The sequence below is a fragment of the Pristis pectinata genome, chromosome 27 (assembly GCF_009764475.1).
Source record: "Pristis pectinata isolate sPriPec2 chromosome 27, sPriPec2.1.pri, whole genome shotgun sequence".
In the NCBI taxonomy this organism is placed as follows: Eukaryota; Metazoa; Chordata; class Chondrichthyes; order Rhinopristiformes; family Pristidae; genus Pristis; species Pristis pectinata.
Window position 1 is genome coordinate 6,628,738 of NC_067431.1, and position 262,020 is coordinate 6,890,757.

At 42.3% G+C, this 262,020-nt stretch overlaps 4 protein-coding genes across 6 annotated transcripts; 3 read left to right on the forward strand and 1 right to left on the reverse strand.

Moving 5' to 3' along the window:
- The first annotated feature begins 3,329 nt into the window (after window positions 1-3,329).
- Window positions 3,330-83,974, forward strand: LOC127583788 (arginyl-tRNA--protein transferase 1-like). Of its 3 annotated transcripts, XM_052040139.1 has the most exons (12): window positions 3,330-3,671; window positions 41,877-41,940; window positions 47,370-47,432; window positions 48,856-48,959; window positions 52,622-52,801; window positions 54,339-54,664; window positions 57,734-57,862; window positions 61,317-61,349; window positions 69,987-70,168; window positions 73,274-73,373; window positions 75,779-75,899; window positions 80,513-83,974. In XM_052040139.1, exons 1-12 carry the CDS (start codon window positions 3,557-3,559, stop codon window positions 80,749-80,751), a joined length of 1,656 nt encoding a protein of 551 aa, XP_051896099.1. In that variant the 5' UTR covers window positions 3,330-3,556; the 3' UTR covers window positions 80,752-83,974. The 3 variants fall into 3 exon arrangements, with proteins under 3 accessions (XP_051896099.1, XP_051896100.1, XP_051896101.1); XM_052040140.1 differs by lacking the exons at window positions 3,330-3,671; window positions 41,877-41,940 and adding an exon at window positions 43,842-43,936 and having other exon boundaries at window positions 80,513-82,495; XM_052040141.1 differs by lacking the exons at window positions 3,330-3,671; window positions 41,877-41,940 and adding an exon at window positions 47,017-47,126 and having other exon boundaries at window positions 80,513-82,495.
- Window positions 83,975-85,159: 1,185 nt separating this feature from the next.
- On the reverse strand, window positions 85,160-141,651 carry LOC127583749 (hepatocyte cell adhesion molecule-like). The gene is made up of 7 exons (XM_052040053.1): window positions 141,494-141,651; window positions 105,341-105,682; window positions 103,793-104,074; window positions 102,336-102,429; window positions 98,024-98,097; window positions 92,787-92,860; window positions 85,160-89,974 (listed from the first exon to the last, which is right to left on the reverse strand). Exons 1-7 carry the CDS (start codon window positions 141,576-141,578, stop codon window positions 89,684-89,686), a joined length of 1,242 nt encoding a protein of 413 aa, XP_051896013.1. The 5' UTR covers window positions 141,579-141,651; the 3' UTR covers window positions 85,160-89,683.
- Window positions 141,652-152,948: 11,297 nt separating this feature from the next.
- On the forward strand, window positions 152,949-187,545 carry ccdc15 (coiled-coil domain containing 15). The gene is made up of 10 exons (XM_052040054.1): window positions 152,949-153,346; window positions 158,158-158,307; window positions 160,795-160,999; window positions 164,789-164,905; window positions 170,249-170,401; window positions 178,884-179,003; window positions 181,491-181,594; window positions 183,059-183,229; window positions 184,776-184,924; window positions 186,618-187,545. Exons 4-10 carry the CDS (start codon window positions 164,849-164,851, stop codon window positions 186,734-186,736), a joined length of 873 nt encoding a protein of 290 aa, XP_051896014.1. The 5' UTR covers window positions 152,949-153,346; window positions 158,158-158,307; window positions 160,795-160,999; window positions 164,789-164,848; the 3' UTR covers window positions 186,737-187,545.
- A 3,261-nt stretch (window positions 187,546-190,806) lies between these two features.
- slc37a2 (solute carrier family 37 member 2) lies at window positions 190,807-241,890 on the forward strand. Its single transcript, XM_052039860.1, has 19 exons — window positions 190,807-190,913; window positions 191,035-191,291; window positions 210,120-210,201; window positions 214,436-214,526; window positions 219,001-219,079; window positions 220,338-220,473; window positions 222,705-222,781; window positions 225,197-225,363; window positions 226,079-226,116; window positions 227,906-228,052; window positions 229,225-229,315; window positions 230,819-230,881; window positions 234,510-234,595; window positions 235,953-236,001; window positions 237,288-237,361; window positions 237,569-237,647; window positions 238,225-238,316; window positions 238,827-238,891; window positions 241,501-241,890. Exons 2-19 carry the CDS (start codon window positions 191,233-191,235, stop codon window positions 241,514-241,516), a joined length of 1,491 nt encoding a protein of 496 aa, XP_051895820.1. The 5' UTR covers window positions 190,807-190,913; window positions 191,035-191,232; the 3' UTR covers window positions 241,517-241,890.
- The last annotated feature ends 20,130 nt before the right edge of the window (window positions 241,891-262,020 follow it).

Sequence of the window (262,020 nt, forward strand, 5' to 3'; positions counted from 1 at the left end):
GAATTTGTTTGGTGCATCCAGGAGAGTTTCTTAAATCAGTATGTAGATAGTCCAACGAGAGGAGGGGCCGTACTGGACCTGGTATTGGGAAATGAGCCTGGCCAGGTAACTAACCTTTCAGTGGGAGAACATTTAGGAAATAGTGATCACAACTCCTTAAGTCTTAGGATAGCTATGAATAAGGATAAGTCGGGACCTTGTGGGAGAATATTAAATTGGGGCAGGGCAAATTACAAGAGCATTAGGCAGGAACAAGGGAGAGTTAATTGGGAACAGCTGTTTTTGAGCAAATCCACATCTGATATGTGGAGGGGGTTTAAAGACCAGCTGCACAGAGGACAGGACAGGGATGTTCCAGTAAGAAGGAAGGACAAGGATGGCAGGGTATCGGAACCTTGGATGAGAGGGGTGGTGAATTTAGTCAAGAAGGAAAAGGAAGCTAAAATCAAACAGGACCCTTAAGGATTATAAAGAAGCTAGAAAAGAACTCAAGAAGGGAATTAGGAGAGCCAGGACAGGCCATGAAAAGTCCTTGGCAAGTAGGATTAAAGAGAATTCCAAGGCATTTTACACATACATCAAGAGTAAGAGCACTAGGAAGCAGGTAGGACCAAACAAGGATAAAGAAGGGAACATGTGCTTGGAGGATGTGAGCGAGGTCATAAATGAGTACATTGCATCGGTATTTACCAAGGAGAAGGGCATGGATTTTCGTGAGATCAGTGTGAAGCATGCTGGGTCTCTTGAAGAACGTTAAGGTGGCTAAGTCCCCAGGGCCTGATGGGATATACCCCAGGTTATTGAGAGAGGCAAGAGATAAGATTGCTGGAGCCTTGACCAATATCTTCGTGTCCTTACTAGCCACGGGCGAGGTCCCAAAGGAACGGTGGGTAGCTAATGTTGTTCTGTTGATCAAGAAGGGAAATAGGAATAATCCTGGAAACTATTGACTGCTGAGTCTCAGGTCAGTGGTAGGGAAGCTATTGGAGAGGATTCTTAGGGTTAGGATTTATGAGCATTTGGAAAAGCATGGCCTAATTAGGGACAGTCAGCATGGCTTTGTGTGGGGCAGGTCGTGTCTTACTAACTTGATTGAGCTTTTCAAGGAGGAGATGAAGGTGATCGATGAAGGTAGAGCTGTGGATGTTGTCTACATGGATTTCACTAAAGTATTTGACAAGGTCCCTCATGGCAGGCTTATCCAGAAGATTAAGGTGCTTGGGATCCACAGTGAACTGACCGTTTGGATTCAGAATTGGCTTGCCCGTAGAGGACAGAGGGTAGTGGTCGATGTGACTTATTCTGGCTGGAGGTCTGTGACTAGTGGTGTTCTGCAGGGATCTGTACTGGGACCTCTGTTGTTTGTCATATATATAAATGACTTGGATGAAAATGTGGATGGGTGGGCTAGTAAGTTTGCAGATAACACAAAGATTGGTGGTGTTCTGGATAGTGTAGGAGATTGCCAAAGGATACAGCGGGATATAGATCAGTTGAAGATATGGGCGGAGAAATGGCAGATGGAGTTTAATCTGGCCAAGCGTGAGATCAAATGTAAAGGGACAGCACACAGTTAATGGCAAGACCCTTAACAGTGTTGATGTACAGAGGGATCTTGGGATCCAAGTCCATAGCTCCCTGAAAGTGGCTGCACAGGTTGATAGGGTGGTAAAGAAAGCATGCGGCATATTTGCTTTTATTAATTGAGGCACTGAGTTCACGAGTCAGAAAGTTATGTTGCAGCTGTATAAAACTCTGGTTAGGCCACATGGAGTATTGCATTCGATTCTGGTCGCCCCATTATAGGAAGGATGTGGAGCCTTTGGAGAGGGTGCAGAAGAGGCTTACCAGGATTAGAGGGCATGTGTATAAGGAGAGGTTGGACAAACTTGGATTGTTTTCCCTGGAGTGGCAGAGGCTGAGGGGAGACCTTTTAGAAGTTTATAAGATTATGAGAGGCATAGGCATAGGCATAGAGGTATCTTTTTTCCCAGGGTCGAGGTGTCTAATACCAGAGGGCATGCATTTAAAATGAGAGCGGGTAAGTTCAAAGGAGATGTGTGGGGCCAGGTGGGTGCCTGGAATGCACTGTCAGCAGTGGTAGTGAAGGCAAGTACTATAGAGGCGTTTAAGACGCTCTTAGATAGGCACATGAATGTGTAGAGAATGGGGGGATATGGACTTTGTGTAGGCAGAAGGCGTTAGTTTAACTAGGCGTTTAATTACTAGTTTAATTAGATCGGCACAACATGGTGGGCCGAAGGGCCTGTACCTGTGCTGTACTGTACATCAAGAAACCCTGCAAATCCTTGAAGGGCGCGGGGCACACAGATAAATGGTTGAGCAAGTGCTGGGACACTTGCTTTAAAGCACCAGTCAGGGTTGTTCGACTACAAGATACACTCCCACTCACCAAGCGACAAGATGTGACATATAGCAAGGGCTCAGGAGGAGATTCAGGAGGATGTGACGGCGTTAGAGAAATGTAGTCATGATGGAAGTAACTATTCCGGGTCTGTTTTCCTTAGATCAAAGGAGCGAGGGGAGACTTAATTTCTGGTGAACAAAATGATCAGGCGTCTTGCCAAGAGGGAACAGAAAGGACCTACTGCCCTTGTACAGGAGACATCGGGTTTAGTTCATTGGAGCGGGGTTAAGGAAGGTTCGGTGGGGGGTGTATGATCCAGGGAACTGGCACCTACCGGCTGAAAGGGTAGTGGTGCAGAAACCCTCGTCACATTTCAGAGGTACCTGGAGCTGTCGAGCCGGGTGACAATCCAGGCTGCTCCCACCTGTAAGACCAGTGTAACTCCTGTGTAAAACACTGCTGATTTAATGCTGCCTCTGCTCGCCTGCTGTTCAATCCAGACTGGACATTATGTTCCTGGCCGGCCTTCCTCATCCCACTCCCTTTCTGTCCTTCCCGCAGTGGCATCCAGCCCCATTCACCCGCCCCCCCCCCTAACTTGGCACCTCACTGCATGAGTTTCAAAATCTACCCCCTCTCCCTCCCCACCCACACCCCCTTCATTCCCAGTCCTCCATATCTTCCCCGCCTCAACTCCCAATCCCGTGCATCTGCAGCTTCGATCACTTCGCAGACTGAGAGTCTTGTTTCGGGCTCTTTGCTTCTGTCTCTTCCGCTCCATAAAACCCACATCTTTGACCAAGGGTGTTGTTTCCTGTATGATGTTTCCTTGTGTGGCTTGGTGCCAAATTTTGTAACATTACACCCGCCCCCCCCCCCTTAAAATAAAACAATTACTGCTGTGTGGACGTTTTTGCAACGAGGTGATGCCCCTTTAAGTGGTTGAGGAGGTGGGGAGAGCCCGGGGCACCCGTGCAGAGAGCCGGCTGGGTGTGATGAGAGGGGTGCCTCGGCCTGGGCTGCTTACTCTGGAGCGTCAGCCGGGCGGATGAGGAAGTAGGCGAGAGGCAGGGCTGGCTCCTGCCGCGTCTCTGTGTATCTCCGTGTGTATCCGGCTTCGGGTCTCGGCCGGGGAAGTAAGCGGATGGGGTGACTCCCATTGCCTCACCCCCAACTTCCTAACTCCGGATGGGGACCAGCAGCACCGGGCAGAACCCCGCAGCGGGGCTGGCGGCGGATCTCAGCCCGCCCCTGGAAGCGTGGACCTGTGGCTACTGCGGGAAGGATTCATTCTGTGCCCAGGGTGAGCAGCTGCGGGGAGGCGAGGGGGTAATCCCAGAGAGAATCACCTCCACGGGAGATTAATGTAACAATGTTTCTCACCGGGGTGTAATGGCGAAGATTAAATGATACAGTCATTGTATCTGTTACTTAACAATCCAAAGCAGTAACTGAAAGTGAAAGATGTTTTATGTTACTAGTGTGGATCTGAAACTTTTGTTTTGGTCAACATTACTTTAGTTGCTCATCTTATCTGTTGCCAGCGCTTGAGACTTGTTGATTGATCTCAGCCGGTGGTTGTGTTACGTGTTTACCTGTCGGCGAGTGTTTTGTTGTCGGCTGCTCTGTGCCTAGTTTCAGATCTTTATTCGGTTTCGAGTTGTAAACTTGAGTCGAAGGAATGGCTGGAGTTTTCTGTAAAATGCCTGGAATATTTGCGTGGTTATTTTTTTTGCGTCCAGGTTTCAATGCCAACAGCTGTTTACTGATCGATGCTTCACACCTAATGTGTTGCTGGAATAGATTGGTAGATTATGGTGTCACTTAGTGAAATGGCATATTCTGTGTTTGTATTGAGCTGTATTTGCATTGTTCCAGAGCTCATCCTCCTTATCAAAGGTGCCAGCGTTGGTGGGTTGTAAAACTTCACTGTGGGGGGGCGGGCCACAGGAGAGGGAATCTTTGCTGAAACCTGGAGAGTAGCCGTCAGTCTCCTTTCTGTTCTGTTCCCGAGCTTTCCCTGGTGCTGTCATCCTTGCCTTTCATTCTTAGAGTTCATGGAGTCCATTCAGTACAAAAACAAGAACCAAATTCGTGCTGACCACTGAGTCTGGCTTTCATCGGTCAGGGCATTGAATACAGGAATTGGGATGTCATGTTGCAACTGTACAAGTCGGTGGTGAGGCCACACTTCTGGTCACCCAGCTGTAGGGCGGATGTGATTAAGCTGGAAAGGGGGCAGAAAAAATTCACAAGGATGCCAACCAGGACTGAAAAATTTGAGTTATGAGGGGATGCTGGATAGGCTGGGACTTCTTACTCTGGAGGCTGAGGGATGGCCTTACAGAGGTTTATAAAATCATGAGGGAGTTTGGATAAGGTGGAAGGTCACTGTGTTTATTTCCAGGGTAGGAAGGTCTAAAACTAGAGGGCGCAGGTTTAAGTTGAGAGGGGAAAGATTTAAAGGCCCGAGAGGCAACTTTTTCACACAGAGGGTGGTGGGTATGTGGAATGAGCTGCCGGAGGAAGTGGTAGAGGCGGGTACAATTATGTTTGAAAGCTATTTAGATAGGTTCATGGATGGAAAAGGTTTAGAGGGATATGGGTCAAAAGCAGGTGAATGGGACTAACTCGGATAGATATCTTGGTCAGCATGGACGAGTTGGGCCAAAGGGCCTGTTTCCATTGCTGTATAACGCCAAATACCCATTTACAATAATCTCATATCTTTCCCACATTTCCCTCTCCTCCTTTCTTCCCCAATTCTACCCCATGGGCAATTCAGAGGCCAGTTGAGCTACTGTGTCTTTGGGCAGTGGGAGGAAACTGTAGCACCTGGAGGAAACCCACACGGTCTCGGGGAGAACGTGCATACTCCACAGAGACGGCACTTGAGATCAGGATCGAATTCAGCTTGCTGGAGCTATAAGATGGCAGTACAGTTCCCAAAATCCGCACAATTTTGTCATTCTTGGGATGTAGACATCATTGGAAAAACTGTTTGTGTTGTCTTGAGAGATTGGGTGAGCCTTCTGTTGTGTAGTGGTTTGATACAAAATGCACCTCAGTCCCTCACCCAGGCTACTCCAACAGCACCTCCCAAACCCATGACCTCCACCACTGAGAAAGATAAGGCAATAGGTGCATGGGCACACCACCACCTGCAAGTTCCCTCCAAGATACCAAATCAGCCACCTGGTTTGGAAATGTATCTCTGTTCTTTCATCATTGCTGGGTCTAAATCCTGGAACTCCCTACCCAACAGCACGGTGGAAGTACCTTGACCAGAAAGACTACTGTGGCTCAAGAACAGGACTCAACACCCCCTCCTCAAGAGCAGTCAGGGATGGGCAATAAATGCTGTCTTCATCCACCAATGCTCAGGTCCTGTGAAAAGAATAAATAAAAGAACCAGAGAACCACATTAGGGACTGGGGAGGTGCGAGGGAAGATGGACTGTTAAGATTCAACCACAGTCATGTAGGACTGGATCCATCTGTAGCCTGAACTGGGAAATCAGGATTTATTCTATCATGAATTGCAGTGATTGGATGGGGGTCATTGGTGACAATCTGATAGCTCATCCACAGTTTTACGGCAACCAGCTTTTTAGACCAGATTTTTTTTTCTAACTGAATTCAAATGGGATTACAGGTTGAGGGTTCTTATTACAAGCCACATAACCATTGCAATGCAGTACTGCACCATGTGTAAGTGAACATAGATAGTTCAAACATTGCCCACTGTGCAGCCAAGCACAACTTCTTTCCTCTCTCAGCATTCAGAAGCATGTACTTTCAGCAGAGATAACTGGATAGTAATGAGAAATCTTGCATGTTTTATTCTCCCTCCCTAACCCAGGTGTCCCTAGGCCAATTACTACTCAAAAAGCTACTCAGGTGTTGCTTTACTGCTGTGTGTGGCTCAGTTGCTCACTTGGCATTTTGTAATGTTTTGGTTTGTGTGTTGGTTTCAGTGCTACATGGATGTGCCAAAGCACGTCAGGGCAAGTGACCACGGTTTGACATCAGACCATATTAAATGAAATGCGTTCTGCACCAATCAGATTTTGTGTGTTTTGGTTTTAAATTATAGCTTAGGTTAAAATCCAAAATCAAAGTGATGATGTTTGAAATCATGATCTAGGGTGTATATAAGAAAGTAAGTCCCGAATGGTTTTCTTCAGAATATGGAGTTGTGGATTTTTTTTTAAGAAAAGTTTTAATCCTTAATTTGATATTTGTGAACAGATGGTGGGGAGGGCTGGTGAAAGAGTCCTCTGAGCTGGGTCCTTGGTGCTGAGTTCCCTTTAGATTGCTTTTACGGTTCTTTTTCATGTTTCTCTGTGGCTAGGTTATGTGAATGAGTTTCCACCAAGCCTGTAGTTTATTTTTAAATCCACAAACGTTGCTGCTGACTTCAAAGGGTCCGTTGAAACTGCTGATTAACTGTCTCCTACTGGCTATTTCTACTTTGCTCCACTGCAGTTCAAAGTGAACCTTTGGTGAAATTTAGGACCCATCTATAAAACTACACGTGAAATACTTGCTCTTCCAGTTCCATTACAATGTGCAATACTCTTTGTGACAGCTTCATCTTTAAGGTATTACTGAAAAAAATGGTGTAGTATTACAGGAGTCTAACACTCCCAGCTTGGGTAATAATTGAGCCTGGCAGTATGGGACTGACAGCTAAGATTTCTACCATTTTCTATTTATATTTCAGCTCACAATTTCTCAGTCTCAGCAAAAAAAATAAAGGACTGATTTCTTTTTTTTCTCTTTCCAGGCCTATGAGTTGCTTGAGGCCATTGTTTAGGTCATGGCCGCTTGCTGCTGGTTGGGGCCAGCTCCATTCCTTGCACTGACCTTCTGTTGGGACTTAAGGAGCAAACAACAGTATCCACAGTTTGTGAAGTGAAGAATGGACTGCCTGTGTTTCCTGTGATCTTTGGGGTCCTCTTAAGGCACTTGTGGACCCCTCAGTCTGCAGAGTGCCCAAGTAGTAAAACTACCTCAGCTTTTTTGATATCTAATGGATGCTACTGGCAGATGAATGGGTTTGGAGACTTGATATAAGATTTCTTTATTCCCCTTTTTCCCCACCAAGCCCAGAAAATGTGTTCAGATAAAGATTAGATGGGAGTTTGTGTGTATGTATCTGTGTGCATCCTGGTCTAATCTACACTCTGTAGATCTCCTGTCTGTTCTGCCTGGTTTAGGAACTTCACACTGGTGGAAATGTGGGTTTGTTCAAATACAAATTAAATAAGTCCATTCAGAAAACAAAATATTGCCATTCAGTGCATGACAATTTGGGACACCGTAGTAGGTGTATGATTGGTTGCAACTCAAAACTCTCTGGCAGTAGGGGCTTTGTCACCACCTATCTGGATCTGTTGGATAGTAATTGATTGGGATTTGATTGTACGTTTACTCAGTAATCTATTATCACTGATAAAAGGTGAAGTGTCTGAACTTTGGGGTTTTTAAAGTTTATCAATCCCTACATTTCTTCTGTAAACTCTTGGGCAGTGCTCAGGGCCTCCATCTCCATTGTCTCTGTTGTCCTGGTAACAGAGCAGGTGCAACAAGGAGGAATGTTGACCCCATTACACATGTGCACTCCATGGAGCAGGTTGCTGTCAGCTTCTGCCAGCAGGAAAAGCCCTGGGCAAATTTAAGGTTGTGGGAAATTCACACCCATGGTGAACTGAGCTCGGCACAGTGATGCAGGGTGCAGGTAGGGTTGTTGCCTCGTAGCTCCGTCAGTCAAGGTTCAGAGCTGATGTCTGGTGCTGTCTGTGCAGAGTTTGCATGTTCTTCCTGCAATCACCTCTGGTGGTTTCCTCCCAGTGCTCTGGGTTCCTCCCACATCTCAAAGATGTGCAGGTTGGTAGGACTGGCCACTGTAATTTGCCCCCAGTGTATAGGTGGGTGGTAGAATTTGGGGGAAATTGATGAAGATGTGAGAATAGGTCATAGAATTACTGGGGAATGGAATTGCTCTGAGACAATTATAGATTCAGTGTGCTGAAATGGTCTCAGGACTTAATATTGAATTCAAGTTTCAAGTAACCATTTTGTGTTGCTGGATGTTTTGGTTTCAGTCGTCCCTCTTCTGTCTTTAACTGCCCATATTTAAAATAGTGGTTACCTTGATAATTTTGGCCTGAATGCTCTCACTGATGGTCCCTCTGTCTCCAGACTTCCCTCTTTCTACAACTTTAATGCGCATGTTTTCTCACTTTTACAGTCACTGAACAGAAACGTTGACTCTGTTTAAGTATCCAGGATGGTGCCTGACTTCCTGAGTGCTTCAGGCATGTTTTTGTTTTGGATTTCCAGCATCTGCAGTTTTTTTTTCTCCAATTGCCCACCCCTGTTGGGTTTCCTGCATTATGACTAATAATTGTTTTTCAGTGTCCTCCATACCTTTTTGCACTGATTATACCAGTTAATATTTAAGTAATTAAAATCTCTCACTTTGTTTGCCTGTATTTTTTTCACAAGTCAGAGATTTACCTGCAACACACACAAACTGCTGGAGGAGCTCAGCAGGTCAGGCAGTATCTATGGAGGGAAATAAATAGTTGCCGTTTCGGGTCGAGACCCATCATCGGAACTCTGATGGAATTACTCTGAGACAATGTAGACTCAGTTGGCTGAAATGGTCACCTGATATGTTGAAAGGAAATAAGAAATATGAAAATGTGTTGGAGGTGCAGTTTATTTTATTTCTCAGGCTGTCAGTTGCATTTTTTTTTACAACTTTTGTTACAAGTTACAACTTCTACCGATGCACCATAGAAAGCATCCTATCTGGATGTATCACCGCTTGGTACAGCAACTGCTCTGCCCAAGACCGCAAGAAGCTGCAGAGAGTTGTAGACACAGCCCAGCGCATCAGGGACGCCAGCCTTCCCTCCCTGGACTCTGTCTTTACCTCTCGTTGTCTTGGTGTAGCAGCCAGCATAATCAAATACACCACCCACCTGGGACATTCTCTCTTCTCTCCTCTTCCATCAGGTAGAAGATACAGGATCCTGAGGGGACGTACCACCAGACTTAAGGACAGCTTCTACCCCACTGATAAGACTATTGAACGGTTCCCTTATACAATGAGATGGACTATGACCTCACGATCTACCTTGTTGTGACCTTGCACCTTATTGCACTGCACTTTCTCTGTAGCTGTGACATCTTACTCTGTACTGTTATTGTTTTTACCTGTACTACCTCAATGCACTCTGTACTAACTCAATGTAACTGCACTGTGTAATGAATTGACCTGTACGATCGGTTTGTAAGACAAGCTTTTCACTGTACCTCGGTACAAGTGACAATAATAAACCAATACCAATTTCTCCAAAATATCATTTGACAGGGAGTAGCTAGGATGAGAATATATAAATTGTAATACACAGTGAGGCTATTCAACCTATTGGATCTGTGCCAGTCAAATCAGAGCCACCTAGGCTAAAACCCAACTTCCAGTTACCTTGACATTATAGTCCTGATGAAGGGTCTCAACCCAAAACGTTGACTGTTTATTTCCCTCTATAGATGCTGCCTGACCTGCTGAGTTCCTCCAGCATTTTGTGTGTGTGTTGCTTCAGATTCCAGCATCTGCAGAATCTCTTGTCTCAGAAATTTACCTGCAGCTTTGCTCTTTTTCCCCTCAGATTGTTTCGAGGTGTGTAGCTCGCCCCTACAATGTGATTGGTTTGTTTTTACACTTTAGTTCAACTTCATATTTGATGATCCTTCTAACATATCACCCCTTCTGTCAGTAGTGATTATTATAAAATTCTGTTCTTGCCTAGAGTCCACCCTTTCCACACTCCTGTTGAATCCCCCTTTCCACCCTGCCTGAAATCCTTGCAACCAGAAGGATTAAACTGAGAAGTGGACAGGAATCCAGTGCCAGGATGTCTGCCAACTGTCCCTGGCAAGCTTAGTGCTGAGAGAGGAGATGCAATGATCTACTGGGGGAGGGAGGGAAGGAAGGAGAGAGAGAGTAGCCAAAGATTCCTCCTGCTTCTGATCTACAGGGAATATCAGGAGAATTAAATAGCAATGCATACATTGTCGACTTCAGGACACTTGGCTGCCTCCCTACCAGCTTTGGGTTTCGCAATGTGCAAGCCTCCCCGACCTTTGGCAAATATCACATTGCAGTGTCAACATCATTGGATATCAGCACATGAAGAAGACCCCTGTATGCTAGATGTGGGCCCTGCTGTGTCAGAAATATCCCTGTGTACATGTATGGTTTAAATGCCAAGCTTTGGTGATATTTGGCTGCCATGACTAGAGAACGTACAACTGCAGAATTTGGCAACGTATGGCCATCAGGATGTTTTAAAATCCTCCAGGAATTCCACACTTTATTATCTTCCTCTAGCTGCTCAGGATCATTATATTGTGTTCAATAACTAAATCAGTTGTCCAGTGAGCCACAAGCATAAACCTCAGTACAAACATCGTGCAGCACAACATACAGGTACAGAAGGCATTGCTGCATGAGGATTGTCTCTGGACGACAGGTTCTTGATCCCTGGCAGAATGTCAATGTCATTTTGGCAAGCAGCCAGTTATGTGAAGGCTGGATGGGAAACAAGAGAGCCATTATTCCTCTGGCTAACTGTCTATCTTTGTTGCGTTTTTGCCCAATTATCCCCAAATATCCAATCCACATCGTTCAAAGTTGACGTGAACTGGTGACAGCAATTGCACTTTTATTCAAGTCGGGCAAAGCACATCATTGGGTCTTGGGCAGTAGTAATAGGGACCACACAAGATACTTCATGGGGTGCTCAGGATAGAGCTGCAATCCCCGTGAGTAACCTTCCAATTTCTGTCCATATTGCTGGCACTTACTCAAACTGGTGCCTGTACCCCTGACACTTACTCAGTCCACTTTGTCTATCCTGCTGGCACTCATGCAGACTAACTGGTGACTGTACCCCGGCACTTACTGAGACTTGAGCATATCTGTCCCTTGTCCACTGGGCTGCAGCTGGTGTGAACTCCAGCTCCCGAGGTCAGTGTGTCTCTACTCTTGTGTTATTCAGTTTCTGGCTGAATACCTCTAAACTCTTTCTTTCCTGGTGATCCTGTCTTCATATTTCCCTTGTGTTGTACAGTGTATGTGCAGCATTTAGTCTAAGCAAAGGCTTATTCAGTTTATTTGAATGTTATGGTCTTAGAACAGGTAAGGCCAGGTGATAGTCACTACTTCAACTTGGAGGCTATAAGACTTGTGGGTCATTGGATACTCATAGTCATAGAGTTGCATGGCATTGAAACTGGCCCTTCAGCACACTATGACCATAAAACACCCAGACACTAATCTTTTTTTATATATATTCCCCTCTCTTTCCCATCCATTCACCTTCACACTTGGGGTAATCTGCAGTGGCCGATTAACCTACCAACCTGTATGTATTTAGGATGTAGGAGGAAACTGGAGCACCCAGTTCACAGAGAGAATGTGCAAACTCCATGGAGGCAGCACCCGAGATCAAGATTGAGCTTGGGTTGCTGGAGCTGTGAGGCAGCAGGTATAATATTCACCACTGTGCTGCCCAGTTGATCCAATAGCCATTTGACACCCATGGGAAGAGTGAGTGCCTTCATCCTACAGAACACATCCTATTGAACCTCTCACTGCCTTGGTGAAGCAGCCGGCATAATCAAAGACCCCATGCACCCAGGCCATTCTCTCTTCTCCCCCCCCTCCCATCAGGCAGGAGATACGGGAGCCTGAGGGTACATACCCCCAGGCTCAAGGACAGCTTCTAACCTGCTATGATGAGACTATTGAACTGTTCCCTTGTACAATGAGATGGACTCTTGACCTTACAATCTACCTTGTTTGACCTTGCACCTTTATTGTCTACCTGCAATGCACTTCCCTGTAGCTGTGACACTTTACTCTGTATTCTGTTGTTGTTTTTACCCTCTACTACCTCAATGCACTGTGTAATGAATTGATCTGTATGAACAGTATGCAAGACAAGTTTTTCACTGTACCTCGGTACAAGTGACAGTAACATACCAATACCACTGCTATTGATAGGTTGGAGCATACTCGATATGACCCACTGCTCATGCTTGTCCTACATTTTGGTAGTCGCCCTCCACCTCATTAGGAGTGTGGCCACAGTGGGCTTGTGTAGCTGTGCAATTGCTAGATACCTTGAGGCTTCTGTTGTGCGACTACCCTACTATTGAAGTGGGTCCCTGTTGACAACCAGGACTCCATGTAACACATTCTGAGGTCCCACAGCTCCTTCTGACAAAGGCTTTGTTCACCATCTTATACACTTCTCTTCATTAGGGACATTCGGCGTGGCTTTGTGTGGGAGAGGCCATGTCTTACAAACTTGTTGAGTTTTGAGGTGGTAATGAAGATGATTGAGGGTAGGGCAGTGGATATTGTCTATAAAGACTTTGGTAAAGCATTTGACAAGGGTAGGTTGATCCAGAAGATTAAGGCACATGGGATCCAAGGAGACTTGGTAGATTGGATTCGAAGTTGACTTGGCCCTAGAAGATAAAAGGGTATTATTCTGACTAGAGGTCTCAGACCAGTGACGTATCGCAAGGATCGGTGCTGGGGCCTCTGTTTGCGATATGTATAAGTGATCTGATTAGTTAGTTTGCAGACAACATAAAAATTGGTGGAGTTGCAGGAAGGATGTGAAGGCTTTGGAGAGGGTGCAGAAGAGGTTCATGAGGATGTTCTGATACAGGGGTTCAATCCAAAATGCCGACAATCCACTCCACCCCCCCCCCCCCCCCCCCCAATGCTGCTCAACCTGCTGAGTTCCTCCAAGTTGTTTGTTGTCTCACCAGAGAGATGTTTCACCAGAGAGCTATAAGGAGACATTGGACAAACTTGGGTTTTTTTCTCTCCCTGGTCTAAAGCTGAGGGATGACCTGATAGAAGTTTATAAAATTATGAGAGGTATAGATAAGATAGTCGGGGTCTTTTTCTCCAGAGTGGAAATGTCAAATACTAGAAGACAAATCCTTAAGGTGAGAGGGGGGAAAGTTTAAAGAAGAATTGAGGCAAGTTTTTTTTCCTCCACACAGAGGGTGGTAGGTTCCTGGAACGTGCTGCCAGGAAAGGTGGAGGAAATAGATAAAAGTCATTTTAAAAGTCATTTATTCAGGCACCTGACCAGGCAGGGAATGGAGATATATAAACCATGTTCGGGCAGATGGGATTAGTTTAAATTGGCATCATGGTCAGCACAGACACCGTGGGCTGAAGGGCCTGTTCCTGTGTTGTACTGCTCTATGTTCTGATAATCACAGTCATTTAAAGATAGTTTAACTTTGTTTAAATAATTACAAATATAGAAAAGGATTTATTTTAAAATACATTAAATTGCTTTTATTAGTTTAAAGATAAATATATAGATTAAAAAGAAACATAACATTTAGCTAAACCTTTCAAGGTTGAATTAGGCCATGCTGAATGGGTGGTACAAAGCTGAGGGCCCAGATACAAAATGTATCCTTGGTCAGTAAGTTGGGGAGTAGCCCTGAGCTCGATGGTGAATCCAGGGGCAGAAGGAGAGGTCACGTGCACCTGATAGAAAAGTACTGGAAAACCTCAGCAGGCCAGACAGCATCAGTGGAGAGAGGTACAGTTGACGCTTCAGGTCTCGAACCCCTCATCAGAACTGGGAAAGAAACAAGTTAATTTGGGTAGCAGAGAAGGTGGGGGAATGGTACTTTAATTCACCATCCCACCCACTCTGACCTTAGTGTGTGGCCTCCTGCACCGTTAGAATGAGGCCCAATGCAAGCTTGAGGAACATCACGTCCTCTCCGAAACAGGACATATTGTAGCCTGTTTCCTTTTCCACAGATGCTGCCTGATTTACTTAGTTTTTCCAGCATTTTCTGATATTATTTCAGATTTCCAGTTTCTGCATTTTTGTTTGCATCAGATGCACTTTATCTGCTCTCAGTGCATTCTGCAGTGTGGAGTCCAGTGCATGCTGCAGCCAACTAGCTATCCTTTGTGCTATACAACAGCTGACTAGGAACTGTTAGTTAGTAGTGTGGTTTGGCCTATTATCACATGAAAGTAAGTTGGTGGGGCTGGTACATGTAGTACTGGTTTATGACATCCCAGCAGGTTAGTTTGATCAACAAGAGGTCTTGATGTTAGCACATTCAAGAAGAGAATGTGGCAAACTCAGACAGGATGGTGATGTGGCCCTGCTTGGTGGAAATCCTTTAAATAACCTGGCTTCAAGGTTTCAGCTGGCAACCAGACAGCAGTGCTTCTCTTGGTGAAACTAGACTCTGTATTAAATGTCTTATCTCACCAAGTATCTCCCCAAGGCACATCGCTGATGTTACAAAAGACACATTAGCGACAGAAGATAACAACCTCAAGTTACAGGAAGAATACTACTTCGACGATTTCAGTGCTGACAAAGTTTGAAAGGTTGGTCTGCAAGATGTAATTTGGGGAATAAGTGCACGATCAGATTCGTACAGTGTGTCTAAGCTCTCGTCTCAAAGTTTGAGAAACACAACTGGAGAAAGTGATGCTCACCTTAACCAGAGAGCTATCAGTGCCTTTCAATCTGCTAATTTGCTTTACAAGCACCAAGTAGATCCTGATCTCAGGTGATGCTTTCCTACAGGGGGAAAAAAAAAGTCTTGTACAAGTGGTAGCAACTCACTTCTCTTTTCGACTTTATTTCTGCCACACTAAGGCTCCACAAATCTTGGTGACCTCTGCCATCTCCCCTTGTGTTTGAGTGCCCCTTCCCCGCAACCCCCCCCCCCCCTCGACCCCATTACTCAGTTTCTTTCCCCTCCTCCACACACTCCATCTGTTCACCACCCACACCCTCCTCCTACTGGATCCCCTCCCCCCAACTGTTCCCATCTGCCCTCCCCACCGCCCTTGTTCCATGTTCCTCCACCTCCTGTCAGATTCCATCATCTGCAGCCCCTTGTTGCCTCTGTGACTATTTCTACCCCTCCCTCCTCCATCTGCCAGTCACCCCTTCTCACCTGGATCCACTTATCACTTGCCAGCACGTGTTCCACCCCTCACCCTCACCTCTTTATACTGGCCATCTCCCCTCTACTCTTTCAGTCCGGATAACAGTCTCGACCCAAAACATTAACTCTCCATTTCCCACCACAGATGCTGCCTGACCCATTGAGTTCCTCCAGCATTTCGGTTTTTTGCTCCAGATTCCAGTTTGAACAAAAAGAAATTGACCTGTTTTGAGCCTCAGTCATAATTCATCCAATAAAAGATTTCAAGCAAAGGGGAGCAAAGCCATTGTAGTTGGAGGAGATCTGGACACTTCTGATGAAGAGGATCAGGACAATGTAAGCTCTTGCACCTCTTCCAACACTGCAAGGGATGGTGAGGCAGGTGATACAGCTCATTCTGGATTGGAGGAACTAATGATGAATGTGGCAGGAAGGAGAGAATTTCGTTGAGTGGTTCCTCTGACAGCTAATGAGCAGCATGCAATCAAAATATCCTCTGCTTGTCTTTATTTCCTTTGGAAAGTCTCAAACACGTTCTCAACAACATTTTTTGTTTAATTGAGTCCTTCCTTTGTTTAAAAAGGGCAGCAGATACAAGCCAGGAAATTATAGGCCATGGAACCTTGCATCAATACAGGGAGACCACTGGAGAAGATTCTGAGGAACAGGATTTATTTGCTATTGGGAAAGCATGGACACATTAGGGAAAGTCAGCATGGCTTTGTGCAGGGGAGGTCCTATCTCAAATTTGATTGAGTTTTTTGAGGAAGATGATTGATTGCGGCCAGGGCAGTGGATGTTGCCTACGTGGACCTTAGTAAAGGTTTTACCAAGGTCTCTCATGGTAAGCTGGTAAGTCGCATGGGATCCATGGTGAGTTTGTAAGTTGGATACAAAATTGGCTTGGCCACAGAAGACAGTAGTGGTGGAGGAGGGGTGTTTTTCTGCCTGAAGATCTGTGATCAGTGATGTTCCACAAGGATCAGTGCTGGGACCTCTGTTGTTTGATGTTTTTAAATGATCTGGATGACAATGTAGGTGACTAGTACCCCTCCTCTCCTCCTCCTCCTCCTCCTCCTCCTCCTCTCCCCCCCCTTCTCTTCCCTCATTCCTGTGGCCCCCTCACCCTTTCTTTCCCCTTCCCCCACCCTCATGACCTTTCTATCTATTCCCCACTTCCTTCCCTTTATTCCATGATCCACGGCCCTTCTTCAGCCCTTTGCCTCTTCTACCTATCACCTCTCAGCTTCTTGCATCTTCCCCTTCTCACCTGGACTCGCCTATCATCTGCCAGTCTATCATGTGCTCCTACCCCTCCCTGACCCTCTTATTCTGGCTTCTGCCCTCTTTCTTTCCCGTCCTGATGAAGAGTCTTGACCAGAAACATCAACTGTTTGTTTCCCTCCATAGATGCTGCTGTCTGACCTGCTGAGTTTCTCCAGCACTTTGTGTGTGTGTGTGTGTGTGTGTGTGTTGCGTGATTAGTAAGTTTTCAGACGACACAAAAATTGGTGGATTCGTGGATAGTGAGAAAGGTTGTCAAATGGTACATCAGGGTATGGATCAGTTGGAAATTTGGACAGAGAAATGTCAGATGGAGTTTAATCTGGATAAGTGAGAGGTGTTGCAGTTTGGAAGGTCAAATGCATAATAACTGGCAGGACCCTTAGCATTGATCTACAGAAGCATGTTAAGGTGCAAGTCCATAGCTCCCTGAAGGCGGCAACACAAGTGGATATGGTGGTGAAGGCGTACAGTATGCTTGCCTTCATTGGTCGAGGATTTGAGTATAAGATTTGGGAAGTCACGTTGCAGCTGTATAAAACTTTAGTTAGGCCATATTTGGAGTATTGTGTGCAGTTCTGGTCACTACATTACAGGAAGGATGTGAAGGCATTGAAGAGGGCGCAGAAGAATTCACTGGGATGTTGTCTGGGTTGAAGAGTGTTTGCTACAAGGAGGGGTTAGACAAACTAGGGTTGCTTTCACTGGAGTGTCAGGCTGAGGGCAGACCTGATAGAAACAAATAGTTATGAGAGTAAATCACATCTTTTTCCCTGAGTGGAAATGTCAAATACTAGAGGACATTGTCTTAAGGTGACAGGGGAAAGTTTAAAGGAGAAGTGTTGGGGAAGACTTTTACACAGTAGTCAGTGCCTGGAACACGCTGCCGGGGGAGGTGGCAGAAGCAGTTATGATAGCAACGTTTAAGAGGTTTAGAAAGACATATGAACAGGCAGTGAATGGAAGGATATAGACTATATGCAGGCAGATGAGTTTAGTTAGTTTGGCTTCATGGTTGGCACAGACATTGTGGACCAAAGGGCTTGTTCCTGTGTTGTACTGTTCTATGCCCCAAATCACTCAGGAGTCTATCATCAAAACTTGATACCAGTCCTATAAAGGAGTTATTAGGACAGATAAAATGTACTGTTTTGGCCAAGTATTTGGTTAAGGAGAATATAGAAGGAAGAAAGGGAGGTTAAGGAGTGGAGGGAATTGCAGAGTGTGGGGCATTGTTTGTTATGGCACAGGCACCAATAGTTATGGAATTATAAGAGCACAAATATCTTGGCCTGTTTTAGGGTTGGAGGAGAATGCAGAAATGGGAGAGGGTGCATTTCATGAGGCCAGGGAGGGATTTGAAAACGACAATATTTTAAAAGGAAGGCAATGTTTAACCTGATGTTAATGCAAGTCAGCAAGCAAGTGGGCTATGGGTGAACAGGACATGGACAAAGTTGGGATAAGGGCAGCATTCATATGGGAGGTAGAATGAAGTTATGTGGTGAGAGTGCTTTGGAATAGAGTCTAAAGATGTGGGTGAGGGTTTCAGCTGCAAGTGAGCTGAGGCAGAGCAGTGTATGGTGAGGTTATGGAGGTGAAGATATTCAATAGTGAAGTTACTACTGTCTGTGACCTGAAGCTCATTTTGGGGTCAAACATGACAACAGGATCGGGATTGGACTGGGTCAGCTTCAAATAATTGCCAGGAATATGAATCGAGTCAGTACTTAAGGAATAGAATTTGTGGCAAGGAGCAAAGTCAGTGGCTTTTAGTCTTTCCAATATTTAGAGAAATTTCTGGTAGGGTAAGGAATCTGATAGAGACAATGGAGGGTCAAGAAAGGTGATGGGGAGATAGATCACATGTTCATGAAAGCGATGTGCTTTAAACTGATGTTGTCAAGGGAAAACATGGATGACAGAGGAATGGGCCAAGGATGGATCCTTGGGTGGTGCTGGAGTTCATCTTGATGGAAGAGAAGCCTTGCATATGCTGTGGCTAATCTGTGAGTTGGCATCGGGGAAGTTATCTGTGAAACGTGTAAGATTGTTCTAAAACCAATTAGTTCAGTGACTTCTTTTATGCTGGGTACCCTGCATCCCCTACCACACCTAGATGGTATGGCTCCTGCCCAAAGGTACGGGCAGCGAGAGGACACAAAGTCCTGGTGGCCCAGGTGTGTGTGGGTGCTGTGTGGGCATTAAAGATTTATTGAATTTTATAAATCCCTTTTTCTATATTTGTTCCAAGTGTGCTCCCATGCCAGCTATCTTTTGTTGTTATGCAACTGTCAATGAAACCAAAGAACAAGAATGCAGATTGGAATATGGGACTTTGCAGAATAAAAGTGTTAATTAGTTTGAAAGTGCAGTGATTTATTGAAGTATTAAGTTTTGTATTGTCACCACGTATTCCTGGATCCCAAGATCTCATATAGAATGACATGGGGGGGGGGGGGGAAGGCAAAATGTAAGCTGCTTTGCTGCTTTTGCTCATTGTTCAATACCCTGCTACTTGAAGCCAATTGTCACAGAAATGGAGAGACCAGAGACTGCAGATGCTGAAACCTGAAGCAACAAACAAACTGCTGGAGGAACTCGGGTCAAGCAGCATCTGTGGAGGGAAGTGGACAGTTGATATTTTGGGTCAAGACCCTTTGTCTTGTATGACTCCAGATGAAGGCTCCCAATCTGAAATGTTTACAGTCCATTTCCCTCCAGAGATGCTGCCGGACCTGCTGAGTTCCTCTGGCAGTTTGCCTTTTGCCACAGAAATGGAGCATGCTTGGAGAAGGCTGTCCCATCAATGGTATTCTGAAGTTGGGACAAACAGTTGATATCCTCCAGTCAATACCATTGTTATGTGGTATATCTGAGATCTGGGAAAGAATGTTATGACACAGACTGGTTCTACTGTACAAGGATAAAATCCCTAAAGAGCGCTGGGAGTTCTAGGTATAGTTGGAGCATCTGTGACTAAGCAACTGCACTCTGAAGCCACAATGAAGCTAGTTATCTGCTCAAGTTCTAATGGTTTTGGGGGAGTTGTCCTCAGCATATAATCCAGCATAGAGGGAGAGGATATATATAGAGGGAGAGGAAAGTATCTAGAGTTCATCTCTGTGAATCTGTTGCACCTACCAAACCTTGGTGACCAAACACAAGGAACAAATCAGCAGGTCTTGACAGTCTCTGCAATGCCACATTTTAATATTTGTAATAGTGACATCCTGCTGACCCACTAAAGCATATTTACTGTACTGATGACCCTGTTGAACTCTTGCTCAAAATGAAAACACAAACACCGGCAATTTGAAAAGCTCTTGAATGCTATAGTAAACCATAAATCCTCAGAATGCTCATCTGTGCTTCATTTCAACAACAGATCCATGGGCCAGAACACAGTCACAGGGGCTTCAGAAATTGGATCAAGGTGGTTCTCAGAGTCAATTATCTGACTAAAACTGTGGCCAAGGTAGAGACCAGGATTGATTTAATCCCCAAATTAACTGTGGACCTTAGCCCTTGTTATTGTAATTAACTATTAGGCATTGTATGGCAGGTAGTGTTACAGACCCCAGTGAATTAATTTAACACAGCAGTGCTGGAAACCTCACTGATAATCTGGCTCCCAGTGCACATGCATATCTTGCACACCTCAGACAAGTCACCTTCCAGAAGAGAAACAGCAATAATCAGAGAATACAAGCAGGACCTCCACAAAATCTTGAGCAGCCTACTTGCAAATCTCCTGAGATGTCACCTTAAATCCAGAAACCCTGGGTCATTGAGGTAGAGTTGGCAAAAAAAACCAATGGGGATGAGGGTCAGGACCTGATTATGGACTTTGAGAATCGGTCACTCAAGCTGCATATCAGCATTTTATGTTGCTTCCCAAGCTGTCAGTCACAGAGCAATACAGCACGGATACAGGCCCTTCAGCCCAACCAGTCCATGCTGACCATGGTGCCCACCCAGCTGGTCCCAATATCCTGCGTTTGGCCTCGTACCCCTCAAGTCCTCCCCCCTGCATGTACTTCTGCAAGAGCTTCTTAAGTGATACTATTGTACCAAGTACTTAAATGACACTATTGTACCTGCTACCTGTACTTGTTGTATAAATAACAAGGATGCTGGTGTGTTGTAGCTGATGTGCTCTATTTTAAGTATTTAATAAGTGAAGCAAAATTACAGCTACCTCTCAACAATGTCATGAAAGGTTTATCAACCATCTTGTCCACTGCCCTGTAATGGAGGTTCTTAGCACAACAAACCAATTCAGGTGTACTGTTTTTCACAGGGCAATCCAAAACTAATTCCACTGTCCTGTGCCCTTCCTATGGCTGATTATTTCCCTGTGTTTCAAATGATTTTAACTTCTTTTGTCACACAATTCCAGGAAGTTACTATACTCAGTCTATCATGTTCATGCCAGCTTAAAAAATAATTACTCAGATTAATCTCAGTTTCTAACTCTGCCTGTAGCATTGTAGGCCCAAAGAGTTAATTGAATTACCTTTAAAATATGATTTGTTTCTTCCTCTGCTGGCCTTTCAGGCAGTGTTTCAAACCCCGAACTTTAAACAAAGAAAGCTTCCCTTACATCCCTTTTAATAACTGGTACAAACTTTAAAGGATGTTCTATAGTCATTGACCTGTCTCCTGAAGACTGCTGTAGGGAAGGACACGGAAATCACTCCCAGCAGTGATCACTCAATCAACATCACTGGCAGGTTATCTGTCATCATCACATTGCTGCTTGGGCAAGCATATAGTTCCAGTTTAATGCTGCATTTCTTACCTAAGAAAATATTAGCGTTGAAGGCAGCCCAAAGGAGATTCAGCAGGGATGAGAGGGTCTCCCTGTGAAGAGAGGCTGAATAGTTTTGGGGTTAGAATGCGGGGTGGCCTGAGACACATACAGGATCCTGAGGGGGGATGACATGGTGGATGTCGATGTTTCCACTAGTGGAAGTATCTTGAATGAGGAGACTTAGTTACAAGATGAGGGCTGACCTAAGGAGGCAAGGGGCGGGGAGGGTTGCTGGTGGTGGAGGTGCGGGAACACAACCTTGTCTGTTGTAGCAATGGTTGGCAGCTTCGAGTTCCTAGGCATCCATATCACCAGCAACCTCTCCTGGGTCCTTCACACTTGTGTGTTGATCAAGAAAGTGCATCAGCATACTTAGGTGTCTGGGAAGATCGGCTTGTCTACAAAGATTCTCTCAAACTTCTACAGGTGTGCTATAGGAAGTATCCTGACGGATTGCATCTCAGCCTGGTATGGCAACTACTCTGCTCTGGACCATCAGAACTTGCAGAGAGCGGTAAACACTGCCCAGTCCGTCACATGCTTGTCACTTCCTTCCTTCCAGCCCATCTTCACGGTGCATTGCTTCAGGAAGGTGAACAGTATCATCAAGGATGTCTGCCACTCTGACCATTCCATTTTCTCTCTTGTACCTTCTTGGAGAAGATACAGGAGCTTCAAAACCCCAATGACCAGACTTGAGAATAGCTTCTTCCCGACTGCTGTCAGACTTCTGAACCAATCAGCTCTTTCATACTCCCTGCTCGGTGGTGCTGCCGCATTCTCAGACTCTTAATTCTTCCTCGCTCAGTTATTCCATTATTGTCACTTCACCATTTCTTTTGCACTACTTCAGATTGCACTACAATCTTTGCACTGTTCTGTTTTGTGCTCGGTGTTGTATTTCTTGTTAATATTTATTATTACCGTGTATACTATGTGAGCTTCACGCGAACAAGGAATGTTGTGTATACGACAATAGTCATATCATGTCCACGCCAGCTAAAAAATAATTACTCCGATTAATCTCCATTTCTAATTCTGCCTGTAGCATTGTAGGCCCAAAGAGTTAATTCAGTTACTTTCTAAATATTATTTTTCTTCCTCCACTGGCCTTTCAGGTAGTGAGTTCCAAACCCCAAACTTTAAACAAAGAAAGCTTTCCTCACCTCCCTTTAGTGCTTCTATGAATTATTAAATAATGTCCTATAGTCATTGACCTGTCTACTGTCGACTGCTTTGGGGAAGGACATGGAAGTCACTCCCAGCAGTGATCACTCTTCTTTAAAATTCTGATGAAGGGCCTTGGCCCTAAAACGGTAAGCTTTCTCCACAGATGCTGCCTGACCTGCTGAGCGTTCCTGGCATTTTCTGTTTTTTTTATTGCAGATTTCTGGCATCTGCACTTTTTTTCTTGATTTTCACCATCTTATTGAATGTCAGTGCTTGCTCAAGGGGCAACCCCTCACAGTCCTGCACCTAGGCCTTCTGTTCTCATTAGAAGACGTTTTTCTTGCACACCCTATAAACCCCTCAATTGTATTCATTTTCCCTTCTTTTAGCTTCCGTTTTTAACCTGATCTGAAATCAACCCATTCTTTAGTCTGACACCTCACTCGATGAGGAAATTTCTCTTGACTTATCTTCATTTCATTGAGACCACTTTTTAATTGGAAGACAAAGAAATTGTAAAACGAAAATAAAATACTGAGGGTATTTGGAATCCGAAATAAAAACATTTAATGCAGGAATTGCAAGCAGCATCAATGGAGCCAGCATCTCTGCAGATAGTGATGTTCAATCTACTTTGGTCTCCCATTGGTTGGTTGTCTACCAGTCATCATGACAGATATGGCAGGTCCACATGGCTTTGATCTGCCCTGTTGTTTGTATCTGATCTGTTTATAGCATGCTGTTTGTAATGTATAGCAGACATCTAGTCCAATGGCTAAACACTTACTTTTAGGCTCCCCTGGTGTTGTTCCTGATCTACACTCCTGATTCAGTCAGGGTTGGTCTCTTTGCTTGACAGTGAAGAATGGACAATGGACCCTGAGATTACAGATTGTGATTGCGGCACGGTAGCGTAGTGGTTAGCGCGATGCTATTACAGCGCCGGCGATCGGGGTTCGATTCCCGTCACTGTCTGTAAGGAGTTTGTACGTTCTCCCGTGTCTGCATGGGTTTCCTGTGGGAGCTCCGGTTTCCTCCCACATTCCAAAGACGTACAGGTAGGTTAATTTGGGTTTAAAAAATGGGTGGTGCGGACTCGTTGGGCCGGAAGGGCCTGTTACCACGCTGTAAATAAAATTTAAAAAATTTAAAGAAATACTTCTCTGCTGAAGACTCTCATTGCTTTATGGGCACCCAGTGTTGAGCTGCTGGATATTTTCTGAATCTATGCCATTCAGCACAGAGGTAGTGCCAAACAATATGATAGAAGATGTCCTCAGTGTTAAGTCTCCACAATGGTGGTGGTTACTCCTACCAACCTATCATAGGTGCACATAGCAATGGTGGGTTGGAGAGGACAACCCTGTGGTTGTTCTCTATTCACCTGTCTCAGGGTCAGCCTGGCTCCTGTGTGCTTGTCAAGATTCACCCACTGTGGTCAGTGGTGATGTTACTGAGGCACCTATTAGTGATGAACACAAAGTTTTCCACCCAGAGTCGCTATTGTACCTTTGCCACTGTCAGTGCTTCTCTGAGGAGATGACCATGATGGAGGTGTACTGATTTATCCATTGAGACTGGCCAGGAGGTGGGCCAGCCCAGGCTTAACTAGATGCAATGACACTTCATGCAATCCAATGTCAGTGGTGAGGATCTCCAGTGGTATTCCTTCCTAATGATGTATCACAGTGCTGCTACCTCTTGTGGGTCTGTCCTGCCAGTCAGACAGGCATACCTTAGGATCATGATGGGACAATAGGCGAAGGCTGTGTGCTAGCAATATGAGTGTGTCATGGTGATCCTTGATCACCATATGGGTAGCACAATGGCACAGCTGATAGAGCCACTGTCTCACCCTCTGGTGACCCAAGTTCAATCCTGACCTTGGGTGCTGTCTGTGTGGAGTTTTCATGTTCTGCTTGTGCCTGTGGTGGTTTCGTCTGGGTGCTCCAGTTTCCTCCCACATCTTAAAGGTGTGTGGGTTGATAGGTAAGTTGGCCTTTATAAATTGCTCCTAATGTGGTGAGTGGTAGAATCTGGGGAGAATTAACAAGAATGTGGGGAGAATAAAAAGATGGGATTAATATAGGATCATTGTAAAAGTGTGATTGATGGTTGGTGATTTCAGTGGGCAAAAAGTCCTGTTTCCATGTTGTATCTCTCTTTGATTGTATGACACTCTCTAAGGTGGTTCTAATAACCTTAGCACAAATTCACAAAAATTTGTAAGGAGAACTTTGGGTGTGTCTTTGTATCCAAATCTGGTGTCTAAGTCAATGCCAGGTGGACTGGCAGGAAAAGCATGTTGAACAGGCCATGTACAGGAAGCTAGTGCATGCTTTGTGTGTGAACCTGCCAAAGGCATTGTGAGCAATGGAATATGTCTTCCAACTCTAATGCACATAGAGGCCTTTCTACTGCTCAATGTGCCTCTGTGGACCAGGTCATGGTCAAGCTGAGGGTGATGGTGGAGGAAGACCTGAGGAAGATTGTAGCCTGGACAAGTCCTTAACCCAGAGGGCACCTTATCGCACCTGGTTCCAAGCATCAAATTCCATGTGGGGTGGTCTTCTCAGAAGGTCTCCATTAAAGATCACTAAGAAATACCTTGCTTTGATTCTGAAGGCCCACTTCTGGAGGAATGGCCCTCAGCATCTGGAGTCTTGGCATTCTGATAGGATTTCCTGCAAGTAGTGTCGAAATGTACTTCGCAAGGCATTGGGTGCCACTGCCCATGTCTGTGCAGCTTCACGCATTGGAGCGTCAGGCATGCTGAGGGGGGTGGCAGCCATTTCGCAAACCTTGTGATTTGTTGTGATGTCCCTGATTTGCTCTAAGCTACTTATTTTCAAAATTGACAGAATTCCATCCTAGGGTATGTAAGTGTTACCATCCCAGTCCCACCACCCCCCGCCGCCACCAATTCCAGTCGATTTTCACTCCAGCTCCTGGGCATTGTGTTATGTTTTAGTGATTTGAAAAACTGCATGGGTCATGAGACTATTTTAAAGAGTGGTCCATAGAATGTCTGTTGGGGTAGAGTCACATATTGCCCAGACTGGACTGAATCTGAAAGAGCATTAGGGAATTTAATCATTTTTATGATAATTAGGTTATTTCCTTATTGCTGCTACTGATTAGTTTTTTTTTGACAACTGATTACTTAATGAACTGAATTTAAACTCTTCCACTAACACAATCAGATTTGATTCCGTGTCTCCAGTTTATTGGTTCAGTAATAAAAACACCATTTTTCTATGAAATTATCTTTTGATGCTTTTAACACAGTACAAAAAGCAACCTGCACAACAGGATATATAAAACCTTTCAGAACAGGTCCATGTGAGCTACAGTACCTCCAGGGTGGTGCAGTCTGAATGCAGGGTCTTGACCTGAAATGTTGACCATCCCTTTCGCTCCACAGATGCTGCCTGACCTGCTGAGTAGTTCCAGCAGTTTGTTCTGTTGCTTGGGGAAAGTGTAGCAGCCAAGCTGCCTGGGACAAGGTCCCACAACGTGATAATGACCAGATCACCTGCTCTGTTGATGGTACTCAGGCTATTGGTTGCCTAGGATACTGCGAGAACTCTCCACAAATGACACGTCCCATGTGATAGAAAGGCTTGTGTTCAATGCCTGGAGTGGGACTTGAACTGACACGTAACTGTGAGTGAGCTTCGTGTTTGTGAATCAAAGGAGCAGAGCCAGTGGCAATATAATGTGCAAATGAGCTTGAACCTAAATGGGAAAAGTAACATCAGTTGAAAAGTCAGAACAGTATCATATTTCATCAGTATTCAGTTTGTCACTAGTGCTTAGCTGTGGAGTTTCTCCTTTACCATTGAGTAGATCTGAAAGCACCACAGGCTTGCGAGGAGAAATGGTTCTCTGTACAGAAATAAGAGAGGAAAGGCATAGTGCATGGGAGGTTGTCCCCATTATGGCAAAAATAAAAAAATGAAAATGCTGGAAACACTCAGCAGGTCAGGCAGTATCTGAAAAAGAAAGTTAATGTTTTGCATCAAAATGAAGGGTTCCAGACCTGAAACCATAACTGTTTCTGTCTCCACAGATGCTGCCTGACTTGTCGTTTCCAGCATTTCCTGCTTTTATTTCAGTTTTCCTGTGTCTGCAGGTTTTGATTTTCACTGTGGCAAAAGTCTGACTTGATCAAAAATCGAATAGTGAGTTGATTTTCTTTCTGGTGGGGCCCCTATGGTGGTTGGAAGCCACGTTCCTTGACTTGCATAGATGGGCTGAATATTCAACCTATTCACAAAAGACCGACCACTGGTGAGGATGTGAGTCAAAGGCATTTGTGTGTCTCTGTCTACTTCTGATGAAGTGAGGTACCAGGAGGAAGGAAGAAAGAGTTGGCATTCAGCTTGCATTGTAATGCACTCTTAAAATACCCTGTGCTGATTTGTATCCAGTCAATACAGCCATTGCCTTGTGGGGAAAAATGGCAACTAATTTGCTCACATCAAGATAAGAGAGATGGGGAACAACATGAAAGATTAGGTGTTTTCTTGGCTGAACATAGAACATTGATCAAAATAAGAATGAAAGATCCTGTGTTTTGTGACCTCAGGATGATTAAAATCACATCATAGCCAATGGATTTTGTCTGAAGCATTATCAATTGTTGAATAGGCAGATGGAACAGTTTACGTATTGACTTACTGAGCCAACTCATTATCTGTACTGAAATATTAACCTCGACTATGACCTCCAGGCCTGGAATTAAACTTGAACTCAAAAGGGGAGAACTTTCAACTTCAGTGGTGGTATAGATCAGTGGAAGCTGATACACCCTATCTGTACACCATGTTGTACACCCTATCTGAATCTCTGGTGACTTTCACCCTTGACCTGACTTGGATAAACTGTTGCAAAACAGTGTTGCCCAGCACATTAAACATCTGCCTTAGCTAGCTTAGTGGGAATCCAGATATAGCTGATTGCATTTAGTCAATGAGCAATTGATCCTATTGTTGGGCACTGTGTAATGAATTGATCCGTATGAACGGTATGTAAGACAAGTTCTTCACTGTACCTCTGTACAAGTGATGATAATATTCCAATTCCATTTGATCATAATGCTTGTATTCTGGTGTATCCATGTTCACTTCTCATACATTTGCTGGTGAAAAAGTATGATGAAAGAGTGAGAAAGTGACTTTTGACTGTTGTGCATACTTTCCTTTTTTTTCATTACTGCTTGTCGCCTTTTTGTTTAAAATGGTGAGTAATATGAAAAACGCTGGACTTTCATACAAATGAATCACCAACAAATTTGCAGAGAGAATTGCTCAGGTGATTCAGAATACTCTCTCATCTACCACTGGTGACCAAACCCTGATTTTCTTCCCACCATCCTTTGCCTGGAAAAGAGTGCAAGCAACAGTGCGTAACTCCATCAGCACACAGTATGGCACGAGAGGCAACCTTCAAACGGCTTCACAGTGGAGAAGGAAGGTGGATCTGGGTGGGGATGAAGTGGATAGAATGAAGGAGAGCTGGATTGGAGAGTCAGGGGAGGAACTGGATATGGGAATGGGTTGGAGACGAGGTGTGGGTTGGGGTAGAGTGGTGCCAGGTCTGACCTGTTTTGTATAAATCCACATTGTCAGGAAATCTGACACCAATTGCAGGACACCATTATTTGCACATTGACTTCCATCTTATACTTTTAAAATGCATCAGCTTCATTGCTGATGTGAGTGCAGACAGTGACCAATTCTCTCTTTTTTTTTGTCCAGCTGGTCAAATGGAAATTTTTCTCCAATTACCTCTTGGTTGTGAAGTTTCTAATGCAGAGCAGGATTTATTTTGAGGAAAATGAGAACAAAGGAAATCAGAACAAGTACATAGGCCTTTTGGGCCCTCGAGCCTTGTCTGCCATCCAATAAGATATGGCTGATTTGTTCTCGGTGTCAGCAACTACCTAAGCCTTGATTCTTTTTCAGTCCAATGCTGGCCTTGCAGTGATCAGCAGTCATTGTACGGAGGGATGAAGTCACAGTTTCAGCTGTGGAGACACAGTATTTCCATTGGTCCAGTTGTATTGGATCTTGCTTGTGTCACTCACAATTGGTGCACAGATTTGGCCAGGGTTCCATGTTGCAGGAAGCTGTGAATGTTGTACGGTCACAGAGTCATAGAACAGTACTGAAACAGGCCTTTGGCCCACTGGGTCTGAACTGTCCATCAACTCCCCAGTCACACTGATCCTATGTTAATCGCAGTTTTTATCCCCCATCAACTCCCCACAGGTTCTACCACTGCTTGGACACTAAAGGCAATTTACAGCAGCCAATTAACCTACCATCCTGCACGTCTTTGGGATGTGGGAGGAAACCCATGCAGTCACAAGGAGAAAATGCAAACTCCACACAGACAGGACCTGAGGTCAGGATTGAACCCAGGTCTCTGGCACTGTGAGGCAGTGGCTGTACGAGCTGTGCCACTGTGCCAACCACAGATGGAACCTGTTGCCCAAAGGGTCTAAGTGTAGGCTAAATGTAGATGATCTCAGGCATGCACACCCAAAGCAAGCTTTGGACATCTTCTGCATAACTCTGACCTAGAAGTCACCTCCATGAGACATCACCAAAAGCTCTGGTTTGTTATTCTATTAAAGTTAAAGCTGTTAGTAGCAGTAGCAATGCATATAGAAACACGAGCATGCGACTTGCTGTTTAATCCAGCCAGGTCCCTATCTCCTGGTTACAAGGGCCCTCCACAGAAAGAGTCTGTCACAAACTCACTATGATTCCTACTTCTATGGGAACACAGAACAAACCAAGCTCTTTGGCTATTGTTTTTACCCAAAGTTTGAAACTCACTGATAAACTTTCAATTATATCAAGAAGATAATCAGTCAAAGTAAATGTTAGTGATTCTATTGTTGGTTTAATGGAAGGAAACCATACAAAGAATGCAACTGTATAATGGTTTATTCAACCTTTATTTTGTAAGTCTATGGTGGCCAATGCAGCAGGAAATAGAACTGTAACCATAACATCACAATTACTCTGCTGACACAGTTGGATAAAATGTAGTTCATATCTTACATGCTTCAGCCTGTGGGTATACATGGGTGTGGGGTATACTAAACTATTTATATTCATAAACAGTGTTTAAGATGCTTTAGATGCCATGAGGTAGGTCACCAATGCAGATGGAAAACTCACAATGATTGCTTCTTGAAACATTAAGAAAAGGACAAAGATTTGCATTTATATTTGTTCTTCCATGACCTTCAAAGTGTGATTACAGACCATGACGTACTTCAGTCATTCTTGTAATGCAAGAAATGCAGCAACCAATTTGCACACAGTAAGCCCCAGAAATAGCAATGTGATAATCAGATGAGTTACTTTTTGGTGATGTGGCCTGTGGTTAGGAGACTGTGCCTTGACCCCATCACAGGGCCTCCAGTTTAATTTTTCACTGAAGTTCAGCACTTCTGACAATAATGCAGCACTCCCTCAGTACTGTAGTCGAGTAAAAGTTGAGATTTTTAAGTCAGACTATCTGTGCCCAGAAATTTGGACAATTTATATCTGGTTTTTCTTTTTGCACCTTAATCAGACATAAAGAAAACATTTTGTGCATGGTGTGAAGTATTTGCTCATTTCCTGTTGAAGGCCCACCTATTGGGAAATTGAACTGGACACTTCCTGTCATGATTCGCCCTAATTGTGATGTCATTTCCCCATCATACTTGGTGCACGTGATGACTTCATTAACATGCACAGTGGCCCGAATTACTTCCTGATAGAAATTGGATCAAGAAGTTGTGATTTTTTGGTAATTAATGCACAATTCATCAATTGAAACCTGCATGATTTAAAGTATCCCCTGAACCTGTTTTTTTTATTTGTATATAATATGACTCGTACAGCATGAAAGTGGGCCCTTTGATCCAACTGGTCCATGCTGACCAAGATTCCCATCTAAGTGTTCTCTCCCACACCCATTACAACTTATTAAAGATCTAACTGGAAGCAGCACGGATTGATGCAGCAATGTACCTTCAGGTCACCAGAGGCCTTGACCTGTGGCCCCAACACTGCTGCGTCCCATGGGAGCTTGAGAAATGTGCAGTGTGGAGTCGGGTCAGAGTTTCCTGTGTGGGGACCTGTGCACCTTTACAACCCTTCCCCCTCTTATCCCTCATCTGCAGGCAGGTAGCACTCTGGCCCCTAATGATCCCTGTGGAGCAGTCATAGGCTTGCTCCCACCCCTATTTCTCCCCCCCCCCCCTGTCAATTTCCTGCCCTCCACCACCATTTCCATGGCAAATTGTGCCTCAACCAGCCAATGAAATGGCAGCTGTGAGCTTGGGTATTTTTGCATTAAGCCTCTCGAATTTCTGAAGCCATCTGACTGGGACATCCTTGCCTTGTTTTTGGTGACCACTGATCCTGCATTAGGGCAAAACATTGCACCAGAATTGGGTGAAATCTACTTTCTAGGCTGTGATCTTAGTCACTTTGGTGAGGGTTTTATTTTATTGTCTCAATAAAATTTTGTCTCCGTTTTATTGAGATAATAAAATTGTCTCCTTCAGTTCCCTGTGGGCACCACTGGTGCTTAACACCCAGTCATGCTTTGCAAAATCCTCCTGGTGAAGTACAGGCAGTTTCAGTTATATCAATTTCACTTCCAAGTTTTAGTTTTAAATTACTAAGCAGCTTTTTTTTTTGAAATTCGCTCTAAAGAGCACAGATGAAAGTCTGTTCAATGTTAACTTCAGTTCCTTTTGCTCTGCTGAATTTTACGGCTCTTGTTGCGAACCCGTTGTTGACCTCAGCTGAGAACAATGCATGGTAGCCTTGATTCTGGGTTTGCAGTTGGGAAGGTGGCACAAATTTTGTTCTTTGTGCAGGCACGGTAGTGTAGCAGTTAGCGTAATGCTATTACAACGCCAGTGACCGGAGTTCAATTCCAGCCACTGTCTGTAAGGAGTTTGTACGTTCCTTGGGTGCTCCGGTTTCCTCCCACATTCCAAAGACGTACGGGTTAGGAAGTTGTGGGCATGCTATGTTGGCGCCGGAAGTGTGGTGACACTTGCGGGCTGCCTCAGCACACTCTATGCAAAAGATGCATTTCACTGTGTGTTTTGATGTACATGTGACTAATAAAGATATCGTATCTTAACTAAAACCACTGCCCATTGTAAGGTCACATGTGCTCCTACAATCTTTCTGTTAATGTTGGGAAGAATGTACAGTGTTTAGAATCTGTGCTGTAGGCTCTGTGCAGATGAGGACATTGTAAATTATAACAGTCTACACCTTTTTTATTATCAACATTACAGATGTGACTAATGCATTAAAGTTGACTACTGCATGCTGCTGTGTTTCACTAAAGCCCTATTTTCCTCATGCTGGAAAAGAATCAAGTACAGGGGCTCCCTAGTTTACGAATGACTTGACTTTTTAAAAAAAAACTGACTTTACGCAAATTTTCCCAGACATTTTTAAAGCATTTTTCAAGCTAGTAATAATAATAAAATGTTTCATGGTGGAGAACAGGAGACTGCTGATGCTGGAATTTAGAGCAACAAGTAATCTGCTGAAAGTACTCAGTGGGCTGAGCAGCATCCATGGGTGGAAGGGAATTGTCGATGTGTTGGCTCAAAACTGTTTCATGGTATTCATTAATGACTGGATACAGTATATATTTCCATTAGTTTAGTTATGGCTTTCATTAGGGTGATTATTCAGTGAAATAAAGGAATTATAGCAAGTGTATGTAGAGTTACAGGATGTGGGTAGCTGTAGAAAATGTACCTTTTTGACTAACAGAGAAAGTGGCTTACGGACAGTTCTCAGGAACAGAACCCTTGTGTAACGGGCAGCACGGTGGCGTAGCGGTTAGTGCAACACTATTACAGTGCCAGTGATTGGGGTTCAATTCCTGCCGCTGTCTGTAAGGAGCTTGGCGTTCTCCCTGTGACTATGCGGGTTTCCTCCAGGTGCTTCGGTTTCCTCCCACGTTCCAAAGACATACAGGTTAGTAGGTTAAAGTGGGTGTAATTAAGCTCGTTGGGCCAGAAGGGCCTATTACTGTGCTGTATAAATTTCTTAAAAAAAAGTTTTAACCCAAGGACTACCTGTAGTACTTGGAGTCAGTGCAGCACAACAGCTAGTAGGCTGCCTCCCAGTGCTAGTGAGCCACGTTCAACACTGATGTACAATGATGTCTCTGTGGTATTTACACATTCTCCCTGTGAATGTGAATTTCCCCTGGGGACTCTGGTTTCCTCCCACTTCCCAAAGATGAGTGGGTTGGTAGGTTAATTGGCCATCATAAAATTCCCTAGAGAGTAGATGAGTGGTAGAATCCGTGGCAGTTGAAAGGAATGTGAAGAGAATAGATTCCAGGGAAAATTAATGGAGAATGTAATTTACTCTGTGAGCCAGTATAGAGTTAATGGGGGTGAAATAGGCCTCCCTTGTCATAAACTATTTGATCCATTATGCCGCTACTAGACCTTTTGAGAGCTACCAATTCATCTCATTCCTTGTTCTTGACCATTGCATTAATTGCATTTTTTTTTACTTTCAAGCTTGTATCAGATTCTCTTCTGACATTTAATACTGAACCTACTTAAACCACCATTTCAGTCAGTGCTATCAGTTTCAGATGGCAACATTTTACTGTGTAAAACAAAAAAAGTCTTCTCATTCCTTGTCTGATTTCTCCAATGAAGAGGGAGTGAATGTTTATGGTGATGGGGAGATGCCTGTCAAATGGGGAACTTTTTGTCATCGATTGTGTGGAACTCTTCCAGTGTTTTTGATGCATCCTATCACACTCGTGACAGCCGGTGCTCCCGGTGTGGCCTCCTGTACATTGGTGACACCCGATGCAAATTGGGTGACCGCTTCGTCGAGCACTTTTGCTCCGTCCACCACAACAGCCAGGACTTCCCGGTGGCCACCGACTTCAATTCCACATCCCACTCCCATACTGACATGTCTATCCATGGCCTCCTTGACTGCCACGTTGAGGCCAGGCACAGGTTGGAGGAACAAACCTCGTATTCTGCCTTGGGAGTCTTCAACCTGATGCCTCAACATCAATTTCTCTAACTTCCAGTAACCCCACCCCTTTTTCTTCCCCACCCCCCACTCTGTCTTCCCTTATTCCTATGGCTCCCTTTCCCTGCCTTAATGACCTGCCCACTCCTCTCCTCTCCCCTCCCTCATCCTTTATTCCATGGTCCACTGCCCTCTCCTACCGGATTCTTCCTCCTTCAACCCTTGGCCTCTTCTAGCTATCACCTCTCAGCTCTTTACATCTTCTCCCCCTCCCCCACCCACTACCACTTTCTAACTGCCCCCACCTGGACTCGCCCATCACCTGATCTCACCTATCCCCTGCCTGCATATACTCTCCCCCTTCCCCCCCCCCCCACACCCCCCACCTTCTTATTCTGGCTTCTGCCCTCTTCCTTTCCAGTCCTGATGAAGGATCTCTGCCCGAAACGTCAACTGTTTATTTCCCTCCATGGATGCTGCCTGACCTGCTGCGTCCTCCCGCACTTTCTGTGTGTTACACTTGTGACCTGTGCCTTGCAGGCAATGGGAAGGCTTTGGGGAAATGGGAGGTGATTCACTCTTTGCAGGAAGCACAGCCTCTGATCTGCTCTTGTAGCCTCAGTACTGTGAGGTTGGTTTCTGTCAGTGATAATGCCCACAAAATCGGTTATGGTGGATCAACGTTTCCTCAATCACGATGACACTGGACAGATGGTTAGACTTCCTCTTGTTGGAAAGAGTTGGTACTTGTTAGGCACTTACTCACCCAAGCCTGAAGTTTATCCAGGCCTTGTTGCTTGTCTGCACAGACCACTTGATTGTCTGAGGAGCCGGAAAAGGAACTGAACACTCTGTAATCATCGATTGGAAACTCAATGATGAATCAGCTAAGCTACTACCCTGAGATACTACTGCAGCAACTGTGGAAAGAGAAACAGTCAAACAGTTAACATTTCAGGTTGAAGACCCTTTGTCAGACTGAGAGAGAGAAAATAAGTTACTAAAAAGGGCTGTTTTACAGCCCTGTTATAGAACCATAGAACAGTACAGCACAATACAGGCCCTTTGGCCCACCATGTTGTGCTGACCTCCAAACCACTCCTAAGACTATCTAACCCCTTCTTTCCACATATCCCTCTATTTTAAATTCCTCCATATGCTTATCTAACAATCTCTTGAACTTGACCAACATATCAGCTTCCACCACCACCACCCCAGGCAGCACATTCCATGCACCAACCACTCTCTGGATGAAAAACCTCCCTCTGCCATCTCCCTTGAACTTCCCACCCATTACCTTTAAAGCCATGCCCTCTTGTATTGAGCATTGGTGCCCTGGGAAAGAGGCGCTGGCTGTCCACTCTATCTATTCCTCTTAATATTTTGTATACCTCTATCATGTATCCCCTCATCCTCCCCCTCTAGTATAGCCCTAGCTCCTTTAGTCTCTCCTCGTAATCCACACTCTCTAATCCAGGCAGCATCCTGGTAAATCTCCTCTACGCCCTCTCCAATGCCTCCACATCCTTCCAAGAATGAGGCGACCAGAACTGGACACAGTACTCTAAGTGTGGTCCAACCAGGGTTTTGTAAAGCTGCATCATTACTTCGTGGCTCTTAAACTCAATCCCATGATTTATGAAAGCTAACATCCCATGAGCTTTCTTAACTACTCTATCCACCTGTAAGGCAACTTTCAGTGATCTGTGGATACGAACCCCCAGATCCCTCTGCTCCTCCACACTGCCCAGAATCCTGCCATTAACCTTGTACTCTGCCTTGGAGTTTGTCCTTCCAAAGTATACTACCTCACACTTCTCCGGATTGAACTCCATCTGCCACTTGTCAGTCCAGCTCTGCATCCTATCAATATCCCTCTAAGCTTCGACAGCCCTCCACACTATCCACAACACCATCGATCTTTGTGTCATCTGCAAACTTGCTAACCCACCCTTCCACCCCCTCATCCAAGTCATTAATAAATATCACAAAAAGTAGAGGTCCCAGAACTGGTGTCCCTATGGGACACCACTAGTCACAGCCCTCCAATACAAATACACTCCATCCACCACAACCCTCTGCTTTCTACAGGCAAGCCAATTCTGAATCCACATGGCCAAGCCTCCCTGGATCCCTTGGCCTCTGACCTGAAGAAGCCTACCATGTGGAACCTTGTCAAAGGCCTTACTGAAATCCATGTAGACCACATCTACTACACTACCCTTATCAATCTTCCTGGTCACCTCAAAGAACCCTATCAGGCTTATGAGGCAAGATCTTCCCTTCATGAAGCCATGCTGGCTGTCCCTAATCAGTCCATGATTCTCTAAATGCTCGTAGATCCTATCTCTTAGAATCCTTTCTAACAGCTTACCCACCACAGACGTAAGGCTCACTGGTCTGTAATTCCCTGGACTATCCCTACTACCTTTTTTGAATAAGGGGACAACATTTGCCACCCTCCAATCCTCTGGTACCATTCCTGTGGCCAACGAGGACTCAAAGATCCTAGCCAATGGTTAATTAATCTCCTCCTGAAGCAGCCTGGAGAATATTCCGTCAGTTATCAACCAGTTTCATTTCTTTTTTTGTGGTGATTGGGAGTGGACTGCTGAATTGGATTGGACAGATCCAGGCAATTGCAGATGGACCATACCCAGGTGATTTTTGTTTTTTCCCCTTGTTGTGTAGGTGCCAATCCTATAGCTGTAGCCTGGATGTTTGTCTAGTTCTGGAGCATATCTTTAGGATTACTGTGGACATATTGTCAGGAGCCATAGATTCTGCTGTATCTAATGTGCTTTGTCATTTCTAAGTGCCACATAGAATGAACTGAATTGGCTGAATTCCGCTGTCATAGATGCCAGGAGGGACTGGATAACTCACCCACAGTGCTTCTGGTCAAAGAACATAGAAAACCTCAGTCTTTTGCACTTCACTGGCAGGATTCTGAAAACTTGAAGCTGTTTGTGGAGCCTTTCCCTCCTCCCATTGATTGCATGTGGAAGGACTTTGATCTACTTCATTAGTTGTTGGACCACTTGGCACTGTCTACAGTTCACTGAGCATATTCTGCAGGAAAAACAAGCTGCCTGAGGAACTCAGTGGGTCAGGCAGCATCTGTGGAGGGAAATGGACAGTCAATGTTTCAGGTCAAGACCTTCCATCTGGACTGTAAGAGTAGAGGGGAGATGGCCAGTGTAAAGGGGGGAGGGCTGGGGCAAGAGCTGGCAAGCAATAGGTGGACCCAGGTAAGGAGAGGTTGATCGGCAGATGGAGTCAGGTGGGGAGGGAGGGTGGAGATGGTGACAGAGGCTGGGAGGTGACAGATGGAGGCAATGAAGGGCTGCAGATTATGAACTCTGAGCAAGGAAGGTGAAGAGCGCAACCAAATAAAGGAAGGAAGGTGGGCAGGTAGGGACAGTGGGAGGAGGAGACAGGGGACCCAGTGGGAGGAGTGTGTGGGTAATGGGCAGTTGGAGTAGATGGGAGAGGGGAAAGAAACTGGGTGATGGGGGCTGGAGGGTGGGTGGGGTTAGGAAAGAAGAGCATTTTCTGCTGCTGTGTATGTACACATTTAATAGCTTCAGTTGGCTAGTGTTTCCCAGAATTGGACAAGATATACCAGCTGATCTGTAAAGGTCTAGTATAACTTTGTGACTTCATAGTCGTAGGGTGATGCAGCATGAAATCAAGACCCACTGACATCAAGCACCCACTTTTACACTGAGCCTACCTTAATGCATTTTATTCTCCCCACACTCCCATTAACTGTCATCCAAACTCTACCACCCACCTACGCTCTGGGGTGATTTACAGAGACCAATTAACCAACCAACCTGCACATTTTGGGATGTGGGAGGAAACCAGAGCACCCAGAGAAAACCCACATGGTCACGTGAGGCCTACATGTATTACCCATTCCTAATTCTCCTTGAGACCGTGTTGGTGAACCACCATCTTGGTCAGACAGCACCCAAGCTGTGAGGTATCAGCCAGTAGAGTTACACCACTGTGTTGTCCTCAAAGGAAGCATTAATTACTCTCAATGATCTTTGTCAGTCGGCATTGTTTATGGGATTCTAGAAGACAATAATATCCTCCTATGATTATTGGTGACATCAGCAGCCCTACCTGGTTCACTTTGGGAGGGGAATCTGCTGAACTTGCTCAGCCTCAGTCTGGACTCTCCAGAGCCAGGGCAAAGTGACTGGTTCTTTACTCTTGGACTCTTGTCTTTACCTCTCGTTGTCTTGGTGAAGCAGCCAGCATAATCAAAGACCCCACCCACCCGGGACATTCTCTCTTCTCTCCTTTTCCATCAGGTAGAAGATACAGGAGCCTGAGGGCACGTACCACCAGACTTAAGGACAGCTTCTACCCCACTGTGATAGGACAATTGAACGGTTCCCTTATACGATGAGATGGACTATGACCTCACGATCTACCTTGTTGTGACCTTGCACCTTATTGCACTGCACTTTCTCTGTAGCTGTGACACTTTACTGTTATTGTTTTTACCTGTACTACATCAATGCACTCTGTACTAACCTAATGTAACTGCTTGTGTAATGAATTGATCTGTACGATCGGTATGCAAGACAAGTTTTTCGCTCTACCTCAGTAGAAGTAACGACAATAAACCAATACCAATACACTTGGAAGGTACTCAGTTGCATCAAAATCACCACAGGGCCTGCATTTATTGTCCATCCAAGAGGATGTTCCAGCAACACCTTCTCGAGGAGAATTAGGGATGAGTCGTAAATGTGGGCCTCACCACTGGTGTTCACAGCTCATCAATGAGTTTTAAGAAAAGCAACTTTAGTATTCAGACCCTCATGGTTAGGTTTGATCTAGGAATAAATTAGAGTGCTTGTGGGACCAGTTGATGGACACCTCTGAAACCAGAGTTGTGGCTATTCTCATAGAGCCATATGGTGAAGAAAGAGGCCCTCCAGCCCATCGAGTCCACAGCACCAAGCACCAATCCCATTTTCCCCCTCTCAGTTTCATCAGATCCCCTCTGCACCCCCCCGATTCTACTGCCAGTTATCTACACGCTAGGACCAATGTAGAGTGGCCAACTTGCACAACTTTGAGATTTGTGGGAGGAAATTAGAGCACCTGGAGAAAATCCATGTGGTAACAAGAAGAACATGCAAGCTCCACACAGACAACACTGGAGATCAGGATTGAACCCTGGCTCTGTATCTATGAGGCAGTTGTGCTAACTGCTGCTCCTGGAAATAAAGTCCTTGCTTTCTCCCTATTGTTCTGAGGCCTGCATTCTTATTTTTCCCGACCCGAGGGTTAAAAGTCTGTAATCTGACAGATTTAGATTTATTAATTAGTTAGCTATTAACTACATTTTAATGTTACTTAAGAACAGCTTCTTCCCCACTGCTATCTGACTCCTGAACCGATCACCTCTCACATTCCCTTCCTAGTGGCGCTGCCACATTCTCAGACTTTTAGCTCTACCTTCCTCAGTTGTTCACATTTAGTTATTTTTTGCACTACTTCAGATTGCAGTACAGTCTTTGAAACATTCTGTTCTTCTGTGTTCATCGTATTTATTACCACGTATACTGTTTACTCGGTGAGCTTCATGCAAACAAGGAATTTCATTGCACCCTGGTGTATTTGACAATAAACTAATCTGAGTCTGTACTAAATTGGATTTGCTTTTCAAAGTGCAAGTTCTACCACTACTCAAAGCATAAGGGCATTTTCTGTCAGTTCAGTGAAGAAGTATTTCTGTTTGGCCTCAGGACATTATCTCAGAACAATTGTTGTGAAACACTCAGCAGGTCAGGCAGCAACTGTGGATTGAGAAAGAGGGTTAATGTTTCAGGTTGAAGAGCTATCATCAGAACTGTTAACTGATGAAGAGTCTTTGATTTGAAAAGTTAACTGATGAAGGGTCCTTGACCTGAAGTATTAACTCTTGTTTCTCTTTCCACAGAAATTGCCTGACCTGCTGAGTATTTCCAGCATTTTCTGTTTTTATTTCACATTTCTACCAGCTGCAGTTTTTTATTTCCTTCTTTTGTCATTAAAACTCACCACAGCTTCTGGAAAGCAAGGAAGAAGTATTTGCATTTATGTAACACCTTACACATCCTCAGGAATGTCCCAAAGTTATTTTTATCTTCTAAATCCGTTAGAAGTGCAATGACGGTTATAAAGTGGAAAACACCATCCTTTTTGGTCACAGTAAGTTCTTAGAAAGAAATTTTCAGATGAGCATGTGATCTGTTTGGATTTCAGATGAATGTGGTTACCATTAACTAGAAACTGAACTGGAGTAGTCATATACACAGTGTGGCAAAAAGAGCAGGTCAGAGGCCAGGGATCCTGCAGTAAGTAACTCACGTCCTAACTCCCCAAAACCTCTCCACCATCAACATGGATCAAGTTGGGAGTGTGATGGAATACGCTCCACTTGTCTGGATGAGTGCAGCTTCAATAACACTCAAGAAGTTCAACACCATACAATCAGTAAATAGGTAAATTGCTTTACTATTGTCACATGTACAGCGAAAAACTTGTCTTGCATACCGCCCATACAGATCAATTCATTACACAGAGCATTGGGGTAGAACAAGGGAAAGCCATAACAGAATGCAGAATAAAGTGTTACAATTACAGAGTAGTGCAGTGCAGGGAGACAATAAGGTGACAGGTCACAAGGAGGTAGATTGAGGTCAAGAGTCCATCTCATCATACTAGGGAACCCTTCAATAGTCTTATAACAGTGGGATAGAAGCTGTCCTTGAGCCTGACGGTATGTGCTTTAAGGCTTTTGTATCTGCTGCCCAATGGGAGGGGGGAGAAGAGAAAATGTCCAGGGTGGGTGGGGTCTTTGATTATGTTGGCTGCTTTACCAAGGCAGTGAGAAGTGTAGACAGAGCCCATGGAGGGGAGGCTGGTTTCTGTGATGTGCTGAGCTGTGTCCACAACCCTCTGCAGTTTCTTTGTGGTCCTGGGCAGAGCAGATGCCGTACCAAGCCGTGATGCATCCGAATAGGATGCTTTCTATCGTGCATCAATAAAAATTGGTGAGGGTCAAAGGGGACATGGGATATAGCAGCCCATTTGATAGGTATGCCCACCTCCCCACCACCCCCCCCCACCCCCCCATCCAATCCACAACCATTCACCAATGCACAGTAGCAGCAGTTTGTACATCTACAAAGATGCACTGCAGCAACTCACCAAGACTCCTTAGACAGAACCTTCCAAACCCACCACCTCTACTGGTTAGAAAGACAATGGTAGCAAAAACATGGAAACACCACTACCTGGAAGTTGTCCTCCTAAGCCAAACACCATCCTGACTTGGGAATATATCACCGTTCCTTCACCATCGCTGGGTCAAGATTCTGGAACTCCCTCCCTAACAGCACTGTGGTACACCCACACTTCAAGGACTGCAGCAGTCAAGAAGGCAGCTCGCTACCACCTTCTCAAGGGCAATTAAGGATGGGCAATGGGCTCAGGCGAGAAAGCCCCTTAAATATTGTAAATATGGGACTGGGTAGCCCCCAGGGAGCCACACGTGTGGCATCAGTGCTGTTTTTTATATAAAAAGGTAACACTAATGGGGAATGATCTGTAAAAGAATGTAAAGGCTTACACTGTTTTATAATTGTATATAGTTTGTCTTTTATTATGAATAAAGTTTATTTTGGAAAAATAAAAAATTAAATGCTGGCTCAGCCTGCACAGCACACATCCCTTGAATGAATATAATATAATGCAAAATAATTGTCCAGAACCCCAGGAGAGAATCCTTCTGTTTTCAAAAGGCTATTTGAACATCCCCTGTGAAGCTAGGTAGGGCCTCAGTATGAAGTCACAAACAAACATTCGCACTAAGAATATAACACTTCCTTATAGAACTGCACTGGAGATGCAGCTTGTCTCTGGTGGGATTTGAACCCATAATCTTCAGCATAGCAAAGAGTGTCCCACCCATTGAGCTACAGTGGTCTTTGTTGAGTGATTATGTGGTGAAGCCTGAAGATGATGTGAGTGTAGCTCGGTTCACTGTGCTGTCCAGTGAACGCAACCCAGGCTGGTCTGCAGCGGAAGTGGTGCCTTTTACTTAGTCTCCATTCTTTGTTCTGCAGGTCTTATGGCTCACAAGCTGTCGGTCCACGATTACCAGCTGCTGCTGAATAAAGGCTGGGTCAGGTGAGTGTGCTGGTAACGTTGAATAGAAACCCTGAGTGTTTTCTAGTAAAAGATTTGTAGAGAACCTGAGGGAGAGTAAATAACCGTTTGTGAATTCAGCCACTGCTTAGTTAAACATACAGAAGTCCCGAGTTTAATTCCTGCTCTGTGCTGAGTTAGCTGACCGTGGTTGGGAGCTACAGTTAGTGGAAAGAGTGTAAGATGGGTAGCGTTGCCATTCATTTCCTTTCCTCCCAGAGGAATAGCTGGCCAATGCACACAGGGATTTTATCTTCCTTGATTGTGAATGAATGGAGAAAAATAGCCCAAATCCAGCTTATCATAAGAATAGTGACTAACAGAGGGGCATTGACATGTGTGGAACTATACCCTGATGCTAGCCCAGTAGCTGTACTACTAGACAAGGAGCCAAGTTTGTGTATTTGGATTCTAACACAGTAAGTGCTGTAAAAAAAAATCTTTATGACATTCAGATTTTTATACAAACTCAACTAGATCACTAATGTCAGTCTAGGAAGGGAAATTCTTAGAGTGACATGTGACACAGTTCCACATCACGTGACAGGCAAGAACATATATTTGAGTCAGTGTTACCTACATTCCAAGATCACAGAGAAAGTGATCACACAGCTATTTGGTGCTGTGATGAATCACTTTCTCACCTCGTGTTGTTTTGTAAAGTGTTCAAAAGTGGAGTTGCCTTCAATGTTCCTCTGCCTTCACACACCAAACTTTTGATTAACAAAGGTGAGGCAGCTAATGGAAAGTGACTTACCTCCACATAGGGTAGGAATGTAGGAAGGCAAGAAACCCTTAAACAAATTAAATTATGAGGATAGTTTGCACAGACTAGTTGTATAATCCCTTGAGTATAGAAGACCAAAGGACGATCTAGTTAAATCATTTAAGATGATTAAAGGATTTGTAACTCTATTGGGCTTTATCTATCCTTTCAACTGTTTGTAATTAAACTGTATATTTCCTTAATGCCCCTTTTTCCCCTTTTGGCTATTTTGTTGCTCAGTCTGCATAATTTTCTGTTTCTTTTTTTCTGTCTTTCTCTCACTTTTTGCATGTATTTTTCTTGTATATAGATAAGGAAAGTGAAGCAAAGTGATTAATGGGCAGCCGTTCCAAACCCGATTTGGGTTGAAAATTCAGGACTCTTATCTTCCCCTCTCATTAGTTATCTCCCTATTTCTCTCTGATTCTGTCTCATTGTTTTCAGATCTTGTATTCTTTCTTTGCTCTCTCACTTGTGTGATGTCAGGGCTCTCTCTATATTCAATGGGATTTTGCAGGAAAGTGCAGGCAGATCTGCACTAGTAATTGTGCAGGTCCCAAGCCTGCTGCTGTCTGCTTGCCAGCATTCCTCTGAATGGCCTTGGGCGCTGGTTCCTCATGGTGTTCCATCATTTCTGGGATCCAACTAGTATAGCCTCAGCAAGATTAGTTCTTCAGCAGTAATTCTCCACATTTAAATCCAGTGGAGGAGTCCAGCAACAAGGGATTCAGGTGTTAGTACTTCCTGATTTTTATTTTAATTGTTTGAATTTACTTGATTTTAATTTTTCTTATCTTTTTACATTTTTAAAACTTTATCTTGTTTAATAGCTTGACTTCTTTTGTTCTCCCAACTCTTCCCCTTCTTAGAAAACATGTTTGATTTGTAATTTTGGATAGTTTAGATGAAATGTTAACTCTTCTTTTACTTCCACAGATGGTGCCTGACTTGCTGAAGAATCCTGGTGTTTTCCATTTTTATTTCAGATTTTTCAGCATCTGCAATTTTATTTTGGTTTTTGACTATTTATGGATTTGAAATTGTGTTTAATGCTACTGAACGTGGGGAATGCTCAGATGCATTCAGTATTTTAACATCTCACCATGGCCAGGGCTTGTTCTCATTAACCCCACCAAGGGAAGCACTTGCACTGATATAAGTCCCCCACATCACAGGGTTTGCAAGCAAGTTCCCTCTGTAGGATGTGAATAAGTAAGTTTATGTTTTGTTCGAAGATCCATGGTGGAGGCAAGTGGATTGCTTCTAACTGCAAAATCCAGACCTGTTCCCTCTTTACCTTTCATCTGAGAGTCTTCCTCAGAAGTGGGACTAAATGTGGACCCACTATTGCACATCCATTGCAAGCAGCTAAGGCTGGGCCTTCTACTCTTGTCATTGACACTTACTACTGTTTAACCCAACCTCTCTTCACCTCTGCCTTTGACACCAATGACTGTAGTGTAATTGTGAGTTCTTCTGAACTTGCCTCAGGAGCCAAATGTCATGTAGATGTGTAGCTTGCAGTAAACACTGTCTTTATTTGTGGAAGTTGGTCTCTACTTAACAGCAAGCACAGTACAATAAATGTAATAGGACATAGCAGCATGACACAGTCTGTTGACAGCAAACCTCCAACCTTAACGTTACACTTCCCTCAGCGGCTCCACACACATCACACCACTTCCTATTTAATCATAAAGCGGTGAACAATGCTGTACAAATGGATCAATATATTTACGCCGGAGGCTCATGGGCATTAATGAATTGGCTCAGATTAATTGCTGTTACATTCAAAATATTAGCTTGTGAACTTTGGTTACATTTCCAAGAATCTATATGTACGATAAAATTTTAGACATTGTGAACAGGTAGCACACTTACATTCCCCTATTTACTGAGCACGAGACAACATGTTGCCAACGGTACTTGTAACAAATTCTAATGTACTTGTGTACATGGCATTCAAAACACAGCTCCTCCCCAGTTTATGAACACCTGACGATTTGCCGGCTGCGGTGGGGCTGGAACACCAGCTGGAATTTTGTCATATCGAACCCAAGCAGGAAATACTTTGATGTCCATTTTGTGAATCCTATTTAGAGACCAGCAGCAATGTCCTTTCCAAAACCATCAATAGCATTTAAAACCCTGTCTGTAGTAAAATCTTTGAAAAGGATATCATTATTATCCCAAGATAGGCTCAGGGTATAGGCTATAACATTAAGAATGGCAGAATCAGATTTATTATCACTGACATATGTTGTGAAATTTGTTGTTTTGCGGCAACAGTACAAGATTTGAAATATTTCTATCCTTATGGGACAACCCATCTCTGCAGGCATCATCCACTGTGTGGGAACTCAGTTCCTGACTGCATTTCCAACTTGCAAAGTGTTTGGATTATGAACATTTCTTGGGAACAGAACCCTGCCGTAAGCTGGGGAGGATCTGTATTTTCAAAAGTGTTAACATTCAATTATAAACATAGCAGATTAAATATAATCCAATTGGCGCAAACTTATGGGCCAACATGAACATTTAGATCACTTCATGAAAAACCATTTCCTTGGTCTGTGAGATCTTCTTTTACAGATCAATCTTTGGTCTTTGCTCTGTTGTTCCAGACTTTCTGCATCTGCCTCTGTTCTGCCTTCTGCTCAGACTTGACACTCACCAGATGCTGCGTTTCCTTTTGGAGTGGTGCTGTGATATGGCCTTCACCTGTCAATGTCGAGGCAAGGGTGATCTGCTTTTCTTTGCAGAGTGAATAAGTGAAAAAAATACTCTCTAAGTCCAATCCAGTCCTCACACCATCAGCCTCAGTTCCAATTATTGATAGCGCTGTTACTTTGGCTGTAGCACACATCTTTAAGTGTTTGGAACACTTCTCCAAGCGAGTGTGTAACAGGACCGTATCTTTATTTGTAAGATTTATCTGAAATAATACTTGTGTGTACCTCATCCTATCACGAAGCCACCTGCTGCAGTATCCATACCTATTACAATGTCCTGGCTAGTTATTTCAATGGCAGCTATAAACTTCCTGCAGTCTTTTGTCAGAAAGCTATCTATGAGGCGGATACATTCTGCAAACTCTCCTCAATATCATCACTAGCTAATGTGTTGTGAAGAGCATTGCTCTGGTGTTGTCTGTGGGAGTCGTTTCCTTGTCTCTGTACAAACCGTGGACTGCAGTTCTCTGTACCAGCCGTTTGCTTTCTCTGATGTTGAGACAGGACGTCCCACCTTTTGCAGTCCACATTTTTCCACTATTCAGGTTCCCATGGTTAGCTGGTTCCTACAAAACCACCCACATGTCCTGATCTTGGCAAAGACATGGTTGTCATCATCGTTACTGCCCCTGTAATAAATCCACACCAGCACCTGGCATTCTGAAATTCCTTCACATTTCTGAGCATTTCGATTAAACTGCAGTTCTCACTGTCTTCTCAAAAGTGAGGTCATGTATTGAAGCACTTGGCCTGTATTCTCTCATCATTTAACCCATACTAATCTGCTCCTCAAGGCTCTCTCCAAGAACACGTCAGGATGATACTGTCTTGCTAGAACCCTCAGACTGACAATGTAATCCCCAATGGCCTTTCTAGCATCAGCTGACAAGTTTGAGAATGAATTCAGATAAAATGAAATCTATTTAAGTTGGAAGAAGTTTGACAGTGAAGTTGGCTTGATGGAAAACTTCATTTGCTAGTTTTAGTTGGTCTAAGCTATAGGTACCTCCTTGTGTGGTTGATTCTCCACTGCCCCAGTAAAATGCTCAGTTATATTAAACCCAGACCAGCCCCTGAACACTGACCCTTCAAACCCCAGGGGTCTCCAGCTGAATGCCGTGCACGTGTGGTTTCTTAACAGCCACATTGAACTTATTGACCTCCTTATGAATAACAAATTGGGAATAGATTGGAGCTGATTTGAGCTTCTCTAATCAGTTCTATTGATTATCTGGCTTCCACGTATTAGATCCTCTGAGACATCTATCATCCTCAACACAACCTATACAAACACAAAGATTCTGTTAATCAGTGACTTGAAGAAGCCCTGAAGACGTGGTAAGAATCCTACAACTCCATATAGAAAGCAGGCCAAGGGATTCATGCCCAAATTTAAGGTGAGGTGCAATGGAGCAACTTTACTGCCAAGAGTAAACACATGGTCAGTCACCATGCTGAGGAGATATTGTCTTTGGAAAGATCATTGCAGACTACTGAGCCGCATTGGGACATCATGTGCCAGACACTGTCAAACCTTCTTCAAATGGAAGATGAGCCAAACACCCGTGTCGTCCGGCACTAGGAATGGAACAATCACTTCGGGGTGTTCACTTGGTTCTCTCACCATTGCTTTGGCCCCTGCCGATGAGATGATGGCTGTCCAACCTGGAGTAAGGAAAATGTTTGTAAAAGTTCCTGGGTCATACGAAAGAAGGACAAAAACTCACCACCTTCTGGAGATAATTGTAGTCTTGCTAATGGTGCTATGTATCTAGAATGATCTTTTAAAAAGCTTTCAATGCAGTCATCTAATCTAGGTTAAGAAATTTATATGTAATATGACTAAGAATAGTTAGCTAGTTTTCTATGATCGGTTATTTCATGTTAAATCTAATTCTTTGTGTTTGGTCTAGGAGTGGGAAGTATCTGTACAAAGCCGCTATGCCCATCACGTGTTGCCCCACCTACCCAATGAGGTAAGTACGCACTTCATGTCTGGTGTAAGATCGTGCTCTTCACTGTTTGGTACTTTTCTCCAGTGTGTATATTTCCCAGCTCATCAAATAGGAAGTAATTCAGCATTGAAGAAAAATCATTTTGCATGAGTTTCATTTAGCGACTTATACAGAAGTTCCATGCAGCTCAGGGATAATGTTGACCCCCATTAAACACAGGTACAGGATGGGTTAACAGAAGAGTTCAGCTCTCTACACACTGCCTTCAAGCACTTCCAGAGTAAAGAAAGTATGGTTAGGGTGGAAGGTGAACTCCCCTCCACGTTTGGTATGTCAGTTTTTATTAGAAAGGGATTCAAATACAAAAATAAACACATCTTAATGCTTTAGTGAGATCACACCAGGAGTATTGTGTACAGTTTGGTTTCCTTGGTTATGCAAGGATTGCCATAAAGTGTGAGGAAGGTTCACTAGATTGATCTCTTAGATTAAGAGACTGACTTTTGAGCAGAGATTGAATAGCCTCAGCATATTTTTTTTAAGAATCACAGAATTATGGAAAATTTGAGGCCATTTAGCCCACTGTGTCCATGACAGCAGAAAACAGCTACCCAGTCTAATCCTCAGCACTAGGTCCGTAGTCCTGGATGTCATGGCTCTTCAAGTACATGGGAAGCAAAGGTTGTTGATTAGTGGGTGTTTTTGTGATAGGAAGGCTGATACTGGTGGGGTTTCACAGGGCTCAGTACTTTTTTTGTGGTATATGTTAATGAGTTAGATGTTAAAGATATTTGCTGATGATACAAAAATTGGTTGTGTGGTTAACAGTGAGGAAATTTTCAGGCTGTCAGTAGACATTGATGGTCCAGTCAGATGTGCAAGAGATTTAAGTATTTCACACAACTCTGACCTTGCTGCAATTAGCTTGATATTGGGCAGATAAAGAAAGCAAGTGCTTGAAACTAGGTTTATCAGACTGGATTTGAGAAAAACAACCAGGGAAAAGCCAACCAACACAATCACAACTATGAGGAAAAGTGAAACATGTCTAGGGGCATTTTCCTGTTAGAATTTAAAGTTATGATGGAATTTGAGAAAAAGGAGGCAATCCCATTAGCGCATGGAGTCCAAAACTAGGATCCCTAACAGAGCTACTGATCCAGGAGAAACCTCCTTATCCGAGAGTGGTGAGAAGTTGGAAATTGTTGCCACAAGGAGTGCAGCAAATAGTATAGATATAATTATGATGCTGGATAAATGAGGGAGGAAGAACTAGAAGGATATGTTATGGGGTGAGTTGAACAAGCCTGGGAGAGGTAAATGTGGAGCAAATGGCCACTTTCTGTGCTATAAATCACATGTCACTCTATCTTCTGGATGCCTAGATCAAGTCTCGATATGTTTTCCATCACTGAAAGGCCTTTTCCCTTTACTGTTATCTCAGGTGCCATGTCTTGGACTTCCGGATATCCAGGTCACAGCGGAGAGTTCTGAAGAAGATGCGGAAGCATTTAACACGAGCTGATGCTTTTGTGAAGGAAACTGCTGGTTAGTATAACTGCAATGACTGTAGCTTCGTGTTAGCTGAAAATCAATGGACAAAATATCAGGAAGGATTGCTAACATGAAGAAAGTGTCAAAGAGTGTCACCCAAATTAACTATCCTTGTTAATTCCACACAACAGAGCTGGAGGAACTCAGCGGGTCAGGCAACATCTGGGAAGGGAAATGGGCAGTCGATGTTTCGGGTCGAGACTTTTCATCAGGACTTCCTGAAATTTCAACTGTCCATTTCCCTCCATAGATGCTGCCTGACCTTTTGAGTTCTTCCAGCTCCTTTGTGCGTTGTTCCAGATTTCCAGCATCTGCAGCCTCTTGTGTCTCCTTGTTAATTCCACAACTGAAACAAATTATTTTATCTCTTTGCGAAATGGCATCCAGGAAGTTTTTTTTGACATATTGCTATGAGCTTGCAGGAAATCCTACTGTCAGCTTTGTCTCACTGGGGACACTCCCACTTCTGAGTCAGGACATACCGTCTAGCAAATATCAGGGTAGAACTGAGAGTTATGTTGTCAGATGTACCGACTTCAGGGAGAGAGGGGAAACATCTGCCTGTTCAAGTGATGGAAGCTCCTCCCTTGGCACCAAACAAAAAAGAACAGCGAGCTCTCGTGGTGCCCAGGTCAACACTTTGGCTAACAATGCTAATCGATAGGGGAATGTGTCCTTTGTCATTTACTGTCAGTTGGAATCCATGGTGTGTAAAAACTGGCCTTGTTTTTAATTGGCAGTTTGTTTGTTTTTTGATGCTTAGCGTGTTTAGAGAAAAAATGCATTCAACTTGCATGATTTATGATCCCAAAGCATTGCACAGCAAACAAAATACTTTTGAAATAGATAATAATGAGGGAATGCAGCAGTTAATTTGCACATAATAAGGTCGCACTGATCATGACAGATCAGTAGTTTGTGATTTTGGTTGAGTGATAAGTATTGGCAGGAAGTGGCTAAAGACTCGCACTCTGGTATTGGTTTATTATTGTCATTTGTACCGAGGTACAGTGAAAAGCTTGTCTTGCTTACCGATCGTACGGATCAGTTAATTACATGGTGCAGGTACATTGAGTTAGTACCAAGTGCATTGAGGTAGTACAGATAAACACTAACAGTACAAAGTAAAGTGTCACAGCTACAGAGAAAGTGCAGGTAGGTGCAAGGTCACAACAAGATAGATTGTGAGGTCATAGTCCATCTCATCGTATAAGGGAACCGTTCGATAATCTTATCACTGTGGGATAGAAGCTGTCCTTAAGCCTGGTGGTACTTGTCCTCAGGCTCCTGTATCTTCTGCCTGATGGGAGAGGAGAGAATGACTCTCCTAATAATAGTAATGTGGGATCCTTTACATTGCTGTGAGATAGCAGGTGGGCCAGATTGGTCTTATCCACTCTTTCACTGCTGCATTGCGGGTAAAAGCTTAAAGTTTCTCAGAGGTTTAATGAGCTGTGAGCACATGACTGAGACCGAAATCAAGGAATACCTGGAGCTTCACAGGTCATCATTTTGTCCAATAACATTGAACAGAACCGCCTCCCTCCTTCCCACATACTGCACCTTCTTTGCAGTAACATGAAATGGATGATAGTGAATAAGTAGCCCATTTTTACATCCTTGATTTTATTTTTTTTAAAAGAAGCTGATGTGCTTTCACTCACTTGCCATTGGTTCAGAAGCTTGTATCTGTAGTCTCCAGGAGAACTGGATCACATCTCTGAAGTGAGGAGAATAAGAGATTTGTTGCTAAAGTTCTATGGTGGGAATGGTTTAGATTTTGTTTCACTTCATACGGCTGCTCCGTGAATCACAGAGGTGTACTTAGCTAAACTGTGGTTCTGGAAAGGACAAGAGTAAATTTTAAAATCAAACAGTGGCAAGATATTTGCTTGAAGTACCTCATTTTCTTCTCCTCTGCTGAAGGAGTTGACCCAGTCTAAGGCAAAACTCAACAGATGCTCATGTGCTCCCATACCTCAACCGGGTACCTCACCAATCCTTCATGTACAAAAGAGTAAGGTGGTTATGTTCCCCTTCACTGTGTAGTAATTTACCCAGACATCTGCTCTTATGGACTTGCCCAAGTTTCACCCCTTTGAACACCCAGAGTGTTCAGAGCCCATTCAACCGCATAGATAGGTACTGTAAACCTTCACACATTCCATTAACAGTTAGTATGTGGCAATTGGACAGGTGCCCAAGTTAACATCTCCTCCCTAGCCCAAGGGTGAGTGGAGGATGTTCACCACACCTGGTAGCCAGCACTGTATAATCCAGTGTTCCAGCATGTGCCCTTCACCCTCGATGTAGCTCTGTATTGCCTCCCCTCAGTGGCAAGGCCACTCATCCATCAAGGCAGCCAGAATCAATCAACAGCATCTTGGAACGGTTATTGTTTCTATTTTACCGCCAACATTTGTTTTAATCGCAGAGTTTAATGAGCTGGTTCAAAATCATTGGACAAACATTGATGATATTCCTTCATTATTTAAAAAGGATTAAGTTTGTTTAAATGGGGATAAAAGGAAACAGCATCAATGTCTTTATCAAAAGAAGTGAAAATGATGAGGGATTTAAATTGGCTGCTATCACCCAAAATGCCAAAATCCATCTCTGAGAGTCTTCACTGCAAATATCACTGATAAGAAAGTTCATCTCTGACCCTGATGGAATAGTGCTGCACTGGCTGATGAGTGGGGTGGTGGTCTGGATCTTCCAGTCACCCTTAGGCTTGGGTAGGGGTGAAATTTTGATAAAGCCAGGACCTCCCGGTGGCCAGCCACTTCAGTTCCACATCCCACTCCCATACTGACACGTCTATCCACGGCCTCCTCTACTGCCACGTTGAGGCCAGGCGCATGTTGGAGGAACAACACCTCATACTTCACCTTGGGAGTCTCCAACCTGATGGCCTCAACATCGATTTCTCTAACATCTGGGAACCCCTCCCCTTTTTCTTTCCCTCCCTCCACTCCTTTGTCTTTCCTTATTCCTGTGGCCGCCTTCCCCCGCCTTGATGACCTGCCCATCTACTCTCATCCCCTCCCTCATCCTTTATTCCATGGTCCACTGCCCTCTCCTACTGGATTCCTCCTCCTTCAGCCCTTTGCCTCTTCTACCTATCACGTCTCAGTTTATTACATCTTCCCCTCCCCCACCCACCTACCTTCCCCCTCTCACCTGAACTCACCTGTCCCCTGCCTGCGTGTGCTCCTCCCCCTCCCCCCACCACCTTATTCTGGCTTCTGCCCAATTCCTTTCCGGTCCTCATGAAGCGTCTCGGCCCGAAATGTTGACTGTTTATCCTCCTCCGTGGATGCTGCCTGACCTGCTGAGTTCCTTCAGCACTTTGTGTATTGCTAGGGATGAAATTAGACTGGGCAAGTGTTTGGCTGTCCCATATTAACCACTGATAGTAAGTGTGAAGCATTGACCTCAATTATGATGCTTCCAATTGTCAAATAATCTCCAGACATTGTGTTTTTGTTTCAGAAACTTGGACAAAGTAGAAATTAGATGACAACAAAATAACAATCATTGATAACAGCAGAGGTCCAGTGGCAGAAACTTTAAACGGGGTTTTTATATTTGCCGTGAATGTGATTTTGCAACTATTGATTTTTATAATCAGTGTGGTTTGTTTCATTCTGAAGCACTTAGCCCAGAAGAGGACCCCACGTGCCATAAAGAGGAACAAGCTCCTGGAGCTGGGCAGGGAAAGCTGACTACTGGGCAGACCCCCTGGACATTCCCTGAGAGGTCTGACGAAGACTGGTCAGAGGTAAACCATGTATCAGACCAGCGGAGTATGAACAACAGCCAGACGTGGGCTGGTGAGTTCCTTCAATCATCTGCACACTGAAGCGCAGAAAGAGTTGACCTGCATGATACTGGCGTGGTTAATGGGAGCAGAAGGTTGCAGAGTGTCACTCATCAATTGAATGGGCAAAACCATGCCAGATGGGCTTCACTGTGGACTTAGCCAAGAAAGATAAGAACATTTACTAAATGGGTAATAGTTGGAAACTGCGGACCAGCGGGGGTTCGGGTTTAAGTACAGGAGTCAATGTAAGCTAGTGAACTGGTACAAAAATAGTTCAAAGGGTAATGTAAAGTTAGGCAACTAGAGTTTGACTCCCACTCTGTACTAATTTGGCTAATCTCAGTTGAGACAGCAAATGGCCTCTGTGCCTTTAATTGTTGAAGAGAACGTCAGTCAGGATGTATCCTAATCACTCCTTCAGTAGAACATAGAACACTACAGCACAGTACAGGCCCTTGGGCCCATAATGTTGTGCCGACATTTTATCCTGCTCTAAGATCTATTTAACCCTTCCCTCCCACATAGCCCCCTATTTTTCTATCATTCATGTGTTTATCTAAGAGTCTCTTAAATGTCCCTAATGTATCTGCCTCCACAACCTCTGCTGGCAGAGCATTCCATGCACCCACCACTCTGTGTTTAAAAAAAAACTTACCCCTGACATCCCCCCTATATCTTCCTCCAATCACCTTAAAATTATGTCCCCTCGTGTTAGCCATTGTCGCCCTGGGAAAAAGTCTCTGACTGTCCACTCGATCTATGCCTCATCATCTTTACACCTCTATGAAGTCACCTCTCATCCTCCTCTCCAAAGAGAAAAGCCCAAGCTCGTTCAACCTATCCTCATAAGACATGTTCTTCAATCCAGGCAACATCCTGGTACATCTCCTCTGCACCCTCTCTAAAGCTTCCACATCCTTTCTGTAATGAGGTGACCAGAACTGAATACAATACTCAAAGTATAGCAACACTATGACCAATTTGCACTACAATGGACTTCTTTTTTGTTATAATTTTGTTCTTTCTTGTATAATTTATGTTTGTTTTTCCTGTGAATGTTGTGTCTCTAATGCTATGTGCCTGTGATGCTGCTGCAAGTAGGTTTTTTGTTGCACCTGTGTGTACATGTACTTGTGCAGATCACATCACATTAAACTCGACTTTGACTTTGACTATTGCTCACTACCTAGTGACCTGCCCTGGGGAGTATTGATTTGTTGCAGATCCTACTGGATTTTGCTATGATGTTTCAGAGTTTAATAAGTTTGACCTCAATGTAAAGGACAAACTCTTAGTGAGTGTTGCTGCTGTCTGAAGAATTGTTCTTCAGCTAGGAGCCACTGTAAGGGTTGAGAAAATATTTGAAATCTACAAAAAAGACAGAAGTGTCTGGCGTCTATGCTGGTCTCAGATGGCTGTAACCTGGGGTTGTATGAATGCCTCTTGGGGCAATGTGAAAGCATCCTCGAGCTGTGTGATCGTGACTTGGAAGTGTGCCGTGATGCGTTTTCTGAAGTCAATTGACCAAGGCCGTTTCTCTCCCCTAGTTGAAGATACAACTTCACACATCCGCACCTGCCGCAAAACCAAGGAGAGCCGGAGGGAGCTGCTGAAGACCCCCGAGAGGGGCCAGCAAGCAGAGCTGGAACCTGCAGAGTCTGAACTGGTGGGATTGACGGAGCACAAAGCACCAGGTCAGGAACCAGCTCCTTTACAAGATCCTCAGCCATCCTTGTCACAAACCTCCATGAGTGCTGTGCATCCATCTCCCATCCCACCTCCACTCCATTCCACGTCTGAGCCTAGCCACACTAGATCATTAGAGGAGCTCATAGAGGAGAGCACACCAGCCGCAGCGTTGCATCAGCTGGAGGTAAGAATCTGCGCGTCAGATCGCATTCATCAAGGAACAACCTGTTTATTCATTGTTTATAAAGAGCATCCCAGGGAGTTCAGGTTATTGGAGATCAGTTTAAGGAAGTGGCTCAGTGTGAAGGGAGGCAAATCCACCTTGTGTTTGTGCAGCAGTTCTACAGTGACCAAATTAAAGGAGACAAGTAAAGGGAGGGCAATGAGTAGTTAGTACAAGTGGGAGCAAACAGAGACATAGTCCCCTAATTATCATCTGAAACGGAATGTGATTACAGACGGTCATGCACACACATTAAACCCGGAACTTCAAGGGCTCACATCCCTGCCCTTCTGAACTAACGGCCTGGGCAGGGTTAAGGTGCTTCTGTATCTTAAATCCTTGGGGGAGAAAAGTAATCTATGCTTAGTACGCAGTTCCTGCGTCTTTACCCAGTGGCTTTTAGAGCACAGTGTTCCCCATGTTTTGAGCATTGCCTGGCGAGGTCCTGGTCAGGTGGAGGATGTGCAGCATGGACTGGAGAAAGGGAATCAAAACAGAAAAGGAAAAACCTCCCGGAGGTGTTGCTTAGGTTAACAAAAATCCTCATTGATGTGCCTGGCATTCTGTGTCTCTCCTGAGTGAAGCTGTTGCTATCTGAAAGTGTTTAAAACAACTAAATCCAAATAAAGTGAAGATACAATCTAAATCTGGCGGGAAATTCTAGAGCAGGGGACTGTCATTTGGGTACGAGATCAGTAGGAAACTATTTAGTCCTTTGACCTAATTGTGGCTGATCTGTGACCTAACCACAAGCTCACCTCTTCCCTTAAATCCTTTATTATCTTTGTTTAACAAAAATCTATCAACTACAGATCTGACATTAACATTTGATCTGGCATCAATTGCCATTTCTCATATTATCTTTACTTACAACAAAGACTGAGCCCATTTAGCCTGTCAAATCTATCCAGCTCTCCGGAGCATTCCTATCGTCCCGTTTCCCTCACTTATTTCCCTGTAATCTATTCTTTGTCCCAGTCCCATTAATGCCCCCTGATCCTCCGATGTACCACCTACACTCGGCGTAATTTATAATAACCAATTAACCTAACAACCATCTTTGGAATGAGGGAAGTAACCAGAGCACGAGGGGAATCCCACACAGTCACAAGTAGAATGTGCAAACTGCACACAGGACTGAGGTCAGGATCGAAATTTGTTTTTTGGAGCTGTGTGAGACCGCAGCTGTACTGGTTGCGTCACTGTCTGCTGTCCACTTGTAACAATTTCCACATCATTACCACTTCCTGCAAGTACAACTGTTTTCTATGTAGTTCGGAAGACTCTGGCTCTAATTTTTAGACCCAGTCCCTCAGTCCAAGACTCCCCAATTAGTAGATATATCCGTCCTATTCATTTCCCTTAATATCTCAAAAACTGTAATCAAATCACCCTGTAACCTTCCAGATTCCAGGGAATGTGACCCCAGTTGGTGTAATAATTTAATTCTTGAAGCTGAGTTAGCGAATGGTTGGGGAAATCCAGGGTGTAGGTTAGTAGCAAAAAGAATCAAAGGGGAGTTATCCCTACCTCCATTTTGATATTGAGATTGATTTTTTAGGGGGTTTAGAGTACAAGGGATATCTTGCACTGAAAATGACACAGAAGGAGGCCATTTGGCCCCCTGAATCCATGCTGGATCCCATGCGAGCAATCCCATTAGTTCCATTCACTCTCCACATTTCCCTGTACCCCTGCAACTTATTTTGTCTCACACATGCCCGTCAACTCCCCTTTGATTCTCTTTGCTACTACCCTACACTAGGGTTAACTTACAATTAACTTAACAGCACATCTTTGGGGCGTGGGAGGAAGCTCACCCACAGGGAGAACGTGGAAGCTTTGCATTGGCAGCACCCGTGGTCAGGATCGAACCCTGGTCGCTGTCAGATGGATCAGAGGTGGGTAAAGGGAACTGAATTACAGATCAATCTTGATCTAATGACATGACAGAGCGGGACTGAGGGGCCATGTGATCTCAATCTGATCCTACGTTCATAAATACATTGTGAAGACAGCGATCTAAATCTCAAAAGGGGAACATTAGGTTTATTTTTAAAAGTGAAACACTGCAAATGCTGGTACCTGAAACAAAAGCAGAAGATGCTGGTGATGCTCAGCAGGTCGGGCAGCATCTGTGGAGAGAGAAACAGAGCTAAATGTTTCGGGTTGATGACCTTTGATCAGAACAGGACAAGTGTGTTTTAAAATGCAAATTGGTGCAGGAGTTGGGAGAACAAAGTGAATCTCTGTGACAGGATAGAGACTGGTGATAGAACAATTGCTTTGTGCTATCTGAGGGAAGGCAATACATTTTTTTTAATCACTTCTGATGTGGTCTGAATGTGTGTTCAGTCCGTAAGGGTGATGCAGAGCTTTCAGTTGCCTGTCACTTTAATTCTGCGTCTCACTCCCACTCTGACCTCTGTCTTTGGCCACGTACAACAAAGCCCAACGTAAGCTCAAGGAACAGCCCCTCACCTTGCGTCTAGGTGCATTGCATCCTTTGGAACACAATGCTTAATTTAACAAATTTCAGATAACCAGCTTGTTACTGTTTGCATCAGCACTGGCTAGTTCTGACATAAGCCACTCACCTGTAACGTTAACCCAGGTCTCCCTCTCCACAGATGCTGCTGGACCTGCTGGGTATTTCCAGCATTCCCTTTTATTTCAGGGTTCCAGTAACTGTTGTGTCTGTCTCGATCAGTCCAGTCCAGTGTTTCTTTCTCTCTCTGATCCCCTCATTCATCTCCCTCTTTATACGTTCCTCAGATGGCTTAGCTATGATTCATCAGCCCCTCTCAGATGGCACCAAAAGCAACTGACTCACCAGGACAACCTTGGTCTCCACCATATCACAGACAGTCCCTTTGCTCTTCCTACTCCTGCCCCTCTCCAACACCTAAAACATCCTCCACAGATGCTGCCTGACCTGTTGAGTATCCAAAGCGCTTTGGTTTTTTTTAAATAACAGGTTTATTTGCTTACTGCCCCTTAATATTTGTTTTTCCTTCCCCCTCTGCTCAGGTGAAGTTGCTGAGACTTTCTCCACCCAGCCCTGAACTACAAGCCACCTTTGGGGAATCATACAAGGTCTACAAACGCTATCAGATGCATGTGCACAAAGACACAGAGCTGATGGCCTCAGAGGCTGAGGTACCAACTGTACTGACACACTTACACTGTATACAGCCATCTGATGGTTAGAATTATACATTGGGTGTGGTAGTGGAGGTGAATGTGATTATAGGGGACCCACCCCTTATCATGGGTCACTCTGTTGACTGGTGAGGTTCCTTGCCATCAGTACGTACATGGAAAGTGACTTCCACCCGCTCATTGTAAATGCAATCTGTTGTCAATAATTTCCTGAAAGTTATCCCTTGCATAAACTATATGGTGTTTGTATGCAAGTAGATGGGGACATGGAGATTTTTAAGTGTAAAAGTACTGACTTGAGAAGAAGATAAATGGTTATCTCACACACTCCATCAGTGGTATTAAGATCACCAAGAATAAAGTCGAGAGGGATCGGAATAGATTGCTGGTCAGCATACCTCAGTACTGCAGAGTAACAAAACCAATAGTGTGCCAAAGTTGAGGAAGCCAGGCCCATATCCTCCAGCCCCATCATAGAACATGGAACAATACATCACAGGAGCAGGCCCTTTGGCCCACAATGTCTATGCCCACCATGAGGCCAATTTAAACTGCACACCTGCCTGCTTGTGGTCCTTCCCTTGTGGCTTGAGGACCTCGCTCAGTTCCACGCAGCATGGCTCAAGGGGACCATTCTGATAGTCAGATGAAGGCAGGAGTTTGATCCCTGATGCTGGGGGGCCTGAGGGCAGACAAGGATTTGGCCTTCCTTGAGAAGCAATCATGAAAGATTGTACAAGATAGCAAAAGGCCAAGTTTGGATGAATAAAACAAGAGTCATTTAAAGGATAGGGAAAATCCAGACTGGGTTGATGATGACAAAGTTCATGAGAGCAATACTTGGGACATTGGTTCAGACTATCAAGGTGCAAATATTAGGACCAATATCAGTAAGTTCTTCAGAGAAAGAGTGATCAATAAACATTTGAGTAACTAACGCCTGGAATTGTTAAGCAATTGAATGCTACAACTGGGTTTTTGTTTTCCAAAACCCAGCCTGCTGGTGTGATAACAAAAGTACATCAAAATCATCCGAAAAATCTGTAAAAGGTGACTATTGGTCGATATTATCAACATGGATGTAAAAAACTAAGAATGGCTGAAACTTGGATCTGACCATTTGAATTTCATTCAGATCATTTAATAATCGCTGGATAATACTTTTCAAATTCTTCTAAACTCAGCAAAATAATCAGCTCAGAACTTCATTTGTGATTTGCACATTGCCAGATCAAACACTATTGGGAAATGGACTCTGAGAGATGAGTTTATAAAGATAAAAGTAAAACAACTTGCACTTGTATAGCGCCTTTTGTGCGCCGGGATGCCCCAAAACACTTTATAAAATGTAGTATAAAGCAGTCATTTTACACAGTAAGATCCCAGAAACAGCAGTGTGTTAAGGACCATATAATGTTTTGGTGCTGTTGATTGAGCAGTATATACTATCCAGGTGAGTTCCATATATATTTTAAAAATAATGCCAAGACATCTTTTACATCCATTTTGTTTAATATCTTGCCTGGAAAATGGCACTTCTGAAGAGACAAGCCTCTCAGTACAGCACTAGGATCTCAAAGGACGCAGCAGGATATAGATCAGTTACAGATGTGGGCAGAGAAATGGCAGATGGCGTTTAACCTGAGCCAGTGTGAGGTGCTGCACTTTGGGAGATCTAGTGTAAGGGGAAAGTATACAGTTAATGGCAGGACCCTTAACAGCATCGATGTACAGAGGTACCTAGGGGTTGAAGTCCATACCACACTGAAAGTGGCCACGCAAGTAGATAGGATGGTGAAGAAGGCCTATGGCATGCATGCCTTCGTTGGTATAAGAGTCAGGAAGCTATGTAAAACTTTAGTTCAGCCGCACTAAGAGTATTGTGTGCAGTTCTGGTTGCCCCATTACAGGAAGGATGTGGAGGCTTTGGAAAGGGCGCAGAAGACGTTTACCAGCATGCTGCCTGGATTAGAGGACACGAGCTATCGGGAGAGGTTGGACAAATTTGGGTTGTTTTCTCTGGAGTGTTGGAGGCTGAGGGAAGACCTGATAGAAGTTTATAAAATTATGAGAGGCATAGACAAGGTACACAATCAGAATCTTTTTCCCAGGGTAGAAATGTCAAGTATTAGAGGACATGCATTTAAAGTGGGAGGGGGAAAGTTTAAGGGAGATGTGTGAGGCAAGTTTTATGTATGTCTTTATTTTTATTCCACCCAAATTGGTGGAAGCAGACACAATAGTGGCATTTAAGAAGCTGTTAGACACATGAATGTGTGGGGATTGGAGGGATATGGATCATGTGCAGGGAGAAGAGATTTAGTTTAATTTGGTATCACGTCCGGCTCAGACATTGTGGGCTGAAGGGCCTGTTCCTGTGCTGTACTGTTCCACTACTATGTACTACCAGAGTAGAATTTTGTACTACTTTATCTGGAGTTAGTCTTGAACCCGCAGATCTGACTCAGGGAAGAATATTATCACCTGAAACACCGTCGATAATGGTTAATGATTAGCTCGTATACAGTGAAGAGTTTAAATTTTGTTTAAATAAAAATGATGCCTGGAAGAGATGGTCTTATATTATGTTAATATCACCCCAGATTAGATAAATTTGTCAACAGCAGACACACAGATGATTCAAACATTTTGTAGATTATTTTACATTGTCCACTGCTAGTGGAGAAGGTTGCTGCTGAGAGCACCCATCAGGCGACATGTTAATTTTAAGCGGTCAATAAGTCCAATGCAACGTACATCTGAATATCTCATGCGTAGTCAGGCAAAGTGTTGGAAGGTAAAAAAGTTGTTATTTTTGAATAAAGCTAGAGAAATTCCTAGGGCAGTGTTTGAGTTTCTGCTTGTACACAGGAATCTTCCTGCCATTGGAATTCAAATCCAGATTGAATATGTTAATAGCCACAGTGATCAACAGCTGCAAATCCATCAATATGTCCATTTACCACTGAGGAGCAGTAAAGTCATTAACTGGTCCATAAAATTCAATGACATGGCGGTTGGCATCATTTCTTTCTCAACAATGAGGCTGGGCTAATAACCTCTGCCACCCGGACCCAATTAATATTGACACTGGGTGCCCAGAATAGAAACAATTCCATTGACCAGCTCTGACATTCCTCATTTAATGAACAAAGAGTTCACAAACAAAAAGCTATTGCATGCAGTGATATGAAGGCAACTTGTGCAAGGAATGGATGCCAAGGAGATCCTAAAGTTGGTGGTGATGTGGGTTGCAGAATTGAGCACAGAGGTCAGCGTCCAGTAATTTAATGCACTGATCTCCAAGCCTAATTCACTGATGGAGTGGCCTGTTCTGCTGAAAGGTTATTTATCCACTGGGTGTAGCCAAAAGGATAAAGGGAATGCAGGCTGATACTGTAAATTCCTCTGTGCTAATCTGCCTAACTGACTGTTGTATTGTTTCTTGCAGTACAAAAGATTTTTCTGCAGTACTCCGCTCCTGGTAAGTAGCACCTGTTGGTTATGCTACTATTTCCTGTAATAGATAGCTACCGTGGGATCCTTGGTTTGCTGATGGATAATTATCTCATGAGAAACAAAGGACTGCAGATGCTGGAATCTAGATGAAAATCACAATGATGCTGGAGGAACTCAGCAGGCCAGGCAGCATCCGTGGAGAAAAGCAGGTGGTCAATGTTTTGGGTCAGGACCCTTCTTCAGGACTGAAGATAGGAAAAGGGGAAGCCCAATATATAGGAGGGAAAAGCAGAGCAGTGATGGGTGGGCACAAGGTGGTGATAGGTAGATGCAGGTAAGAGATAGGCAGGTGTGGGGGAGGAAGGGAGGGGAGAGGAGATGCACTGGGGGATGGGTCAAAGGTAAGGAGGAAAAAAAGGTGGGGGTAGAAAAAAGAGAAAAAGGCTAGGAAAGGGAAGAAAAGACATGGTTGGAAGTGAGTGTGGGGGGTGGGGAGGGTGTAGGGATTACTTAAAGTGGGAGAATTCAATGTTCATGCCGTTAGGCTGCAAGGTTCCAAGATGGAAAATGAGGTGCTGTTCCTCCAGTTTGTGCTTGGACTTCTGGCAGTGGAGGAGGCTGAGGACTGACATATCCGTGATGGTGTGGGAGGGGGAGTTGAAGCGACTGGCTACAGGGAGATGCAGATCGCGGTTACAGACAGAGCGCAGGTGTGCTGCGAAATGGTCACCTAGTCTGTGTTTGGGCTCACCAATGTAGAGGAGACCACACTTGGAGCACTGAACGCAGTAGATGATATTAATGGAGGTGCAGGTGAATCTCTGTCTCACCTGAAAGGACTGTTTGGGTCTCTGGATAGAGGTAGTGTAGGGGCAGGTGTTGCACCTACGGCGGGGGCAGTGGGAAGTTCCCGGGGTGGGAGCGGGATGGATGGGGTGGGGGGGAGGAGTGAACTTGGGAGTCGCGGAGAGAGTGGTCCCTGCAAAAGGTAGAAAGGGTTGGGGCGGGGAAGATGTGCTTGGTGGTGGGGTCCCATTGGAGATGGCTGAAGTGGCGGAGAATGATGTGTTGGATATGTAGGCTGGTGGGATGAAATGTGATAAGGGGGACCCTATCCCTGTTGGGTCTGGGAGGGGTGGGGGTGAGGGCAGAGGTGCGGGAAATGGCAGAGATGCAGATGCGAGCTCTCTCGACCACAGTAGGGGGAAACCACGAAGTTGGCTTCGTGGAAAGAAGTTGGACATCTCAGATGCCCTGGAGTGGAAAGCCTCATCATGGGAGCAGATGCTGCGGAGGCAGAGAAATTGAGAAAAATGGATAGTGTCCTTGTTAGAGACAGGGTGGGAGGAGATGTAATCGAAGTAGCTGTGGGCGTCAGTGGGTTTGTAGAAGATGTTGGTGGGTAAGGAATCTCCTGAGATGGAGATGGAAAGATCGAGGAAGGAGAGAGAGGTGTCAGAGATAGTCCAAGTGAATTGGAGAGCAGGGTGAACATTTGTGGGGAAATGTATGAAACTGTCAAGTTCTGCACGGCTGCAAGAGGTGGTACCAAGATGATTGTCTCATATTGGCTTTATGTACAAGAACAGATCAATCATAAGTTGTGGATATAAGGGAAGGATCCCAATCCTTCAGAATTACCTCACAGACAAATAAAACAAAAAAAAGAAAGAGATGCTTTTAAATCACACTTTTTGCAACCTCCAAACTTTAGAAATAAGTCAGTGGAGCCATTGATATAACATAAAGAATGATGATAAGCATTTTGTGCACAATAGGGATCCACAAACAGCAATGAAGTAATGACCAAATCACTTTTTTTTAAATTATAAGATTTGGTCAGGCAGTAGGGAGGAGGTCTTTTCCAGCTAGTGAGTGGGGACATTTACATCCACAGCGAGTAGGCTAAACCTCACTCCATGTCTGCCCTGAACCTCTTGACAGTCTGACACTCTTAGTACTGCACTGCAGTACCAACTTGGATTAGTCACCTGACAGTGCAGAACTCCCTCAGCACTGCATTGAAGCATTGTCTTGTACGGCTCAGTAGATCTTGTAACCATGACCCTTTGACATGGAGATGCTAATGTAACCACTGAGCTGCAGGTGACTAATGAGAGGGTTGGTTGGACATAGCACTTATGCAAAAAACAAACTGCTGGAGGAACTCAGCAGGTCGAGCAGCATCTATGGAAGGAAATGGACAGTCGATATCTTGGGTTGAGACCCTTCAACTGGACTTCACCAGTCTCTTGTGTCTCCATAGACTTTATACACTTACCAGGGTACTGTGGAAAATGTATGCCTTATCGCCACAAAAATGCACTAAAAGTGCATGATGCCTCATAACAGCAAATCTTCACACAGCATATTTTGTTTTATTCATATCCCAGGTTACAGAAAAGGCCAGCATTTGTTGCCTGTCCCTAATCGCCCAAGAAAAGATAGGGGTGAGCACCTTGTTGAACTGCTGAGTCCTCCTGGTGAAAGTACTACTGGGGAGAGAAGTCCAAAATTTAGACCCAGCAAAGAATGGTGATATATTTCCAAGTCAGTGTGATGTGTGACTTGGAGAGGATCCTCCAGGCAGGGATGTTTCTATGTGCCTGCTGCCTTTGTCCTTTCTGGTGGTAGTGGTCACAGATTTGAGACCAAATAACAGCAATGCATCTTGTACAACATGCACACTGAATCCATTATGCACTTGTGTTGGGTGGGTTATCATTGAAGTGGGCTGCTTAGCCCTGGATGGTGTCAAGCTGCTCGAGTTTGAAGCTGTACTCATTCAGTGAAGTAGAGAAAACAAAATGCTGGAGGAATTAAGTGGGTCAGGCAGCACATGTGGAGGAAAAGGACTGTCAACATTTTGGGTTGAGGCCCTGCATCAGGAATGAGAGTGTAAAGAGGGGATAGCCCGTATGAAGAGATGAGGGGGAGGGATGAGGCAGGAGCTGGCAAGCAACAGGTGGATCCAAGTGAGGAGGGGTTGATGGACAGATGGAACCGGGTGGCGATAGTGACAGGGGCTCGGAGGTGGAGACAGCAAAAGGGCTGCGGATTGTAGGAGTCTAGTGCTTTTGTAGATGATGGAAAGGGCTTCAGGGTGTCAGGAGCTGAAGCTATACCCAGCCTCTGACCTGGTAGTCATGTTTTTCACATGGCTGGTCCAATTGAGTTTCTAGTCAATTATGACCATTGGCATGCTGATGGCTTGGGGGCTAAAAAAAATGTCTGGTATCTTTGGAGGCAGTCCAAAGGAGATTGAGCAGGCTAATTCTTGGGAGGAGATGGTTGTCCCATCAAGAGAGGCTGGACCGTTTGGGTCTGTATTCCTTGGAAGTTAAAATGAGGGGTGACTTTTTTCAAACATAATGTCGTAAGGGGGCTTGACAGGGCAGACGTTGAGATGCTTTCAAAAGTGGAGAGTCACGAACAAGGGGACAAAATTACAAGTTAAGGAGCCGGACATTTAAAACGGAGGACCGTACAAATTTCCTCTCTTGGACAGCAGTGAATATCTGGAATTCTCTGCCCCAGAGGGTGGCGGAGGACAGATCATGAGATATATTTGAGGAGATGGGTACATACGTGAAAGATTGAGGAATGGAGGGTTATGGGAAACTGCCACAGAAGAAGAGTTGAGGCCAGCATATATCAGTCCTGATCATGTTGAATGGTGGGGCAGGTTTGACGGGATCTGGTGGCCTACTCCTGCTCCTATTTCCTTGTAATCTTGTGATGGTAATGTCATGGAGTGTCAAGGGTGGGTGGTTAGAATCTCTCTCTCATCGGAAGTGGTCTTTCCCTGGTATTTCTGAGACGTGGATGCTCCTTGCCACTTGTCAACCAAGTCGCTGATGGATTTAAATATTATACAATCATTAGCAAACTTCTGACGTACTGGAAGGAAGGTGATGAAACAGCAGAAGCTGTTTGGGCCCAGCACACTACCCTGAGGAAGTACAGCAGCAAAGTCTGGGCTGATTGATTCCCAACACCACACCCGTCTGTTGTTGGTGCCTGGTATGACTTCATCCTATGGAAAGGTTTCCCTTTGTAGGAAATAGAATTTGGAACAAGTATATTGATAAAACGTGCGAACATGTTAAAACCCTGCTAAGAGTTCACGTTTTGTGAGGATTCCCTTTTAAATATTTGCAACACATTGGTTGCAACCAAATCAGTGGTGACCGCATAACCTTTGAAGCGCAAATTTATTATAGAAGTTATTGGTGGAACAAGCACAAACAGCAAAAACAAGCCCTTGGTGTAGAACAATAGAGCTGATAAAGAGCAACAGACGATCTGCTGGAGGAACTCAGCGGGTCGAGCAGCATCTGTGGGAGGAAAGGAATTGTAGGCGTTTCGGGTTGAAACCCTGCATCAGGACCCGAAATGTCGACGATTCCCTTCTTCCCACGGATGCTGCTCGACTCGCTGAGTTCCTCCAGCAGATTGTTGTTCCAGGTTCCAGCATCTGCAGTCTCTGGTGTCTCCATAGAACTGATAAAGAGTTGGGGCTGGTGTCATTCAGATCCTTTTGTTGAATTAACTGACCTAATATTAGTCAGATAAGTAGTTAGGAAGGTATTCTCTATCTTGGAGACAAGACTGCAGATGCTGGAATCTGGAACAACAAACAATTTGCTGGAGGAACTCAGTGGGGAAAGGAAGAAAGCATTTGGGGAAAGGAATTGTCGACATTTCAGGTCGTAACGCTGCATCAGTCCATAGATTGTCACACCGTGTTGGCCTTGATTGCAAGAGGATTTCACTACAAGTATTACTGTAATTATGTAAAGCCCTGGTAGGACAGCGTCTGGAATATTGTGTGCGGGTCTGGTTGCCCTACCATTTGAGGTATTGGTTCCTGGGCTGGGGTTGGCATAGGGTGGGGTAGGGAGGTGCAGTGGTGCTGGAAGAATTGTCCCATGAGGAGACAGTAAGTAGACAGGGCCTATATGTAGAAGAATGAGGGGTGATCTCATTGAAAAATACACAATTCATAAGGAGCTTGATTTAGTAGATGCAGGAATGATGTTTTCTGTAGCTGTGACATCTAGAACTAAGTAGTGGCACAATCGCAGAGTTAAGGGGTCAGCCTCGGACTGAGATGAGAAGAAATCTCTTCACCCATGTGGAAGTGAATCTTTTGAATTCTCTACTCCGGAGGGCTGTGGAAGCTCAGTCACTGAGTGTTTTGAAGACTAAGGTTCAAGGGATTTGGGTTTAACACAGGAAAGTGGTGCTGAGGTAGAAGATCAGCAATGATGTTATTGAATGGTGGAGCAGGCACAGAGGGTCGAATAACCTACTCCTGCATCTACTTACGATGTAAAGGTTGAAAGCTTGGTCTCTACGGTGAGAAGTCCGGCTGGCTACCTGTCTTACAATTGGATATTTTAATTGAGGAGTGTCTCTAAATCTGGGATCAATTTAAGGGGTGTCTTTGCCCCTTGACCCTCACCAATTTTTATCGATGCACCATAGAAAGCATCCTATCCGGATGCATCACCACTTGGTATGGCAACTGCTCTGCCTGAGACCACAAGAAACTGCAGAGTTGTAGACACAGCTCAGCACATCGCGGAGACCTTTGAAGTGCAAATTTATTACAGAAGTTATTGGTGGAACAAAGACAGCAAAAAATAAGCCCTTGGTGTAGAACAATAGAGCTGATAAAGAGTTGGGGCTGGAGCCACTCAGATCCTTCAGCCTTCAGTTAATTCGATTCACTACACATGATATCAAAAAATGGCTGAGAACATTGGAAACAGGATGGGCTGTGGACCAAGCAGCATCCGGGCCGTTGCACTGAAGACTCTCACTCTGAACCAATTGTGCCTCTACCCAAGCTGTTCCTGTATTGTCACAGCGCTTGCATTGTAGAAAGTTGCTTTGGTATGTCCTATCTTCAAACAGCTGGATAAATCCAGTCTGGTTAACTACTGCACTATCCAGCTACCATCAATCATCACCAAAGCAATGGAAGGAATCGTCAGCAGTACTCTCCAATAATTTGCTCACCAAGGCCCAGTTTGGGTTTCACCAGACCTCATCTTAGCCTTGGTGCAGAAATGGAGCAAGGGGTTGACTTCCAGGGGTGAGGTGAGAGTGACTGCCCTTGATGTCAAGCCTGCATTTGACAGAGAGGCATCTAGGAGCACTGGTAGTCGATGAGCGTCAATGGTGTGAGAAATAGTTTTCTAGCAAATAACAGTGAATAGTATTTTTTGATAAAACTTGCAATGTCATTACAGATACATTAATAGTTCATGATATTTCAAGAGGCCAGTTTTGTTTTGCATACTTCCACACACACTAGGTTACAAAAAAATGAAAACCAATGAACTACAGATGCTGGAAATCTGAAATAAAAAGAAAATGCTGAAAACACTCAGCAGGTCAGGCAGCATCAGTAGAAAGAGAAACAGTCTTTCAGATAGAAGAATCTTTGTCAGAACTGGGGAAGAGAGAAAAATATTAAATTGCGTAGAGGATGGGAGAGTGATGGATGTGACAAAAGGGATATCTCTGTTCAGGTGAGGCCATGGTTACCATCAGAATACTGGATTACAGCCCATTTCTGATCAGCTGTTTCTGGACCGTAAAAAAAAAGAATTTATGACCCAAATTCTTTGCAGATATGATCAGTGGAATACTGACATGGAAACAGGCCTTGGTATGCAGCACAACTGCCAAAGGACTGGGGTTGATGCTGTTCAGACTCTCTAACTAATTGCCCTTCAGAAATTAGTCAGATCCCAAAGCCAGAAGATAAGAGTGCCGGGGGGGTGGGGTGGGGGGGGGGGGGTGCAGGCGGAGGGTTCTCCAGGTAAGAGGTCCACTTTGCTGTCTTCTTTCAATTGGGTGGGTGAGTTGAAGACCCACCAAGATAATTCTCTCTCTCCTCCTTTCTCCTTCATCTGCCTCCTGAACTTGTGGTTGATTTTAATTGGTAATTGGTACATTATTGTCACATGTACAAAGCTACAGTGAAAAAATTTGTTTTGCGTACTATCCATACAGATCATTTCATCACATCAGTACATTGAGGTAATACAAGGGAAAAGCAATAAAATGCAGAATAAAGTGTTACAGTTACAGAGAAAGTACAGTGCAGGTGGACAATAAGGTGCAAGAGCTTAATGAGGTAGATTGTGAGATCAAAAGTCCATCTCATTGTACTAGGGGACCATTCAATAGTCTTGTAACAGCCGGATAGAAGTTGTCCTCGAGCCTGGTGGTACGTGCTTTCAGGCTTTTGTATCTTCTGCCCGATGGGAGGGGGGAGAAGAATGTCTGGGGTGGGTGGGGTCTCTGATTATGTTGGCTACTTTACTGAGGCAGCAAGAAGTGTCGACAGAGTCCATGGAGGGAGGGCTGGTTTCTGTGATGTGCTGAGCTGTGTCCACAACTCTCTGCTGTTTCTTGCCATCTTGGGCAGAGCAGTTGCCATACCAAGCCGTGATGTATCCAGATAAGATGCTCTCTATGGTGCATCTATAAAAATTGGTGAGTGTCCAGGGGGACATGCCAAATTTCTTTAGCCTCCTGAGGAAGTAGAGGTGCTGGTGAGCTTTCTTAGCCATGGTCTCTACGTGGCTGGACCAGGACAGGCTATTGGTGATGTTCACTCCGAGGAACTTGAAGCCCTCCACTATTTTGACCTCAGCACCGTTGATGTAAACAGGAGCATGTGCACCGCTCCCCTTTCTGAATTCAATGACCAACTCTTCTGTTTTGCCGACATTGAGGGAAAGGTTGTTGTCATGACACCTGCCAGTCTCCTCCTTCATATTCCTTGGGTATGTAGTACACCTCCTTGGCGATGACACAATGGAATACAAGCAGGAGAGTGGGGCCCCAAGAGTCCTCAACCTTGACTCAAGACATGGCATCTGGTCAAACAGGGGCAAGGAAACCTCCTGATTACCAACCTCTCTGCTGATGACTCAGTCCTCCGTATTGAACTGTACCTGGAAGAAGCACTAAACAAGGGCAAATAATGTTTGGAAAATTAACCGGTAAATCTAATCCATCTGGTGACTAATGGGAGTGTGTTTAATGGAAATACTTTAGAGGGATTTTCACACTTCATTCACTCTGTGACAATAGGAAAAAAACAATGCAACAAATTTTCACTCCTACAACTGATATCAATTTGAAGAGTGAAAAAAAATCTGTATTTAGAGAGAATACAGCTGGCAGGTATTGTGGTTTAATGGACAAATATTCTCATGACATTAATACCCCTTTTTTTGAAAACAATATAATTATCGCTGGTGAAAGTTTAAAGATTTTGTATGTGTAGACACAGATAAACACAGACTTGCACAAGATTTTGTGCCACAGAAATAGCTGGTTGGTCCCAGCAGACCAAAGCAGGTGATTATGATTCACAAAAGCTTCCCATCAACAACAACACATTGCAAGTAAAAGCTCCCTACTTTACCAGTTGTTTTAATTGTGAACAGCAGGCTTATTTTAAAACATCATTTCCCAGTTTCCAAGAACTGAATGTGTATAACCTGTTCTCAGAGCCTGTCTTGAACCAGTAAGGAATTAGTGTTTGTGATGGAGTAGACAGAGGTTCAGAGAAAGTGTGTCATGACCCATTGCTGGAACTACCCTTGCCTTGTTTCTGTTGTCTCACTCACAGGGGGAGGACCCTGCAGACGGTCCAGACACTGGCTACGGCTCCTTCATTGAACAGTTCCTGCTGGACGGGAAGATTATAGCTCTTGGACTGTTGGACATACTACCTGAAGGAATTAACTCGCAGTACTTGTGCTATGATCCAGATTACTCCTCCCTCTCATTGGGAGTCTACTCTGCTCTCAGGTACTACTCAGAGAACAGAAAATGAGACTAATGGAATTGCACAAAAGCAAATGTTACATGTTTGGCATTCCCAGTACAGGGCTCTTTGCCAATAGAAAATTTGAACTGTAATCCACCAGTTATACATCTTACTGACTGGAAATTCTCTGAGAATTGCAACCAAACCTGATGGGCTCCATGTCAAGATTCCCTACCTGCATCCGGTTGCAGCAAATCCTTTAACAGATGAGATTTGTTACAATGGAAAACCAGCATGTTTATAGTTGCCAGTTGTGATTCAATGTTCTGCTCCCTGTAGCAATTTAAGGGTTCAAGACTGACTGATTGTTAAAGTCAAAGTTGAGTTTATTGTCACCTGCACAAGTCCATGTGTGCACAGGTGCAATGAAAAACTTACTTGCTGCAGCATCAGAGGCAAATGGCATCAGATAAGCAGCATTCACAAGAGAAACATAAATTATACCCAATTTTTTTTTACAAGTAAGAACACAATTAGAACAAAAAAAAACACCAAGTCCATCTTAGTGCAAAGTGGTCCCAGTGTTGCTATACTGAGGTTGTGATTAGGGTTGTGCCGGTTGGTTCTAGAACCAAATAGTTGAAGGGAAGCAGCTGTTCTTGAACTTGGTGGTGTGGGACTTGTACCTCCTGCCTGATGGTAGCTGCAAGAAGATGGCATGACTCGGATGGTGGGGATCTTAGATGATGGATGCTGCCTTCTTGAGGCAGCACCTCCTGTAGATACTACCGATGGTGAAGAGGGACGTGCCCATAGATGTATTGGGCTGAGTCCACTACTCTGAGAGAGAGTTCTGGAATGGGTCCCAATGATGGAGTGATTAATGATCCAAGGTGTACGAGAGGGTCAGAACTGGAGGAAGCGCACAACCTGGATGGTTGTAGATTGCAGGAGATTGCAGGGTTGATGGAGGTTGGGGGAGAGGGTAGAGATGGTGAGGGTGGTTGGTCAAACCACATTTGGAGTATTGTGAGCAGTTTTTGGCCCCACATCTGAGGAAGGATGTGCTGGCGTTGGAGACGGTCCAGAGGATGTTTACAAGAATGATCCTGGGGATGAAAGGGTTAACATGTGAGGCGCATTTGATGGCTCTGAGCCTGTATTCACTGGAGTTTAGGAAGATGAGGGGGGGATCTCAGTGAAACCTGCTGAATATTGAAAGGCCTGGATAGAGTGGACATGGAGAGGATGTTTCCATTAGTAGGAGAGTCTAGAATCCGAGGGCATGGACTCAGAATAAAGGGACGTCCCTTTAAAACTGAGATGAGGAAGAATTTCCTTAACTATAGGGTGGTGAATTTGTGGAATTCATTGCCACAGACGGCTGTGGAGGCTGTCATTGGGTGTATTTAAAGCGGAGCTTGATAGGTTCTTGATTGGTAAGGGCATCAAAGGTTATGGGGAGAAGGCAGGAGAATGGGGTTGAGAGGGAAAAATAAATCAGCCATGATCGAATGGTGGAGCAGACTCAATGGGCCAAATGGCCTAATTCTGCTCGTGTCTCATGGTTTAAAAACTTGACCTCTTTATTCCAGTCTCCTCCATCTGCTACCTTCAGCCTTTAAGTTCAGCCTGCAAGTCTAAGGGGTTTCTGGGACTGCATTTAGATCACGCGAATCAGTATTGCCCTTTTGAGCAGGTGATCTACAATTCTACAAATCTTGACATCAACCTCCTTCGCCCTTCCTCTCTCACACTCCCCAACACCATAATTAGCCAAAACTACAATGCTCAACCTCCGGGACATGCCAATATGCCCCTACTGTCCAAGCAGAAGAGGCTTCAGCCATCAGAAGTTCCATGGGAGTACCAGGACCGAGTAGAATTCCTTTCAGTTCAGCACTAGGCAGGGTCACCCAAGCAAACCAGAAGGAAATGAAGAATTCATTGTGACCCAATAGGAACAAAAGTTAATGGATTAGAATATTCCCTACACCAGGTAAAGATGGTGGAAACATAGGTTCAGGGTAGTAAACAAAGAAACTTGTTTGCACTCACACTAACATATATAGGTATTAGGTTTACTTAATGTACCTATATATTGAGTCTTGGTGCAGGGTTTCGATCCGAAACGCCGACAGTTCCTTTTTTCCCCACAGATGCTGCTCGACCCGCTGAGTTCCTCCAGCGGTTTGTTTATTGCTCCAGAGATTGACACGTGAATGATAGAAAAATAGGGGGCTATGTGGGAGGGAAGGGTTAGATAGTTCTTAGAGTAGGATAAAATGTGGGCACAACATTGTGGGCCAAAGGGCCTGTGCTATGCTGTAGTGTTTTATGTTCTATATAGCATTTGCATTCTCTTGTCTCTCCAACCTATATTTTTGCTACTTTAAACAGCGAGACTAATGTGTACCCAACAAAGGCAAGATTCCCTTCTTGTATTTGTAATTAAATATTAAACATTGTTTATAATTTTCTGCAGAGGAAATGTCCACCATTAGTGGGAGGTGTAAACAGAGCTCTGGACTGCGCCTCCCCTGCGTGTGTGCCCGAGCATGAAACAGGAACAAGAGTGGTCCATTCAGTGAGATGGGCGGCACAGTGATGCAGTTAGTAGAGCGGCTGCCTCACAGCGCCGGAGACCTGGGTTCAATCCTGACCTCCAGTGCTGCCTGTGTGGAGTTTGCATGTTCTCTCCATGACTGCATGGGTTTGCCCCTGGGTACTCTGATTTCTTCCCACATCCCAAAGATGTACATTAGGTTAATTGGACACTGTAAACTGCTCCTAGTGTGTAGATGAGTAGACTCTGTGGGGGGGGGGGGGGTGAGGGAGTTAAATGTAAGTGGGTGCTTGATGGTTGGCATAGACTCAATGCTGTATCTCTCTATGACCCTACAACTCTAAAATCATAGCAGATCTGATGTTGGCCTCATCTCCTGCCTCCTGTACCCCCGTATTTCTCTTCCATCCAAAAATCCATCTCAGCCTTCAAAATACTTGTACTGCCTCAGCATCCATAGCTCTCAGTAGTAAAGGGCGGAGGAAGGGATTGTTCCAAATTGAACTGATGCTTTATCTTAGGGAGGGCGTCTTGAGTTATACAGGCTGCTAAGTGTGATACTACTTCTCCTGTCTTCCAGGGAAATAGCACTAACCCAAAGACTGAATGAGAAGGTTCCGAGAATGAAGTATTATTACTTGGGCCCTTATGTGCACTCATGCGTTAAAGTAAAATATAAGGTAAGCATGATTGTCTTCAGGAAACCTTGGGCAAATTTTATTCTGTCAATGCATGGTACAGGTGAGAAATCAGTTGCAAATTAAGAATGAGTGTTGTGTCTGTACGAGTCTGGTACAGTGCTGCACCTAGTGGAACCGCCATCTCACAGCTCCTGTGACCTGCGTTGACCTCTAGTGCTGTTTGTGTGGAGTTTGCACGTTCTCCCTGTGACGCGTGGGTTTCCTCTGGGTGCTCCAGTTTCCTCCCACATCCCAAAGATGAGTGGGTTAGTAGGTTATTTGGCCAATTGTAGGTGAGTGGTTGAATCTAGGGGGAGTCGATGGGAATGTGGGGGAGAAGAAAATGGGATTAATGTAGGATTAGTGTAAATAGGTGGTTAATGGATGGTGTGGATTCAAATGGCTGAAGGGCCTGTTTCCATGCTGTATGTCTCTATGTCAGGTGGGAAACGACTCTTATCTCAGGTAATTGTTCCTGGCAACTGTGATAACTTGTCCGCTGGATTCATGGCACTCCCATCTCCATCTGGATCATGTTTAGTGAACTGAAAAAGGTAAAATCCAAGCTGACTTAGGCTGTAGGAAGTTCCTCTCTCATATTCTAAGCCTTACATTGCATTAAATTGATTCAGATGTTCATTCACACAATCTACTTCATCTTTTTGTACGTCTTGACACTGTTGACTTTATTTGATGGAATTGAGACATAAACCTTTCTTCTAATTGCAGAACTATGGGTTGCTAATGTTGTGGGGACCATGGAGTGAGAGGTCCATGACTGAGTCTCAGCAAGTGAGCAGCACTGAGTGATTGGCTTACTCTGCTGAGTCACGAAAGTCTTTAGACTAAGACAGGATGACCATGTCTGAAAGGCAGCAATACACACATACAAACATTGGATGTACATGCGTACATTGTATGTACGTACAAACATATGAATTGGAAGAACTAGGCCGCTCGACTCCCCAAGCCGCCTCCCCACCCCCCAGCCTGCTCTGCCATTTAATGACATCATGGCAATCTGATTGTAATCTCAATACCACGTTCCTGTTTATTCATGGTAGTCTTTCATCCCCTTGTTTATCAAGAATCTATCTATCTATTTCTGCCTTAAAATTTTCTAAAGAGGGATGATTGACCATCCCTTTGCCTCTACAACTGCTGCTTGACCTGCTGAATTCCTCCAGTAGTTTGTTACTTTGCTCCAGATTGCAACATCTGCAGTCTCTTGCATCTCCACGCAATAGTGGGCTCTGTTATTTCTTTTACGCCTTTTGCATTTTGATTCTCCTTTATTCTTGGAAGCCTACTTGACAACACAAGTGTCACGGGTGTGATCACCATGTCACAGCTCATATCTTTGTACCACAAGAGGTGACATCATTGTTAAAGCCAACATTGCCATGTTAAGGTATCGTCATTTGTGCCACAGGTGATGACATCAGGTGCCAGGTTACTGCATCACTTCACAGGTGACACTACCCCTAACTTAAATGGATGACTCCTTATTTTTTGAACAGTGATTCCTAGATCTGGATTCTTCCACAACAGGAAATATCCTCTCCGCATTCAACCTTAGCTCTGTTAAGGTGGAGAGTCTACCATTCACTTTTACAGAGCTAAAGATGCACGTCAAAGGGGCTGACTTATAACTGCCCTCTTGGATTGGTTCAAAAACTGCATGAAATGTGTCTCAGACTTCTTCACAAAAGTCTTCATTGAATGATTTTGAAAGATGTGCTTTAAAATTCCTCAGCAGTGGATCTCTGTTATTTCTTCTATGCCTTTAGGGTTTTAATTCTCCTTTTTTTTTCTTGGAAGCCTACTTGACGACACGAGTGTCACAAGTGAGACCATTGTACCACAAGGGATGACATCATGTTGAGCTGACATGTGATGATGTCATCCCTTGATTCAGGTGACGATGGCATCAGGTTACAGGTGGCACCATCATGTCACAGGTGCTGGTGTCACATGGGAGTGGGCACATCCAATCACAAGTCTCAGGTGCCTTATCACAGGTAACACTGGTGTATCACAGGTAACACTGGTATATCACAGCAACTTTGCCACTTCACCATAGGGGTATAGTTTTAACATTGTTGCATCTTGGAGCAGGTTCCGTGTCACGGGTGACATCATTAGGTCACCAGTGGTGGCATCACACCCCAGGCATCTCTGCATTCACTCATTACTGAACCAAGTAACATTGCCTTTTTAGTACTGTATTGTTATTCTACGTTTAATCACTTATTTCAAATGCGTGTGAACTGATTAGAATGAGCAGAAAGTTAAACAGGTTCAACAAAACCTTTTGCATCGTTCATATTCCACTCAGTTTCTAGAAGGCTTTGTTCTGGTCCATTGAACTGAGCCTGGGTTAATCTCTATATTTTCCTTTGTAGCTCCTGTACCAGCCGACAGAGTTGCTGTGCCCCGTGACTGGGCGCTGGGTGTCTGTGGAACAATGCCTACCCAAGCTGGAGTTAAACAAATTTGCCAAGCTTTATGATGGGGAAGAGCCAGGTTGGTTCAAATAAATCTATTGTCTACAATTCTTGGAGCAAAAAAGTACAGAGACTGGAAATCCTAGAGTATTGGAATCATAGGATGGGTACAGCACAGGAGGCTGTTCAGCCCATCGTGTCCATGCCAGGTCTCTACCAGAGCAACTCACTTGTTCCACCCACTGGTGCTTTCTGTGTAACCTTGCAAATTTTTCTCCACCATATATTTATCCATTTTTTTCTTGAAGGCCACAGTGGAACCTATCCACCAACATCTGCAGGCACTGTGTTCCAGATTCCTAAAATATCTTGTGGGGGGGGGGGGGGGGGGGAATAAAAAAACTCCTCAATGGCTCCACCTACAGATCCCTCATCATTTTATGCTTCATTTAATCCTGCCCTCCCCCAGTCCTTGTCTTCCTCAAAGAAAAGAGTCCCATCTTCTCCAATCTACCTTTGTAACTGTGATCCCTCATCCCATGAACTATTCTCATAAACCTCCTCTGGGCTCTCGCCAACGCCTTAACAGCCTTCCTGTAATGGGGTGACCAGAAATGAACTCAAACATCCAGTTGAGACCAGGCCAGTGTGTAGCATGACTTCCCCGCTTTTATGCTCTATGCCTGTTAATATTTATGCTTCATTAACTGCTTCTCAACCTGCCCTGCTATTTTCACCAGGTCCTCTGCTCCTACACCTCTGTTGAATGGCACCTTATCAAAAGCTGTCCACATATACCACATCGACTGCAGTACTCTCCTCAACTATCTGTTAGCTCATCAAATTGGTGAAACACTATCAAATTCTATGTAATTGGTGAAACACAAATTGCCCTTAACATGCTGGTCTACCTTAAATAATCCATTTTCCTCCAAATGATGATCATCATGTCCCAGATCAATGTTTCTAAAAGCTTCCCCACCTCCGACATTACACTGACTGGCCCGTGGTCGCTAGGCTAGTCTTTACTCCGGTTTTGAACGAGGGAGTAACATTTGCTAATCCCCAGTGCTCTGGCACCACTCCCATTGGAAGATGATGATCAGTGTCCCTGTGATTTCTTCCCATACTTTCCTCAGTGTTCTGGGATACAGCCCAGCCAGTCCTGGTGAGTTGCCTACTGTTGGTTCGGCCAGCTTTCCTAATACCCATATGCTATTAACTTTTATTGTATCCAGTGTCTCCTCCTTCACTGTTACTTTGGAAGCACCCTCACACCAGATGTATTGTACTCATTTAGTACCTTAATAATGTTCTCAGTCTCCACGTTCATTTTTGCCCTTAATAGGTCATACCTCTCCATGCACTACCTTCTATGATTTACATCCCTATACAACATATTTGGATTCCCATTTATGTTGGCAGTTGACCCTTTTCTCATAATCTCTCTATTTTAGTTTTTACTTTCTCTCTGATTCCTTTTGTAATCAGTCTAGTTCTCACTGGCATTTATAACCCGAGCACTTCCATGACTTCCTCTGGATCTCTCATCATCAAGGGAGCTCTGGATTTGTTTGTTCTTTCATTTCTTCTCATGGGAATGAGCTTCGAGTGAACCTGAATGATCTCTTCCTTAAAGGTGATTTACACTGCTACTGTTTTGCCTGTCAAGTTTTGGTTCCAGCTCACCTGGGACAGATCCAATCTCATCCCACTGAAAATGGCCTTCCTCCAAATAATTAACTTTAGGTTGCTCCCTACGCTTTTCTGTTTCTAACCTGAATCTTATGATGTTATGATCACTATCTCCTAAAAATTCTCCTGCTGAATCATGACCCACTTCACTGCCAAGAACCAGATCCAACAATGCCGCCGCCTTCATTGGACCAGATACTTGCTTTAGAAAATTATCCTGGACAGATTTGAGACACCATTCACTCTCCCTTCCCTTAACACTCTTCCTATCCCAGTTTATATTGGGATAATTAAAGTTTCCCATTATAACGACCCTCTTATTGCACTTCTCTGTGATCTCCCTGCATACTTGTTCCTCTATATCTCCCCTACTCGTCGGTGACCTACCGAATACACCGCGCAGTGTAACTTCTGTTTCTTAGCTCTAACTAAACAGATTCTGCCTTTGACCTTGCCTCACCATCCTCTCTCTTCAACATTGTGCTATTTCCTTTAATTGATACTGTTGACCCTCCTCCTTTCTTCCCCCTCCTCCCTTTTCATCCAGAAATATTTAGTGCCCAGCCCTGCCCTTCTTTAAGCCAAGTTTCTGTTACCACTTCCTCTGTGGCTACCAGTGTCTGTAGTTCACCAACCTTATTCCCACACACCACAATTTCACATACATCCATAGTAACCCAAATTGAGGTATTACTTCATTTCCTTTCTCACTGACCCCAGTAAAATGCTAACAGTTGCCTAATCTAGTGTGAACTACCTTCCCCATTTCTTTTTGCTTTCTTGCTTTTAAATTTTATCTTATTTTTTCCTTACTCTGACTTTATTTTTTGGTGTATTCTTATGTTTGTTGGCTGTCCCTTCCCAGTAGACTCTGGTTATCATTACCCTTGGAAGTACTCAGCAGAACAGGCATCAATGTTTTCATTATTTTAAAATCCAGTGTGAGGGCTATATTTATTGAGCTTAGGCTTTATTTCCCATTGCCCCATGTTTATGCACATCATCCTCTTCTCTCAGAATGCATTAATGTTTATAGTCCTACCAGTGTTTCTCATTCAATTATTCCATGTCAACTGTCACAATGTGGTTCCAACTTCAGGACACTATAGAGCACTAAACGGAAAAGCCCTGAAGTCTCTGAGAACTTTTCTAGTAATTGTTTGATTCAGATTCATTCAGCCTTGAACACGTTCCTGAAGTCGGTGATAGAACAGCACTCAAGAATCTTCTCAGGTCCTCCCCAGGTCCATTCCTGAGAGTTCATCGTAGCCCGAACAGTTTGCAAGTCAGAAATGTGGCCACCCAGCAGTATATTTAAATAAAAACGTAGGCCAACCAAGGGCGACATGCAGTGAAACCAGGGCATTTAACACAACCATTCAGATTTCTCTGCAAGATGCAATGATATTGCCACAAACCAAGTTCCCACCCGGCAGAAGATGCCTCCAGCACCGCAGCAGTTGGCAAATCCATCCCGCCGGTCTCCCAAACGCTTGTCTGTATGTACGGGCTGTACATAAGTTGGGTGTTCATAATCGGGGGAGGACAGTCAGGGCTGTGGTGAAATGGTCTCTGCTTTCAACACACGGCCTGCTTGAACACCAGCTCATCCACCATCTTACTCATCCACCGGGGTTGCAGTGTGCATGAACATCTCAGTGCCCTGTAGCAGCTTGCCAGCACTTCTCAAACTCACGACCTCCATCATCCAGAAGACAAACTCAGCAAATACATTGGAGCAGCACCAAAGTCACATCAAAGTCGCACACCATCCTGATTTGGATGTATATCCACATTCTGGCAGCAGCGATGGGTTCAACGTGAAGACTCACCAGCATGAGAGGTGGTGCAGCCAGTAGAGCTGCTCCCTCAGAGCTGCAGTGACCTGAGTTCGATCCTGACCTCAGGCGCTGTCTGTCTGGAGTTTGTATATTTGCCCTGGGTTTCTCCCACATCCCAAAGATGTGGAGGTTGGTAGGTTAATTGCCCACCAAAAATTGCCCTTAATATGTAGGTGAGAGGTAGAATCTGGATGGATGTGTGAAGAATGAAGTGGGATTGGTGAAGGATTAGTGTAAAAATTGGGTGTTTGGTGAGCCGAAGGGCCTGTTTGTGTGCTGTGTCGCTCTGTGACCCTGACAAAGAAACCAGAGACTGAGAATGCTTGCAAACAATACCCCATCCCAACAATTAACTAAATGACTAAAATATTGCTTTTCTTAATACCAAACAAGATCCATCCAGTTGGTTTAGATCTTGGAAATGCCCAATGACATGGGCTCTGGTCAAACCAGGGGCAACGGGATTCAAGATTCCTTTCTCTTTTGGCTCTAAAAGTCTGGCATGAACTCAGGGAACTCTACCTGGTTGCTAGTGGACAAATGATGCTGGTTGAATTTATGAGTGATTTATAGCCTGTGCAAGAATGCATGTTAGTGATAAAGATGTGGTGAGTCTTTCTGGCCAGGAGCTCTTTGTGGAGCCAGTGACAGCAGGTCTCTTCTTCATGTGGGATTGAACGCACACCCAGCCAATTGAGCCAAATTTCCTTTGGGATTCTTCTAATCTCCCACCTCAACTAGAGAAAGAGCATTAACAGTCAGGGTTTCCAAGGCCCGTTTATTCAGGGATTACACTACAATGGGCAGCAGTTTATCAGAGGTAGCCTGTTGGAGATATTGGGAAACACTTCTTCACACAAAGGTGAATGAAATCTGGAAAGCACCCACTCCAAAGCTGTGTGAAATGTGGGCCAATTGGAAAATTGAAAACTAGTAGATTTTTGATAAGGAGGGTTATTAAGGATGAATAGAGATTGGACAAGAATTATTGTTGATTGTACTGGGAGCTTCAAAGGGGAGGATGGCTTGCTTCTAGCCCTATGTTCTGAGATTACGGTGAGAGATCAGGAAATTTTACTACAAAGTATCTGCCACAAAATGGCAAAAATCTATTATCACCAATCAAAATAATACCTTATTTTCTTTCTTATTACAGCTGCCGATTCCAGCCTGTCCAGCGAAGGCCTTTGGTTTCTCCGGAATTTCCGGGAGGCTCTGAGCCCCTCTTCCTCTGCCTCGGTTCAGACAGAGGAAGCCATGCTTGTGGTATCACAGGAGGACCTAGTCTCGATGCACTCGTCCTCCCACTCTGCCTGGTGGAAGCACTTGCCCTGCCTCGCGCGCTTGTTGAGCTGCTGCTGTGGCAGTTGGTGCAGGAAGGAGGCGGAGAGCTGACCGCTTCAACTGAACCGTCAGGGAACTGGTGCCTACGTTGGAAAGCAGGTCCTGAAGGTGGAGCAGGAGAGGGAGACTGACAAGGCTACAAAGCTGGTCCATTAATGAGAGGGAAGGGAAAGAAAAAGCAAAGGAGACCTTAATCAGGCACAGAAACTTTCCATGAAACCACAATGAACACAAAAACATCGTCAAAGCACATCATGGGCCAAGTCGTAGTTTACTTGGTTCTTGACAGTCCATTTACTTTTGTTCCGTCATCCCAAGGCTGTGCAGCCTCTCAGATGCACACAGAATCTTCCAATCAACAGTTGCAATTCTACCAGAGTTTACAGGTGACAGGCAGTAAGGTGACAGGAGGTGCTGTTGATGCCTCCTATCAGGATAGTGGTACATTTTTGTAAATATCAGAATATCTCTGCCACAAATATTGTGGCTAAGATATATTTATTTGACAAGCTTAGCTGAAAACAATCATTTGATAATGAGTTGCAGAAGGAACTTGGTCTGGTGAAACCTTTGTCTCGGACTAAGCAGCATCTGAAAGATAACTTGTGCAAAGCACAATATTCTGATTACATTTGGATGGTGATTTTTCTAATTAGGAATTGTAATTAATAGAGGTGGAGGGGGAGTGATTTGATGTTCACGATTCTTTACAGATGGAGCGAACATCAGAAGTTTACTGCTCTGGTTTTTGTACAGTAACTGAATTGATTGGCCATGGACCATTGGGATTAAGTGTTCAGATTCTGGTCGAAGTCTGGATAGCATCCCAGTAGCATTATTGAAAAGATCTTTTTTTGTATATAAATCCCTGGATAAAGCACCACGTGTATTCTAAGAGCTGCATTACTAATGAAGCACAGCAGTCAGCGATATGATAGATGCAGCTCACTATGCCTTTGTTATAATTGTCACTATAGTTAATCTAATTCAATACTCAGGTGTTCACCAGCACAATTGTAAACCCAAAGTGCCTGACGGGGAATGTATTTACAAGCAGTACTGCACCAAGGCCACTGGATGGCAGCAGTGGACATTTGCAGTTCCATCCTGCAGCCAAAAATCAATGTTAAGACCCAAAATGTTTAAAATATTTTTGCTCAGAAGTTCCTGAGAGAACCCACGCTTACCTGGCTCCCATTTCACCTTTTTCCTTCTCTGCAGCATCTCCTTAGCCTGTATATAATCCATTTGGTTCTATTAAATGTTGATATTGATATGGTTCCAACATAGCCCTGGGGTCTCCAGGAGTTAACAGCATTCCTTGGACACTACCAAGAGCAACTCAGGAAAATAAACAACAGCATTGAAATTGTTTTGTTTAAATCCTCTTCCTACACATTATTTAAAAATGTTGCACATGGGTCAGCAAAAGGCAGTTGACTGATGGTCAAAACTTACCCAATCAGGTTAAGAAAAAGTCTGTTCACCTTCTGATTGGTGTAGAAAGGCAGTGCATCATAAGAATGGGTGTGTCTGGCAACCAACAGTATGGGGGCAATAGGCAGCCCTGTGGTGATTGGTCAGGAATATGTCCAGAATTTGTAATTGTTGTGCCTTGTAGGGTTGCTATGAGTTACTTCTATTTTGGATACTTTACATATTTAAGTTAGTGTGTAAATCTGACACAGATGCTTTGGTTGAAAAATCCTAAGCAAAAGCAGAAAGATGTTGTCCAGTGGTGACTCAGGCATCAAGTGCGGGCTTCAAAGGCAGAACAAGTGTAGAGAAAGGAATAATTGAGGTAGAGGAGGGAGAGGGGGCAGGCTTGGGGGGTGGGGAAATATTTGAAGAGGGGACAATGAAGACAGAGTTGGAATATTGGAAGAGCTGGAATCCAACAGATGATGTTGTGGAGAGGAGGTGTGTCACATTTATACTTAATTTAGCAAATATAGCATTCCGAGTGGCCCAGTCAAGTGATCAGAGAGTGCTTTCAGTGGAATGTTTTGCAGTTGATGGAAAGGAAGGTACTGGGAGATGGGATGAGGCCGGACTGCTCTGTTTTGACCATTATGGACACAATGGGCCGAATAGCTGTCTTCTCTGCTGTACATCTTCTCTGATTCTGAGAGATACAACTCCAAGGGAAAGGAAATATTGATGTACACATAATTGGAGAAACCTATGAGAAAAATGCTGCTGAGTTTATGAGCTATTTTCTAGTAATGTTTCTGATCAGCTCCTATGTTCCAGTTAAGATCTAAGGCTGATGGCAGGCAAGTACTATCTTATTGACTATGTGGTTTCTGACATAGGGCTACAACAAAAAAGGAAAATTACAACATTTGGTATTTCATTATTCATAATGTAATAAGATAAATATTCTCACTTAATTCCAGATGGGTGGGTGAGGCTATAGCCCCCTTCCCCCCCCCCCCCATCTTTAAGAAGTGCCAAATTCCCCCTTCAGAATTTTAATAGAATTGCTTTATATAAGGTGTGTTGCCATGGTTACTGGAACAAAGTGTCTGTAAGCCTTAAAATTCCTTTAGTCTTGTGGGCGGAACTGGTCAGGGCGGAGTGTAGCATTTCTCCATGGAACTATTTCAGTTTGCTGCATTGCCTTTTTAACTCTTGCATACACTGGCATTGCAGCTGTTGGCTTTATAGTCCTGGTGTAGGGTTGTCAGCTAATTCAAATGGTGTGCTCCACCCAATCATGAGCTTGGAATCAGGAAAGAAAAATCACATCAAGTTCCAGCTCCTGATTGCAGTTGCTTGTGAATAACTCAGTTTATATCTCAGCTATGCAATTCACATTCCACAATCCAGGGGACTGAATATCTTTTCTGGCCTTTTGTCTGATTTTGACCACAATACCCGCTACTTAAAGGCACTTCCTCCTTCTGAGAAAAAAAAAGATGTAAATTAATAACCATTAAGTGCTGCAAACGATCCAATTTTGCATCCTGAGGATGTTGTTCAACACTCGTGAATGGGATAAGTCATTTAATAAAGGATAAACTTGATAGGAATTACCCCTTAAAGGGGCAAGCACAAATTGCATGCACTCGCTCATTCCAAATGGAGCTCGGAGATCCACGTAGCCTGCACACAGGTGGCTTTGGGATGCTCCCTCCAATGTTTTATTGACCAATGAGTCAGACTTTAGCAATACAATCTTTTTTAAATGGTAGTATTTTAACCTTATGTAAGATAAATGAATAAAATTGAAAGTGGTTATATTTTATGGCTGTTGTGAATGGTTCTTTTGTTTATTGATCTCAATGTTGAAGTAAAGCTTCAGAGAGCTGGAGAATTCAATTGCTGCCTACTGGTATCATCCACCAGCCTCGCTACAGCCCCTGATGTTTGCCTGGCGTCATCAACCTGCCACATTGTCAGTGAGTCCTTCCGATCCACTTGCAGACGGAGCAAGGTCTTGTGGAATCGCCCAGCATTGTTGGTGTCTTTGGGACGACCTGCCTTGCTACACATTGTGTATGGATACCTAGTGAATGACAGACCCCGTGAGATACACCACATCACCATGAAGACCTAGAAATTAACTGGCATGAAGCAAAGACAAAGTTTTGAATTGCTGAATTGCTGAAATACTTCTCATTGATATATATATATAAAAAAACTGCAAATGCTGGAAATATAAGTAAAAACAGAAAATGTGGGCAACATCAGGTCAGGCAGCATCTGTGGAGAGAGAAACACAGTTAATATTTCAGGTGGAAGACCCTTGTCCGAAGTGTGCATCGCAAGTGCCCACAGTCAGCGATGTGGTGATGATGATGATATTTCTGAATGAGCTGACAGCCAGACCCACCACTCCACTTCCTCCACCGCTTCTCCCACCCACCCCCCCCCCAAAACAGCAGTCCAGCCACGCAGGATGGGCTCAGAACAGGGAAGGCCTCGGGTGTCACATTGTGAGGGCCTACCCCTGGACGGCCACAACATATAAAAATTTCCTAATATTTTAATTTTTCTTTAATGTTTTGGTAGAGTCATATTTATATCTATTAACAGATTGCAAAACAAAAATTAAAAGCTAAATTTAGTTAAAATATTTGAAAATTAAAAGCAATGACTGCCTTCATTTTGTATCTCTCTCAATTTTAATGTTTAATGAAGTTAATGATTAAGATAAATATTGGAATGGATGTAATATTGACTCTCAACAGGTCAAAATTTATTCCCTTGCATTCAACAAAATTCCTGGAGATTTTGCCTAACTGTCTCAATAGATTCCTACTTTCATTTGTAGTGATGTGATTGATTGATACAGAACAAAATCAATCCAAATGGATCACATTTGTAATATCCACATATCTGTGGGTTTGGGAACTATGCCATTAGATATATTGGTGCCAAGAAACAAGGCTTGAATGTAACATTTTTAATGCCTTCTGAAAAAGATTTTAAAGAAATATTTGAGACTGAGGTATGGGAATTTGCAATAAACCTTTATTGATATTTGTCACAGCTTCTTGTCAATTCTCCCAAAATTAGGAGAATTAAGTCTAAATTTACTGACGCCTGCATGCCTCAAAATGGTGTCTAAACCATTGAAATAACATGTTCTATCCAGGTACCAAATCAAGAACAGGTTCTGTTCGATTAGTGGTCAGTCCAAACTACTGGTATCCAAGCAATATAAGGGCTTCTCATTTTCTAAAGCAAGCATTAAACTTGGATTATATCAGATCCACTCACACAGTTCCATTGACTGACAATGGGAATTAGGTATGAATGAGTTGGGAGGAGCAAGGGCAAGACTGACATTCATATCAATACATGCAAATTTCTGACAGATCTCATCTCTATGACACGGTCAGCATGTAAATAAATTTCAGCTAAATGACACTAACCCACTTACTGAAACAGCATGAGCTAGATCATCACTGGCTGGGACAGAGCATGAGAATATAGGAACAGGTGTAATTCATTCAGCATCTCAAGCCTGTTTTGCCATTTATTTACATTATGTGTAATCTGATTCTGAACTCCATTTACCCACCTTGGCTTAGTATTCTTAACAAAATCTATTTATTTCCATCTTGACATTTTTTCCTGATCTAACTGCAAAACTGAGTTCTACTTCTATTTAAAAATTGAAGCCTTTGGAATGGTCAGGTGAAAATAGAATCTCACCTGGTCCATACATTCATGATCTCCTGTCCAAGAGTAATATTTAATCTGGAGATATTGGTTATTTAGGGCTAACAGCACCAGGTAAGGCACACTGGAGGTGCCAATCAAAATTTTAAAAAATGGAAATCTGAAATAAATAGACAACATGCTGGTCAGACAACATCTGAGGAGAGAGAAACAGTTAGCGTTTCAGATCCAAGACCCTTCACCAGAACTTGGAACAATGTATTCTAAGTAGCAAAGAATGTGGCGGCAGGGAGAAATGGATGGAACAAACTTCCCCGATGGGGAGAGATTGGATGACTTAATCTGCCCCTTAACTGTCACATAGGTCATCCAGTCTCTCCCTATCAGTGAAACTCCTTTCGTTCCACTCATCTCCAACACCCACCTTCTCAACCACCTGAACCAACTTGTTTCTCTCTTTCCCAATTCTAATGAAGGGTCTTGGACCTGAGACGTTAACTGTTCCCCTAACCACAGAGGCAGCCTGTCCTGCTGAGTGTTTCCAGCAGTTTGTTTTTATTGCTGGAGACACCAATATTTGGCTACAGTGCTCAGATACATCGCTCACCTTCCACCCACGCTGTAAAGTAAAATTACTGAATGATATCCGCCCACTTTTCATTGAAGGGGTAGGTGGGAATTTCAAATGGAGAGTGTCATAGTCATACAGCATGGAACAGGCCCTTCGGCCCAACTTGTCCATGCCAACCAAGACACCCATCTAAGCTAGTCCCACTTGCCCACATTTGACACATATCACTCTAAACATTTCCTATCCATGTACCTGTCCAAATGTATTTTAAATGTTGTTATAGTACCTGCCTCAACCACTTCCTCTGGCATACATGTACCACCCTCTGTGTGAAAAATCTGTCCCTCAGGTTCCTATTAAATCTTTCCCCTCTCACCTTAAACCTATGTCCTCCAGTTCTTGAATCCCCAACCCTGGGAAAAAAGACTGTGTGCATTCACCCTATCTATGCCCCTCATGATTTTACACATCTCTATAAGATCACCACTCAGTTTCCTGTTCTCCAAGGAATAAAGTCTTTGTCTTTGTCTTTATTCCTATTGGAATAAAGTCCAATGTTTTGTACAACTGCGACATAACATTCCAATTTCTATACTCAATGCCCTGACTGATGAAGGCCAGTGTGCCAAAAAACCTTCTTCACCACCCTGCGTACTGGTGATGCCACTTTCAGGGAACCATGCACGTGTACTCCAAGGTCCCTCTGTTCTACAACACTCCCCAGTGCCCTACCATTCACTGTGAAAGATTTTTGGCTACAATGCTCAGTGTGACTGGGCTGTTAAAGGATTGGAATGCAGTAATGTGGCAACTGTGGATAGTCACATGGCACAGGGAACTCTAAGATGGACATGGCAGGAATAAAAGATGGAACTGTACCAAAAAAAAAGGCAATGATTGTGGCATGTAGGTCACCTACTAAACATTCTGGAGATTTGGGGAGACATATTTGGACACTGTTCCAAAGAATCAAACATATTAAATTCCACATTTACGCTATAGTGTCAAGATAACATCAAACAAGCATATACAGTGCATTTGTGTACTGATTAAAATATACATGTTAAAATTAAAATTGTAAATGAAGGACTGAATACTGATTAGACAAAGTATTTGTGATGTTGGCTTCTAGTTTATGCATAAGCACCGGGGTTGCTTACCAATAGATGCAAACAAAATCATGCACTCTTTCAATGTGAAGTAACCTTGATGGGAGCTGCAACTTCTTTCTATTTCGAAGAAATGTAAACATCCCAAAAATTATTATGGTTTCAAGACCCATCAGACTGAATATTACAAGGAAATGACAGGGGAGGCTTGAGGAAAGGATCGAGTCCTGAGTTCCCCTATGTTCTTATGGCTGACTCAAGGATTCTGGATCCCCAGATCAGGGGATGACCGAGGATAGCTGGCAATGGCAGAGAATTGGGAGAGGTTGGAATCTACATCAGGTTGGCATTCATAGATGACATAAGTTGCCTGGACATCATCACAGTGATGTTTTCTTTCTCTTCTATGTAAACACAGTGAGATCATGAGAACAGGAAGGAAAAAGCATGACGGTTTCAGTCCCCGTTATCAAGTTAAATTTACAAGCTGATTTTGGAGAGTTCATCATTGAAAACTGGCAACAGGAAAAGCATCTTCCTGTCCCCCATGACTGCTGGTCAATAAAGAAGAATGAGAGGAAGACAGCCACCAATATTTTGTTTGACAACAGCAGAGAATATGCCTGGGGAGGTGTTGTGGGTCTGCTCTACAGTGTTCCACCTCACTCACCATCAGCCATATTGTTATCTGCAGAATCTGTGTTTTTGGACAAAGAAATTAATACATCACATTAATAATTTAAGGCACCAGCCATTATTGAGACCAAAAACGATTTGGGTAAGTTGTATCCAATGTTGTCCGTTTCCTGATTGTCTCTTCCCCTCTCCCTGAGGTGCTGGGATACAGATCATGTACTAGCAGCACTCCAGCACCTCACCAAAACGGACATTGTCTGTACAGGAGCCTAGACTATGGTAGAAGACTATTGTGACTGCAGGAAGCCTCTTAGCCAAGCTGAATTCCCATGCTTACTTGATGTGAAGATGCATGCACTTTATTTGATCAGGAAGTTAGTGGATGATTATCAGGTATTACCAACAACAGTCACCAGAAATCATCTTTAATGATTATTTCTGGTTTTCATATAGTATAGAATAATCAATGGGGTATGCCACCAAAGCCTGAAGTGTAAAAGTGATCAATTTGGTGCCCTGTTTTTGATTGAGCCTAACTCTAGAGGAACCAAACACAACCATTACTTCATTGCCTGAGCCATCATTTGCTTTCTTACCTTCATTTCCTGGCTGTTTCTGTACCTGATTATGTAGTGATATTCTTTTTGTTTTAGATTAACCTTTCTCTTTGAAACCTCTCTAACCAACCTGGCTTAAAGGACTATTCCTGGACAGGTTGTCTGACCTCAAAGAGGTCACCTCAGATATAGGATCCATTGGAATGAACAATATTAGCTTCTGGAAGACAAAAGATGTACAATTGCCACTGATGACTGCAGTGTTGGTTCAGGCCCTTGAAAGTGTGTGAGTATCCAAGAAAAGCAGTCTATCAATTGTTTTCTCTACATGAAAATGGATCAACGTTTGCAGATTGGCCAACCTTTATCATGCATATATGTGCTGAAGCATCAAAACAGGCCTATTTATGTCTATTCATGTCCATACTCATGCATCATTTAGCAGGATAATGAAACCTGCCCATTCCCACATCCAACCCAAGGACAAGGAAGCCAATTATTGAGTCCTCAGCTAAGATCTGCCAGGTCAGTACAGAAGGTCAATACTGGGATCTTCTTCATCCACCTGACTCAGGGCCAGGTCTGGTGGAATATTTACCTACCAGGAGAGCTGAGACCACTTTAAGAGTGGCGATTCTGAAAGCTGTCTGCCAAAACCCTAAACCAACAATCATTTTATGCCTGTGTCCCTTTAGTTCCTTCATCCTTATTACCCAGAGGGTGATCAGGGAGTTCTCTAAGGAAATAATTCCACTTACATTTTAAAAATGGAACATTATATAATTACACCAAGGGCTTCCATACTGAACACTAGTTACAAGAGATAGGGTTACTAGCATTACATGTACACTCAGAAAAAGCAGTTACTGGGGGTGAGAGGGGAAGGACCTTGGATGTGTTCCAGGCTTTGATATTGACATTTCTGAACCTACTATATATTTAGTGTCTGTGAAGGAAGATACAAAATCTTCTAGGCATTAATTTTCCTCCATATTAGCCTCATCTTGCTCCACAATCATATGGACTCCTGTTGGCTGAATAATGCGGTTGGCACCCCTCTGGTGTGCTGGTGAGCTGGGAGATCTGCTTGGTGACTTCTGCAGTCTGCTAGAGGCAGGAGATCGAACAGGAGACCTGCTGTATCGCCTGGGTGATTGGCCACTTGGTCTTGGGGATCGAGCCGGAGATATGGAGGGAACTATGAATACAGCCTGATCTGTTCCATTCTTGGAATCAATGTGGGAGTCTTCCTCGGCATCTGGAGATTCCTGGAAAAGACAATGGGCTGAATTAGGACATTTTATCTTGAGAAGTCTCGTTGCTTCAGAATGAAGTCCAATGTGCTGGGCACCATTACAGGTTGAATGGATAAGATTAAAAACCAGCCCAGATATTGTGTTTTAAGGGAGTTTTAGAACCGTGGGTGGCTGGAAAGACAAAACAAAGTGGTAAGTTTGAAGGTCTTGCAGTCATGAGAGGGACCAAGTTAAATAACAATAACTTGCATTTATATAGTACTTTTAATGCCAAAATGTCCCAAGGCACTTTATACAGGGGTGTTATTTAATAAAATTTTATATCTAGCATATTAGGGACCTTAGGAAAAATACATACAATATGGTAAAGAATTGGATCTTAAAGAACATCTTAAAGGAGGATAGGGAAGTAGAGATGCAGACAGACTTATGGAAGATTTCCAAAGGTTACAGCCTTGGAGGCCAAGGCTATGGTTGCCAATAAAAATTGGGGATACACAATAGGAGGAAGCACGTTTTTTTTTTCTATTCCAAGCGCTTTCACCTTTGAATTAGTAGATCATGAACTTAACTGTTACTCCAGAGCTCCAGCTAATTAGCTAAGCTGACCCTTTGAAGGTATCCTGCCTCAAAGGCTATAGGTGTGTGGGGTAGATTTTGGTATTATTGCTATTAAGTACTAGCTTGGCCTCCGTCGGTGTGCTGTGTACAATTCCGGTCACCTCACTTTAAAAAGGATATCAAGGCCTTGCAGAAATGCAGAGGAATTTTGCAAAGATGATATCTGGGATGATGGACTTTGTTGTACTGAGAGACTGCAAAAGCTGAGACTGTTCTCCTTGGAGAGGATTAAGCGGAGAAATAATGGGAGGTGTTTGATAGAACAAAGGTGCAGGAAATGGAAAGTAGGTTAATAACTATAAGTCATACATGTAAAAGAACTTGATGAGAACTGAGGAGAAAGTTTTTCACCACACATTGAGTTTTTCTTGGAAGTTAGCAAGTTAAAAAGTGACCGAGATGATGATACTTTGAGCTGGAGAATTATACCCACAGGCAAGTGCTGAATAACCAGAGATCAAATTTAAAACCATTAGCAAAATATCTAAAGAGGAAATTAGTTTTTACTCCAAGGGATGTCGGGATCAGGATCACTACTTTATGATGTACATTCATGATTTAATATTAAATGTAGGGGGCACGATAAAGAAGTTTGCAGCAGAAAGTGAGAAGGAAAGCTTTAGACTTCATGAAGATATAAATGGTCTGGTCAGAGAAGTGGCAAATGGAATTTAACCCAAAAAAGTGTGAAGAAATGCAGTTGGAGAAGTCCAAAAGGGCAAGGAAATACATGTAATAATTGACAGGATACTAAGAGTTTAAATGAACAAAGGGATCTTGGAGTCCTTAGAGGCTTAAAGGCAACAAATCAGGACAATAAGATGATTAAAAAGTCTTATGGGATGCATTTATTAGCCAAGGCTTAGAATATATGAGGAGGCAGATTATGCTAAAATTGTACACAATATTAGTTAGATCAAAGCACACCAGCGTCTCTACTTCCTCAGAAGGTGAAGTCGTGTCCCCAATGACCCTCACCAATTTTTACAGATGCATCATAGAAAGCATCCTATCCAGATGCATCACAGCTTGGTATGGCATCTGCTCTGCCCAAGACTGCAAGAAATTGCAGAGAGTTGTGAACGTAGCCCAGAAGTAGAATTGTGAACGTTTCACAGAAACCAGCCTCCCATCCGTTGACTCTGTCAACACTTCCCACTGTTTTGGGAAAGCAGCCAAGATAGTCAAGGACCCCTCCCACCCTGGTCATTCTGTCTTCTACCCATTCCCATCAGAACAGTATACAAAAGCTTGAGAACACGTACACCAGGCTTAAGGACAGCTTCTACCCCATTGTTATAAGACTCTTGAACAGATCTCTTATACAATAAAAATGAACTCTTGATCTCTCAGTCTACATCGTCATGGCCCATGCACTTAATTTGTCTACCTACACTGCACTTTCTCTTTAACTATAACATTATATTCTGCATTCTGCTTTTTTTTTTCCTTTTGTATTACCTCGATGTGCTTATGCATGGAAATGATCTGCCTGGATGGTACGCAAACATAAGTCTTTCACTGTATCTCAGTACATGTGACAATAATAAACCAATAAATAATAAGTAATTAATAACAACAATATTGAATTCTGGTCACCACATTGCAGGAAAGATGTGATTGCACTGGAGAGGATGCAAAGGACTTTTATGAACTTGTTGCCAAGAAAAATAAATTTAGTTATGGAGAAAGACTGGTTATGCCGGATTAGTTTTTTGGCATAGAAGATTTTGAGGGGAATTAATTAAGGTGGATAAGATTGTGAAGGGCTGAGACAGAGAAAACAGGAAGGATCTATGGGCTGAAACCCAGAAGTCACAGATTAAAAAGATTAGAGGGGAGATGAGGAAATTAAAAAGGGTGACAAGGCAGAAACCCTTTTTCGTATTTAAGTGAGCATCTGGATATGTATTTTATGAGCTGCGACCTGCAGGGCCATGGACCTGGTGCTGAAAGATGGAATTAAGCTGGGTACCTCTTTGTTTGACTGCCACAGACATAGTGGCCTGAATGGCCTGTGCACAAGTTTTCTTGAATTCAGTGAAACTATCAATGATACTTCCAGCATATCTTTTCCAAACCTACATGTTATGTGTATGTGTTTTTAGAAACACAGATTTTATTACTGTTTTGTAGTGCCAGACCTGTCATTGAGCAGCTGAAACACTTATAGCAACCAGAGACAAGGTACTGCCTCTCATACCTTTTCTTTGATGACGTATAATCCCTTATGGTTCTTTCGCTCACGTTTGTGCTCTGCTCCTTTTGGTAGCAGTTCTATTGAGAAAGGAATACAATACATAAAATAATTAACAAGATGCTGTTAACTACTTCAAGATTAAATTTTCGCTCTCTGTGAATTCTATAACCCTTAATATCCCCCAAGATAAGTTCTATTTGTTGAAAGGTTTTCTTAAGATTCATGTCAACCTCATCCACTGCTGTTCCTGTCCACAGTTCTGTGATCAAACGCAATTCCTTATTTTTGAAGTCAACGCTGGTTGCTGCCAGTAAATTTTTTCCTGGTATTTGGTATTTCTGTCACTAATTAAAAATTTTAAAAAATGTTCATGCCATAAATGTTAAACTGATTTGCCCATGTTTACTCAGATAAACCCTTTAGGAAGTTAGTGTTATACCAGCCATATCCACTCTCAACAGAACCCTAAAGTATACAATATTAATTTAACTTTCTGAAGAGGTGGAAAAATCCAGTAAAGGATCACTATCTGTTATACATCTTCTTGATTTCTCTTTCCATTCACAAACTTTCACAGAAGTAGTAAATTACTCTCAATGCACTAACCTCATTTTAACTCTGGTAATATTCTACTTCTAACACTAGATGACAGCTGAGTCTTTTTAAAATTAGAATCAAACACAATAAGATGAGAGGTAACTTGGAAAGAAATGGTGGACTAAATTGGATAGGCCACAAAAATGAACATTAATTTGTGATACCTACATGATGTGAAGCTTATTGGGTGCAGGTCTCAGATGGGGAACCAATACCATGAGTGGCTAGCAACTTAAATCTAGTCTGAAACTCCTAATGGGTAGGTACACTGCTGCTGTAGTAGATGTAGGCAAGAGTTCATAGATTCATAGGGATGTCTACAACAGATGCTGATCTGAGAAACAATTATGTTTTTGCACTGTATGGGCTCTATGATTTTCTGACACTGCTTCACACCTTAAGAGGAGGAAATACAAAGGAGAATGATCCTGTATCTGCAAGGTACCAGGAAACCCTCCAGAAATACACTGTGAAGGCAATGAGAGGAGATCATTGGTTAATACCTCTGCCAATCAAATGTCAAATCCTGGGATCTTACATTCAGTGGCACAAAAAAAATGAAGGATCTCATGATTGATCATTTTCAAATAAGTATGTGAATCGTCTGCACTTTAGTAAGGACATTCTCCGTAAAATCTGCCGTCTGGTCCAGCCACCTTGGAGGACTGCATGACAAAAGCTGTCAAGGCCAAGACACATGCAAATTATGGCCTGTGAGATACAGCACAGAAACAGGCCCTTCAGCTCACCAAGTCCACACTGATCATCAAGCACTCAGTTTTATACTGATCCGATCCTAACCCATTTTATCCTCCTCACATTCCCCATCAGCTCCGCTCAGATTCTACCACTCAATGCACCAGGGGCAATTTACAGTGGCCAATTAACATACAAACCCAGATGTTTTTTGAGATGTGGAAGGAAACTGAAGCACCCAGAAGAAACCCATGCAGTTGCAGGGAGAATGTGCAAACTGCACAGGGTTGAACCCAGGTCACTGCAGCTGTGACGCAGTGGCCCTACTAGCTGCACCACTGTGCCGCCCATATCCTTGCACACTGAAGTATGTCTTAACAATAACTCTCCAGTCTGTCTATGTCAAAGTCACCAGGTTGGAGCTGGAAATATTAGGTAAGATATCTTTATTAGTCACATGTACATTGAAAGACACAGTGAAATGCATCTTTTGCGTAGAGTGTTCTGGGAGCAGCCTGCAAATGTTGTCACAATTCCGGTGCCAACATAGCATGCCCACAACTTCCTAACCCATACGTCTTTGGAATGTGGGAGGAAACTGGAGCACCCGAAGGAAACCCACAGAGACACGGGGCTTTCCATCTATTTTTGTGTGAGGGAGGACAGTAGAGATCCGTTTTAAAGAGATCTAACTACATTTCATCTTCTCTTGTCTCAGGGAGCAGTAAGCACATGACTTCAGAAGGATTGCACTTCACTTTACAAGGTATCTTTACTTGGCTCTGAGATACACCATGACAGAAAGGGATCTCACTTCCTCAATGCCCAACTGGTGTATGCTTTACAATGCACAATTTATCATACTGAACAGTGCCATTTCCTGGCAGCTATCATGACATCTTAATTTTCTGGCAGTCCTCTGTGCCATCTGCATTGAAGCTACTATGGCCGACCAAAGGTTGTCTACTGGGCCGCAAGGGCCATCTGATGATGTCACGACTCATGATCTAATACACAACTCACACATGTGGAAAACATGCATACAACGAAAGCCATATTTCAACATGAACTGTAATAGATCAGATCATTCTTTGCAACAATAATTCTGCTGTTCTGATGAAAAGTCAACTGTTTCTCTCTCCTCAGATGCTGTCTGACCTTATGATTATTTCTAGTATTACCTGTTTTACTGTATAATCATTTCACCGCCAAGATCCCTTTGGAGGAGGGCCGTAGTATTAAGCAGATTGGCTGTCGTGGTTTCTGGTGGTTTTACTATGTAATCCATGCTATTATAGGCTCAGGCTATTCAATAAGCTGAGTAGGAGGAGGGAGAGGAATGGAAAGAGGAGTAGGCAACTTAGATATCTCCTTTTGATCCAGTCTGCCTGTGACAAACTCATCCAATTGCACTACCAGTAAATGCAATCTCAATTTCACATTCCACTACACTCTGCGTCTTACCTTCCCTTTGCAGCTGATCATCTCTCGGCCACAGTGCAAAAATAAAATTTAAAAAAATATTCTAAGCAAAATTTATAAACAAAGCACACAAAATTGCACAGAAATAGCAAATAATCACCCTTGTGCAATCCTTTAATGCCTTAGCCTGCTGCAAGAACTGTCATACAGTGCTACCCTAATGTCTGCTGCAGGACTAATAGAAAGCTCCTGTCTTACGCACAGTACAAGATTTCCCTGAAGGTCGACTTTGTTCATATCTGGTAATAGAAGACCTGTAAACTGCACTCTCTTGGCATAGGCAGCACGAGTCTGGACTGATTGACAGACAACAGCAAGGAATTAGCAAAATGGCAATGCAGGGATCATGATTGCTATCGCCCTGTGAGAGGACAGCAGATTCGTGCTTCTTGAAGTCAATGCCACTCCCCTAGGTTAGTGTTCCAGTAATGCTGGTAATCTTTTGGTGGGGATAGATTGCTGGACTACTGTTATAGTCTGAACTTGCCTGATCTTCTGTTGCATCATTATAATGTTGGATAGCTTCTGCCTGTGCTTAATTAAGTGGAGACATTGGCCATCAGACTTTACATTATGATTGGGTCCACAAGTGTGTTAATGGAGCTGCCTACCATCCCTGTTAATAAGGTTGGGTTCCAAACTCTATTCAAAGGCTGGCGCAAGGTTTGACACGATGCCTCTAAGCTTCTTTACGTTGCACATAAAGTTTCTGGTGGAAATGTCAATGCACCAATTTCATTGTGCAAACCTATCAACTGTAGGTTGTACGATTGATCTGTCTCTATCTCCTTTAGATCAAATCATCCAGGGATGTGGCCCCTGCACTAACTTTTCACCCTGCCCTGCCTGTAGGCCTATCATGCTTGGAGCTCACATGTAAATCTGACCTCTAAAGTAGCTCCTAAGATTCTGAGCTGCTATCTGTGAGCATTAAATTGAGTGACAGTATGTATTTATGTTCTTATACCATTACATGGCCAAGTTCTTGGCCCTTTGAAGGGAAAAGGGCACAGAATAGGGCTGTGGTAAGAGGAAGGATGTAGAGTAAGAGGTGCTTGCTTATTCCATCAGTAGCTTGTGAATCACAAGTGGCACGTGGTAAAGAAGATTATTTCTAAGGATACTGTTATCTAACATGATTACTCCTGCCACTGGCCATGGACAATGCAACAACAATTCCAGTTATGGCAAAGACCAGGTGGCAGGTCATGTGACCATACCTGTTCCCACCAGTTAACTGTTGTTGCCTGCAACTGTGCACCACCTGCAGGATAAAGAGAAGTGTGTTAGTAAGTGTGAAAGTGCATAGCTCACAGTATATGCAAGCTGTCAGATGCGAATGTGAGGCTTTCTGTAGTCCCAGGTGGGTGCAGTTGATCATGTTACTGTTAGGTATGAGGGCTTGTTGAATGCAAGTGATGGAGTTAGGAACATAGGTACAGATCAGGATAATTCAGCCACCTGAGCTAGTTCAGTCATTTTATGAAATTTTAGCTGATATATGACCTAATTCCATATACCTGATTTTTCTTCATAATACTTTTAGTTAGCAAAATATATTAATCTCGGATTTAAAATTAACGATGGCCTGGCATCAATTGCTATTTGTGAAGGAGAGAACTAAACCTGAATCACACTGTGCCTTTAAGAAATTCCTAATTTCACTCTTGAAAGGCTTAACTCTAATTTTTAGTGTCTGCCCTCCTATCATTGGGCTGCCCAACAAGTTGAAATGGTTTCTTTCTGTCCATTCCATTAGTTTCCTTTTACATATAGATGGTAACATTCTAAACTCCAGGTAATACAACCCTAGTTTGTCTAATTTTTCCTTGTAATTTAATGCTTGGTCCAATTATTGTCCTGGTAAACCCATCCTGCACTCCTTCAGAGCATTGTATTTTTCCTAAGGTTCGGTGCTTAAAACTGCTTGCATATTTCAGGTGTGGTCTAACCAAATCTTTTTACTGTTTTTCAGGTTTTTTTTAAAATTCCATTGCACAAAATCATTGCTCTACGAGATGAAACTTCTAGTCTTATGTTCATTATTGCATCAAGTAATCCAATCAAACTAATATGTAGGCAACTGATTAAAGTTCTTTCTGCTCTGTCCTGACAATATTTGGAACAGTCTCTAGAAGAAAGCATTCCCTTGTGTCAGGGAGTCACGCTTCTGCGCCACAATAGTCTTTCTTGTGGATTCACTGAATAAGACTGTCTATTTTTATCCAGATGCTTATGCTGTAACCAAAAAGAATGTCGTATTCCATCTAACCTCCAGTCCTCCATGCTTTAGTGACTCATTTTAATATTCCCAATTTTCTTACAAAATTGCCAGAAAAAAGACAAAACAATCTGCTCAGTAGGAGACTGTATTAATGTTTTTCAGCCATCCCACCAACCTTGCCATGTCAAGAAACAGAGGCTTGCATTGCACAACCTATAACCACACTCAAAATGCACTGTACCTTCATGCTTGGCTTGATCTTCATTCTGCTCTGTAGGACCTTGGGATCCCTCTTTTTCTCCTTTTCCTTTATTTCTTAATTAACAAGAAAAACAGTGAGGCTTAAAGGAGACAGTCTTTCATGTTGATTGTTATGCACTTTATGGTGAGTTGCAGCTATGTGGTTTTCACAATTTCAGGTTGCCACAAAGTATTTTATAACCAATGAAATGCTCCAAATATAACGCAGTGCTGTGATGCTGGAAGGACCCAGCCAATATGCATACAGCAAGCTCCTGCAAACCGTAAAGGTACAAGAAGAAGATCAATAAGCAGATTATCTGATTATTATATCATTACTGTTTGAAAGAGCTTGTATGATGAGGGATAAATATTGGCTGGGACATCAGGAAGAACACCAGTGCTCTTTCTCCAATAGGATCTTCATGTCATAATGCACTTGCTTTGTGGCATATTTTTGTGGCACAGTGAGAGGCATTTCTGCAATGCCACTCACTGTGGCATTGAGAAATCAAGAAAGGCTCTCTCTTGCCACTCGAGCCAATTGTAAGGGCATTTGGCTCCAGTGAAGGGCTTCCCAAAGTGCAGGCATTCATAGAAGGCAATGATACTTTTACAGACACTACCCTGGCAACCTCCTACCATGAAGGTGTCTGTTATCAGAGGTCTTTCTCTTGTTTTGCAGTAATTTCTGATCTGAAGAACACAAGAACCACTTTTCTTTCTGCAGAATTTCTCCTGGCACTTCTTTGTATTGACGAACAAACTGCTGAAATCACCTGGGAGTGTGTTGACCGGGATCTCAGTTTGGGTCAGTCTACTTGCGGTTTGTTTGGCACAATGCCCAGTCTTTTTAATAATACTCAGTTTGAGCCTTCAGGGTTATTAAAAGTTGTCTTATTCTGTAAGAGAATGGCAACAGTCATGATCCAGACCAACATGGTTGAAAATCTCACCAGGGATGAATATTGGGCATTATACTACCATTGATGTCATTTAAGTCAGAGGGATGAGAAGAAAGCAGCACTAGGGTATGCCAAGAAGTCTTTCATAATTAACATGTGGTGTTAATTTATGCAGAACTGTCTGCAAAATAATGCAGTTAATGTTGCACTAAGGTGATTTTTGTCTGCACCATGTCAGCTTTTGGACAAATTTGTTTGCCATGATTTCTCAAAAGGGGAAATGCTATCTCTCTATTGGGCCAGCAAGTCATGGGACTTTGTTGAGTTAAGGTACAAATCCTCAAAGAAGAATGAAGAACCAGACAGCAGCCATACTGTGGCAGTCACTTATCAGCAGTCAGCTGAAGAAACATTAACACAGAGGAAATAGGAATAGGAGCAGCCATTCAGCTCTTCATGCCTGCTTCATATTCAATACAATGACTCCATACCACATTTGCATTCTCTCCCCAAATCCTTTGGAGCTTTGTGTGTCTAGAAATCTGTCTATTTCTTCTTAAATACATTCAGTGACTTGACCTCCACTGCCTCTGTAGTAGAGAATTCCACAGGTTCACCACCCAATGAAGAAATCTCTCATCTCAATCCTTAATGCTTTACTCAATTTCTTGAGACTTCCTCATTCCATAATCACAAAGCCCCACCCCTGCCTGGTCCCAGCCAAGGGAAACGTCCTCCCAACATCTTGTCTCTAGCCCTATCAGAATTCTGTATGTTTCAATGAGATCCCCGTCATTCTTCTAAATTCTAGAGAATACAGGCCTAGTCAACTCAATCTTTCCTCATCTCACAGTCTTAAGAGACACAGTAAAATTGCAAGCCACAAACTACTAATGAGATTAGGATATGAGTGATCAATGCACTAAAGAGAGATGTGAAATGTACCAGATATCCGAGATCAGTTACTGATACCAGGAATAGGGTCTAGCAGTTAGAACAAGGAGACATTTTAGAGTTAAGGTATCTGATGTAATTGTGCTCTGTCTTAAACTAATGCATAGGACTATGGGAGTTTCTAGAAAAGCTACTTCGCTACCAGGCTCACCAAAAATGGTCATGTTACATTTGATGGACTGTCAATCACCTGACAAGTACAATCGCTGTACTTAGAGAGAATAAAATTTGATGTATTTGATTTTCAAGGAGATGTTTCCTCATGATCTCTGCTGCATGTATGCTTGTATTGAATAAGATCTTGGTACATCTATGGCTCCAGACTCCAAATGGCTCTTTGGCTACAATAACCATTTTGGTTTCCGTGACACCCAGGTCCCTTTGTACATCAACATTTCCCAATCTGTGACGACTTAAGTAACGCTCTGCCCTTTTGTATTTCCTACCGTAGTGGATGATTTCATGTTTATCCATGTTATTTTGCATTTGCCGTGTATTTGTTCGGCTACCCAACATGAATAAATTGCCTTGAACTCTCTGTGCCCTCTTCACAACTCACAATTTCACCCAGTTTTATGCCATCAGCAAACTTCAAATTATTACATTACATAGAAATGTAGATACACATTGCAAAACAAACATTACACTGAAATATTACTGACTCACAGACTGGAGTTAGCTGCTGTATTGAACTTGATGCAGCTCTTTCGACAGACAGGTAAATTACTCCAACAAGAACATATGCAGAGCAAACTTAAGCCAAACTATGAGCTCAAGATTTCATTTAGGAATTGCCCCAGACAGCAAGAGATGAAAAAGTATGTCAAATAGAAGATAAATCCTTATTTACCGATCTGGCTTTAAAAGGCATGAACTTTTAAAAAACTGTTATGAGTATAGACAGACATGTGAAAAATAAGTGCACGTCAATGTTTCAGACTGAAGACGCTTTGCCTGACAAAGGGTTTTCGACCTGAAACACTAAATGAGCTTCACGCGAGTAAGGAACTTCATTGCACCCTGGTGTATATGACGATAGACTAAGCTGAAACTAACTCTATTTTGCCATACATCTGATGGAGCTGTTGGTGTCTATACATGTGCAAAATTGATCAAAATTACATATTCTCTCAACTGATTCATAGCATGCAGTTGCTGGCAAGAGTGGCAAATACTGCTCACCTTAATCACCCTGAGAAAGTGATTCTCCAATAGTTTGATACAACTGGGTACCTTTTCAGAAAACTTCAAGAGAAACAGAAAAGCAGAGCATTTTTTAAATGGTGAGATTGGGTATGTTGATGTTCAAAGAAATTCAGGTATCTGTTTACACGAGCCACTGAAAGCCAGCATGTGATTATGAAGGCAAAACATATGTTATAGTTTATTTCAAGAGGATTTGAAAACAGGAGTAAGGAAGTTTTGCTACATTTGTATAGGCCCTTGGTGAAATTATACCTAGAGTCTGTGTAATGTTCTGGTCTCCCTACCTAAGAATATACTTGCCATAAGGGGAGTGCAGTGAATGTTCACTAGACTAGTTCCAGGGACGCTAGCTTTGCCATATGAGGAGAGATTGAGTGGACTAGGTGTATGTTCTCTATAGTTCAGAAGGATGAGTGGACATCTCATTGAACGTTAGAAAATTCTTGCATGACAATGACAGGCTGGATACAGGGTCAATGTTTTCCCCGGCTAAAGAGTTCAGAACCAGGAGTCACAGGTCTCAGAATTAGGGGTGGGTCACGCAGGACTGAGATGGGGAGGAATTTCTTCACTCAAATGGTGGTGAATCTTTGGAATTCTCTACACTGGAGAGTGCTGGAGTCTTGGTTGTTGAGTTCATTCAAAATAAAGAAATCCATAGTTTTCCCAATATAAAGGGAATCAAGGGACAGAGGGATAGTACATGAGGCAATGCAGTAAAAAAACAGCAATGATTTTGATGATGGTAGAGTAGGCTCAAGGAGCCAGATGGCCTATCTCTTATGTTCTTATGAGGCTTTTTAGAAACAAACACTGAAATGTGGGATTGGTTTCATTTAAGAGAACAGGTAAGGTTCTCTAAAATGAAACCACTTGGATAGGTACTTGGATAGGAAAGGCAAAGAGGTACAGTATAAGGGCTTAATGTGGGCAGATAGGATTAGCATAGGTAAGCACCATGATCAGCATGGATGAGGTGGGTCAAAGGCCCATTCAGTGCTGTGTGATTCTATGAGTAGGTTTCATGCTCCAAAGGACAAGTTGAGGTAATGCAAAAATTATATAGATTTTTATTTCCAGATTCTTATATGAATTAGAATTCTCCAACTGCCTGTGCAGGATTTGAATTCAGGTTACTAATCCAGTGACATAATCACTACACTACCACATTTCTTTTTAATGAATCATTCCGTAAACACAGAAACAAGCAGAGAAAACATAAAAGCAGGAACCTCAAATAAATCTTACTTTTTTGATGGTTTCCAGCAAGCACAAACAGTAACCAAGGTAACCAGAATGAAAATCCCCCCTGTACACAGGATAATGTATAAAGAGCTCCGCCCTACAAGAAACACAAACACATCATTATTTGTACTTCATGCTTCTGAATTATAAGTGAAACTTTCTTAACGACAAGTAGAAGAACAGTACAAAGGAATTACTGCACAGGAGGAGGACATTTTCCCTAATCTGCCTGATCTATTCTGTAAAAGTATTATCTAGTTTTGCCTCAATTTCCTTTATTTAAAATGTTCAAATATATATCCACTCCCCCTTGAAATGCTTTAAAGTTCCTGAATCCAACACTGTTCCTTGCTGGCCACTCCAGATTCTAACAAATCTCTTCACTAAGATAAAATTCTTCTCACTGAGTCTTTCTAATGACCTTTTTATTAATATATTCATTGAAGGGATGTGGGCTTCGCAGGCCGAGTCAGCATTTAATTGCCCATCCCTATTTGCTCTTGAGAAGGTGGTGGTGAACTGCCTTTTTGAACCACTGCAGTCCTTAAGATATGAGTATACCCACAATGCTGTTAAATTTACAAAAGATTCAGATTTGATCTTACCAAGGCCTTATATAGTTGCTCTTAAGCATCAGTTTAGGATTCAGCACTTGGTCACAACTTAGGAAAGTAGGGCACATCTAGCCTGTTTAGTGGTTAGACAGATCAGAGATCAAAACACATTTCTGGAAGGGGACTGAACCATCTTTGGTTGAGGGACACTGTCTCACCCAACGTTTTAACTGTGGGTGCAGCAGGGAGAGTTGTGTCTCTTGCCTGATCAGCCTTCTGCGTCTTCATTGGAAGCATCATGAAGATATGGCTCCAAATCTCCAAAGATCTATCTGTGGAGGCCCTGTAATCACTTATTCCACAAAGTGGCAGTGTCACATGCTGGATGCTCCGATGTGATCCTTCTAAGAGAGGCTCCTGAGGAATGGACTTACAAAGTTTCCCATGCTCCATGGGTAAACTAAATCGTAGCTTAAGACTACATGCAATGCCTTATTTTCAGATGTTCTCGAACATCAGAATCCATAATGAGTATTTCAGAAACCTTACGCTGATAGCATAAGAAGTGCCTAGATGAGCACTTGAATCACCTAGGCACAGGAGGCCAGAGTCAAGTGCTAGAAGGTGGGATTAATACAGAAGGGTGCCCATCGGTTGGTGTGGACACAGTAGGCTGAATGGCTTGATTCCATGCTGCGTGCTTCCACGACTCTTACCTACCTTTAAATGTTTTTGAGCTAATTGTCTTTGCCAATAGTGAAAAGCTACGATATTTGACATGCTGTTGTAAATGTCACCATATTTTCATTTTGTTATCCATATTATTGCTTCTATAAATCCTCCCACTTTCTCACATTGTTTCCCACTGATCCTGAGTGTCCCCCTAAATATTGGTTTTGTACTTACTGTACACCGTCAGTTTGACCGGTATGCTTCGAGAGCTGCTGATTGGGTTCTCCACTGTACAGCTGTAAATGTCATCATCAGTTACGTGGACCTGTGAGATGGTCAGCGTTTTCTGATCACTGGACAAAGAGAACCTTTCATCACTTTCTAAGGGTTTTCCTCCTTTCAGCCATGTATATATTGGTTTCGTTCCATTTTCATGTGAACAGTTTAATGTTACGTATTCACTCAGTTCCAATACTGTAGAGGATGATAAGATCACCACGGGCTTCGTCACAGGGACTGGATAATCCAAGGCAGAAAACAGACAATGGGCACAAGGCTGTAAAACATAGCATGTCCCATGCAACAACAACAATAACAACTTGTAATTATATAATGAGTATTGGAGCATAATCAGTGATATAGTGACACAGAGGCAAAGGTGGAGACAAATTGGTACTGGGTTTGGGAGTGGGAGGGAATTGGTGGTGTATGTGAAGGACCACTTGCACAAGAGTGATGGGTGAATGGGACTTAGTGGATTCTGGCAGTAGAATTTTAAATGTGTTGAACAATTCAGTGGGTGGAAGCTCATAAACTGGCCAGGGAAATGGACCACACCATTCAATTACGTTATGCCATGTCAATAGTCTGAAAGAAAAGGCTGGCTTTTATCCAATTAACCAGACATCAGAATATAAATTGAAAACATTGCAGATGTCAAAGTCTTCCCTCACTTCACTCATTAGTATCAGGGAGTTAAAAAGTGAGGAAAGTCAGAAACAGTTCCAGTTGGCATACTAACAATTCAGGAGCACAGTTTACATGTTCATTGAGGTACTACTGCAGGTAGATATGAAATCTGGACATAATTTGTTCTCTTTTCTGTCACATTACATGAAAAACCTTTTAGCATTTTAGGACTCCAACTCTCACAGAAACCTAATCTCATTCTTACCTGATGTCTGTACATCAACATTTTGCAGCAAGGAGAATGACAAATCCATCAGGAGCAAGAAGCAGAACTGATTCTCCTTCCCTGTAAAATCCAGGAATACAGACTACAACTGGAGCACCCAATCATGTGGCTAGGTCACACAATACTGCCTAGTGCTGGACTGAGCCATTCTGACCAGGAGAATGCTACTCAGCTGAGAGGAGCTAGGTGGGGTGCATTACAATTAGCTAGGGTGTTGTTGGATTTAAACTGGGACACTTCAGACCTAATATTTACCTCCAGGTAAATGAAAGTCATTCTTCTTTTCTATCCCATGTGATCAACAAAAGCTGGATAAGGACAGGATTGGCAGTGATATATTCTCTCCCTAAAGCTGGATACCTCCTGAAGGTCACTGCCTTCTACACTCATACATTAACACTGGGTATTTGGCAGAGGTTGCTGGTGCCCATGAAACTGTAATCAGTACAAGTTGGTGATTTCATATGAGCAGAAGGATTAAACTGGAGGGGAAATGCAAAATTATTTTTTTTAATGTGGGAGGTAAATGATGATTATTTTAATATACATCAGAATATAATTGCTCAGACAGTCTGCCACCAACTTACTATCGACAGTTAAATTGAGTGTTTGTGCTGCGGTGGAGGCATCATCTGTGATTGCAATCTCAACTTCATACATTCCCTCGTCGGTTGGCTGCAGGTTGTGGATCAACAGAGACCCATTGCGGAAGATCACAATACGATCCTTGTACTCCGGCCGTAACTTGCCCAGGATACGGGTACCATAGGACTGGACCAAAGGGATGGGTTTGTCCCTCTTCAGCTGCCACTGAATGACTGGAGTCTCAGAACTGCTGGCTGTGTACTGTATAGAAAGCAAGACCGAGCCTCCCACAACACCATGGGTAGTGTGAGCTTGTGTTGTTATATTCACTCCCTCTGAAGCCACTGAAAACAATAATGAGAAATAATGCAAACAATAAGAAAGGAATGTTGTCAGCAAAAAATTAGTTGGATTGGATAATTCACTTGTCTGTATACTGCTGCCCTCCAGTTTCAGCTATAAAAAGAAACTTGCATTGGTATTATGACTTTTACAAAGCAAATCTTACAAACCAATGAAGCATCTGAAATGCAGTCACTGCTTTAAATCTGTAAATGCAAAAAGGAGAGCAAGACCCTACAAACAGACATTCGTTGGGTGACAAATATTAGGACAGAACACCAAGGAGGACTGTACTGTTCTATCAATGCATTGGTTCTTCTGTGTCCACCTGAGAAGAAAGATGGAGCTTTAGTTGAAAAAAATTACAGCACTTTGAGCAGTGGATCATAAGTGTAGGAGTTGTCATCCTGAATTATGAATTTATTTATGAGTTAGATAATTAATTTTCTCTCTAATTTTCAGCATTTTTGGTACTAATTCACCATGAGATACTGGAAACTCTGTGATATTTGATCCAAGTACTTAGTTTTCATGCCTGGGCCTTTTTCTAAGTGTTGGCAAACTACCAAGTTAAATCCTGCACTTGTAGAATAACCACCTAGGGACAAAAGCTGGAATTGTGAAAGCGATGTCTTTCAGAATATAGAAACCAAAATTACAGAAGCAGGAGTAGGCTATTTTGAGTCCATTCTACCATTCAGTAAGATCATGACTAGCTCCCTTATAGTATCCAAAAATCCACCAATTATGAATGTACACTACTTCTGAGAATCCACAGCTCTGTGGGGTAGAGAAATGCAAACATTTACAACCATTGAAGTGAAAGAATTTATCTTAATCTCTGTGCTAACTACTCATCCTTTCACATTTAGGAATAAAGGACTATTTTGTTCAAATGAAAAACACTACGATGCTGGGGGAACTCAGCAGGCCAGGCAGCATCCGTGGAGAAAAGCAGGCGGTCAACGTTTCAGGTCAGGATCCTTCTTCAGGACTGAAGATAGGAAAAGTTCTGGGGAAGCCCAATATATAGAAGGGAAAAGCAGAGCAGTGATAGGTGGACAAAAGAGGGGAGGAGGGGTGGGCACAAGGTGGTGATAGGTAGATGCAGGTAAGAGATAATGATAGGCAGGTGCGGGGGAGGAGGGGAGAGCAGATCCACAGGGGGATGGGTCAAAGGTGCGTAGGAAAAAAAGGTGCGTAGGAAAAAGAGAGATAGGTAGCAAAGGGAAGAAGAGGCATCGCTGGAGGTGGGTACGAGGAGGGGGGTTGTGGGGATTACCTAAAGTAGGAGAATTCAATATTCATGCTGTTAGGCTGCAAGGTTCTAAGACAGAAAATTAGGTGCTGTTCCTCCAGTTTGTGCTTGGACTTCTCCTGGCAGTGGAGGAGGCTGAGGACTAACATATCTATGATGGAGTGGGAGGGGGAGTTGAACTGACTGGCAATGGGGAGATGCAGATCATGGTTACGGATGGAGCGCAGGGGTTCTGCGAAACGGTCACCTAGTCTACGTTTAGTCTCGCCAATGTAGAAGAGGCCACACTTGGAGCAGAGGGGAAGCCCAATATATAGGAGGGAAAAGCAGAGCAGTGACAGGTGGACAAAAGAGGGGAGGCGGGGTGGGCACAAGGTGGTGAGGGGAAGCCCTATGTATAGGAGAGCCAATTCTGTTCAATCTCTCCCCAAATGACAATATTCACCCAAGGTATCACTGAACTTTCACTACACTCCTTCTAAGGTAAGTAGAAAGTGTGCAAAATACTCCAGGTCTGATCTCATCGGTCCCTACGAATTTTCAGCAAGACTTCCTTGTTTTTTATTTTGCAACCCCCTACCAATAAATGCTAACTTCTCCAATTGTTTGCTGTACCTCCATGTTAAGCTTATGGGCCTTTATTTCTAAGACTACAGAGGTCAACAGAAGGATTTTCAGTGTAGCTTTGTGTAAGGCAATGGGATCTTCCTGGTCAATATAGATAAGTATCACATTGTTTGAGAACGTGTAGGTCACTTAGCCCTTGATCAGGTTTCTGCCATTCAATTAGATCATGGCTGATATGGGCCTCAATTCCATTTATCTGCCTTTGCTTTATATATTTTGGTACCATTATCAAACAAAAATCTATCAATCTCAGACTTGAAAATTTCCATTAAATCCCAACATACATAGAGAATTCCGGTTTTCCATTGTCCTCAGTGTAAAAAGTGTTTCCCGACTTTACTGTAATGATCTGGTTCTAATATTGAGAGTGTTACCTTGTTTTGGATGCCTCCACAAATGGAAATAGTTTATTTTTATCTACCCTTTCAAATCTTTTCACCATTTTAAACACTTCAGGTAAATGTCCCCTTCCTGAGGAATACAGACCATGTTAATGCAATCTGCCTTCAAAACTTATCTCTGGTCTCAATCTGGTGCTGCAACACTCCAAGGTCAATATATTCATCTGGAGTGGTAGGGCCTAGAACTGAACTCAGTACTCCAGTTAGCATCTGAGAAAGGCTCCTATATACTGGGCTTTCCCTGTGCTCAATACAAGAGGGCATGGCTTTAAAGTAATGGGTGGGAAGTTCAAGGGAGATATCAGAGGAAGGTTTTTTACCCAGAGGTTGGGGCATGGAATGCGCTGCCTGGGGCAGTGGTGGAGGCAGGTACATTGGTCAAATTCAAGAGATTACCTAGATAGGCATATGGAGGAATTTAAAATAGAGGGATATGTGGGAGGGAGGAGTTAGATAGTCTTAGGCAAGTTTAAAGGTCGGCACAACATTGTGGGCCGAAGGGCCTGTACTGTGCTGTACTGTTCTATGTTCTATGTAAAAGTGATGTTTTTAACATAGAAGTTCTAATATCAGAGAGACACAGAGACTGCTGATGCTGGAATATGGAGCAACAAGCAATCTGCTGGAGGAACTCAGCGGGTCGAGCAACATCTATGGAAGAAAAGGAACTGTTGATGTTTCGGGTCAAAGCCCTGCATCAAGACTGAGAGTGGAAAAGCGAGATGGAGTTGTTAGAAAGGAGTCCAGGGTGATTGGTGGACTGAGGAGGGGTGTAAGATGACAGGCAGGTGGTGCCAAGTAGGGGAGGGGAGCAAAGGTGGAGTTGGGAGACAGTGGCAGGTGAATGATAGATGGAGGCAGACAAAGGGAGAGAGAGAAAAAAATATGGAGAGGCAAATGGAGCAAGGAAGAGGGGAGTTTAAAGATTGGAGACAGCTGCTGGAGGGAGATAAGCAGGAACACAAAGGGCCACCCGAGCTGGACTCTGATGTCAAGGAGGTGGGAATGGGAACCATTAGTTGGAACTGGAACCAGATGGTGGGGAGGGAGGAGTTAACCTGTGGGTGAAATGTGCGTGTGTAGTGGGTGGATGGATGGAACCAGAAGGGGGAAGGGGACAGAGATTGGTGAGGGGGCTGGGGAGGGGGTATGAGGGAAAGGGGGCATGAGGGAAAGGGGGCAAAAATGGGAGGACCAGAGGAGGACTGGAAGATATCTTTATTAGTCACGTGTACATCGAAACACACAGTGAAATGCATCTTTTGCATAGAGTGTTCTGGGGGCAGCCCACAAGTGTCGCCATTCTTCCGGTGCCAACAAAGCATGTCCACAACTTCCTAACCCGTACGTCTTTGGAATGTGGGAGGAAACCGGAGCACCCGGAGGAAACCCACACAGACATGCGGAGAACGTACAAACTCCTTACTGACAGTGGCCGGAATTGAACCCGGGTCGCTGGCACTGTAAGACTTTACGCTAACCGCTACACTACTGTGCCCCCCCCTACACTACCATGCCTGAGAGATGGGGGGGAAGGGGTGCAGGGAGGAAAAGCAACCCACCAGAGGGGAGGGTTACCTAAAAGTGAAAAGCTCAATATTCATGCCATTAGGTTAGAGTCATAGAGTTATACAGCACGGAAACAGGCCCTTCAGCCCAACTGGTCCATGCCGACCAAGATGCCCCATCCAAGCTAGTCCTATTTGCCAGCATTTGGCCCATAAACTTCTAAACCTTTCCAATCCATGTACCTGTCCAACAGTCTTTTAAAGTTGAAGACTACCCAGGCGGAATATGAAGTATTGTTCCTCCAGTTTGCGTTGGGCCTCATCCTGGCAGTAGAGAAGGCCGGGGATGGACAGGTCAGTGTGAGAATGGGAAGGGGAATTGAAATGGCATGCAACTGGGAGCTTGGGATGGCCATTGTGGACCAAGCATAGGTGCTTTCCAAAACAGTAACCCAGTCTGCGCTTGGTTTTGCTGATATAGTAGAGGCCACATCAGGAGCACCAAATTGAGTAGACAAGGTTGGAGGAGGTGCACATGAACCTTTGTCTCACCTAGAAGAGCTACTTAGGTCCCTGGATGGTGGCAAGGAGGAAGGTGTAAGGACAAATGTTACACTTCCTGCAAGGGCAGGGGAAATGCCCGGGGTCAAGCTGGGATGGGTGGGGAGGGATGAACGGACCAGGGAATCACGGAGGGAGTGGTCCCTATGGAAGACAGCAAGATATAGGGAAGAGAAGATGTGGCTGGTGGTGGGATCTTGTTGCAGCTGGTGGAAGTGATGAAAGATGATATGCTACATGTGGAGGCTCAGAGGAAGGAAGGTGAGGCAGGGTTTCGGCCGGTTCATTGGCAGCCAGGCTGGAAAGCAATTTATCCCAAGGTGCTCTTACACGCCTTCTGGAGCCTAATTACAGGAACCAGTCCGGATGCAGATTGTTTGTAACTCTAATATCAGTTTGTTTCTCTCACTGTCTGTTTGTTGATATCTTATTACAGCTTTTCACTAGCCTCTCCAAAATTAAGTATTGAATTTCATGATTCATTATTTTTGCTCTTAGCAACAGAAGTTTCACATATACCAATCAATAAATCCAAAAGGTATTAAGTGTAAAAATTTAAACATAAACACGAACGTGTCATTTGTCTGTTCTACAGCTTTCCCAACGATTTACGACATGCCCAATTTAATAACTTGCACCTGCAAAAAAATTAGCATAAATAGAAGGAAAGGTTTAGCACATTCCTAGGCACACAACTCCACAACGTTGTAAATGAATTAAATACTCCTTTGACTAAAGGAAATGCTAAGTTCAGAATTCTTCTTATGCAAAATATTTGCTGTTGATTTCCATATATGTTTTACCTTTGGTGCACATTTACTAATATTTGATATTCTAAGCTTGATCTACATTTCAATTTAATCATGAAGAGTTAATTCCAGTTGAACTTAAAGGATGTCCTCTATATCCCCTAGCAATCCAGAAGATAGAATATATATTATTTGTCTTTGTTGAACTAAATTGCTGATCATAATTACCTCTAATAATTCATAGAATCAAAGACACAGAGTTTTGTAAACAAGACTATCATCACATAAAGTACTCGGAAATCAGTCAACAAAGGGACTAATGTGTATCTTTCGAAACATCCAGCTGGCTAGAAGTAAACAATCTGACAAACTCAGCATTCGTCTTTCATACTTGGCTATTTCCCTTTGTGATAATGTATAAACATACAGTTTGTTATAAAGACCTTCTTCTGACAAAATCAGACAGAGTAAAATCACTGGTGGGCTGGAAAGACAACACAATATTAAGAAGATGTCCTTTGAAGATGGGATCAGTCATGCAGATTGGACAGTCCTGAATGACAATTTACAATGGAACTTTTTATGCTCAGCTGGTGTGAGAACAAACGATCACATACATTAGTAATGAATTTCTAGATATTCGAACACTCTTCACAGATACCAGAATTGTTTTAGCTCGGACATCGGTGTTTTGAGTAATTATATACCATTTTGAAAGGATTGAAGGTAGAGTGGGAATTCAACATAAAGTCCTGTATTTACCACAGATATGATAATAGCTTAACTGCAAGATTAAAATTTGTAAGGATCTGTGGGTACAAAGGAATACAGTATGTGACAGCTGAACTGTTAGAATGCTGGTTTACTCTCCAGGTGTGTCAAAGTGGCCCAGTTTAAGTATCCCTCATTAGCACTGGAGCACTTGCTTTTTGATTGAATAATGTGACATTATTGGTCCTTAACTGTATTAGAACTACCTTTTTAAAGTTTGCAATCTCTCTTTCGAAACATTTTTCATTTATTTGGTATAAAATTCATTTGAACAGTGATCTGGCTCAACAGAAAATCACCCATTATAAAATCAAGGAATGCAGAATTCAGCTACATTGAACAACTATAGATGCTCATTTGCTTTATTTTCAAGTGAAGACGATGAATAGAGGTGTTCAAAATTATAAGAGTTTTGATAGAGTAAAGGAGAAACACATTTTTGAGATAATTAATGAAAAAAGTCAGAGTAGAGATGAGAATTTTTTTAATGCAACTTTATGATGAACTGGAATGAATTGCCAGAAAAGTCAGAGGAAACATGAATTATAACCACATGAAAAGGAGATATTTGCAACTCAGGCCAAAGAGCAGAAGATTAGAATTAACAGAATTGCTTTCCAAAGAGTTAGCACAGACATGATAGGTAAACTGGTCTCTTTCTCTGCTATATGATTCTTTGATTCTGTACAAAAAGATATATTTATATAGCACCTTCCACATCCTTTTCAGAGTGGCCCAAATCACATAATAACCAGTGAATTAAGATTAAGATTTAAGGCAGCACGGTAGCGTAGCGGTTAGTGTAACGCTACTACAGCACTAACAACCCGGGTTCAATTCCGCCGCCGTCTGTAAGGAGTTTGTACGTTCTCCCCGTGTCTGCATGGGTTTCTTCCAGGTGCTCCGGTTTCCTCCCACATTCTAAAGACGTACAGGTTAGGACCTGTGGGCATGCAATATTGGCGCCGGAAGAGAGGCGACACTTGCGGGCTGCCTTCAGCACATTCTCAGTAATGCATTTCACTGTGTGTTTCGATGTACATGTGACTAATAAATAAATAATCATCTAATATCTAACATAAGTGAATTAAACTTAAGTGTAGTCATGGTTGTAATAATTAACCAAGAACTTATTGTCCCTTATAATGCATGTGCACATGAGGAATGTTAAAGGTTGACAGGATCCCCACTTATCTGATAAAACTGCTTTGAGTTCTCAAAAGTAACAAGAATCTGATAATTACAAATCAAAACTTCTGGTCAGAAGCACATGCTGATACTTCTGAACTCAAAGAAGCATTGCCCATGGTAGCATGCTTTAAGATAATGGAAAGCAAAGAGAATGAACATTCATGGGCATTGTGCCTGTGACTTCATGAATTAGTGGTAGGCTGGTGAGACCACCTCTTATCATGATATCTTTCCCAAGTAGTGGATAGAATCAGATTAGTACCACATCATTTAGTGAGACAGTAGGAGGCTAGGCTGGAAAGCAATTTATCTTAAATTGCTCTTGCATGCCTTCTAGAGCCCAGTTATGGAACTGCGACATCTTCTTGGCAATAAACTGGAGACACAACATAATATTAAGATGATGTTGCCCTTTGAAGATGGGATCAGCCATGCAGAGTGGTCAGTCCTGAACCACAATTTTCAATGGACTTTTTATGCTCAGCTGGTTTGAGAACAAATGACCACATACACTACCAATGAATTCCTAGATAGTCGAACACCCTTTACCGATACCATAATCATTTTTAGCCCAGTCATCTGTCTTGTACGTGATATATACCTTTTCTAAAAGATTGAAGGTAGAGAGGGAATTCAACATAGATTCCTGTATTTACCATAAACATGATAATAGCTTAACTACAAGAGTAAAGTTTGTAAAGGTTTGTAGGGATCTGTAGGTACAAAGGAATGTAGCATGTGATAGCTGGTTCACAGAATGCTGCTTTCTTGGCCAGACAGGTATGTGAAAATGGCCCAGTTAAGTATCCCTCAATAGCATCAGAACTCTTGCTTTTTGATTTAATAATGTGACATTTTCTAGGTGTATTAGGAACATAAGAGATAGAATAGAGATAAAAGCATCAGTAGGCTATCCAGCACCTCAGGCCTGCCCCGCCATGTAATGAGATAACAACTGAACTTTTACTTCTTCACCACTCACTTGTACTAATGCTATGTACCTCTATTCCCACAACATTCAGAAATCTATCAATCTCTTGTCATGAATACATTCAGTGACTGAGACCCTATAGCCTTTTCTGGTAGCAAATTTCAAAGATTTTATATCATCTCAAATCTGAATAGCCAACTGTATTTTGATACTGTGACCCTTGGTCCAATTCACCCCTGCCAGGGTAAACATTATCTCTGTTTTTAATCTGTCAAGTCCAATAAGAACTTTATGTTTTAATGAGATCATCTCTTATTCTTCTAAATTCATACGAGTAATAGTTAAACTCTACTCATATTCCATCCCCATCCCAGGAACCAATCTGATGAATATTCATTGCACAGATCCTGTCACGTATTCCATTAGTCTAACATCTAAGGGATCCAGCATCTTCTCATTAGTTTGTGTAGTCAGGGAGAAGAGCTATAAGTAACAGACTTTAATGTTTATCTGCACTGTAGTGATGGGAAAATGTAATGTAAGTTACCAATCTGATGTGTGCCAAGGCACTAACTTTTAAAAAGGAGAAACGGCTGCTCCTGGCAGGACCTGGATCTAGGCCCTGATACCTGGCAACAGACCTAACACTACAACTGTAGGCAGCTCCCAAATGAAAGAGAGGCTAAGAGAACTATTTACTTTAGGGGCTAGATTTTGTTGCGAGCAGTGGACAAATGACATTACTCATTCATTAAATATGTAGTTATTCATACACATCTAAATCAGCTATTCCACAGCAAGTTGTGAGTGAAACAGTAAAATAGCATTCAGATAACAAGGCAGCTGAGATCTCTATAAACAGGTAAAGAAACTCTGTCTCTCCTTAAGTAATTGAATTAAAAAGTTATCAATGAGCTTGCAGAGTTTGAGAAGAAGTGAATTGACCGTGAATTCAATGTCAAATTCGAAGGAATTAGATTCCACACTTGTAAATCTAAATGATCAGAAATTCTGGATTAAGTTCCAGCTTTTGTTGCTCTCCCAAATATTCATCCCTAATCAATCTCCAGTTAACGTGACTGAAGGTGACAGAATAAAGGATGAAAAGAAACATGCATTTGTGTCGTGCCTTTCACAACCTTAGAATGCCCCAATGCACGAGGCATTTAAGGTGTAGTCATTGTTGTGCTGTTCTGAATTTTCACTCATAAGCATCTACTGGAAAGGGCATGAGTCAGGCAGGGTGGTCCACTCTCCCGTCTTGTTTGTCTGCTGCATAGAACCCTTTGCCGAATCCATCAGGAAGGACAAGAGCATAAGAGGGGTGACATTGCCAGGCAGTGGAGGCACACAAGTCAAAACTTCCCTGTACATGGATGATGTCGCTGTCTTCTGCTTGGATTTCTTCGGAAACTGGCCCGCCTGCCTTTCTGCACGGATGCTGCCTGGCCTGCTGAGTTCCTCCAGCATCATCGTGCTTTTCATTCAGGTAAAACAAAATTTGGGTTTGTCGAAATTGTGTTCTCTGTCAATAACTGGGAAGAACTTGGTCATTGGGTGTGATATGCTCTCAGAGCTGCTGTACTTGGCGCAGGTGTGGCCTGTTCCTCGCTTCTCTGCCTCAGCAATCACCCGAGACGTCTTCCAGTTTATCTGGGGGTCCAAGATTGAGCGAGTCTGACAGGTCATGCTGCACAAGACCCCTGAGAATGGGGGCAAAAGTGTACCCAATGTTGCCCTCATCCTGATGGGCACCTTCATGTGTGGCTGTATCAGTCAGTGTGTGGACCCCAACTACGTGAGCACCAAGTGTCACTACGTGCTGAGGTTCTACCTATCCCTGGTGCTGCGGAAGATAGGCCTGGACCCTCTACCGCGCAACGCCCCAATCAGCTGGACGTTGCCACACCACCTGTCCTTTGTGGAAGAGTTCTTCCAAGTAAACACCTTTGACCACAAGTCCATCGGACAGTGGTCAGTGTGGAATGTATTTCAGACACTGTCGGACAGGGACACTATGGATTCTGTGGGTTTGTTCCCGGAACAAATGGTCCAAACCATATGGCAGAACACCTCAACGCCAGATCTGACCAACAAGCACAAAGACCTTGCTTGGCTGGCAGTGAGAAGTGCCCTCCCAGTCAGAGCTTTCCTCTAAGATGACACATCACCCCCAATGTACACTGTCCTTGGGACGGCTGCGGTGGGAAAGAAACAGTCATCTACTTCTTTGCAGACTGTGGATTTGCTAAAAGGGAGTGGAGACGGATGCAAGGGTCTGTGTCCCATTTCATCCCCAGCAGCTGTGTGACAGAGGACTCTCTGATCTACAGGCTGTTCCTGGGGGCACACACCGAGGTAGACATCAAATGTTGCTGGAAGGTCATCAACTCGGTAAAGGACGCCCTTTGGTCTGCCTGAAACTTGTCAGTCTTCCAGCACAGTGAGATGTCTGTAAGGGAATGCTGCAATTTGGCACAGTCCAGTCTGCAGGAGTACGTGCTGAGGGACGCACTGAAGCTTAGTGCAGCCAATGCTAAGGCTTGGGGGGGGGGGGGGGGGGGGGGGGGGGGGGTGGCGAGAAGGACCACAGTCTGGGCTCCTTCCGCTACTGCACATGGAGGGGCTGAGTACGGAGGGGAAGCCCCTTGAACAATGAAAGGTGTATCACCTCAGGGAACCACATAAGTGGCAATGGTGCTATGTTTGCTTGTCTGTGTTTTTTTTCTCCTTAAGTTTTACACTACTGAATGTAACAACCATGAATGTTATGCTTTGTTTTTTGCAGTGTTCTTCCTTTGTGTATATTTTTTTATTATGAATAAAGTTTATTTTTGAAATAAAAAAATGGGTGGATATCAAATAGGATCAGATTGGATGACTGCAAAGCCTCATGCACTTGAATGGTCTGATGCCATTTGCATAATGGCATGTTTGTGTGCATTACACAACTCAGTTTCAATTAAACATAATATAAAACTGAGGGAATTATGTAATGTCTGTAAGTCCACAATTTTTCTCCTAGGATAAGCAGAAAATACTGTAAATGTTCAGGAGATCAATGAACTTCCATCAGCTACATCTGCAGTATTTTGATTCTGGATTTTCCCTGTGTGTGCACTCACAGGAAGGGGTCCAAACACAATCAATGAATCTAATGCCATACAAAACTCATGCCTGGCATTTCTGTCTAATCATGCATGATTCGTGCAAGCTGCAAATGCTCGTACTGACGCAGGTCCCTACAGAACTTGAGGCCTGCTTCAATGATACTTTAAGGGCAATTGCACAAGCAAATGTGAGCTTCACCACCACCTGCGTTCCCCCCCCCTCGTCCCCAGCCCCCAGCCCCTTACCATTGATCATTTGCTTCCACAATAAATGCAGTTTCTGCTGTACCCCCTCCAACTCATCACCACCGACCCCCCCGATGCTGCTCAACCAGCTGAGTTCCTCCAGCAGATTGCTTGTAGTTCCAGATTCCAACATCTGCAGTCACTTGTGTCTCTCTGTTAATGAAAGCCCATGATTACCACCCATGCCACCTCATTCACTCCCACCAGCTTGCTGATCCCCAGCAGACAACCTTAGACTCAAACCCTCTCCAGCCAACCTACAGCCATTGACTCCTCTACATGCTGACCCTGGTTCCAACTCCTTTATCAATCCACCACTACCAGAGCCTCTCTGCCAACTTCCTGGCTCTACTGATTGATCCTGGCCAATACCGTCACCTACTAATCCCAGGTCTGTTGACTATAACCAACCACCCCTTCCCCCACTTTCCCACCACCCCCCCCCCCCAACCCCCAGGTCTCCCACCCACATGGCACTTGACCCCAGACTTAGAACTCAGCTAATTCTATACAGACCACATGAAGAAAAGGCTTTCCCTGGGTGTTCCGTAGCACTGAGCACCTAGGGCTCACTGGTTGACTGTTAACCTATTATTTAATGCATGTTTATAAGCACTTTTCAATTTTCTAATTTTTTTTGTTTGCACATTCATAGTTCCTTCAAAATCAATGAAAAGAGTGGAAGGAAATCTCTGCAATAGATTTATTGGTGACTATCTTATAATAGGGTTCCCGCAAGTGAAAACATTTCTTCTACATTTACCTTATCAAACTTTTCACAATTTCTAAAGGCCACTTTCTAGAGGGAATATAAATCACCAGACCATTTTTTCCCGATAAGCTTATCCACATTGTCTTAGTATCATTGTTGTGAACCACCTTTTTGCACTTTCTTCAATGTCTGCACAGCACTTTCGTAATAGGGAGGCAAGAACCATGCATAGTTCTCTAAGTACTTTAAATGACCTTCAAAGTTTTACTTCGGCATTTACCAACAAGCTCTTAAATCATGGAATGTTGTCATCATGTATAGACAGTAAATGCCTAGAATATGTCTGTATTTTCAATATGAAAAGTCTTTTTAACCCTTATGGTTCTCACACCCACCCCACCTTATATTTATGTTGCAAAATTGTAAAGGGCAATAATGTTACATTTAGTCACCTTATCTCCAGAGCAAAGATCCATCCAGTGGTTGATAGAACCCTTGTTCACAACTGTGGTTGATGGAGCCCTCTCTCACATTTCCTCGGTCTCCTAGACCTTTGTGCCCCTGCTCATTAACCTCCAGCCTCTGTCTCAGCTTTCAACCTGCCATCCGGCCACCTGGGTCCATTTGCACTCCACCGTTTTTCTCTTTTCAGTTCCCCTGTCTGCTTTCACCTATCACACATCTGCCTCTGTCTCCCAACTCCATTCCTCCCTCTCTCCCACCTGGCTCCATCTGCCCATCATTCCTCACCCATCCTCAGTCCACCGATCACCTACTGGCCCCTAACTCACCCCTCCCCCTTTCCTCTTTATACTGGCTACCTTCCCTCTCCACTCTCAGTCCTGATGCAAGGCGTCGAACCAAAACATCAATTCCTTTCCCTCCATAGATGCTGCTTAATCCACTGACTTCCTTCAGCAGTTTGTTTTTTTGCTCCGGGTTCCAGCATCTACAGTCTCTTGTGTCTCCTGTGTATCCAAACAGTCTTTCCTGGTAAAGCACCTATTCACTTGTACTTCCTCCAATCTGGAAAAATATTGCATCAGTATTCACAATGTGTTCTGCTTCGCACTGGGGAAACCAACCCAGGATGAGAGATTGCTTTGAGGAGCAACTGAATCGAGTCTGCAGGGGCAACTCTGGCCTTCCTGCTGGTTATAACTTTTAATTACTCCGACCTATCCATTGTGGGCCCAGTACAAGCTTGAGGAACTACACCTCATTTTCCATCTAGGTTCATTGCAGCTTTCCAGACTCGGTATCAAATTCTCCAACTTCCAATAACTCACTTTCTCAAAACTAGCCATGCTTACTGTAAGTCACCATCTGTAATATTGCTTCAGCTGTATTCTCCTGTTCATTAGGACACCTGACCTGCAATTTGCAACACATCACACTGCTTTTATCATCTTCTAACTTCCTCATTAACAACCCATCTCCACTGCCACCCATCAGAGATATTCCATTTGTGCCCCATCGCCCTGTCCCACCTGCTCTGCAACTTAAAAATTAACTTTTTATTCTCCATCCCAGTTCTGACAGAATTTTTGACCTGAAATGCTAACTTTATTTTTCTTTCGACATGCTGCCTGATCTGCTGAATGTTTCCGGCATTTTCTATTTTTGTTTCAGATTTCCAGCATCTTCAGGTTCTTCCACGGATTATTTCCACGGATCCTGTTTTTTTTAGAGCAGAGAGATGGCTTGGGATTTTAAGTGTGGGAAGAGCAAGGGTTTTCCCATTTCTTCTTGAAGGACATGGATAAGTATATTCAAGTGCTTAAGCTAGAATTCAAAGCCTTCATAGGTTTTCATTGATATCCTATAGACGAATTAAATTTCAATTAATTCATTCAGTGCATGTCCAGTATTCTTCCCTCAGTTCATTCACATCACAATAAAGGCCTGGACTATGTAACAAGAATATTAGTGAGGCTTGCCATGCTTAAGAAATTCAGGCAACAACCTCCATCATTCTGTCTCTCTGTCTGTCTGTCTCTCTCTCTCGACAATACTGGTGGATAGCCAGCAAGTTAAATTAACAAAGCACTTTAATAAACAAAAGAGATGCTCTGGCCTCCTACCCTCTTTAAATCTATTCATTGCTAACAGCCAATATGTCATTAACTGTCTTGACATTTCCATTCCCCTCACTGACTCTAATTTATTCCTTTCTGAACTTGCAGCACTTTGTTTACTAAGAACCAACCCTGATATCATCATCAAACCACTGATAAGGGTGGTGCTGTTGTGGTCTAGTGAACTGGTCTCTATGTTGCAGAGGCCAGATGTCAGCTCTAAGACACTTCCTCATACCTCCCTCTAAACCATTACTGTTCCACCAAACAACAGGCCCACTGTATCCCAGACAGACACAGACCTCATTTCCTCAGGTGATCTTCTGTCCACTGCTTCTGGCCTTGTAATCTTCCAGTCTTGCACTGCCCACTTCTGCCTAGTGCCCAAGATCCACAAAGAAGACTGTCTCGGCAGACCCATTGTTTCAGCCTCCTCTTGACTCACTGAATTATTTCTTCTTAACTTTGATTCCATCCTTTCTCCCATGGCCCAATCCATTCTCACTTGCATCTGTGATATCTCTGATGTCCTTTGCCACTCGACAGTTTCTCATTTAAGAAATGTGCATGCTTTGATAAAATCTCTCATTTTTCTATGCTCTAAAGAATACAGCCACAGTCTACTCAATTTCTCTTCATATAGCAAACCCATCCTTGGAACCAGTTTGGTGAATCTCACCGTACTCCCTCTATGGCAAGTACATTCTTTCATAGTAACAAACAATCTGCTGGAGGAACTCAGCAGGTTGGGCAGCATCTGTGGGAGGAAAGAAATTGTTGACGTTTTGGGTTGAAACTGCATCCTTTCATAGGTAAGGAGTGCAGTCCCACCACGTCCTAATACAATTCCATTAAGACTTCCCTACCCCTGTAATCAAACTTTCTCAGACATGTTTGGCACAACTTTGTGGGCCGAAAGGCCTGAACTGTGCTGTAGGTTTTCTATGTTTCTATTATATTATATATATCCTAATCACTTGCTTTTTTTCATTTTGACCTTCAGTGACTCTATACAAGCACAGCTGGGTCCCTTTGAATATCAACACTGCTCAATCTCTCACCATTTAACAAATACTCTTTTTTCTGTTCTGTACACCAAAGTGGATGACCTCACGTTTTTTCACATTATATTCCATTTGCCATGTTCTTGCCCACACATTCAGCTTATCCACTTTCCCCTGAAGCCTCTTTACATCCTCCTCTATATTCACAATCCCACCTTGTTTAGTATTGTCATGAATCTTGGAAAGTGACACTTTGCCTCTCAACCAAATTATTGATGTAGAGATTGAACAGTTGAGGCCCAAGCACCAATCCTGGAAATACCCTAGCAGTCACAGTATGTGGCCTGTTGCTGGAAACTTCAACAGTGCTCAAGGCATGAATGTTTATTGCAATCATTTGTCAACAGAAATTGTTTGTCAACCTGGAAGATAATTGGTGGTGAGGAAGAAGGGTGGGTAGCCTGGTGCTGGCTTGGCAATTAGGTAAATGGTCAAGGAATAGTGAGGGTGGGAAATGGGGAGGGAACGGGGATGATGGCCATCATGGTCAAAGCTGAGGTCGGGTCAGGTCAGGTCAGGTCGGTGATCAGGTAATTGGCCAGTAGTTTGCAGGGTGGGGGGGGTTGAGAGGGGATACTGGGTGACAGTCAGGGCATAGGAAGGTTAGGTAGGGAGAATGGTGAGTTGCCAAGGTTTGGGGCACTTAAATGGGGATTGGTGGGTTTGAGGGGTTGGTTCATGAAGGGTAGCTGTTGGGGCCTAGGGCATTGAAAGAAGTCTAGGGAAGGGTGGTAAGGGGAATGGGCTCAAGAAATCAGGATTGGAAGGAAATTGGTATCAATACTCTGGTGGTAAGGACACACAGATGGATTAAAGGCAGCAAAGGGACTTAACAGTGTAGTTGCAGCCTAACGCTAGGTTATAAACCTCATTGTCTCAGGGGTACCCAAAGGTTATCTGGGCTTCAGAGTTAATTTTTCAGGTGTATGTAAACATTTTATTCTGTACACTAACCCAAATTAAAATTTACTAATTTATTTATGTCATCTCCTGAGTGACCTGGGTAATATCTCCAAAACTAGATTAATTTGCCATTGTCACATTTTTGTACATAGGAACATATTGGATGCTTCTTACATTACATCAGTGACTATGCTTCAAAAGATAAGTCAATCATCTTGTGAAGTATTTTGGGACATCCTAAGGTTGTGTAAGGCACTACATAAATGCAAATTCTATCCATTAACAGGTTTTGTCAGCGACTTGGATGAGCTCCAATAAGCCCAGAGCCACCACCCAGATGAGAAATCACATGAGGATTTTCAACAAGAGTCTGCTGCCTAAATGATCTACATCCCTTTCACTTTTAAATTCTGACAGGCTAGTTCAAGGAGACAAAACAGACAAAGGCAGTTAAAGGCACCACACGGTCCATCTCTGACTCTTCCCTTCCCTTTCTGGATCTCTCTGTCTACATCCAAGGGACAGGCTAATAAAAAAATCCCTTACAAGTCTACAGACTCCAACAACTATTTACACTATACGTAATCCCAGCCTGTGTCCTGTGAAGACTCCCGGGCAGCGGCCATTAAAAAGATGATGCATTGAATGCAAAGACTGGTAAGGTAACTGAGAAAAAAGAACTCTATCCTTGCTTTGTCAAGGAGGAAAGGGGTGAGAGCAGAAGTGACTGCCCTCATTTCACAACTTTTATGTTCCTTTGTTCACGTCTCTCTCTCCCCCCTCGCTCCACCCCCCCCTCCCCACTTTAGTAACCTTGTTTACTATGGCAATCCTGACTTCATCTTAGAGACATTCCCTTCCTTAACCTAACCTACAATTTAAAAACAATGTATTTGCCCTCTTTCCCAGCAGTGACGAAGGGTCTTTGAACTGAAACATAAACTCTGTTTCTTTTTCCACATATGATGCTGAACTGCTGAGTGCTTCCAGTATTTCTTTTTATTGCAAATTTCCAGCACCTGCAGTTTTTTTTGGTTTGGCAGAAACTTCCTCTTGCTCTGCAGAGGCAATGATTCACTTCCAGATATGAGGAGTACATGAGTTTGATCATGTTTGCCCCTTCGCAGCTTGGAACAATAATCCTTTTGTCTTTGAAGATTAGGTCACCTTGAGTGCACAGTTGTTCCCTCACATGAAAGTATGGTTTGAGAATCTGCACAGAGGCTTTGCACAAATAAATTCAATTTTAAACCATTCCACTACCTAACAACAATCTCTCTCAAGCAAGATGGCTGTGAGAATGCAATAAAATATATATTAACCTTGAAGACAGTAGTGTCAACATCTGTAGTTTCACTCAATATCCCCAGTTCATCAAACGGGCAATAATCATGGATGAGAAATTCAGTCCACAACCTCCAAAAAAACAAAACCCAGATTTACCAGCAGTTGGTTTTACATTTCAATGTGTCTTAATGCTCATTCGCAAATTTGTCTTCTCATTTGCCAGTGGGATATTCATTATCCCCAGCACATATTTTATGACATAAAAATCCTCCAATGTCTTCAACAGTACTGCAACAGGCAAATTTCAATCACTGGTCCAAAAAACAACAGTCTTTATTTACTCATAGATTAATCAGTGTTTACATAGCCTGGTTCCTTGAAACCGCACTATTTCAAGGGCCAAGACTCCAACTGCATTCTATGTCTTCAGAGGTTTGTGAACTCTATAACCTCAATACAACAGTCACACATGTACATGGATTGTTTTGCCCAATAGAACTCAGGGTTCACGGTCACTCAGGCTGCCACTGCTACTCTCAGCCATATCGCAGTCTGGTGCTCACCGCTGCTTTCAGGAGGTCTCCCAAATTCCGTAACCGAGAGAGAAGAATTCATCCACTTTTCCTTCAGCCTTTAGGGGCTGCCATGGGCATTTACATGCATTGTAGTCTTCCCCCAAAGTACAGGAATTCTGATTGCACTCATCTTTATTGAGACCTTCGTGGCAACTTTCTGCCAGGAGTATCTGAGTATAGCCACAAAGGTGTCTTAGCTCTCGAGCACAAAGAGCATGCCTCCTGCATACACTATTCTTGAACAACCTGTCCAGGTCTCACTGACCCATTGGGAGCACTCTCCCACTCCCGCAAATCATTGCAGCATCCATTTGTTCAGGAACAACACTCTCTTGTTGCTGAAACAGTGCTGTTTGTACAGTGATAGTCCCTTCAAGTGCCTGCTGCAAAGATTGCACTAGCTGGGCAACATGCTGATAACTGTGAGAATTTGCAATACATAAATAGGAAACACTGCACTGAAACCAACAATGTCACCTTCAGTGCAGCGTTACGCAGCAAAACCCGACATTACTGTCTGTACACCTCGCAAATGAAGTTCTTGCTCTTTACATAACTTTAATGAATAGCATTAGGGTGATCCACATCATGTTATAACACCCAGAAATTTTCAGGCCACTGAGTTATGCTGTTTTGTGGGTACTGGAAAATCGCTAATGCATTCCTGAGAGGCTATTTGTTGTGTTTAAACCAGGACAGTAGGCAGGTAACATTATTTTAAAACATCCAAATGCAAATTGCTGCAATGCTAGCAATCTGGAAATAAAACAGCAAAAGTCTATAAATATCTCAGCAGATCATACTGTGTCCGTAAAGGGGCAAATTGGGTTATAATTTCAGGTCAATGGCCTTTCAAAGAAAGTTTTCAGCACTTTCTGTTTTATTGCATATTCAGTCATGATTGCTTGAAAATAAAAACTGCTTTTGTCTAACAATTTTATCATCAACATTTTCCCAAGGTGCTTACAAGCAGGGATAAGGCGATAAGGGTCCAATGAGATAAGGTCCAATGAGAGAAGAGAGAGTCTGGATAAATTTTTTAAAGGTAGATAAAAAAAATATAGAATAGAGTTTTAATGGGAGTTTTAAATAAATACATTTTATATAAGGTGTAGACAATCATTTGGTGCTTTCATTTATTACCAAACAATAACTTGGCTTGGATTGATTAGATAGATCAATATAGATGATGTCATTGAATGAATCCACAATCAATAATAATAAAGCATTAGGAAGTGAAAATGTATATTTCACCCGCAGTGAAAGAAGCAGTTTGTGAACTTCTGATTCCCAAGTAACTGCGGACAAAGGACTTGTTTCCTTGTTTTCTTTCATTGGGCTCATTTCCTATCCTTGGCTCTAATTAAAGAGTAGCTCTGTGAAAAAGTGTTTTGTAGAGTGGAAAGTGCTGGAAGTAGTTCAAGTGAACATGCTAATATCAGCCAGGACAACATCTCCCAGGGTTGAAATGTTCCACAAACTAACTGCGGTCTTTTCACAATTCTGCCTCATTAACTCTCTGAAAAATTACAAATTGCAAGGTGGACAAGAACTTAGCAATGATATTGTGCAGTCAAAACCTATTAGCAATTCATTATAGTGACATTTCAATAATCCACTATCCAACTTTTCTGAAATCCCAATGGTTCAGCCAGGTGACGTTTTGCCATGCATCCTTTCAACTTACTGTGGGCCCGGTGAGTGGAAAGGAAGCGCAGCAACCATGGCCCCATTTCTTGAGGTCCATTTCAACTCAATGGGGCTCCAGTTCCTGTGTTTCCCTGAGACTCACTGAGGTCCCGTCTCTTACACTCCCTTTCCATTCACTGGGGCCCCAAATCCTGCGCTCCCTTACCAGTTCACTGGAAAATTCATTATATTTCTGTGTAACATCTTTAAAAAAAAATGAATTAAAAGTTGTTGGGGTAGTAATAGAAATAACATCTGAAAATCTGCTAGTCCAGCACTACCAAAATCCTAAATGTGCCAGATTATTTTTACTGTATATAGATGTTTTACTGTACATAGCTCATCTTTCTAATGTTGCAATTTCTTGCTGTAATAAACACATTGCTCACTTTCTATATCCTGTAGCACATTCTCAGCATATAATAAGTACATCTTAAATAGTGATAATAGAACAAATGGTGAAACATTATCACATTGAACATAAATACCACACAAAGCTCACTATTGTTTTACAAAGCTCTGCAATGATACTAAAGCCTTCCAATACATTAATTTAATTTACTTGAATTTGTACATTATTTCCCTCTACATCAATAGTTTCCAGACAACAGGCAAATATGCCCTAACAATAAAAAGTTCATCAAGTATATCCTCGGAAGGGTCTTGGATCGCTACGCAAAATGGACTTGGCGTTGCTGAAGGCAAAGTGCTACACTGCTGAAGAAGGCCAAACTATTTGAACAGATGAGCTGAAGGGAAAAAAAATGGGCACTCCATTACAGCTAAGTGGTTCTGGGACTATGGGAAATTAGGCAGCTTTTCTTGTTGAGCAAAACAAAAACTGCTGGAGCAACCTAATGGGTCAGGCAGCATCTGTGGAGGCAGAGGGATTGTCAGCGATTTGGGTCAAGACCCTGCATCAACTTCGACCATCCCTCTGCCTCCGCAAGTGCTGCCCGACCTGTTGAGTTCCTCCAGCAGTTTGCTTTTTGTTCCAGATTACAGCATCTGCAGTCTCTTGGGCAGGCACGGTAGCATAGTGGTTAGCGTAACGCTTTACAGCGCCAGCGACCCGGGGTCAATTCCGGTTGCTGTCTGTAAGGAGTTTGTATGTTCTCCCCGTGTCTGCGTGGGTTTCCTTCGGGTGCTCCAGTTTCCTCCCACATTCCAAAGACGTACAGGTTAGGAAGTTGTGGGCATGCTATGTTGGCGCCAGAAGCGTGACGACACTTGCGGGCTGCCCCCAGCACACTCTACGCAAAAAGATGCATTTCACTGTGTGTTTCGATGTACATATGACTAATAAAGACATCTTGTGTCTCCAGCTTTTTTGTTGAGCTGAGCAGCAGCGCCATCCAGGTTTGCTCCAGAGAGCCAACCTTGGAAGGAAGATCTAGCAGAGGCAAGAAAAGAAAAACTGAATGATCTTGTGGAATTATAAGAAATACGCTTGCCTTGGCACTACAAAAATCACCAGCAAATCCCTTCAAGAAGTTGAAAAATCAACAATGATAGAAATATGAAGTAAAAATAGAAAGTGTTGGAAGTACCTAGCAGGGCATTCACCATCTATGGAGAGAGGAATAATGTTTCAGGTCAGTGACTTTTCAACAGAACAAGGAAACACTGAAAATCAAGTATATATTGAATTGCAGAGTAGTGTGTGGGGTGGAGAGCACAATTTGTGATAGGGTAGTGATCATGAGAAGCTGATGGACACAAATGGTAAATTGGTTTATTATTGTTACATGTACCGAAGTACTGTGAAAAACTGTCTTGCACACCGTCCATACAGATCACTTCATTACAATAGTGCATTGAGGTAGCACAAAGTAAAACAATAACAGAATGCAGAATAAAGTGTTACAGTTACAGAGAAAGTGCAGTGTAAGTAGACAATAAGGTGAAAGGCCATAATGAGGTAGATTGTGAGGTCAAGAGTCCATCTTATCGTACTAGGGAACTGTTCAATAGTCTTATAACAGCAGGATAGAAGCTGTCCTTCAGCCTGGTGGTACATGCTTTCAGGGAGAGCAGAGAGAATGTCTGGGTTGGGCGGGGTCTTTGATTATGCTGGCTGCTTTACCGAGGCAGAGAGAAGTATAGGCAGAGTGCATGGAGGGGAGGCTGGTTTCCGTGATGTGCTGAGCTACGTCCAGCAGTTTCTTGTGGTCCTGGGCAGAGCAGTTGCCACACCAAGGCGTAATGCATCTGGATAGGATGCTTTCTATGGTGCATCGATAAAAATTGGTGAGCGTTAAAGGGGATATGTCAAATTTCTTTAGCCTCCTGAGAAAGTAGAGGCACTGGTGAGCTTTCTTGGCCATGGCGCCTATGTGGTTGGACCAGGACAGGCTATTGGTGATGTTCACTCCTAGGAACTTGAAGCTCTCAACTCTCTCAACCTCAGCACCGTTGATGTAGACAGGAGCATATGCACCGCTCCCCTTCCTGAAGTCAATGACCAATTTTTTTGTATTGCTGACATTGAAGAAAAGGTTGTTGTCACGAGACCATGTCACTAGGATCTTTATCTCCTTCCTGTACTTCTGTGGTGCCACCTGACAGAGGGTGCTTGTTACCTGCAGCTGATCCATTTTGAGGAGGAGTACAGAGAAAAGATGAATAAGAATAGAAGAAAGAGGAAAATAATGCCAGAACAGTGATATACAAAACACTGCAGTTGCTGTGAATCTGAAATAAAATAAAAATGCTGGAAATACCCATAGGGTCAGGCAGCACCGATGGAAAAAACAAAGTGATGTTAACATCACAGATTGATGACCTTCCATCAGAACTGGCCAGTTATTTTACAAACTGGAAAGACTGGTCGGCTTTAAGTGGCATTGTCTAAGACACCTGGTACATATGGGCAATGTGGAAAAGATTCTATTACTTTATACCTGAAAATTGTAAATGAACTCAATAAGTGAGACAAGATGCCTGATTTGCAAATTTAACTCGGTCTTGTCTGTCAAAAACTCAGTATTAAGTAGCATGAGACAAACATAGGGATGGTAACGAGGACCACTAAGGTGCACCTTCTCCACTATTTTCCATCTTTTAAGCAAGAAAATGGAAGCTGGCATGTGAAAAATCACATCTCTCTCTCTACTTCCCTCCCAGCATACTGTAACATCTTCCAGCTTCTTGTGAAAGGGACCATCTGAAATAAAGCAAGAAGACAAATCTACTATGTTTCACAAAGTATGTTTCATCATATGTACAAGTTTCCTCAAAATACTTTTTCAAAAACCTGAGTCTTTTCTGTTACATTTTTTCTAATTTTGGGATTTATAAGTAGCCACTAACCTAGTAAAAGGTTTTCCAAGGATTTAACTGCAAATTAAACTTAGGATGTGTATTTTAATGGGTTTCAAATTTGTTACCAACAGCCCCTCCCAGTTGGAAGAGAAACATACTTAGCTTTACATCTTACAATATAATCGTTATCCCAATGACAACCATATATATTCTAACAAAGAAGTAAGCTATCTCACTGAACAATGGTCAGCCCAGAGATGATAACAGCTCTTCCTGAGAAGACAACAATGTCTATTGGTCATTTCATTACAGTAAGACCATCGAATACAACATAAATTAGCAAGGGGTACACAAATCCAAACATAAAAAAAGAGAATATGAATTCATATGCTGCCATCCAGGAGATTAAATATTTTTGAAGAAGCTTCATTGTCTTAAGACACACCAGAGCAATCGGTACACAATAAGGTACTACATATAACAATAAGAAAATGACCAGATTTTTTAGTAATGCTAGTCAAAGGATAAATACTGGTCATGAAACCACTCTGGTGCTCTTCTTCACCCTAAGACATTTTATGTTCATCTGAGATAGCAGACAAAAACTTGGTTTAACACCTCATCCAACAGGCAGCACTCTTCAGTAGTGGGCTAAAATGGTTGAGTCTTTGGATGGCACTTGCAACTACAACTTCTAGCTCAGAAATAAAAGTGCTGCCAAAGGAACCATAATCTGATTTATTTTTTTTAAACTCAAAATCCACACAGGAGTAGATTTTATGAATCTGAAATGCAATGTGCTGCAGCTATATGCTGGAGGTTGCATTAGTCCTTTGTGTCAACTTCTTTAGATTGGAAAACAAAAACAATGAATACTCCCAGAGACAGAGTATTGAAGTGCAACAAATTGTAATCAATGGAGCCAAACTCTTCAACATCAAAACCACTCAGCAGGCTTGTGTTGACCCTCTCCACAGCTCAACTTTCCATTGTGTGATGACTGATGATTCTGATACAAACTTATGTTTAGCAACAAGACTCCAATCAAATTCTTCATCAAGTCACTGTTTGCCTTATTTAAAGACTTTGGAAATGAATAATGAATGCTCTAGGTTCCGAAGTGGCAAAATGACTTTGTTTTGGGAGAAAGAAAATGCCCGCTTGGCTTCAACTATTATCTATTTGCTACAATGTAGTTACACAAGAAACACAAAAATTTTAGGAGGAGAAGGTGGTCACCAGACCCCTCAAGCTTGCTCCACCCATTCAATATGATTATGGCTGTTCGATGCTGGCCTCAACTCCTCTTCTGTGCCAGGTCCCCATAACACTCAATTCCTTGATCTATGAAATATTTATCCATCTCCACTTTAAACATATCTAATGATCATGGCCTCCACTACCCTCAGGGGGAGAGAATTCCTGAGATTCACACCCTTTGAGAGAAGAAATTACTACACACTTCAGTTGTAAATGACCGGCCCCCTTATCTTGTAACTATGTCCCCTTGTTCATGACTCTCCCACTAGCGAGAACATCTTAACATCTATCCTATCAAGCCCCCTTTAGATGTTAAAATAAGGTCACCCCTCATTATTCTTACATCAAGGAATACTGACCCACATTATCTAGCCTGGTTATGGGTATTGAAAGTGTCATATTTCCAAAGTAAAATTAATCATCAATCATCTATTTATTGCACCTAAAACTTTAGTATCAACAAGACAACTCAGAAAGGCTTAATCCAACATTGGCCCAAAAGAGGCTGAATCTCTGTACAATTGAGGTCTGCTTTACATCCCTCCCATCAACTTTACATTCTTCCCATCTTGCAAAGTAACCCAGGTCACATCTTGCAGTCAGCACCCTAATCCTCTGCTCTCAGCATCTGCCAAAAACCTCAGGCTACCCACTTAAAAGGTAATTGTGAAGTTGTTGTAGTTAAATAATTCAGCAGTCAAACTGCGTACAGCAAGATCCTTCAAACAGCACTGAGGACATGATCAAACAATTTGTTGGTGGTGATACTAGCTGAGCAATAAATATCAGCCCAGATACCAAGGAGAACTGTTCATTTCTCCAAAGTCAGCACATTCCAACATCTGTGAGGTCCCATCCTGAACACAAAGCATAACTTTATATTTTAATTTTGAATTTCTGTATCCTGGCTGCTTTAATAATGTTTTTGTCAGTAGCATAACTCCTTGGCTAAGCTCTCAACCCATCATTTAGCAGTTCACTGAGCCGTCTTTATATTCCTGTTCTGGTCTGTTGTCTCATTTTAATTCTAATTAGTTTGGCTGGAACAGTTCAAATCCTGCTGATAGCTGTTATGCAATTGGTCTTTCCTTATACCCTTTCAATGCCTACCTCCTTGTGATAATCTAGTCAAGAATCCAGATCAATTTTCTGTTATCCTATATTTGTGTATATTGCTCTTCGACAATCACAACTGGGACAATATTCAAAATGATTAAAAAAAAACTTTCATTGAGCTCCTTGCCCTCTAAGATCTTGAGAGACTTATCTCCCCTATTTGAGCTGATGGCACCTGCTGTGTAGCTGATGTGCCATATATGGATCAAAAGTCCATCCAGAGTAAGAAAGAATAGCTTACCTCTTTCAGTCTATAATTACGTCATGCCTCAGATTCAGGATAGTTGGACGAGCAGGTGAAAAACAATACAAGAGCATCATACCCATCAAGCATTCCTGGGGCAGGGGTGTTAAAAGCAAGTAACCCTACGTCAACATATCAAGAGCCTTAGGTCACACAATATTTATATGAAAAGAAAGATTTGAATTTTAAGCAGTACCTTTCTCGGGATGGCATAAAGTAGCTTAAAACCAATGCATTATTCTTGAACGGAAGTCACTGCTGGAATGTACATATCACAATTTGCACATAGCCCAACCCACAAACAGAAATGTGATAATCACCATACAGTCTTTCATTTTAGTGATTTTGGTTGGAGATAAGCATTGGCCAGAAAACCAGCAGAACCCACCGCGCTTCTCCAAAGACTGCCACAGGGTATTTCACGTACAACTAACAGGCAGAAGAGATCTTTGTTTAACATCATTCTAAAAGGCCACATCTATTTGATAGTGTAGCATTTCGTTTTATACTAAAATATAGCTAAGATTTTGAGCTTTGATCTAAAACATAGAACAGTATAACACAGTATGGGCCCTTCAGCCCACAATGTTGTGCCAACCTATATAACCAATATAACCTTCCCTCCTACAAAGCCTATAACCCTCCATTTTTCTACATCCAGGAGTGAGACAGATCGGTTGGTTGAGTGGTGTCGCAACAACAACCTTTCTCTTAGTGTCAGCAAGACCAAGGAACTGATTGTGGACTTCAGAAGGGGAAGTCCAGGAAAACACACACAAATCCTCACTGAGGAGTCAGCTGTGGAAAGGGTGAGCAGCTTCAAGTTCCTGGGTGTCAACATCTCAGAAGATCTATCCTGGGCCCAACATGTTGATGCAATCATGAAGAAAGCACATCAGTGGCTCTACTTCATTAGAAGTTTGAGGAGATTTGGTATGTTACCAAAGACTCTTACAAATTTCTATAGACGTATAGAGGAGAGCATTCTGACTGGTTGCATCACAGCTTGGTATGGAGCCTCCAATGCACAGGATTGCAAGAGGCTGCAGAGGGTTATGGACTTAGCCAGCTCCATCAGCGTAGAACCTTCCCACTATTGAGATATCTTCAGAGATGGTGCCTCAAGAAGTTTGGCATCCATCATTAAGGACCCTCACCATCCAGGACATGCCCTCTTCTTGTTACTACCATCAAGGAGGAGGTACAGGAGCCTGAAAACCCATATTCAATGATTCAAGATCAGCTTCTTCCCCTCTGAACACTACCTCATTATTCCTTTTTTTTTGGCATTATTATTTTATTTTTGTAATTTACAGATCTTTGTGTCTTGTACTGTACTACTGCTGCAAAACAACAAAGTTCACATCATAATGTCAGTGGTAATACATCTGATTCTGATCTTCTCTGACTCACTTACAGGAGAACAGGACCATTTTATTTCATAACCTATAATGCAACAACAGCAAGCAAAACTTACATGGTTGACAATTCCAACACAAACAAAACATTCCAAGGACTTTCACAGGAGCATTATCAAATAAAATTTGGCACACAGGCACATAGGGAGATATTAGGATACTGACCAGGGAGGTGAACTTTAAGGAATGTGTTAAATGAGGAAAGAGAGATAGGGTAGCAGAAAGAAAGGATGCTTTAAGAGGCAAATTCCCGACAGGGCCTTGGTCTGGAAGACCACCACTGGTGAACAATTCAGGGAGGATCGGAGCTAGAATTGAAGAAGTGCTTGTGTCTCAGACTTTGTGAAGCTAGTGATTACTGAGGTAGAGAGGAACAATTTAATTAAAGGAACTGAAAAACTAGATGAAAATTTTAAAATATACTTATTGCTTAATTAGGATTCAGTGTAGTTCAATAAGCATCGTGATGAATGAATGGAATTTGGTGGCAGGCAGCCACAGGCATGAGAATTGTAAATGACCTCCAGTTTACAGAGGACAAAATGAGAAAGGTTTAGTCAGGTGAGCCTTGTAATCAACAAGTCTAGAGGGTTTCAACAGTAGAGGAGCTGAGGTGAGATGGAGTCAATACAGACGTGTAAATGGCATAGTCATGTCTGACTTGTATCTGAACATAGCAAGAATGGAGATCTGCATATAGAAACACTAAACTGAATGAACTCAGGCCACCATCAGCACTAGAATAGTCTTGGCGGTATAAGAAGCATATTGGAATATGGGTGGGGAAGGACACCTGTAAAGCAAACATTATTGGGAGTTACAAGACCTTGGGAGAGAGTGCTCTGGTTTCTTTGCAAATCCTGTCCTATCCTTCACAAAGTTGATAGTACATGGATGGAAAAATCACATTGGTCAAGGCACTCTATCATAAAGAGAAACTCTGATGCAGTAATGAGTTTGAAGCAGGACTGCTAACAATTATGAAACAATAATTATATTAATAAGGACATATCAGAAAGCAGTTGACAGTTGGAGTAGGATGATTGGATGGAAGTGGTAATTGTGATTCATCTTTGGATTTAGAAAAAGAGCCCAAGAAAGCATCTGGGTTTATGATATTTCATGTATATGGTTAAAAAAAATACACAGCATCACCCAGGATTACAAGAGCTAACCATATGGCAACAAGCTGTCTTAGCACATAGACTTCGAATTTGCAATAAGGTAATGGTAAAGTTATCAGTATCATGGTTCTAAAGTGTAAATCAAGCAGCAGGCTCTAGTGACTATAACATGAAGTTAACATGGAAAGTGGGAACTTGCTGTCCACCTGCTTTCAGCAGACTGGCTATAGTGCTCTCTCACTAGTAGTCACCACTGAAATGCCATAGAATGTTGTGAAATTACTGCAGATATGCAAAAATATACACTAAACGTACTAGAAAAAGATAGAAATGACATGTTTCAGTGAAGTAAATCTTTAATGGTGTGATCTTAATCAATGCCAAAAACATATATTAAATTTATCTTAACCATACTTCAACCATATATTTTCTTTCCAAACTCTCTCCTGTAATCCTATCTAATTTCCCTCCTGACGCGCTTTACCATTGAATTAAACATTCTAATTCAGAAACATAGAAATTAGAACATTACAGCATAGTACAGGCCCTTTGGCCTGCGACATTATACCACCATTTTGCCTACTCTAAGATCAATCTAACCATTCCCTCCCACATACCCCTCCATTTTTCTATCATCCATGTGCCTATCTACGAATTTCTTAAATGTCCCTAATGTATCTGCCTCCATCAGCACCCTGGCAGTGCGTTCCATGTACCCATCACTCTCTGAGTGAGAAACTTACCTCTGATATCTCCCCTGTACTTTCCTCCAATCACCTTAAAATTATGCCCCCTTATGTTAGCCATCTCCGCCCTGGGAAAAAGTCTCTGGCTGTCCACTCGATCTAGCCTCCTTATCATCTTGTACACCTCCATCAGGTCACCTATCATCGTCCTTCACTCTAAAGGGAAAAGCCCTAGCTCACTCAACCTATCCTCTTTGGACATGCTCTCCAATCCAGGTAGCATCCTGGTAAATCTCCGCTGCACCCTTTCTAAAGCTTCCACATCCTTCGCTATAGTGAGGCGACCAGAACTGAATACAATATTTCTAAGTGTGCTCTAACCAAGGGTTTTATAGAGCTGCAACATTACCTTGCAGCTCTTGAACTCAATCCTCCAACTAATGAAGACCAACATGCCATACGCCTTCTTAACAACCCTATCAACTTGCACAGCAACTTTGAAGGATCTATTACTGATCCAATTTCCTGGTTCAGACCCAGCTGATTAATGATTGCTTGAGGGAATACTAGCTGTTATTCCTGTTCACACAGGTCCAAGATACACCAAGGAAACACTGTGCTGAAATGATTTTGTACAGTACTGTACCAATGTAAGTACCCATAGCAAGTCTGTGGACAAAAAAAAATTGTAATGAATTACACGTTGCTCTTTTGCCATTCACTGTAAAATATGGCCACTATAAATCCAAAATATGCACAGCCAGTTTGCCAAAAGTTCTCATCCTTGTATAATCAAACCTGGATTTTTTCTAGAATTACAGCGAAATCAGGAATAGTTTAACGATCAGTTAGAATGCGCTTATCATTAAGTGAATCATGGCAAAAAAAGTAACTGGGAAATATTTCAACATGGATTTAGGTTAGGCAAGTCCAACACAACTGGCTTTCTCAGGCTTAGCTTATGGTTGTAAGTTCCAGGATTTAGATGCAAACAGAGCTGTACTGTGCATCTTCATGATATTTGCTTGCTGGTAGAGTTTTGCAACAGGTATCTAACAGATATTCTCTACTGCAATGTGATACACTTAGCTAAATCATTACATGAATGATGATTATTCTGATCTTTAAAAAAAGGAGAAATTCAAACTGCCTCTAACTAGCTGTTTGATAGAATCTAAAGGATGGGTTTTCTGTCAGAAACTGTGGTTGTATATACAGCAGCCATTTATTCATGTCTAGGTAGTAGATTTACATCCCAATACCATTAAAAAAGAAACCAATGACTCATTATTCTTGTGGTTATTTATGTAAAATTACTATAGGTAAAATGGCTGCCAAAAATAAATAGGCATGAAAATTTTTAAGATGATATGATATGGCTCTATGTATTGCCAAGTTTTATTTTTACAATTGCTTTGCTTTAGCTATCCTTTTGATTGAGTTTGTTGGCCAATTTGACTAAGGTCAAATTTTGTAAAGAAAATCTCTGCATACCACAGACTTGAGTCATTGAGGATCTTGAGCCTTCACTAATCTAGGTTAAAGATTATCTATAGCTCTGGTTTTGATTTTTTTCTTGATTCACCTGGATTTTTGTCTCAGAACATCCGAGTGAAATGGCGAGTTGAGAATCTAAGATGGATCTTTTTATTTACAAGTCCACACACTGTTTAGTTTTAAGTGTTATGTTTGGATCACAACATAATAATGTGAAGTAGTTTCATCTACTGGAACTTCTTACCAGATAGAGAGCTTCCATTTAATGCTTTCCTCATTTCAAAGTAATAACAGATTTGGAATCTGAAAACCTCCCTTATCTATTCTATAAACGAAATGGACAGAACTAACACATGTGGCATTGACTCATTTTAACACAGATTCCACTCTCACGTGACAGCTAATTAAAAGGAGGTCCCACATGCTTAACAACCATCCTTTATTGTCATTCAAATCTCTTGTGTAACAATTTTTTCTCTTTTACACTTGTTGAAAGAAACCACATTCAACAGAAAAAACACTACTGCCTTCACATTCATCCTTGTGCTCTATTTGAATAAAATTGTAACTTTCTGTTGGAAGATCTTTCAATTATAAACTCATACTGATAGAAAGATGATTCAGACAGATCTAGATTTATTTTACATTGTTCAGTATAGCCAGGAGATAGAAGAAATTTTGTATCAATAATATTGGACACATCTAATTCCAGACCAAATAGAAAAATTATAAAAATGTTCTATTACACTCTGCTGTTGAAAACAAGTTTACTTCAAACCCATGAAGTCAAATATTGAGCTGAATTATGCTGGCTGCAGCTGGCAGTTCCAAATGGAGCAACCAGGTTTTACTAACCGTATATCCTCTGAAACTATGCTTTCTAAAGGGCCAGCCACTCAAGCTGAATTCTGCGTCATTGCTGAGATCTGAGCTTCTAGAATACAACCTCACATGTGTACTTTGACTGCTTTTCTCATAGATGTCAGGGTCAGGTGCTCGGAGACACAAGAGACTGCAGATGCTGGAATCTGGAGCTACAAACTGCTGGAGGAACTTAGCAGCATCAGTGGGAAGAAAAGAACCGTTGACATTTCGGGTTGAAACCGTGCATACTGATGATGAAGCTGATGGTTGGATGCAGAGTACTGATATCTATGTACCAAAGTGTATCGGACATGGCAAGAACTGTTTTAAAGACCTTTACATAAGAACTGGGCTGTCAATCGGTCTCTTTCTGGACATGCAAGGTTTATTTGTTTTTGTCTGTTTTGGGGGTATTTGGATTGGAGTAAATGAAGTGGGATCCTGATTTCCAAAATGGTTTTTAATGGTTTTCATGGAGGAAAGTGCTCAACAGTTGTGCACATCTACTTCTCATCATGATGGGAATGTGCAAACGATTGCCAAGCATTATATGCGGCTTGAAAGCCCTGACAACGTAGGCTACTAAACTGCCAAAAAATTTACTCTGAGTTGCCCTGTTTCAATTCTGTGGGGAAGAGCTGAACCTAAAGCATGCCATCTCAATTGTATCTATGTTCTAAATTAGAACGCAAAAATCTGCTAGTTTCTGCAGATTAAGATCCAAGCAATTTAATAAATATGAGGACATAGTTTTACATGTTGCTTTTGGGTTACACCCTATATGCCTATGTTGTAGGCAAAGACAAAGGAATTAATAACTCTGGTTTATAACTTTTGTGCAATGAAGAGAGGAGAGAAAAGCCACAAGTGACAAATATGAACCTGGTAGAATCTTCAAGGATACAGTGGAGTTATTTTTTTAAGTTTATGGCAAATTCCTTCCACTTGCTAGTATGGCTAATATGCAGATATAGTAAGAAATTGTAAAAGCTAACAGAATTTTATTTTGAGGGAAACTGAACACAAAAGTAGGGGAGTAATGCTTCCGTTTTATAGGACAGTGGTGAGGTATGTTCAGGAGCACTGCACACAGTATTGATCTGCTTATGTAAAGAAGGATTTGAATGCATTAAAAGCAGGTCAGGGAAGATTTACTAGACGGATACCAGGAATGGGTGAGTTATCCTACAAGGAAACATCAGACAAGTTAGGTTTGCATCTGCAAGAGATTAGAATTATGATAAAAAAACTTGATTGAAACATACAAGATTCTTAACAGGGTGGATGTGGAGAGGATGTTTCCTCTTGTGGGAGAATCTAGAATTGGGGCCTTCAACTTAAAAATAAGTAGACAGAGATGAAGTGAAATTCTTTCTCACAGGGCCATGAGTGTTTGGAACTCTCTTCCTCAAATAACAGTGGAAGCAGAGTCTTTAATTATTTTTAAGACAGAGGTAGATAGATTCCTGATAAGCAAGGGATGAAAGGTTGCTGGAGGTAGGTGGGAATGCAGAGTTGAGGTTACAGTCAGATCAGCCATGGTGAATGGTGGAGATGTTCAAGGGGACGAGTGGTCTAGTCCTGGTTGTATATTCAGATATCTTATCTTATTTTTTACGTGCTCAGAAGCACAGAATAGTTGCAGATACCCCCAGATCTCTCTGTTCTTGTACCCATTTTGGAATTGTACCACCTATTTGCCCATTCCATCAGTCTGTCTATATCTTCTCCAGACAAGCCTGTGATGTAAGCAGAAGATAATGAGTCATGATTGGTGATCAGGTTTAACATAAAATTCTATTGCATGGTCAATACACTGCACCCTTTGTTTTTTTTAAACAAACTATAATCAATAATTCAACTAAAGGTGAAACAAGAACTTGGAAAAGACCAACATAACCTCCATGTTTTAAATATTCTTTGCCTCTCAGCACAAAAGCAAGGATTCTGCATGCCTTTTGAAGGCCTTACCTGTTTTTGCTGTTACCCTTAATGATGTGTGTATATGTGCACAAATATACTTCAGAGCCTGAGAAGATTTTCATCCCTAAGTGTATTTCTTTGAATTTGTTGATACTTCAGATGGCATTATCTGCCATCTGCTGTTCTGTTAGCGGAACTATATCCTAGAGTCATAAACAGCTACAGCAGTGAAAACAGGCCCTTTGACCCACTGAATCGATGCCAACCATCAAGCACCCATTTGCACTAATCCTTCATCATCCCAAAATCTACTATATCTTCCTAACCATTTTTAATTATTCAAAGAATTTTACAAGGGTTTGCATGAAAAGCAGGTCTTGCATTTTGGAATCATTTTGTTACTCCTTATCACATATTTCTTCAATATTTTAATAATCTCAGCACAGAGATTTTAATATTTTTGTCAATGGACTGAAATAAGGACAAACTGTTTGGAGATGCATATTTGCAAAGGTGAGTGGAAAATAAATGTAAAGTACATGGAAGTTAATGGAATCGGCAGCAGAGCAAAACACAGAGATGTTGCTGTAGTCCCGTGTTTGACACTACTAATCAGAGGTAAACATTTCTACTATATTACTATGCCACTGGTTTTTACATGAATCATGATTTCCTGGAGACACAAGAGACTGCAGATGCTGGAATCTGGAGCAAAAAGTGAACTGCTGTTGGAACTCAGTGGGTCAGGCAGTATCTGTGGGGGGGAAAGAAATTGTTGATATTTTGGTTCAAGACCTTCATCAGGACATAGCCATAACTTCCTGCTCATCCAAGTGCTTCTGAAATAGAGTGTCACTCACACTAATACTAGGAGTACCATACTTTTTTGGACTCATTCTTCACTACTATATTATAACTGACTTCTCAGTCGGTTATGATTGACTCCCAACAATCTCTGTTCCTTGGATATGTACAACATCCTTCTAAAGACATTGACCTTGGTACAAATATCTAATTTCAAAAACTTAAATGTAGATATAATGCCGACTGCTATCCCTCGTTTCAATTCTTTACTCCTCTTCCTAACATGATAATGAATGATTTTATTCGTATCCCTAAATGTCTAATAATGGCATGGCCACCTTTGGAATGTGCATTCCAGAAAATGCCCTCCAACACCCAACCCTCACCAACCGTACTACTGCTTTCAATAGGTACTTTTGAAATTAGGTGAAAGCAAGTGGTGTTGATTCTGAAAGACACCTACGTAAAACAAGATTTTTTAAAATACATACACCAACAATCTTGTTGTAGGTCACAAACCACATCTTGTATAAATGCAAATATAAAAAATATAATTCATCATAATCAACATAAAAAATCCAAATAATAAACCTAACTATATGCACTATTATGTTTAGAACTGTCATGCGGAGGAAGCTGAATATTGAACCGAAAAGAAAATCCCAGTATGGATTATCTAGATTGCGTCTGTGAGTCTTGACGTCTTATCATAATTCCAGCTGAAAGTGCAATGATTTTTTTTGCTTTCAAGTTGCTCTACATTCCCATCAACGTTACATTTGTAGAGAACACAGAGGGTACCATGTTTGATTACCTTAGCAATGTTGCAGAGTCACTGATCTCAGCTGTTGGTATGCTATAACTGGATTCAGCCCCCGGATAAAGGGAAGGAAAATTCAATTAGTTTTTGATCCTGCTTTCTGTTCACTTATACCCATTAGAAAGTGCATCAAATGTGCGGATTGGCTGCTATGAGAAAAATTTATTTGGCTACCCCGTCAAGCAAACAACTGATCAAAACTTCTTACAGTCTTGGCCCATACGCTAACAATGATCTTATTAGCCAGGGCACCAGAAAAGGACAGTACCCATGTAAAACCAGGACTTGCATCTGGAATTTATTATAAGGCATGACGAGAAAACATAAAATAAAGTAAAAAGATAAATGGTAAGAAAAATGTTATTCCAGTTGGCCATCACCAAAAATTAACTTGCTGGTCTCTGCCAAGTCATGAAGATCAGGAATATTTGATGATCAGACAGAAATACACTGAAAGTTCCACCTTAAATGGTCCAAAAGTACAACCCCCATCAAAATGTAGGCCAAAAATACAGTTTAATCCAAAATGATAGCAGGCACAAATAAAGTGTGATGAAATGGTATTTTTTAATTATAAACCTATTATCCACAGTGAATGTCAATGTTGAAACAGTTACAGACCAAACAAGAGCACAGTAAATGCCCACACAGATCTGCATGACCTCCTGCCTCTGCAAACTGATTACTCCATCTGAATATGACAGACTGGATCAACATGAACTCTGGTCAAGCGCAAGAATTCACACCATCAATGTACAATACGGACTTTCTATAAGATCCAACTCTGGAAATGATACAAGAAGTATGTCATTGTGAAAGGCATGCTATTCAGAGTGGGCTATTGACATGGTTTCTGTCTAAGAGATGCAAAAACAAAGGATGTTAATTCATGGATGCTTTAGAGACTACTGTATTTAACAAACTGAAACACAAATCGTCATTTTTAAAAAAATGTCCCATGACTTGTTAAAAGTTTTGTTATGCTAGATCCACTCCAATGCCGTGACAACGACTTTAACAAGAGATCAACAAGTGTACCGAGTAAACTCTACAGCGGGAACAGAGAAGTATCAAAAATCAAGAATTATTAAAAAACACATTTATAAAAGATAGAACAAAATATACAGCCTACCTGACAGTGCTAGGAGAAAAAAGAAAATGTTGAATAAGTGCAGAGTAGTAAAACCTCTTGAGAATACTTCCCTTTCTGCCTTCATTTTCGGACTAACTCTGGGTCCTGCCTGATGATGATTTGCATGATTTGTACAAACAGGGCACGTCCTCAGTACCACTAGGAGTTTTCGACAGACCTCAGCTCTGCCAAGCTCCTGAATAGAAGGATAGTGTTCTCTAATTTATTACCAAGCTTTCAGCACAGAGAATCCATGCCAACTTCAGCAGGAATGGGGAAACATAAAGATGGAGATCTTGTCCTTACCCTTTACAAAAGAAAGGAACCTCTTGAGAAAACATGGGAACTGATATTTGAACTCAAAGCCTTCTCTAGGCACTGCTGATGTCAGTTGTCAATGAATGTTTTGACATGAATATTAACCATTTATATTCCTGAGTTCTCAAATCAACACATTGAGTTTTCTTCCTAAATTATCCAACCTTTCCGCAAAGGAACAGTTTTCCTCTTTGAAACAATATGTCACAGTGACTCATAATTATATATCCCAAAGAATCATAGAAAATTTACAACACAGGGAGGCCATTTGCCCCACCATGTCCATATTGGTTAATAAAGTGCTTTGAGTATTAGGATCCTTCCAGCACTGGGACCATAGCCCTGCAGATCACTACCCTAAGTTACTAAGTTACTATCACTAAGTTAATATCCAACTTCTTTATAAATGTAATGAGGGTTTCTGCCTCTACCATCCTTTCAGGCAATGAATTCCATACCACTACCAACCACTGGATGAAAATAATATTACTCATCTTCCCTCTAATCTTTCTAGCATTTACTTTAAACCTTTGCTCTTGACCTATGATCCCTCTATGAAAGAAAATATATCATTCTTATTTACTCTATTTAGGCCCTTTATAAAATTACACACCTCAATTAAGTCCTTCACTCAGCATTGTCTGTTCCATAGAGAACAACCTCAGCTTAGTCATTCTTTCCCATAACTACAGTTTTCCTGTGCTGGCAACAACCTCTGCAACACCTCCACTGCAACCACATCCTTTCTTATAATATCATCGCTGAAGATGACAAAGTACTCAACTTGTGTCTAACAAGCATTGTGTGCAGTTCCAGCCTGTGTACAGTCCCTACTCTTATATTCTATATCTTGGCTAACCAAGAAAAGCACCTCCCTGTAAAATCACTTTATTCCTCCCCCCCCACCCCCCATAAGAATTTTTAATTACTTTGTTGAATCCTCATGCTACCAGGACTTACAGTCAAAGGTCCCTTTGCTTTCTCCTCGCCAGCCCCATTTTAGAATCATACCAGTAAATCTCCTCTTCACTTGCTTCAGGCCTTAAAATCCTTTCTAGAGTGCAATACCTAAAATTGAATAAAAATGCCCCAGATGGGGCCCAACTAATTATCGGGCCCATCTCTTTCTACTTTCAAAACCATAGATTCTTAATGAACTTTTAAGATAAGCTAGAGAGCTTTTGGGCACATTTGATGTTGCCCATGTAGATTCAGATACCTATTCATTGAGGGCCGAAGGGCCTGTACTGTGCCTGTAGTATTCTATATTTTGCAATGTGTTTGACAAGGTCTCTAGTAGAAGACAGATCAGAAAAATAAAAGCCCACAGAATCTAAAAGGAAGATAGTATGATTTTCTAATATTGGTTCAGTGACAATGAACTAATAGTTGATGACTATTCGCAATTGGGTTTCCATGGAAATGTGAGGCCTTTAGCTCTTTGTGCTATGAATAATTTGGGCTTAAATATAGGAGCCATGATTAAGAATTTGCAGGCAATACCAAAAGTTGGCCTTGTAACTAATAGTGAGGGGAAAAAAAGCTATATACTCCAGACGACTGTGCTAGGCCTCATCTGGTCTGTAGAAAAGTAACAAATTAAATTCAGTTTGTAAAAGTGTGGGGTTTAAGGAGGGAAAAAAGGATAAAGTAGCACGTAATAAAAATTGAGGAACTAAGAAGTGTAGAGGAACAGATGATAATGTATAGATCCTAGAAGAGAGCAGGGCAGGTATTTAAGGTGGATAGGATGCCTAACCTTAAATACCCATCTTTGGTGGCGAAGAAGAACAAAATTGAGATCATGCCAAAACTAGTATAGAAACACTGGATAAGGTATAGCAAGAGTGACGCCATACAGTCTTAGTCATCTACATCATTAAGTGGATGTGATAGCACTGGTAGAGGATGCAGAGGAGATTTATGAAGATGTTGCCATAGAGCCATAGAGCTATACAGCATGGAAAGAGACCTTTGGCCCAACTCGTCCACACTGACCAAGTTGCCTACCTCAGCTAGTCCCCACTTGCCCTGTGTTTGGCCCAGCACCACTCTAAATTTTTCCCAACCAAAAATGTTATGAGGAGATTTCAGCTAGGGTGGTTGGTTGTTTCTTTAGAACAGAGGAGACAGAGAGAAAGATGTAACCAAGGCATAAAAAACTATGAGAGGCACAGGAAGGGTCAATTTCCTTTTGTGGGGACATTAATATCCAGGTTAGCACCGATTTAAAGGTAATTGTTGAATAGGAGAGGTGGTGTGAGGAAAATTGTTTTCCCTCAAAAAGTGTGAGAATCGTAACTCAATGCCTGGCAGGATTGTGAGGGCAAGAAGACTACCATACATTTACAAAGTACTTGAACACTTGATTTGCCAAATGATTAGATCTAAATAGCTTTTTTTAAAATTCATGAGCAGAATAGACCTATGGCTTCCTGTTGTACTATAATACCTGATTCCACAGACGTTCTCAAATTATGCAGTCACATTCAAAAATTTATGTGCATATATTCTTAGATCTCTGTCCACAAGTTTACAATGTGCTATTTAGTTGAGATGGGTCTCTCATTCTTTCTATCAAGATGACCACAATTCCCTGCATTAACTTTTATCTGCAATTTGTCCTCTCCATTTCACCAGAGACCCCACAGACAAAGAGATATAAAGAATAGGTTAAAGTACTTAGACAGACCTGACAAAAGGGTATACAAGAAAAATCTTGCAAGGATATCACAGGGAATACTAATATAGATAATCTCTAAATCAAGAGCCTTTTCGCAAATCATGACAAGTTCATCAACAATTCCTTACCCACTTACTTAACTGCTTTGAATAGAATGTAACAGATGTGAAGTCCTGTCTATATTTAAGCATTAATTCTTCAGCACCATTTTAATAAACATTTACATATATTAAAAGAGGACAGCTAAGAGTTATGAGAGTCTTCCAATTACAGTGGCAGGTAACATTGTATTCGATAAAGAAGAAACGTCAGATTTACAAAAGAATTACACAATATTCTTCACAGCAAAGGATGAGAATACAGGAGATAGAAATAAAAATAAAAGAAGGAAAAACAGTAAGGCAAAGTATTATTTAGATAGTGATAAGTTGGGAAATGTTTATGCTTAAAGGAAGCTGGGTGCCTTGGTATTCCAGTTGCTGAAAGCAAACATGCAGGTGCAATGAACAGTTAAGAAGCTGGTTTTTGGTTTTCACTGCAGGGGGGTTTAAGTGTTGGAGCAAGAATGTCTTGCAGCAATTATAAAAGGGCATGGTGAGACAGTACTTGAAGAATTGCGTACAGTTTTGGTCTCTTAACTCAGACCGAATATTTGCACAGAGGAAGTGTGAGAGGTTCACCAGACTGATTCCTGTATAGGAATACTGTTTTATGAAGAGAGATTGGGATATACAAATCCGATATTTGCCATAGTGTCTAGAACAATGAGAGGTGATGGAGGACTCATTGAAAATGTACAAAAATTCTGAAAGAGTGTAAACAGCTGGATGTGGGGGAGGATTTTTCTCCTAGCTGTGAATCTAGAACCAAGGGTCACAATCTGAGAATGAAGGGTAGTTGTCTAGGACTAAGATGAGGAGAATTTCTTTACTCAGAGTGTGATGATCTTTTGAATTTTCTACAACCCAAGAGAGCCATAGAGGCTCAGCTTATTGAGTCATTCAAAACAGAAATTTCATCTTCTCACGGGGTGGTGAACCTGTGCAACTGTCTACACAGATGATAGCTAGAGGCCAAGTTGCAAATAGCATTTAAAAAGGTGGATAGATTTCTAGATACAAAGAGCATTAAGAAATATGAAGATAAAGGTGGGAATGTGATATTGAGACAGAGGAACAGCTTAATGGGCTGAATCCTCCTTCTGTTTAATATAGGGATGCTATGGAAGGTGAGGACCTCGATACAATTGCTGTCAATAAAGAGGCAGTGATGAGCAAACTAGTGGGCCAAAAGTAGACAAGTCCCCTGGTCCTGATGGGATGCACCCCAGGGTACCGAAAAAAAAATGGCAGAAGTTATAGTGGACCATGTTTGTGATAATTTACAAAAATTCTCTGGACTCTGGGCAGGGTCCCGGCGGATTGGAAGACAGCAAATATCACGCCACTGTTTAAAAAAGGATGTAGTCAAAAGACGGTAACTATAAGCCAGTTAGCTTAACATCTGTAGTCAGGAAAAATGCTTGAGCTATCATTAAGGAAGAAATAGCGAGACATCCGGATAGAAGTGGTTTCCATCAGGTAGACAACAGCATGGATTCAGGAAGGGCAGGTGATGTTAGACAAACTTACTGGAGTTCTTTGAGAATATAATGAGTGCAGTCGATAGAGGGGAACAGGTGGATGTTGTATACTTGGATTTGAATGGGGATTCTCAACCAGGAGATTAGGAGTAAAAGATAAGTTTGATGACCTATTTAACATTTAAAATGTTTCAATAAATAATATTTTATATTTTTTTTTAACTATTAAGGATGACAATAGTTTTTTAAATGTCTTTGAGTAACACAGGCTTTTAAAGTTATTACAAATCCTCACATAAGAGGTGTGGTTTTGCTCAGGCCTTGTCTTGTCAAAAGACTGTCAGGGTGTTCTGGCAGCAATATACAGATTTAGTCACCATTGAAAATTCTCGACACCTCAGCGTCCAAGGAGTTAGTTCATGCAAACTTAATGTGTCCTTATTAAGAAACAGTATTCACCTCTTGTTAGCAGAAATCCTGGTGCTCACATAAGGGTGATTTATGCAATTAAATGTTAGAATAAAGGGCTGAAGAAACTTCGTGAAATAGATGATTCAACTTTCTCTGAGGCAGAATATAAATCCTGAGAATGATGAGCATTCAGTTTTGATTTGAGTGTCCTGCCTTGAGATAATATTGATAGTCCCACGAATCAGATTCCCTAACTAATATCTAGTTAGTTAGCAATCATAGAAATACCTAATCTTCTAGGTCTCCTACTTCTTTGTTTCATCACCCCAGGATAAAGGTCAAGTAGTATTTGGTTTTTTTTGTTGAGTATTGACTGATGAAAACAATTCTGAACAAACTCCAAAACTACCTTCTACGTACATTTTTTCCACTCACCTATGCAAATGCAATGCAGCTACAAAATTATAAACCAGCTTTTTCTTATTGTTAGACATTAACAAATTATTAAAATCTCTATACTGAGGTTATTAAAACAATTAAAGAAGTGTGTCGAGGAGTGGCAGTTAGAAATAATTTCCAAAATTGCAAGTCCTATTTGATCAACCTTGTAAAAGTTTTGAATAATTAAAAGTGGTTAGGTTGTCATAGATTTTGGGACAAAAAATTAAATTTGTGACGGTGCCATAGTAGCGGCACATGCACTCCTTTCTTTCTATTCAATCTGTTCAAACCAGTTATAATTATCTGCCCAGCACCCCTCCCCAATCAGTTGACCAACTACTTCTCCGCTATCCTCATCTCCAACCCTTGCCTGCTAGTTAAATACCTATACCTTACAAATTCATTATTTCACAGAATACTCCTAAGAGATACTTTCCAAATCCCAGGGCTACACCACAATTTAGGAATCTGCAGCATACAATAAATAAATCAATTAATTCTGCATTAAAATCAATTAGCCAGTTCTGAAACAAATGTGAGCACACTAGGGGATATACATGGTCAAAATGCTAATCTTGTCTGTATCTATCTAATGGGCATAACCCCATTAATACTTTTATATTTATGAAACTTTAGTTATAACCTTTGATTATCCTTATAAGTTATTTTTGAATTGTTTTGCATCTTACTCTTTTCCTTGGATCTCTTTGTTGCTTCTTATAGCTCTCCTAGCCTGCTGTTTTCTGCTTATCCTTGCATTTTGTGTAAACCTTTTCAACATTATATCCCATTCATTGGCAATAGTTGCTCAACTGCACATATTATATCTTAGCTTTTTAGGTGCTGGACTTGTATGATAACAAATTATTCTTGAATAGTTCCAACTTTTAAATTTTGGGTATAGTCATTAGCAGTTTTAGCCAACTTACCTCAGTCATTTTCATTCTAATGCACTAAAGTTTGCTTTACTCAAACAAGATCTTAGTTTATGATTCTCTTCTTTTATAAGTTCAGTCATATCTTAGTCACTATTTGCCAGATTATTTATTATTTTTGGATATTAACTAATCCTAGCTTGTTATTTGTCTCTAAATTGGATTTAGATGTAGCTATAGAGTACCAGAAATTCATTTCTGATTATATATTATTCTGGCCTTTGCTAGAACCCCACACAAATTAGCAATGGAGTCATCCACATTCTTCAATACATTGCAGATAACTCTTGGTCATTCTCTAAATACCTCTTTTTATGCATTATTGTCTAGGAATAGCTCTTTGTAGCATCCTGGATTTTTTTTTATGTTGCATTCAAATTATTGTTAATGCATTTCTTTTTGAGGATGAGCCCCAGCTTTATTATCAACTTCATTAGTCCCCTTCCCCATACTCTCTTCCACAACTTACTGACTTCCTACTATGATTCAATTGAAAAAACATAAAAGTCATTGAAGTCCTTTGGATATTAAGAGATTTAATGAGTCTTTCATCCAGCAATCTGTCTCCAACTACTAACCAGAGTATGAAAAGATTTAGGAATCAGTGCTGAGCAGTCAGGAGAAAATACTAATTTACTCCTCTATCACTTGATTTTTCAAATTTGCATTGCAAAAATTAAATGGCAACAACTCTGATTGCCTACATCCCACCCATTCTGATAACAAATGTATGGTAACTAACAGTTTGTTCCATTTTGTGGCTTTTACTGCCAGCCAGGATTGAGTTCTTCTTTTGAATAAGCTTACTTGAGCATAATAGAATCAGGGTCAACGTTTGATTCCCTCAACAGATTTTGTAGTAACAAGGTTTCACTGTGTTTGTGTGTTATGCAACGCTGATTGCACAGAATACAAAAGGAGTGGTACAGGGACTTATTGAGGTTGAGAACTAAGGGCTCCAAAACACTACCTGCCAAAAATGAAAAGACTTGTTTTGTTGCTTTAGATCTTTATTTGAATGTTAATCTTCAATATAAAATATCTTTTTATTCAAGGCACATGCTTCCATCTATATTTTAGAAATAAACTTAGTAAAACAATTTTCTGACCACCTCACCCTGACTTCAACACTTTTGTGAGACAGTTTTCTGTGTTCAAAGGAGAGTTAATATTTATGTTGTGATCTGGAGCTGAGCACAAATGAAGAAGTAAAGAAAAGGCACATGGAGTTCCCATAGTGATGCAGAAGAGTTATAAAGTCTGTTCATTTTAATGAGGGGCCAATGATTTGAAGAGGGGGGAGAATGAGCACAGTGGAAATTTCTTTGCCAAGAAAGAAATTAGCATTTTACCGCTTTGTCAAAAAGATTATGTACTTGAAACCTTATTTGTAAACATTTCTAAATATACAATAAATTAATAAATTACAGCCAAGCACAGTTACAGGACTAAATATCAAGGAGCTGCATCTAAATGATCACAGATATAACTGCAGGTTTTACTGCACTCCTCAATGGAGACTTGAAAATGGGCTTGAAATTGGCTCCATTAGGATCTTGTCATTTTGTATAAAAAGAACAGTTTACTGTGGTCTTCTGCATCAGTTTAACTGTCACTTCCTGTCAAGGATTACATTCCCAAACAGAACAAGTGTGGGACTGCCAAATCCAGAACCTCGTGGACTACAAACTGTCCACTGATGTGAGATACGAATGCATCAGAAACCCTAAGAAAGTATAGAAAGTGCAGGAGAAAAATTAAAAATGCAATCCAGAAAGCAGAAATGGGTATGAAAACCTACTTGCATGGAAAATTAAATAAAATACAAAGATGTTTTCCCAGTAGACAAAGAGCAAGAGGATAACTAAGGAATGGGTAGAACCTACTAGGGGCCTAAAAGGTAACCTATATATAGGGCTGGAGGATGTGAGTAAAGATGAGGGGGTTAGCCTATGAGGAGAGATTGAGTCGCCTGGGACTATACTCGCTGTAATTCAGAAGAATGTGAGGGGATCCTACAGAAACATATAAAATTATGAAAGGGATAGATAAGAGGCAGGAAAGTTGTTTCCACTGGTAGGTGAGACTAGAACTAGCCTTAAGATTTGGGGGAATAGATTAAGGACGGAGGTGAGGAGAAACTGGTTTCCCAGAGAGTAGTGAATCTGTGGAATTCTCTGCCCGGGGAAGCAATAGAGGCTACCTCATTAAATATATTTAAGACACAGATAGATTTTTGCATAGTAGAGGAATTAAGGGTTATGGGGAAAAGGCAAGTAGGTGGAGCTGAGTCCACAACCAGATCAGTCATGATCTTATTGAATGGTGGAGCAGGCTCGATGGGTCAGATGGCCTACTCCTGCTCCTATTTCTTATGTTCTTATATTTCAATAAAAAGTCTCTTCCTGTATCACCTGGAAAGACAAGATTCATTTTTCCATCTGCACTAACACCCATTCTCCTTTTCATGACACTTTCTCATGCAACACCTACCCTTTTACCTCTTCCACTCTCACCATCCAGGAACCTACTCCTAAGTAAAGCAGTGATTCACTTGTGCTTCTTCTAATTCAGTGTTCAGAATGTGATGTCCTCCACATTGGAGAAACTAAACCCACATTGGATGACTCGTCTCCTCACTTGAGAAAAGATACACTGGCTTTGGAGGCGGTGCAGAGGAGGTTCACCAGGTTGACTCTGGAGATGAGGGAGTTAACCTATGAGGAGAGATTGAGTTGCCTGGGACTATATTCACTGTAATTCAGATCAATGTGAGGGGATCCTAGTGAAACATATAAAATTATGAAAGGGATAGATAAGATAGAGGCCTCCTAAGATTTCAGAACTCCTCATTCAATCTGCAAGGGTGATCCTAATCTTCTGGTTGCCCTTTAATTCTCCAAAACACTTCCACTTTTGTCTTTGGCTTCTTGCAATGTTTCAATGAAGCCCAACACAAGCTCAGGACACAGCATCTCATCATCTGACTAGATGTTGAATTCAGTATTAAATTCAAGAATTTCAGAAAACCAGGCTTTCCAATGTGTACCTAAACTGCCCAGTTCTGATGAAAGGCCTCTCTCCGCAGATGCTACCTGATCTGCTGGGTATTTTCAGCATTCTCTTTCATTTCAGACTTCCAGCAACTGCAGTGTATTGTATCTCTCAGTTCCAGCATTTTTCCATTCCCTATCTTCTGCAAACATTCATCTCCTAATATTCACATCTCCTCCAGAGGATCCACTACAATTACTAAGGTTCTCTCAGCTGGCACCAATGTTTGTCTTATTCAGTCTCTCTTTATACCAATACCAATATCACGTACATTCTTTTTACTCTCTTCATTTCTCCCCCCTTCTCTGCAACTTCAAATATATTTGATTTCTATCTATTCCTAGTTCTGTAAAAAGTCAATGAAGCTGAAACGTTAATTCTTTTTCTCTTCATAAATGCTGGTTGACAAGTATTTTCAGCATTTTTATTTCAATTGCTGTCTCCACATGCATACACATCAACCAATACCTCATCCCAGTCCTCTACAGCATGCCCTCTAACTTGCTTGTTCATTCACCAGGCCTATCACACACATACATTGCAACACACTCAAGTAATTGCCACCTGTTCTAGTGCATTGCTGGGTGCAAACATAATGGCATCATAGACTGAGCCCCTTAAAGTGGGTTACAACAGTCCCAGGATCAGCTACCTAGTGACTCATCAGGTACAAGGCCTACCTTGAATCTATCTTCTGGTGTTTGCAAGTGGCAAAACATGAGGATGTAATTGGATGTTTTCATAGTCTTCTTCAGTATCTGGCTGTTCAGATGCCATGGCCTGGCAGAAGCTATTTCTTCATTACCTGAATTGAGAAAGGCACAAATCCATGGTTATGACAGAGGAGTGAGCAGTGGGAGAGGCATGTTTAAACTATTTGCATGTTACATGAGAATCCCATTTCTAACTTTATCATTGAATGAAAGGTTCTTAAAAGAGTCGACCTTAGGTCAAGGTCTGAGGAACTCTTGGCTGAAGTGATTGACCTCCAACAATATTAGTAATGTTCCTTTATGGCAGGATTGACTTCTGCCAGTGAATACTTTTCTCCTTAACTGCCATTTACTAGAACTCTTGTCTCACTTGGTCAAATGCTGTCTTGATGTTGAGGGGAATTACTCTCCTTTTATCTCTGGAATCCAACAAGATTGTAATGAAGTCTGGAGCTGCATGGTACTAATGAAACCCAAACTGAACATTAGTAACCCTGCCTCCCTTCTTTTGTCAATCTATCACTGCTCTGCTTTTCCCTCCTATATATTGAGCTTCCTGTTTTCCTATCTTCAGTCCTGAAGAAGGGTCCTGACCTGAAATGTTGACTGCCTACTGTTCTTATGGATGCTGCCTGGCCTGCTGAGTTCCTCCAGCATTATACTGTTTTTCATCATTAATAAACCAATTTTTTTTCAATTTAATGCTACTTGATATCACTATCAATAGCACATTCTGTTTCTTGATGCTTACTTGGAAAGTGGCCAATGGCTGGATAGATACACTTGGACAATTTTTCACATTATTAGAGAATATATATTGTACACGTTGCCTCTGTGCAGGAAGAGCTCATCTTCAGCATTGCAGCTGGGATGTTATCATTTGGTGCACCCAATGCATTCAGCCATTTTGTGATTATCAACTGGAGTTAATCGAACTGCCTGGCTTCTGTAACGATGGGGGCCTGAGAAGAATGCTATGCTGCATCATCCACTCCCGTGTTTTTGAGTTCATGGTGTCCAGAATCAACGATTGACACTTCAGAGCTATGCTCTCCCTATTAAGTACTTTTGTTCCACTGCTTCTAGATTTTGCAGGGTTGACTTGCCATATCGAATGCAGATTCTAGTTAATGTACATTTTGAAATATAGCAACCTGACCCAACCTTGTGTTCAAGAAATGAGCCAATAAATGAACTTACCCACTGGCCAGCACTCTACAGATTGTGGGGGGAGCTAGGAACTGGATGAGGACCAGCTTAGAGCCAACAAATGTTGTGCACACCCTTTGAACAAAAAGTATCAGAGACCAGCTTACATTCTTGTGGATCTGGTGGAAACATGAGTCCAGAGGAAGAGTGGGGGACTCTGGAGGTTGGTCCCACGGTTGACCCACCAGCTGTCCTTTACCAAGATGCCGGTGGCGCCGCTTTAGGATGGAGACTGGAGCAGCTATCGCGAGAACTGGTCCGGGCCGGCGGGCGTCGCGCCAGTCAGTGGCGGTTGGTCTGAGCCGTCGGCGGGTTCGGTTCCCGGCGATGCCGCTGGAAGCGCGGTGCGGACAGCCGGCGGGAGGGTTGGCTCGTCGCCGCCGCCGCCGGCATCACTGGCGCTCACGGGCGGCCAGGGTGCTGGCTGAGAGGAACCAGGCCGTGGTGCCGGTGGGAGCCTGGGTGGAGAGCGCCAGAGACGGGCCCGGCGAGCAGAGCCCGGCGTTTGTAAGTACCGGGGCCCGAGGCCTCACCCACGGGCGGTGGTGAGCCCGGTGTTGGAAGGGGAGGGAGCCGAGGACGTGGGGAGAGTGCAGCCCCTCTCCCCAGACGAAAATGTCGGCTTGATGTGTTTCCATGGAAACATCATGGCGTTGTACTGCACAGTAACAGGCCCTTCGGCCCACCATATCTGTGCTGATCTCTTTGCCCATCTCCACTAATCCCATTTGCCCGCATTAGGTCCCTATCCTACTGTGCCCTGCATATTTCCGCGACTATCTGAGTGTCCTTTTAAATGTAGCAATTGTATCTGAATCCACCACCTCCTCTGGCTGAGTTGTAGATATCAACCATTCTCTGTATGAAAAAATTGCTTTAAATCCCCTCTAAATTTCCTTACTCTCACCTTAAACCTATGCCCTCTTATAGTCCTACTATGGGGAAAAAGATTCTATCTACCCAACCCTGCCTCTTGTAATTTTATATATCCATATCAGGTCACCTCTCAGCCTCTTTCATTTCAGGAAAAACAAGCCCAGCGTATCCAATCTCTTCCCATAACAAGTCCTTCAAACCTGGTAACATCCTGGTTACACTCTCCCCATTGCAACTGCATCCTTCCTATAGTGTGACCAGAACTGCATATAATATTGCAAGTGCAGCACAACCAGTGTTTTGTAAAGTTGTAACATAATGTCCCAACTTTTATTTTGTATGTTCTGACCTATGAAGGCAAGCATGCCAAGTGCTGCCTTCACCACCCTATCAACCAGTGTTGCCACTTTCAGCAAACTATGGACTTGGACCCCCTAGATCACTCTGTTTGTCAATGTTCCTCGGTGTCCTACAGTGTACATATTTAACTTCCTAAAATGCATCATCTCACACTTGTTGGAATTTAATTCCACTTGCCAATGCTCCATCCAACTTTTCAACTGATCGATATCCTCCTTCCTTGCTATCCACAACACCTCTAATTTTTGTGCCATCTGTGTCTGTGGGACTAATTTTGGTTATCAGCCACCAACGTCAATACTTAATACTGAACACTGTGCGCTCATTCTGAGGTGCTGGTTGTGATTCTGTTTTAGCAATTGTACTTCTGAGCCAGAAGGTCTTTGGCTGAAGCCCAACTCCAGAAAGATGTTGCAGGATTGGCTGCATTAGGTAGGGCTAGAGTTGGATGTGGGCTTTTGGATTAGATGTTCGACTGATGCCCCTTGTCGTGCCTTGTGGGATGTATAACAAAAATCCACTGCACTATTTTGAAGAAGAGCAGGAGTGTTTTCCCAGGTGCTCAACCCAACTTCAACAAACATTAATTTGAGAAAGAAAGTTGTCATCATCACTTTGCTGTTAATAGGATCTTCTGAATGCAAATTAACTGTCATCTCCCTATTTACAATGGTGACCACACACAAAGTATTTTGATCAACTTGTAAGGCAACATATTAGTTTTGATATTATGGCAATGTTTAGAAAAATGACCTAATATTTGCTTCCTCTCCATTGAAATTGAACTGTGGTTTTAATACATAATGGATCTGTCTTCACCGGGGAAGACGTAAGAAATCTCCCAGAAGTAAGGATGGACAAAAGGCAGAGGGTGACAGAGGAACTGAAGTGGATTGACATTAGGAAAGAAATGGTGATGGGTAGACTAATGGGGCTGAAGACTGACAAATCCCCAGGTCCAGATGGTCTGCATCCCAGGGTACTAAAGGAGGTGGCTCTAGAAATTGTGGATGCATTGGTGATCATTTTCCGATGTTCCTTAGATTCGGGTACAGTTCCTGAGGATTGGAGAATGGCTAATGTTATCCCACTTTTTAAGAAAGGAGGGAGGGAGAAAACGGGGAACTATCGTCCAGTTAGCCTAACATCTGTAGTGGGGAAGATACTAGAGTCCATTTATTAAGGATGAAATAGCGGCATATTTGGATAGCAATGATAGGATTGGGTCAAGTCAACATGGATTTACCAAGGGCAAATCATGCTTGACTAATCTACTGGAGTTTTTTGAGGATGTAACCAGGAAAATAGACGAGAGAGATTCAGTGGATGTTGTATACCTTGACTTTCAGAAGGCATTTGATAAAGTGCCGCACAGGAGATTGGTGGGTAAAATTAGGGCTCAAGGAATTGGGAGGGCGGGTATTAACATGGATAGAAAACTGGTTGGCGGATAGGAAACAAAGGGTAGGGGTGAATGGATGTTTCTCAGAATGGCAGGCCGTGACTAGTGGGGTGCCACAGGGCTCGGTGCTGGGACCGCAGCTGTTTACGATCTATGTTGATGATTTAGATGAAGGCATTGTGAATAACATTAGCAAGTTTGCTGATGATACAAAGTTGGGTGGCAGTGCGACGTGTAGAGGAAGTTAGGAGAATTCAAGGTGATTTGGATAGGTTGGGTAAGTGGGCAGATACTTGGCAGATGAAGTTTAATGTGGATAAGTGTGAGGTTATCCACTTTGGGAGCAGGAACAGGAAGGCAGATTATTATCTGAATGGTGTGGAGTTAGGTAAGGGGGAAATACAAAGGGATCTAGGAGTCCTTGTTCATCAGTCACTGAAAGTGAACGAGCAAGTGCAGCAGGCAGTGATGAAGGCTAATGGAATGTTGGCCGGTGTTACAAGAGGAATTGAGTACAAAAGCAAAGAGATTCTTTTGCATTTGTACAGGGCCCTGGTAAGACCACTCCTGGAGTATTGTGTACAGTTTTGGTCTCCAGGGTTAAGGAAGGATATCCTGGCTATAGAGGGCGTGCAGCGTAGGTTTACGAGGTTAATTCCGGGGATGTCGGGACTGTTTTATGCTGAGAGGTTGGAGAGACTGGGATTGTACACGCTGGAATTGAGAAGATTGAGAGGAGATCTGATTGAAACATACAGGATTATTAAGGGATTGGACAAGATAGAGACAGGAAATATGTTCCAGATGTTGGGGAAGTCCAGGACCAGGGGGCATGATTTAAGAATAAGGGCTAGGCCATTTAGGACAGGTGAGGAAAAACTTCTTCTCCCAGAGGGTTGTGAATTTGTGGAATGCACTGCCTCAGAGCGCAGTGGAGGCCAATTCTCTGGGCACTTTCAAGAAGGAGCCAGATAGGTTTCTTATAGATAGGGGAATCAAGGGATATGGGGACAAGGCAGGAACAGGATATTGATTGTTGAGGATCAGCCATGATCTCAAAATGGCGGTGCAGACTCGAAGGGCCGAATGGTCTACTTCTGCTCCTATTGTCTATTGATAAAATGGGATCTGAAACTTACAGATACATTTCAGTTTTTAACCTTTGACTCCATTGGGCATTGCATTTATAAATTGATGCAGATTCCTAACATAACAAGAGATCCTATTCCCACTCCTGGGCAAAACGTACATTTTACATCTTCTCTTTGACTTTATCAGATAGAGAACATGTGTCTGTAAACTAGGCTAACCAACTTATTTGTGTAATAAGACATGGAAAGGAATATAGTTCAGAACCCAACAGGAATTGTCTGATAATTTATTATGACGTTAAGATTTTCTTACTTATCGAACCAGTTTTTACTTGAATTTTTGTGAAACTGCTTGTAATACTGCAATCAACTTGTCAAGCATGATTTCTGAATGATGAAGCTGTGGTCCATTTGTGTAACTTCTTGTGATAGTATACCTTTCAAGATGCATTTCTTTTTGAAAATGTACTTCTTGAGCTTCATTGTGGTAGGAAATTCTTGGAGTCACAAGCAAATTTTGCAATCCACCAGAGAATTGTTTTCTACAGAGACTATATGCAATATGGAATTACATATAATATTCAGTACAGAAGAAAGGGCACAAACCAAGTATCTGTATGCTCTTTGGGCCTTCTCTCATCTTTTCTTTTTTTAATCTGGCAAAAATCTGTCAGTTTTTTTGCTTACCAGTCTGTCAAGTCCAGCTATACTTTCAATTCAATCATTCTGGTAGCGAGTTCCACATTTTCATCACTGCTTCACTGATCCAGCAGCAGAAGACCAAAAAGCTCATCAGGGAGAAAATGAATTTTGAGAGAAAACTTGTGTATAGTATCGAAACAGTAAAAGTTTAAATAGGAAGAGGGTGGCTAAGGTAAATGTGGGACCTCTAGAATGAGGCTGGTGAATTAATAACAGCAAACAAAGAAATGGCAGATATGTTGAATTTTTTTTTGCATCAGTCTTCACCTTTGAAGACATTGCCAATATCCCTAAGATGTCAGATGTGCTAATTTCAAATAACATGGTAGAATTCACAAAAATCCTAATTTCAAGGAATAAATTATTGGAGAAACTGAGGGATTTAAAGGTGGACAAGTCACCAGGATCTGATGAACTGTTCACTAGGGTTTCAAAAGGAAGTGGCTGCAGAGACCCATTGGATGAAGTATTTATTAATGCACAAAATTCTAGGATGATACCAGAAGATTAGAAAACAGCCAATGTGACTCCCTTGTTCAAAAAAAGGAGAAAGGCAGAAGGCAGGGATCTATAGGCCAGTTAGTTTGATAACTATTATTGGAAAGATGCTAGAGTCAATAATCAAAGAGGAAGTAGCTAATCATTTATGAAATCTGAACATAATTAAACCTAGTCAACATGACTTTATGAAAGGTAAATCATGATTGACAGATTTGCTCAAATTGTTTGAGTGTGTAATTGGGAGAGTTAATCGCTCATTTCTTTTAAATATTTGAACTGTTGCTACCAGTCATTGAGAAGTTTTTATTTTTTTACTCAAAATAATAGCTTTTTTTCTACCTATAAATCTCTTGGTATCCTATTTAAGGTGACAACTTTGTGTTTAGATTTCTGCTCTTGAAATGGATGAGCAACTAAAGGAAATCCATAAAGCAAAAGTGGAGAATTTGAAACGTTTTCAAGATGAGGTGAAGCATCGTGTGACTGAGTATGCCCGAATATGTAAGAAGCATCAACACCAACGAACTTGTGAAGCAGTAGAAACAAGGAATTTATTAAGTAGATACACATTCTGCCGCTTAATATCCTCTGTGTAACTAAAATTAAGATTTGCCTTTTGTGTTCAGTTTTTCAGTAATTAGCAAGTTGAAAGCTGATAACTTTGAATTTAGCACAATTTCTAAGTTTTAAAAAGTTGTACAGATGTTTTAATTATCTAATAGAGGCATAATTTGAATGCAACTATTATCTTGCATGTCTTTTCCTGGGGCTCTTACCAGGGAATATTAATTCCTTTTAATGGAAAACTGACTTATGACTTTTATGGGGCTGTTCCTGTACAACACTAACAGTTTTGCTGTATTTTTCCTTTGATGCAGGGCGATCTTTGTTATGAAGTATGCTTTTAATTTATTGCAAAGCAAAAATTGCAGATGCTGAAAATCAGAATTAAAAGGAGAAAATGTAGGAAATACTCAGCAGGTCAGCTAACATCAGTATAGAGAGCAAACTAGCATTTTGAGACAATGACTGTCCTGATGAAAAATTGTTGATCAGAAATGTTAAGTATTTCTCCAGAAATGTTGCCCGATCTGCTAACTATTTCTAGCACTTTCTATTTTTATTAATTTATTAAATTATCATTAAAACACTATCTTTATTTTTTCCTTATACTTTTTAGCATTTTAATACATGAATGCAGAGCTTTTAGTTTGGAATTAATGAAATATAATGTAAGGGCTGAACCACAGTTATGTCATTTGCCTTTTATAAATGTGATGGTTTCGTACATTTGTCAGCTGGAGACAATACTGATTCTACGTTAACCTTGCTATATTGATGGCTATGTACCTTGGACTCCTTAGTGGGTCTGGGTCTAACTCTAACATCAACATTTAATTTCATAATTTAAAAGTATAAGCATAGCAGTAATATGATATTTTTTTGAGTTTTCTCAAGAAGTGAAATTATTTCAAAGTAATTAGTGATCTCCACCTCCATCTCTAGTACAGATTGGTGAACTCTGCTAGTCTGTGTAATTTTTTTTCCCAATGTGCTCTTCAGTTCTTTCTCTGATTGTCTCGATTTTTTTCCCTATCTTATTAACATCTTGACAAAATGTTGCAATAAATGAAGGCAACAAAAATTGATGCTAAAAGTGCAGTTAAACAGGTTTTTCCAAATCTAATTATATTGTGGGTCTAGTATGGTCCTCATGCAGTGACCAAGGCACAGAGTACATGTGGGATCTTAAATACCTGCTGGAGAATGAGGGACCATGGCATTATGTAGCAAACTTCACGTTGCTTTGTACCATCTTTCAAGTTGGGTTTACACCATGCTCCATTTCTGTCTTACGGCTGCAGTGTTACTGGCAGGTTGTATACCAAAAAAGAGTCGGAACTTGGGCATGATTTTAAAAAAATGGATGTGTTACACCAAATCATAGAAATTACACATCAGGACCTGGTTATTTGGCCCAAAGTGCCAGCCCTTCCTCTAGTTTTGCAGTTACTTGGATGGGAAAGGTGTAGAGAGACATTTACACATGCAAATGGGATTAGCGTAGATGGATATCATGGCGGCGTGGACAAGGCGGGCCAAGAGCGCCCATTTCTATGTTTTATGATTTGTATGATGTTATGATTCTAACCAGCCTGCCACTAACAGTTGGCTAAGTGGACTTTGTTTACTCAGTCTATCCTTCTCCCCTTTTGTGATTAACTGTACCACATTTTCCAGACTTCTGGTACCATGTCTTTTGCAAAAGTTGATTGTAAAATATGGCCAAAGCTCATGCTGTTGTTGCCTTTGCTCCTTATAATAACCTGGGAAACATCTTATCCTAGTCTAGTGATTTATATTCTGTTTAAAAAGATGCTAGGTTCTATAGTATGCCCTCTCTATCATTGCCAATTCTTCACATTGTTTCCCCCTCAATTTCAATACCCTTTATCATCCTTCTTGTGAGAACAGGCACAAAGTATTTATTTAGAACTTTACATGTCTTCGGCATCTAGAAACAGCTAATTATTTTGGTCTTTAATAGAGACTACTATTACCTTAATTTTCCTCTTTAATTATAAAAATCTTTATCTGTTTTTGATTATACCTGCCAATATTTTTTTTCTTGCACCCTCCTTGCCTTCCTAATTTTCTTTTTAATTTCAGTCCAGCTCCTTCTGTCCTCCAAGGTCTTTTGCAGTGACATACATCCAGTTAGTTAGCGCAATTTTTGTCAGAAATTTTTTTTCCAGATTAAGTATTCTAATTAATTAGTGCCAAACAAAAAAATTTTAACAATGCAACATGGCATCAGACACCAAATTTGGTAGCCATAATCCTATATATAGAATGCATGAAATGCTCTGCCATAAAATGTAACTCTTCAAATTAACAGTTTGCTTATAAGGCAAAGAAAATAACTAAAGTAGGCTATTTTGTGACCTAATTGAAGAGTACCTTTTGGAGGGATCATAGTCTAATTATACAGAGAATTTAGTTGTTTTGCTGTTTTTATTTAGGTTGAAAAGGATGATCGTGTGATAAAACAATCCTCTGCTTCAGCTGAACAGGCTCATTCCAAATAAAGACACTTGCCTGCGTCGCGGTAATGATGTTGGGTTTGCTATTTTTAGCCCAAGCTCAAGGTGGGTGTCTGCTCAGGGGCTAAGTAATGAAAAGGAGGAAGATGAAGATGAAGATGTATTCAGTGATCAAGCCAGGCAGGTGAGAAACTCCCAGAGGTGCTTAAACAGCAGCTGCTGTTTCTTTAAAGTTGTTTCATTTTCAGATCAAAGTAGTGCTATGAGGCTAGCACTTCTAGGGGCATAAGTTGGAAAATACCACAGCCTGAACTGTTGTCTGTGGAGTTTGCATATTCCACATGAGTTTTCCCTGGGTGCTCCAGTTTCCTCCCACATCTTAAATACATACTGATTGGTGGACACTATAAATTATCCTGAGTGTAAGTGACTGGTTGGGGAATTGGGCAGTCGATGTGCATGTGGGAGAGAATAGGTTGGAGGGAGATAAGTGGACATATGCGATTGAGGGGATTGCTCTGACAGCTGACATAGATTGAATGTCCTCTTACATTGTTAGGATAAAGATGAAAATATAAAATCATGTTGTCTCAATGTGCCATATTGGAAAGGAAATTTAAAATTAGAATTGTAAAATTAGTATGATGGTAATGCAAATTTCCATTACCCATCAAGGAATTTCCAGGAACATACAAGTATGTTTAACATTAACTCCTTTTTTAAAAAAAAGTTATAAAAACAGAGCATTTTTTTCCATAGTCCTGTTTGTGGATCTTATAATAGGCATGATAGATGTATCACAGAAACAGACAGTATTAAGCAAAATTTCCTTTTCCATTTATGTTTTTTTTTGGAATCTGGGCATTGCTGATGAGGTCAGCAGTTATTGCTCGGTGATAATTGCCCTGAAAATGTTGTGCTGAGTTGCCAGATTAACTGACCTCACTCCTGGTGAGGGTATTCCCATTGTGCTGATGGGTTGAGAGTTCTATGACTTGGACACAGCAGGGTTGAAGAAAAGATGATACATTTCCAAATCAGGATGGTGTATAACTGAGAAAGAAAACCTTCAGGTTGTGGTGTTCTCATGTACTTGCTGCTTTGTCCATTTGCTGTAGAGGTGCACTAAGCATACTTAGGTGGAGAAATGAATGTTTAGGATAATTGATGGGTGCCAGTAAGCAGTTTCCTTTCAGATGGTGTTAAAGCTTCTTGAGAGTTGTTGGAGCAGCAGTCTTCCAGGCAAGTGGAGGATATTCCATCGCAATCCTGATTTGTGAATTGTAGATGCTAGAAAGGTTTTGAATCAGTCATCAATTGAGCTCCAGTCACAGCGACTCCCAGAAGGTTAATAGTGGGGATCTCAACGATGATAATACCAGAATCTGCATCTTTGCCCATTTAGCTTCCAGACCTACTCCATGCAATTGACTTTTAAATGCCCTTTGAAATAGCTTAGGAAGCCATTCAGTTGTATCATGAATGCTATGTTCAAACAGAAAAAAATAAAACCATTTGAACCACTGGCCCTTGACCTAGGCACTGAATTCAAACAGGGCAAAGTCACTTCTAGCCAAGTCAGCCTTGCATACTCGTCCACACAACATCTAGGGACTGGTGCCTCAATTCAGAGAATTGTTCTATAGACAAATCAAGCAACAGTTCAGCATAGTTGTACTCAGAATCAGACCTTGGTTGATACCTTCAACACAATCCCTGGGTACATCCTATCTCACCAGCAGGACAGACCCAGCAGAGTTGGCACCACATTGGTACAGGCGGGAAGGAATAACCCTTGGAGTTCTCAAAGTTGACTCCAGACTCGATGAAATCTCATGGCATTAATGTAACCTCCTCTTGATTGCCGCCCACCATCTTCTCTCCATTGACGAATCAGTGCTCCTCTCTGTTAAACAACACTGAGGGAGGAATTAAGCACTGAAAGTAGCAAGGCACAGAATGCATTCCTGGTGGAGGACTTCATGGTCCATCACCAAGAGTATCTTGACAGCACCATCACTGACAGAACTGGCTAAGTCCTGAAAGACTGCTCCCAGACTAAGTCTGCAACAAGTGGAGAGTGAACTATGGAAACATAAGAGATTGCAGATGCTGGAATCTGGAGCAGCAAACAAGATGCTGGAGGAACTCAGTGAGTGAGTCAGGTAGTATCCCTGAAGGGAAATGGACAGTGAGCTTGACATTGAGCGAGTGAACCATCACACGGGATATTTAACCATCATCGCCTGCCTGCGACAAATGTGTCTGTCTATAATAGCACTGTGAGGTGCCCCCTGCACAGTCCTTGTGGAATCAAAGTCCTATCTTCACAGCAAGGCCACAGTTCATTGTGTTATTGTAAGTTCACAGTTCATTGTGTTATGTGACACTAATCATGCCAAAGAGGATAGACTGGGAACAGATCTGGCAGCACAAAACTGGACACCTACGATGTGCTGTTGACCATCGGCAGCAGCAGCAATCTATACCACCATAGTTTGTAACTGGACAAGGGATGTTAAGGTTTATCACTCACTCTACCATTTCTGTTAAATGGTTGTGCTGGTGGGATATCAACCCTGATTCAATAAGGAGTGCAGAAGGGCAAAATAGAAGCAGGACCAGGTGTATCTAAGAGTGATGAGGAGCTAATCTAATGCAGATGCCACACCAGCCTATATGCATGCTAAACAATCTCATAAGCAATGGATTCAGTCAAACCTCTGCAGTCCTGCCACATCTGGTTGTAAATGATGTTGAACAATTATTTGATCTCTTTTAGAAATGCGTCTAATCTAATATATTATCTTCCACCTCTGGGCAGATTTCCTCCATCTTGTAACTTGAGTTTAATTTTGGTGCTTATTATAGAAAATAACCAAAGTCCATTCTAATATTAAGCTCTACTGAATAACTCAAGAAATATACTGTGATGTTGTGAATCATTGTCCACCTGCAGTAATGGTAGCAAGAATTATGGAATAAGGACTACGGCAAGAACAGATGTAAATCTGCCAACTGTGGAAACAAAGAAGTTAAAGTTAATGTTCATTGAGTGTGAGAAACTTAGAATTCCGATTTACATCACAATTTTCTCTAATCAGTTTCTTTTATACAATGTCTAGCTGTTGAATCTTGGCCTGGTGACTAGGTTTACATTGTGTGTCTGCCCAATATTTATTATTACATGTTGTGGTACAAGTTCATTTGAAGATTAAGACATGAAGTTTTCTGAAACTGAATAGGATTATCATTTTTGAATAACAGAAACAACTTAATTCGTATTGCTGTCAGTGAATTATTCCACTGGATCTCCAAATTTTCAATAGTTTCAATAACAAAAATAAAAGTTAAAGAAAACAAAATAGCCAGACTGTTGTTGGTTTGTTAACTTGTCCTATAACTGATTACATATTTGTGGAAAAGAAGTTTTTTAATATTTGATCTCTGTAGTAAATATCCATAACAAGCTAATTTATATTACTATAATGGAAGCCATTTAGAATGCGCAGTGATTTAGTTACTCCATCCTGCTTTACAGTTTATCCTTTTTAAACTGGCTGTCTCCAGTAGTCATCACATGCAGGTGATTATCTCCCACTCAGATGTTTGCCAGTTCACCCCTATACACAATAAGCGACTAGTCTTTTATTTTGTCTCTTGATTTCCAACAGCCATGTGTATTTCAATGGATCCCCATTATGAATCAGCCGTGATTGGAAACATGCTCTTTGGGGATTTTTAGCCACAGGCTTGTATTATCCTAAGTTATATTGTACTTCAACTTGTCCCATTGCATTTGAACATAAATTGAAAATTTTATAAATTTAAAGCTAATTTTATATGAACTGAATGCATTTACAGAAAGGATCAAATTTTGTCAAGAGAGAACAGAAATCTTGAAAATGACATTTTGTGTTTGGTTACAAATCATTTTTTTGAAAGTAATACAAGAAATATTTGTTTGTTTCAGCTGAGCAAAGTCACAAAAGAGGCTCGGCATAGACTTGCATCATGTCAAACAGTACCACAGATGGACTTGTGCTCAAGTCTTCCAGGAGGAATCTGGAAGGTGTCTCCAACAAGAGATGTGAGTTATCTTTCTAATGATAATATTAGTTTGTATTGGTCTTAAATCTTGATAACCCTAAAATCCACTGTTAGAGGTGGCAGAAATTGTTCTTGAATTGATTTGGTAGTTATGATTTCTTCCCCCAGCATTACAGATACTGGAAATTTGAGATAAAAATGGAAAATGCTGAAAACAGGTCAGGCAGCACATTTCAGGTCAAAGATCCTTTATCAGAACTGGAAAAGGGAAAAAGCATTTTGGTTTCAAGGATAAGATGAGGCCAGGATTGCTATGGGGATGTGCTGTAGAGGTCATCTGGTTAATGGAAGCATTTCTGTCTCTTCCTTTCCTTTTCTGGATCCCTGTCTCCATCTTGAGAGAGGCTTGTGACAACATCCATTACAAGCCTACAGAGTCCCACAGCTATTTCAACAATACTTCCTCCTACCCTGCCTTCTGAAAGGGCTACATTCCATTCTCCCAGTTCCTCCATCTGAGTCTGATGACAAGACTACCATAAAGAAGTGCCTCTGTGATGTTTCCCTTCCTTCCTGAACTGTGCCGCTTTCTCTACCATAGTTGACAGAGCCTTTGATCACACCTCATCTATTTTCTATACTTCTGCTCTCACCCTCTCCTCCTGGACAGAGCAAGGATAGAGTTCCCCTTGCCTTTATCTTACTCTCAACCAGCCTTTCCCAAACTGTCCATTCAATTGAAGCAGTGAATCACTTGCACTTCTAATCAAGGGTACTGCATTTCATGGGAAATGTAAAGGGACAGTACACAGTTAGTTCAAATGTAAAGGGATGGCACACAGTTAATGGCAGGACCCTTAACAGTGTTGATGTACAGGGGGGATCTTGGGGTCCAAGTCCATTGCTCCCTGAAAGTGGTTGCACAGGTTGATAGGGTGATAAAGAAGGTGTGCAGCATGCTTGCCTTTATTAGTTGAGGCATTGAGTTCAGGAATCAGGAAGTTATTTTGCAGCTTTGTAAAACTCTGGTTAGCCGCATCTTGGGTATTGCATTCAATTCTGGTTGCCCCATCATAGGAAGAATGTGGAGGCTTTGGAGAGAGTGCAGAAGAGATTTTCCAGGATGCTGCCTGGATTAGAGGGCAGGTGCTATAAGGAGACAAACTTGGGATATTTTCTCTGGTGCAGCAGAGGCTGAGGGGAGACGGGATCGAGGTTTATAAGATTATGAGAGGCATACACAGATCTTTTTTCCCAGGGTCGGAATATCTAATACTAGAGGGCATGCATTTAAAGTGAGAGGGGGTAAGTTCAAAAGGGATGAGTGGGGCAAATGTTTTTATACAGAGTGGTGGGTGCCTGGAATGTGCTGCCATGGGTGGTAGTGGAGGCAATATGACAGATGTTTAAAAGGCTCTTAGATAGGTACATGAGTGTGCAGAGAATGGAGGGATATGGACATTGTGTAGGCAGAAAGGATTAATTTAGTTAGGCATTTAGTTACTAGTTTAATTAGTCTGGTAAACATCATAGGCCAAAGGGCCTGTTCCTGTGCTGTACTGTTCTATGGTGTTCACAGTATTCTCTCCTTTACGTTGGAGAAACCAAATGCAGATTGGGTGACTCCACTGAGGAACACCTGCATTCAGTCCATGAGACAACTCGGAGCTCCATTTTACCTGCTGCTTTAAATTCTCTATTTCACTCGCACTCTGATCTTTCACTCTGTGGCCTCTTGCACTGCATTTCAATCTATATCAGAATAGGACCCTTTCTGCTGTAGGTCATCCATCTGTAATAGTGGCCTAGTTTTTCTCTTTCCATTTGCACAGCTTGACTGCTGGGCATGTTTCACACCCCTGCATTTTGTACCTTTTCACGTTCCTTTGTCTATATTTTCACTCTCTAACTCCCTCATCTCGTTGTTTTTGTTCTGTATTTTTCTCTCTCCAATCACCCCTATTAGCACATTTGACCAGAGGACCTCTGCAATTTAACCCTATGAGGTATTGCCTCTCTCCTATTTGAGATATCACTTATCTTATTTAACCTTCCCCTCAGCTTCTCTGCATCTAAAAACTAATGTATTTTGCTCTCTTTCCCAATTCTGAAGAAGGTCTTTGACCTGGAATGTTACATCTGATTCCCTTTCCACAGACACTGCCTGACCTGGTGAGTTTTCCCATTCCTGACTTTAAAAACAGATCTTAAGTAAACTGTTTATTAAAGAGTCTATACTTGAGAATAAAGTGAGCAAATGATGTAAATGTGAGCAAATTTGTTTCTAAAGAGCAAATGATGCCCTGCAAAAGTAATTGACTATTTTCAGGAATAAATAAGTGGACACAGAATGTCAGTGGATGTTATTTATAGTGTATTCCAGTCAATCAGCTGAAGTTGAAGCTTATGGAATTGACCAATAGTTATTAACCTGGCAAGAAAATTGACTAAGTAGCTGAAGACAGGATAGAAATATTGGGCAGTAGGTATGTGACTAATGGTATCTTAGTGGGATGTGTACTGGGACCAAAGCTGTTTATTGTATTTATAAATGACAGATGACAATATAGAAATCCACATATTCAAGTCTGTCTATTATGTGTAGATTGGAAGCACTAAATTACATGATATAATAGATCTAACAATTTGTGACAAATAAATTTCAGCTTTGGCAAACTTGACTTAAAAAGGGTAGAACAGAATACTTTATAAATAGTGAAGTCATAGAAACTATGGAGATCCAATGACTAGGGGTTCCATGTAGATAGACCATTAAATATGGAGTTGTACAGAAAATGATCAAAAAAGGCTAGTGGAATATCTTGAAGACATTGATATAAGGTGTTCTATAATTTATGCTTTAGCTACAGGAATCCCTGGTTTCACTGCTGCTGGATAATTGGTAGTAGTTCTTGCCACTGTGCCTCAAAGTATATACAGTAAAACTCTGTTAATCCGACACACTTTGGATTTTGGTGGTGCCGGACTGGCAGATTTTCCAGACTCTTGGATGATATTCCAATTAATAATGTAATTTTTTTTAATGTACTTATTTTTAGATGTTGCATAGTAGAATAATAAATCTTCCAGTAAATTGGAGAGTTTCAAGGGAGCATGTGAACTGATGCCCTGGTGTGCCAAAGGGAGCAAGGGAATCAGGGCTTGTGTATATTTCAAGGGAGAGCAGGAATTGAGGCTCCAGTGCTAAAGGAAGCATGGGAACTGGGACTTTAAATGCTAAAGTGAACATGGAATCAGTGCCCAATGAGCCGGATGCCAAACCATGAGGATTTTCATACAGTTGGATTATCAAGTTTTACTGTATTGTTCTTGGAGGGGGCATAGTGTAGATTCACAGTCTGATACTAGATTCCAAAGGTTAGGTTATGAGGGGAAATTCTGTTATTCAGAATCAAGAGTTTAGTTTTTGATTTGATGGACTTTTTAAGATATTGTGGGGTATTAATTTAAAAGTACAAAACTGTATCCATTTGTCAGAGAATCTAGAACTGTGGCATAGTTTAAAACTGCAGGAAAAATAAAAAACATATTTGATAAAAGGTGAGGGATCGCAATGGTCTTGAAATGCAGAGGGTTCTTGGTGTCCTAGTGTACAATTAACAAAAGGCCAGTCTGTAGATTCAACAAGTAATTGGGGAAGCTGACAGGGTCTTATTGCTTATTGCTAGATTAATTGAAAACAAAAGTAGGGTGATTATACAAGGCTTTGGTGAGACCACATCTGGAATGCTGGTTAAAGTTTTGATCATCTTTGAGGAACATTTTAAATGTGTTATAAGTAGTTCAGAGAAGGTTTACTAGATAAATTGCTGGAGTGTGTGAGTTGACTTGTAAGTAATGGTTGAACAGGTTGGCTTGTATCTGCAGCTTAGAAGAGTGAGAGAGACTTGATTAAAAAATTAAATTCTGAGAAGCTTATTTTTTTTAGATAGATGGGAGAATCTAAAACTGGGGGTTGCTGTTTAAAAATAGGGGGTCATCCATATAAAGCAGAGATGAGATGTAATATGACCTCTAGGAAAAAATAACTCTTTGAAACTCTCTTCCTCAAAAGGCAGTAGAAGTATAGTCCTTGAAAATTTATAATCGCAGGTGTAGGTAAATTCCTGAGAAGAAAGGGCTGAAAGATTATCCTGGGGGATGCGATTGTGAGGTTGATCAATCATAATCTTACTAAATGGCGGGGAAGGCTTGAGGGAGGTCTGCTCCTTCTAATTCATAGGTTCAAACTGTTCTTTTAGGAGTGAAGTTTGGAAATACAGTGGTTTGGAAATCTGGAATCATCTTCAGTAAACAAAATTATGTCAGGTTTTTCATTAAAAGTTACTGACATTTCTATTGATGTTTAATGGAGGTCGCTCGACTGGGGATAAGTGATTGTTTTATGATGTTTGTCTCCTGTACTTTAGGTTATAGAATTAGACTTCTTTTTGCACAATTGCAGGGCCACAGTAATGATGATTAAGTAAATGTTATTGACGATAGGAAAAGACAATACTATGACACCACAAGGAATCTGAAAAAAAATTGATTAATTTTTAAATGAGAAGTTATTTTAACTGTCCAAGGAGTTTAATATTAAATTTCATATTTACTGTAAAACAATTTATGTTACTTAACTACAGCAGTAATTGAACTAAAGACTGCCAGGTTATGAAACTACTGTTTTAACTTTTGATAGAGTATAGCTTGAAACCTGAGATCAATGGTTGGAATACTGAGATCAGAGCAGGAGGTTGCAGAGTATGGAATGAAGAAGAATCCTATTGAGTTTTTAAATCAATTTATTTTTCCCCACCATCCCTGAATGGATCAGCTCAAACTCTCCCCCTGTAGCATGTCCAAGTCTCTATTATGTGTAAATCTAGAAAGTGAAAATTTGTTTATCATTTGACTGTGCTTATATGTTTGTAGTTGTAGAACAACTCGATCTTGAATCTCTAAATATGCATGTGTGCACTTTACAGCTGGAATCACTGGATTTAAAAGGACAAATGACATTTCACTTTGTAGGTAAATAGTGAGTCGGTTAACATGCTTTCAACTGTCTGTACAAATGGTACAATACTATTTTCTTTCCCCACTTGCTTTTGCCAATGTTTTCTTCATTCCATACTCTGTATCTCCCTTACTCTGATTTCAGAAGTACTGAGATCTTTTACATAAATGTTCAATTGAATGGTTTTTAAGGTTAGAATATATAGACCGTGGAATAATCGAGTTATAAGTGGGACATTTGTAGATCCAGTCTAACTGGAGACATCTTTATCTACAAGGTAACCAGTCAGGATTGATGAAAGAATTGTAGGACTTAATGTCCTGCAGACTTGATCAAATGCTTTGCATGCTTTCTGTTTTCCAGAATCCAGCATCCCGAATGGGGAGGGAGTTAAGTGTTACAGAAGATTTCACATGTTTGAAAGACCAGCATGATCTGCCTGCAGAGTTGCAGGAACAGCCACAGAAATCCACCGGTGGGAAGCATGTTACCTTTCAGCCTGAGCTACAGCGTAAGGTTAGACTTTGGTTTGTCCAAACTCCATAGCAGTGAACATCAGACCAAAATCCATCTAAAAGATTTAAAAATCAATGATGCATTTTAATCAGTCCAAAATGATATTTCGTTAAAAGCACTTGCAACTTTCATATTCAATTATCAAGCAAACTTAAGTCTAGTTTTTAATCTCTGCTCATCCCTCTTATTAAAAACAAATCTTCCAACATCCTGAGCTTAATATCTCAAGCAATTGCAATTCTCTCTGCTGCCTTCCCACATTACTTCAGGAAGTGTGGATCTACCATCCATGGTTTATATTGCTCCGATATAATTCTCTTGCATAAAGCTGATGCAGCACCTCACATTTGATTGCATTTATCAACATGAAATAGTTTACATCAGTCTTATCCTTGTTGCTTGTGTAAGTTGGTTCTACAGCATAAAACTGCAATTCATCAGCACCTGTTAGTTCTCGGTTAGCATTGTCACTCTTGGATGCCACATAAAGGAAAACTAAATGCATGATATGGTTGGGATGCATTTAGGTTGAAGAACAATTTTGAGACAATATAATGGAACTTTACTCTGCATTTTCACTAACCCAGTTATGGAGATTCTTAATGCAGTTAGTGGGTTCAGAAATTGGAATCCAGTTTGATTCACCAGTTCAGATATACTTTACCTTGAAAGCTGTGAAAATTCTATTCAAGGAATAGCTTATATCAAAGACATACAGCAGGGAAACAGGCCCTTTGACCCTCTGGGTCCATGCCAAACGTCAAGCAACCAGTCTGTGACAAATTTGCATTTCAGTGTTTAAAATAAGTAGAGGAGCTGGAATCATAAATAGAAGTGAGCAGCATGCATAACAGATTGATTAATTCACTGCACTTTCCTGCACTTACAACTTGGGATATGTTACGAGGAACAAAGGTACTGATGGAATCGGTTCTAAAAGAGGTCATTATAGCATTGGGTATAGAGAGAGAGGCATTACTCACAGTGTGGGGATGGCAGAGGTTCACAAGAGGCCTTACCGTGGCTATGTGCTGCTGTGCTAGGAATTTGGCACGAAATCAGCAATCAATCACCCTATGGTTCAGTGTGGTGGGAATCCCCATGAGCGCTAGTGTTGGTTGGGCCATGGTCATGGTGCGTCTGCTGAGATGTCGTGCTCAGGTCTGTCTCCTTCCTCTTTATTTGGCTGCACAGCTTTCCCTAGCCCAGAGATTTCTCTATGATAATAACCTTAACTGAAGGAAGGGCAGGGGTCTGCACCTACCTTCACATCCAACAAACCACAATGAGATAGACTATAGGAAGGACAGTCTGTCAACACACGAAGCAGGTGCTGTCGGTCCCTAGCAATGGCCCATACCCTTGAGCCACACATCTCAATGCTGATCATCTGCGTCCCTCACCCTGAACCCACCCACTCTCAGATGTTACAGGCAGCCCCTCCACACTGAGCTGTGGGTGATTTATTGTTGGGGAAGTGCCACCAGTGGGCAGGGATTCATGCCAGCTTCCTGGCACAGCAGCAGGAGGGCAGAATTTTTAATTCTCTTCCTGTCTTTGGTTACCAGCTTTTTTAGTCTTGCTCAGAAACCTCTCCCAACCAGTTCTTTGTACACATTGTCATCAGCGCTTTGCCATTTATGAAAAGCTGTCTTGTAGTATCTAAACTCCAAATGTCAGAAATGATTGCACAGTGATAACTTGTATTTATGCAATGCATTAACATGGTGAAACATCCCACGATACTTCACAGAATCACAGAATTGTTACAGTATAGAAGGCCATTCAGTTCAAGTCCATACCTGCTCTGTAAGAGCAATTCAGTTTGTTCCACTGCCCCAACTTCTCTATTGCCATGCAAATTCTTTCTTTTAGATTCTTATCTTGCTCCCTCCTTTTATCTCTGTTGGAAATTGTGCCTTGTACAGTGGAGTCTGCCTCCACATCTACCCTGGCAATCTATTCCAGACCATAACCACTTGCTGTCACTTTGGCTAATCACCTTTATTCTATGTCCCATAGTTTTTGACCCCCCTGCCAATGGGAGGCCTTTTTATTTATCAACTTTCAATGTCCTTTTGTGGTTTTAAATAGCTCTGTCGCATCCCTTCACAATCTGTTCTGTTCTAAAGGAGAATAACCCAGCTGTTCCATTACGTCCACATGACTAAAGTCCCTTGTCCTGGAATAATTTTAGTAAATCTCCTCTGCAGTATCTCTGGAGCCTTTATATCTTTCCTAACATGTGACACCCAGAACTGGACACTGCTCCAAATATAGCTGAACCGGTGCTTTTTAAAAGGTTATCATAACTTGCTCTTGGACTCCATGCCTCTATGATGGCTTGTCATTTTTTAATATAACCACTTTCTCCTGCTATGCCACTTTCAACAAACAATGCACATATACTTCTAGATCTCTCTGTTTGTACCCCTTTTAGAATTGTGCCAGCTAGTTGTCTCCTTTCATTCTTCCAACCAAAATCTAAAACTTAACATTTCTTAACGTTACATTTCATCTGCTACCCAAATGCCCATTTCATCAGTCTGTCTGTTTCTCCTTGAAGGCCGTCACTGTCTTCACAATTCATATGCCTCCAAGTTTCACATCATTTGGAAGTTATGTCTTGTATACCCAAGTCCAGATACAAGAAAAGCAGTGATCCTCCTACAGACCCATGGGTGCTCCATTGTAACTTTCCTCCTGTCTGAAAAGCCACCTTTCACTAATACTATTTCCTTTCACTAAGCTAATGTTCTGTTCTTGTTGATGCAATCCCCTTCATTCCATGGCCTTCAGTCTTAATGACATGCCTATTATGTGGCATCTTCATATGCCTTGTAGAATTCCATTTATTCTACACAAGCAGCATTTCCATCATTGATCCTCTCTGCTACTTCATCAGAAACTACTTACCAAGTTAGTTGGACGCAGTATCTCTTCAACAGATCCATGTTGGTTTCCTGTAATCCACACTTGAGAATTGCAAGTTTGGATTCTGAACAAGCTTGCCCGTAGGAGACAGAGAGTAGGGGTGGGTGGCTGTTATTCTGGCTAGAGGTCCATGACCAGTGGTATTCCGCTAGGATCGGTGCTGGGACCTCTGTTTGTAATATTGTAGATGAAACTGTAGACGGGTGCGTTAGCAAGTTTATGAATGACACCAAGATTGGAGTTGTGGACAGTGTAAAGGACTATCAAAGAATACAGCGGGATATAGATTAGTTTCAGAAATGGGCAGAGAAGTGACAGATCGAATTTAATCTGGGCAAGTGTGAGGTGTTGAACTTTGGGAGGTCAAATGAAAGGAGAAAGTATACAGTTAATGGTGGGCCCCTTATTGGTATTGAAGTACGGAGGGATGTTGGGGTCCAAGTTCATAGTGCACTGAAAGTGGCTTTGCAAGTGGATAAAGTGGTAAAGAAGGTGTATGGCATGCTTGCCTTCATTGGTAGTGGTGTTGAGTATAAGAGTAAGGAAGTCATGCTGCAGCTATGTAAAACTTTAGTAAGACTGCACATGGAGTATTGTGTACAGTTCTAGTTGCCCCATTATAGGAAGGATGTGGAGACTGTGGAAAGGGTGCAGCAGACGTTTACATAAGAACATAAATAGGAGTAGACCATCTGGCCCATCGAGCCTGGTCCGCCATGCAATAAGATCATGGCTGATCTGAACTCAGATCAGGATGTTGCATGGAGTAGACGATCTGAGCTATAAGGAAAGGTTGCACAAACTTGGATTGTTCTCCATAGAGCATCAGAGGCTGAGAGGAGACCTGATAGAGTTTTTAAAATTATGAGAGGCATAAATAGGGCAGACAGTCAGAATCTTTTCCCCAGGGTAGAAATGTCAAATACCAGAGGACATGCTTTTAAGGTTGGGGGGAGCGGAGTTTAAAGGCGATGTGAGGGGCCAGTTTTTTTACGCAGAGAGTGGTAGGTGCCTGGAATGGGTTACCAGGGGTAGTAGTGGAAGTTGGCAGCTTGGTGGAGTTTAAAGCTTTTAGATAGATACGTGAATATGAAGGGAATGGAGGGACATGGATGATACACAAGAAGAGGACATTTAGTATAAATTGGTATCAATATCGGCACAACATCATGGTCTGAATGGCCTGTCTCATGCTGTACTGTTCTATGTTCTATGTTCTTTGTCCAAGTGACTGCTGATTTTGTTACAGGAGCATTATCAAACAAAATTTGACACCAGGCCACAAAGAGCTGTTAAGGCCGACAACCAATAAGCTTGGTCAAAGAGCTCGGTTTCAAGAGGCACCTTAAGGCTAGGAAGAGAAGTACAGAGGTAGAGAAATTCAGGGAGTAAATTCCAGAATTTAGGCATTGACTAATGATGACTTGAAAGGCTAGAACGTGAATTGCAGAGATTTAATAAGATTCAGAGAGGGATTAAGTTCCAACGAGTGATTGAGGGGGATGGGTGTGAGGCAGGTCGATGATGGGGTGGGTGTAGGGCAGATGATCAGTCATTTTGGCTGAGGACATCAGTTGAAGAGGGAGGGAGGGTTGGGTGGGCACTGTTCGGGCAGTCTTGCCTTATAAAATTAAAGTAAAGGAATTCCTAAGGATTGTCAGCACCTTGTTAGTGTTGGAACCTTCTTTTGACAAAGGAGATTTCAACCCTGCAGTTAAAACCTGCTTAAGTATTCTGAAGCAGGCGACAGAATTTTGCACAAGCAATGTCAAACGTTCCTTGTGTGCTGTTTGCCGCCACATATATTGAGAGCTTATGTCTTAGTTTTGATCTGAAAGTGTCTGCTAAACCAAATCTGACCTAGACATCCAGGATTTTGAAAGCCCAGAGGTGTGAGTTGGGAGTAAGCTTTTGACAGTGACGTGAACATATGTAAGCAGGGTTAGGGTGAGGAAGGTGAGAGGAAAATGCTGAGAAGCGATTATGGTGCCCTTTTCAGTGACTAAGATGAGAGGAGTAGCAAGACCGTGTGAGAGAGATTTAAACACAGATTGGAGAATTTCTACAAAGGGAGTTATTGGGCATAGACGAGGTTATTGGTGGAAGGATTAGAGAGGTGATGAGGGCAAACATTTTCACTCGGAGGATGGTAGGATTCTGGAGCTTACCACATGAAAGAGCAGTAGGGACAAAAAACCCTCATCACATTTTAAAAATACTTGGATGAGTATTTGAAGAGCCATGACTGGCAGAGCTATGGACCATGTCCTGGAAGTTGAATTACTCTGGGTTACTCTTCATTTACTGGCACAGATATAATGGTTCAAATGGTCTCCTTGGGCATCGTCCTTCGATGATTCTAAATTTGGGGAGGCAAACTACCTGAGTCTGATTCATGACCCCACGCTCTTAACATGGATGCTGAAAAGAAGTCTACAGCCGACTACATCTTTGTTAGTGACAAAATTGTGACATTGAACTGCAAGATGATTATGAACCCAATCGCACATTTCAACAGCAACCCATCTGGATCTGAATCCATTCATTTGTAATACCAAAAATGCTAGTTATCTGGCAATGTTTCATTTTCAAGAAAGCAGTACATCTCGACAAAGCAGGACAGACATGGTACTTCACCTAGGAGAACTACGAAGAGTTTGTACACATGATGAAATACATTGCCCTAAAATGCATTGCTGACAAACAAATTACTTACTAGGACCTGCCCACCCTATACAATAACTACATTGAGATATACAAAGTTGATTGTTTCGTAGAATTCAATTGCAAAGGAAAATTGTGCTGCTGGGCAGGCAGAAGAACACCAGAAGTCATAGCAGAAACGTGACACACAATAACAAAGTTTGGTCAACAGTTAAGAAACAGTGATGATCCACAGAAAGCAGAAAATGCTATTATGTAGTAGTAAACCACGTAGTTTGCCAACTGCTTAAAAATGAAAAATCCTCAAATGTCAAAAATGTAAACCACAATATAATGGACATAAAGAGAACAATTTTATTGACCACTTTACAGCAACTGAAATGGAAAATGCTGTTAATGCCATAAGACCGTAACATATAGGAGCAGAATTAGGCCACTCAGCCCATCGAGCCTTCTCCTCCATTCAATTGCAGCTGATATTTTTTTTCCAACCCCATTCTCCTGCCTTCTTCCTGTAACCCTGAACCCCCTTACCAATCAAGATGCCCTGGAGACTTGCAAGGTTGCAGGTCTTGTTCATGTGCAATGAAGAGGTAAGTCTGGGGCAGTAAACAGGGACTACTGTGTTGAAGCCTGTGCAAAGTCCTATTGTATATCTAATATTTGGAGAAAAGAAGGTATTGTTGCAGTTTTGAAGTCGGGTGAAGAATCCCTGAGGTCCAAAAGTGTTATGGGTCATTTCCTTGTTTTCACACCTCTGAGAACCTCAGCCTGAATTGGCTATCACCCAGTCTAAAAAGCACCTTGCCCTCAAACAAGCTGGGTTCCTGCCAGGCAACTTGCCAGCTTTTAAACATCAGTCAATATATCAAAGATATTTTTTGAGAAAAAATGATCATTATTGCTGCCTTTATTGATGTCTCAGTGGCTTATCACTGTCAGCCATCCAATTCTGCTTTGAAAGATCTATGATGTGACGAACTGTATTTTTTAATTCATTGTTTTGGGATCTGGGCACTGCTGGAAAGACCAGCATTTATTGCCCATCTCATATTGGCCAAGCTGCTGGGAGGTTATGCGAGAAAATGAGCTGCTCCAATCCTTTTGGTGAAACAGCTCCCACTGTTCTGTTGATGAGGGAGTTCCAGGATTTGGATCTAGCACCATGGAAGGAACAGCAATGTATTTACCAAGTCAGGATGTCTGCAACTTGGAAAAGAAGCTGCAGGTGGCGCTGGTGTTCTTGTGTGCCTGCTGCCCTTGTCGTTAGTAGTAAAATTGTGGATTTGGGAGGTGGTGTTGGAATATAACTATGGTGCATTTTGTAGATGGTACATAATGGTGGACAAAAATGAATGATCCATGACTTTTGGAAAGCTGAAAATTAAAAATAACTGCAGATGCTGGAAATCTGAAATATAAACAGAAGATGCTGGAAATGCTCAGCAGGTCAGGTAGCATCTGTAGAAAGAGAAGGGTCTCTGGCCTGAAGTTTTAACTCTGTTTCTCTATGCAAAGATGGTGCCTGGTCTGCTGTGTCATAGCCACTGGTGCTTGCAATGCATAAGCCAATCCCAATGGTGTACTGACATACCTGCCCATTTACCTATATGCATATGACTAACCATATGATCCAAGAATTTGTAGATTATTTATGCTGGCAACAGCATGACAAACACACTAGCCAGGCTGACAAACTACTTATCAACTTACATCAAACCTAAACAAATCACAAAACCTCCTTTTTCACCTGTCATTCAGAAACATGCAGATTAAATTGGTGTGGTTGGAGCAGCCTCACACATCCACTTGGGCTGCCCTGTGTTACCCTGGTGTCAAGTATGCTTGCCTGATGTGGAAATACTCTGCCCACACAAAAATAATGTTTGACCCAATGCTGAATGCTAGCCTCAAAGTTATCACTGGTTGCCTTAACTCCTCAGTATTCTGGCCAGGCAAGGAGAATGGAAGTGGCAAACAGGATTCCTTTCATTTGATGATGACCCATACCACCAGTGCAACAGTCTGATCTGGGCAAGTAGTGGAAGGACAGGAAGGCTTCATTAAGGGGTGTGTTTTCATTGTCCTTCAGTAAGGTATCTGAAGGTATTAACAATGTTCACAGACAGCTTTATTTTTAAGTAAGCTATGTTCCAGTGGCAGATGGTCAAGTTGAAAAGAAGCAAGTAATGCAGAAAGATGATTTGAGTGCCATTGAAGTTTGTTACCTGAAGTGTTAACTTGCTCCCCTCTCCAATGATGCTACCTGACCTGCTGCATATCTCCAGCATTTGCTGTTTTTAAAACAGGATTTGTTATCTCATGGGTGGGTTGGGTACAAATGTTGACGAGAGTAGGACTGAGTTGTTGCTTGTGGGGTGCCAGTATTAAATGCCAAAAGAGGCAGAGAGAGAAGTCTGTCAAGTAAGTGACTGAGCTGTAGCTTAAGAAAAGTTGGGGTGGAGATTTTTGTAAGATGATGTGGTCATGAGGACAGAAATGAAAAGCATGACAGTGGGAGAGAGGTTTGGGGGAATGGAAACTTTCCACAAAAAAAAATAAGAGGTGAAGCTCGGATCCATAGTGACAACCATAATGTGCATACAAATAGATACGAGGAGTTCTCATTATTTGAAATAATGTAGATGTATAGTGCTAGTGGATGGGAACCAAGGCTAAACAATAGAATAGAGTTTTGAATTTATTTCAGATGTTGGTTTTGTGAGATAAAAATATGTCAGGTGGAATTAGCATGGAGCAGGACAATATAAAAAGTGACAACACTTCTTACACAAGTATTAAAGGTGCATATCTCAGAAAATTGTTTAAAATTTTATGCAATGGGAACTCTGATCTAATTCTTTGTTAATATAAATTATTCCAGCCTTGTAGCAGACTTTATCGTGAGCCTTACCCCACGGGTTCTTCCCTTGGATTTAGTACTGACTACAAGGCAACGCTCATTCTGCGGCCTGGTGTGGACCAGGAAGAGAGTAAGAAACAGGTACGTTCTCCTCTCTTGGAAGTGAGTTAAACAAATTCTGAGGGCTGATGACTCACAGATGTTCTTGGTCTATCTTATTGACTTCTGTTGAAGGACGAAGGCTGGCTTCATTTTGCGAAGATGTGTGAAGGGGAAGCAAAAATCTGATAATCACTTTATATGCTTTCTAATGAATTGTCTACTGCACAAGCACAGTGCAGAATTTCAACTGAAAAACTCATTACAACTTCAGAAAACAGCTTCATACTAGGTACATTACAGCCCCCGGGCCCAGCGTTGAATTCACCAGTTTCAGAGAACCAGATGGTGTCTGAACTGGCCACTTCTAATGGAAGGTCATTAACTCAGTTTTTCTGTTCCCACAGATGTTGCTGGACACTCTCATCATTCTGTTTTATTTTAGCTTTCCAGAAACTGCAGTGTCTTGTACTTCACAGTTCTGCAGGTTTTTCTCTCTTCTGTCGTTTTCAGATTTTCCTGTGACATTTGGCTGTCGTCTGTGCTGACTCAGCATTTTCATCAAATCCTAATCCCCCTTTCATTCCCTGTAATCTATTCTCTCTCCAATGCCCATCAACTCCACCCTGATTCTCCTACCACCCATCTCCTCTAGGGGTAATTTACAGTAATCAATTAACCTTCCAACTGGCATGTTTTTGTGATGTGGGAGGTAAATGGAGCACCCGAGGGGAAAGCCACATGTTCACAGGAACAGCGTGCAAGCTCAACATGAACAACAGTAGAGGACAGGTTGAACTCGGATCAGTGGAGTTTGAATGCGGCACCATTACCTGTTTTGCCACTGTGTTCTCCTCATTCATCCTCTATTTGCATGTCTGCCAGACAGATCCCTTTGTACATCAATATTTCCCAATCTATTCACAGTTAGCAAGCCTTCACCATGCGCTTTCAGCCCACACTACCACCTTTTGTCATTTAGTATCTTGTTAGTCTTCCTCCAATCATATACACTTTGGGTCTCTTTCCCACCCTAACCCTCTGCAATGTAAAATATGTTTGATTTTTAACTTTATCTAATCCTTACTTAGGGTGATCAACTTTCATCATTACCTCTGTTTCTTCCTCCACAGATGCTGCCTGACCAGCTGAACATTTCTGGTATTTTCTGTTTTATTTCAGTGTTCTGTATTAGTTCATCTGAGGTTAGAGTGTTGATATGGCTACTACAGATGATGTCAGTGATCCCAGGGTCAGACCAATGCCAGAATTCCAGTTCCTCATTATTTCCAGTGTCCTTAACTGGAAATGCTGGTGTGTCCAACCAGTGATATCTCAAATACATAACCAAACAGGAACCAGAGTACCAGGTCAGAAAGTAGAGAGATCGAAGGGAAGGTAGGTGTCATGACCAGTAGAACTGTAAGGAAGGACAGGCAGGAGCAAGGTAATATTCACAATGGGACAGAAGGGTTGAAGTGTATTTATTTTAATGCAAGTATTGAGGGTAAGGGAGAATCAATACATGGAACTATGATGCTATAAGCATTTCACAGAAGGTTGAGAGATGGACAGGACTGACTGCTTAATGTTCTAGAGTTTTGATGTTTTAAAAGAGATAGAGAAGGAGATAAAGAGGGGAGGAGTTGCACTTCTAATCAGGGACTTTATCACAGCTGCACTCAGAGGGGACATAATGGAGGGTTCATGCACTGAGTCTATATGGGTAGAACTTAAAAATAAGAAAGGTGCAATCACTCTGATGGGATTATATTATAGACGTCCCCATCAATAGTCACTGGGACATTGAGGGACAGATATGCAGGCAGATTAGGGAAAGGTGTAAAAACAAAAGGATTGTCATAGCGGGTGACTTCAATTTCCCCAATATAGACTGGGACCTCCTTAGTGCAAGAGGGTTAGACGGGGCAGAATTTGTTGGATGCATCCAGGAGAGTTTCTTAAAACAGTATGTGGATAGTCCAACGAGAGGAGGGGCCATACTGGACCTTGCATTGGGAAATGAGCCAGGTGACTGACCTTTCAGTAAGGGGACATTTAGGAAACGGTGATCACAACTCCTTAAGTTTTAGGATAGCTATGAATAAGGGTAAGAATAGGCTTAAAAGCCCAATGGCCTACTCCAGCACCTATTTTCTGAAGACTCAGCTGAAGTACACCCAACTCTAATGTCTCATTGAAGTCAAATAGTCTGTTGAAATTGACTGAAATTACTTTTCATTACTCATACAAATCCGAGAAAAGCAAACCTAGTTATAAACTGATGAGAAGTTAATCTGTTATTTTACCTTTGCTATCAAAATACCAGCTGACATCCTTTTGATGAACTTTGAGCCACCTCAGTGCTACAGGTGCTTTCAAATATGAAAATTGTCCAAGAACTCATTAGTGCATTGCAGCTTCAAAGGGGAATCTGTTTCCAGCAGGCATGGTAGTCTGTAAATAATTAGTGTGCTACAAAATACGGGAGTAACGCAGGCCTGTTTCCATTTGATCTATGTTCCCCAGCGTGGCAGCCAGTATTTGATGTATCGTCGCCTCTTCATGGATATTGAACGAGAGCAGGTGAAAGAACAACAGCGCCAACAACAACATTTGAGGAGAATAGCGAAGTGAGTGATACATTTTGTCTTTCACTTAGAATGACTCAGGAGGAAGTCAGTCAGCCCTTTGGACCTATGCCGGCTCCTAGCAGAATAATCTCATTTCCCTCACCTTATTTCCTTGAACCCCTGCACTTATTTTCTTTTACAGTAGCCATCAACTCCCCTTGATTCTTTTTGACATCAGCTTACAGTAAGGAGTAATTTAAATTAGCCAACTAATCTGTTCATGTCTGGGATATAGGAAGAAACTAGACCACCTGGGGGAAACCACATGTCACAAGGAAAATGTGGAAACTCCATGTGGACGGCCCTCGAAGTCAGGATCATACCAGGGATGCTAGAGCTGTGAGACAGCAGCACTAACTGCTGGAACACCTGCAGCCATTGAAACAAGGCTGTAACTCAACAAATTAATTGCTGCTTCAACTAAGAAAACAGAATCTGCTATTAGTTTTCCTGTTTTTGTTCTAAGAAATTCCCCACAGAGAAATTGACTCTTAAAAATATTTATTAGTGAGCATGTAATATTTGAACTCTGGAAAGGGTTTATTTTTATGGGAATTAATTTGTCAGAAGCAGCTTTAGACAAAAATTGAAGCATTTCATTATGTCATCTTAATAATTGAGTGTATTACTGGAGAATAAAAAAGTGATAATTGATCTTAGACAATACCATTTTATAAATATGCAATTCAAATTGACTTTGATTACTCATGCTCAAATATACTGTAGTATGAAAGGCCATGGCTGTCAGGTGACAGTGACAACACTGACCCCTCTGGTCGGATGATAGCATTGCTCATCGGGTTGGAAGTGATACCACTGTCAATCAAGTGTTTGGCTCCACCCCACCCATCATGTGCAAGCATAGGGATTGGCCTTGGAGAGCACCTTTGTTCCTGGGTCTGCCTGACCGTTGGCCTTGGTAAACACCTTTGTCTTTGACCCCCAAACCATTGGCCTGTTTGAATTACCTGAGTTAGATCCACCCAGCTCTCCAGCCCTATAAAAGATGCTGCATGTGTGTAACTCTTTCTCTTTGCCAATTGCTGCCGGGGTCGAGACCACAGGTGAGAGGGTGCACTTCCACAGGGGTCTAGGAGCATCCTAAGTAGATTCCCAGTAGCGTAGAGCCGTTGTTTGTCCAGATTCAGGGGGTTCAGACAACATATTTATTCATTCCCTGATTATTTGTACTAGTTCGTTGCGTGTATGTGTGTGTGTGTGTGCACTTCACCCCTGTTGCGACTCCCCTCACATTTCGCGATCACCCAAGTGCGAGTGTGCATTCATTCCTTCCCATTCTGTTCCCGTGTCTGCCTTTGTAAATAAAGTTCTCCTGTGTGTGTCCAGATACCTCTATCTTTGAGATCCAAAAGAACCTTTCTCATAACATATACTCACCATAACTTTTAGATTGTTTTTTACCTCAGATCTGAATCCATGTTACTTTATTATTTTTTAATTCAGAATTAAGGAGGAAAAGGAAAAATTAAGAGAGGCACAAGAGAAAAGAATGATTGACCTCGCGCATCAAAGAGAATTTGTGGCTGAAAGTGGAAGGACTGCTCAGTTACAGGAAGAGGAAAAACAGAAGAGAGCAGATAAAGACAAAAGGCAACGAAATAGAGAGAGTACAAGGTACACTGTCTGATTTTAAGATCATTCATGTCTACTTAATCAGTTCTGTAACAGAGTCACCAATTAAATTATCCTCAAGTCTACTAAATACTTCATTCTTCAAGAGGTATAATTGATGTGATCTTCTTCACATAATGAGAATAATGCAAGGAGCAGCATCACCTACCACACGTGACCTTTCTCAACCTTTCAACTCTCAGCTGAGAGAATGTGGTGAACCCTTCTAAAACTTGGTTGCTCTTAGAAATTTATCTCCATCTTCCGATTTGAAAGCTGTGATTCTAACCAAAAAATCCACCATAAACTCAGTCCCAGTGCAGACTGGGCTCTGGTTAGGCTGTGATGTCTCTCCAACCCTTTATCTTTCTCTGCAATATTGTAGAATAGCAACAAGAGTGAATCTAATGAAAAGGTAACAAAGCAGGGAAGTTACCCCTTTCTCTTGTAAAATTAAGCTAATTGATAAGGAACAAGGGTAGAAGCTCATTAAAATTAACCAAATATTAGGTCCTGTTAGGAAATACAGATATAAACTATGTTAAGGAGGGAACACAAGTGTAAAAAGTGAGTGTTGAAACAGTCTTGGGATTCTAAGGTGCACAGCCTGTAAGTGAGCTTGGGATTCATTGGAGTCTGCGCTAAACACAACAAATTCTTGTTTCAAATATTGCCATTTAATGTGTTTAATTTCTGCTTTTTTGATATATCTGTGATGTCTACATTCGTTGATGTGAGCCTGATAGAGCTGAGGAATCAGTAAGAAGGAACATGTATACTATTCTGTCAACACTTTCAAAAAGTTCTTGAAAACTGGAACTTACTGTATCTATGTCTCAGGGTAGTGTGAATTGAATTAATGTCAGTTTTATTTGTAAGCTATTGAGAATCAGGCTCACTTTTTAATCACATCAGGATTTACTGAGCTAGTTGAGTACCCTTAATTGTATTGCGTTTTCAAGTTTGTCACAAGGCTAGTTGTTTTAAGATTGTGAAATACTATGCTTGCAAAGCATGCTGTGGGATGCAGGTAAGTCTGTATTTTTGTGATGTTGGAACGAGTCTTCAATTAATATGTTAGTAGTTAAAAATCAAAGTGGGAGACATTAATATGGTGGTTTTAAAGAATCTCAAAGAAAAAGATGACATAAATTCAAAACTGGGCTGTCATATAGAAGAAATAAAGTATTTTTTGTTGGTGACTCTTCAAGGTTTTCACCCAATATATATTTTACAATTTTAAAAACTGAAGGATTTGCGTATACTTTTGTTGTCACCTTAAGCTCTTTTATTTCCAACGTCAATATGCTGATAAACTATTTAAAGTTCGGGACGATGCTGAGAAACAATGCTTATCTGTTTAAAACTGTGCATTGGCCTTGAATAAATCAAATTGTGATACAGAATAGAAAATTAAGATTCTAGCCAAAAATGATCAGTAGAATTAAATCAATCAAATTGAAGCAAATTAATAATGGATTATAGTGTTTCTTTTGGCTGTGTGTATTTGTTGCTGCTTGGCTTCTATGCCACTTTTAATTTGTTGCAGATATATAGAAGCCTTAAGAGCACAGATGATGGAAAAAATTAAATTGCAGAATACCGATCTACCTCCACTCTGCTGCTGTGGATCTGATTTCTGGGATTCGCATCCAGATAAGTGTGCAAATAATTGTGTCTTCTACAAAAATCCAAAAGGTATGCCTTAAAACAGGATGCTAATGCTTATAGAATAAAAGTTTTCTAAATATTTGCATCTTCTAAATTCTCAAAAACACTAGATGATTGAGAGTGCCTCAATTTGATCAAAGGGTTGTGATACAGATTGATGAATTCTAAATGCAATATATAATTCGTGTTAGTTAAAAGTATCAGAAGGTTTTGCCATTCTCATTTTCTTTAAACGTTAAAAGATTAGATAGGATCTACCCTTTTTTCACTGTTTACATGATGCTCAGGTTCCCTCTATTAATCACCCTGTATCCCTCATTCCAAATTATATTAATGGTTAACTAAACTCATAGCATCATAGAAATATACAGCAAAGAAACAGGCCTTTAAGGCCCACTTCGTCAATGCTGACTGTGATGCCCATGTATGCTAATCCCATTTTCTTTATTAGGCCCACATCTCTCTTCTCATTTCCTACCCAAGTACCTGTCCATATGCCTTTTAAACTTTGAAATAGTATTTGCCCCCACTACCTCCTCTGGCAGCTCGTTCCAAATATTCACCACACTCTGTGTGACAAACACACCCCTCAGATCGCCTTTAAATTTCTTCCCTCTCACATTAAAACTAAACTATGTCAATCAAATCTGGACCATAATTTGCAATTAGTGGATCCCAGCCATAAACAATGAGGTTGAATTTATAACTACAGTAACTAGCACCTATTAATTAACATTTATGATGTGATATCACCAGCACAAAGCTAAGCATTAATTACCACAGTAAAATAATTGGATATTTAAAATCAAATGAACTTTAAAAGGAGCTGTTGGGGATGGAACAGTAGCTTAAAGTGTACATAGCAGTCTGACAATTACTGAGTTTTGATTAAGTATATTCAGTAATCACGATTGTAATTTTGTTTTAGCAAGATTAGTTTTACATCACTTTTTAACAAAGATTAGTAAGCCTCAATTAATTAAGGCAATCCCTTTTACTACCAGATAGGAAGGTACATCTGCTGTGGTAAATTGACAGTCATTGTGGTGCCCTCTGGAATGCTCTGTGTCTTCCATTAAGTCCACATGATTGGCTTTTATTGGGTCTGATTGCTGCTTTTTCTTGACCTTAGCACATCAATTTTCTGCCATTGTACTGCACTTTGCTTGAGTTTAGAAATTTATTATTAATGATATCATGCATTTTTTTTAGGCTTTAAGCCAGTTGAAATACGCTTTTATAATTAAACAGTCTCTTTTGAAAACTTTAAAATTGCTGTGGTTCCTCAAATGTTTGTGCCCAATATTTCCTAGCAGTCAAAGCTTTTAGATTTTATATAATGCTTCTAGCTGTAGGGCTCATTTTACAAAAGATTTTATGGGATGCTTCGCTGTTTTGTTATGGTAATAACTAAATACTTATTACTTAATTAAAGTTAAATAAAGCTTTTAAAATAATTGTAAAATATGGTTGTCCATGAAACACAAGTTATCAATATGATCCGTGTTCTTGGTGCACATGTGACAGGGTTAGCCATTACTGCAGGCTTAATAGAGCGATAATGACAGTTGATTCCTGGGGTATTCTAAGTTTGCCTTCTGCACAATTTAGTTCCAGTTTCAGGCAGCTGATAGTTGTATAATCAAGCTAAATTGAAGGGTAAGCTTCACTAATTAAATCCTAAATTTTGTCTCTCTATTTCTCCTCCTTGCTTCCATAGTATACGTCAGGGCACTGCAATCTGTGTTATCCTCGTATGATGCTTGGGATGGACATTACAGAAGTCGTTCCTCAATGAAGAAATTTGCATTAATGAATTTATGTCCAGCCAAGAAGTAATGCACCTGCTTTGAAAGCTGAATTCAGTTCACCAATAAATTTTCACTGAAAAACTCAGATCTGTAAAGTGTGATTAGAAAACGTGTTCTTTTTTTTATTAATGGCTGTGGTGTTTGATAATTTAATGTGCTTTTTTGTATGAAAAAACAATTTTTAAAAGATATTTAATCACTTTTCTGAATTTTCCAATGGAGCTTAAAGTTTGATAAAATTGAAAATTATCTCCACAGGAGATCATTTTAAAGAAAAAAGTGTCTAAACCTAGAATTATAATAAAGGACTACTACAAAACATAAGTGTTTAATTATTTGATGTTTTACAGTTTTATGTTACTTCAATCCTCTACCCCTTACCTCCAACTCTCACTGTAAGTGGAGCTCCTGATGGAGAGATGTCTTGGTGAGAATAATTAACCATGATGTGTAGCACTGAATAAATTTCATGTATGCACACTATCTTGGAGTATTTTGCCAAGTGGATGATTTGCACGAGAGAGGGAGAATATCTGCTTTTAAGATTTACTGCAGATAACTACTTCCTGCAATTTGCCCTTCTACAAGGTCCAAGCACACATTTAGTCGTATAACACCATAACTTGTGAAAACAATACTGTGCTGTTATCAGCAACAGGGTAGCTAATAATAAAGCATTCAAGAGATTGTTAGATCGGTACATGCAGCTGAGTAAAATAGAGGGCTATGGGTAAGCCTAGTGACTTCTAGGGTAGGGACATGTTCGGCACAGCTTTGTGGGCCGAAGGGCCTGAATTGTGCTGTAATTGTTCTATGTTCATTCAAATTAATGATAGGAAATCGTCATGATCATCAGACCCATAAGTGGCAAATTAAGATGGCAATGGCTGTTCTATTTTTTGTGATGGTGTTGTGCTTATTTATATTTGTTTTATTTGCGTGTGCTAAGTCTTTTAATGATATGTAGACCTTGACACTTTCATGTCTGTTGGTCTAACTAATGAATAATTAGAGAATCAATTGAACGAAGCATAAGCTGCTATTTTAATTTGTGCTGCTAATTTCATTTTAAGTTTCATAACAAGTCTAATGTTTGTGGTTTACCCATGTAGATATTAAATAAAATAGTTTTTAAATCATCAGTTATGAAAATACAGTATCATCTCAGCTAATTAAAAGTAAGCATGTGCATTATCATTGCTGCTTTGATCTTATCTTCACATGTGCTTCCTGTATATAAAAGCATTTGTTGTAATAATACAATTCTCAAATCTATCCTATTTCCATCTCTGCCTCCCTCAAACTCAAAAAGCACATGGAATGAAGCAGGTGGTGTGAGGTAAAGGTGGATATGTTAATCATGCTGACGCCCTAATGATAAATATAAAAGGGGTTTATTAAATGTTCCTTGTCTTTTGTGACCAAGTAACCCAAGAACTCTAGGAGTTTATTCTTTGCCACATCAGCTGTGGATGGTATAGAAGAGTTAAAGGTAACTTTGAAAAGAAATGGTAGGAAATTTAAAAAATATATATAATTAACACTGTCTGAAACAACTTAAAAGATCAAGGCAGCTGTTTTAGTCCTAAACTTGGTCAACATTCAACTATCTCCAAACATGTAGATACAAAAATCTTTTTTTTGTCTAAGTGAGGAAGTTTTAATATTTGAATTACTTTTGCTTTAAATGGTACAAACTAATTCTATACATGGGTGAATACTATGTTGTTGATTATTCCACAGTATACATTGTACTTTTTATGTTGTAAAAACTATTCTTCCAAACGACTTTGACTCTAAATGTTGGGTATTTCTCTTCACTGATCTGTGGTGGAGAGGTTGGGGTGAGTAAAGTTGGCAGAAATGCCCGGCTGAGACAGAATAGAACCTATCTGAAAAGCTTCTATAAAACATAGTAGGCCACTTGGGCCCTCAATGTGAGGATGGCAGATCTGTCCCAAACTTCATCTCTTAAAATTGTGATACAAGCTATTTGAATTGCCTTGGGTAAAAGAGACCAAGAAGGTCCATCTTTGACCTATGACCATAAATAAATTATTTAAATTTAGCCAAAATTGCAAAATGAACCAAGCCATATACTTTAAATGTTTTGAAACTACATGAATCAGTGTCCCAAGAATGTCTCCACGGAATTAGTATTTGTTTAATATCAACAATATGTTTATCATTTGGGTGTTTTTGCTTTACAAACTGATCAAATGAGTTCTACCTCTGCTTATTCGATCCCCTCCTACTCAATTCCACACTCCTCAACTTTCCTGCTTGTGCCCCACTGAAGCAACAATAAAACTCCAATGGCTCATTCAACGTATTCCTATTCCACTAAAACATTGTTAAAATTTCTTCATTTGGCTGCAACCCTTCTTGCAGCATCAAGTAAACAATGTTCTCAACTGCTACTGTGCTGCAACGTCCTTTGTTCTTCTCGTGAATCCACAGCATTCAACACGTACAAATTTCTTCCAGCTTTTCTCCACAGCTATCCATCCATGTCTACGAGACCGGTATTCACAAGATGTCCAACATCTCTTCCATCTCCTAGACTGCCACATCTAAATTTCCAATGCTCACATTCTGACACTTTGTGACATAATCTGCAAGTAAAGAGTCAGCCTTCATAGGTATACCGATAACTGTTGAATGTCTCTGATTGTTTATTCCCTCCTGTATAGAATCATACTGCTTAGTTTTTCATTCGTTTGACTGAACCTTAATTTTCAACAGCTCAGCTGAATCATTTTAACCTCTGCAGTACAGTTAGGGTAGATAAATTTTTCCCCATGGCAGAAGTGTCTAAAACTGTTGGACATAGGTTTAAGGTAAGGGGTAGGAGGGTTAGAGAAGATTGGATGAAAACGTTTTTTCACTAGGAGATGGTTGGAATCTGGAGTGCACTGCCTAAGGGGCTGCTGAAAGCTTAGACTTTCACAACACTTACAAGCCATTTAATCGTCTGGGCATAGAATGATATGGGCCAAGTGTGGAAAATAGGATTAGCATAGATGTGTACTTAATGGTTAGCATGGACATAGGGGTCAAGGGGCCAACTCTACAACTCTAGTTACCCTCTCCAGCTAATCAGGCTCAACCAGATCACCTGCTCTCCCGTTTAACCCTGGGTTGAGATTTAAATCCTATCTCCATTGTTGCTTGGCCCTCCCAGATCTCCTGCCAACCTTATTGATGGTTTTATCAGCATGAATGCATCTAACCCAACCCGTTCTGATGCAGGGTTTCGACTTGAAATGCCGACAATCCCTTTCCCCCCACAGATGCTGCTCGACCCCCTGAGTTCCTCCAGCAGATTGTTTGTCGCTCCAGATTCTAGCATCTGCATTCTCGTGTCTCCTATATTTGATCCAATATTCTCCTTGCTTATTTTCATTCAGTTAGTTTTTCATCTGAAATACACATTCAATAGTAACCGACAAAAGGAAATTAAATGAATACTTGAGGAATACATGTGGATGGGGAGGTGGGTTGTGGGGTTACAACAAACAAGCTGGAGGAACTTAGTGGGTCAGGTGGCGTCTTTGGAGGCAAGTGGACAGTCAACATTTCGGGTCCAGATCCTGCATGGGTACGGGTTAAATGGATAACTCTTTCCAAAAGCTAACATAGATCAAATGACTACCTTTTGCATTAAATGCATCTATGAAACCATTAACGTATTTTCATTTAATAGTTATTTTCTAATTGAAAAACACTATGATGCTGGAGGAATTCAGCAGGCCAGGCAGCATCCGTGGAGAAAATCAGGCGATCAACGTTTCGGGTCAGGACCCTTCAGGATTCCAGCATCTGCAGTCCTTTGTTTCCTTATTATTTTCTAATTACTGGACTTGCTTCGAAATATAAACAAATGGAATTTCTTGGCTGGATATTAGATGAGAGTAATAACGTTACACACAAAATATGGTCATTTTTTAAATATATCTAGTAAAGCACATTTAGGGATTTGCAACAACTAATTACTGGTTTAAGCATAGCGCGAAGGAAAACAAGATTTCATTGTATCGAAACTCCACCCATCCTGAGTTTGCAGAGCTTTTTACTCGGGTCACTTTCATTGGCTCCTCGCTTCTCTTGCGTCAGTTTCAGCTGGGTCACATGCGAGTGGAAAGGCTGCCGTGGCTGGCTGCTGGTGACTCGCCCTGTCTACGGACCGTTCTGACAGCATTTAGGCATGTGATTAAATCCATCTCAGCGTTCATCTGATTACTGCCGGAAGCCGGGCTCTGAAAATTGCCCTTTGTATTTGCCTATAATGATGCATTGTTTCTGTGTAATCTGTTACATCACTAGGGCCGTATGGATACAGTGGCAGTTTTAAACCAGCCCAGACTTCAATCACGGACCTTGTCGGCACCTTCCTTGTGCTGGGGTGGTATTGAACCTTAAAGGCGACCCAGGAATCGCAGTGGGAATTTTTCCATAAGGAGTGTTGGGAAACTTGCTCGTTGCCTGTCCACTTCAGTTTTAGATATTGTTACCGAGTGGATCATGCGGTCTGCACTACCTCCAGGGGTCCGTTGTATTCAGGCGTTTACCAGAGACAGCTGGTAAGCATCGTTTTATATTGTCTGGTACCCTGGTAACCCTTTGTTATTCGATTGGAAGGGACCGCACCCTCTCCCCGGTGAAGATATAACCCACCCTTCGAGGGCAAGACCAAGTGGAGACTCCAGGAACACTCCCTCTGGTCCTCGGCCTTCGTCTGATTGTGTTCTGTCAGTGATCCTGTTGTGTGTCCCCCAGAGTTATTTCTGGGCCGGGCGGGGGTCTCCGCGGCTCATCAGAAGGGATAAAACTTTCGAACGGTGGAGTCATAAATACTTTGTACTCTGATAAGCCCACTTCTTCGTTCTCAGCCTGCGGGTTCTGTTCCCCATGGATAATAGTCCATTTTCCTCGCTGCTGAAAACAGACTGAATGCTTTCCTGACTCCCATCTTCAATCGTGCACCACGCCAAATAACATTTATTATCTCCCTATTCCCAAAGCTTCAGTCCCATCTTTAAATGTTTAGAAACTGCAACTCAAAAGATTTGATAACCAGAGCATTAAGTTATTACTGGAATACATCCTGCAAATGCACCCCCCCCCGAAAAAAAATGCCAAACTGTCCTCTTCTTGGCTTTGACCTTTGCTGTTCTGCTACTTTTTATTAGTGGAAGTATCCAAAGGTTCAGCATCGTGGAGTCTAAACTACTGGCAGGACTGGAGGAGACCATTGACCGTATGGGTGCTCTCCCTCTCCCTCTCTCTCTGTCTCTTGTTTTATCTCAAGCCATTAGGTGGAGGTAATTCATCTTCTGCCTGGTCTATGTCAACAAACTAGGCCACAGAATGAAGAGGGCAGTTTGGGTTTTTTTCCCCCAGGTGGATTTGCAGGATATATTCCAGTAACAACTTAATGCTCTGGTTATCATATCTTTTGAGCTGCAGTTTCTAAACATTTAAAAATGGGACTGAAGCTTTGGGAATAGGGAGACAGAAATGTTATTTGGTGTGGTGAATTATTGAAGATGGGAGTTGGGAAAGCATTCAGTCTGGCCTGAAAAAAAAGAGGTACATGTGTTAATGGGTAATATGGCAAAATACTCTTCACTTTGGGCAGGTATAAATATATTGTGCAAGGGATCAAACTCAGTGGGGACATCATCTTGTTACTGTTCTTCCTGAGCACCTTTCAATGCCCCTTATGCATTCCCTGTTCTCCATTTCATAGTTTCTCCACCTGTAGATTCTTCCCCCCCCCCCCCCCCCCCCCCCCCCCCCCCCCCCGGTGCTGTGCGAAAGGAGTTGCAGTCACCTCGAGAATAGTTCTCCAATTTCTCCTGCTGCTGAAAATAGACACAAAGGATTGAAGTTGGGATCTAGCTGATCAGTTTTGTGGCTCTGCTGCTTTTGTAACCAAGGTGTCCAGCATTATCGTATCTTATTTGGTAGAGGTATTGGCCCATGTCTGTCCTGGCTGGAGTCCAGAGGAATCTGCAATCAATCCCATTGTCTGTGCAATGCCTATATTTCAAATGTTTAACCACTTCCCTTAAGAAATGCTGTGGTCTCCTGTCAACAATTTCTTTTTGATGGTACACTCTGCATTTCAACATCAGTGTGGAGATATTTCTGATTGTTCCAATTTAAGTTGTTGACTGTTCAATCAGGGAAATAAGTTTCTTATTCAGTCCATTAAACCATCTAGTATTTACGATTTAATAGTGCTTGTTAAATGTATCTTAATATTTAATCTGGAGAAAAAATAATCTCTCTCCTCATAACTAAACTTTCCTGATCTTGTCATTGTGCTATGAATAGGCAGCTGATATTTTTGGTCAGATAATCCAGTAAAATGTTAAGGCATTGTGTGTATATATGTATAATATCTTGAGGCTAAATTGATGCTGCCAGTTTTAGTGCCTTTCAGTTAGTCAGGTATTTGCTGAACAGTAGTTATGATGGTGGAAAGCAAATTGAATGTGATGCGTAGCTGTTGCTCCTCTTCCTCTCTCTCTCTTGTATCTCCTTGGCACATTCACACTAAAGTTTAACATCATGGAGGATCAGAGTTGGCTTCCTGTCAGTGTTAAGTCTGCATGCTGTAAATCAGGGGTTAAGGCCTAAATAAACTTGAACCAGAGATTGACTCCACCGCACAGGTTGCTTCCCTCTGCTTTGCTCCAGTCAGGTGAGACCACAGTTCTAGATTCTGGTATCAGAGGGGACAAAAGTCACCTGCTGTCAATGCCGCAATTGTGCATAAATATGTCCTGGGTGCATCCTTGTTACTGGTTCTGATCGAGAAATAGATGAACCAAAGTTATTAGTCATTATATAAAAGAACTGAAACTGCAAACATCACTGTTACTTCTTTAAAAAAAAATTGTTGATCTGACCCGCTCCTTCACAATCCAAGTCCGAAGGCGCTCTGCATATGCAGAATCACATCAGTTAGGACATGGACGTAAACCAGCTGGCCCCTTGAACTTGATGTGTCATTCAATAAACTCACATCTGATCTTCAATCTCAATACCATCTTCTTGCCCTATCCCCATATCCCTGGATTCCCCTAATATCTCAATCTATCAATCTCAGTTTTGAGTGCAGTCATTGATCCTTCACAATCCTCTCAGGTAGAGAATTCCAGAGATTTCCTCACCCTCTAAGTGAGAAACATTTTCCTTGTTTCTGCCTTGAATTAGGCCTTTGTTGAAGCTGTGACTCCTCGTTCTGGGTTCCTCAACCAGGTGAAATATCCTATATGTATCTATCATGTTAAGCTCCCTATGAATTTTGTATGCTTCAATGATGTTACGGCACGGTAGCATAGTGGTTAGTGCAATGCTATTACAGCGCCAGCAATTGGGGTTCGATTCCCGTCGCTGTCTGTAAGGAGTTTGTACGTTCTCCCGTGTCTGCGTGGGTTTCCTCCGGGTGCTCTGGTTTCCTCCCACGTTCCAAAGACGTACGGGTAGGTTAATTTGGGTTTTTAAAAAAATGGGCGGTGTGGACTCGTTGGGCCGGAAGGGCCTGTTGCCACGCTGTAAATAAAATTTAAGTTGCCTTTCATTCTTCCAAACTTCAGAAACTAGAGGCCTAACTTCTCGTATGACAGACTTGCCATATCAGGAACTAATCTGCAGAATATTATTTGCATTCCCTCTGTAGCAAGTGTATCCTCTTTTTGATGAGGACACTGAAATTGTATACAATATATAGAACGATACAGTACAGGAACAGACACTTCAGTTCACGACCGATGGCAAAAGGCTTCACTAAGGTCCTGTATAATAAAAGACTTCTATCCTCTTGCAATAAAACATGCCATTTTCCTTTCTAATTGCCTGATGCATGTTCCAAAACACTCGGATCCCTCTGAGTATTTACATTTCCTATTATCTCCCCTGTATTTGGGGAGCCCCCTCTAATCCTCCTCAGCCAAATCACTGATAGACTGTGAATATTAAGCCAAGCCCTGATCTGTGGTAGCCCACAGGCACTTCCTGCCAATCTGAGAAGGACCGTTTATTCCCATTTTGTTTTCTATTTGTTAACCAACTTTCATTCTGATGTGGCATAAATGCCAAAACTCTGATACCTTCGGGACTTTGTCAGACTAGCTCATTTTCTGGATTATCAGATGTTTCTCTTGTTAATAACGCAGCCCACTTTTAATTCGTGTTTTAGGTGTTACACAGTGATGCAATAAAGTTTTCAGTGAACCAGGTTTAAAGGGAACACGGTAGCCGGTGAGTCAGATGTTAAATCATCAGGATTTCCAAGCAATTGGATCGTGGGTTATCAGAGACACAAGACTCTGCAGATGCTGGAATCTGGAGCAACACACAAAAATCTGGAGGAATTCAGTGGGTCAGGCAGCATCTGTGGAAATGGACAGTCGACATTTTGGGTTGAAACCCTTCATCTGGATTATCAGAGTTTTACTGTAACCCCAAATTCCATGCCCATGTTCAGAAACCACCTGTGTGGGACTTAATTGAAAGTCTTCTGAAAATCCAAACACACCACATCCACTGGTTCACCCTCATTGACTCTACCAGATAAATCCACAAAGAATTCCAGTAGATTAGTCAAATACAGTTCCCCATTCTTAAAACCATATTGATGCTGCTCAATCATATTAGTTTCTAATTTTATTGCTATCACAGATGCCAGCATTTCTGATGTGGACCTGAGGTAGGTCAACAAGATCGCCAGAGCCACATGTGCCCTGTTAGAGTCAAATCCTTAAGATTTACACAAGCTTTTTTTTTGTTGGTGTTAAACAATTTGGATTTAGCCAGAATCTTTGGTTAGTTCTTTCATTTAAAAGGTCTTGAATATTTATACCACTTTTCACAGCACTCTACATCCCAAAGCACTTTTCATTGAAACACATACTCATGTGGTCCATTCACTAAAGTAGTGCAGGAATGTTCCAAGAATTAATAAACATTTGCATGGAGATGGGACATTCAGTTCTTTGGGTCTCTGCTAGTGTATATGCTCTACCTCTGAGGCATATTCAAATAGGGGAATCATTGTTAAGCCAGGAAAGGAGTGGGATGGTGGGGTTTGTGTCAGAAAGACAGTTGTAAGAAGTATTTTAAAGGTGGATGTAGCAAGACGAAAGGATTTAAGGAAAGACTAAGATTTGTCTGTGTGTGATAGGATAGGAGCAAGGTGGCTGAAGGTCCTGTTACCGGCAATGGGAAAGACAGCACAGAAGAGAGGATCTTTGCAGAGAGAGAAATGTGAGCCTGAGTGATCTTTCTAAACTTTGTGGAATTTACCTGCTTTTGATGAATTTACCCCAAAAATTAATGAAGTAAATTCTCCTTGCATGACTTCAGAACTATGCAGTTCTGTACTGGTTTCAATTTCTTGGGCCATCAGTATTGGCCACAGGGTTTTAAATTGAAAGTAAGGTGTCGGTGAATTACAGGCCACTGAATTGCCACATGGTTGTCTCATCCTCTCCCTGCACTTTGCATTCTTCCTATATCGCATCTAAGATGTGGAAGAAAACATCAATTACATAAAATGTATACCTCAGTACATAATTGACAGGCTTGGAACTAACAAAAGGAGCTGTGTAACATATGGAAAAGACAATAATTACAATCAAATATAATGATTTTGTTTTATTAAAAAAATTGAGTAGCATTTAAAATAAAAATGCCTGCATGTCACAAACGATAACCAATTGTTAACTCTCATGTTATGAAATAGAAAACCAAAATGATCAGAGCAGAAAACTGCAGATGCTCCAAATAGATAATTAAACACACAGAATGCTGGAAATACTCACTAACATCAAGCAGCATCTGTACTGTGGAGAGAGAAATAAAAGTAGGGTTTCAGGTCGATGTTCCCAGTTCTGATGCAGGGTCAGTTAGAAAAAACCCAAGTTTTAAGTTGCAGAGACAACAAAAGTAAGGTATGAAATATAAGACTGGAATGGCTGATTATTTGAAGTTGTTGAATTTAGTATGGAATCCTAAAGGCCGTAATGTGGCTGGTTTGGAAGATGAGGTGCTGTTCCTCCGACTCGTGTTGAACTTTGTTGGAACAGTACAGGAGGCCAAAGATAGAGGCCATGGAAGGACGTAGAACTGAAGCAACTGAGAACTGGGAACCATCCTTACAGACTGAATGGAGGTGGTCTGGAAATGGTCACCCAATCTGTGTTTGGTTTCTCCGAAGTGGAGGAGACCATTTTGTGAGCACCAAATGCAGTGCATTGATGGGAAGAGATGCAATTAAATTGCTGCTTCACTTGGAGGGAGTGTTTGGGTCTCTGAACAAGGGAAAGGAAGAAGCAAAAGGGCAGGTAATTCCTTCATTTGCATGGGGATCTGCCTTGAGAAGGGCACCTTTGCTGTATTGCATTGCTGCAAGAAAAACGTATACAAATATTAACATTATGCTTTTTTTTAAAAGTTCTGCATGGTGACCTTTTTTTCTCCATGGTGTTGATTTCTCACCCATTCTTCCTGTGTCCAGCTCCCTTTTGAACTAAGTCAAGTATTCCGTCTCTTGGAAACACTTCCTTGGTATTGAGTGAAGGATGTAGAAATGGGTTCCATTTGTATGTTTGTTTCTTGCTGCCTTAAGAATAAATGTGGGTTTGGTTGCAAGGTCAGTGATAGCACCACCTACACTAACCACAAGGTTGTGGATTCAGCTCCTCCAGAAAGTGAGGGTTGCCTGAGATGTTACCAAGCTGAAATTGATGAGGGTGAAGATCTGTATTGGTGTTGAGGAGGGCAAATGAGGATGCTTCCAAAGTTTGTGAAGGGAAGCGGTGATTATTTTTGTAGGAGGCCAGGACCTATTGGGGGTGAGAATTAGGGAGAGGAGAAAGGAATAAGAGCATGGTGAAGGAATGAATTAGAATAGAAGCTGTAGATACCCTTCCTGCCCCACTCCCATACAGAGGTTACAGAGCGGAGACACGTTTACAGAATTGCACTTTTCCAGCACTGAGATGGGAAACAGTCATTTAAGGCATTTAATGTACTAGTCCTCAATGATCTAAGTCTTAATATGAAGGGCAGTAGGTCTGAACTCGAGTTGGCTTTGGGATCCACACACAACTATGTTTGAAATCTCCTAGTGCACAGCATCCAGACTATATGTCTGCAATGTGTTTTTATTTTGGACAGGTTTGATTTGTGGGCTTAGCCTGTGGCAAATACTCTTCTGTTGTGCTTCCATGTCAAGCTATTATAGCAACTGCCTCAAAATCAGGCCTGGATTTTAGTTTTAGTAATTTAAAAATAAAGAATTAGCATCATGTTATCATTTTTATTTACTGTGTAGAAAGATATCTCTGCACATTTTTCTGAGGTGTCCTGGTCCTTTAACTCCTTCTCTTGGTTTATGCAGGGGCCCATTTGTATACAGAAGCACTCTCCAGTGACAGTGAATGTATCAGTGATGTTGGCTGAGGGATAAATTTTGGCCAGGATACTAGGAGAGCAACATACAGAACTCCTTCACTCTGGTGCTCTACGTGAACCTGAATTCATGTGTTGAGTGAGATGGTGAATTCACACCATTCTGACTTGAGTAAGAGGGCTTCTACTGAGCCAAAACTTTCTGAATATTATCTAAATATGTGAGGGTCTATTTTTAATATTTGATTTTATTTCCAGCAAAGTCTCTGCTTTAAAATTCTCATTCTTTTATCCAAATCCCAATACATAATTAATCCTCTAATTTTCTCTGAAACAGTAGCCTCTTATGCATTCCTGATTTCCATCAATGACTGAGCTGTCTAACCCTGAACTCTGGAATTCCCTCACAAAACCCCTTTGTTCAGTTTTAAGATGATTCTTAACTTTTTGCCCTGACACTTGTTCTGTTCTGAATCATAACACTTACTCCCATGAAGGAACTTGGAAAATCTAACAATGTTGAAGGTACTCTATTAATGGAAGTTGTTTCAATGTCATCCAAGGTAAATTACATAAAATGAGGCATCTGCTTCCTGCTTTCTTGGAGTATCCCCCACAGGTGTTACCTGAACCCGTGTTGCAGTTGTTGTCGTGTATAATTTGAAGAAGCATTAACATTTCAGACAATTAATTTGATGTCATTTGTTGTGGACGTCCAACACTGAGTTTTGTCCTTGCTTGCTGTGAATGTATTCTATATAAAGTTTAGCTCTTAATTTTAGTCTAAAAGGATAATATGTATAGCTTTTTGTACTATTCATATGCTTGGCATCCCAGATACTTTGTGACGTGAGCAGTTAGGTTAGCAATGATATTTAAATCGGGTGTACATCAGGGTTTAAGATTCATTTTCTAGGAGACTCGGCCTGATTTTGGAAAACTTCTCATTTTATGTGAACGGTCTTGGATACAATTTGCACACAATTGTGTGTCTCAGGAGCCACCTCTCGGCAAAGATAGATATTAATGATGAATTTTGTCTTCACTTTTAACACACCAGCGCAGCATTTGATCAATCGAGGAAAAGGTATTTGAAGATCAAGTCCTCAGACCTAGCACACAACTCTGTGTACCAGGCAGCACTGATTCCTGCCCATTGATGTACTTCTAAGACATGGACAACTTGCAAGGCATCTTGAGACACTGCAAAAAAAAAATCACCAACTCTGCCTTTGCAAAATCCCCCATATTCACTGGAAGGATCAGTGAACCAGTGCCAGTGTCTCTCCCAGGCCAACAACCCCACATTGAGCCCCTAGTTTCCCTCAGGTATGTTGAGCAGGCCTCATCATTTGCAGACCTGCCACCAGACTCCCAAAACAGATGCTCTGTCATAGGAGGAAGTTACCAGATGGACAGAGAAAAAGATTCAACAATATGCTCAAAATTTCCTTGAAGTGTGACATCCTCTCTGACTCCTGGGAACCTCTGACCCATGACCACCCAAAATGGAAAAGGAACATTTGGTATGGTATTAAGAACCTTGAGTTCATGCACCGGGAGCACACAGAGGTTCTACGCAAGTGGCAGATGTAGCACAGCATCTTTCAGACTACTCACCCCATTGGCCACCACCTGTGCCATCTGTGGAAGAGTTCCAGGTTCCCACTGTGGCCTCATCAGCCACCAGAACCCACAAAACTGGTGTGGAAGCAAATCGTCCTCAATCCTAGGGGGCTGTCTGCAGGAAGAATTAAAATCATAATGGATATTGGGGTCAAACCACTTTCAGGCTAACGGTGAGGTTGACTCGCTTTCTGTTTATACCTCCCACTTAGAAGCTCCTAAGTGCCACATGCTAACACTGCCGGCATTGGGCCTATCAATTTGCATTGACCAGTCCCAGGCCCAATTCCTGAATCCCAATAGTGTAACAATTGACATCAGTTTCCTGGGGCTGTACATAAGGGGGAGAAAAAAAAAACAAAGCATTTGCCTCTGGTGAAATGGTTGCGTATTTTTGGAACATAGTGTTGGTGTTCAGCCTGGACGTTGCTCTACCATTTAATTAGGCTGTGACTGATCTCTATCTTAACCCTATTTGCCATTCTTTGCTTCATATTCCTAGAAACCCTTGCCAAGAAACAATCTTTATCATCTCTGACTTGAAAGCTCCATGCCATGTCATTTCAAGTTGTTTGGAGTGGAAAGATGTCCAGAATGCTGTTGAACTTCCCTGTGTTGCTGTACAATTGTTTAATCAGTGCATTATCTGGGATAAAACATTCTAAATGGTCGCTTTATTTGCACCTTGCTGTGGTGCTGCTCAGTATTTGTTTACGTGTCACATGGAGATCTATCTTGTTGAGAATATAATAATTTTAAAGTTGTGGATATGCATCTTGGATGTTTCAGTGTTTGTTTCATGAATTACAGACCTGTGTTGAACCACAATTTTAAAACGTCAGTTCCGTTTGTGCTTAGCCCAAATTGACCCCTTCCATGTTTATCTTTACTCCAGAGGACTGAATGGCCTTTGGGTGAAATGCAGTAATATTTGTTGATTTTCTTTTATTTAAAATCATGAACATGAATCTTTAGTGCATAATTAAACATGCATTTAATAAACCCAAAGGAACGCTGGGATCAGAAGTGCTAAACATGTCCTTCCTTAATCCCATGCAGTGCATAACGGAATTCAGGCCAAAACTATCAGCGATCTGTTTTTTCTGTGCTCTTATTAAAAATAAACTGAATGCACCTGTAGAGAAGCAAGGAGTACGTGAGTGATTCTCCATGGAACATAATTTCATTGATGCATCTATCCCCTGATTTCATTAAATCTCAAAAATTGGCACACAAGCTAATCTACACATGCAAGTGGTGGTTTCCTGTTAAGTGTGTGCAAAGCAAGTATCTGGGTTAAATAATAGAGGCAGAGAAGTAAGTAGAGTGGAGATTTGACTTAACTTTTTCAGTGAGCATTTTTTTTAAACTGTAGCTGCAGCTGTATAAAATGTTGATTAGATGTATTTGGAGTATTGTGTGCAGTCTTGGTCACCCCATTACAGGAAGGATGTGGAGGCTTTGGATGCTGCCAGGATGCTGCCTGGATTAGAGGGTATTTACTACCCCTGGCAGCAACAACCCAAGCTTTGACAAACTTGGGTTGTTGCTGCCAGGGGTAGTGGTGGAAGCAGGTACGATGGTGGCATTTAGGAGTCTTTTAGACAGGCACGTGAGTGTGCAGGGAATGGAGGGATGTGGACCATGTACAGGCAGAAGAGATTAGTTTAATTTGGCATCGTGTTTGGCACAGATATTGTGGGCCAAAGGTCCTGTTCCTGTACTGTAGTGTTCTATGTTCTAAATCATAAAGGCCATTTTCTTGTAGGCTGGGGTAGATCAGTCATGATCATGTTGAAAGGCGAGGCAAGCTTGGTGACCTGCTCCTGTTTTCGTATTTTCAGTTGCCAATTACCACCTCAAGGCCACTCTGCTCTGCACAGTTCCAGTGACCTAGGTTCAATCCTGACCATCTGTGCTGTCTGTGTGAAGTTTACATGTCCTCCCTGTGACTGTATGGGTTTCTCCCATGTCCTCCGGTTTCCTCCCACATCCCAAAGGCATGCAGTTTGATAGGTTAATAGGGCACTGTAAATTACCCATACAAGTGGTTAGCAGGAAAAACAAAGGGCGTGTGAGAAAGAACTGGTTACAGGGATGTAAATGGAAGAAGAGGACGGGATTGCTCTGAGGGCTGCCTCAGTTGATAGGGTGCATGTCCTATGTTGTAAGAACAACACATGATGCCGTTCCACAGATAAACATGGCTACAATTTAATAATCTCCTGATAATGCTGAACTTGCTCTCCCTACCCCCAAGGGTATGTGCTCTGCATTTGCTCTGCAGTTGTCCTGGGCCTGATCAGACGTGCAGTGAGGTCTCTGGTATATTCTGAGGCTCTGCCCCAGAATGTCCTTCTGTGGCCTTTGACGGCTCCCTGCTGTTTGGATGTCTCCAGGAAAGGAAATTTTTTTAAAAAAAACACTAATTCGTTTAATTAAATCATTTTGAATACTGTTTAAAAAATTAAATTTTAATTTAAAACATTTAATGCTCACTTTATCTTATTATCTTTAATTATTTATAAAGTAACTCAAGCACTTCCCTATATATGGCTCAGCTATCCCATTCAAATAAATGAGATTATTGTTAATGCTTGGGCCTCCCTAACACAAAGCCTGTGGGCTGGGTGCAGCTTGCACCTGGCCCCCCCCTCTCCAGCAAGTTGATGCTTGGCCACTGGGCTGAACAGCCAAATGGAGGGTCAGGTATGTCTGCATCTGACCTCCAGGTCATCTTCAACCTACATGCAGTGGGTGCCAATCGACCTGGAGCCAATGGTTGCCTGCTGAGCTGCCTATCCAGGTAAGCCTAAATGGACCCATGAATTCTCTTGTCCAAGGCAGATGGGCCTCTAGGCTGTAGAGAATTTAAGACTGGAAAGGAAAATGGAGTTGAGGCCAACAATCGGATATTAATGACTAGACAGCAGGCTGTGGTGATATAGCCCACTCTTCTTATTTCTTCCACCCCAGAAACAATGACTTTTGATGAATTCTTTGAGAGAGCTGAACTTCGGGGAAGCTCTCTGCTGGGCCCTGGGTACACTTGAACTAGCGGAACAGACGCCTCTGAGGCTCGTCGCCTGTGCCGCTTTTGGACTCCAACTCGTTTGTGAGTGAGTTGGGTTGTGCAGGTGGTATGTGGTTTGATAGAAATGTGCACAATGGGTTCTTGCGTTCTTAGCAGATGTTAGAGTTGGGTTCCAGCACTCAGTTGACAGGAAGGGGTGATTGCAACATTTATGGACCTGCAAGGGGTCTATTTGAATAAATAATCCACAAGATTGTTTTCTGTTGGACAGTTTTTTTTCCTTAAATATATTCCTGTCATTATTAAAACTGTTGCAATTCTACTTAATTTCAAATCATTAAAAACCACCTCGATGGTGGGTGCCCTTGCTGTGATTGCTTGGGGGAAGAAATAGTTCTGTATTGCTCAGTTGAAATGCCTCTAAGAAGATGACTTTCACATTCATTCACCCGTAGAGTGTTTTATTGGGGTGTGGGAAACTTCCAGATTAGGATAACCCAACAAGCAGTTCTGGACGTGGGGGCATCCACTGTAGTGTTCACTCTGTCTGAACCACTGAGCGTTTCCAGCATTCTCATCACTACACTACTGCAGTTATTCTTCAGCTGTCACAAGTTTTTTCTCTTTCATTGCTTCCCTCTGACCTGATCTCCTCTGCCCACCTGTTCCATGTAGGCTGGTTATAATGTCAGATGAGGCCATTTGGCCAGTCATATTCATACTGGCCCTGTAACAGTAATCCACCCGGTCTTGTTTTCCTACCCACTTTCATTTCAGATACTTACCCAGGTCCACTCTGAGTACTACAGTTGAATCTGCCTCCATCACTACCCTTGACAGTGCATTCCAGACCACTGATTTTAAAGAAAAAAATCCTCATGTTGTTTCCTTTTATGTCCCTGGTTCTTGACCCTTCCACCAATGAGAACAGTCTTTCTCTACTGCCTATACCCTTCATTATTTTAAATACCCCCTATCAGCTGCCCTCGTAACCTCCCTGATTCCAGGGAAAACAATACCAGCTTCTGTAGCCTAATCACATGATGCAAGTCCTTTGACCTGGGATCATTATAAATCTCTTTTGCATCTTTTCTGAAGTCTTTCCCAAAGTCTGGTCCCCAGAACTGGACACTACTCCAGTTGTCACTGAACTAGTGTTTTGTAAAAGGTTATTGTGACTTGTTTGCTCTGGTACTCTCTGCTTCTGTTTATAAAGTCCAGAATCTCTTGTGCTTTTTAACCACATTCTCAATCTACCCTGTCACTTCTAATGAACTGTGTGTGTGTGCACACACACACACACACACACACACACACACACACACACACACACACACACACACACACACAGTCCCTCTGTTCTCGTACTCCTTTCGTATTATGCCCTCTAGTTTATATTGCCTCTTTGCATTCTTCCTACCAAAATGCAACTCTTCACATTTTCTCAGCTTCAAATTTATTTAATCCACCCACCTCACAAGCTGTCTACATCTCCTTGAAGTCTGTTACTGTATTCATGGTTCACTACACCTCCAAGTCTTGTGTTATTTGCAAATTTGGAAAATGTGCCCTGTACACCCAAGTCTAATTCATTATTGTATATTAGGGAAACTGTGGCCCTTGTACTGACTAATGTACATTTTTATCAAGTCCAAAGAACAACTGCTACTGTTTCCTATTATTTTTCCCGTGTTCTTTTGATGTTTGCTATTTCCTCTTTCTCACTTCCAGTCTGAACTTAACAACCTGGTATCTATCATCTGCTTGTGTTTTCCTGCTCTATTTTACAGTCTCTTTCAAGGAGCTCTAGTTTCAACTTCCCTGTCCTTTTTCTCTCATGGGGATAGATCTAGACTTGCAGCTGAAACATCTATTTTAAAGGCCCCCCATGGTTCAATTCTAGTTTTGCCCATCAAGCTTCAATTCCAGTTTGCGTGTTCAGAGCTGTTCTCATTACATTGAAACTGGCTCTTCTCCAATTGACTATTAACTTTGTGGCCATATACTGTACATCCTTTTCCACTGCTGTTTTGAAACCTTTAAGATATTGTGGTTGCTGTTTCCTAGATGTTCCCCCATTGATGCTTGCTCCACATGAACCAGCTTGTTTGTACTCATCAAGAAAGCTTTCCTGAACACTGTTCAAACACCTCTCCTCCTCCTCTTTGCCCCATAAGTTACCACTAGCTCAGTCAATTTTTGTGTTGTGGAAGTTCCCCATTATCACCACTTTGTGGCTTTTGCATATTTTTAATTTATCTTCAGATCTTCTACTCGATATCCTTCCTGCCAGTTGATGCCCCGTGGGACAGTCCCAGTAGTGAAACTGCACTTCTGCCCATCTCATTGTCAAAGTAATTGATGTTAGTAATTGAACTCCAGGTGAAGACCACCACAGTTTCTTCACTCTTGTTGTGTGGATGCTTTGCTGTCTGATATGACCACTTTAATTATTAAGGTGCCCTTGATGTATCATCAGCCTCCTGAGTAATGTGGTTTAAGTTCATTGCTTGGCAGCTTGAAACTAGGTCTATTTTCATCACTTTGTTTCCCTTAACATCTTGCTGATCTATCGTTTTTCAATAGGTTTTTGCTCCTGATATGGCAGTATGTGACCAAACCAATGGCATTTTCTCTCTTTTGGTGTTAAGAGACTCTTGTTTAACAACTGTAGAGTGAATTGTCTGTATTTTCTAGTTATAAAATCCTCGTATATTTATCATATAATGCACACTGCTTAATTCATTGAGGACTGGATATTTTTTTCTGTGTATTTGGAAAGCTGGAGGTGGGTGGGGGAGTGCAAGTGTCAATTCTTATTGGCTGGAGTGGTGGGGCATCCTGTACGTCGTGCTGGTTCTAGGTGACCTGTAAGGGCCTTTAACAGGAGTCTGGGATGAATCCAGTTTAGCATGTGAAGGAGATGCAAATGACTTAAAATGTGCACGAAGACTGCTGAAGAGCCCATTTGTAGAATGCATGGTCAGGAATATTCGGTAAGTTTTCCTGTTGATATGAATGTGGATGTGTTGTTGCTCTTTTTTTATCCCCCACAATGTAGCTGCTTTTTAGAGAGCACATGTTGGTATCTCTATTAATTGGTAGCTAGAATTTGTTGATTTTTATTTTTGTCAAATGCTAATAAAAAACAAAAATCCCACCTCAGAACTAAAACCAAAGGTTTGTCCTGAAAGATTAAGGGTCAGTGGTATGGATGGTGGGGGTTGTTGGGATCACTCCAGCTGTGGTCTTTTATGCTTTGGTTGATTGGGGTATTAAGACTCTTAAGTAAGGCAGTCGGGCTTGAAATCATGGAGAAGTTTAATTTCCTGCCTCAGCTAGGTAGCTCAGACCAATATCTGAAAATACATTGCGATCTGAGGACCTCTCTCGTGATGTGCCTCTTGTACTGGCCTACTTTGTGTGTACCTGTGAATTCTTAAGTCCTGTGTCACTCAAGGTCAATTTGCAGGGGAAAAATAAACAAGTGTCAAAAAATATGTGTGTCATGTGAAGAAATAAAATCCTTAAGAGGGAGTGTCTAAGAGATGGGGGAGGGTGGATGCAAGCTGTGTTTGCCTATACAAGGTGTGGTATGCTTCCCTGCACATCAGTTGCTGCTTGTGAACTTGTTCTTGGTCAGCGAAGTCATCTGGCTTTTTATAGTGCAGTGTGGATGTGTTTTGTGCTGAATTTCTAAGCAACGTTTTCAAACGAGAAGCACTGTACTTTGACCATCTGCCCAATCTGCTTGAAAAGATGTGTTTGCATTGTGCCTTCCACAACTTCAGGATATTCCCAGCTTTTCACAGAAAGTGAAAGACGTGTTTTGCAGTGAGTTCAGTGTAGGAAATGTGAAACTATAATGTGAATGGACAGGGTGGAAAGACTGGGTTCCATTTAATCATTTGTGCTTATTGATTGAGAGAGAGGGGCAATGGCCCAGGTGTTCATTGATACCCTTTGCATGCTCTGGAGGGGACATTGGGATCATCAAAAGATAGCACCTCTCGAATGGAGCTTGAACTTGTAACTTTCTGATGCCAAGGCAAGGCTTATAACACTAAATCATGGCCAATGCAATCTTTTGAAGGTATGTTCTTTCCATGGTCTGATTTTCTTTTAAGCTTTTGATTGTGGAGAGTGTGCGTGACACATGACATGGAGGTGACAGATGAGACGGTATGGAGGTGGCTTTGTCCTGTGTTCATTTCTGAGAGGGAGTAATGGGGCGGTGGAGGAGCTTTAGTTCTTCCCCGGCTCAGCTGGTTGTGTTGTGACAGCATTGCAAATAGGGAGAGAAGGAATGTTTCATTCCCCAATGCTGTGCACTTCAATAAAGCACAGAAAATGCTGAAAACACTCAGCAGGTCAGGCAGCACCTGTAGAAAGAGAAACCGAGTTAATGTTTCGGGTCAAAAAGCCTTCGTCAGATCTGGCCTTCGCTTTGTACACCTTGATAACCTGTTCTTTCTCAGCTGCAGTTACTCAGTGAAATCACTAGTAACCCATGTTTTAAATAAGCATCAAACATTTACTGCCGCTTATATTTACTTTGTTTGTTTTGTTGTGCCATTTATGTATAATTTGTTATTTTATGATGGTCATGTTTGTAATGCACTGTGCTGTTGCTGCTGCAAAAGGCTAATTTTCATGGCATTTATACCCTGGCATTGTATGACTATGACAATAAACTTGAACTTGATGTCTTCTAGACTATACAAGACTGGACATATGGTCTAGAAAAACAAGGGACTGGACAATCTGAACAACACCATTGGATTGAGCAGCTGTACACTAAGATTTTCAATATTCCTACCACTGAATAATATGCAACTTTCCACTTTCCCATGGTATGCAGATACTTCACTGCTACGTTGGGACCTTGCTAAAATCTAAGCAGACTACATCCCTTTCATAATTCAGGAATGCAACATTAATGTGTAGTGTCGGTGACTGGATTGAGATCCAGAAATGAATTGTAATCTATTTTCTAGATAAACCTGCAGAACTCAGGTTCACATTTTATCTTTTCTGAATTAAAACTAGACAGCTTGTGCAATTTCCAGGAGACTAGTTTTCCCTTTGATATTATTGCGAACCTCTCCCATTTTAAATTGTGGTTTTCGCCAATCATTATCTCTGTTTGTATTGGTGTGTTGTGGTTAATGTCGCAATAGATTAAGGTTGATTAATTACTTGACTCCAAGTACATCCACAGTTCCTTCCTATTTACTCTACCGGGCATTACTGTCTGGTTAGAGAAACAAAGGACTGCAGATGCTGGAATCTAGATGAATCTGTCTGGTTCCTCTTTTCTCTGCTTATCTGTTACAGTCAATTCCAGGATAAGGTTACTGACTTAAATGTAAAGTGAGGTCTGAATTTCACTTGTAAGGAACACTGATTATTTGTGTAAATGATCTCCATGGCGCTCTTGTTCTACTGTGTAATTTGCATAAAAGTCCTTTTGATGCTTTCAAAGGAACATCTTAAAAACCTATAATTGATGTGTTATCTGTCAAATTGCCTTAACCTCAACTAATGCTAGTTCAGCAGTAATGCTCAGTAAGGAGTCTGCATCAGCTTTATCCTTGTGATGCCAATCGTGCCCACACTTGTTATTGTAGAGACCAGAAAAACTGAAAATGAGAAGAACCCGATAATAGCTGACTGCTGTTCTTCTGGCTCTGAGAATCTTGCCTCCGCAAACATCCCACATCTGGGTATTGAGGATGAGGGTATCTATGTGGTCTCCAGAGCCACATCCTGACTGTGATTATAAAGTATCCAACATGTTCACCTTTCTTTATCATTTCAGCCTCAATAACAAACCTTTGCTGCTCTACGCACAGCTGTACTAGTCCTAGTGTTCTACAAATTAATTATGATATAATTTGGTTTCTGGTTCTGATTTTGATAAATCCTTTCTTAATTTTAAAACTTTATAATTGATAAAAGATCTCCCATGAGTGATGTTCTAAGCCTTTGAAGAAGCTGGTCTTAGAAGGACTTCTGAGAGGATGAAAGATAATAGTTAATTGGATTCTAATCAGTTCCTTGCATTCTATTAACTTTTATCCTTTATCCTATAACCTGGACTTTGGGGAATGTTCATCTAATTCCCTGTACCACTGTATTGTCTCCATCCACTACCCACTCTGAAGGGTTTTGCACAAGTTTATAATGGATGTGTGTTTGTAAGCTTGGAGCAAAGCTTGGTCTTCCAGCCCTGTCTTTTCATTACAAAAATGACGACGAAGACTAAAATTGCATCCCTTGAGCAAAGCTGAAACTTAAGTGGAATTAGAAGCATTGATATTGTACCCAAGGGTATTTAGTGGCAGATTAACACACCTGACTGTAAATGTTGTCGATTGACATAGCAGCGTGGGTTATTTGATGCAGCAGTTGGTTTGGTGTGGTGGCTAATGTCTAGACTTTGCCTAAGTGAAACCTGCAGTGATGATTTAAGTATAGATGGTTATTTTTGTTTAAAATTTTCTCCTCCATTTGCTTAGCAGCCGAATTCTGCCAAGTTATCAGTGAGAGATGTTGTCCATCCAAGCTGGCTAGTTTGGTTGAGGAGTTGGAGACCAACGAATGTTGCTATGAAGCAATCAGACAGCTGCTATGATTTGTTCCTTCCTCTAGATGAGATGAGATGTTTTATGCTTCTTGGCAAATTGAAATTGGTAGAAACTTGCAGAATGTATCTCGCAAAATATATCTCTGAAAATGTGCCCAATTGTTTTGAAAACTGTTTTAATGGATCTAAGATACATGGAGACACAAGAAACTGCAGATGCTGGAATCATCTAGAGCAAAAAAGTGAGCTGCTGGAGGAACTTGGTGGGTCAAGCAGCATCTGTGGAGGCAAAGGAATACCCAACATTTCAGGTTGAAACCCTGCATCAGGATCCAGCATCTGAAGTCTCTTGTGCCTCCAGCAAGTAGAAAAATGGAGTTCTGTGTTCAGGGGTTTATCTGGTATGTTCTTTTGCAACACTTGGAACTGAGTGTTAAACTGTAAGTTATGGACATAAAAATGCCAATTCTGGCCATATCAACCTGGGCAATGGTTTTTGCTCCTTTCGTGAGATGACGACTAACTTGTCCAATCCTTTGCTCTCCCTGCACCAACGTGTGCCTATTCCAGCAGGACTCCTGAAACGGTGATCAAAAATGGCCTATGTTATCATATTTGAATTTGGACACTAGCAGCGGCACCCCATTGGTCAGCAGCTACTACCATTGCTTTGAGACTGGGCCCACACATGATCTTTCTGGAATCTAATTTAAAATCAGTCTTGTCTCTTTCCAGGTACCGTGGCTTCATTCTGGTGCTGACCTTCCTATTTTACACCAGTTACCATCTGTCTCGCAAACCCATCAGCATAGTCAAGGTATGTGACTGATCAGATGAGGGCAGTGGGCTGTGTCAAGTTGAAAGAAATGGGGAGAAACATTTTGCCCACCAACAGAAGCTTCAGTCATTGAATAAAGCCACATCCAATCCAGATAATGTGAAGCCTGTACATCTGGAACTGAGTCACAGTTTCCAGATACAGGACCATTTAGTGGTAATAGTTGTACAGAGGGATAGTGGTTGAATTATAGTGGCTGAAGATCTGGATTATTGATCTGAAGATGAGAGTTTGAACGATCCACACGCCAGGGGAATATAAAATAATTATTCTCCAAACTCCACAAAGGTGACCATGGAACCAGTGTGTTGTCTTATACTACTGATCCCCTTCAGGAGACCTGTCATCCTTACCCAGTCTGGTCTATACATGACTCCAGACCTTAAGCAATGTGATTGATTTTCAACTGCCCTCTGAAGAAGCCGATTAAACCACTATATTCGGGAGCAATCAGGAGTGGACAATCTCCGCTAGTGATGAACACATTGACTAAATGTGTATAATAAAGTAGGTAACAACCTTTGGAATTCTTGGAGGGTGGTGGTTGCTCAAGGCAGGAATCAGATTCTTGGATTCTAGAAAATTGAGGAAGATGAGGAATTATCTGGGGAAAATAAACAAGTTTGACGATGAACCATGATCATCTTGAGTGAGAGAGCAGGCCTGAGGTGTAGGACCTGTTTCTGCAGATTCTTATGTGAATGTTCTGTTGTTCTCCAACACTGTCTGACCCCAGTTCTACTTCCAATATTCAAGTGCTTAATTCCCTTTTCTAAATAAGTTAATCACTTTATGAGCAGCTTGTTTGGAGTGTCTTTGTGTGTTTCTTGGTTACGGCATGTGATGTGTAGTTATTCTGTAGATTCGGGGGTCCCCGCAGGTGGGGGTTGCAACAGCTGGAGCTACTCTTCAGTGGAAGGGCCTGTCACAACAGCCAAGTCCCATCATGAGTGCCGAATCCAGGGTCAAGGGACTGCGTGCCAGTCCACCTAAATGGGTTGTTACAGCTGGTTTAAGTGGAGCTTAAGACCTGGCTCACTGCTCTCAGGATGTGACTTCTGTACCTGCACCTACTTTCTGGGCTACAAAGCAACGACGGCACATTCTTGATTTGGCATCAGTAAGGGGGTCATGAGTTCATGACCCATTGCAGATACCACTTTCAGGAGTGTCATTTTTGGAATGAGACACCAGGATCTCTTGGAACAACACAAAAAGCAAACTGAAGGAACTCAGCAGGTCAAGCAGCATCTATGGAGGGAAATGGACAGTCAACGTTTTGGGTCAAGACCCTTCATCAGGACTGGACTTGGAGGTGGTTTCAAAATAAAAAGGGGGAGATCTTCAGGTGTCCTGGCCACAGTTCAACCCACAACGAACAATGACAAAAAAATCTACTGTTTTGAAGTTTTTGGGATAAAGAAGGCCTCTATGTTGCAAGTGTGAGATATCAATGGGGTAAAATCCTTGGCTAATTTTCATAAGAAAATCCCAAAAGCATCAAACAGTATTAGACATTTTGTCATCGTTGTTTGGCCCATCAATTTGATTCCACCCCCCACCCCCCCCCCCAAACCGTTTCCCTTTAATCTATTCTCTTCTTCACACAACTTCACCACCGCCACCCCCCCCCCCCCCCACGCCCCCCATTTTCCTGCCACTTCCCTACACTAGGGATAACTGGCCGCTGTAAATTAACCTATGAGAAGGCCTTTGGCACCTGGGAGGAAACCAGAGCACCTGAGGGAAAACCCACGCAGTCAGAGAGAGAACATGCAAATTCACATGGACACCACCAGCGGTCAGGATTGAACCCAGATCTACTTGCTGTGTCACTGGTGCCACCTCAAGTTTGAAACCTACTAAGCGCATAAATGCTTCAGAAGAGTTTCTGGGTGATTCTGAGGGACGGAGATTGGTCCATGGATTTTTGGTGATGAGTTATCTTTTGTCCTGGGGGTGGGGGGGGGGGGGTGATGAGTCTTCCCTGAGTCTGATTCATTTACCCTTGTGCATGCATTGAATAGATTAAGAAGACCTTGACTCTTGGGGAGGTACAATAACAACGTGTAAAAGACATTTGGGCAGGTACATGGATAGGAAAGGTTTAGAGGGATATGGGCCAAACATGGGGAAGTGGGAGTAGCTTAGACGGGCATCTTGGTTGGCATGGATGAGATGGGCAGAAGGGCCTGTTTCTGTGCTGTTACTCTGACTCAATGACCTGGTGTTGTATCATCTTCTGCAGTCTTCCCATATTTCAGTAGCTCTATGCTGCCTGTCAGACCCTCCATGGGTGGAGTAGGTCTATGACTAATCTATACAGTCATCCATAATAAATGAATAACTACTAGCACATGCTATATCAATGAGGGAACAGTGTGAGTCAGTGCCTCGAGGAAAAGTAGTAAACTTGATGGGAGTAGTGTGTGGTACAGCCAAGGCTGTAAGATGCCTTCAACCAAGCTGGTGCTAAGCACTGTTGAATTAAGGTTGACAGTACCAGTGCAGTACTATCAGAGACTTTGTCTGTTGCAAGAGATGTTAAATGGAGACCCTGGATGTTCTCTCTGAACAGTGTAATCCTTCCCCACATCCTGGCCAACATTTAAGTTTCCTAGTTCTAGTTAAATATTCTACATATTGTCTCTGTTGTTGGTCTGTTTGATTGTGGAGCTCTGGATGTCCTTTGGCACTGCTGCTTCCTGAGGAGACCCGAGTGAAGTTACATATCTGCCCTTCCACGTCATGGGTACTGGGTTTACATACAGATGGATCACTCTGCAGCTGTAAGCTCTGAAGCAAAACCATGCCTTGTTTGGAGACTATAACCTGAAAATTGACTCATTTATTTTTAACCTCTTTCCTCCTGTCACATTTTCATTTTTTCTAGTGCTATTACTGGCACCTGGTGGTACAAGATTAGTACTGCAGCTGAGCATCTGGCCAAGTGCGGCTGAAATGTGATTTTTTTTATTATCTTGCTACAGAACAGTAATCCACAGCAGGAATGATTGTAAAATTATGCATAAATCTGAATCCATGCATTTGCCCACCTTGTGTTGCAAACAGAAGTAGGCTATTTTTTTCTTTAATAAAATCGGCTTTTCTACAGTCTTTGCAGCAAAGGCATTTAACAGGTCAGATGGCCTTTTGCATTAGATATAAGGAGCAGAATTAGGCCATTCGGCCCATTGAGTCTGCTGCACCATTCAATCATGGCTGATTTTTTTTTTCAACCCCTTTCTCCCCATAATCCTTAACCCCCTTGCCCATCAAGAACCTATCAATCTCTGCCTTTATGGATGGATTTTTTTCCCCCAGATATTTTGGGGCCTCTGTGGGGTGATTTTTGACTGAGTAATGATGTAAAAGTGTCCAGACCAACACTGTGGAGTGGTGTAAAGTTGGCCTTGTCCTCGTGGCACAGTTTAGGTAACTTCTGCTTGCTACACTACAGTGAACGTGCTGTTCTCCTGACTGACGTTGTCGGAAGGGAACCATTATCCTTGATCTTTCTTTTCAAATCCTTAAACTGTAGAAGTGTGTAACTTCTCAATGAATGGATGACTCAAAAGCAGGTAATACAGGCCAGTCGAGCAGTCGTGAGGAAGGGTTCAACAGACGATCTGCTGGAGGAACTCAATGGGTCAAGCAGCATCTGTGGGAGGAAAGGAATTGTCGACGTCTCAGGTTGAAACACTGCATTGAGATGATGCTGCTCGACCCTCTGAGTTCCTCCAGCAGATCTGCTTGCTGCTCCAGACTCCAGCAGCTGCAGTCTCTTGGCTCTCCTCTGAGGAAGAGTTGCTTTCCGCAGATGCTGCTTGACTGGCTGAGTTCTTCCAGAATTTTGTTCTTGTTTCATATTCCAGCATAGAACATTACAGCACAGTACAGGCCCTTTGGCCCACAATGTTGTGCTGACATTTTATCCTGCTCTGAGATCTATCTAACCCTTCCCTCCCACATAGCCCTCCGTTTCGCTATCATTCATGTGTCTGTCTAAGAGACACATGAAGAGCATCTGCTGTTTTAGTTGTTTTCCATTAATGGATAACAACCCATTACTGGTTTGGTGGAATGCTGAATGAATTTGGATGTATTGAGCTTGGATGGGGAAGCAGTACGTGGGCAACCTTCTCCCAAAACAGGTGGTTACTTTATCTTTCACATTCTTAATACTAACAAAAACATTCAATTGTTTTCCCAGAGTGAACTCCACAAGAATTGTTCAGCAATTGCCGACCATGGAAACAGAAGTCACCTCGACAATGATACATGGTGTGACTGGGCTCCATTTGGTAAGAGTCTCTCTTCATAAGTACTGTATGTCCACAGGAAGCATTTCACCAGAACAAAAAACAAACTGTCATTTCCACATCTTGGGGCGTGCGTAAAAAGGCTCATCTTAACTTTCCTCCACTTTTTTTCTTGTTATTTATGTCCACTCTATTTGCCAAACCCTTCAACCGTTTATCGTTAGTGAGCCAGTGGTTTTGGTAACAATCCAGCCACTGTGAAGCTAGCCTATAAATGACCAGATTTATTGAAATTACGATCTGTCGTGACCAGATCTGAACTTGTGAAGCCTTGTTAATTCAGCACCCAACCACCACACTGTCGAATTGTGCCCCTTGACTGGATTGTGTCACTTTAGTGAGATGCAAGTTGTTACTAAATACACCATCAGGGTCTTTTCCACATTCTCTACTACATTACCATTTCTGTCTAGGGCTCCTGGGGAACTAGGCTGACTTGCCTCAACCTGTAGAGTAAAAGTGAATCTAGTGCAGAGTTTGGGGATGTGACACGATTTTAACCTTAATAGGAAGTGTTAATGCTGCTGTAACTGGTGAGGGAGAGTCCTGTCCTCTGAGGCCAGCGGTGATTCTGTTTGTGACGATGCTGCAGTTCTTGCTTGACTGAGTCACCTCTGGGAACAATGCCACGAAAGTGTTGCTTGGCTTACTGTGATTTTTTTGTAAATTTTCTTCTGCATTGCACATTTTTCAAAGGAAGGTCTGTTTGGGACCAATGTACTGGAGGTGGTTTGACTGACTTGTTCCCAGCTCTCTGAAAGGCCCCAGATAGACCTCCAGAGCTGTGTGCATTGATGAGCTTTAGGTTGTGGTACTGGCTTTCATCTGAACATTACTTGGTGTGTGTGTGCACTACCTATTATTTAGAAGTAGGAACTATGGCTGATTGTAATTATTGGTGTGATTTACTTGTTCCAACAGAGGGGGAGGTTGTTTGGTCCCTCAGGTCCCAGTAAAGTAATCCCATTGGTACCATTCCACCTCATTTCTCTCTAGTCTTGCAACCTGTTCTCTCTCTCACATCATCAACTCTGCTTTTGATTCCTTTTGCAACTTCCCTTCACTAAGGGATAATTGACAGCATATCGTTGAGCTGAGCACCTGGGGAGAACCCATGCAGTCACAGAGAGCGTGTGAACACTGCACAATCAGCAGCGGATGTCGTGGTCAAACCCGGGTCTCGAGCTGTGAGACAATGTGGCTAACTGCCGTGCCACTGTGCCCCACCCCTCCCCTGCAGAATAATTTGTTTCTTCCACTGCATCGTGGACAATTAAATAGGTACCTCATGGTCCTATGTGACTGCTCCACAGTAGGTGAATGATAAGACACGTTGAGGGTGAGCCCACAAAGCAAACAACATGGTTAATGTTAAATTAGTAAGTGATTAATAAGCAGTACAATCATTCAAATTAAATTTTTAAAAAAATTTTATTTACAGCGTGGTAACAGGCCTTTTTGGCCCAATGAGTCCGCGCCGCCCATTTTTTTTAAACCCCCAAATTAACCTACCCGTACGTCTTTGGAATGTGGGAGGAAACCAGAACACCCGGAGGAAACCCACACAGACACGGGAGAACGTACAAACTCCTTACAGACAGTGACGGGAATCGAACCCCGATTGCTGGCACTGTAATAGCGTCGTGCTAACTGCTACGCTACCGTGCCTTATAAAATATTTCCATGTTTTTATCAAACCCCAAAGAGCAAAGTTTCTTCCCCACTGCAACCTTCCCGTATAAAATGGATCTTTGAAATGCAGCCTCTCATTCCTTGTGTGGTAAAGCCAGTCATATCCACCTTCGTCTCACAGCTGTCAAACTCCTTGACTGACTCCAACCACTGAGGGGTTAATGAATGAGCAAGAGTAACAATATCTCTTGAAAATTGGACTAGATCAATAACTACTTGTGCGTTAGCAATGCCGCACAATGTTAGTCCAGTTGATGTTGGTAAAGTTCAGTGACATCTCTCAGCCAGTTCGTCAGGACCCTGCCAAAATGTCGTTAACCAAATAGAATCGAGGACATGTACATCAGGGTGTTCCTTGGAGTAGTACCTCTCAGTGTGTGTTTATTCCTGAACTTTACAGAAACCAATATGTGTGCTGAGTACAAAATGGGAGAAAGAGAAAATATCAAAAAGTTGCATTTTCTCCTGTAACCTCGCAACTGGGAGAAGATCCATCCAATAGACAGCAGCTCCAACGCTCCTTGGGCATTCCTGTGGAAGTTGGCCAGCAGTCCGGGTGGGACCAGTTGAGTTGGGCACCCCACCCCAGCTGTTGCCTTTTAAGGAAACAAGCTGCAATGTATGAAATGACCCTTCCAATGGAGGGTCTTCGACTTGAAACATTAACTCTGTTACTCTTCCTGCAGATGCTGCCTGACCTGCTGAGTGTTTCCAGCATTTTGTTATTTCAGATTTCCAGCATCTGCAGTTTTATTTTTCTTCAAGCTGTAATATTCCTGTAGTTTTTCAAGAGGACGTTGTTTGTTTATGCACTAGTAGAGCTCTAATGCTATCAAAGCTTTGCTTTGTGAGAGCGGTCTTGGTCCTTCAATCCAAACACACATCGGTATGCACCCACTGTATGGTTTAAAAAAGACGACCACTCTGATTGCCCCCCCCCCCCCCCTGTCCTGGAAACCTGGGTGTGACCCCCAGCCTTCCACTAATGCTCCCACATCGGAGGTGCCCATTGCTGGGAATTGTCAGCAGCTGTGCAGCGTGTCGACAAACCACCCCGATGCTCTGGTCTCGCTCATCAACCTGTTGGCATGTGGAACAGCTGCTGCCAGTCCCCTGCAATGGCCACACTCACTGTGCCCAACACTAGCCCTGAGCCCCACATCTCAACACTGAGTGGTCACACTGCTCCCCCCCAGCATCCATACCAAACCATGGGCAATTCATCACTGCAAGCAGTGCCTGCAAGGGGCAAGGATTTTGTGCTAGGCTCCCAGCCCAAAAGTGCAGTCAGTAACAAATCACTCTCCTCTGGTATAATCAAAGACCCCTCCCACCTCAGACATTCTCTCTTCTCCCCCTCCAGTCAGACAGAAGATACAAAAGCGTGAAAGCACATATCACTGGGCTCAAGGACAGCTTCTATCCCTCTGTTATAAGACTATTGAATGGTTCCCTTGTACGATAAAATGAATTCTTGACCTCACAATCTACCTCATCATTGTCTGCCTGCACTGCACTTTGTAACTGTAACACTATATTCTGCATCCTGTTATTGTTTTCCCTTGTACTACCTTGATGTACTAGTGTAATGAAATGATCTGTATGGATGGCATGCAAAACAAAGTTTTTCACTGTAGCTCGGCACGTGACAATAATAAACCAACTTACCAATTTATAATGTTTTACTGATCCCTTTTTAGTGCTGATTCCATGAAGCTCTCATTCCTGGGAACACGTCCTGAGCATTGTGAGGTATCAGTGTGCATCGGACTGGATGCTAGTTCTTTCCCTGAGACGTTGCAGCTAATCCCAATCTTACCCTCACAGACTGATGCATGTGTATCAGCATTCTGACAACAGCCCCTTGAGCAGCCATCAGGAATCTGCTGGTTCTGTATTTTAACGTGGGCAAGGTACTTGAGGATAAATGTTGCTTGCTGAGGATCACTCCAGTTGGGATCAACCAACTCCTCGTCAACCTGAGATTAAAGAACGGCCCTGGTTTTGTTCAAGGCTTCTGTCCATAGTTTCCTAACCCTAATCGTGCAGTAGGAAATTCACCAATGCTTACGCTTTCACAGTGTGGGAAAGTTGAGCATTGGAGCAAGTAAGTGCTAGAATATTCAAGTGGAGTTGGTGTCCTGTAGCATTTCCAGCTAAAGACGACTAAAAATTGTTACTTTATTCATAAAACACAGCCGTAATTCATTGCTCGCAATAGATGCCCCAATGATGACAGTGGTCTGCCTTGTGTAGTGAAGGTAATTCCTCAGTTCAGTTGCGTAAGGAGTTCCTGAATTGTGATCCAGGAAGCAAGGACAATTATAAATCCATGCCAAAGTGGTTTGGGACATGGGGCCAGAGGTGATATTTTAGAACCTAGAGCAGTACAGCACAAGATAAGGCTGTTCGGCCCACAATGTTGTGCCAACCTAATTAAATTAGTAATGAAACTAAACTAATCCCTTCTGCCTACACAATGTCCATATCCCTCCATTTCCTGCACATTCATCTGCCCATCTAAGAGCCTCTTGAACACCTCTATCGTATTTGCCTCCACCCCCACCCCCAGCAGTGCACTCCCCATCCATCCATCTGCTACCTTCAATCTTCTAGGTGATTGAGATGCTGGGTTTGGGAGGCAGAAACTTTGAGTTATTATAATGCATGGGATGGGTGGAGCCACATTATACCAGCGGTGCAGAAGATGGATGTTCATTTACTTTCTTCACATTTCTTAACTACACTGCATTTTGCTTTTCAGATAAACCCAGTTACAAGATGCTGTTTGGCGCGTTGGATAACTCCTTCTTAATAGCTTATGCCATTGGAATGTTTTTTAGGTGAGTGTGATGGCACTTTGAGCCAGTGTGTAACTATATGTTCGGGGTGCAGCTCATCTTTATGGATGTTCCCCCACCACCAACCCCCCCCCCCCCCCCAAAAGAGGGAGGAGAGTGCCAAGCTCCCTTTGACTCTGCTTTAATAATGAACCTCTGACCCGATGTCAAGCAACTCTTCAATGAACTAAACTAGTACTTTATCATTATCTTTTATCACTAAATAATGAGGCATTTTTGCCTTTGAGCACAATTGCCTTGGTTTCTTTTCTGGTGCAGTTTGCTGTGTGATATTGTACAAGTTGTGCTGTACAATATTGGCAGAATTAGATCCTGACATCAGGCTCCGAATACAATGCCCCAGGTTCAACTCCGGCTCTCTTCATTGATTTAATTCTATCCAAGTAATTTTTGAAGTATCCAAACCTAGTTGATTAATATTAAAATCCAGGAGGAAGGTTTTTAGCACGAGTCTGGAACTTATGTGTTGGCAGAAGTGACTAAGGCTTGGCAATCATACTGGTTTACAACAGGATCATCACTCTGCCAGTGTGACCCTAGTGATAGAGTGTGGCACTGTGTGTCACAGCAAGTCATGGCTGATGCACCTTGGCCAGAGGTTGACTGTTGCTTCCATAACATCACCTGTTTATTTGATGCAGGGATCCCACACTGAGCACTATTCACCCCTGCATTCATTTGGAGTGCATGGACAGGCTCTGAGGGAGCTTTAATTCGCCAACTGTCATCATTTGCGGTTGTTTGTATTAATATTAAGTTCAAAATTTTTTTTAAAACATGGGAAAGGAAGCCATTACTGGTATTTATTTGAATAAATAAAACTTCAGCTACCAGTTCCATGTAGAGTGAAGACACAGTGGTGTTGCGTCTAGCATAATGCTATTACAGCACCAGCGACCCGGGTTCAATTTCCGTTGCCGTCTGTAAGGAGTTTGTATGTTCTCCGTGGGTTTCCTCCCACATTCCAAAGATGTACAGGTTAGGAGCTGTGGGGATGCTATGTTGGTGCCGAAAGATTGGTGACACTTGCAGGTTCCCCTCTCAGCACATTCTCAGTAACGCAAAAAGACGCATTTCACTGTGCTTTGATGTACATGTGACGAATAAATAAAATTAATTAATGCAAGCTAAACAATGCCTCATGACCAGTAGCTGTAGTTCTGCAGGTCCTTGTATGCCAATGGGATGTTACTTCTGATTTCTCCCCACACTAAGGCAGATTTCTCTCTCCTCTTTCCAGTGGTATATTTGGGGAGCGTCTCCCTCTGCGATATTACCTGACCATTGGGATGTTGCTCAGTGGATTGTTCACTGCACTCTTTGGATTTGGATTTTACTGGCAGATCCACAGCATCTGGTTCTACGTGTTTATCCAGGTCAGTGCGACTGTGTAGTTGGGAGCCTAACAACCAATCAGGGCTCTCTGAGACGAGGGTAGGCTGCAGATCCCCCAACCACATTCCACACTGTTTTCTTCTTCCTGCCCAGACTGTGGAGCTTTCCTGTTTCCATTTAGTCAGCTGTTTCTGGTGCACGTTAAAATTAATGACGGATGTTTTTTTACTTTGCAGGAGTTATGTCGGTGAATTGGTGGCTTGATCAAAAGCTTTTGAGTAGCAGGTTTTTATTTCGCTTGCTACACTTCCAACTAGATGGGACTTGTAACACAGGCGTGTAACAAGTGCAGACACAGAGCTCTCCTTTGTACAGCTTGTTGAAGCAATCAATACTTTGCCCTTCTATCTTTTCCTCTGGTGTGAATGTACACAGTGAGGATTGAACCATTCAAATGTGCACAGCATCACAGCTTAATTCAACCTCGTGTTCTATTTGCACCTTTCCAGCGGCACTTGTCTGTGTTCTGATCTGGACTGGAAGCCCTGCCCTTTCATTATTTATCTCCCCTGCTGCAGAGACACTCGGGTGTAGCCAACGTGGTGCAATGAGTTGGTGTCAGAGGGACAGTTGTGGCTAACCTAGCAATGCACAGTAGGGGTGGAAGATGAAGGGTCGGTTCTAGAAGAGAACTAGGTTCGTAATTCTTCACAAACATCGCAAAGCAGATCACCAGCTCTGGGGCTGTTGAGATGAGGGAGAATGGAATCAGATGGGATGTAGAAGAGGTCACTGAACTCTCCCTCTCATTAATAGAGGCATACAGCATGGAAACAAGCCATTCGGCCCACCATGTCCATGCCAACCAGTGAGCACCCATCTTTATTAATCTCCTCTTACAGCACTTGGCCCATAACCTTCTATGCCTAGGCGATTGAAGTGTTCGTCTAGATACTTAAATGCTGGCTGTGATTCTGCTTCCATCACACTCTCAGGTGGTGTATTCCAGGTACTTGCCACTCTCTGGGTGAGAAGGGTCCCCCTCAGATCCCCTCTTAAATCTCTGACCCCTTACCTTAAATTTATGTGCTTAAGTTTTATCTACCTCTGAGGGGAAAAGATCCCTGCAGTTTACCCTATCTATATGTCATTATTTTATACACCTCAGTCATATCCCTTCTTGGCCTCCTCTGCTTCAGGGAAAACAGACCCAGTCTCTCCGACACTCCGTCCTGGTGAATCTCCTCTGCACCCTCTCCACTGCTGTCACGTCCTTAGCAAGCAGTCACAAGGAGCAACTAGAGCAGATCACCTGTCCCGTTGTATCTGGGAGTTTGTGACTGACCTCCAGGGGAAATTTTACAAGAGCATGAACATGCAAGAGAAAACTGGGATAAAGTAGACTATTACATTGTCCTATTTTTAGTTTGGAAGGAATGGAGGCATTGTGGTGGAGTTTGTCTTTCAACATGAGTAGTTGTTTTTGTTCTTTATTCCCTGCTCTCCACATCACAGATCTGGGAAACATCTTCACACAAAGAATAATGGGAACATGGAACTTTCTTTCCCAGAAGAGGGGGCCAATTGAAACTTTCAAGGCTGTGGGCAAGGGCATTGAGGGATGCGTGATGGAGGTGAGGTGGAACTGCTGTGATCTAGGTGAAGGCCTCTGGGCCGACTCTTACTGCCCTGTTCCCATTGGTCATCTTTGCATTGTTGGGACACCGTCCTACAGAGTGCAGCACGGCCATGCTGGGCAGCCAGAGGTGCCTCAGAATTTTGAGGGCAGCACAGTGGAGCAGCTGGAGCCATGAGACAGCAGATCTACCTGTGACCCGGGTTCAATCCTGACCTCCAGCGCTTTCCATGTGGACTCTGCATGTTCTCCCTGTGACCATGTGGGTTCCTCCCACGTATACCAAGATGCCTAGGTCAGTGGGTTATTTACCCACTAAGTTGCCCCTAGTGTGTAGGTGAGCAGTAGAATGTGGGGAGAATACAAAGGGATTAGTGTGGGATTATTATAAATGTGCAGCCTGGATTCAGTTGAAGGGCCTGTTTCTGTGCTGTATGACCAATCTCTCCTGACAACATTATGTACAGAACAGGCCAGCTCACTGCCCCTCCTGCCTTTCCCCTTGTCTCTGCCAGGAGCAGTTCCTGTTCAGCACTGCAACTGTTACCCTAACTGGTAATCTTTCAGATAGATTTGAAACCAGTCTGTGAGTCTCTTCTTGCACTCACTTGCACCATTCATTCATTTTTTCCACAGATTGCAAATGGTTTGGTACAGACCACAGGGTGGCCAGCTGTTGTCGCTTGCGTGGGTAACTGGTTTGGAAAAGGGAAGTATGTATTGTATTTTGCTGATTCTACACAAAAAAAACTTGCATGCTCAGGCCTCTAATGTAAGAGGCGAGTAACAAGTTATCACATGTTAGACCATCTATCTTGTCATGTGAGTTGGTTTTGTGGGTAAATAATCTCCTTGAGAGAGGAAGTGAAACATTGTTTTTCTGTGCTGAGCCACCCCTCCTCTCCCTGAGTCATGCCCTTGTCAGTTTTGGGTTGCAAAGGCCCAATCGTATTTACTTCTATTCTTAGTAAATGTGTGTATCGCTGGTAACCTCAGCATTTATTGATTACCTCCAAATCCCTCAGAAGTGCCAGTGGAACTTCTCCAGAGTAGCTTCACACAATTGGATGACCATTACCAAGGATAGCTTAATCAGCTGCATGGTTCTGGGCATGAGGCGCATTTAGACTGATGAACAGCAGGCTTTCTCCACTAAAGGAAGTGGGTAAACAAGGTGCCTTTTGAGGATAATCTATGAAGTTCACTCTTACTCTGACCAAATTTCCTTTTTTTTTAAAATAACCCAGACAGAAACTCTTAAATTGCTATGGGATAGACTCTGGAATCCCAATTTGCTAGACTGCAGATTAAACAGAAGCTTTAAATGGAACTCAAAAATAAAAACCCTGCAGATACTGGAAATCTGACACAAAATGCTGGAAAGATTCTGCAGGTCAGGCAGCATCTTTGGAGAGAGAAACAATTGATGCTTCAGGCTGGAAACCCTTCTGTCTGGTCAGGAAGGGTGCTGTGGTGTAATGTGTTCCATCAAAACCTTTAAAGAAAACTGGCATATTCTTCAAAAGAGGGAATTGACAGACAATAGTGCTGCTGTCTCACAGCTCCAGTGAGCTGCTTTCAGTCCTAACCTCTGGTGCTGTCTCTGTAGAGTTTGCATGTTTTCCCTGGGACTGTGTGGGTTTCCACCAGTGCTCATCCCAAAGACATGCTGATTGGTAGGTTAATTGGTTACTACAAAATACCCCTAATGCAGGTGGGTCATAGGTGGACTTGATGGGCATGTAGGAGAGGATAGGTTACAGGGAAATAAGTTGGGGAATGGGACTGATGGGAGTGTTCTGAGCTGGCATAGACTTGATGGACCAAAAGGCCTCTTTCCATTTCATAAGAAAATGTGAGAAAATAAAATTTGGGAAAGAGCAAAGAACTGAGGCTGATTGGCTCCTTCAAAAGAGCTAACACATACACGTGGGCTGAATGATGTTCTCTACTGTGTAATTCTATCAGCAGAGTGCAGACAGTACTGTTTTTGTTTGGCTGTGATACCTGCATCATTTCAAATTGTAATCCAGCAAGAAAAAATATTGAAAGGAGCTGAAGTTTATGTGCCTTTTATGATGTAAATTTTTCTTTGCTGTTTTTGTCGGGAGAGGAAATTGTGGTTTATCAGTAAAATTGGGATTGGATTTGGACACTTTCCACGAGATGGTGCTATCTGTGTGAGGAAGGCAGGGTCTGGATAACAAGCCCTGGCTGATTTACGCTGCCTCGGGTGAACATCAAGGTCTAAGTACCTCAATGTTCAAATAATAGAATCTGACACTGACCTACTCTGTCACTGTCAGAGTGAAAAGTGACCATAAAACATAGGAGGAAAATTAGGCCATTCGGCCCATCAAGTCTACTCCATCATTGGATCATGGCTGATTTATTCTTCCCTCTCAACCCCATTTTCCTGCCTTATCCCCGTAACCTTTGATACCCTTACTAATCAAGATCCTATCAACCTCAGCTTTAAATGTACCAATCACTTGGCCTCCACATTCGTGGAGTCCATAGTATCACAGGAAAGGTACTAGTATGGATAGAAGATTGGCTGACTGGCAGAAGGCAAAGAGTGGGAATAAAAAACCAAGAGAGCAAGTTCTTTGTGGGAAGTAAGTCTCTTGTATGTGGCTTCAAGCCCCTCAACCCCCAATGAAGTTAAAGCTGACCTGTTAACTTTACCTGGAAACACCAGAGACTGCAAATGCTGGAATCTGGAGCAACACACAAAGCGCTGGAGGAACTCGGTGGGTCAGGCAGCATTGACCTGCTGAGTTTATCCAGTGCTTTGTGTGTTGCCGTAACTTTACCTGCTTGGGTTTCATAATCTCCTTTTTGAGATTTTTCAGCTATCCCTGCATGCCAAAACTTTACAGGAAAGGCCATTCCAGTAAACGTAGCATGTCTTCAGTGAGGTGGAAAGAAAGTTGTGCAGCAAGTTGTAGTCCCAGGCAACGGCTTGCAATACCCAGCTGACTGAGGCCAAGTAGATCCTGGACAAAGCCACACTCAGTTCCAGGTCTTGAGATGGTGACCTGTCTCCATCTTCGCTTGTTTGTTAAATCCATTCTCATGAATTTTAGTGTGTAATGTTATTTTTGCTCCCCTGTTTAATTTGACAGGAGGGGTTTCATTATGGGAATCTGGAACTCGCACACGTCGGTCGGTAATATTCTAGGCTCTCTGATCGCTGGGATCTTCGTGTCTTCTGCCTGGGGTTTATCTTTCATCGTGCCTGGTGCCATTATTGCAGGAATGGGAATAGTCTGCTTCTTCTTTCTTATAGAATGTAAGTATTGTATTGGTTTTGTATATCGGGGATTGCCTGCTTTGAATGGTGTGCAGGGATAGAGCCAATTGATGCAAACAAACACTCATTACAGGCACTTTGTGTCCAATTACTCCCAGTGCTGTGTGTAGCAGTGTGTCTGAAGTGCCAGTGACTTGTTATGGGATGGTGATAGGTTTGTGTCTAAAGCCCACCTTTCCCACCCCCACATCACCCGTGCTAAGTCTCACTGTTCTATGGAGATGGGGGTTATACGGCTGGGGAAACAGAACTCTATATGGCAGGGACAAGTAACTATCTCGGTGACTGTGCTCTTCTAACTGAGTGGATTTGAACTGATCTTGATTGATACTTGGAGTGCAGGTAAATTTTCTTTGGGGTGTGTGTTAATAGTGAGATGGTCCCCATAACTTAACCCTTACCCCAACTACCTCAAAGTGTGTGGTGTGGAAGTTGTGGAAAATGGTATGATGGAACCCTATCCTTTAGCATCTATGATGACTCTCACACCTTGGATGTGAAATGTGTGTGGGAGCTGTCATCGATGCTCTTGGCATCTGCCTGGTTGAACTGGCTTGTCTGAGTTGCCATGCTTAGGGAAAGAACTCTTTGGGATGTGCCTATTTGTTAAATAAAGATGTCAGAGTTAAAGGGCTTGGCTCTGATAATTTGATGTTTAGTGTTTCTGAATTAACTTGTTGTCTTTCCTCAACAGACCCTGAAGATGTGGGCTGTACTTCCCCTCAACACCATGTAAGCAGATTGACCACTCTACTATATCGTAATGGTTAGGAACTATCAAGTTGATGAAATGGGTTAACACCATTGCACGAACGCTACACGGCTGTACGATTCTTCCAGTGCTGCCCTCAGCCCCATTGTGCATCTCGTTCAATTCTGGTGTTTTCTGTGCTGGAGAGGACACTTGTGCGGCAAAAGGGATGGGAGATTATTTTGTGGGGAAAAAGGAGGGAAGAGGTTCCATTTCTTTCTTGTCTCCCAAATTTTTTCAGAATCCATCTGGCTGTTTGCATTTATCAGGGTTGAGATGCCATCAGATATATTAGAATCATAGAGCAATACAGCACAGATACAGGCCCTTCAGCCCAACCAGTCCATGCCGACCATGGCGCCCACCCATCTAGTCCCAATTTCCTGTGTTCAGCCCATATCCCTCCAAGCCCCATCCCTGTAAGTAGCTAACCAAGTGCTTCTTAAATGATACTATTGTACCTGCCTTAACCACTTCCTCTGGCAGCACGTTCCATATACTCACCACCCTCTGCGTGGAAAATGTTGCCCCTCAGGTCTTTATTAAATCTCTTCCCCCCCCCCCCCCACCCTAAATCTATGCCCCCCCCCTAGTTTTGGACTCCCCTACCCTGGGTTAAAGACTGCTACCATCCACCTTATCTCTGCCCCTCATGATTTTATAAACCTCTACAAACCCCTCATTCTCCTATACTCCAAGGAATAAAGACCTAGCCTGGCCAACCTCTCCCTGTAACTCAGGGCTTCTTGTCCTGGCAACATCCTCATAAATCTTTTCTGCACTTTTTCCAATCTAACCACATCCTTCCTATAACGGGGTGAACAAAACTGTACACAGTACTCCAAGTGCAGCCTCACCAATGACTTTTATCTAGCTGCAACATAAAGTCCCAACTCCTGTACTCGGTGCCCTGACTGACAAAGGCCAGCATGCTAATCGCCTTTTTCACAACCCTGTCTGCTTGTGATGCCACTTTTAACGAACTATGCGCTTGTAATCCTAAATCCCTCTGTTACACTCCCTAGTACCCTACCATTCATAGTATAAATTCTATGCTGGATATTCATTGCAAAGACTGAAAGCAATCCTCCTTTATATTTCCATATCTCTTGTTTCCTTGACATAAAATGAGACCATTTCAGCCCTTTGAATCCATGCTGCTTTACAAAATAATCCCATTCCCCCACAAATTTTCCTTGTAACCCACTTTCCCCACATCACCATCTTCTCCCAACAGATTGTACCACCCACCTGTGCATTAGGAGCAATTTACAGTGGCCTATTAACTTGCCAACCCACATGTCCTTGATGTGGGAGGAATTCAGAGTACTTTGGGGGAGGAAACCCATGTGGTCTCGAGCAGAATGTGCAAACTCCACACGTAGCAACAGAGATTGGGACTGGAGCTGTGAGACAGCAGCTCTCATAGCTGCACCACAGCGCTGCTCTGGAGATTTTTTAGTTTGGGGCTGGAGTGATGGGTGGGTGATTTTCTTAATTCATAAATTCACATTCTCGAGGTAACCTCTCTCAATGATGCCCTAGGAAGGATGGGCAGAAGACTGAATACATGCAGCAACAGTTGAAACTTGGTAAACTAAGATATTTAGCATTGTAGCACTCATTGGCAAAAGGACTTGAACTATCGACCACCACCCGTCCTGGAAGCCTTTGGCATTGACAGACTCCGCATGGATGGTCTAGAAGAACAAGCTGTATTTTTGTCCCTTTTGGCCTGCATGAAGACTGAAGCCTCATTGTATATTACAGGACCAGATGGAGCAGGAGCCGTTGTTACGCCAAGATAGTGTGGATGAGATTTTCGCCAATCCCCACAATGATGGGGGCAGCGTTAATCCCGTTGCCTACAACCCACAGCCCTCAGCAATTAGCTTCTTGGGAGCACTCAAAATACCCGTGAGTACCAAGGACCCTGGCCAGTCCACAAATGTAATCGCTTCCTGTGTGCAAGTGCTGACGCTTATACCTGTGAAAAATAACGTTGTTGTAGAATTGGTGAACTTTGGCCTAACAAAGTTCTATCAAGTTCTACAACTTCAGGTGACTCGCTTCCTCTGTCTACAGCGGAACGGGTATTTTGTTTAATTCATCTAACTGTGATACTGTTGATTAGTGTTTCTCCCTCCATGCCCTGATCCGCTGGGCATGTTCTACAGCCTTGCATCTTGCAACTCTTCATGCTGCTTTTATATTCTTGCTCTCTATCTGCCCCCATGAACCCTATGACCTCGACAACTTGTCCTCACTGCAACCTTAGCTTCAGGCGATCAGAAATATTCTCTCTGTCCCGTCCATCATCCCCCCCCCCCCACCCCCCACCTTTGCTACAACTTTAACTTCTTCCTTTCCCAGTTCTGATGAAGGGTCTTCGAACCAAAACTTTAACTCTGTTTCTCTTTCTAAGAACGCAGAATGTTTTCTGTTCTTGTGAACCAGGACCATATTTATAACTAACTTCATTGTTAAATTGAAATCATTAAAAAAAAAGTTAAATAACGTGAAGCAAAGGGAAAAGTTAGTTCTCAAAGCATTTGTATTAAGTAATTTAAAAGCAGAGTTAATAAACAGACTTTTCCATAATTAATTTATTTAGGCTCTTGCATTCATCCTGGCTGGATCAAAGGGAATGTGAGCTTGTTGGTTTATTAGTGTGATCCGTGTGGGCATGATGAAGCATTCTGAAATGGTCTAGTGAGGTATATTCATCTTATTCACAGGTTACCTAAAACTTCAGAGTAATGAGAATACATTGAAAATAAAGAACTAGATGCTGGAAATCTAAAATAAAAACGGAAAAAGCCCCCATCTCCCACCCTCCCTGCATCTTAACAAGATTATTTAGTCTCCTTCCCAGTTCTGACGAAGGGTCTTTATCCTGGAACTCAACTCTGTTTCTCTTCCCATAGATGCTGCCTGATCTGCTGAGTGTTTCCAGCATTTTCTGTTTTAATTTGAGAATACATTGGTGTTAGATTTAAAGGAGTGGGGTGGAGGGTGAAATCCTGCAGCTCGTTCATAGAGAGTCTGTTCTTACACAGTAATTGAAGCTGCTTTTCCTGTTTGGACAGGGAGTGGTGGAGTTTTCGCTGTGTTTACTCTTTGCCAAACTTGTCAGCTATACATTCCTCTTCTGGTTGCCGCTCTACATTTCATCTGTGGGTGAGTAGCTTGTGCTTTTTATTTTGAGAGGAAAAAATTAATACATATTTCCAGTTGGATTTCAGAGTGCTTACCAAAGCAGAAATGCATAACGCTGTTCTTGCAAAAAGGGGTAGAAACGGCAAGCTAAGTGGTTGTCACAGGAAAAATTGGTTGGAGAGGGGTGGGCGATGGTTGGGAAAAGCATGAGCCACTGACCCAGATGGAAGGCCATTCCAACCCTTGGATGCAGTGATGGGTTGGAATATGCTGACTGCTGATCCTGTCTGTAGGCAACCACCAGCGAGCTGATGCCTGTAGTGGACCTGCGTGTTTCCAGTGTGGAAGTTAATGCATTGGAGGTCAGATATGTGAGCACCTGACACGGTAGTGCCGAGGGCACCTTGCACGTGACTGCCGGGATCTTTCCTGCAGTAGATAGGAGCACTGCTCCCACAGTTTCTCTTCCATCCAGTCTCTGGTATGAGCCCTGGCTTCTCCATATCACCTTCCCGGCACCATCAGGTTGTAGAACGTGATGGTGGATGAGGCTAGGGTTGGACCAGTTGCCAAATAAAACACTGCTTCACTCTTGCTATCCTGTCCTGTGAGACCATTTCAAACTGGTCACTGGTGCTCGGTCTGTAGGCTGACAGAGCTGAGCTGAAGACAGCGATGTCTTGTGTGCAGAGGGAAAGTGTACCGTCGATTGCCGTTGTCACCTCTTCTACGCTGGCTTCCTTCCTCGTGGATATGGCAAAAGGCTTGATGCAATGGAGAGAAGTCTGCCTTGTCCAGCTCCAGATTTAATCAGGATGCTTCCCTTTTCCTAACCACTAATTTGGTGTGTGTAGAGCAGCTGTATCCAGTTGTGGATTCTCTTCTCCCATCCCATTTTTGGAGCACGTTTCCATCCAATGTGTGCCATGTTCCATCAAAGGTCTTCTCCTGGTTCAAGCTGGCTTGGCAAGCGTCCATGCCCCTGTTCCACATGGAGGTGATCAAAAGTACTGCAGTCATCCCATTAATCAGATGGGTCTATCACCTTTCACGACCTCTGTGCATCCTGGACCTCTTTAATAGTGACTTTTGTAGAAACCATGACAATTTCAACACAAGAAGGGCTTGCGTACAGCAGTGAGGTGATGAGCAGGTTATGTGGTTAAGTAATTTTAGTTGTGGGATGAATATTGGCCTAGACACCAGGAGAATTTGCCTGTTCTTCAAGGTATTACAATGGCATTTGTTTTAACATCTATCTGTGAGTGTAAGGAGACCCTTCCCTTGTGTCTCCTTGGAAAGCAAGTACTTCCATCGACACAGGCAACACCCTGGATTATGTGCTCAGTTTCCTAGAGTGGGACTTGGTCTCCCAAGCGTCTGACTTCGAGAGTATAGACGACTGAGTCACCGCTCGCGCTTCCATCAGATACGAAGAGGAGCACAGGTTCTTGCATTGGGCTTGTTGAGGCCTTCTGCAGCCAGTGATAACAAGCTTATCTAGTTATTTTCTTCATCTTTCAGCTCATTTGAATCCCAAAGCTGCTGGCGATCTCTCAACACTCTTTGACGTTGGTGGTATTATTGGTAAGTTTGTGTTGAGTAGGAGTGTAGATTTTTAAGACTGGGATTTATTGAGAGCATTGCATCAGCCAATGAATGGGAGGTGGGGTGTGGCTTCTGAACTCTCAGCTAAACCTGCATAGCAGCAAGGCTAATTTACTTCAAAATGTATTTAAAGAGCAGGGAAACCACAGCAACTCTTCCCAATATAAGTTGGGTATTTTCTCCAGAAAAATGAAGTGGGTAGAGAAAAATTATACATGAATATATGCATTAAGTTGATCTGGCTCCTACAGCAGTGTGGTTACCAAACTTATTGACAGGAACATTGTCAAATCAACTTCACTCTGATTGGCTGTAGTCTTTGTCACTGTGTGTAGCATTTTAGGAACTTGCTGGAATTGTGAACAAAGATCCAGTTAAAACATCTGGTTTGGCTTAAACTTTTCTCTTAGGCCTACAATATGTTAGTGGTGTTTTAATCTTCAGATTTTACGAAGGGTTTTATTATTTCAGTTTATTATAGCTTTTATCCTGCCTTTCCCATGTGCCACTCTCCAGCTGATGCCCCTGTCACTGTATCCCTCCTCGTCATCTTCAATGACTCTGACGACGTCTCACATGGATGGTTTGTCTGGAAGGTTAGATCGTATGGGATCCAGGCAGAGCTAACTGAGTGCCTTATTGATAGGGAGCAGAGGGTGATGGTAGAAGATTGTTTTTGGACTGGAGGCCTGTGACAAATGGTTTGCCGCAGGGATTGGTGCTGGAACCTTTGTTGTTCATAATTTATATAAACTTTGAGAATGTACAAGGCACGGTTAGTCAGTTTGCAGATGATACTAAAGTAGATGGTATCTTGAAAGAGAAGAAGGTTATCAAAAATTACAAGAGGATTTGATCAACTACGTAAGTGGGCCAAGAAATAGCAAATTGCGTTCAATCCAGATAAATGTGAGGTATTGCATTTTGGAAAGTCAAACCAGGGTAGGACTTTCACTGTGAATGGCAGAACCCTGGGGAGTGTTGTAGAACAGAGCGACCTAGGAGTCCAAGTACATGGTTCTCTGAAAGTGGCAACACTGGTAGATAGGATGGTGGTGAAGGTATTTGGCACACTGGCCTTCGTTGGTCAGGGCATTGAATGTAGGGGTTGCAACGATATGTTGCAGTTGTACAAGACGTTTCTGAGGCCGCACCTGGTATATCGAGTACAGGTTTGGTTACCCTGTTATAGGAAGGACTTAATTTAGGTGGAAGGGTTGCAAAGAAGATTCAAAAATGAATAGTCAACCTTCCTCTTTTAACTACTATTATCCGTTGTAAGATTGTGGAACGAATACACCCAAGTTACAATGTGGGCATGGGCCATTTAGCTCAACCAGTCCCCAGTCCAAGGTGATGTTTATCTCTCCACCCCCACTTTAACAAGTCATTCTAATCACACTTATCTGCTCTGTTCCTATCACCACAGACTCCATTTCCTTCAACCACCTCTATAATTTAATCATGAATGTTGACATAGCCTCTTGCCCAGTGTTTGATTCTAGATGTAAATTTCACAGCCTTACTGCTCTGTTATACAAAAAAAATCTACTGCTATATTCTGTCCTAATAATTTAATCGTCAATCTGACCTTGTTCTTTACACTTAAATTGTTTGCACTCCCATTCTTCTGATCCAACTCATAAAGAAAGCCAGTTTTCCTTTATCACAATTAACAGTTTTAAAAAGTCCTTTTTATTCATCATAATATCACTCATTTCACTCAGGCTCCCCACCTTTTGATCAATTTACCTATTATAGATACTGCTCTGAGCTTATGAACAAATACAAAAGTTTCCCATCTCTTTTAGAACTTGGAACAGCACAGCACTGGAACAGGCCCTTCAGCCCACGATGTTGTACCAAACTAATTAAACTAGTAATTAAATGCCTAACCAAACTAATCCCTTCTGCCTGCACAATGCCCACATCCCTCCATTCCCTGCACATTCATGTGCCTGTCTAAAAGCCTCTTAAATGCCTCTCTTGTATCTGCCTCCACCAGCACCCCTAGCAGTGCATTCCAGGCACCCAACGCTCTGAGTGTGTGTATGTATGTATATGTGTGTATATATATTTTTTTTTTGTTTAGAAACTTGCCCCACACATCTGCTTTGAACTTACCCCTCTGACCTTAAATCCATGTCCTCTAGTTTTAGACATTTTGACCCTGAGGAGAAAAGGATACCAGCTGGCTACCATATCTATGCCTCTCATAATCTTATAAACTTACCAGGTTTCCCCTCGGCCTCCACCGCTCCAGAGAAAACAACCCAAGTTTGTCCAACCTCTCCTTATAGCACATGACCTCTGATCCAGGCAGTATCCTGATAAACCTCTTCTGCACTCTCTCCAAAGCCTCCGCATCCTTCCTGTTATGTGGTGACCAAAATTGAATGCAATACTCCAGATGCAGCCTAACCAGAGTTTTATAAAGCTGCAACATAACTTTCTGACTCTTGAACTCAATGCCTCAACTAATAAAGGCAAGCATGCTGCACACCTTCTTTATCACCCTATCAACCTGTGCAACCACTTTCAGGGAGCAATGAACTTGGACCCCAAGATCCCTCTGCACATCAACACTGTTAAGGTCCTGCCATTAACTGCGTACTGTCCCTTTACATTTCCTAGGAAATGCAGTAGCCTTGATTAGAAGTGCAAGAAAATCGCTGCTTCAATTGAATGGACAGTTTGGGGAAGGCTGGTTGAGAGTAAAACAAAGGCAAGGGGAACTCTATCCTTGCTTTGTCCAGGAGGAGAAGGTGAGAGCAGAGTATAGAAAATCGATGAGATGTGATCAAAGGCTCTGTCAACTATGGTAGGGAACGCAGCATAGTTGAGGAAGGAAGACAGACGTCACTATTAACTGTGTACTGTCCCTTTACATTTGATCTCCCAAAGTGCAACAACTAGCACTTGTCCAGATTAAACTCCATCTGCCATTTCCCTGCCCATATCTGCAAATGATCTGTATCCTTTGACAATCTTCTACACTATCCAGAATGCCACCAATCTCTGCATTATCTGTGAATTTACTAACCCACCCATCCACATTTTCATCCAAGGTATTTATATGTATCACAAACAGCAGAGGTCCCAGTACGGACCCCTGCGGAACACCACGGGACACGGCCCTCCAGCCAGAATAAGTCCCATCGACTACTACTCTGTCTTCTATGGGCAAGCCAATTCTGAATCCAAATGGGCAAGTCATTGTGGATCCCATGCATCTTGATCTTCTGGATGAACCTGCTGTGAGGGAGCTTGTGAAACGCCTTACTGAAATCCATGTAGACAACATCCACTGCTCTACCTTCGTCAATCACCATTGTCATCACCTTGAAAAACTCAGTCAAGTTAGTAAGACATGATCTTCCCTGCCCAAGGCCATGCTGACAGTCCCTAACTAGGCCCTGCCTTTCACCGATTACTTCACCTTAATGTTCTTACAAGTATTTCAGATTCTTTCTGAAACTCTACCTCAAAATTGGTGGCTGCTTCAATATCTTTCCAGTGCAGAGAGGAGTGGGACGTGTGTTCTCAGTGCTAATTTCCCCAACTTTGTAATGTGAAGGTCGTTCACTGTTTCTTTATGTCCATGAAGGTGGAATTCTGGCTGGAATCATCTCAGATTACACTGGTGGACGGGCCACAACATGCTGGATTATGTTGATCGTGGCAGCTCCTATGGTAAGAATAGTTTTTTGGGGGGGTAAAAGGGTAGAAAGTTTGTCAAAGCAGCTATTCTGTAAGAAATCCAATGCTTTCCCACTCCCCTCTCCTCTTGATTTGGAACCCACAGCTATCTACCAAGTGCACTGTGAAACTACTTGTTCTCTCTGCACAGAATTCGGGGTCATGGCAATAGATTTATGTCACCTGAATGGAATTGGACCAACCTATCAATGCTTGGTTCACATGTTAGAAGGTTATCCTAGGGGATGGACAGATAACATTTTTTTTTTGGAGAATGAAATGGGTTGGATTAGGGTCAGTGTAAATTGTGCGATTGTTGGGTCAATGGGATGTTTCTATGCTGTATCTCCCTGACTCAATGAAAAGTTTTTGGGTGACACAGTTAAGTAAATATGAGGCCTTGCTTATCTGGAAGAGAATGGAGCAAAGGCCCAACCCCTTTAGACCTGACCCCCGAGGAAAACCACGATAGCCTTGAATGTTCAGGTTGAAACTTCCCAAAATGTTAACCGGCCTATCCAAACAAAGTTTTTCTTTAATGGCCGTGATGTCATAGTGCAAGTTACTTAAAAAAAACGCAATCAGTAAGTGAAATGTTGATCCATGTCCTGGCCCTCAAGACTTCAAATTGGTTTTGTAATTTGGATCAGTTCCTAATATGGAAAGACGACTCACCAAGAGTGACCACCCACCAGTGTCCCATACCTATCAATGGTATTAGGTTGTGTGAGCAGTGTAGCATTGTGCTTGGTGAAGCATTGGCAGCTGCCTAGGAGAAGGTTTCTTGCCAAGCATGACTGTCATGGGGAATCCATGACAGATAGGAAAAAAAACTTATTAATTGGAAACTTGGATACTTACTTTTTTTTTGTAAGTGGTCTAAAATGCATACTGTGAATTCCCCAGTTGTAAAATTATTGTTCTATCCCAACAATATCAAAAAGGAGAAAGATATTTTAAGCTCAGATAATGAGGTAAAATCAAAGCCAGAAGAAGTTTGCTGATGGTGTAGGAAAGGTATAAGAGAACGCTGAACTTTCTGTGACCATCTGTGGGAGATTGAGGTGGGTGGAGATTGTAGGGGGTGAGGGTTTTGGTGGTGGGGAGTGGGAGAGGCAAAGTTCTTCTGTCTTTGTTCTCATGGAAGGTTCTGTAAACATGCAGCAGCATGTTATAAAACCCAAGGTTTTTTTAAATTCTTGCATTAATTCTAATGGTTGAGACGTGAGTTTTGTCTATGCAGTATCATGGTGAACCCAGGAATCTTCTAACCCTGTGATTAAACAGAACCTTAATGGTCAAGCAACATATTTACAATGATGGTGCTGATGACTTTCTATTTTCTTTTCAGCTCTTCCTTTATAACTATATTGGGAAAAATGGACTTACAACAATTATAGGTAAGTCAGAGTGTATGATGGACACATTTTTGGATCAAATGATTTTTTTTTTCATCATTTGAGATCTGGTAATTTCCAAGAAGTAGAAGCTCAGAATTTGTGGTACGTGATCTAATTTTTGTTTTCTTTGGAGTAGACTACTGTGAAATTGGACCGATTGCACTGTTCACCACTCCGTGGTGATGAGGCATTTGCATTGTAGAATTCTATTGTGGTATGATCTGCACCTTTTTCTTTTAGTCATCAGATACACTTGTGTGAATAAAATGAGGCAGCCTGAAACTGCGGTTGTGCCTAAAATCTCCTTCATGCCTGTGGGACTCCATTGCAGGCTTTGTATCTACTCGTTCATTGCTCAGTAGGGTGGCACTCCCATGTGTATTTTCCTAAAAAAAAGCACCATTTCACACTGTAAAATGATTTATTCTTTTGTTTTCTGAGTGACACCAGCGAACATCTGTAAAAGATGTTATTAAGGTGTTGGGCAATGTCTCTTCCCCAGTATTTGTATCCTCTGTTCCCCTCCCCAACCTTCCCTAAGTAGCTTATTGATTGTGATGAATGTCAGTGCTAGCAGTCTTACTCTTGAGTCAGAAGGCAGTGGGCTCAAGTCCCACTCCAGAGCTAGAAGATTCAAATTTGCTGCTCTTCAAGAGCTATCTGCCTGTGCCAAAATGTAGCAGGTTGGCACATTCCAAACTTCTGAGCTATGTGGTGAGGGAGACGGGTCCAGCTGCTGCTAAAGGCAACAGTTGAAGGTCCCATTGCCAGTGCAGGTCCTTCAACTGTTGCCCCTGCCATTGTTCAAGGAACATCTAAGAAAGAAAACTTGATGTCCTGGTGATCTAATGTAAATCCTGTAAGCAAATGGAATGCAATGTCTTGTACTGTGAATAGTGACTGATCCAGGCTGATAATCCACTGCTGCCTGAGGGAATGCACTGCCTTGGATGTTGCTTTTTGAATCGGATGTTAAACCAGGGCTCTGACTGCTCTCCTGGCTTTAACATGATGCATTTCACTGCACTAATGACAAAAACCAAGGGAGCTCTCCCACCTCCCCGCACTGGGCAATATTTGTTCCTCTGGTCAATGCCACTATAGTAAATTATCCGATCATTACCTTGTTCTGTTTAAGGCACCTCGGTGTATATAAATTGGGTGTTGCCATTCCTATATTACACCAGAGATGCTATTTCATTGGTTGTCCAGTGAAGATACAATGATTGTAAGTATTCCTTATCTGTCTTTGTTTCTAAATGATGGGATTATTTTGTTCTTGACAGGAATGCTGATCTTGTGTGGAGCTCTAGTGAACGGACCATATGCACTGATCACAACTGCAGTGGCAGCCGATCTGGTGAGAAGCTGGGAAGCACTGTGAGATGCAGGAGGCGGGGAAGAGAGTGGGTCATGGTGGTTGGTGTGTAAAATAATTGTCTGCTTTAACATGGGTTATCTTGGGATTTGAGCTTTATTTTAAAAGGTGGAATGGGAGATAAGTAGTTGTGCATAAACAAAGGGATTGTCATAATATGTTGAACTGTGGTTGTGACTTTGTCTCCAGGGAACCCACAAATGTCTGAAAGGGAATGCTAAAGCACTATCAACTGTGACTGCAATCATTGATGGAACGGGCTCTATTGGTAAGTTGGTTGTTAACTAGTAAGGTGGCTTACTTTTGTCCCATTATGCTGATAAGGATGAGAGTCAATATTTTTGTTAATCGTATAAACTAGTCATTCACTTTTAAGTCTTTTGATAGCTTGTGTTGTCTGAGGGCTTTTGCATTGTCTGTCATGGTCAGAGATGTAGAAACAGATGAAGTATATTGAGATTTAATAATTAATTAAAGCTTTAAATTTATCTAAATACCTTCAGTGTGCAAGTTGATTGAAACTATTAATATTAATTAAATAAAGGACAAAAAAGACCTTTTAATGAAGGTGAATGAGCCCATTCAAATAAATGGGGCAATGCTGGATAAACAATGTCCATCTGGTTTATAATGTCCTTCAGTGAAGCAAATCTGCCATCCTGACTCATTCTGGTCTGTGTGATTCCAGACACATCGGTCACACAAGGACAATAACTGCTTGGATGTCCATATCCTGTGAGCAAATACATATATAAGAAGTCCTATCTGCTCTGACTTTGAGGTGCAAGTGAGACTGTTGATCCTTTCCACTTTGTACTTGAACTTTTATTTTTGTTGATCTCTAGGTGCTGCCTTAGGACCCCTGCTGGCAGGACTTCTCACTAACTGGAACAATGTATTTTATATGTTGATTACGTCCGACATCTTAGCCTGCCTGGTAAGTCACTGCGTTCTGTGCTCATTTTATTCAATCAAAATAAACTTTACTTTGTAATTAAAGACAAAATACTGGACACTCAGCAGGTGAGGTCGTGTCTGCAGAGAGAGAAACAGAGTTAACTTTCTGATGAAGGATCTTCGACCCAAAGCATTAATTCTGTTTTACTTTCCACAGATACGATCTGACCTGATGAGTGGATTTTATTTCAGATTTCTAGCATCCTCCAGGTGTTTGACTTTCAAATAATTCCTTTTTGTGTTTGTTTTTTGCCACACACCACCTGAATGAGGCAGTAGTTTCTAGTTCCATTGACTATGGCAGCACCTTAATCTTGGACTGAGCATCTTTGAACCATGGGGCACCGCAAATGAGTCCTTGCCCAATTCCAATCTAGGCAGTCTCGGTACAAAGAGGTGAAATGGTAGCAGTTTTGGGCTTCATTCTGCTGGAAGTTTGAGCAGAATACTTTATATTAATCGGTCTGTTCAACATTTTCTTTTCAAACAGTTATTGGGCAGATTAGTATACAAGGAGATCCGCAGCTGGTGTGGACACGTGCCAAGACCAAGAGGGTAAGAGAATGATGATCCTAATTGAACTCTTATTGACCCAATGTGGTGAATTATAATGTGCATTGAATTACATCATTCCTTGAGTACTGCAAGTCATCAATTGAACTGACTTCATGATTATAGATTTTTCTTTCAAATGAGTTGTCAAAGGACTAGACATCTAAAATATTGGATGAGTTTTCGGTCTGATGATGGTAACAAAATCATTGCCCTCCCCCGTCTTGTATAAAGTAATGGGGCACAGTACTGTGCTAAGGCTTGGGGGCAGAACCAGGTCTATGGAGCAGAACTGGTCAATTCCCCTCAGTGTGGTGGCCTGCCCACTTCCCTCCACCCTTCACCCTCCATCACTGTTGGATCAGAGTGGCGTTGGCAGAGACTGGCAACATCTTCAGTTGACGTCCCTGGCTGGGGAGACATTTTCTGGACGTTGTCTCCTGTGTAGCAAGCAGTCAACAACTTGTCCATATTCCCAATAATTTTATAACAAAAAAAAACAATTTTAAGCATGTCCCTTTCCAGTTGCTCAGTTTGGGTAAATGGCATTTTATACCTGGAGGATTGAGGACTATGGTGGAGAGTTGACCACTTCAGGGCAACCAGTCACTGGCAGAATTGGCTGTAGGTGGTCTGATGGGGAGTGATCTGAAAGCCAGAGGCTTATAGGGAAAGACCACAGTTTAGGGTGTTCCCACCACTGGACACTGAGAGCTGGGCCCAGTGCAATAATCTCTCAAATGTACCTGAAGAAGGGCCTTCAATCTGAAAACTTAACTCTGCTTCTTTCTCCACAGATGCTGCCTGATCTCCTGAGTGTTTCAAGCATTTTCTGTTTTAGTTTTCGGATTTCCAGCATCTGCAGTTTTTTTTGTTGATTCTCAAACATAATGCAGGTGCTATGTTTAGGAATGAAAAGTTGAAGGCAGGTTGAAATATTGTAAACAAATGCTATGTTCTATTGTATAACTATATATTGGTAATTAATTTATTAATGCCACATGTACTGAGATAATGAAAAACTTTGTCTTGCATGCCATCCATACAGATCATTTCAAAACACAAATACATTGAGGTAGTACAAAGGAAAAAGCAATAACAGAAATATAGTGTTACGGTTACAGAGAGTGCAATACTGGTAGACAATTAAGGTACGAAGGCCGCAATGAAATAGATTGAAAGATCAACAGTTCATCAAGGGGTCTGTTCATGAATCTTATAACAGTGGGATAGAGGCTGTCGTTGAGCTTGGTGGTTTTAAATCAAGTATTCTGGGGTGACATCTGACCTCCAGTGCACTCTGTCCTCTGCACTGCAGTGCATGGGAACTTGTCTGGAACCCACTGAGGTGCAGAGCACAGCAGCCAGCAATTTTCTGAGCAATTGGTAGACAGCCATCAGTTCAATCCAACCCCACCTCCCCCCCCTTCCCCCCCCCCCCCCGTCTCACGAGCTCCCCCTGATGGCAGGAAGCGATGGTGCTTCACTGGCATTGTAATAAAACTCAAGACCTGGTGTAAGCTATTTTGCATCTCAGCTCTTTTTCACCATTCAGCTTGGTTGATATGTGTCCAATATAAAGACATCAATCTGCTCTGAAGTTATGAACTGACTGCTGGTTTGAGCAGGTAACTGGGAAAGAGCATCCACATTCTGTGTGGTACTTTGCATGCAGGCTCTCTGACATCATTCCGGAATGGCCTGTCTGAAGCTATGGCCTCTTGTTTTACCACTCGTTCTTGCTGCCACCGAATAATTAGATCAATCTGTACTTAGTTAAAACTTTTAGCCCCAACATTCAAGGAATCACTACAAGGCAAATACTTGAACAATTGGATCCACTTCTCTTTTTAAAAGACTATCATCTTTTGTCATTCTGAAGTGGACTGCAGGATTCTTTGTCCTTTTACCCCATTTAGAGTTTCACTTGGTGAAAACATTAAATCTGCAAGGTTGAGAGTGTGCTACAAAGCAATAGTAATAATGGTATAGAGACAATAAGGAAATGAAACAGCTTCTGGAGCTTGAGACGAGATCTTGCCTGGAAACTGTCTCATCTGCATAGTTCTTTCAGAAGTGCTGCCTTATAAAAATCAGGGTCATGATTTTTTAATGGTAGCACACCATTTGGTGTGTTCAGATGCATACTAGAATGCCTGGTATTGTTCTGAGATTGCTGCTTCCTGCTGGGTGAGCTCTGGGTACACAGTGCCCTTAGATCAATCTGTACTTAAAAGCTTTTAACCTCAACACTCAAGGAATCACTACAAGGCAAATACTTGAACAATTGGATCCCAGGCACATGGGTGGTAAAACCCATGCTCCCGTCCAGTCTGCACGCTGACTCCTGCTTGAACTTTCTGCTGCATAATTCTAGGGTTGAAGGCAAGTCCCTCTCTCGGGCATAACAAGGTGCCAAAGAACAGATCAAACCTGCGTACTGTATCTTAGCAAAGGTCAGCATTTTCCAGAGGGGATGGGAGAAATGCTTTTACAGAAAGTAAAAGATGTGTCTTTGTGGGAAACAGGAGAGGCATTGTATACTTTTGTCCAAAAATGCTGTATATTACCACTAATTCCTCACAAGTTTCCTCCCCCTTTTTGTGTTCCAGATTTAAGGAGATCTGACAGAGAAGATCATAAAAGAAACCTAGGAAATTCAATGTGTCAATTAATTCTGGGTTTTGCTTCAAAGCTCCGTACCTGGCTCCATCAGTGTGTGGGAGTAAAATATCAAGAAAGGAAAGAATAAAAGGGTCTCTTTAATGTGCTACTTCCTTCCCAGAGGCTGACAACACAAAGGGATTAAAATCAGACCTGCCTTTTATGAGACTGTTGGCTAAATTTTAGCCACTCACTTTGAATGAAGGTAGCCTGCTAATTTATGGTAAAATAATTTTCATTAAGGGAACATTGGGAGCACAGGCTGTGTCTGATGTACTGTCTTTTAATAAAATATGTACACTATTTGTATAATTTTGTTTCCAAGTGGAATATTTCTTAAAATTGCCTTCAAAAATCAAACATCAATCAATTTGTTTTTTTTCTTCATTTAGTTTTATCCATATTTAATTGGTGCTTCTGGTTTCTTGTGGGCAACCTTTTATGCTATGCCTTGATCCAGTTTAGTTGGATCTTGGGCAGCTGTCAAAAAAAACAGTTTGCTTCATCTGCCTGCCTCTTCCTGTGTCTGTCGATGTGTGTGGGATACACAGGATAAGGCCGAGCTCAAGTTATGAAAAGATAGTGCAGTCACTCACTGTGTCACATTCTGATGGTTTTACCATGTTTATTTAAATGGTGGGGGGTAGTGGGTGGGATGTGGGAGGGAGCCTTCAGGGGTTCACGGTGGGACAATTAATACTATTGTGTTCACACTCTGGACTTTGCAGGCTCCCTAGCCTGCCTTCAGAAAACCCGCCGAAGGATTTTTCAAATGTTGGTCAACATCTGGCTTTTAAGAATGTAGCTAGCTTTGGAAAGATCAATGGCAAAGCTGCTTTGAACTTTCCAATGCAGTAACTTGCACACAAAGGCAGTTCCTTGCACAAAAGGTTATTTACAAGGAAGTTGTAGTTCTTGTTCCTTCACATTTTATGTTAAATATACAAGACCTATTCTCGTGGTTTGGTTTGTAACTTGGAGTGTCAAAATGGAACTTGGCCACAGAGAGCAAGAAAGCCCCAAGTCTGGACTAATTTAGTTCAGTCAGAATAGTGATAGCTGATGTACTCCTAGTGAATGAGAGAGGTGAAATGTTGCTGAGTATCGACAATGTTATACTGTGAGCAGTACAGGGAAACCTTGCTCCAATTATATTGAGACCTGGTGTTGTTGCATCTGGAAGATTGTATACAGATCACGTCTTCCCACACGTGTGGTAAAAGAAGTGCAATGAAGGTTCACCAGATTGATTCCTGGGGTGTGAGGTGTGGTTTGGAGAGAATAGACCAACTGGGCCTGTGCTCTTGAGTTTAGACGAATGAATTGATCTGATTGAAACCTACAGAATTCTTAAGGGGCTTCGCAGGGTAGATGTGGAGTTGATGTTTCCATTGGCTGGAGTTGTCTATTACCAAGGTCCATAGTCTCTAAATAAAGGATCAGCTGTTCAGAACTGGGATGAGATGAATTTTTTTTTCACTCACAGTGCAGTAATCTTTGGAATTCTCTGCCCAAGAGGCTCAGTTGCAGAGTGTATTCAAGACCAGGACTGCAGGGCTTGAGTTATAAGGAAAGACTGGATAGGCTGGGGCATTTTTCCCTGGAGCATAGGAGGCCAAGGGGTGACCTTTCGAAGTATATAAAATTGTGTGGGGCACAGGTAAGGTGGATGGTCACAGTTTTTGTTTTCTCCCCCAAGGTAGAGGAGTCTAAACCTAGAGGACACAAGTTTAAGGTGAGAAGGGAAAGATTTAAAGGGGACCTGAGAGGCAGGTTTTTCACTCAGAGGGAGGTGGGAATGTGGAATGAGCTGCCAGAGGAAGCGGTAGAGGTGGGTACAATTACAGCATTTAAAAGACATTTGGACAGGTTCATGGATAGGAAGGGTTTGGAGGAATGTGGGCCAAATGCAGGCAAATGGGACAATCTCAGGTAGGCAACTTGGTCGGCGTAGACGAGTTGGACCGAAGGGCCTGTTTCTGTGCTGTATAACTCTACAGCCAAGATCTATGTGTTCTTAGATATTAAGAAATCAAGTGATATGAGAGTAGTGCAGGGAACTGGAGCTGAGGCAAAAGATCAGATAGGATATTACTGACGGTTGGGTAAGGACAAGAGTGTAAATGGCCCTCTCCTGCTCCTATAGTCATCAGTGAGGACAGGATTTGGCATTCATGTTGATGCTTTGTGATGCCATTTATCTTAGCTGGGCTGATAAACAGCTAGTTCAGCAGTACTAAAAAACAGCCACCTGCAAGCCTTTACAGCCTCATGGTAGAAGGAGATGAACAGGAAGAACTGCACTGTCCTCCAAACTCCTATAGACAAACGCTTTGTTCAATGTTACACTCAGATAAGTGGCCTTCGGCACTTGGGGTGGTCCAGCATTAGTGGATGGAGGGAGGTGGCCACAAAAGTTTTGCATCTACCAGTTCTCTCAGCATTTGTTCTGTCAACAGATGAAATAAAAAAAATACCTTAAATTGATAATTGTGGCTTTCACAACCTTGGCATCTCCAAGATCTTTCCAGTCATTGGAGCATTTTTGAAGAGTTTGTTATCAGAAGCTTTGAAGTAGACCAATTGCTGATGGATGTGGTTTCAATTGTCAATTTTCTGATTAAATTCATTAACTCTAAATTTTAGTTTTATTACTCTTGTGATAAGTTGGTGTGATATCCATATTCCTTTGTATTGTCACTCAGCCATACAGGAATTAGCCTTGTTTTCCTTCAGAATCATGTTAACAGAATTTCAAATCAATGTGGCCAATGGAAAACAATAACCTTTTGTAATTTGATGTGTTTAAGCATCTAAACCTCTTTAACCACAGGCTGCACCCTCATCATGTTTGAGGAGTGTGCATCCCTGCTCAGGATCCATTAGAGAAAGACGTAGCATGGAAGCAAGTCTTTCGGCCCAATTTCCGCACTGACCATTGAGAGCCCTTTTTTTAAAAAATAAACTAACCCTAACCAATGTTATCTTCTGTACATTTCCATCAACTTCCCCAGGTTCTGCCACTCGGCTCCGAGGGGCAATTTAAATCCAAATTGCATTTTAAGGGATGTGGTAAGAAACAGGAGCACCTGAAAGTAACCCATGGAGTCGCAAGGAGAACTTGCAAACTCCACACTGACAGCACCAAGGGTCAGCATTGAACCTGGATCACTGGCACTGTGAGGGACTGGCTGCACCACTGCGCCACTACAAAACTCTTGTCACCTTGCCTGGCTGATTCATATGAACGTACAAGTTAGGAAAAGAATTGGGCCATTTAGCCCATAAACCTGGTTTGCTAAGTTAGTAAGATCCTGGCTGATCTGATTATAATATTAACCCTATATTTCCCATCTTCCCCCATTAACATTTTATCCCCTCGCTTACCAAGAATCCATCTACCCATGACTTAAAAATAATCAAAGACTCTGCTTCCACTGCCCTTTTGAGGAAGGGAGTTGCAAAGACTAACAGCCCTCCTGAGAGGGAAAAACCTTGTGTCTTAAATGGGTGGCCCCTTATTTTTAAACCGTGGCTTCTAGGTCTAGATTCCTCTGCACATCACCCTGTCCTTTTGTCTGTTCCAAGGAGCAAGATGGTGCTCACTATAATGTGGAGGCTGACAGCGTAAAATTTGGAAAGAAAAAGATGAGGCTTGGCTTTGGAGCCAGGATCTGAATTCACCAATTGGCTGGTGCCCACATCTCTGAATGGAAAGTATTAAAACAAAGCATTCTACCCTTTGTAAAAACTTTAGTTGTGCAAGTTTGTTAAATTTGTTCTGTCTTTCTTAGGGATGGAAAGAATATATTTCTTTTGGTCTCTGTTCCACATTCCCAAAAGTAGCTCAGTGAGTGCTGCGAGACTACCCTGGTGGATTGTACCAGCAGGTTTGTTTCTCCCTTCATGAGACTGCAAGGCATTCTGTGAATCACACACTGATCCTTCATACCCTGTGTCCAGTACCTTGACAACCTTGTGTTTGTTGTTCCATTCACATGGTTGGGTCCAGACAGGGTGCCTATGTGCCTCTGACTGCCACATTTTGAATTCCATTCCATTCCTTGTTTAATTTTTTTGGGGGGTGGGGGAGGACAGAACATAGAACAGTACAGGCCCTTCGGCCCACAATGTTGTGCCGACATTTTATCCTGCTCTAAGGTCTATCTTCCCTCCCACATAGCCCCCTATTTTTCTATCATTCATGTGTCTATCCAAGAGTCCCTTAAATATCCCTAATGTATCTGCCCCCACAACCTCTGCAGGCAGTGTGTTTCACGCACCCACCACTTTCTGTGTAAAAAAAAACTTACCCCTGACATCCCCCTTATACCTTCCTTCAATCACCTTAAAATTATGTCCCCTCGTGTATCACCCTGGGACAAAGTCTCTGACTGTCCACTCGATCTATGCCTCTTATCATCTTGTGCACCTCTATCAAGTCACCTCTCATCCTCCTCCTCTCCAAAGAGAAAAGCCATAACTCACTCAACCTATCCTCATAAGACATGCTCTCCAATCCAGGCAACATCCTGGTAAATCTCCAATGCACCCTCTCTAAAGCTTCCACATCCTTCCTATAATGAGGTGACCAGAACTGAACACAATACTCCAAGTGTGGTCTGACCAGAGTTCTATAGAGCTGCAACATCACCTCGCGGCTCTTGAACTCAATACACCAACTAATGATCAGATGCTTTCCAGTATGTTCCAAAACTTTCTGTAATAACCCATAAAGATTGGATACAACTGCAAATAATGTTTGATTGCTGGTTACCAAACTCTGGTATTTCTTCTGTGGACTTTTTGGCCCTTAGCTACTTAAGCTACTCCTTAAAATCTTTCTCAGCAAACTCCCTTTGCTCTGTGCCCTTATCTCCTGCTGTCATTATTGTACTTCATAATGCATCTGTCAAGTGCCTTGGTGTACTTTACTGCTTCATGGGCACTATGTAAATGCAACTTGCGATGCTGCTATGGAAGTCCCAAGGTTTTTTTCTCTTGCTGAGGAGGTACTTGTCTGCAAAGGACACTGCAAAAACCACCTGCGACATACAGATGATGCACTTTGTTCTCCAGCTTTCTTTTGTGACCAAGCTGATTTGCTCTCAACGTCACTATTGTTAAATATATCATAATGGTCTGTGAACTACACAATGGCTCCACAGTGAAGGGCTCCACAGTGAAGGACCCCCAAAGTAGAAAAGGGCTAGAGAAACAAATAGTCAGCTGGAAGAAAAACAGAATCAAAGTGACGGTGCTCCAGATAGACCTTCTGTTGTCTAGAATTTTATATTTTAAACCTGAAATGAAGTGGTCTGAAAGGAAATCAAATTCACAGTGAGTGCCACATGGGAAGAGAGAATAATTTTACAATGCAGTATTTTAAAGTGAAGCTGTCCTATTTTGTTTAATGGTGACTAGATTGTGCCAGCAAACTCCCATACAGTTCCCTCCCCCAGCAAGAAGGTCTTGGGGCTTTCAGTTTCTTGAACAGATCCAATCAGTTCCCCTCTATTAACACCCTCCTCCACCTGCCGGAACTTCTGCTTACCTCAAATAACTTCTCATTTGATCCATCCCACTTTCTACAGATCAAAGATGTAGGCATGGGCACTCACATGGGCCCTAGATACACCTGACTTTAGCTACATGGATCAGACTTTGTTCCGAACCTACCCTGGCCCCACCTCCCAACTCTTCCTTCGCTACTTGATGACTACATTGGTGCTGCTTCCTGCACCTGTGCAGAACTCATCAACTTCGCTACCAACTTTTGCCCTGCCCTCAAGTTCACCCAGAAAATTTCCGGCACCTCTCTCCCCTTTCTTGATCTCCCTGTCTCTCCATCTCAGGAGACAAGCTTTTCACTGACGTTTACTGCAAACCCACCGACTCCCACCCTGTCTCTTGTAAGGACGCCATCCCTTTCAGTCTCTTTCTCCCCCTCTCTCTCTGTGTCACATCTGTTCTTGAGATGAAACCTTCTACTCCAGGACATCTGAGATGTCGTCCTTTTTCAGAAAACCTGGCTCCCCCATCACTGTGGTTGATGGAGCCCTTGCCCGCATCTCCTCTGTTTGCCACACTTCTGCTCTCACCCTGCCTTCCCCACCCCTCACCCCACCCTAGACAGAACAGTTCCCTTGGTCCTTGCCTTTCACCTCACCAGTCTCTACATCCAGCATGCCGTTCTTCAACATTTCTGCCAACTACAACGTGATCCCACCACCAGTGACATCTTCCCCTCCCCATCCTGTTCTGTGTTCCACAGAGACCACTCTTCTCCGTGACTCCCTGGTTCACCCATCCCTCCCCCTCCCCAGGCACTTGCCCTTGCAACTGTAGGAGGTGTAACATCTGTGTCTCCATCTCTCCCCTTACCTCCATCCAGGGACCTGAAGAGCCCTTCCAGTTGAGGCAGAGATTCACGTGCATCTCTTTCAACCTTGCCTATTGCATTTGGTGCTCTCAATGTAGCCTCCTCTACATCTATGAGACCAATTCAGACGTGGTCTTTCTAAGCACCACCACGGCCATCTGGAGCTCCTGGTTGCTAGCCATTTTAATTATCCTTCTGATACCCACACAGAGCTGTCTGTCCTCAAGCCTCCACCACTGCCAGGGTGAGGTCCAATGCAAACTAGAGGAACAGCACCTCGTATTCTGCCTGGGTAGTCTCCAACCCAATGGCATGAACGTTGAATTCTCCAATTTCAAATATTCTGCTCGTCTCTCTTTTTCTCTCCTGATCTACTCAGGACGTCTCACACATACCCTTATTTCCAAACCACACTCAACAGCCCTCCATCTCCCAGTTTCTGTCCTCTGCCCACCCCACCTCCCTTATTTGGTTCCTCTTCACCTTCCTTTCCTCTCAGATTCCATACTCTTCAATCCTTTGTTGCCTCCACCTATCGCCTCCCAGCCTCTGTCGCTGTTTCCACCCTTCCCTTCCCCACCTGGCTCCATCTGCCAATCGCTCCCTCCGCACCTGGATCCACCAGCTCCTGCCTCACCCCTACCTTTATACTGACCATCTCCCCTCTACTCATTCAGTCCAGAGAAAGGGTCTCGACCTGAAGCGTTGACTATCCATTTCCCTCCACAGATGTTGCCTGACCTGCTGAGTTCCTCCAGCAGCTTGTTTGTTCTTCCAGCATCTACAGTCTCTTGTGACTCCACCACAACAATGATGCCTAACCTGTTCAGTAGTGTTAATGGCAAAAAATATTAGCCAATGCATCAGGAAGAATGTCCTTGTGTGAAAATCTCAATGGACGATCCATTGCTGTGTTGATCAAGGCTTTATCTTCCTGTACACTTGGAGCAATACACTGCTGCTTATGAGCTGCAGAATGATGGGCCTCAGTCCTAAAAGAATTGAGGGTGACGTAAAGAGGAATGCACCATCGACTTTTGCGACTGAAGTACGTTAATGTTATTTTGTTTTTTTTTAGGGGGGATTGCTTTTAAGAATTCTTCCCTCTTTCCACCTGTAATCATTCTGTTTTGATCTCATCTGCACTCTGCTTTCTTTTCCCAAATCCCATTAAATTATTATTGCCCCCAAAGAACAGGGACAGAAGTGAATTAGTCAGCACGTCTGCGAATTTGGTTGTTCAATTATATCAGGACTAACCTGTACTTCAAATCCACTTAAAAACTTTACATTCATATCCTCTGACAACTTCATATAGTGTCACACAGCATGGAAACAGGCCATTTGGCCCACCACATCCCTGCTGACCAGTGGGCATCTATCTGCATTAATCCCATCTTCTAGCACTTTGCCCAGAACCATCTTTTAGTCTTCGGTGTCCGTCTGTTGCAGAGTGTCCCACAGTTACCAACTCCTTCACATTCCCTGCACTGCCATTTTCAGAAAATCATACAGCGTCTCATTATTCTCATCCAAGTATTCTGGGCTTTAATAACTAATTACATATAGTTTTAATTTATAGTTTCATGCAGAGATGCTACATAAATTATAGTGTTGAAGTGTTGGGGATAATTTACTAAGCAAGTCAGAAGGTCAAAGTAGTTTTGTTCTATTCAGTCAGTTTGTCTCGAGGAAAAACATATCATTGATGTTGTTGAAAATTGAAAGGGGATGATGGAGAGTCTCGACACGAAATGTCGACTGTTTATTTCCCTCCATAGGTGCTGTCTGCCCTCCTGAGTTCCTCCAGTATTTTGTGTATGTTGTTCAGGGAAAAAAAGTCTATTTGATGCTTTCTGATTTTATTTATTCCCCCTGCTCCCAACCAACCCTGACTGCCTTAATAAAACTATCTAAAACCATCTATATTTAATGCTTTTCACATTTAAACTCCAGTCAGGTCATCCTTTAACTTCTTCTGCTTTAGATTTGCTGATCTTGTTATAATCACACCTGTTGTCACCAGCCTGGTGAATTCACATTTCCTCCTGTAGTTTGTAATAGTGACACTTTTTTCCCTCATTTGTCCCTATGATTCAGTGTCCCTGATCATACATATGTTAAACAGTGCAGCTTTAACATGCCGCAACCAAAACCTTGGAAGGCTCTCTCAGCCTTGCAGGTTGTGTATGTTTCATAGAACACTACAGCACAGTACAGGCCCTTTGGCCCACAATGTTGTGCCAACATTTATATCCTGCTCTAAGATCTAGCTAACCCTTCCCTCCCACATAGCCCCCTATTTTCTATCATTCATGTGGCCATCTAAGAGTCTCTTAAATGTCCCTAATGTATCTGCCCCCACAACCTCTGCTAGCAGTGTGTTCCACGCACCCACCACTCTGTGTATATAAAACAAAACTTACCCCTGACATCCCCCTTATACCTTCCTCCAATTACCTTAAAATTATGTCCCCTCGTGTTAGCCATTGTTGCCCTGGGAAAAAGTCTCTGACTGTCCACTCGATCTATGCCTCTCATCATCTTGTACACCTCTATCAAATCACCTCTCATCCTCCTTCTCTCCAAAGAGAAAAGCCCTAGCTCACTCAACCTATCCTCATAAGACATGCTCTCTAATCCAGGCAACATCTTGGTAAATCTCCTCTGCACCCTCTCTAAAGCTTCCACATCCTTTCTATAATGAGGCGACCAGAACTGAACACACTATGTTTCAATGATGCGCTTCTGCCACTCTCGATTGATTCAAAATAAAATATCCAGTGAATCAGAGCCACAGGAGGAGTGTACAAATCAAACTCCAGGGAAGTAGAGAAGAAACCACCAGTGATGAACAAGCTGTGACACGCATGACAGCGGCCAATCCAGAGGCCCATTCAGAAGAATATGCACTGAAAGAAAATTAACGTATTCAAAATCTCCTACCTCTGGCAGCAATGTTTCTAATATCATCTAAATGCTAAACCCATGGAATTATTTTGGGATCTGCTAATGGAATTCTCAATTAGTATCTTCTATTGCAAAAGTTTAAAGCCAGTAATCTGAGATTCACAATGATAATTGAAAATGTATGTTTTTATCCTTGTAAAGAGGACTAAGGGCTGTATGGTATAGAACATACTCTGTGAGGGACTTTGTCAGTAATGGGATGGTAGCATTGCTTTAAACTCCGAATTTACCATCCCAAAATGGTCATAATTGAGTGGCACCCTAAACCAGGTTAAAGAGTATATAAGAATCAATCATATTGCTGTGGGACTGAGGTGACACATTGTCTGGACTGGACAAGGATGGTTGGTTCCTTCCCTGAAGGACACTAGCAAACCAAATGGGATTTTGCAGCAATCGATGGTTTCATGATCTCCATTACTGAACTTTGCCTCTTATTCAAGTAATTCAAATTAAATTCATCAGCTGTCATGTTGGGACTCAAATTCATGGATCTACGTCAACAGTCATAGATACAGAGCTGGTAACATTATCACCCTATAGTTCAGTCTAGCAAGTGAGTGCACAGAGACAACTCTGGGGCTTACAACCATCTTTAGGCAGCTCTTCCAATGATCCATCCCAGTCAGCTCATCAAATCACCAGTTTTAGAGAAATCTGATATCTGCCCATATATGATTCATTCTGTATGACACTCGTCAAGGTTAAATAGACTGCATGCATCAAAGTCTGTGGATCACAGCAACACCCCTGCTGTGGCGAAGCCCTGTGCTCCAGAACAAAGTGTGCCTGGCACCTACCTGGCAAGGATCAGGGTGAAAACCATTCCAGCCAATTACCAACCCAGCAGCCTAATCTCACTCATCAGTAGGGAAAGGACTGCCAACATCATCAGGCTTCATTAGCTCTGTTAAGCAGGTTATTGTGAATGAGGTTGGGATCTCCAGCACCATGTGCTTCCGGCCATCCAAGTATTTCAGAATTCCAGAGGTGAGAGGGACATCAAGGCAGCATTTCACCAAGTTTGGCGTCAAACTGAACTGAACAGGAATCAGATGAGAACTCTGCACTGGACAACATCCCACCCTACACAAAGGTGATTATGGTTGGTGGAAGCCAATCATCTCAGCTCCAAGATATCACTGGCAAAAGTTCTCAGGGCAGTGTCCGAGATCCAGCTCTCCCATGGGTGGCACAGCAGGTAGAGCTGCTGTCGCTCAGCTGCAGTGACCTGGGTTCAATCCAGAGCTAAGCTGCCATCTGTGCAGAGTTTGTACATTCTCCCCCCCGACTGTGGCGGCTCCAGGCTTCTCTCACGTCGAAAGGCATGCTGGCTGGTAGGTTAATCGACTACTGTAAGTTTCCCCCAGCAAAGATAAGCAGTAGAATCGGGGGGCGTTGGTGAACATGTGAGGGAGAACAAGTTACAGAGAAATAAGTGAGGGAGTGAGACTAAGAGCTGACATAGATTTGATGGGCTGAATGGCCTCCTTATCTGTCATATGATAAGTCAGATGCTTCATAAAAGCCTTTCAGTCCTCCATATGGTCAGAAGTGTCCATGATGATGAGTACAGTTCATTCACAGCTTTTTCGGTAACAGAGCTGCCCGTGTTTATGTAAATATCTAACCATCAGTAGGAGTAGGTTACATGACCATTCATGCCTGCGCAGCCATAGAATCTGATTGTGCCTGAGATGATCTTTGGGACTGATTCCACTTTCAACATCCAGGCTTGGGCTAATATGGCAAAATAGACTACACAAGTGCCAAGCAATGATCATTTCAAATGACAGAAGTCCTAATCTCACCTTGACATCCACTAGGATTACATTCTTCAAATTTTCTAATATCCTATAAATCTAAGCATATTAGGTAGATCAAAGCTGTTGGTACCACACTGGGTCAGAGGTCGGGTATTGTGTGCCAGCAACCAGTTGACTTTTCAAACTATCTACAAGGCACACATCAGGAGTGTGATAGATACTATCTGCCTACTTGAATGATAATGCTCAGGAAAAAGGACACCATTGAGGACATTAAATTGGCAACCTATCCATCAGTGTAAAGATTCACTGTGGTTGAAGTGTGACCCATCTACAAGATGTATTGCAGCAACTTTCCAAACCTCCAAAGGATAGAGTGACACAGCAACACAGTGCTGCATCACAGCGCCAGAGATCTGGATTCAATCCTGACCTTCCGTGTCTGTGTGGAGTTTTCACATTCTCCATGTGACCATCCGGGTTTCCTCCAAGTGCTCCTGTTTCCTCACACATCTAAAGATCTGTTTGTTGTTAGGTTAATTGGCAACTATAAATTGCCCCCTCTAAAGGTGAGTGATAGAATCTGGGTGAGTTGTGGGAAGAATAAAATGGGATTCATAGTGCAGGATTAACATAGATAGGTGCTAGATGGTCAGTGCAGACTCAGTAAGCTGAAGGGCCTGTTCCTATGCTGGATGACACTATGATTAAGCACCTCCCTAAAACATAAGGGCTACAGGCACATGGGAATGCCCCAACTCCAAGGCACAGCATCCTGAATTGGAATTTTTTTTACCATTTCTTCATAAAGGCTGAATCAAAATTCTGGAATCTTACCTAACAAGGTACCCTTTCTCCTGACTATGATGCAGTACCTCCTATTAAATCTACCAGGCCAAAAAAAATCTTCCATCTCAGTGTAGTGGTTAGCGTAACACTTTGCAGCACCAGCGACTTGGGATCAATTCCGGCCGCTGTCTGTAAGGAGTTTGTATGTTTTCCCTGTGTCTGCGTGGGTTTCCTCCGGGTGCTCCGGTTTCCTCCCACATTCCAAAGACGTACGAGTTAGGAAGTTGTTGGCATGTTATGTTGGCGCTGGAAGCGTGGCGACACTTGTGGGCTGCCCCCAGAGCACTCTACGCAAGAGATGCATTTCACTGTGTGTTTTAATGTACATGTGGCTAATAAAGGTATCTTATGATTTTCATATACTTCAATGCTCCAAATTGCAGTACCTTCCCCAGTGTACCACAGCAATGTTGATCTTCAGTGCAACAGAACCCCCAACCTCGCTATTGATATTCTCCCAGACCATGGGGCAGCCCCACAGAATATTGCATGATTTGAGAGTTATGTCAGATGGAAGATTACCACTAGGGGTCAGGAATTAAAGAATACTTTAACACTTATTCAGTTTCCCCTTCCACTGTGTTCTTGTACATCAGAATGATTCTCCGTTGCTGTAAAACTCCAATAATCCAGCACCCTTGGGACATTGTGGTGCCGGACGGGCAGATTTTCCAGACGATTGGATATTACTCCTATTGGAACTTAGAACATGGAACAGTACAGCACAGGAACAGGCCCTTCGGCCCACAATTTGTACCAAATTAAGTAAATTAGTAATATAATGCCCAACTAAACTAATCCCTTCTACCTACAAAAAGGTTCACATCCCTCCATTTCTTGCACATTCATGTGCCCATCTAAGAGTCACTTGAACGCCGCTATGGTGTTGCCTCCACCCCCACCCTGGTGGCACATTCCAGCACCCACACCCTAAAAAACTTGCCCTGCAACATCTCCTTTGAACTTAACCCCTCTCACCTTAAATGCATGCCCTCTGCTATTAGACATCCCAACCCTGTGGAAAAGATACCTGCTGTCTACAATATCTGTGCCTCTCATAATCTTACAAACCTCTATCAGATCTCTGCTCAGCCTTCACCACTCCAGAGAGAACAACACAGGTTTGTCCATCCACTTCTTATAGCTCATGCCCTCTAATCCAGGCAGCATCCTGGTGAACCTCTTCTGCACCCCCTCCAAAGCCTCCACATCCATCCTGTAATGGGGTGAGCAGAATTGAATGCAATACTCCAGATGCGGCCTAACTAGAGTTTTATAAAGCTGCAACGTAACTTCTCGACTCTTGAACTCAATTCCTCGACTAATAAGGGCAAGCGTGCCATACACCTTCTTTACCACCGTATCAGTCTGTGTTGCCACTTTCAGGAATGAGTAGCCACTTTCAGTATTAATATCCAAATACACTTTTACTTTATTTTTTTAACATGTTACACAGTAGTATATTAAATTTTCCAGTGAACCAGGTGAGTTAAAGGGAGTGGGAAATATACAAGTACTCCGGATCCCAGGAATGAAAAGCTTGACATATGAGGAGCATTTGAAGTCTCTGAGCCTGTCCTCATTGGAGTTCAGAAGGATGAGGGGACATCTCATTGATACTGAAAGGTCTGGATAGAGTAGATGTAGAGAGGATGTTTCCATTAGTAGGAGGGTCCAGGATCCGAGGGCACAGCCTCAGAATAAAGGGAGGTCTCTTCAAAACTGAGATTAAGAGGGATTTCTTCAGCTAAAGGGTGGTAATCTGTGGAATTTGTTGCCACAGAGAGCTGTGGAGGCCAAGTCATTGTGTGTATTTAAGGCAGAGGTTAATAGGTTCTTGAGTGGTAAGGGGGTTAATGGTTACGGGGAGAAGGTGCGAGAATGGGGTTGAGAAAAAAACAGCCATGATTGAATGGCGGAGCAGACACGATGGGCCAAATGGCCTGATTCTTCTCCTATTTCTTATGGTTTTATAGATCTCATCTCTGACCCTTAGTGTTCTGTAGCCCAACCATAGCTGCCCCCATAGACCCACCCACACCAGTCCAACCCCGTCCCCACGTGCACCCCACACCGATGGCTCTGGCCGCACACTCTGCCTGCATTCAGGACCCCTGGCTCACATTCCAGATTAACAGGGGAGCCAGATGCCGGACTGTGGGGATTTCTGAACAATCAGATTCCAGATTATCAGAGTTTTACCAAATTCCCAACTGAATAAAGTAATTCTATAATTTGCTGCTGAAATGTATAATTCCTGTCCTCAGTTTACGACTAGTGGATCACTGGTGTCTGAGATTTGTCAGCTCCTTGTATGTCTCATGTCATCATCATGCAAGATCACAGCATCTGGAGTCAACATCGGAATAAATATCATCCTATTATTTCTGCACTGCCAGAATATAGTTCGGATGAAAACATACGCTTTGATTTGTGATTGGATGTAGCCATCAGAAAAGCGTCCTGCCATTTAGATTAGAGGCATAGAGTCACACAGCATGGAAACAGGCCCTTCGGCCTAACTCGTGGATGCTGTGTTTTCCAGAGAGCCATTCCCATCTGCTCATGTTTGGCCCATAGCACTCTAAAACCTCTCCTATCCATGTACTTATGTAGATGACTTTAAATGTTGTTAATGTCCCTGTCTTAACCATTATTTCTGGCAGCTCATTCCAAATACACACCACCCTTTGCATGAAGCTGCCCCTGATATCCCCTTTAAATCGCTTGCCTCTGATCTTAAACCTATGCCCTCTTGATTTTAGCACCCCCTCCCTGGGAAAAAGACAATGTTCTTTCACCCTGTCTATGCCCCTCATGATCTTACATACCTCCATCAGGTCACCCTTCAATCTCCTATGTCCCAGGGAATAAAGTTCTAGTCTACGCAACCTCTCCCTGTAACTCAGGCCCCCAATTCTTATAACATCCCAGCAATGCTTCACAGCATTTTGTTCTACAATCCAGTGAGTAATATGAGGTCAATAATATTCACTGAAACTAATCTCCTGGCAAAGTCAAAGGCCAAGTCAAAATTCTTGGGTTGAAAGCAGAGTTTGTTTATACATAGAATCTCTTTAGAACCTGTGCACAGAGCCAGCCCTGTCATTTATTCAGACTGCACGATCATTGCGGAAGTTGAGATGATAAACATGTCTTTCTTTCTGTAATGCCATAGATTCCCAGGTGGGTTAATTAACAAGGCTGAGTAAGGAAACCTACCACAGTTAATTAAAATATCTATTTAAATGTGTTGCACCTCTGTGCTTAAGATCTCACACAGGAAGGAACTCGCAGTTCCATCAGACCATGGGGAAATAATCTGAATATATGAGCCATTCATTCAGCATTAAAACTGTGAATTGGCGTTGGTTTCCTTGGAGACCAACATGTAAAGACACAGAATGCATCATAATCTAAATATAGAAAAATTCCATCTCCATCACTGAAAGTACTGGCCGGGAGATCGGTTGAAGTGCTAGGTGCTGACTCTTTCAATATGACCTCAATAGATGATGAAGGACACTCAGAAATTGAATTGGATAATAATCAGATGAATTTTTTCAGGCATCTTTTCGTGTCACATTATGAAAACCAAGGTCACACTGGGGATGAACACAGTACTGGATGTCAAGGCAATAGATTTACTTTTCCTTGTTTTGCTCATTGAATGTGGAATAAGGTGACTGCAGAGGTATTTTCTGGGAGTGGTCTGGGCCCTTCCCTTGTATCCAGCTCAGACTCATGTGATGACCTACACTTTTTTAGTAAGAATTCAGGAGTTTTCAGATGGTTGCCTGGTTAGTAGCAATCAACAGCATGAAAAAATGCCTTGAGATTCATTGCAGTTCTCTTTAGTGACCCTGGTCAAGGTGCTCAGGCAATCAGGAATGACTCTTTTTTACCTTTAGTACTGCCAAGTGAGTAAGTATGCATGCAAAATGCAAATCTGTTGCAGGAGGAGAGATCATTAGGATCCTTCATGGAAGCTGCCTGAACTGCTGAGTATTTCGGATTTACAGCATCTGATTTTCAATTACAAATCATTAGAACTGGGGAGAATTTGGAGAAGCTCATGATCTTGCTGAACATCAATACAACTCCATGGGCATCTAGCTATTACAATCCCTACATGGAATTTTCTGATAAAATTGTTAAATTCCTATCAGAAGCGGCATTCCTTGGTTGGTTTTCTTTCTTCTCCTCCCAACCTAGGTAGCAAAGAGATGGCCTGTAGCATTTCTGCTCTCTGTTCCCATCCCTGATATGTTTATATCTCCTATTCCAGCCACAGTATATCATTTAAATGCCCACAAAGTCACTTAGCCAGACAAATATTAGGATAGATAAGCCAATAGATGTCTCATGGGTACCATATGTTGGAGGTGAGTTTACACAGAGCACTGGTGAGTCCACATATTGAGTACTATATGTAGTTTGTATTCCCTATTACAGAACAGACATTACAGTGATTATCCAGCATCAGTTCACTGGGTAGACGTATTGGATACCTACGAGATGTAAAATACAACAATTATTTCTGCAAGAGAAGAGAAAATAAGAATACAAGAACAAAGGAACACAAGAAAGTAGGAGCAGGAGTAGGCACCAGGCCACTCTAGCCTGCCCCTTGTCTTGTAATAATGCCCCCTAGTTCATGACCCTCACACGAGTGAAAACGTCTCAACGTTTACCATGCCAAGCCCCTTCAGGATTTTATACATTTGAATAAGGTCGTCCCTCATGACAGGCAGGTAGTGTACTCCACTAAGCCTGCCCCAACAATGGTGGAGCCACTATGACTAGACATTGCCTCCATCTACTCTCTTCAGCCATGTCCAAGGCTGAGGCAGTAAATGTCATACACTCTGAGTCACAGAGTCATGCAGCAAAGCAACAGGCCCTTTGGCCCATGATATCCATGCTGACTAGCAAGTACCCATCTGTATGGTTCCATTTACTAGCATTTGGTCAGTGGCCTCCTGTGTGTTGGTGATCCAAGTGTCCATCAAGATACTTTTTACATGTTGTGAGAGTCTCTGCCTCCACCACTCCCTCAGGCTGTGCATTCCAGATTCCAACCACTCTCCAGATGGAAAAGTTCTTCCTCAGATCCCCTCTAAACTCTTACCCCTGACCCTAAACCTATGTCCTCCAGTCTTAGATACCTCTACTGTAAGGAAATGTTTCCTGCTCTCTACTCTATTGACACCCCTCATAATCTTGTCGGCTTCCTCCTCAGCCCTCTCCTACTGCAAGGAAAACAACCCAAGCTATCCAGCCTCCCCTTGTAACTGAAATGCTCCATTCCAAGGGAACATCCTAGTGAATCTCCTCTGCATTCTCACCATTGCAATCATGTCCTTCCATAAAGGTATGTTCCCCTGTTTGCAGTCATAGATGTTTTTGACATTAGAACCCATCTCATATATCGAATCGGTGCCAGCAAACTCAAAGCATTTCTTCTTACAACCTCCTTCTCTACGTCACTGATCAGAGGAAATAGTTTCTCGTTATCCACTTCAATGTCCACTTATCTGTGGTTAACAGAGGAAGTCAATGATAATGTTCAGTTAAGAAGCAGGGCACACTAAGTGGCAAGTACTGGTGGTAGGCCAGAGGTGTGGGACGTTTTTAGGATCCAGTAGTGAAAGACTAAAAAGCTTAAAAGAAGGAAGAAATTTGATTTTGAGATAACACTGGTGTGTAATATTAAAACAAACTGTAAGGGTAAGTAGGAAGAACGTAGCTAAGGTAAGTGTGGGGCCCTAGAGAACAAGGCTGATGAATTAATAAATAAAACAATGTAATGATTGATACGTTAAATCAATCTTTTTGCATCAGTCTTCACTGTGGCGGACACCACAAATATCCCTCAGATAACAGATGGGCTAATTTCCAATAACTTGGAGGAATTTGTAAAAATCCCAAACACAAAGGATAAAGTATTAGAGAAACTCACAGGGTTAAAGATAGATAAATATCCTGGACTGGATGGCCCACACCCAAGGATTTTAACAGAAGTGCTGCAAAGATTGTGGACCCATTGGTTGAAAATTTTCAAAACTCGCTGAATTCTGGAGGGTACCAGGAGATTGGGAAACAGACAATGTGACTCCTTTGTTCAAAAAGTGAGGAAGACAAAAGGCAGGGAACTACAGGCCAGTTAATTTAACATACATTGTTGGAATGATTCCAGAGTCAATAATCAAAGAGGAAAAACTAATCATTGAGGAATGGATTTTTAAATAAACCTAGGTATAAAATCATGGTTTTATGAAAGATAAATGATGCTTGACAAAATTGGCTTGAATTCTTTGAGGATGTGGCAGGGACAGTTGATAGAGGGGATTCCATAGATGTACTGTATTGAGATTTCCAAAAGGCATTTGACAAGGTGCCACATAAGAGGCCAGTGCATAAGCTAAGAGCCAAGTATTGGAGGAAGTGTGTTAGCATGGATTGCAAACTGGCTGTTACATAGAAAACAGGCACCTGGGCAGGCATGGTAGTGTAGCGGTTAGCGTAACGCTTTACAGCGCCAGCAACCTGGGTTCAATTCCCGCCGCTATCTGTAAGGAGTTTGTACGTTCTCCCTGTGTCTGCGTGGGTTTCCTCCGGGTGCTCCGGTTTCCTCCCACCTTCCAAAGACGTACAGATTAGGAAGTTGTGGGCATGCTATGTTGGCGCCGGAAGCGTGGCGACACATGCGGGCTGCCCCCAGAACACTACGCAAAAAGATGTATTTCACTGTGTGTTTCGATGTACATGTGACTAATAAACGTACCTTATCTTATCTTATCTTAAAAAAACTGAGAGTTGGAAAAAATGGTTCCTTTTCTTACTGGAAAGATGTAACTGGAAGGGTAGCCCAGGGATTAGTTCTTGGCCTTCAGTTGTTTACTATTCACATCAATGACCTGGAGGAGGGAACAAAATGTAAGGTCTCCAAGTTTGCGGATGGTAGGAATACAGGTGGAAAGGAATATTGTGATGAAAACTTTGTGATTCTGCAACGGAATAGAAATAGATTGAGTGATTGGGTGAAAACCTGACAAATGGAGTTTAATGTGGGGAAGTGTGAGGTCATATACTTTGGTAAAATGAATCAAAAAGCAGATTAATATCTAAATGGAGAGAGACTACAAATGAGTGAAGTTCAGAGGGATCTAGGTGTTTCAGTGCATGAATCACAAAAGTTAGCAGGCAGGTCCAGCAAGTAGTTAAGAAGGCAAAAAGCAGGTGGTATTTATTTCAAAGGGGTTGGAGTTATAAAATAGGGAGTTTTTGTCACGGTTGTACACGGTGTTGGTGAGGCACTCCTGGAATTACGCAGTTTTGGTCCCCTCACCCAATATAGTAGAATTAGAGGCAGTCCAATGGAGATTCACTAATTGAATTCCTGGGTTAGAGGACTGTCCTATCAAGAGAGGCTAGACAGTTTGTGTCTGTATTCCTTGGAGTTTAGAAGAATAAGGGGTGACCTCATTCAAACGTATAATATCCTTCAGAGGCTTGACAGGGTAGATGTTGGGATGTTTTCACTAGTGGAAGAGTAATGAACAAGGGAACATAGGCACTAGATAAAGATTTAAAACTGAGGTGTGTAGAAATCTCTTCTCTCAGAGGGTGGTGAAGCTCTGGAATTCTCTGGTCCTTAGAGTGGTGCAGGCCAGATCGTTATATATATTTACGGCGGAGATAGATAAATATTTGAAAGATCGAGGAATGAAGGGCTATGGGGAACTGGCACAGAAGAGGAGTTGAGGCCAGCACAGATCAGCTGTGATTGCGTTGAATGGTGGGGCAGGTTTGAGGGGCCAGGTGGCCTACTCCTGCTCCTATTCGCCTGTGTTCTCATGTTTGCACAGCCAGAAGTGATCTTCAGGCACAAGTCTACCATCTGGAAGGGATATTAACACAGCAGCGTGTCTGGCGATGCTGTAGCTATATTCCTGACTTCTCGAAATAGGTTGTCATAGTTTCCACTGCAAAGGCCCAAAAACTTTAAGAGTGGTATAAAGATTATCACATCCACCTGAGAAAATGGACAAGGCTTCAGTTTAACTCCTCATCTAAAATATGGCACCTCCAGTGCTGTAAGACCCCCCTTTACACTACAACGGATTATGCGCTCAAGTCTCTGTAGAATGAACTGAACCAACATCCGATTCAGAGGTGAGTGTGTTACCTCGCTAGCCCTAGCTGACTTCATGGCCCTGGTGCTGGTAAAAATGATTTTATCTTTGTTGATTTTCCTGCAGCAAAAAGATGTTGATGTGCATGTATGTCACATGTGAAGAAACGGAGCTGTGAAGCCTCTCACAGTTGAGTAACATGCACACACAAGCTCACAGGTCTGAGCACTAACTCAGAGAGAGATGTTGGTTGTTGTGAAACAGTAATGCAGAATGAATTGCTAATTTAAACATAAGACAAAGAAGGACAGAAGCAGAATAAAATGATCGAGGATGAGTCACCGATCTTATCGGTGGCTTATC

Excerpts from the sequence above, each read along its gene's own strand:
- ccdc15 (XM_052040054.1), top strand. The coding sequence starts at position 164,849 with ATGGACTTGTGCTCAAGTCTTCCAGGAGGAATCTGGAAGGTGTCTCCA. Across the intron at positions 179,004-181,490 it reads AGGAAGAGAGTAAGAAACAG|CGTGGCAGCCAGTATTTGAT; the intron begins GTACGTTCTCCT and ends TATGTTCCCCAG. Across the intron at positions 184,925-186,617 it reads CTTCTACAAAAATCCAAAAG|TATACGTCAGGGCACTGCAA; the intron begins GTATGCCTTAAA and ends TTGCTTCCATAG.
- LOC127583788 (XM_052040139.1), top strand. The coding sequence starts at position 3,557 with ATGGGGACCAGCAGCACCGGGCAGAACCCCGCAGCGGGGCTGGCGGCG. Across the intron at positions 73,374-75,778 it reads GCGTTAAAGTAAAATATAAG|CTCCTGTACCAGCCGACAGA; the intron begins GTAAGCATGATT and ends TTTCCTTTGTAG. Across the intron at positions 75,900-80,512 it reads TTATGATGGGGAAGAGCCAG|CTGCCGATTCCAGCCTGTCC; the intron begins GTTGGTTCAAAT and ends TTCTTATTACAG.
- slc37a2 (XM_052039860.1), top strand. The coding sequence starts at position 191,233 with ATGCGGTCTGCACTACCTCCAGGGGTCCGTTGTATTCAGGCGTTTACC. Across the intron at positions 214,527-219,000 it reads GTGTGACTGGGCTCCATTTG|ATAAACCCAGTTACAAGATG; the intron begins GTAAGAGTCTCT and ends TTTGCTTTTCAG. Across the intron at positions 228,053-229,224 it reads TGGGAGCACTCAAAATACCC|GGAGTGGTGGAGTTTTCGCT; the intron begins GTGAGTACCAAG and ends CTGTTTGGACAG.
- LOC127583749 (XM_052040053.1), bottom strand. The coding sequence starts at position 141,578 with ATGAAGGCAGAAAGGGAAGTATTCTCAAGAGGTTTTACTACTCTGCAC. Across the intron at positions 102,430-103,792 it reads GGTCAAACTGACGGTGTACA|GGCGGAGCTCTTTATACATT; the intron begins GTAAGTACAAAA and ends TGTTTCTTGTAG. Across the intron at positions 92,861-98,023 it reads AGATCAAGCCAAGCATGAAG|AACTGCTACCAAAAGGAGCA; the intron begins GTACAGTGCATT and ends CTTTCTCAATAG.